A 288,358-nucleotide genomic window follows, 5' to 3' on the forward strand; every position below is an offset into this window, starting at 1 on the left:
GTACTCTTGGTTATATTCTTTTTTTCCTTTTAGCATTTTGAATATATTGTGTCACTCCCTTCTGGCCTGCAAAATTTCCGCTGAAAAACTACCTTATAGGCTTATGGGGTTTCCTTGTATGTAACTGTTTGCTTTTTTGTTGTTGTTTTGTGTGTGAACTTAATTGGGCCCATTTTGTTCAGCTCTCTGTGCTTTCTGTACCTGATGTCTGTTTCTTTTCCCAGAAAAGGGAATTTTCCAGCTATTACTTAAACAGGCTTTCTGTCCCTTTCTGTCTCTTTTCCTTCTGGGACTCCTATAACACAAATGTTTGTATGCTTGATGTTGTCACAGAGGTCCCTGATACTGTACTCATTTTGTTGTTGTTGTTGAGTTTGGGTGCTTTCTCCTCTCCCATCTTCCATATCATTGATCTGTTCTTTAATTTCTAATATGCTGTTTATTCCCTCTAGTGTATCTTTCATTTCATATCTTGTGTTTGTCAACTTGTTGTTTTTTTGTTTTCCATATTTTCTATCTCTGTGTTACAGTTCTCACTGAGTTCATCCACCCTGCCTGCCTTCATGATCAGTAAGCATCTTTAGGACTATTTTAAACTTTATCAAGTGGATTGCTAGTCTCCATTTCATTTAGGTCTTTTTCTGGGTTTTTGTTTGGTTCTTTTGTTTGGATTCTATTCCTTTCTCTCATTTGTTTGACCCTGTTTGTTACTATCTATTAGGTAGTTCAGCTAGGTCTCCTGGTCTTGAAAGTAGTAGTCTTATATAGAAGGCATCATGTAGGTTCCAAAAATGCAATCCCTCCTTGGTCACCATAACCAGGTGCTCCAGAGGTAGCCCCTGCATGGGCTGAATGTGCCTTCTTGTGGTGAGGCTTTGACTGCTATGGGTGCTCTAGTGGGAGGAGTTGGCCCTCAGTCTGGCTGTCTGCAATGATCAATCATGACTGCCATTGGTGCATTCCAGAGCAGGGCTTGCCTGGCAGCAGTGTGTGTGGGTGTGCTAGTTCATGGGGCTAGCTCCCCATTTCTCCTCCACCGGGCAGGAATAGCTGTTGGGGGATGGGGGATGAGTTCTGATCCTGGTGGCTGCTACTTGACAGTGTGGTGGTGCAGTAGTAGCTCTAAGGCATGCTGGCCTCAACTGAGGTTACCTGCTGGTTGTGGCAGAGTGGGAGCTGCTTTAGAGTGTCACTTTCTAGCACAGGAGTTGGGCAGAGTGGGTCCCCAGATGAATACCTGGGCTAGGTAAGTATTCTACCAACATAGATGGTGGTCAGAACTGGTTGCCATAAGTGTCAAGTTGCTAGGCTTAAAAAACAAAAAGGCAAGAAAAATAGTATGCGACAGCCTTTATATTCCCAGAGAAAGTTCCTGCAGATTTTTGATCCTCTGGTACACATCTTAAAATTATCCAAGAATCTTGATGGATACCTCAAGTGCTTTCCAAACTGTTGCTTCCATGCTGAGTCTCAGGCAAGCGATCTATCACTCTGTCCTCTAAAAAAGATATTTGGTTTCCTGCAGCCTTCTGGCTTTCCTAGAGCTAAGCGCCACTGTTTTTTCTTTTTTTTTTTTTTCCCAAAACCTTGGTTGAGTGTTTACCTTCCCAATGAAGATCCTTATAGCTCCTATTGCCTGATTTAGGGCTTGATGGCCTCAATTCTCAGGATGTCCCTCAATGCCTGTGATATCCTGGTGTAGCAGGGACCCACAAGTGGGAGAGGCCTAGTTCCCTATCATACCTCCTCCTTGATGTAGTTTTGTGGGTTTTTCTTGATGCCTATAGCTATTGAAAGCCTGCTCTGCCAATGTCAGATCATTTTTACAGTGATTTAGGTTATATGTAGTTGCTTCTTCAGTGTGTCCCTGAAGATGACCTCAGAATCCTCCTGTGCTACCATCTTCCCCTCTATTTGAACATCTTAATACTGCATTCTATATGCACTTGAAAGTTCCTAGTATAGTAGTCAAATGTTCTCACCACCTAAAATGATGGTAATCATGCAAAATGATGCAGGTGTCAACTAATCCTCCTATGGCAATTTCCCAATAAAGAAGTGTATCAAATCATCACATTTTATGCCTTAAACATATACAATGTTATGTCAGTTACATCGTGATAAACCTGGGGGACAAGAATCTTGATTTCCAATCATATCCAAAAATAGATTCTATGTGTTTAAGTCTTTGAATTATTTAGCAGGAAAGAACAGATAACTATTAGATAATTTTTCTATTCGTGTATAAACATTCAGAAAATTGGCAAAGTTAACCAGATTTTGGTTATGGTTCCTCCAATTTAGGGACTAAGCATTAAGGTATAGGAACATTATTAATCTGACTTCTTAATGTGAGGGACATTTGGATAGGCAGCCTTCTTATTTGAAGGCTGTATTAGTTCTGGCTCCTTAGAGAGGGTCTCAGCTTCCTTGTATTCCTCTGAGGGGCAAAATGGTCCTTTAGTCTCTCTGCACGTTGTCATATTATACAGTATTTTGTTGGAATTAACTTCAAATCCCTCCTTCAGTCATGGCTTCCTTTCTGCTAGAGTTTCCAGTGACATGCCAAGTTGACAGTATAACTAATTACACCTTTGCTGAAAGAAAAGCAGTAAGAACTCTTAACCTGGCTTTTCCACAAACTTACATGGTTGTTAACATTGTTCATCATTTCTGACCTGATACCAAACCCATGGTGTGTTCTACTGTGGATGGGGTGGGATGGTGACCGGGGGGTGGTGGTGGGGAGCTGGGAGTGGAATCAGTCAGTGTTGGGTGTGAGGGGGATGTAGTGGTGAAGAAAGGATCAGGACAGGATGCCAAAGTTGAACATCCTGCTTCTTCCTTTCTCTTCCCTTCATCTCTCCAGGGTCAAAGTTTCCTGTCTTAATGTATCTTGCAACATAGTCTCCATATTTCTCATGCTACAGCTTTTAGTGCAGCCCTACCACCCAAATCTACCTGAAAAGGATCATGATATGTACAGGAAAGTTAATAAAATTTAGAAAATACTCTGTCAACAAGGCCTGGCTTTTGTTTCTTCATGTGCTTGAAAAGGATAGTTTTTGAGCTCAAATGCAACCGTGACTTCTTTGGTCTAAGATTTTTTGTCCCTTTGGTGCTAGTAATTCTTGGTTATACTTCTCTGAAGAATAAAGAGGTAGACTAGACAAAGACTGATGGTCAGCAAAGCAAAATTTATTAAGCAAGAGTACAAAGCTCTGGGAGAAGGAGTAGGACCCAAATGGGTTGCCCTTCGAGTTTCTAAATTTAGGGATTTTTATGAGCTCTTTGGTGGAAATATCTTAAGCAACCAGGGTGTGCTGAGTAATGCCAATGAGGATATTAGTCACATATCTGTCTACTAATGAGGTCTGTGCTGGTGATCCTTTTTTCTGACATTGGGGGCTGAGATCTTACCTGCCCCTTTCCTGTGATGCTTTGTGATTAATTGTCCTATTTTAGGACATTTTGCAGAAGTCATTTCTGCAAAGGCTGCAAAACAGAATGTCAGTGTGGTCCTATCTGAGCTGCAGAACAGGATGTCAGTGCTGTTTTATTTTAGCTGCCCTGACTCCATTTTTTTTTTTTTTCTTGTTGGAGACCCCTGCTCTGACTACCTAACTGTACAACTAACTTCTAAGAACTGTACTAAATCTTAGGAGTAATGAATACTGTTGCTTCATTAGGTTTGGAGCTATAGAGAATCCCAATTCAAGGAAAATGAGGGAGTATTTTTTGATGGCTGAAGGTTTTTCCATTATGTTCCTAGTACATTGGTTCAACTAAAAGCTAGAGTTAATAGAAGAAAGAGGAAATGAAGACAAGGGAAATGTGAAGAGTAGATGAGAGCCGAGTGAAGAAAGAAAAGGTAGGGATTGGGGGAGGTGGGGATTCTGCTACCATCTCTTCCATTTCTTATACTGTCCTAACTCCACTGCAGGTAGGAAACAGGAGTGACTGTTACAGCAGGGAACACCCCTAATTTAAAACTGTAAGACTGCTTTTATAGATTCATTCAGAGTAGGGATTTGGTGGTGGTACTTGTCTCCTCATTTTGCAAGTAACTATAATCATTGCCACAGGCCAGAGAAGACTGAAAACCATACAATTTTCCCACACTGGATTTAATTTGCTAGTCGCACACTTTTGTGTGCTCGTGTGTGTGTGTGAAGATTCATGGGACATAGTTCCCTTTTTTTTTTTTTTTAAGATTTTATTTATTCATGAGAGACACAAAGCGAGATGCAGAGACCTAGGCAGAGGGAGAAGCAGACTGCGGCGCCCAATGCTGGACTCAATCCCAGAACCCTGGGATCACACTTTGAGCCAAAGGCAGACCCTCCACCGCTGAGCCACCCAGGTGTCCCCATAGTTCCTATTCAGAAACTATTTCTGAACTAGAAGAGTTTTGATGTGGTTTTGGAATGTTGGCAAGGTCCAGATCCCATGGCCAGGAAAGAATTCTTGAGGTGTCTTTTGTGGAAAGGTGATTGTATTAAAGGATGAGGACAAGACTCATTAGCAGAAAAAGCTGCTAACTGGGGTTGTGAGCAATGACTGATTGTATGCCTGGAAATAGGGGAAGGTAAGGAAAAAGGTAGGTGCCTGAAAGGACTTTCATATACTAAAGACGACCCTCAGGATATGGGAGGCTTGCTATTGTCAAGCTATTGTTTTTTTTTTCCCTCTAGCAAAGCATTAACTTTGAAGACATTTGGGAGTTTCCTGGAGGACTGTCACACATATCCCACCCAGTAGTGAATGGAGGGGAGGGAGGTTGTGGAGTGTCAGCCTGTGTTTTGTCCTCAACTGACCTTTGCTTCCTCATCAGTTTGACTGCCCTTAATTGATTGTTATATAACAGACTAAGTCTAATATCCAAATGTTTGCCTTTATAACGTGGCTGATAGAAAGTTGAGTTTAATTCGTGTCTAACATTGACAAAGTATCCCTGACTACACAGACTTTTATAATTTTCATTATCTATAAGCATTTGTCTTCATTATTTATAATACTAGTAATAAGAATATAAAACAGAATAGGCTGGATTATTTCAAAAGAAATGAGTGGTCACAAAATATCAGTGAATCACAATAGCAAATGTTTATTGCTTGATCACACTACAAGTTAATTACAGATGAGTTCTGACCTTGCCCTGCTGCTGTCACTGGGAGGTCCAGGCTGATAAAGCAGCTTCTCCCTGGAATACCACCAGAGGGAAATCAAAAATCATGACAAGGTACATCTTGGGTCTTAAAATGTTGATCTAGGAGTAAAACCTGTCCTTTCTGCTAATTTTTCATTGGCCAAAGCAAATCATAAGGCTGTCTGAATCAGTGAAACAGGGAAGTACATTGTTGCTACGGAGAAGCTCAGGAGATATTTGGGGATAACAAGATAGCCCATCAAAATAGATAGCATTTAATTAATTATTCTGAACTCCACTTATAAGACTGACACATTTAATACTCATCAGAGTTCTGTTGGGTATATATTAGGTTTTTCTTGTAGATAGGCAATAATGAGTTTGAAGAATTTTGTTCAGGTTTAAAAAGTGGTCTGGGTTGGGATTGGAACTGGATTTTTTTCTGATTCCAAATGTCCTCTCTGCTTAAGTTTTTTGTACAGTGTGTTTTCATAAGCTTTCTGGGATAGGGAGGGGGTTGAGTATTTAAACAGGCTGATGAAAAGCTGAATGATCCACATTACCAGTTAAGTGTTAGGAATATCCAATTTGATGGTAGTGAGTTTTCTCACTACTCTTGTGTAAGGAACCAATCGCCAATAGGCCAAAGTACCTGGAAATGACCCAGTGATTTTCTCTCCTTGGCAACTAATTAGCCTGTAGCCTGGGGACACTTGTGATAGGTGTTCCTAAAACCAATTAAAAGGGGGATCAACTAGGATAACTGAAAAAAGGCAAACCAGATTTGTGAAATATAAAAATTATGTACATAATAGATTACATATGACAACTAAGAGGTATTAAAGTTAAATCTATGAATTTCCTTCGTATTTTTTTAAGGTGCCATCATTTTATGTATGAAAATAGAACTTTAATAAGCTATGAACTTCATAGTCTAACCAATTACCACAGTCTTAAAACCATTTTGGGTTATTGTATAGGCAGCTTTCATTTTCTAGGTGTCATTTCCCTTCATGTACAAAATTACTCCTGCTTCCCATTATCACACTCCGGTTAATTTCTTAAGGCACCACTAAGTGTATATTAAGGCAACATATTGGAGAAATACTGAAACCCAATTATATACCCGTGCTTGTGGTGAATCTGGATGTGAAAGAAACTCTGCCTTCTTGGAGCTAAGAAGTCCACTGCAGTGACTTAATTTACAAAATTTGCAAAGATATTTATGTAATTAGTATCAAATCCTGGCAGCATTAAAGCATTTTGGCAACACTCTTCACCTGCTGTCCTGAGTCTGACAGAAAGTAACATGCAAATTCATTCACTTCAACTTCAGTATTAATTTGTGGACTGAATGGTTGTATTTCTCCTGATATTCATATGTTGAAATCCTATCCCCTGCCTTCATGTGATGGTATTGAGAGGTGGGCCTTGAGAAGGTAACTGATGTTACCTGATAACTGATGAGGGAGGAGCCCTCATGAATGGGACTGGTGTCTTAATAAGAGAGACCCAAGTTGTCTAGTTTTCTTTTCCCCATGTGAGAATACAAGAAGTTGCAACCTGGAAGAGGGCTCTCACCAAAACTTAACCATCCTGGAACTCTGATTTCAGCCTTCAAAACTGTGAGAAATAAATTTGCTTATAGAGTATTTCGTTACAGCTGCCCAAACTAAGATCTATGATTTAACCTACACTACATAGAAGGTAGATATTTGTTAGTCTTGATAATTGCTTATACCTAGATAATTCTATACCAGAGATTTAGAAATCTATCAGAATTGAAAACTTCTGTATTTAAGCTTATAATTTTTGAAGGCTTCAAATTTCCTCATGAAATTAAAATTACATTTAATAATGATTGAATGTTGCCATGAAATTTGAAATGTAGTTATAAGTAAACATAAATACTGGAAAGTATCTTTTGTTAATTAAAGCTTTGACTTGTCATGAGAACTGAAAATTATGTTACTAATAGACTTCTTTCAAAGTCTGTGAAAATGGTACTATCCAGTTAACCTTACTATAATAAAAAGATGTACATTCTCTGGTTTCCAGGATATATGACCATATATTCTCATGCTTGAATATCTTGAAGCACACTGTGAAGCTTAGCATAAAGTAACAGACCCTCAAACAGGTGGATAACATAATTTTCTTTTTCCTAATGTATAACAGAATCTAAATTGCATCTTGCCTTCATTTGAAACCCAACCATTTGGTTATGGTAAACTGCCTTGATGGGAAGTTTATCTTAAGACTTATGTAATCTTTGCCCCTTGTGTATCATGATATTTGGGGAATATATTTTCTGGGGATAACATATGGTGGAACAATCTTTCAGGTTACCTGTTGTGACCCTGAGTTTGCATTATGGGGGGAAATATGCTTCCAATTAACATTGTCCTGTGGGGATGCTATTCTTTATGAATTCAGGGTGAAGAATAGCTAAGGAGTCTGGTCTGTGTCTGACAGCTGGTGCAAAGCACCTTGAATCAATAAAACTCTTATTAATTCCATGCTAAGTACTTTCTATTGGTTCACATGGACATGATTCTACAAAAAACTGTAGATTTGAAAACCTCTAGTACAGGTTATCTTTCAGAACAATGCCAGTATTCCTGAAAAAAGGCCTAGATACTGACAAAAATGACATCAAGTAAATACCTCCACATCAGCAGTTTATAGTCAGTGTTTTAAGTGCTTTGAGGGTTACAAAGAAGTTTAAAGACCTAATTATTTCCTTAAATGATGTTCTAGGTCTTGTTTTCTAGAAATTTTAAGGCTATATAGACTAGGGCTTATCAAAATTCCTCTCAAAATACGAATTCAGTTTCTGTTGAAAATGATCCAACCATTTACAAATGATCTAGCTTGTGCCCAGTATAATGCTAAAACTATTAAACATCCCGTGGAGTCAAATAAAATTTAATTAGAGGAGGGTTTATTTTTCCTTACTATTCTCTAAGCTTTCAGATTGTTTCATATTCAGTTTTTTTATTCCAGGGCAAAACAGGACAACACATAAGTCATAACTATTTAGCCTTCATTATACATCTCTAGTTTGTTATTATGCCCTATTGGTTTTCTGGAACATATTCTATTTCATCCTCTAATTCAGATCTGAGAATCCAGATCCAAAGAAACAATTTGCTCTTGATATCATTACTACAGCCCCTCACCTTCAGTAGAATATCAACTTTATGGCCAATAATGGGGAAGGAATTGACCATCCATTCCTTTTTCCCCATTACAAGAATCTCAAGGTTATTTATTTATTTATTTATTTAAAATATCTTGTTCTCATTCCTAATATTCCCTAATAGCTAGTCAACAAGAAGAAAACTCTATAACTCTTTTTTTGTATTTCATTAGTCATTAAGGATCTGGGTGGTGTTTGGTAACAATTTATTGAAATGACATTATATGACACGATTCTTGTTTAGTAATTTAGTCATTTTAAAATTTCGGTCTTTTACTGAACAAATACATAGGTGCAGAGTGATTACTGTGTCTTAAGCACTGAGCACATGGTTGTAAAAGAGCTTTGAGGCTACAAATATAATTCCCAATTATCTGCCCAGCTGAAATCATTTTATATGATTTATAAGCACTCCATTAACCAACTTGTGTCCATACATTCATATTCCCCCATTTTCCCCTTTGCCGCCTTGAGCTTTCCACATGCCTCATGCCCCTTCCTTGCAAAGGATCTTTACACTTGCTGTTCCTTTCACATGAAATAGTCTTTTCTCTTTTATTTAGCACCATAATTTTTTTAGACTTCACCTCACAAATTATGTTTTATGGATGGACACATTGGGCAAGGTCATATCTTCTATACACAGCTAGAAAAAAGATGGGTTTCTTCTTTATAGCACTTATCACAAGTACAATTGTCGCTTTGATTTCCCCCTCTAGATAGTTCTATAAGGACCTATGGCTGATTTTACTCATAGTTACATCTCTAGCACATCATACAACCTGGCCCCTATTTGGCCTGGCTGACAGTTGCTTTCCCAGGATCCAGTCTCACTTCTGTACATAAAATTATGATTTTATTTAGGGTAACAATATGCTCAAGAGAAATGCTTGAATTCCCTGACTCTCTAACAACTAAGTATAGTGATGACACAATTCTGGCTAATGACTGGGAAGACTAGAATTTTCCTGATAAAGAGACAGATGTAGCAAGACTGCTGTTGCCCTCATTTCTGACCTTGAATGTGAATGTAAAGATTGGATCTATACAAGCTATTTTGAGACCAGAGGAAACCAGCAGAAAGATGAAAAAAACATACTTTCATCATGGTGAAGCAGAAATATTAGCATTACAGTGTTGTGGTCACTTACATAGACAGGACAGCCCTCCACCCAAAGTTGGTTCAAATATTGAGACTGAGGATGCTTCTATATAATACACCAAAATGTGAAGAGGTATATTTCTCACATTTTGAATCTTTTTGAGAAGACCAGAGAAGATATACAAGCAGATATAAAGATGGTTTGTGCAAAGAAGAAAGGGGATGATTGGCCCTGGATTTTATTCTGGCTAGGCGGTAGGGCCAAGGTGGAGGTTCTTACAGTTTGAACTTACTTGCTGGTGATTGCATGGTTTAAACTTCCTCACAAGCAACAATGGTAGGTGCACCCGGGCTTTCCTCTCAACTTGCCCATATGTGGTAGGGAAGGCTGGGGGAGATTTTAAAAGCTGTCAGTGGTTACATGCCAAAAGGGAGTCAGACATTTTATTACATAGAGCATAGATCAGTAACCGCATCCATGTACTCCTCCATGCTTGTCACGAGCAGGCAGTCAAAATCCTAAGCATACAATAGGTGCTGAAAAAATAAATGCTTTGTATTCATCTTTGAGGTATAATTGAACTATAATGTGTTCCAAGTATATAACTTAATGATTCAGTATTTTATATATTAAAATTATCACAATAAATCTAGTTAACATCTGTCACCATAATTATAAAAATTTTTCCTTGTGGCTTTTAAGATTATTAGCAACTTTCAAAGATAGAATACAGCATTAACTATAGTCACAAAGTTGTACTGCATCTCTCACTTTTTTTTTTTTTTAGATTTTATTTGAGAGACAGAATGAGTGAGCGCATAGGTGGGAGAAGGGGCAGAGGGAGAGGGACAAGCAGACTCGGGGTGAGGCAGGGAGCCCCATGCCAGGCACTATCCTACGACCCTGGGATCACAACCCAAGCCAAAAGCAGAAGCTTAACAGATTGATCCACCCAGGTACGCCTCTGTGATTTAAAACTAAAAATTTGTACCTGTTTTGCCTACCTATCTATCCCCTCCATCCTCACTTCTGGGAATCACCCATGTGTTAGCTGTATCTAAGAGCTAGTCTTTATTTTTTAATTCTTTCAAGATTCTACATATGAGGTCATGTGACATTTTTTCTTTATTTCATTTAGCATAATGCCCTCAAGGGCCATCCTTGTAACAAATAGCAAGATTTCATTCTGTTTTATGGCTAAATGATATTTCATCATATATACATATATAAATACACATATATACATACATACATATATGTTCAAGTATTTCTAAATCATATCCACATAAGCATATCATCTTTATCCATTCATGTGTCAATGGATACTTAGGTTGTTTCCCTTTCTTGGCTATTGTAAATAATGTTGCAATAAACATATTTCAAGTTAGTTTTAGTTTCCTTCAGATAAATACTCAGAAATAGAATTGTTTAACTATATGGTAGGTCTCTTTTTAGTTTGTGAGGAACCTCCATACTGTTTACCATAGTGGCTGTGCTAGCTTACATTCCCACTAATGATGCATAATGGTGGCCTTTTCTCTATATTTTCACCAAAGCTTGACTTTTTGATGATCAACATTTTAACATGTGGGAGGTGATACCTCCTTATGGTTTTGGTTCATATTTCCCTATGCTTAGTGATGTTGAGCATCTTTTCATGTACCTATTGACTATTTGTATGTCTTCCTTGGAAAAGTATCTATTCAGATCTTCCCCTCTTTTAAAACAGATTGTGTGGTTTCTTGCTATTGAGTTGTAGGAATTGATCTATTTTGGATTTTAACCTTTAACAGATACCTGATTTGGGAATATTTTCTAATCAAGTTCTTTCATTTTGTTGTTGATTTTCTTAGACTTGCAGAAACTTTCTAGTTTGATGTAGTCCCACCTGTTTTTTTAGTTGTCATTGTTGCCTTTGCTTTTGCAGTAAAATCTTAAAAAACAAACAAACAAAAACCTCACCAACACCAATGTCAAAGAATTTACTGCCTAGGGTTTTTTTCTGAGAATTTTATGGTTTCTGCTCTCATATTCGAGTTTTTAAGCCATTTTGACTTTATTTTTGTATATGGTATAAGGAAGTCGTCCAGTATCCTTCTTTTGCATGTAACTGTCCAGTATTCCCACCATCATTTATTGAACAGATTCTGATACTTCAAACTCTGTTCTTTCTTTTTTTAAAAGATGTATTTATTCATGAGATACACAGACTGAGAGAGGCAGAGACATAGGCAGAGGGAGAAGCAGGCTTCCCACAGGAAGCCTGATGCAGGCCTCGATCCCAGATCCCAGGATCATGACCTGAGCCAAAGGCAGGAGGCCAACTGCTGAGCCACCCACACATCCCCAAACTTTATTCTTTCAAGATTGCTGACTATTCAGGATCTTTTGTGGTTCTATACACATTTTATAATTTCTTTCTATGTTGCATTTCTTGAAAAATGCTATTAGAATTAATGGAGAGTCCACTGAATCTGCACATTACTTTGGGTATTATGGACATTTTAAGATTCTTTCAATCCATGGTCATAAATATCTTCCTACTTATTTGTGTCTTCAATTTCTCATCAATGTCTTAAAGTTACCATTGTAGAAGTCTTTCACCTTCTTGGTTAAATTTGTATCTGAGGTGTATTTTTTTAATTTAAATTTTAGTTAATAGTACAATGTTAGTTTCAGGTGTAGAATTTAGTGATTCGTCGTTTACACATAATACATAGTACTCATCACACCAAGTATTGTTTATGCAATTTTAAGTGGAATTCTCTCAATTTTTTCTCATACCTTGTTAGTGTAGAGAAATGTAAAAGATTTCTATATATTTATTTTTGTATACTGCAACTTTACTGAATTTATCAGTTCCAGTAGTTTTTATGGTGAGGCTTTAGAATTTTCTATATATCATGTCATATGCAAATAGTAATAGTCTTCTTTCTTTCCAATTTAGATACTTTTTCTTGCCTCATTGTTCTTGCTAGGACTTCTTATAGTATGTTGGATAAAAGGTCAGAGTGAGCATCCTTATATTGTTACCAATCTTAGAGGAAAGGCTTTTAGCCTTTTCACTGAATATGATGTTGTGAGCTTATAATATATGGCCATTAGTGAGTTGGAGTATGTTCCTTCCATGCCCACTTTGTTGAAAGGATTTTTTTATTATTTTATTGTAAATACATATGAAACTATGTCAAATGTTTTTTCCTGCGTATCTTGGGATGATCATGAGATTTTTAACCTTCATTTTGTTAATGTATCATGTTGATTGACTTGCAGATGAATCATCATTCCTGCATCCCCAAAATCCCACTTGATCATGTTATGATGCTTTTAATGTATTGTTAAACTTGGTTTGCCAATATTTGTTAAGGATATTTGTTTCTATGTTCATGAGGAATCTTGGCATGTAATTTTTTGTTGTCCTTGTCTGGTTTTGGTATCAGGGTAATGCCACCCTTGGAAAATGAATTTGAAAGTACTCCCTTCTCTCTCTCTCTCTTTCTTTCTCTCTCTTTTTCGGAAGAGTTTGAGAAGTATTAATATTCTTAATTCATCTTTGAATGTTTGGTAGAATCCACAAGTGAAGCTGTCTGGTCCTGGACTTTTGTTTGTTGGAAAGCTTTTAATTACTGCTCAATCTCCCTATCACTAATTAATCTATTCATATTTCCTATATACTCATGATATACTCTTATAAAATTGTATAGGGGGACACCTGGGTGGCTCAGTGGTTCAGTGTCTGCCTTCAGCTCAGGGCATGATCCCGGGATGGAGTCCCACATCAGGCTTCCTGCATGGACCCTGCTTCTCCCTCTGTTTATGTCTCTGCATCTCTCTCTGTCTCTCATGAATAAATAAAATATTTTTTTAAAAATGTCTAGGTCTTAACTATATCTTTATGTCATTTAATTTATTGGTATATATTTATCCATTGGTATATATTTATCTTATAATGCTTTGTATTGCTTTGGTATCAGTTGTAATATCTTTGTTACTGATTTTTATTTGAGCCTTCTTTTTTCAAGTATGTCTAGCTGAGGGTGTGTCAGTTTATCTTTTTAAAGAACCAGCTCTTGGTTTCATTTTTTTGTGTGTGTGTTTTTATTCTCCACTTCATTTATAAATACTTGTTAAAGGTCGGAAAAATCAATGAAAATTTATAAGGTATGCAAAGGCCTAGACTTTCAGAGTTGTAAATTTTATATTATTCTGTATATACTATGTCTTTTAACTTGGGCATTGTAACAAAGAACTAAAGACAGGTAATAAGTAAATTTACAAAATGGTACATGGTTGTCTACACATGCTAGAGTTTGAGGCCAGGTAGCGAGTCAAATCAAATGAAGTAATTTGGAGCCATTATGACAGAGACAGATAAAGGTTGGCACAGAAACAGGCAAGTATATAGGAGTATATAATGGATCTAAAATTAAGATGAAGTTTTCCTAGATTTTTTTTTCTCGTGTTTGATTTCTAATTTCAAAGTGTGTGATCAGAAAACATGCGTGGTATGACTTCACCTTTTTTGAATTTATGGAGTTTTGTTTTGTGACCTAATATGTGATCTGTTCTGGAGAATGTTCTCTGTGTACTTGAAAAGAATGTGGGGGGAAGGTAGGGCGAGCAGGGGCCTCCGCTCATCCGGTCCCACCAACTCACCTAGGTAACTTCCAAATCATCCTGAACACCTACAAATTCGACCTGAGATTTAAAGAGAAAACAGAAAGCTACGCAGAGAAGGGTTTGCACTTCTAACAAAGTAGGAAGGAGGGGGAAAAAAAATCAAGTGGGGGAGGGGCCCCGGGAGGAGCCAGCTAAGGCCTGCAGGGAAAGTCCCCAGGACAGGAGAGCCCAGCCCTGGGGAAGCAGGAACTTTCAAAATCCACACCGGATTCTTCCCGGAGGGAAAGGTGCTCAGCAGGGAACTCGGGCAGGACCACAGGAGGGGCGGTGGGGCCGTCAGGTGCCTGGGTCACTAACAGAGGAGGTACACCCGGAGAGAGTGCCCCACACTGCAGATGGAGCTCGGTAAAGGGCTGGAGCGCCCGGCGGCGGGGCCTCGGGGAGAAGCCGGGGGTCAGGCGGGGGCTCTGGGCAGAGGGGGCTGCTCCCTGCTGCCTTCTGGAGCCGCGGCCTCGGGAGCACGATTCCAGCAGCGCAGGCCCCAGATCCCAGAGCGCTGGGGGACACAGCCCAGGATCCTGCGCTCTCCCGGGACAGGCAGAGGCTGGGAGGACACAGGACCGTGAGGACACTCCTGCCGCTGGGCCCCCCAAACTGTGCAGGTCAGCGCCCCCTGCCGCTCCTGGAGCACCTAGGCCATTGCAGACTGGGAGACTGTGGTAGTTACTGCGGGAGCTGACTCCAGGGCTGGAGAGCTGGCTACCGCCAGTGGGATTGTCCCTCCTGGTGTCACTGTGCCTGGGAGAGGCAGGGCTGCCAGGGAACACGGGCCTCACGAGGTAACCAGCTCCCACTGACCCTGGCACCCGGCGTGGGGGGTTGGGGCAGCTCCCCCAGGTGCACACACCTGAGAGCACAGCAGCCCCTCCCCCAGAAGACCAGCTAGAAGGACAGGGGAAGAGCAGGTTCTGGACCCAGCAGCGCTGGAAAGCTCCAGGGGAAGTCGAGGGATTTACAGTATATAGAACCAGAGGATACCCCTTCATTTTCCCCTCTTTTTCCAGTACAACTCGTTTTTATCAGACTAAAATTTTCCATTTTTTTTCTTTTTCCACCTTAACTACAATATTTTACCACCTCTTCATTTTTAAGTCTCTTCCTTTTTGTCTTTTAGATTTCTACAATTACAGGTATTAGATATATTTTCCACTTTTAGGTTCCCTTCAACATACTCAATTTTGGAAGGTATACAAGATATGTTTTTTTATTTTGTGTTTGTTTTCTCTGCCTCATTTGTTTTACAATGGTGGAAGTTGATACCTTCTAAAACATGACCAGCATGCAACCAGAACCAAGTGGTATATCGTGCTGGTTCATTCTGTGAGATTATATTCTCTCTTCATTCCCATTCTGCCCCCTCTTCTATCGCATTTAGGTTTTGGTGGTCAATGGTGGGGCTTTCTACTCGTATTTCTGGTTTATATAAATTTGGGACTGAGCATCTTCTAACATACAGAACAATATACTCAGAACCAAGAGGATTACCCTCTAGGATCCTCAGGTAGACTACATTCTCCCTCCACTACAACTTGATTACCACCACCGTCTCCCTGTCACCCCTTCCTTGTTTTCTTTTTTTTTTTTTTTCTGATTTTTTTTCTCTTTCTCTCTCTCTTTTTTTTTTTTTTCTTCTTTGGGATTCTTGGGCTTTTATTTTTTACTACTTTGTTTTAAAATTTTTTTGCTTTAGTGGTACTTTTGTTTTATTTTGTTCTGGCTTTGTTTTCATTTTCTGGGCTCTGACCTCATCAGAATCATCTAGGGTGAAATTTACTTAGGTCATGGTTGATATTCTTGACTCAGCCCACTCCTACAGCCACTCTGCGCTGAGCAAAATGACTAGAAGGAAGAACTCCCCACAAAAGAATCAGAAACTGTACTCTCTGCCACAGAGTTACAGAATTTGAATTACAATTCGATGTCAGAAATCTGATTGAGAAGCACAATTATAAAGCTACTGGTGGCTCTGGAAAACAAAGGATTCAAGAGGCTTCATGACTTCAGAATTTAGATCTAATCAGGACAAAATTAAAAATCAGTTGAGATGCATTCCAAACTAGAGGTCTTAATGACAAGGGTTAATGAAGTAGAAGAGTGAGCAACATAGAAGAGAGGTTCACAGCAAGGAAGGGAATTGAGGAAAAAGAAAGACTATGAGGAAAGGGTAAGGAAAATGATAGCCTCAGAAGGAAGAATCTACATATAATTCAGGTGTCAGAGGGCACCGAGAGGGACAGAGGACCAGAAAGCATATTTGAACAAATCATAGCTTAGAACTTCCCTAATTTGGGGAGGGAGATAGAGAGATCCAGGAGATAGAGAGGTCCCTTCCCCCCCCCAAAATCAATAAAAACCATTCAACACCTTGACATTTAATAGTGAAACTTGAAAATTCCAAAGATAAAGATAAAATCCTTAAAGCAGCAAGAGACCAGAGATTCCTAACTTACATGGGGAGAAATATTAGATTAACAGCAGACCTCTCCACAGAGACACAGCAGGCCAGAAAGGGATGGCAGGATGTATTCAGGGTCCTAAACTAAATGAGAAGAATATGCAGCCAAGAATACTATATCCAGCAAGGCTCTCATTCAGAATAGAAGGAGAGATAAAGAGCTTCCAAGATAGGCAGAAACTGAAAGAATATGTGACCACAAAACCAGCTCTGCAATAAATATTAAGGGGGACCCTGTAAAAGAGAGAGGAAGCCCAAATAAATAATCCACAAAAACAGGGACTGAATAAGTATTGCAATGAGACTAAATTCATATCTTTCAATAATTACTCTGAATGTGAATGGCCTAAATGATCCCCCAAAAGATGCAGGGTTTTGGACTCAATAAAAAAGCAAGACCCATCTATTTGCTGTCTACAAGAGACTCATTTTAGACCTAAGGACACTTCTAGCCTGAAAATGAAGGGTTGGAGAACCATTTACCTTTCAAATGGTCCTCAAAAGAAAGCTGGGGTAGCAATCCTCATATCAGATAAATCAAAGTTTATCCCAAAGACTATAGTAAGGGATGAAGAGGGACACTATATCATACTTAAAGTCTTTCCAACAAGAAGATCTAACAATCATGAATATTTATGCCCCTAATGTGGTAGCTGCCAAGTAGATCAATCAATCAATAGCCAAAGTAAAGAGATACTTAGATAATAATACACTAATAGGAGACTTCAACATGACACTTTCTGCAAATGACAGATATTCTATGCACAACATCACCAGAGAAACAAGGGCTTTAAATGATAAACTGGGTCAGATGTATTTCACAGATATATACAGAACTTTGCATCTGAATGCAACTGAATACACATCCTTCTCAAGTGCACATGGAACTTTCTCCAGGATAGATCATATACTGGGTCACAAATAAGGTCTCAACCAATATCGAAAGATTGGGATTGTCCCCTGCATATTTTCAGACCATAATGCTTTGAAACTAGAACTCAATCACAAGAAGAAATTTGGAAGAAACTCAACACGTGGAGGTTAAAGAGCATCCTACTAAAAGATGAATGGGTCAGCGAGGAAATTTGGGAAGAAGTAAAAAGATTCATGGAAACTAATGAAATGATGATACAACCATTCAAAATTTTTGGGATACAGCAAAAGCAGTACTAGGAGGGAAATACATCACAATACAAGCATTCCTCAAAAAATTGGAAAAAACTCAAATATACAAGCTAACCTCACATCTTAAGGAACTGGAGAAAAAACGGGAAAGAAAAAAAAAAACTTACACCAAGGAGAAGAGTGATAATAAAGATTGAAGCAGAACTCAATGAAATAGAGACCAGAAGAACAGTAGAACAGATCAACAAAACCAGGAGTTGGCTCTTTGAAAGAGGTAATAAGATAGAGAAACCATTAGCCAGCCTTATTAAAAAGAAAAAAAGACTCAAATTAATAAAATCATGAATGAAAGAGGAGAGATCACCACCAATACCAAGGAAATACAAGCAATTTTTAAAACATTATGAGTAGGTATACGCCAATAAATTAGGCAATCTAGAAGAAATGGATGTGTTTCTGGAAACCCAAAAATTACCAAAACAGGAACAGGAAGAAATAGAAAACCTGAACAGGCCGATAACCAAGGAGGAAATTGAAGCAGTCATCAAAAAACCTCCCAAGACACAAGTCCAGGGCCAGATGGCTTCCCAGGGAAATTCTATCAAACGTTTAAAGAAGAAACAAAACCTATTCTACTAAAGCTGTTCCAAAGGATAGAAAGGGACAGAATACTTCCAAACTTGTTTTATGAGGCCAGCATCACCTTAATTCCAAAACCAGACAAAGACCCCACCGAAAAGGAGAATTATAGACCAATATCCCTGATGATCACAGATGCAAAAATTCTCAATGAGATACTAGCCAATAGGATCCAACAGTACATTAAGAAGTGAGATTTAAGGATCCCTGGGTGGCACAGCGGTTTAGCGCCTGCCTTTGGCCCAGGGCACAATCCTGGAGACCCAGGATCGAATCCCACGTCGGGCTCCCGGTGCATGGAGCCTGCTTCTCCCTCTGCCTGTGTCTCTGCCTCTCTCTCTCTCTCTCTCTCTCTCTCTCTCTCTGTGTGTGTGTGTGACTATCATAAATAAATTTAAAAAAAAAATTAAAAAAAAAGAAGTGAGATTTATCCACTTCTTATCTATCCACAGTGACCAAGTGGGATTTATCCCCAGGATGCAAGGTTGTTTCAACACTCATAAAACAATCAACGGGATAGATCACATCAACAAGAGAAAAAAGAAGAACTATGTGTTCCTCTCAATAGATTCAGAGAAAGCATTTGACAAAATACAGCATCCATTCCTGATCAAAAGTGTAGGGATAGAGGGAACATTCCTCAGCATATGAAAAGCCATCTACGAAAAGCCCACAGCAAATATCATTCTCAATGGGGAAACACTGTGAGCCTTTCCCCTAAGATCAGGAACACGATTGGGATGTCCACTCTCACCACTACTATTCAACATAGTACTAGAAGTCCTAGCCTCAGCAATCAAACAACAAAAAGAAATAAAAGGCATTCAAATTGGCAAAGAAGAAGTCAAACTCTCCATCTTCGCAGATGACATGAGCTATACAAAGAATACCCAAAAGACTAATATTCGACAAAAGCAAGAAAGACTCTCCACTGGAAAAAGGACAGTCTCTTCAATAAATGGTGCTGGGAAAATTGGACAGTCACATGCAGAAGAATGAAACTAGATCATTCTCTTACACCAGACAAAGATAAACTCAAAACTGGATGAAAGATCTCAACGTGAGACAAGAATCCATCAAAATCCTAGAGGAGAACACAGGCAACATGCTTTTTGAACTTGGCCACAGCAACTTCTTTCAAGATACATCTATGAAGGCAAGGGAAACAAAAGCAAAACTTAATTATTGGGACTTTCAAGATAAAAAGCTTCTGCACAGCAAAAGAAACAGTCAACAAAACTACAAGACAACCTATAGAATGGGAGAAGATATTTGCAAATGGCATATCAGATAAAGGGCTAGTATCCAAGATCTATAAAGAACTTATTAAACTCAACAGCAAAGAAACAAACAATCCAATCATGAAATGGGCAAAAGACACGAATAGAAATTTCTCCAAAGAAGACCTACACATGGCCAACAAGCACATGAGAAAATGCTCCGCATCACTGGCCATCAGGGAAATACAAATCAAAACTGCTATGAGATACCACCTCACACCAGTGAGAATGCGGAAAATTAACAAGACAGGAAACAGCAAATGTTGGAGAGGATGTGGAGAAAGGGGAACCCTCTTGCACTGTTGGCGGGAATATGAACTGGTACAACCAATCTGGAAAACTGTGTGGAGGTGCATCAAAGAGTTAAAAATAGAGCTACTCTACAACCCAGCAATTGTAGTGCTGGGGATTTACCCCAAAGATACAGATGCAGTGAAACACCGGAACACCTGCACCCCAATGTTTATAGCAGCAATGTCCATAACAGCCAACTGTGGAAGAGCCTCGATGTCCATTGAAAGATGAATGGATAAAGAAGATGTGGCCTATATATACAATGGAATATTACTCAGCCATTAGAAATGACAAATACCCACCATTTGCTTCTATGTGGATGGAACTGGAGGGTATTACACTGAGTGAAGTAAGCCAATCAGAGAAGGACAATCATCATATGGTTTCACTCATACAGAGAATATAAAAAATAGTGAAAAGGATTATAGGGAAAGGAGAGAAAATGAGGAAAAATCAGAAAGAGTGACACAGCATGAGAGACTCCTAACTCTGGGAAATGAAAAAAGGGTAGTGGAAGGGGAGGTCTGTGGGGGGTTTGGGTGACTGGGTGATGGACACTGAGGAGGGCACTTGATGGGATGAGCACTGGGTGTTATACTCTATTGGTAAATCAAACTCTGATTAAAAAAAAATACAAAAAAAAAAGAGAAAAGAATGTGTATTCTGCTCTAGGATGGAATGTTGTGAATATGTCAAATCCCTCAGGTCCAGTGTGTCATTCAAAGGCACTGCTTCCTTATTTTCTGTTGGGATGATCTGTCCATCAAAGTAAGTGGTGTGTTAAAATCCCCTACTATTATTGTATTGCTATCAACTCATTCCTTTATGTTTGTTATTAACCATTTTTCATATTTGGGTGCTCCCATGTGGGTGCATATAGATTTATAATGGTTATATCTTTTTGGATGTCCCCTTTATTATTATGTTGTATTCTTCTTTGTCTTTTGGTGTAGTCTTTGTTTTAAAGCCTATTTTGTCTGATGGAGTATTGCTACTCTAGGTTTCTTTTGACCTCCATTTCCGTGATAAATATCACTCCATCTTCTTACTTGCAATCTGCAGGTGTCCTGAGGTATGAAATGAGTCTCTTGTAGGCAGAAAATACACTTTTGTTTGTTTGTTTAAAATCTCCTGCCACCCGGTCTTTTGACTGGAGAATTTAGTCCATTTACATTCAAAGTAATTATTGATAGATACGTATTCGTTGACATTTTGTTACTTGTTTTGTGGTTGTTTTTGTCATTTTTCTCTGATCTATCTTCTCTTTCTCTCTTTCATGGTTCTTTGGTTTTCTTTAGTGACATATTTGGGTTCCTTATTCCTTATTTCTTTTGCATATCTACTACTGTTTTTTTGTTCACATTCAGTTTATGTACATCTTTTGCATATATCAGTTTAATTGAGCTTAAATTTAAACTCTTTATTTTCTCTTCATGTTTCAGATATTTGGTAACAATTTTTATATCCTTTTATTTTGTGCTTCCTATTTTTCTTGACTCATGTGATTTTTGTTTTCCATTCCTAGTCTCCCTTATCATTTTTTAAATAGCTGGTTTAGAGGTCATGATTTATTTTAACTTTTGTTTGGGGAAAATCTCTCTTTCTATTCTTTTTTTTTTCTCTTTTTTTCTCTTTCTATTCTGATGGATGGATAGCCTTGCTGTGCAAAGTGTTCTTGCCTACAGATTTTTCACTTTCACTACTTTGAATACATCATTCCACTCTTCTCTGAACTGCAAAGTTTCTGCTGAAAAATCACTTTATTATCTTATGGGGTTTCCTTCATATGTAGATGTCTTCTCACAACCTTTAAAATTCTTTAGTACTATTTTTTGCCATTTTACGTCTTGGTGTGGACCTCCTTGGGTTGAACTTGTTAGGGAATCTCTGTGCCTCCTGAATCTGGATCTCTGTTTCCCTCTTCAGATTAGGGAAGTTTTCAGCTCTTATTTCTTCAAATATATTTTCTGTGCCCCTTTCTCTGCTCCTTCTGGGATCCCTATAATATGAATGTTACTAAGCTTGATGTCTCTAAGTCTGTTCTCCATATGCAGTATTTGTTGGTCTATCCTCTGTTCAGCATGGTTGCTTTCCATTACTCTATCCTCCAGGTCACTAATGTATTCCTCTGTTTCTTTCTTTCTTCTTTTCTTTTCTTTTCTTTCTTTTCTTTTCTTTTCTTTTCTTTTCTTTTCTTTTCTTTCTGTTTTTGTTTGAGAGTTGAGTGAGTAGGGGAAGGAGCAGAGGGGGAGAGAGACAACCCAAGTAGGCTCCATGCTCAGCACAGAATCTGACATGGGCCCTGATCCCATGACCCTAAGATCCTGACCTCAGGCCAAAATCAAGAGTTGGCCACTTAACTGACCGAGCCACCAAATGCCCCTGTTTTTTTTTTTAACCCACAAGAGAACCTATACTTTTCATTAACACCATACTAACGTGTATGTGAGGCATTTCTAGGAAAAGTGTTCCAAACATTAAATATATCTTGGCTTCTGAGATTCTGCTGAGCTTCTCCATCTTCAGGGATTTTTAAATAGTAGGTGGAATAGAAAATGCCAAGAGGTGAGATAAGAGTAAGAGCTCTGCCAAATTAGGAAGATAAAGGCATAGTTTCCCAAAACAACACAGTCTTGGGATACTGAGGGCAGGGCTTATACTTTACCCTATATATCTTAATAGCAACTGAGACTGTTAACTAATGAACTAAAAGAAATAAATGAAGTTTATAATAAGGCCCCCATATTATTAAGGTAAAAGTATGTCAATTCATTTGTTCATGCAACATATACTCATGAGGTTCTATAATGTGTTAGATATCATGAGTCACAGGGGCTATAAAAGTATATATGATACAGACTTTGATTTCAGAAGTTCATAGTCCCCTCAGATGGGTACATAGCAAATAATTACACTGAAGAGTGATCAAGTATCAACAAGTTCCAGTGGGAATATGCTGGATGAAGAGCAGCTACCCAAGAGAGAAGATAGCAGAGGCCAAGGAGCATAAGGAAAGGCAGGACGTTGGGGGGTAGTTTGGTTTTGAGGGCATTTGAATGGAGACTGTGTAAAGTAGTAGAGGATAACAAAGGTAAACTTGAATAGTAGATGAAAATCCATTTTGAGAATGGTCGTGTTTGTTGTGAGGAGTTTTTAAAACTGGAGGAGAAATAAATACTGAGTGCTAATTATTTCCTACAGAAATTTGATTCTTTAGGTAGTTAGGATATAACATGGAAATTTTCACTCACCTGGGAAAGTCCTGTATCTTTAACAGCCTGTCCCTAATTCATCTAGGTAAATGATATTATATACAAGTTATGAGACATAAAAAATTACTTTTCTAAAACAAACAATGTAAAGATAGAAATAGATGATACCCCTTCAAAACTGCTGACTTGCAACTCTAGGCACCTATTCAAATATTCTGCCAATGATGCTAATGTGTTTATGGCTCACTGAAATGGTTTTAGAAAATTTTTTGCACTCTTGTGAATTAACTAGAAAATTGAAAATACCTCTTGTGTCAAGTTTTAGAAATAACTGAATATCTTTTGGATAGGCTTAGTGAATAATGTGGGTGGTTGGATTGGTATTATGTTAACTATTAGCAAAAGGTAAAATAATATGGTGAATATTATCTTAATATTAGCATAATAAAGAGACAATGTGACTACATCAGTGAAATTTTAGGGTTTTTTTTTTGTTTTGTTTTGTTTTTGTATGGAAAAGACACAATGCAATCTAATTCTAAAAGGTAGTATCATTGACATGAATGCATGGCTTCCCTAAATGCCAATTTGAAGGACAATCTTTCCTATACACACAAAATATTTAATGATGATGGTGTACTGTTAGAGTCCACTGGGTCCAGAGAATAGCTTCTACTCATCCAAGTGCTAAAATACCAGGAGGAGAAGCAGACTAGGAGTATAGCAATGTCTGTGTTGTCCACCATCCTTTACATGTATGTATAAACCCCTTAAAAAACACATCTACCCCCACACATGCTTCTAACATTTGTCATCACATAATTCTCCCTTCTTACTGCCTATAATTCTAACCTAAACTCCTCTGATCCTCAACATCTGTGAAGGCCTTTAGAGATGCCAAACCCAAGACATATTATTTTTTGTTTATTTTATTTTTTGTCTTTTGTTTAAAGACAGGTCTATAGATAGGCTTTTCTTTACACAAATGTGAAAGATACCTGAGTTTACAGACTTAGTAAAGAAAAAAGAAAAAAAAAAAAAAAGCCAGACAGTAGATCCTTGGAGCATGGTCATTTGATAACTAGAACTTTGTACTCTTTCACCAAAACTTGCCCATTTTCTTCAACCCTAGCCCCTGGTAAACACCATTCTAGTATGATGATTATGGTTAATAATACTGTATATTATATTTGACAGTTGCTAAGAGAATAACTTCTAAATAGTCTTATCACAGTGGAGTATTGGTAATTATGTGATGTGATTAATGTGTTAGCTAACTACTGTGCTAGTAATCATTGTGTAATATCTAAATTTACACAGTGTAAATCAATACATTGTATACCTTAAACTTATACAACGTTGTATGTCAATAATATGTCAATAAAGCTGTTGGAGAAGAAAGCTACCAAAGATAAATTAATCTAAATAGAAGTAAATTGGGGGCTATGATTACAAAACTATGACTTAAGTTTTAAATCCCATATAACAGTTCTGTAGAAAAGTTTTTTTGAAATTCAGTAAAATATTGCTGTTTTTCTAATGTCGTTATGCATACTTATAAGATTTTTATGTTTTTAACAAATGCATTCCAAAAAGAAAAGTTTTGAGATTGTTAGGTACACTAAAACAGTCATTTTGCAACGTTTTAAAATGAGAAGATAAGAAGTTTTTTCGGGGGCCTACATTGTTTTTTAGTAACAAAATCTAACAATCTAAATATTTTCAATTTACTACTCTCCAAAAAAAAAAAAGTTCTTGGTATTTCAATTTCAATTATTCCCTTCTTCTTTAGCATATACACACATTCAGAATGTTGATTTTTGTCAGCTGACTCCCAGATGATCCAGTTGCACTTAGATGAAGCTCCTAGGAAGAGTAAACAGTGTTTTCTAACAATGCTGCAGGCCTTGTAGAATGCTTCCTGATTGTCTGCCCAACAATCCAATACATTGGCATTCATATACAGATAGGCCACTGCAAAATCCTGATTGGGGAGCATCTTTTCAAGATTCAGATGCTTCAGGGTAATGGTCTGGCTAACCTGTGATGTATTGGTTAACTTTATCAATGACAGGGGCCTTAAAGACTTAGCTAGAGATAGTAATGTTCAGGTAAGACAGTTTTCAGAAGTTCTGAGATACTTCTTCTCGATTCCTAGGAAAGTATAAGCCCTTCCATATGCCACATAAGCTTGATGCAATGGCTCAACTAGGGCAGGCAGAAAATTCCTGCTGTTAGGTGATGCCTGCAGGGATACTGAACCTATTGTGATACTTTTCAAACAGATTTACTCATTAAATTAGTTTACACAGTAAACATCTCATGCTTAAGTTCTTATAGAAACTATAGTTATGGGAAATATAGAAGGTAATCAATTCAGAATGCATGGGTCGATGATGCAGCATAATACCTAAAGCATAAGACTGTCAATTAAGATTACACAGTTCTGAGGTTTGATGGTGAGCCATTTCTTCTGGGCTCATGGCAAGCTCTTCAAGACAATGCATGCTTTACATGGAATAGGATGAAGGGTGATCTTTTATAAGAGCCTTAGAGCTAAACAACTCATAATGGAGGAGGAGTTCTATTCCAGTGCAGTTCCATAGAAAGGGATAGTAAAACTGACAATAGTTAACATTTATTGACTATTAAGTGTCCAGCACTTTGCCAAACACTTGTAAGTATTTTATAAAATCCAAGAGATCTATAAACAAGGACTTCTATTGAAGTTTTACAGGTGAAGGAACTGAGGTTTCAAGTTTAAAGGTATTAGGTAAACTGACCAAGGTTGTATCACCATTGAGTAATAGACCAGATGGTGCCAGAAAAGACTCAAGACTGATGGATATGCAGTAAGTTCATTATACCTTCTCTCTCCTTGGGCAAGTAGTTTGGTGACACTGTCTTCTTCCCTCAATTGAGGCATTATTTCTAGTCTTCCTTTATAACTATCCCAAGTGCTCCCTAATACTCACTTTAATTTATTTTTATACTAATAAGCTTGAAGAATACCACATAGAGAAAACCGGTTTATCTCAGATCCAGGTCTCCTGGAGAAATTCTGATGACTCTATTCACATGGTGCTTGCATCTTATGGAGCTGGGATATAGTCAAGCAGAGGAATGTGACAGGCAATATTGACTTTTTTTTTTTTTTTTTTGCATATTTTGCTTATCCTTTATAAGACTTTTTTCACATTGGAAATGCGAAGTGGTAGGGCTGTTTAGATCATATGAGTGTTAGTTTGAAAGAATGTTTTGTTGTATGAATGTGGAACATGTAATAAACTGACTCGGGCCCATTTATCTCCCTTAATTACAAAGGTGGTAAATCACTGTTTTGGAAAGAAATTCACTCTAGAGCAATGTTCTCAAGTTTTAGTGTACCTGAGAATCCCATGGAGAGCCTGTAAAAACACAGATTGCTGGGCCTCAGGGCCTCAACCCAGAGCTTCTGATTCAGTAGATCTGGCTTTGGGCCCAAGAATTTGCATTTCTGTTAAATTCCAATCGCGTTCTAACAAATTGGTATTATATTGCTGTCCCTCATGTGATTATAAACACATTAATGATCCAGATTTTGTGAGCTGACTGCCAAATGACCCAGGTTTATCTGAATAAAGCTTCTAAGAAAAAAAGCAAGCTGTGTTGCTTGTCCTGGAACCATATTTTATTTTTAAGATTTTTTTTTTTTAAATTTAAGAGTGAGTGTCAGTTGGTGGAGGGGCAGGAAAGGGAGAGAAATCTTCAAGCAGATTCCCCAGTGAACATGGAGCCTAGCATAGGGCTTGATCTCACAATCCTGAGATCATGAACTGAGCCAAAGTCAAGAGTCGGACATTGAACCGACTGAGCCACCCAGGTGCCCCCTGAAACCACATTTTGAAAACCACAATATTAGAATAGAGATTTCAACTCTGGCTTCACATGAGACTGCTTTGTATACATTAAGAACAAAACAAACTCAATCAAACCTGGTACTTAATATTCTACTCTACCTCAAAAAAGTCAATCTTTGGAGGTGAAGTTCAGGCATCAGTATGATTATCCACACCCCACTCCCATCCTCCCTCCATTGATGGATCAAATGTGTAGCCTAAATGGAGGCCACAGAGAATAAGTTTATGTGTCAGCCATAGACAATTGAAGGTTATATCCATGCTGAGACTGGATTATGAAATACCTATAAATGGGAACTACTGAAGAAATACTGAGTTAATGAGTATGATATCAAATTATTATGAAACTTCTATGTCTCTTAATCACACAAATGACAGCTGGCATAACAGGCTTTCTCCTTGATGATGTATTACAGTGGTCTTGTAAATAGGCAGTGCTGTTATGATTCCTTGGATAGGAAAAGAAATAGGTTCTAGAAAGTTTAGATGATGAAACTGAGCTTACTGGCTCAAATGGAATGGTCTTATGTGCATGCAGGAGACTGTGTGAATGTGTACAATATGGGGGTACAGAGATGTAAAGAGGAATTATAAGCACTTCTTAAGGTAGCTAATGCCTTTCTTCCATGTCAGGAAGGTTTTTTTTAATATTATCACTTTTGTACTAATTTTGATGGTTTAATTACTGTTTAAAAAATATTTGTTTATCTGACAAACTAGTTACTCTAACATTTCTTAATCTTTTTGGTGTATATATGTATCCACTCTTGAGTTCAGTCATTCAACATAGATTTGAAGGATTTTCGATAAGCTTTGCTGTCAAACTACTTTAAAGATAAATCCTAAAGAATGAGGGCTAAGGATAAAATTAAGAAATATATTTAAAAGACAGAGTTCAAGTAGAATTATTTCCTTCCTTAAGTTCCCAAATGTCTGATTTAATTTCATTTCTATTTTTATTTTTCCTTCTCAGTAACATTTACTAGACAGCTATTATGCCAGAAGCTGAGCATTATGTTCTGAGCACTAAGGAAGTAAATTAAAATGTAGTAAAGCCATTGTTCTCATGGGGCATATATTTTGTGGGGGAAAGAAAGACAATAAACAACTAAATATACAAAGAGTTAAAAATTCTATAATAAGAATTAAACAAAATGAGAGAAAGTTACTGGGGCCTTTCTTTAGACTGGGGTGGCCACAAAGACTTACTAAGGAAGTGATATCTATGATGAACCTGAATGACAAGAAGGAGCCAGGCTAAGATCCAGGGAAAACATTACAGGCAGAGAAAATAATTAAGGTATGGGAGCTGAGGTGGGTCTGGATTGGGGTTGTTTGAAGAGCAAAGACATTGGGCTACAGCACAATGCATGAGGGGTAACTGGTACAGGTATTTTGAATGCACAAAGCTTCAGGTACCCATTAGACACCCAAGAAGAAGTATCAAATAGGCAAGTGCTTCTCGAACTTTAGCAAGCATATGAGTTCTTTGAGGATTTTGGCCTGGGATGGAGCCTGAGATACTGAATTTCTAAAAAGGTTCCAAGCAATGGTAATACTGCTGGCTGTGGTATACATTTTGACTGGTAGAGATATAGGCAAATTTGTATTTGTGAGTCTATAGTTAAACAAAAAGGAGAGAAAGAGGAGACTAAAAAATTAGAGATAGAACATGGGACCAGAGAGGTGGTGGGACATACATAGTGTGGTCCCTAGAAACCAAGAAGTGCTTTCAGTAGGTGGGAGGTCAAACAGAGTGGTAAAGATATATACACTTAATTTTAGCTCACAACAGTTCCTGGAAAAGTTGGCTGGAGTAAGATAAATTCTAATCAGCTCTAGGTGGGTTTCAAGCTATACCATTCTTCTCAAGCCTTCACTCCACCCTGAACTAATGACTGAAGACCTCACTTCCTATATTCCTGGAAAAAAGATGACCAGGATTATCTACTTTGCCCTTAAAACCCATACCTGTCAACTTCAAAACTTCTTCTGTTTCCATCCTTTGCTCCTGTCTCAGAGAAGCTAAATATGGTACTTCCTTAGGGTTAACTCCTCTGCCTCAGTTCCCCCACCATCTCACCATAAAATGTACTCCCATCAGGTTTTTTCTCCACTGTTACACTGATCTGTTGAAGGTCACCCATAACCTTAGTTGGTCTGTTCTACTGGTTTATTCCTCTCTTATGTTACCATTTAAGGAAGGAGCATATAACGATCTTCTCAATGAAACATGAGAAGTTTGGGATGGCGGTGGGAAAATATTCATTGATTTTTTTTTTTTTTAAGACACTTGGAATAAAAACCTCCACAGCTGCTGGGCACTGTGTGGAATGTGAGGCTGTGAGGTGCACTGACCCGTTTGTGATCCTGGGGAGTGGGAGCCTGCCAATGAGCTAATATTCAAAGACCTCCCCCCAAAAAAGGACAGTGGGAAGAATCTTGTCACTTGTAACATAATTGAGCAACTGAACTAAGTGACGATGGAAAAGCAGTATTTCTGAAATATTGAAGAGAAGTTTGTTGCTTAGGCCTATCAAGTTAAAGCTTTAAAAAAAAGATTTTATTTATTTATTCATTCATGAGAGACCAAAAAAGAGAGAGACAGAGGGAGAAGCAGGCAGGAGCCTGATGTGGGACTCGATCCCGAGACCCCAGGATCACGCCCTGAGTCAAAGGCAAATGCTCAACCACTGAGCCACTGAGGCATCCCGAGTTAAGGCTTTTTATGTGCAACTTATAGCAGCCCAGCTGATAGACTCCACAATAGCAGAATGTGCCTGCCTTTGGAGCTGCTCAAGGCAGGCGATAGCCTCTCACCCCTCTCTCTGCCCTTTTCTCCCACCTTTCTTTCTCCCCCACCATCCTCCATTCCTGAACCTCTTTTCCCTGCCTCCCTCCTTGTCCAGTCTCTTCCTCTCTTTTTTCTGTCTCCAAAACTGTTCTTTTAACTTCTGGTCTGCCCTACATGATACAAAACTTACATCTTCTAGCCCACAAGAGCAATTTGCAAATGGTTATTGGTATTCAGAGCAATTCTTCACATGTCTGTTATTTCAATTCAATTTCTGCCTAGTGCCCCGGCCTTCATTTTATTTCTTCTTGACAATTTTGATAGTGATGATATTTGCGGCCAACTTACTCAATGTTGTATAACCTGTCATTCTCATATCTGGAGTTGATCATTTTGGAGGCTTAGAATGCACATATATAGTAATGAATAGCTATATAAGTGCAGCTAAAAAGGAAGTAAATGTTATAGTAATCAGAATAACATAAAAGGGCATCCTGCATTTTCTCAGAAAGTCCTAGTTACCATTTATTGGCTTTGTGAATTTCATGGATCTGGAACTTAGAAAATCTGTAGTTTTCAGAGGACTCCAGCTTAGTTTTCATCTATAATAGGTCATCAGCATATACATGTGATAAAATGTCACATATTCCAGAACACAGTATATTTTCTTTAAGGGAAGATGCCATAGAAGATTGTTTAGATAAGTACTTCAGTAAAGGTCATAATTGCTTTGCCATCTTAAGCCTTTCCCCAAGGCTAACTCTAGTATGGGTTTATATGTGGGTTTGTTGGGTGGGTCAGTCCTATAGTGATTCCAAGGTTTCCTGGTTAGTTGAAATGTGGATTTTGGGGGGATTCTCTGCCTATGGATTTCAGGCTGTTTTATGTGCTTAAGTGATTTTTTTTTCCTGCAAAACCAGAAATAAAACTCCAATGTAGCAGAAAGATTTAGATGGTTTGGGTGGGGAAAGGATAACATATAACTAAAACATGAACTTTCTTGTGGTGAATGTGAATAGGAAACATTGAGGTATTCTCAAAAACGAATCTGTAGAGTAAGATGTGTGCTGCGTAAGTGTGTGCTAAGCTGCACCTAGAGTTTCTGATTACTTGCTCTGCCTTCTGAAGAGTCCATGGTTTATATTTCAAAACAGCAAATCCTGGCTGTTCCTATAAGCAGTTTGCACCAACAGATCCTTTTCCAGAAACTCAAACTAAGAACCCCACAGGTCCCTAAGAGAGGAAAACTTAGTCTCCTCTGAAGATGGGGAACATATCCTGCTGTGCACACTGGGGCAGGTGTCCCATTACTGCTACAGTGCACAGGGCTGTGTTCTTTTGAAGAAAGACCCACAAGAGAATATAACAGGTAGATCCATAACGAGCTGTGATTTTGTTTCCTCTCCGTATTATTCCCACCCCCCAACCAATACTAACCCAAATGCAAAGACTTAGTACTTAGGATAATAAGCTCCTGTTCTAACACCCATCACAACCTGATGAGTTAGCCTCTTTTGTGGGAATTTAGTGTGGTTTTGTCAATTACCAATATGCTTCCCTTGTGATTATTATGACTATCTTTAAAGTTAACTTAGTTGTAATCAATGCTTCTCATATTTTCTGGAATTTCTTATTTCAATAGTTGTGATGAATATTTAATACAAAGTCCACAATGCTCACTTTCATATTTCAAGTTATATTCAAATTTATTCAAAGATAAGATCAGCAAATATTACTGGAGAAGTCTACATAAATAATAGAACTGATGGTTCAGACCCACATTTAATAATTCTGTCCCCTTATGATTTGCATAGGTTACAGAAATGTTTTTTCTTAACAGTCTTCCAGCTCCTCTTCTCAACTTTGATATATTAATTTTTGTTATTTCTGGCAATGCTTTCTATTACAAGAGATAAAATTTCAGTCATTTCAACATTAAAAATAGCCATAAAGTCAACCAAAAAAATGATGTGATTTAATCAAAGGAAAATAGTTTTTTTTTTTTTTTTCATGAAATAAAAACTGCCTTAATATTCTTAGGATCATGGTGATCTTTCCTTCAGCAATTTGGATTTGATCTGAAAATTACCAAAGTGGATTATAATATATGTATCAATCTATTCTTATCATTACAACTGAGACATGAAATGAAAAACCTTATATTTTTTGATATTTGAATAATATCATCCTGGTTTTTACTAAAACTGATGAAAGAGAAAGTATGGTAAACTGGATGCATATAACAAACATGGGAGGTCGTAATGTTTCCAGGATATGGCAACTTGCCATTGACCACAGCCTCTTGGAACAAGATAAAGTCATTGAAATAGTTAACAGATGTTAGCCATACTAGAAATATAAAAGTTCTATTGCTAAAAATTATGTACGGTCAGATGGAGATTTGGCGCTTGGTCCATAATTTAACTGACTTGGCAAATGGAAAGTTGAGATCCAGAGGCATAATGCATAATATCAAGGCCACACACTTTGTGCACTATGCAGGAGCTCATAAACTACTGACAATATGTATACTGTGCTAAGCCAGCTTGATTAAGTATTAACACAGCATTTGATACTTAGGGAAATCTGAAGTCAATTTTCACATCTACTAAATTAAAAAGTTATTTCTATAAGAGCAAAAGAGTAGACTTTTCTCCAAGTTCAAAAGCATGTCTACAAATCATCTTATTTAGCTTCAGTTTGCAGTTTACCAATGATTGGTATTGCATTCCACTGATTTTGTAATCTATCTAGCAATACTCTTTAAAATATTTTTTCCCACGCTTGTCTATTACTTCACATTTCAGAAAAAGTTGACAGTAATGATTTTCAGATGAGTATCTGTAGCTGAAATGGGTCTTCTCAGCTTTAAGTCACAAGTTCATTCAAGTCGAGCATTGAAGGAGGCTTGTGCTACTTTAGAATTTGTGGTTTTATTCACAGCTTTGCAAATAAAGTCACCAGCTTCCATCACTTTGTAAAGATTCACACCCTAGTAAGGGAAAGAAGGGATACCAGGTAGATTAGGGAAAAAGAAGACAAAACAGATTTGTTTTCATGTTATTAGTAGTCAATTAATAATTTGAAATAAAAAATGTTGATTATTGTTGACATGAGGGTAACATTTGTCTCTTCATAAATCACATAAGAAGCATTTTAGAGTTTTATGTTTTATTAGAGCATATCTTGAATCTGATTCTTATATAAAAATCATAGGCTAGCCATACCTGAAAAAACTCAATGTAATTCATGGTGGTATCTACATTCTAGAAAGGGCAATGACAAAATTAGAAACAATCTACAAAATGCCAGTGGAGGGCAGTTACAATCAGAATGGTTTAGAGTTGTTCATAGATAAGGGCTTAAGAAGAAACACTTTTACTATATAAAGAAACAACTTGATAAAACTATGAGAAATACAGGAAAAGTAAATGTATAATTTTAACAGTATTCAGAAACACTATTGGTACGATATTGAAGGTAGTAGTTGTAGGTCAAATAAAATGAAGTAGTATTTAGTACACATCTGGAACTTGTTTGGTTGAGAAGTTGTACTGTCTGAAAGCATAAACAGGATCAAGAAAAGCTTAGGTAAATCCATGAATGACAGATAGGCGGTTGGGTTTGAGGGCCAAATTCGGGGCATGCTCCTCATCTCCTGGGCTTGGTGTAACAAAAGGTCCCCACCCAGCACCTCAGCTGTCAATATAGGGGAGGCAGAGCATTAGGTGGATTACCCAGAGATTTGCCCTCAGGTAGCATTTCATAAACTTCTATGTCTTCCCTTAACATGGACTAGAAACAATGTGGACTTAAAATTGAACAGACTCAGGTTTCCTTGCTATTAAGTAGTTCTTAGTATTTATGTAAGTCTGTCATTTTCTTAAAGACAAATGCAAACACAGGACCTTTTCATAACAATGACCATAAGGAGAGCATCATTTTAATACAGTCAACTCTATCTAGAAACTTTAAAGCAATGTTTCCATTGTAGTTCACTTCTCTCTTCTTGAGAATGGTCAAGAAAATAATTTTGTAAAGTGATACTTATAAATGATTCTCATTGTCTTTTTGCTATAAAGTTGTTCTTAAGGTACCAACATTTGCTTTCGTTCCAGATAACTTGTTTTGTCCTGTGCATGGGTTTAGGGTAGAATATGTTAGACACATTTTAGTTGACATCCTAAATGGAGTGCTATTTAAGTATTGTGAATAATTAGCTACATGTGTCTCTAATTTTTGAATTACACCCAGCAAAGGATTATAGAAAGATATTAGTCACCAGGGTTTTGTGCTTTCCAAGAATTCCATTGATAATAAGTATGCATTGGAATTTGCTGACACTTTCTCCAAAAATTTCATTTTGGCCTTTCTCTATCATTTTACCTAACAGATATCATCATAAAATAGCATTGCATTTATTACTGAATCAGTTATCGGGTGCTTAAATATGTCTCATGTACTGTGATATGCTCTGGGGTTTCAGGAACCCCATGTAGAATAAAGTTTCTGTTCTCAGGCTGTTTAGTGTCAAATAAGCAATATGGATGCCTGTTGATAGGGCGTCTTGTATTGTAATTAAAGTCACTGAAAGAGATATACCCAGGTGATTATGAGGGCACAGGATGAGACAATCAATCCACTGAGGAAAAGAAAGCAGAGAGGAGTGTGTCAGGAAGGGTAAATTCTGACCCGAGTCTTATATGGGCAGTATGAGTCATTGAGAAGGGGGACCGAGGGGGTTCGGTAGGCAGAAGAATGATACAAAACACCTGAAGAATGCCATGCTATATCTGTAGAATGACAGGCAGAGATACCCTGAAAAGGCATGAATAGGCCATATTAGATGACAGAACACAGCTTTGCTTTTCAGGAAATGAGAATCCAAGCAGAAACAAGGCATATTCATATTTGTATTTTTAGATGAAATCCTCTTGTGGTAGCATGGAAGACGAATTTAAAGGCAAGTCTGAAGTCTGCATACCAGTGTGGAAGATGAATACCTCAGAAGGAACTAAGGAATTGCGCTGACATAGCTACAACAAGGGTATTAAAGAACAAACAACCAAAATATAAGTCAAATGAGTGGCTCTTGGTAAGTGATACGGCACAGAAACCATAATAGCACTGGATTCTACAAAGAATCTTGGCTTGTTAGCCTGTGAAACTGGTTGAATTAGGCTCTTCTTTCTATTTAAATTTTGAATTCTTAGGAGTAAAGCCATGGCTTATTTGCATTTCAGCCCTCAAGTTCTAGAACATGACCCGATATATAATAGGCATCAAAGCATGGCTAGGTTCAATTCAGTCCTCTAAATCTCCAAGGAAAGATCTAATTTGTCTCAGTTTTTGTCGTAGCCATACATTTCTACCAGAAATGATTAAGCTACTTTGTAAATGAAATAATTAGTTATTCCTAACCAGGAAAGACAGGCAATAGCTTTTAATGTTTATCCCGAGTGATACCCATCCCCCGGTGAATGCCATTGAGCATCTCTATGTAATGGGCATAGCTGCCATAATTGTTCTTTAGCAGGGAAAGCTAGACATAGAAATAAGATCATAATAAAACCTCAGGGTAGGCTTAGAGGTAGAAGCACACACATTGGCATGGAAGTCTTAAGGTAAGGAACCCAAGGTATGAGCCTGGGGGTTTAGGTAGGGAGACACAAGAAGACTTTTTGGGATGGTGGCACCTCACTCCAGGTGAAATCGAGTATGGGGGAGTAAGGCCATCTGAGTGGTGGTGGAAGCAAGTGCCAGGAACAGAGGTGAGAAATAAAATGATGTGGAAATGGAGACTCCAGGCAAGTGGTACTGAAAGAACTTTAAGTGGAGAGAAAAAAAGATGTGAGAGAGAGAGGGAGAGGGAGAAAATTCCATTTTGTAATCCAGATGATGCTTTTACATCTCAGAAAACATTTTGAACTTCTAGTCATTTGTGAACCTTTTTCTTGCCTTCTATATCTGCCCTAAATTCTGTCTTAAAGACTAATAAGTAATTTTAACAAGCATGTGGCAAAACAAAGTGCTAATTTAATTTAGGTGGATGCTATAGAGTATGTGACTTTTCAGGTACTTTTTTTTTTTAGAGACCCTTCTTTTTCTCTAGTGTCTCACATGCCAAGTAGTATTAAGCTCTCCTCTTCCCTGACCATTCCAATCGTGCCCTGGGCTCTTTTCCAGAAGCTCTAGTTGTCACCGCAAGAAAATCAAGATCTCTGTTTCCTCCTAGGAAAACATCCATCCAAAACAAAACTGCAAAAACAACAATCCTAATGGCAAAGACACAAGCTGTAACTCACAGTGTGTGACATCAAATCAGATGATACATGAAAAAACACTTCAGAGGTCATGAAGCACTATAAAAATGTGAAATGGTAGCATTATTGGTGATGGAGCTACAGCAATAAGTTACTTTATAAAGCCCCCTGAAGAGTTTTTATTGTATTTTCCCACTGTGCATTTTAGCAAACAGCAAAAGTGTAGTAAAACTTTGACCTCAAAATTGCTTCCCAAATCTGAGACACATTCCCATTTGTATCTGCAAGGCATGCATGAATATTAAAATATGTTAAATGACTTACTGTGTTGAGCCCCAAGCCATTAAGCATATATATCAAATCCTCAGTGGCTACATTCCCAGAAGCACCTTTTGCATAAGGGCAGCCACCTAATCCGGATACTGCAGAGTCCACCACATTAATCCCCATCTGGAAAACAAACCAGAACACTCAGGGCTTGTCTATTTATGGCATGTAAATTGTTGAATTTCTACTTAACCTGTTCCAAAGAGCAAATGAGCAAAATCTAAACCTGTTATCCAAACATACTCACTTACTCACCTGCTGCTAGAACAGTCCCCCGGGTGCTGATTTCTTTTCTACCTAATTTTCCTCTTTTAGGCTAATAGAAACTCTAAGGATCTCAGGAAGTAAAATAATCTTAGATCAAAATTAAAACGGTGTTATTCAGTGATAACAGCACAACCAGCTTGAAGTAAGATGAATTCACTTCTAGGTTGGGTAGATTTTCCAACCAATTCCCTGGTTCTATCCTAATACTATTATATAAACACGAAATATTTCCAATACCCCAACACAAAGTCAAGGTGACTTAGAAGACTAGTGGTAATAGTAGGGTCACTATGTTTGGAAATAGGATTTTTGTGGGCTCATTTGACACTGAATTCACTCAATCTTTATTGAGTCGTTCTCTTACCCGATCCTGCTGCTTTGGGAGAAGTGAAGAGGTGATCGGGAGGCAAGACATCTACCATTAACAATAGCATCATCTCACGTTTACTGAGTCTTTATTAAGTGTTGGATATTATTCCTAACATCTTATGAGTATTTTTTTAACATCTTATGAGTATTAACTCACAATCTTCACCAGAAATCCATGAGGTAGATATTCTATTATCCCCAAATCACAAATGAAGAAACTCAAGCACATCAGGATCAAAAAAATTGCCCAAGGTCACATCTGTCTCCAGAGAATTCACACTGGGATTTATGGTTTCTGGAAGCATGCAAATTGGTATAGGCCATGTGTATGGGGATATCAGAGGGTAGAGGATATGTATGTGCTGGAGATGTCCTTGTAGACATTATCACAGTGGGGTCTGAAAGGGGCCCTGGAGATCAAAGGGTTAGAGAAGACTAGGGAAGAGAGGCAGGCATGTCATGCCTCTATAAAAGGTGACAATTGGATAATCAGAAGCTACCAAGAGGCCTAATCTGATTATTTAACTCCAGGGCATTGGAGAAAAAAGTAACATGGCCTCTGCTAAAATGGGAAGTACCTGAAAGCAAAAATCTTGGGTAGCCTGCTAGGTCAGCTGTTCATATTCACGGATCGGAACCATACACTGTGGCTACATCTCCAGAGTCAGCCTCAGGAGATCTGGGCTCAGACTTGAGAATCTGAGTCTTTCACAAGATCATGGATGCTGCTCTCACTGCTAATCGGGGGGGGGGGGGGGGGGGGGGGGTCACACTTCCTTTTGTTTTTCTTTTTTGATTAACTTTTTTAGAATAGTTTCAGATCATCAGAAAACTGGTAAAAAAAAAATACACACCAAGTTTCCTATACTGTTACATGATCTTGTGATTATGGTAAATCTGTCATGGCTGATGGACAAACATTGGTACATTATTATTAAAGTCTATACATGATTCAGATTTCCTTATTTTGAACTTAATGTTCTTGTCTGGCCTTTAGTCTGGGTTTGTCCAATGTTTTTCTTAATGGTTAGACTAGAATTCTAAAATATTTTGAGGAAGACCACAGAGGTGAAATGCCATTCTCAATACATTGTATCAAAGATAGATACTATCAACAGGATTTATGACTGGTAAGCACTTTGATCACCTGGCTGGGATAGTGTTTGTCAGGGGTCTGCAGAAAGGAAGTCCTCACTCCCCACTTTCCAGAGGAAAGTCACTATGTGCAAATCATGCTTAAGAGACAGAGAGTATCTATGGACATTATTTGGAATTCTCCCATTTGGGAGATTTGTATGTTCTCTTTGATTTATTCAAAGATTTTTTTTTTTTATCAGTAGGGACTCCAGGTATTTTTTTATATCCAATTTGTTTTAGAATCCAGTATTACTTTCTATATTTTGTGGATCAGGTTGTTTGAGATTTGTTTTTTGCAGCTCTTTTAGTTGGTCCCTGTGTCTCTTTCTCATACCAAAGGAACTGTGCTTTTTGAATCATTCTTCTAGATTTCCCCTTGAGACTTAAGAGGGATTCCTACAAGGTTAAAAAAAATTTTTTTTTTGGATGATAGACCAAACTGGTTAACAGCAGTGATTACCAGATGGTGTAAAAACAGATAATTCATTTCATTCTAATTATATATATAGTTTAAAAAGGGGGGGGGTGTAAACTTTTGCCTGTAGTAGAATAATAGTATGTAAACAAGAATGAACATAAATGAATCTAAGACTGATTTTCTTGATTAACATCATTATTTTGCAACGAAGTGCTCTTCCTAAGATGTGAGACTGTAGGGTCAATCTGCATACAAAATCTTTAAATACATACATGATCTGAATGAAAAGTTACTTGGAAAACGCACTTTCCCTTTTTCCTAGCATCAGAATAACTGTAGACCTGGGGATTTTCTATCAATAAGTTCTATTCCCAAATTAGTTGAATGAATTCTACCCACTGTGTGGCTTCAAAGCAATTTTTTTTTTCACAAATTTGAAGTTTATTAAAGTATATATTACCTGTGAAGGAGAACATTAAGATATTAGTGCCTTTTAAATTCTCTTTTTAAAAAATCATAGTACTACTTTAAAAGCACTTTTCATGTAGTTAAATCCTAAATTCTGACCTCTATTAAATGTATAATTCTATTCCCTAGAAATCTTAATGGATAATATTACCCATATACTAAGCTATGATCTTGTTTTACATAAGTGCTTTAGGGGTATCTGGGTGTCTCAGTCAGGCATCTGACTCTTCGTTTAGGCTCAGGTCATGATGTTGGTGTTGTGGGATTGAACCCGGAGTTGGGCTCATGCTTAGCAGGGAGTCTTCTTGAGATTCTCTCTCTCTTTCTATCCTCCCCCTACCCTCCCTCACATGAGCTTGCTAGTGTTCTCTCTCTCTCTCAAATACATCTTTAAAAAAAGAAATAAGCTGTTTTGAAATTCTGCAACTATAAAAATTTGGTTTTACCCTGTATATTTTCTGTATATCGCTATCCCTATTCTGTTAGAAATGATACATACTATGATGAAAACAAGTTCTTGACAGTAGGAAAACATTCTCTTCATTGATTTTTGATGGTAAACGGAGTGACATTTTTTTGTACTTACTGAAATGATATAGTAAACACAGTGACATTTAAAGATAATAGATGGGATCTTAGATGATTTTATCCTACAAGAGATTATCTTCATTAAAAGATTTTTTGTAGATACTCCCTTTCCCATATCTCTGAACAGAAACCACTACTTTCATGCTTTCACATTCCCAGGGGTGTGGGTATGTGTGTGTTCCCAGGGTGTGTGTGTGTGTGCATGTGTGCGTGTGTGTGCATTCACAAATGCAAGTATGAGTGAGTTTTTTGCACCACAGATTGCAGAACAAAGCATTTGTTTTTTGTTTTGAAGGAAAGTGCATCTTTAGATGAGAAACCACAAGGTGGCAATGTAGCTTCAAAATCCAAGTTAAAGTCAAGCGTTTACAACCCCACTGTGTTCCAACCCCCCAGAATAACAAACATGTAAATAAATCACTTTATATTATACAAATAAATATTTTCTTTGCAAATGAGGAAACTTTTACTAATGGTATATAATACAAACTGTTGCTCAGTATATTTTTTATTAGTCTTCCTTTGACTTAAATCTATTTATGAAGTGCATTCTATGTGCCAGGGACATGGGATATATACAGAATCCTGTAGCTAGTAATTCTCCCTAAACTAAAATCCAGAACTCAAAGGGTTGAGGTATTCTTGGCTCCCACCTTTCTCCAAGCTCATGATTAAAGCTATTTATCCAGTGACCAGGAAATGATAAACTTGTTGGGTTCAGTTACATGTGCTCTGTCTTGAGCTCTATACTTATGTGCTTGGACTTAGGGGCTGAGAAAAATGAATAAAATATTAGTAGCCTCTTTTTTCCTGGAAAATGGTAAATTGATTGTAGATATACAATGGGCACATCATTTTGTGCTACAGTCTTAGGTGAGCTCTGCAGAGTATTAATCTTGTGTAGTGCTTAGATGACCTGACCATGCTGATATGCTAATGAAAAATACATCTTGACTTTTTCTTGATGCTGTAAGAACTTATTTCCCAAAGAAAATGAGAAATCCTTAAGAGGAGTCAAATCATTTTGCAAAAGTTATAATGTCCTATATTTTCATGATTTCACAATATTTAATAAAATCTAACATTTTAGGTGTTGAGGATACTAAAATCTTAAGGAACTTAAACAATTTTAATATGTTAAGTTTTGAAATGACATCTTTCTTTCTATGATCAACTTTTTTTAAAAAAAGTCTATAATGTTAGATTTACCTAAAATATCTGATGGTTTAAGTTACTCATTTTTGGATTTAAGTTATGTGGGGAAAAGGCAAATGTTCATATGGGATAAACATTAAAAATGTACTAACTTTTCTAGTAGCTATCTCCTCAGCCATTCCTAAGTCAATATACCCTCCAACAGAGAACTATAATTAAGCATAAGGTGCTACTTGTCTTCCAGTGATCAGGCCAGATAGCATTAATGAAGCATAGCACTCTTTGTAATAAGCTCAGATCTTGCCTTGAGCTACTTCTCAACTCTAAATAGTTACTATATATTGATTTATACTACCTTAAAAATAACACTATTTGCATTCATGTGTACTAGGGATGTAACATATTATATAAATCACAGGTAATGTACTGTTAGCATACATGAATAAAGCCCAGTGTTTTAATTAAGGGAAGTATATGCCAAAATTGATATGTAAATGATGATAAGCATATATATTGCTGTTGAAGGATAATTCAGCTAACTTAATTGGTTACTAACTTTCATGTAATATCCCTCATATTTTTTTAAGATTTTATTTATTATTCAGAGACCGAGAGAGCCAGACAAGACACATAGGCAGAGGGAGAAGCAGGCTTCCTGCGGGGAGCCTGATATGGGGACTCAGTCCTAGGACTCTGGGATCGCAACCTGAGCCAAAGCAGATGCTCAGCCACCGAGCCAACCAGGTGCCCCAACATTCTTCATCTTTGAATAGGTTTTCCTACATGTTTCATTCTCCTTTGCCTTACTATACATAAGGAGATAGATTATATTCTTACCTTCACTGAGTATATTTCAAATGGAGATAGAAATGGGACTGTGTGTGTAGAAGGGTGGGTACAGAAATGGAAAACAGATAAGAAAATTCTCAATTTAAGTAAGAGAAAATAAATACTATTAGTGAACATTTATTGAATGCTTATTTTGTCACAGACACTGTGTCTTATGCCTTATATATGATAAAACCACACGATGTTAGTGTGAAATGGGTAGTAACCCATGCCCATTTTACTGATGAGGTGACTGAGGTTCTAGGAAGACAAACACTATTTCCTAATTCAAACAGTAGAAGACAGAGGAAGGATGCAGATAGCTGTGTGCAGTATACTGTCCAATGTCAATTGTTAACAATTAACACTCTATGCCAGGCACATGACTAAACATTTCCCATGCATTGTTCATTTAATCCATGTAATAACACCAGAAGGGGCAGTTGTGACTGAGAAAGAGAACACTAACATATCAAAAACCTTCCTTTTTTTAAGATCCTTTTTTCAACTTTCTGAAAAATCTACACAGCATAGTAATAAGAGAGTTGAGAAAGTAAATGATCATTGTCCCAGGGCTTTTTTTTTTTTTTTTCCTAGGAAGCTAGCCCAAGAAAATAGCCAGAAATGTTAATATAGATTCATGTTCAAGGATAAGGTATTCTTTGTACCATGATTTGTAACAGGAGAAAAAAGGCCATAAGTTAAATATCCAGTAATAAGGAAATAGTTAACAAATTACATAAGATGGGCTATTGGGAAACCATTAAATATTTTCAGTGAATATTTAATGGTATAGAAAAGTGATTATAAGAAACTGGAAGATAGGAGAGGATACCATCCATGCTTGGTATCATTCGTGTCGGTATCCAATGATACCGAGCATGATAGCATCCTTCTAATTAATATATACCACACATGTAATGTGTATTTGTTTCATTGTCATCCCCTTCTTCTGCTACAACAAAACCCCAAAACTATATTGGCTTCCTTCAGGTTCTATTTTTTCATTTATTGGTTTCAGTCCAAATTATAGAGATGATTGCTATAGGAATCCTCTACCATTGTCTGTTCTTTTTTTTTTTTTTTTTTTTTTTTTTTATGATAGTCACACAGAGAGAGAGAGAGGCAGAGACACAGGCAAAGGGAGAAGCAGGCTCCATGTACCGGGAGCCCGATGTGGGATTCGATCCCGGGTCTCCAGGATCGCGCCCTGGGCCAAAGGCAGGCGCCAAACCGCTGCGCCACCCAGGGATCCCCCATTGCCTGTTCTTGAGTGGATATTGCTTCTATACTGCACTTCAGTAACCACCTATTCCCTCCACCCTAGTGGCACAAAATAATTAAGCCAGTTCCCCTCAAACTTGAATGAGCATAAGATTTCACTTACAATGCCTGACTTAGAGGGTATTGTACTAAAGGAAATAAATGGGACAGAGAAAGGAAAAAAAAAACATATTATTTCACTTATATGTAAAATCTAAAAGAAACCCAAAACAAATGAACAAACATTTATGATGTCTGAGGTGAGACCTGAGCTTCTGAATTTCTAACAACTGCTGAATTATGCAGAAGCTGCTGCTCCTCAGAACATACTTGAGTGGAAAGAGACTCTGTTTCGTCTGGGAAAGAACTGGTTCTCATGTGTCAGTATATCCCGGTCCAGTCATCACAGTGGTTCCATCCTGCCTTGCACAGTGTTGCTCAGAATGGGACCACCTGAGTATCAGAATTACCTAAAGTCCTAGTTTAAAAGGCAGATTTCTATTGTCTATCTCCAGAAAACTGACTTTTTTGTTCTTGTAAAGTCCATTGTTTCATATTCTAAGATGACTTTAAAGCATAATAAAGTGTGAAAATAATTGTTTTCATTTACCTGTTCATCTGTGGCAGATAATGCCAACTCTTTACCAAAAATTTCTTTCCTCCTCTTCTGGGACTCTGCTAGGTGTCATAACCAAATGCCCTTTAAATTAAGTGTTGTTATGTGACTGTAGGTTAACAAATGATGTGCAAGCAAAGTGATGCAGGCGCCATTTCTAGGGATAAGTCTTTTTAGAAATTCTGTCAATAGTCAAATGCAGATTCTAGTAAGGCCTTAGGGAATGGTGAGACAAAAAAAAAAAAAAGACGGGTGGAGCCTGAGTCCATGAGTTACCACCTGGAGGAGAGATGGCCACTGACAAAAGCATGTTTGGTGAGGAACAAACATCCATGTGTTAGAGCCATTACCCATTTTGGGGTGTGCAGTTATATCAGCCAGTTAGAATTAATATACCAACTGATGGGATAGATTAAAATCTACCATTTTTCAACTATTTTCTATTCCATCTGTGTTGTTTTTCTTTTCTACCTTCTGTTATTTTTTATGATCCATTTTATCTCTTTTACTAATTTAATATTTCTACCTCTTCAAATTGTTGTAGTTACACTATGGTTTACAATATAAACTGTAAAAGTCTACTTTCAACTATCCACACCACATGTAGGGAAAGACTTTACAGCAGGATCTTCTCAATTCCATACAACCACCCTTTGTGCTGTAATTTCCTTACCTTTACTTTGATATTCCCATAATACATTTGCATACCCATAATATGGTGCTTCTCTATTTGCTTCAGGTAGTTTAGAGCAATTAAAGTTTAAAAAATTATTTTGATTTACTCCACTTTGAATTCTCTGAAGAAGCTCAACAGGAATCAGAATATTAGAGATTCACATCCTACTATTTAGTTAACACTCACCTTTTAGAGGTAGTATGCCTTTTAGAGGTAGAAGAAGGAAAATTATTTAGTGAAAGAGACAAGGAGTTCAGGAGGAGGTCCAATGTCACAAGCCAGAATAGGAAGTTTCTCTAAATACTTTTTTTTTCTTTTCTTGAGAAAGAAAGTAAGCAAACGGGGTTGGCGGGGGAGGGAGAGAGAGAATCTCAAGCAGGCTCCAAGCTCAGGGTGGAGTCTGACCTGGGGCTAGATCTCATGACCTTGAAATCATGATCCTAGCAAAGACCAAGAATCATACACTTCACTGACTGAGAAACCCAAGAATCTTAAAGTTTCTCTAAATACTTATACCACAGTGATGAATGCTTCACCTACTTAAGGAAAATAAGAACCAAGAAAAATCTACTGGATTTATGAAATTGACAGATTTAAAAAAAATTTTTGAATTTATTTATGATAGGCACACAGTGAGAGAGAGAGAGAGAGAGAGGCAGAGACACAGGCAGAGGGAGAAGCAGGCTCCATGCACCGGGAGCCCGATGTGGGATTCGATCCCGGGTCTCCAGGATCGCGCCCTGGGCCAAAGGCAGGTGCCAAACTGCTGTGCCACCCAGGGATCCCGAAATTGACAGATTTTTAAATGGTTTCATTAGAGACAGGACAGGGGAGAGCTGACAATTGAAAAACAAACAGAGGACATATAGTCTAGTACTTAAAAAAAATCAGTTTAGGGAGACTTGTACGTAAACCTGTTCTATACTTGTTAGCTGTGTGATGTTGATGTTACTTCTCTGATGCACCAACTGTAAGATGACTCTAATAGTACACAGTCATGGGCTTGTTGAGGACTCAGTGGGATCTTCCATGAAAAATGCTTATCTCATAGATTGGCACATAACACTCAGCAAATGTTGGCTTTAACAAGTATATGTCAAGGATATAGAGACAGAAGACATGTGATAATAAAGAAGAAAATCAGGGCATAATTGGGGGTATATGAATGGAGAGAGATGGAGAATATTGAGACCTGTAACCTGGAAGCCTTAAAAGACAGAGGTAAGTAAGTGGAAGTAAAGAATGATACCATACATAGAAGAGAAAATTCACAGAGATAAAAGCCTTAGAGGGTGTGGATAAGTTTGGGATTAGGGCAGAAACATGGTGTTGAGCTTAGAAATTAGTGGAAAAAACTGTCCTTTGAGACAGAGTGAGGGGGGAAGATGAACAGAGGTACAGAGATATGTCGAAGGAACACAGACCCCGAAGTTTTCAGGGAAATAAATGATCGATACTCTCAGAAACACAGTAATTGAGTTAATCTGCTGAGATATCAGAAACAAGTTATAGTATTTCTAGCTCCCTGATACTAGAGCTTCTCTTGGACTCTGCCCTACCCTGCTCTTACCACACATTTTGATGTGTACACAAAGAGGCGGGTGTATAATGAGGAGGAAGAAAGGGGGACAGTAAATAAATGACACCATGTAAATAATAAAAAAAGTACCTATACACATAGAAGTAAGTTTTTAATAAGCATCTAAAAATTCCAGATTTTTATAACTAATTTAGTCAGTTTTCCTTATGATTGATTGATTCAAAGGGAACTAAGCCCTAAAGTTCTTAGTCACAGAGGTCATTGTTCCAGAGATGGATCTAGAATTTAGGCCTTCATGTTTTTGGAATTTGGTAGGAGGTAAACAACTTCCAGTTCTAAATGAATGTTAGTGGGAGGCCTATGCAATAGTGTAAATGTGCAACTAAATATTAGGTAAAAAAAAAAAAAAAAAAAACCCAAAAACTATAGAATGAGAGCACAGTGATGCTGATATGAATTAGGTGTTACAGTGTTACCAATACTCATAAACCAGGGAGGGCTTGGGATGATGGGAGGACCAAGTTTTGGTAGGAGGAGGGAGCCAAAACAGCAGGTAATATATACAAACTATATAAGGGCAAGAACGTTCCTCTATCTCCATTATAGGCTCAGTAGGTAGCATAGCACTCAGAACATAATGAGTTATTACTCAAATATTTCTGAAAGAATTGAGCAAATAGTGTGCCTAAAATAACAATGCATGCAATATCAAGACCTGGGTGCAAGTATAACCATACATGGTAATAAATGAACTTGATACAATTCAATTGGAAACATAGAATTCCATAAGGAGGATTCTAAAGTAAATGAAACAGTTCAGTGGATCACTACCTACTTGCTCCCTAAATCTCCTTCTCTTCATTCTGCCTTCCCATAAAGATGGGTTCCTGGAACTTGTTTGTTCAGTGACTCCTTATAAATGCTTGGTACAGTTGATGGACCTCATTTGGGTCAATCAGTCTCCTCCCCAGGAATTTAGAACAGAAACAAATATATATTCTATGTTTCTAAAAAGTGAGATGTATAGCATATGAGGTATGGGCAAGCAACTTTTTACATGAGCAATGGGAAGTAAAGAAGTTCAGTCTGCAGTAAGAGGGAAAAGGAAGCATCGTTGAATTGGAAATGTCACCTGAATTCCAGATAGCCTCTCAGTCTTAGGTCCAGCTTCATTTCTGTCCTACCTTGGTTTTTGAAATAACATTTAATTAGAACTATTCCAAGTCCCTTAAAACACACAGTAATCCTAGGAAGTAGGTACTATTACCATCCTCATTTTATAAATGAGAAAACTGAGACACAGGACATTTAATATGATCATGCATGGTGTTACATATTTAGTAAGTGATGTAAGCTGAGATGCAGGATCAGGTGGAAAAGTCTCCAAATCTCTGCTCTCAACTTGTGTGTATACCTCTCTAAAAGGTTTCCATGAGACATTGCTGTATCCTCATAACAAAGTCTCCTTTTTGCTTAAAGTAGCAGGAGTTGGCTACTGTTACTTGGAAACAAAGAGTAATAACTAACACATCATTAAGTTAATGACCTGGCAGGGAAGATATTCATAAGTATAGAGAACGATAATACAAAGTAGAGTGTGGTAGCTATTATGAGAATTACAAACAGAGCTATTCAGAAACACCAGTGAGACGGTTTCTATATTTTGTAGGGGAGCATGGAAGGAGGGGCAGGGTGAAAAGGTTGATGAATAGTTTGGCTCTGCTTTGGGCCTTGAAGGATGTTGACAAGTGGGGGATGGTGAGGGAAAAGATGTTCTACAGAGAGGGAACAGCTGAGAAAATGCACCTATGATGTACAGGCCAAGGATGTACTGAGAATACTTTAATGAGATTTGTATTATAGGGGCTGTTGAGGTGTGGAAGGAGTACAGCTCCAGATCATGATAGGTCCTAAATGCCTTTCTCTGGGGGATGAGCTTTCTTCCCTAAGAAATAAAGAGCTACTTAAGGTTCATGAATAATCATGACATCATCAGCATTTGTTTTACTCAAATTTTGTTATCAGGGGAGCAATCATTGAGATGGATAGGAGGTTGAGAATATGTAAGTAGAAGTACTTGTTAGAAAATTAGTGCAATGGATGAAGTCACTGGTGATGAGTATTTAAAATGAAGCAGAAGGGGAAAAGGATTTGTGTTAAAGAACAAATTTGACATTTATGAGGTAAAATCATGTCTAAATGAATGTATAATACTGGAAGTAAGAGGTGTCATTGACAAAAGCAGTGATTTCTAGCTTAGTAACTAAGATGATCCATTAACTGGAATGGGATAGAGAATCAACTCTAATGAAAGGTAGAAGTTGCTTTCTTGGAAATCATTATAGATGTAAAAAACTGGATATTTAACATGTCATTCCTTAAAGCATCCCTGCTTGTTCAAAACTAGTTTTAATTCTTAATCTTTCAGGGCAGCCCTGGTGGCGCAGTGGTTTAGCGCTGCCTGCAGCCTAGGGTGTGATCCTGGAGATCCAGGATTGAATCCTGCATCGGGCTCCCTGCATGGAGCCTGCTTCTCCCTCTGCCTGTTTCTCTGCCTCTCTTTCTCTCATGAATAAATAAATAAAATCAAATAAAATATATATATATATATATATATATATATATATATATATTTCTTAATCTTTCATTGCATACCTATTTGCTTTTGCTCATTTATATCTGGGGTGATGTACAGCTTTGGTAATGTTCAAATTCATGGTTAAGCATTCTTGTAATCCAAAGAACTGGCTTCCATTGGGCAGTGAAATAATTTAAAAAGCTGTGACAACCTGCTTCCTGGGTCCCTAAGTTGAAGGCTCTTCCTCTCTGCTGAATACAAAGAGTATGGTTGGGGAAATCGGTGATAGAAATTCCAGATGGGTTTAGGGGAGCCCTACAATACAGGGGACTGGTACTGCTTCCAAAAGTGTATGCTAGAGGAAGTATAAGACCCAAAAGCTCCCCAACCAGCTGACTGAGATGCCAGGACAGCAAAACTGAAATGAGGAACCTGTCAAGTGGGACCCAAGGTAGTCTCACACTAGAATGGAGAGAGCACAGGTGGGCCTGAGATAACTAGAATCAAGACCAGGAAGGAGCAGCATATGGGCCAATATCCATTTGTCATGGTTAGGGTACTACCAGAAGGGTGAAGGCTGAACAGGCTGGAGAGAAGCATCAAGGAGAGAAGGGAGGACGAGGAATGCCATCACACAAGGTAACCCCTGGCCAGTGGTGGATGGATACTCAAACTCCCTTCAAACTTATCTCATAGGAACAAGAGTCAAAAAGCAGAAGAAAGGAGACATTGAGTTTTAAGAGGAAATGACTAAGCTGATTAACATATGTATTCAGCCATTTATTAGGAGGTAAACTGGCATTTAAACTGGAGTGTTCATTAAACTGAATACTGTCACTTACATAGAAAATTTAAAACATTTCATAATATTTAATCACTATATATTACCACTCTGTCCTTATTGTTCATTTCAAATAGTTCAAGTTCAATTTGATTTCCTTCCTTTGAGAGGCCAGGGAGAGGGATGTCCAGTACGGAGCCCAATACAGGACTTGATCTCACAGCCCTGAGATCATGACCTAAGCCAAAATCAAGAGTAGGATGCTCAACTGACTGAGCCACTCAGGTGCACACAATCTGGTTTATAAATGATTTACCAGAAATCTTGCTTATTCTAAAGACACAACTGATCAGAATATCCACAAGATATTTATGGTCATAATGGTGTTAATTTTTCTAAGCAGTGAATATAACTGAGAGAAAGCTGAGTATACATGAAATCAAAATAGATTTTCCTCCAGTTGAAACCAGTTAACTCAAAGAAGGTAGAAAAACAAAAATATAATTACGTTTCAATATATAGGAGGTAAAGCAGGTTTGGAGCAAACCACATCTAGAAACTATGATATAATCAAAGGTTGATGCAATTGTAGGTATTTATTTTGGGTAAGACTCAGTGGTAGATAATAGTTGCAGTTGCAAAGTTCAAGATCATTATGTGGTCAAGAATGTAGATAGGGAAGCCGGGGTGGCTCAGTGGTTTAGCGCTGCCTTCAGCCCAGGGCCTGATCCTGGAGGCCCAGGATCGAGTCCCACATCAGGCTCCCTGCATGGAGCCTGCTTCTCCCTCTGCCTGTGTCTCTGCCTCTCTCTCTCTCTCTCTCTCTCTCTCTCTCTGTATCTCTCATGAATAAGTAAATAAAATCTTTAAAAAAAAAAAGTAGAGTCTACAGAGGTAGATTTTGCTTGATTATGAGAGATAACTCTGTAGCCATTTAATGCTGCCTAAACTTAAGTGGTTAGCTCTCAAAATAATTCTCTCTGCCACTGAAACTATTAAAAGGCCATCTAAAGATCGTAGAAAGAATCCCTTCTATAGTAAGTGAAGTTATTGGCTCTGGCCTCTAGGAATTTTATCCAATCTTAAGTCTTTCTGCAAATGTACGTTTAGCTTAGCTTGCTCAATAACATCTAATTTTGTCATAAAGTTATATACATAGACAACATAAAAATATTAAGTGCTGCTGCTATTGTGATTTGAGGTAACATTTCTGTGGTAGGGCCATTTCTTGGCATCTGAACACAAGAGGCAAATTCTAAGCAAAGACACAGTGACTTCTTGGGAAGGCCACATGCAGTAATCTTCTAGATGGCATATAACTGTGGAGTCCACTGCCAATAGCCAAGAAAAAGACCTATAAAACATAGTTTAAGGAAAAAGTTTGTTGAAGACTCTCCTGAAGGGTGTCAAGCCCACACATATTTGGTATTTGCAGCAAGGCTGCCAAATACCACTAGAATTACAAAAGCTTCCATATGACTTACAACATATTTTAGGATTTGTTTTAACTTTAATACTTCCAAGCACTTAGAACTCAATGCCACCCTTAGTTGAAAGTGAAAATAGAGAAGCAGGTAGGAATTTTTAGATCTGAGTCCAAGTACTATTCCCTCACTTGGTTAGATAACATTCAGAGAAAAAGAAATCACCTATGAAATATATAGGAAAATACAATGTTAACCATGGAAAAAACAGATTGATAGGGCCAAATATCCTGTTTGGGCAAGAATAAAGTAAGACTCCTCAAGGTTCACAACAACAAGAAAGCTGCCACCTGCATCTGATTTCCAAAGTGCATGGCCCTGTGATGGTCAAATGCCTGCTTGCTCTGTGAGGTTTGGTCTGTTCCTTTTCTTTTCCTTAACACAGGGGACTGACTTGTGCAGTCTACATTCCCCCAACTCCTCTATGAACTAGATTCCAACTGGTTCAGCCAACAGAAAGCTCTGTTGGAGGGAGAATCCAGAATATCCCCCCCTCCCCTTTCTGTTTCAGGTGGTATTTCTAGCATAGCCTGTTTCTTCAGTGGCTCTAAATGTTGGCCATGGACAGTCCCACCTTCCTTTTGGTGACTCTGGATGGTGGGTTCCTGTAACAGTGTCTTCTTTCTTTGTCTAGCCAAGGGGCCTCATTGATGTTGATGTGGTGGTTTCCTTTTCCTGTTCCTACTAATCTCAGGAGTGCCTCCTTAAAAGTGAGAACACTGAGGGGCAAGCTATAAGGAGGCACTCGCTCTCAGGGTAGAGCAAGTACAATCAGCACCTGAGAATGAGTGCCCCCTAAATGGTGTGCCTTAGGCACCTGGTCACCTGCCTCAACCCAGGCCCTACTCATTGCTGGTTGCTTTGCTGCCTAATGTTCAGTTTTATGGTTCCCCTGTCACCTGTGCACAATTTCCTCGATTCACTTACATGGCTCCTGCTTTCTGGCTGGACCCTGAAAGATCCAAGTATTCCTTTTATGAAGTTCAGTCTGAATTTGCTTCTATCTAGCTCCTACCAAAGGCAAATTGAGAAAATATTTTTAAAAATATTTTAGAGTATACAGTCCCTCCTCTTCTAAGTATTTGAATTCTAGCCTTATATCAGTTTAGTTTATCAGAAAGACATATACCAGTATCTTATCAGCTCAGACACTTGCGGAAGTAGCTTCCCTGGATCCCATTTTAAGGTTATTTTCTTGTATTTATTGATAGTCATTGTAAAACACTAAGAAGTCAGTCATACTAGAGGATTTTTTTCCCCACATGTATCTTAAAAACTCCTGCTGGAGATAATTGTTCATTAATTTTACTATGCTGTATCCTGTATTAATCAGGATGATTAGGTTGAACTAGGGAAAAAACTAGAGGAAACCTATTGGTTCACTTAAGTGCATCGTAGAAAGAATTTGGAGCTAATCTTGGGAAAGACGGGAACCTTTCTGTTTCTCTCTGTCTCTTCCCTCTCTCCTTCCTTCTCTCTTCACCCTCCCATCTTCCCCCAACCACCCCCTCTGTCTTACCAACACCCACCCCCAATCATTTTGTTTTTTGTGTTGGCTTTATTTTTCCATGTCTATTATGCCAAAGGTCACAGGATTTTTATATAAGAAAAGTGAGTACTTTTTCATGAGCTCCAGCCAGGACAATACTGGGACAGGGGTCTTTATTGAGCCACCTTAGGTAAAGTGTCCATTTGTGGACTGGCTACAAAGCCAAGTGTATTAGAGCACAAAGATTTCTTGTACTAGGATCATGAGTCCACTGTAACATATACTTAGGAGGGGTGTTGGTATATGATATGTGTGTGTGTGTGTGTGTGTGTGTGTAAGGAAAGTGCTGCAATTTCTACACTCTCACAAGAAGTACATGGTTGAACTTATGGGGAACAGTTTCTTGGAGGAAGCTGTTACTTTCATACATCAAACAAGGATCCTTTGAAAGTTTCACCAAATTCCTTCGGTAGAAGCCACTTGGTATAGTCTATTTAAATTTCAGTATCCTAAAAAAATGAATGTTAGCACTCTTGTAACTCTTCATGTCTCTGTTTTTAGAAAAGTTAAAACATCATTTAATGCTCAGTAGTGACAACTATTCATCCCACCAGTGCACAGACATTTGAGGAGTTCCTATGCTGTTCAGGGCTCCAGGTATAGTCACAGAAAATAACATGTACAAAATTTGTGCCCTTACAGAGCCAACTCTCTGGTGGAGGAGAAAAACACTTGAGATGGATAAATGACAAAAATAATGTAGGAAACAAGTGACAAGGAGAAGATGCCAATTTACTCCATTCTTCCAAGGAAATTGCTTGACAAGTAGGAAAGTGAACTTAAGTACTTATGCGAAATAATTTAAGGCAAAATAAAGTTAGGACAAATGCCTTGAAAAGGGATGATGCTTGGTGTGTTGAGAGCAGTAAAAAGACCATGATGACTGCAGTGGCTGGAACCAGGGAGACAGTGTGAGACAGATGTGTTGCAGGGCCAGATCTTGTGGACAAGTGTATTTTGATAAGGTCAGTATCATTAGTGTAGCAGACTGGAGTCTCAATCAGATTATTTCAGTGGTAGCCATAGAATGGAAAAACTTCTGGGGGCATTGTACTTTTACCCATATCATGAAACATTTTGCTGTTTGATAGGCCACAGTGTTTTGGATTTGGAAACTACAGTAGACTAGGGAGGTGTCACAGGCCAAAGCTCATGAAGCTATTAACAAATTAACTGAAGTCATGTTTATGCTTTCCTGTCAAATAAAACATGTTTACTTGAACAAAGGTCTTTTGTAATTGAGCATAGGAGATTTGGTTTCTTACTAGACAATATAATACAAATTTTATAAATGTCTATTAATTCAACAAGTTCTGATTTCATAGGGAGACCTCATCAAAATTACTATGAAATGATAGCTCTTAGGAACATATTCAGCATTATGTAAGCTAAAGAATAAATCATTCAACCAATATTTACCAAGCATACACTTACAAAAGGCTTAGCATTCTAGTATATTTAAGACACAGTCCTTGATAGAAAAAACTTATAATCTAGTAGAAAAGCTATGATGTCTACGTGAAAACACAGAAAACTATGAGAAGCACTAATGCAGGTCAGTTAGGAAAATAGTTCAAGGAGGAAGGAAGTTATTTCAGGCCCAGGTAATTAGAGGAGGTTGCATGGGGGAAATGACATGAATCTGGCCTTGAAGAGTAGGATGATTTTACAGAGTATGGCACTTGGAAAGAGTCTTAAAAAGAACTAAAAACAACACCAATGACTGAACTTGTTAATGACAGTTTCCTGTTTATTGACATTTTACATTCACTCAATTCCTTCCACTATGTAGCAGAATTTTGTAGAAGTATCCAAAATACCATTCATTTACTATTTATTTAAACATATTAAGTGGTTTCCATGTACGTACAACTCACTATGGGGGCAAAGATAAAGGCTAGATGCAGTATTATAAACCTAGATGGTTAGTAGAATGGGTTTTTGAAGATCATGATATGTACGCACACAAATACTTTTTAACTTTCAGTCAAACGCTACATTATTGAATATTTTTAAGGTAGCTGTATATACATATAGATCTGCATGTCTATACGGAGCTATTGGTGGGAATGTGTGTACATATATTTCAGCCATATCACATAATTCATGTGTAATTTAGAACTCTCAGAATCTTCTTTACAGCTAATGTCCATAAGACATCTGTAAGTACTATTATATTTCTTAATAGAAATATGTGTGTTCTTGCTCAGTATTTCAGGCCAGTGCCTAGTCTTGTATCAATTACTCACATCATCTCACATGTCCAGAAGGAATTTATATCAAAAGTTTGTAAGCCATCTAACAAATGCATGCATGTTTCTCTAAAGCTGTATTTGAAATTTTACAGAGGTGGAATTCTTCCAATCATCATATCTCACTAAGTATAAGAGAAATCCAAAACTTTATACAAAATGAATTACAGCACTATATAGTTATCTATGCAAAATGTGCTAGTTGCTTATTGCAATATATGTAAAAACCAAAAATATGACTTTCAAGTTGATTTTAACTCAAAGGTGAATTATTTATGTACACAAAGAACTCATTTTCACTTTACCAGAGACAAATGACAATTGAAGTCAGAAAACACTCAAAATTAATTTTACCCAAGTTTTTGTTCCTTCTATCAACCACATATTTATAAACATTGTTTCACACCAGACAAGGTTTAGGGGAACATGATATACATGGCCTTTGGTTTTGCTTTTAGTTCTTCAGTAATTAGGTATTTGACTTTGGAAGTGTTACTTTACTTCTATGGGTCTCACTTGTCATATTTGAAAAGTGAATTGTTAAAATATTCCCCTTTGAAGTCTTACTTGGAGAGTAAAGAAAGATACTCTTTTTTAAAAAAGAGGAAGGATAGAGTACATGGTTACTCTCCTAACTATAAAGGAAATGAGAGATGCTTAAGAGCTTCCTATAAAGTTTCAATAAAATGTCATTCAGGGTGCTAATATTACACCTGCCAAATGTCATACATTTATAGCACAGGTTTGCACATGGTAGACAGGCAGTCTATAAGTGTTAGATGAATCAAAGAACATATTTTGTGCTTCTAATATATTCTTCCAGTGATAAAATACATAACAATTAAAAATACATTTTTAACATTAAGAGAACATGTTTATTATACTGTAAATCATGCTTCTCTCTCTCTCTCTCTCTCTCTCTCTCTATATATATATATATATATATATATATATATATATACACTCAACTCTTTTTTTAAGTCATAGTTCCAATTGTAAGCCATGGATTCTTCCAGGAACATTATGTCCTTTGGCTAGGAAAAAAGAAAAAAAACAAAAAAAGACACACATTCAAAAGTGAATATATATTGATCTGATCCATGGGCAGAACACTTTTCTAAAAGAAATGTATTGAATTCGCTTGTCACTTTTATCCAAGTGAGGAAAAATATTCTGTTGTTACTAGTAAGCTGTGTAGCCAACGTATCTGCACATTTTTCTGTCAGTCAGTATTTTGTAACCCAGGAACTTATGAAATTTAGTATGAAGATAAGTTTTAATGTCACCATTTCTTATTATTGAAACACTAGCAACATTTAAACACTTATCTGACCAAGTAACATTAAGTAGGAAATCTCTATGAGACATAAAATATAAGTTGTAATATCTCCTCATGAGAAACAATTTAATGTGTTTTATTAAGACTTTTGCCCTTAGGGTGCTGCTACAGGACTTGGAACCAAAATCCTTTAACTCTGTGACTCAAATATGGAAAAAAAGAAAAAAAAAAACCCAAATCTAATTTGTAAAATTATTCTGTGGTTCTTTGTTGGCAAGAGGTATAAACATCTTTAAGAATAATGACCCATTGTATTTTTTAGTCATCTAGACATTCTGTAAGGTAGTAAAGATTTTTTTTGAGAGTAAATTGTTTTTTGGCGAGTCAAAAAAAGAAACATGTGGAACACATTCCTTGGCTTTCCCAAATCTCCAACTGTGAGCGACACATGTACAATATTTTGAAAGTTTAGAAAAAAAGGCAAATCATATTCTCCAAATAATACTGTACCTTCCAAATAGTACTGCTTTGGAAAAGGTGTAGCTAGTGCGTCAATGCCTGGTAATCAATGATGGGGGAAGGGGGGAGGGAATCAAACAGGCAAAGATTTGCTACTTTTGAAATATATTGTTGAGTAGAATACTTGGCACATTGTAAGAACAAGAATATAATTTCTTCCTTCATGTAACTTTGACTAGTACATTCACTTAATGAAAACTTATTTTGGTACTTTATTTAAAATTAAAGCCACCTTTTCAATAAGAGATGGTAAACATCATTTGATCAGAACTTCAAAAAATACCGACCACAATAAAAGTAGACCAACATTCTACAAAATATTTTTTATTTTAAATGTACATGTACTTGATTGGACTCTGGGTTTAAATAAATTAAAGAAGTACTCAAGATAGCCAATAATGCCACTCAAGATGCTGCAAAATACATAGCCTTGCAAAACTACCCTAAAACACATTAGTAATGAAGTCATCCTACTTATAATTTAGAGGAATGTTAAATAGTAGCAAAGCTAATTAAGAATGTAAATGACTTTACTAATATGGCAGAAGGTTTGAGTGATTCATTGTGATCCATATGAATGACAAGCAAATCAAGACACTCATTAGCCTCATCACATATGCAATATATGCATGTGATTATGGGACCTTTGTGGTATAACTAATAGAAATCTCTGTTGAAATTAGAGTCAACAAATAAGACTGTATGAAAATACCTTAGAATTTTTTAAAAAGATGTAATAAGAATAACTGCTTTGGGATCCCTGGGTGGCGCAGCGGTTTGGCGCCTGCCTCTGGCCCGGGGCGCGATCCTGGAGACCCGGGATCGAATCCCACGTCGGGCTCCCTGCATGGAGCCTGCTTCTCCCTCTGCCTGTGTCTCTGCCTCTCTGTCTCTCTCTGTGTGACTATCATGAATAAATAAATAAAATCTTAAAAAAAAAATAACTGCTTTGCTTCTCTATGCTTACTGTTTTCTAAAACAGGAGTTACTTCTTTTTTCAAAAGAGGCCATCTGCTCTCTTGGGAGCTTGCCTTCCTCAAAACTTTCAGGTGAAAGTTTATCTGTTGGAATCACATCCAAAATTATTTCCGTTCTTCCCATGCTAACCACGTATGCTCACCTCTTAAATTTCTAGGTTTTGTTCTCCTCCTCAGTTATACTGCCTCCTAGCTTTCTTCTCCCTGCCCACCCTTGCTCACCTCCTGACTACAAGAGCTCTCCTCTTTGCCACACATAGCTGTCTTCAACTTCTGTATCTGGAATAACAACTATATGATCTTAATTTCATCTAGATATTTATTCACATTTCAAAATACAATCCATAATATTTTGCCAATAGAATCTTATAAATTCTTTAAATTGATCTAAAATAGAGAATGCAAATAGTTACTGAAAATGCCAGTCATCTTTAGCTCTGCTTGGATAAGCTCCTGTAAAATGGTCTAAGGATTATTTTGAATATCACCTAAGACTAAACTAATTATACAAATGTCCTTTGTTAAAGGCATGCCTCAAATGCTCAGATCTCATATTGCTGCTGTGTATTTTAGCCAATAGATTTCTCAGAAGTAGTTAAGTGCAAAATGTATATGCCTAACAATGACTCCATCACAATTAAAACATGGTTTAAGGAGGAAAATTGTGCATGGAAGGTATAAAGAATCTCTTCCCATGTGGAACAATATGTGTTGTCAATATTCACAAAGAAATGATGTTAGGGTTGGGATGTTGAGTCTATACAGCCTTTGCCTGAGAAGAGAGAGAGATGTGGAAAAAATGGCCTTTGTAATGTAAAAAAAAAAATTCTGTAACTATTTTAAAGCAAATGAAAAATCAAGTCCATAATTTAACTTGTGTCTACTGCTATGCCTTATTTTCCTTGCTTTAGGACTATTAAAGAGAAGGTTCCAGAAAAGTTATGCTAGAACATACAAGTTTTCAGTGCTCCTACAAGATAATAACATATATTCTGATTCAAGTATTTCTAAATATAACAATGGAAACATAAAAATTTTGGTTTGAAATTGTAGGTCAACTGCAGATTTTCTAGTATCTCAAACAAAGTATCTACTTTTGTTCCCTAAATGTTGTAACCCTTTGGCACCTCTCCAGATGGAATCATCACTGAAAGAAAGTGAGCTTTGTCTTTTGTTCTGTTTCTGAGTGGGCTGTTCATTTTTCTACTCCATATACTTTTGCTTTCCTGAGAGAACACACGGGGCATGCTTTTAGTATAAAATATTTCCAAACTTTTTTGATTGTCTTGAGTCTCACCTCCAGGGCCATACTCTGTACAGGATCATTTTTAAAAAATGAGAATACAAAACAGGTGGAAATCAGGAACCAAATAATACTTTTCAGACTAAAATGTCTTGATTATAATTTTATTCCTTTCTTATCTACTTTAAATATTATACTGGTAATGAGACTCTTGTATAATTATATAGGATTAAAACTTCTGTCAAGATACACATTTCTAGAAACAGTAACTGTGAATATTAATGTTCAATTCCAAGAGAAATTGTTAATTGCTAATGTGTGACAGGAATTGAAAAAGTTATATCTATGATATTAAATTTTGAGGCCGTAACACTGAAAATGTGACTTAGTGACTTAATTTTTTGTTTAAGAAAGCACTCTACTACCAGGCCTCTATATACCCACTTGGATACACATCTAAAGGACTTCTCAAGTAAATTTAACCTAAAACAAAGCTCTCCAAACACAAAAAATATGGCTAAAGCTAAGCTCAAATTTCAATTCTAATTGTGACTCAAATTCACACAGATTAACAAGTTAGTGAGGACTAATAGTAAAATAAAGTTTCCTCTGTGTGGATCTCCACAGGTAAAATCAACACCCTCTCCTACTTTCTAGCCTTTTAGGATTAGGTATTGAACATTTCCCCAGGTGTTGTAAATATGCCTAAGCTCTCATGAAATCAGTCCTGGAGGCTGCTTTGTCATAAGGAAATCTTTCCTGATTGGAACTTCATAAGGCAGGCTCTCTTATTTTAAAACTTTTTCTTATTTATTCTGCCTTATATTCTTCATTTGCTTTGCTTTTTCTTATGGGCTTTATTGAAAGATAATTGATATATAATATTATGTAAGTTTAAGGTATACAACATGTCAATTTCATACGTATTGCAAAATAATTACCACCACAGCATTAGCCAATACCTCTACCTGGTTATAAAGTTACCATTTCTTTTTCTGTGGTGAGAATATTTAAGATCTATTCAATTAGAAATGTTCAATTGTATAATATAGTATTATTAGCTATAGTCACCGTGCTGTGCATAAGATCTCCAGAACTTATTAATTTTATAACTGAAAGTTTCTAACATTTGACCAGTATCTCCCCATTTCCTCTACCTGCCAGTCCTTGGTAACTATCTGTTCTGTTTCTCTCAGAACAGCCTTATTAGGTTTCACATATAAGTGATATCACAGAGAATTTGTCTTTCTCTAAATTATCTCACTTTATATAATGCCCTCAAAGTGCATCTAAGTTGTCATAAGTGAGAAGATTTCCTTTCCCATGGCTGAGTGTGTGTGTGTGTGTGTGTGTGTGTGTGTGTTCATATCACATCTTTATCCATCAAAGGGCACTTAGGTTGTCTCTTTATCTTGACTCTTGTAAATAATGCTGGAATGAACGTCGGGTACAGATATGTCTTTTTTTTTAACTTTTTTTATTAGAAAAGAAAAAAAATACTGCATAGGTCTTAATACCTGGACATCAAGTATATTTACGAATAGAGAGCATCTTCATATAAGGGATTCTAAATGGAAGACCCAGATGGCACTCCTTGGTGGGGAGGAGTTCCAGCCCTCACCCCAATCAGACCCATCCCACTCACACCTCAACTTTTTGGATTGGGGACAGGCCAAAGGCAGCTCCCAGGTGTAATTTCAGATATCAAAGATCCTTAAGTGATCCCAACATCCACCCCTTTCTACTCTTACATTCATGCATCCCTAAGATAGCTGCCTAGGACAGGTCAGTAGTGAAGCTCTGATCAAAACAAAGCCAAACAAAGACAACAACGACAACAAAAATGCAAAAAAACAAAACAAAACAAAACAAACAAAAAACAAAAACAAAAAAAACCCTACAAAAACAGAAGAAACACATTGGTTCCCTTAAGACCATGAGATACACAAGCCACCTCTCTGTCTTCCCTATCTCTCCAGGGCCTCTGCCATTGAGCATACATCCTTGCATAGACCTATGCGGCCCAGCTGCTCACCTGGCTCTGTCACATTACTGTTGTCTTAATTGTCACTAACGAAAAAAAAAAAAATTAAGGCACATGCTACAGATACACCCAGCCAGAGGTCTGGTTGGCCCCTACGACTTTGTTTCATGCTATAGTACTGAGGAGCATGTGCCTCCAACTGGGAGCCACCTGTATACCCCAGTGAGCTTCCTAAGAAATACAATATTCCCTCCTACCTCAATCTTTCTTCCCTTAGGTGGCTGTTGTCCATTTCCTAACAATAGGCATAAGGCCCTCAGCTCCTACCTGCCAATGACCACCCCCAAAATTCAGTTGTCTCTGCCATAGCGGTAGAGTAGGTCCTCAGGCCAAAGCTCAACACTCCTCAGTGAATAGCTCTTGGGAGCTGTACAGATTTTTCTTGATGATTTGGAAGCCTGTGCTTAGGGGTCAGGGATTGGTTGAAGCCAGAGGTGAAAGGAATGATGGTAGAGCTGAGTAGACCTTGATCTTGGTCTACAGGCATAAATTTAGACACAGCATGAATGTCAGCTGGAAGTTCATCACCAGGCTGGGGTTGAAGGTCAGCTGGCCAGTGCAATGGCAGCTTTTGCCCTGCTGTACACAAATTATCCGGCAGTGCTCCTCAGAGACCACTGGGCTTGCTGTAAACCAGGTGCAGTAGTTTCTTGCCCACCTGGCTCACCAGCTGGCTGGGCATTGATGACAGCCATTCTAACTGGTATGAGGTAATATCTTGTGGTTTTGATTTGCATTTGCCTGAGGATAAATGATGTTGAGCACCTTTCTATGTATCTTTTGGCCATCTGTATGTCTTCTTTAGAAAAATATCTGTTCAGTTCTTTTGTCATTTTTAAAGATTTTATTTGAGATATAGTGAGAGAGAGAGCATGAGCTGGGGGCAGAGGGAAAGGGAGAAGCTGAGCAGGGAGCCTTCCATGGGGTTTGATCCCAGGACCCTGGATTCAAGACCTGAACTCAAGGCAGATGCTTAACTGACTGAGCCATTCAGATGCCCCTTTTGCCCATTTTTAATTAGGTTGTTTGCTATTGAGTTGTAGGAGTTCTTCATATATTTTAGATATCAATCCCTTATCAGATATGTGACTTGAGAATACTTTCTCCCATTCCACAGGTTCTTTTATTTTCCTGATTGTTTCTTTTGATGTGCAGAAGCCTTTTAGTTTGATGTAGTCCCACATAGCCTCTTTTAGTTTATTTTTCATTTTGTAGCTTGTTCTTTTGATGTCATATCCAGGAAACTGCTTCCAAGACCAATGTGAAAGAGTATTTTCCCTATGTTTTCCTCTAGAAGTTTTATGGTTTTAGGTCTTCTAAGAGTTTCATCCATTTCAAGTTAATTTTGGTGAGTGGTGTAAGATAGAAGTCCAATTTCATTCTTCTGCATGTGATTATCAGTTCCTGACACCATTTACTGAAGAGACTATCCTTTCCCCATTGAAAATTCTTGGCTCCCTTGCAAATATTAGTTGAACACATATGCAAGAATTTATTTCTGAGCTCTCAATTCTGTTCCATTGGTCTATGTGTCTATTTTTATGCCAGAAACATTCTGGTTAGCTTTGTAGTATAGCTGTATATTTGAGTTTGAAATAAGAAAAGCATGATGCCTCCAGCTTTGTTCTTGCTTCTCAAGACTGCTTTGGTTATTTGGGGCCTTTTTAGGATTTTTTTTTTATCTCTGTGAATAATAAACGCCACTGGAACTTTGATAGGGGTTGCATTGAATTTGTAGATGGGTTTGGGTAATATGGACGTTGTAACAATATTAATTCTTCCAATCCATTAACACAGGATATCTTTCCATTTGTGTTCAATTTCCTTCATCAAAATCTTAGCAATCTACTATCTCTTTGGTTAAAGTTATTCCAAGTATTTTATTGTCTTTGATGATACTATGAATGGGATTGTTTTCTTTATTTTTCAGATGTTTTGTTGTTAGTATATAGAAACCCAATTGTTATTTATTGATTTTTGTATATTCAACTTTACTAAATTCTTTGATTAATCCTAGCAGTGTTTTGGAAGAGTTTAGGATTTTTAGTTATATAAAATGGTATCATCTATTAACAAAGACAGGTTTGCTTCTTTCTTTGATGTCTTTTATTTGTCTGATTGCTCTGAGTAGGACTTCTATAATTATGTTGAATAGAAGTGGTAAGAGGGGGCACCCCTGTCGTGTTTCTGATCTTAGAGGAAAAGCTTTCAACTTTTCACCATTGAGCATGATGTTGTTTGGGTATATTCACACATGACATTTATAGATTTTGTTTATAAGTTTCATAAGCAGAGTTGTTAGGATCATTTCGAAGAATATAAACTCTATAAATCAATATTGGGCATTTGCCATCTTTAAGATATCTGTGAATGTCCTATATCTAGCTATTTATCCTGATTTCTTTGTATTTCTTGAATTTTCAGTATGTATAGTTTTTATGTTAAAGGTTTAGTATATATTTGGTTTTAACACATACTTGGTTTCTTCTTGTACTCTCTAGTTTCTCTGTTGCTAAGCTGAATTTTTTTTTTTTTTTAGTCTGTTATATATTGATTGGTAACTATTCTGTGTAGGGGCACTGTTACTTAGAATATTTTTCAGCCTGAAACTTTGCTGAATACTCTTATTACTATATTTATTTGTTCATGAGAGACACAGAGGCAGAGACATAGGCAGAGGAAGAAACAGGCTCCCCGCAGGGATCCCGAAACTCCAGGATCATAACCTGAGCCGAAGGCAGATGCTTAACCACTGAGCCACCCAGGTGTCCCTAGATACCTTGTTTTAGAAAAGACTCAATTAAAAAACCATTTAGTATAATATTCATTGTAAGGTTTTCATAGATAATATTCATGAGCTTCAGGAAGTTTCCCATATACTTTAAAGAGGTTTTATCAAGAACAGGTATTTATCAATTGTTTTCTGCATTCCTTAAGAAATGGTTTTCTCTTCTATTAATATTATGATTACATCAATTTCCTGATATTTAACTGATCTTTCATTCATTCCTGGTATGAATGTTAGTTTGGGCTATTAGAATACTATAAACAGTGTGACTTACAAAACAGCCATTTTTTTCTCATAATTCTGGAGGCTGGGAAATCAGCATCAACAGATCTGATGTCTAGTGAGGTCCCTTTTTCTGATTTGCAGATGGCTGTCTTCATGTTGTATTCTTTCATGATCAAGAGAGAAATCATTTCCTCTCATAAGAGCCTAGTCCTACTCATGAGGGTTCTATTTTATAAGCTAATTACCTCCCAAAAGTTCCTGTCTCCTAAAAATATAACATGGGCTTTAGGATTTCAACATATGACTTGGCTGGGGTGGGGGCACAAATATTCAGTTCATACCAATGGGTCATGTTGTATTCATTCTTACTAGATTAAATTTTTTAACAGCTTAAAATATGTGCAGTTAAAATACTTTTAAAGTTTTCTTTATATTTGTTTGTATGTCATGTAAATTTTAAGATTGGTCTGGCTCCCAAACTACTGCACTTAATCTACTGTGTACTGCCATTAGTAATGGAAGTTGTTAAATAACAAAAATTCAACAGAGTAAGCTTTAAAGATCCAACTGGCTTTACTAATTAATGAATGAAGCAGCAACCCATCTAGCAAGTAGAGGGGAACTCCAAAGGGCTACAGAAATGAAAAAGGTTTTAAAGGTAGAGAGGGAACAGAAAAAATGAAATTACTAGCAAAGAATCCATTGTTTTAAGCAAGGTCACCCTCCTAAGGAGAATACAAGGGGTCTATCAGTAAACTTCCTAGTGCTGACCAGGAAATTCCCATGTTGACGGTTAAAGGTTACATTCCTTAGGGGTTGAAACTGCAGTTAAGTTAGGTATTAAATCTTGATTTACTGACTTGAGGCCTTAACCTAAGTGATGCCATTTTGGGCCTAAGGTTTTCTTTTTTTAGTAAAGTGAATAATTTTCCCAAGATATATTAAGGTGAAAATAAAAGCTGGATGAAAGTTTGCCAGACCATATGATTTTTGAGTTTAGAATCTATTTGTAGACCTTCTGAGGCTTAGTATCAAGTCCCAGAACCCTACTCCATACACCTTTGTGGTTAATGGGGCAGAAATTTGAACAAAATTATGCCTGATGGACTAAATTATTTTGGTTAATCAAGAGGCAATATCACTAGCCAAACAGAGGGAAACAGTTTTGTAGGAAGCTTATGAGGGATGAACCTTGAAAATAGTGGTAGCTCAAGGAAATGAGGTGTGAAATCAAGAACAAGAACTTTGTCATTAAGTGTCATAAGAAATAAAAGAAGTTCTACTTCGTGAGTTAATCTGACAAACTGAAATGACTCTTGTGCTTTAACTCTTCTGTTTCCAGTGCCTCTCTCATAGTTCAGGCACAACCGTTCTCTGATCTGTAGAACAGCAATAGCAGGTTAAATGTATCTATAGGACAGTGCTTTGATCATTGACCATCCAGTCACTCCTGCAAAACCTATGGGAATCAGCTACATATCTCCCTCTCCCCTTTCTCTCTCTTTCTTGCCTTCCATATGCAGCCAATCATAAGGTCCTACTAATAGTAGCTCCTAAAAAAATTTCCAATAGCTTTCTTCTCCTACTCTGTATGGTATATGCTCTATACATAAAGTATTTAATATCTCTTGCTTGGTACACTGCAAGAGACTATAACCTGATCTGCCTTGTCCTATATTCCTTAAATCAATTCTCTACAGATCTACCAGAAAGATTTTTCTTTTTTTTTTTTCAGAAAGATTTTTCTAAAATACAAATATAAAGTTCTAATATCATTTCCCTGCTTAAAATCTTTTGTGGCTCTCTATCACCTACTGGATGAAATAGAAGATTCTTACCACTGTTAGTGAGACCCTTCATGTTTTGGCATCGGGATATGCTGTCAAGCCTTATCTTTCATCATTGTCTTACATTATATATACATGACTGTTTTCTTTGTTACTGTTATCTTGAAGTTCATATTCCAATGACATAAAACTTCTTGTAGATTTCCTCATACTGTTTGTAATTTCCATTTTCTCACCACAGTGTCCATTCTGCCTGAAAATTTGCCTATACATAAAGTAATTATTCCTCAACTGAAAGGTTGCTTCTTCTAAGAAATGATGTTTTTGTAATAAAGTTATGGCTTCAACTAATAAAGATCTCATTTTAAGAAGTTCCAACATACATGTAAAAAACATTATCTTATTGATTTCCATGCCTGTAGTTCAAATATATGCCTATATTATATCTATCTAATATATATGTATACATATATACAATACATATATATTATATACAGATATATAAATGTTTTCTCTTTGTGAACATTTTTTTTCATATATTTTTTCTGCAAATGTTTCAACCAAGAGTCATTTCAGATTTCTTCTGTATAGACATCTAGTATTAAGTTGCCATGCTACCTGAATGGATATTAATGAATTCCTGTTCCACCTTACATCTAACACCAACTAAAACTGAATTACATAATTCAACCAGAGCACACTTAAGGAAAATCAGCAGATCTACACAAACAAAAATCAACTTCTGAATTTTTAAACATTTTAATCATTTCAGAGACTCCCCATGTATTCCCCCATTAAGTGAAGGTGTTCTGTTCTTTTAGTATCCTTAGGTTCTGTGGTATCAAAGTAGTCCTACTTTTCCACAAAGATATCAAGTAAAAAAATTCCTTATCATCGACGTAAGAAATAGAGTATTCCTATTTAAACAGTATATTTTTAGCAATATTTAGTCACTTTGAAGATAGGTATTGAACATTAAGTATATACTAGGTGTAAGACACTGTGCTAGAACTTTGACTAACCATGACACACACACTCTTTTTCCTCACTAATAAGTGGAACACTGATGTGTAAATAAGCAGTGGATAGTGCTGAAATAAACATAGGGGTATAGATATGTCTTCAATACCCTATTTTCCTTTCCTTTAGATATATACCCAGAAGCAGGATTATTGGATCATATGCTAGTTCTACTTTCAATTTTTTGAGGTACCTTCATACTGTTTTCCACAGAAGCTAAACCAATTTGCATTCCCACCAACAGTACTAGAGTTTCCTTTGTTCCAAATCTTCACCCGCATTTATTACCTTTTGTCTTTTTTGTTGGTCCATTCTAACAGATGTGTGATTATACCTCATTGTCATTTTGATTTGCACTTTCCTGATGATTAAAGATATTGAACACCCATTATTCACAAAAGATATGGAAACAAACTAAATGTCCATGAATTGATTGATGAATAAAGAAAATGTGGCATATATATGCAATGAAATATTCTTCAGCCAGGAGAAAGAAGAAAATACTCTTATTCCCAACAATGTGGATGGACCTTCAGGTCATTATGCTAAGTGAAATAAATAAGATGGAGAAAGACAAATGTATAACTTACATGTAGAATCTTTAAAACAAAAACTGATAATGAGTAAAGTGCTGAATCCTTTCACAATGTATATATACATCAAAGCACCATTGTGTGTGTGTGTGTGTGTATCGATGTCATTTATACCTCAAGCTGAAATTAAAAAGAAATAAGCCTGTGGAAATATTGTGTAAACAGCAACAAAACTGGAGATATGCCATATGGCAGAGGAGCACAGTCCAGAAACATCTGTTAAGGAAGTCTTTGTAAAGTGTGACTTAAAAGACAAATGGAGATTGTACAGAGATAGAAAGGAGAAAAAGTGTACCATAAAGAACAGCCTGCCCATGTGAAGGCCTCCATTCCAGGGGATTTGAGTGAAGAGGAGTGTGGCAAACGATAGGGCTATAGTAATAGGCCTAGGGCAGCCCAACAAGGGGTTGGGGATGTATTTTGAAAACTTAAGGGTGCCATGGAGGCACTAAAAACTTTAAGAATGTGAGTTCTTATGTCTAACAATGTACTTTATAAGGTAACAATGGATTCAAGTTTAATGATTTTGAAATTATTGAAAAATGAATGATCTAATATCTCACAGATACATACACAATTTAGATAACCAATTTTACCACCTAGTAAAGTACAATATCATTTCTTAAAGTACAATTAACATATAATTTTTATATTAGTTTCAGGGGTATAACCTTATTGATTCAACAATTCTGTACATTACTCAGTACTCATCCAGTAGGTGTAGTCACCCTCTATCACTATTTAATATTATAACAACATTATTTTATTTTTTAATAATAAATTTATTTTTTTTGGTGTTCAATTTGCCAACATACAGAACAACACCTGGTGATCATCCCATCAAGTGCCCCCCTCAGTGCCCATCACCCATTCACCCCCAACCCCTGCCCACCTCCCTTTCCCACCCCTAGTTCGTTTCCCAGAGTTAGGAGTCTTTATGTTCTGTCTCCCTTTCTGATATTTCCCACACATTTCTTCTCCCTTCCCTTCTATTCCCTTTCACTATTATTTATATTCCCCAAATGAATAAGACCATAAAATGTTTGTCCTTCTCCGATTGACATACTTCACTCAGCATAATACCCTCCAGTTCCATCCATGCTGAAGCAAATGGTGGGTATTTGTAGATTCTAATGGCTGAGGAATGTTCCATTGTATACATAAACCACATCTTCTTTATCCATTCATCTTTCGATGGACACCAAGGCTCCTTCCACAGTTTGGCTATTGTGGCCATTGCTGCTATAAACATTGGGGTGCAGCTGTCCCGGGGTTTCATTGCATCTGTATCTTTGGGGTAAATCCCCAACAGTGCAATTGCTGGGTCGTAGGGCAGGTCTATTTTTAACTCTTGGAGGAACCTCCACACAGTTTTCCAGAGTGGCTGCACCAGTTCACATTCGCACCAACAGTGTAAGAGGGTTCCCTTTTCTCCGCATCCTCTCCAACATTTGTGGTTTCCTGCCTTGTTAATGTTCCCCATTCTCACTGGTGTGAGGTGGTATCTCATTGTGGTTTTGATTTGTATTTCCCTGATGGCAAGTGATGCAGAGCATTTTCTCATGTGCATGTTGGCCATGTCTATGTCCTCCTCTGTGAGATTTCTCTTCATGTCTTTTGCCCATTTCATGATTGGATTGTTTGTTTCTTTGGTGTTGAGTTTAATAAGTTCTTTATAGATCTTGGAAACTAGCCCTTTATCTGATACGTCATTTGCAAATATCTTCTCCCATTCTGTAGGTTGTCCTTTAGTTTTGTTGACTGTATCCTTTGCTGTGCAAAAGCTTCTTATCTTGATGAAGTCCCAATAGTTCATTTTTGCTTTTGTTTCTTTTGCCTTCGTGGATGTATCTTGCAAGAAGTTAATGTGGCTGAGTTTAAAAAGGGTGTTGCCTGTGTTCTCCTCTAGGATTTTGATGGAATCTTGTCTCACATTTAGAACTTTCATCCATTTTGAGTTTATTTATCTCTGTGTATGGTGAAAGAGAGTGGTCTAGTTTCATTCTTCTGCATGTGGATGTCCAATTTTCCCAGCACCATTTATTGAAGAGACTGTCTTTCTTCCAGTGGATAGTGTTTCCTCCTTTATCGAATATTAGTTGACCATAAAGTTGAGGGTCCACTTCTGGGTTCTCTATTCTGTTCCATTGATCTATGTGTCTGTTTTTGTGCCAGTACCACACTGTCTTGATGACCACAGCTTTGAAGTACAACCTGAAATCTGGCATTGTGATGCCCCCAGCTATGGTTTTCTTTTTTAAAATTCCCCTGGCTATTCGGGGTCTTTTCTGATTCCACATAAATCTTAAAATAATTTGTTCTAACTCTCTGAAGAAAGTCCATGGTATTTTGATAGGGATTGTATTAAATGTGTAAATTGCCCTGAGTAACATTGACATTTTCACAATATTATTTCTGCCAATCCATGAGCATGGATTATTTTTCCATCTCTTTGTGTCTTCCTCAGTTTCTTTCAGAAGTGTCCTGTAGTTTTTAGGGTATAGATCCTTTACCTCTTTGGTTAGGTTTATTCCTAGGTATCTTATGCTTTTGGGTGCAATTGTAAATGAGATTGACTCCTTAATTTTTCTTTCTTCAGTCTCATTTTTAGTGTATAAAAATGCCACTGATTTTTGGGCATTGATTTTGTATCCTGCCATGCTGCCAAATTGCTGTATGAGTTCTAGCAATCTTGGGGTGGAGTCTTTTGGGTTTTCTATGTAGAGTATCATGTCATCGGCGAAGAGGGAGAGTTTGACTTCTTCCTTGCCAATTTGAATGCCTTTAATGTCTTTTTGTTATCTGATTGCTGAGGCTAGGACTTCCAGTACTATGTTGAAGAGCAGTGGTGAGAGTGGACATCCCTGTCTTGTTCCTGATCTTAGGGGAAAGGCTCCCATTGCTTCCCCATTGAGAATGATATTTGCTGTGGGCGTTTCGTAGATGGCTTTTAAGATGTTGAGGAATGTTCCCTCTATCCCTGCACTCTGACGAGTTTTGATCAGGAATCGATGCTGTATTTTGTCAAATGCTTTCTCTGCATCTAATGAGAGGATCATATGGTTCTTGGTTTTTCTCTTGCTGATATGATGAATCACATTGATTATTTTACGAGTTTGAACCAGCCTTGTGTCCCGGGAATAAATCCTACTTGGTCATGGTGAATAATTTTCTTAATGTACTCTTGGATCCTATTGGCTAGTATCTTGTTGAGAATTTTTGCATCCATGTTCATTAGGGATATTGGTCTGTAATTCTCCTTTTTGGTGGGGTCTTTGTCTGGTTTTGGAATTAAGGTGAAACTGGTCTCATAGAACGAATTTGGAAGTATTCCATCTCTTTCTATCTTTCCAAAGAGCTTTAGTAGAATAGGTATGGTTTCTTCTTTAAACGTTTGATAGAATTCCCCTGGGAAGCCATCTGGCCCTGGACTTTTGTGTCTTGGGAGGTTTTTGATGACTGCTTCAATTTCCTGTTGGCCTGTTCAGGTTTTCTATTTCTTCCTGTTCCAGTTTTGGTAGTTTGTGGATTTCCAGAAATATGTCCATTTCTTCTAGATTTCCTAATTTATTGGCGTATAGCTGTTCAGAATATGTTTTGTAAAATTGTTTGTATTTCCTTGGTGTTGGTAGTGATCTCTCCTTTCTGATTCATGATTTTATTAATTTGAGTCTTCTCTCTCTTCTTTTTAATAAGGCTGGCTAATGGTTTATCTATCTTATTAATTCTTTCAAAGAACCAACTCCTGGTTTGTTGATCTGTTCCACAGTTCTGGTCTCGATTTTATTGAGTTCTGCTCGAATCTTTATTAACTCTCTTCTTCTGCTGCGTGTAGGATCTATTTGCTGTTTTTTCTCTAGCTCCTTTATGTGTAAGGTTAGCTTTTGTATTTGAGTTCTTTCCAGTTTTTGGATGGCTGCTTGTATTGCGATGTATTTCCCCCTCAGGACTGCTTTTGCTGCATCCCAAAGATTTTGAATGGTTGTATCTTCATCCTCATTAGTTTCCATGAATCTTTTTAATTCTGCCTTAATTTCCTGGTTGACCTTTTCATCTTTTAGCAGGATGGTCCTTAACCTCCACGTGTTTGAGGTCCTTCCAAACTTCTTGTTGTGATTTAGTTCTAATTTCAAGGCCTAATGGTCTGAGAATATGCAGGGGACGATCTCTATCTTTTGGTATCGGTTCAGACCCGATTTGTGACCCAGTATGTGGTCTATTCTGGAGAAGGTTCTATGTGCACTTGAGAAAAATGTGTATTCAGTTGAGTTTGGATGTAAAGTTCTGTAGATATCTGTGAAATCCATCTGGTCCAGCGTATCATTTAAAGCTCTCGTTTCTTTGGAGATGTTATGTTTAGAAGACCTATCGAGTGTAGAAAGCACTAGACTGAAGTCACCAAGTATAAGTGTATTATTATCTAAGTATGTCTTAACTTTGGTTATTAATTGATTGATATATTTGGCAGCTCCCACATTCGGGGCATATATATGGAGGATTTTTAAAGGATCTATCCAACAGAGGACTTAAGTATGATATAGTGTCCCTCTTCATCTCTCACTATAGTCTTCGGGGTAAATTTTAGTTTATCTGATATAAGGATGGCTACCCCTGCTTTCTTTTGAGGACCATTTGAATGGTAAATGGTTCTCCAACCTTTTATTTTCAGGCTGTAGGTGTCCTTCTGTCTAAAATGAGTCTCTTGTAGACAGCAAATAGATGGGTCCTGCTTTTTTATCCAGTCTGAAACCCTGCACCTTTTGATGGGGTCATTAAGCCCGTTCACGTTCAGAGTTACTATTGAAAGATACAAGTTTAGTGTCATCATGATATCTATTCAGTCCTTGTTTTTGTGGATTGTTCCACTGAACTTCTTCTTAAAGGGGAATTTTAAGAGTCCCCCTTAAAATTTCTTGCAGAGCTGGTTTGGAGGTCACATATTCTTTCAGTTCCTGCCTGTCTTGGAAGCTCTTTATCTCTCCTTCTATTCTGAATGAGAGCCTTGCTGGATAAAGTATTCTTGGTTGCATGTTCTTCTCATTTAGGACCCTGAATACATCCTGCCAGCCCTTTCTGGCCTGCCAGGTCTCTGTGGAGAGGTCTGCTGTTACCCTAATACTCCTCCCCATAAGAGTCAGGGATTTCTTGTCTCTTGCTGCTTTAAGGATCTTCTCTTTATCTTTGGAATTTGCAAGTTTCACTATTAAATGTCGAGGTGTTGAACGGTTTTTATGGATTTTAGGGGGGGATCTCTCTATTTCCTGGATCTGAATGCCTCTTTCCCTTCCCAGATTAGGAAAGTTTTCAGCTAGGATTTGTTCAAATACATATTCTGGCCCTCTGGCCCTTTTGGCGCCCTCGGGGACCCCAATTAAACGTAGGTTTTTCTTCCTCAGGCTGTCGTTTATTTCCATTAATCTGTCTTCATGGTCTTTTAATTGTTTGTCTCTTTTCCTCAGTTTCCCTCTTTGCCATCAACTTGTCTTCTATGTCACTCACTCGTTCTTCCACCTCATTAACCCTCGTCGTTAGGACTTCTAGTTTGGATTGCATCTCATTCAATTGATTTTTAATTTCTGCCTGATTAGCTCTAAATTCTGCAGTCATGAAGTCTCTTGAGTCCTTTATGCTTTTTTCTAGAGCCACAAGTAGCTGTATGATAGTGCTTCTGAATTGGCTTTCTGACATTGAATTGTAATCCAGATTTTGTAACTCTATGGAGAGAGGACTGTTTCTGATTCTTTCTTTTGAGATGAGGTTTTCCTTCTAGTCATTTTGCTCAGTGCAGAGTGGCCAAAAACAAGTTGTATTGGGAAAAGGAGAAGAGAGGAGAGAAAGAAGGAAAGAAAAGAGAAAAAGAAAAAAAAAAGGAAGAAAAAAAGGTAAAAAGAAGAAAAAGAGAAAGAAAAAGAAAGAAAGGGGGAAAAAGGGTGGGGTAAGCAAACAGAAATCAATAAGAAAAAAAAATACACGGAGTATCTTCTGATTCTGTATACTTTAACTCCCGTGACTTCCCCTGGAACTTGTCCGTCTAGCTGGTCTTCTAGGGGAGGGGCCTGTTGTGCTGATTTTCAGGTGTTAGCACTTGGGGGAGCTGCTCAGTCCCCTGCCTGGTGCAGGGCTCACTGGGGGTTGTTTACCCCGTGAGGCCCCAGGAGGAACAACCGCAGTGGCGGGGCCAGCTCTGGAGCCCCGGAGTCAGCTCCCGCAGTAGCTACAGAGCTCTCCGTCTGCAGGGCCTGGAGGCGCCGGGGCGGGGCCGCTGCTCTGCTCAGCTCGGGGCAGGAGCGTCCTTGCTGTCCTGGGCCCTCCTGTCCTCTGCCTGTCCCTGGGGGAGGCCGGATCCTGGGCTGTGTCCAACGCCGTGCTCCGGGGCCTGCGCTGTTGGATTCGCACTCCTGGCCTCACAGCCCCCCTCCGTGGAGCCACCCCCGAGCCCCCCGAGCTGCTCCCGCCCCGCAGCCCCCTCCGCGGGGCCCCCCCAGCCCCCCCCGAGCTGCTCCGGGTCCCGCCGTGCGCGCTGCAGCCCTTAGGGAGCTCGGCACACTCTCCCGGGGCGCAGGTGTCTGTTACTGTCCCGGGGAACCCGAGGGCACCCCCGCCCTCCTGGGTCCTGCTCCACCTCCCTGCGAGCCCCTTTCCGCCCGGGAAGGTCGGTGCAGCTCCTGCGTCTCCGGGACGGGGCTCTCCTGTCCTGGGGACACTCACCCGGCCTCAGCCCGGCTCCTCGCGGGCCCCTCCCCCTTGGAGGCCTTTTGTTTCTTTATTTCTTTTCCCCCGTCTTCCTACCTTGATAGAAGCGCGAACTCTTCTCACTGTAGCATTCCAGCTGGTCTCTCTTTAAATCTCAGGCCGCATTCATAGATTTTCAGGGTGATTTGAAGGTTATCTAGGTAATTTGGTGGGGACAGGTGGTTTGGGGACCCTACTCTTCCTCCATCTTGCCCCTCCTCCTTATAATAACATTATTGACTATATTCCTTATACTGTACTTTTCATTTCCATGACTTATTTATTTTATAACTGAAAGTATGTGACTCTTAATCTCCTTTATCTCTTTCATCCATCCCCTCACCTACCTTCTGGTAACCACCAGTCCTCTGTATTTAAGAGACTGTTTTTTGGGTTGTTTTTCAGTTGTGTATGTAAGTAAAATCATATGGTATTTGTCTCTGACTTATTTAAATTAGCATAATACCTTACAAATCCCATCCATGTTGTTGCAAATAGCAAGATCTCATTCTTTTTGGATGTCTGAGTAATATTCCATTCTGTATATATGCCACATCTTCTTTCCATTTGTCTATTGATAGATACTTGGGTTGCTTCCATATCTTGGCTATTTTAAATAATACTATGATAAACATGGAACTTCATATATCATTTCAAATTGGTGGTTTTTTCCCTTTAGGTAAATAACCAGTAGTGGAATTACTGGATAATTTGTTATTTCCATTTTTATTTTCTTTAAGAAATCCACATACTGTTTTCCACACTGGTTGCACCAATTTAAATTCCCACCAACAGTGTATGTGAAAGTTGTTTTTACTTTATAGACTCACCTACTCTTGTTTTTTTTTTTTTTTGTCTTTTTTATTTTAGTTATTCTGACAGGTATAAGGCGATGTGTTATTTTCACTTTGATATGCATTTGCCTGATGATTAGTCACATTGAGCATCTTTTCATGTGTCTATTTGCCAATGTATTCTTTGAAAAAGGTATATTCAGCTCCTTTGCCATTTTTTATTTGGATTATTCAGTGTTTGTTTTGGTGTTGAGTTGTATAAATTCCTAAATATTTTGGATACTAACTCCTTATCAGATATGTAATTTGTGAATATTCTCTCCCATTCAGTAGGTAGCCATATCATTTTTTGATGGTTTCTTTTACTGTGTGAAAGCTTTTCATTTTGGTGTAGTCCCACTAGTTTATCTTTTTTTGTTTCCCTTACCTGAGGAGACACATCTAGAAAAATGTTAAGGCTGATTTCAAAGAGATTACTATGGGTTTTTTTTTTGAGGATTTTTACGGTTTCATGTAGGATATTTAGGACTTGAGTCCATTTTGAGTTTATTTTTGTGTATGGTGTGAGAAAGTGGTCCAGTTTCATTCTTTTTCATGTAGGTCTCCAGTTTTCCCTATACTAGTCATTACAGAGACAGTCTTTTCCCCCATTGCATGTTCTTGCCTCCTTTATTGTAGATCAATTGACCATGTGAGTGTGCATTTATTTCTGGGCTATTTTGTCCCATTAATCTTTTTTTAAAAAGATTTTACTTATTTATGGGAGATACACACAGAGAGAAGCAGAACATGCAGCGAGAGGCAGGCTCCTCGTGGGAAGCCCAAACTGAAACTTGATCCCAGGACTCCGGATCATGCTCTGAGCCAAAGGCAGATGCTCAACCACTAAGCCAGCCAAGTATCTCATTGTCTCATTAATCTGTGCATCTGTTTTTGTGCCAGTACCATACTATTTTGCTTACTATAGTTTTGAGGTAAATCTTGGAATCTGACATTGTGATATCTCCAGCTTTGTTCTTATCAGATTATTTTGGTGATTTGGGGGTCTGCTGTGCTTCCATACAAATTTTAGTATTATTTGTTCCAGGTCCGTGAAAAATTCTGTTGGTATTTTGATGGGGATTGCATTAACCTGTAGACTGCTTTGGGTAGTAAGGACATTTTAATGATTTTAATTCTTCCAATCCATGAACACAGAATAGCTTTCCATTTGTGTCATCTTCAATTTCTTTCATCAATGTTTTATATTTTTCAAAATATAGATTTTTTCACCTCCAAGATTGTTTATTCTTAGGTGTTCTTTCTGGTGATGTTTTAATGGAATTTTCTTAATTTCTCTGACAGTATCTTATAGACGGTACTCAATAGATGTTTGATGAATTCCTGAGGAACACACAAAAATTCTTTTATGATACAATGTTGCCATACCCAGTTAGTTCCCTATCACAGAAAAAGATTTAGAGAAGATGTCAACTTCCCAGTGTAAATGTGGAATGATTGAATGATATTCCTGATTCTGGTACAAAGGCTAGACTGTCTGTTAGGTGAGAAATGAAGCAAATATGAAGAGTGAGAAAAGAGAACACTTCTAATGATCAATATGTACCCACATTTATTTAATCCTCACACCTGCTCATGAGTAGATACTATTAATATCCCAAATTTACAGGCAAAGAAACATGGGATATAGGGAAGTAAAGTAATGTTCCCTAAGCCAGAGCCAAAATTGGAGTCTAAACATTTATATTCTAGAAGCCCTGCTTGTAACTACTGTTATATAGTCCGCCATTTAGGAGCTAAGATGCTATAAATAAAATCAGGGAAAAAATGAGTTGGCTTACCAGAAGTAATGGCTGTTCCTTATCTTTAAATGATCTATTTTTTTGTGTATTGGCATATTTATTTTGATTAGGGACCATACACGATGTTTGAGGATAGAGAAAGCAAACCTTTTGAGTAGCATGTATTTATAGACCTATATTTAATTGTGCATATTTCCTTTATTCTCTAATTCATTTTATGAGTTTCAATCCAGGGCTTTTAGAATAGTATTTTGAAATTGGGACAAATCTCAACTCTGTGGTCAACTACTATTCAACAAAGCAGGAAAGAATATCCACTGGAAAAAGGACAGTCTCTTCCATAAATGGCACTGGGAAAATTGGGCAGCCACATACAGAAGAATGAAACTAGACCATTCTCTTACACCATGCACAAAGATAAATTCAAAATGGATGAAAGATCTAAATTGAGACAAGAATCCATCAAAATCCTAGAGGAGAACACAGGCAATACCCTTTTTGAACTTGGCCACAGCAACTTCTTGAAAGATACATCTATGAAGGCAAGGGAAACAAAAGCAAAACTTAACTATTGGGACTTAATCAAGATAAAAAGCTTCTGCACAGCAAAAGAAACAGTCAACAATACTAAAAGGCAACCTACAGAATGGGAGAAGATATTTGCAAATGACATATCAGATAAAGGGCTAGTATTCAAGATCTATAAAGAACTCATTAAACTCAGCAGCAAAGAAACAAAACAATCATAAAATGGGTAGAAGACATGAACAGAAATTTCACTAGAGAAGACCTACACATGGCCAACAAGCACGTGAGAAAATGCTCCACATGACTTGCAATCAGGAAAATACAAATCAAAACCACAATGAGGGGCAGCCTGGGTGGCTCAGCAGTTTAGCGCCACCTTTGGCCCAGCACATGATCCTGGAGACCCAGAATCAAGTCCGAAGTTGGGCTCTCTGCATGGAGCCTGCTTCTCCCTTTGCCTATGTCTCTACCTCTCTGTCTCTCTGTTTCTCATGAATAAATAAATAAAATCTTTAAACACACACACACACACAATGAGATACCACCTCACACTGGTAAGAATGGCGAAAATTAACAAGACAGAAAACAAATGTTGGAGAAGATGTGGAGAAAGGGGAACCCTCTTCTGTTGGTGGGAATGTGAACTGGTACAACCACTCTGGAAAAAAAATATGGAGGTTCCTCAAAAAGTTAAAAATAGAGCTACCCTATGACCCAGCAATTGCACTACTGAGAACTTACCCTAAAGATACAGATGTAGTGAAAGACAGAGACACCTGCACCCCAATGTTTATAGCAGCAATGTCCACAATGCCAAACTGTGGAAGGAGCCACAATGTCCTTTGACAGATGAATGGATAAAGATGTGGAATATTACTCAGCCATCAGAAAGGATGAATACCCACCATTTGCTTTGACATGGATGGAACTGGAGGGTATTATGCTGAGTGAAGTAAGTCAATTGGAGAAGGGCAATCATATGGTTTCATTCATATGGGGAATATAAATAGTGAAAGGGATTACAAGGAAAAGAAGGGGAACTGAGTGGGAAAAATTAGAGCTGGAGACAAACCATGAGAGACTCCTAACTCTGGGAAACAAAGGGTTTTGGAAGGTAAGGTGGAAGGGGATGGGGTGACTGGGTGACAGGCACTGAGGAAGGCACCTGATGGGATGAGCACTGGGTGTTATATGTTGGCAAATCGAAATTCAATAAAAACAAACATTTAAAAATAAGCATATATACATATATATATACACTGAAAAGAGGAACTTAGTGGAAGTTTAAAAAAAGAAAGACTGGAACAAAAGACAAATGACTTAAAATGACAAAAGCCAAAACTGTCAAACAGCATTTTGAAGCAAGTGAACAGCTACATGAAGTGGGGAGCAGTAGGCAGAAACCACGTGGAAGCTGAAGTGAGGAACAAGTCCTAATCCTGGCTATGTTTTACAACTGTTCTGTACACCTTGTAGACACTGAAAGATAGGCAGCTTCTACAATCTATTGATCTTGAAGACAGATGTTTATGCAGTGATCCTAAAGGTTAGCTATTGAAAACATGGAAATATATATACAAAAAAAATAGTTCTATTGTTTCATTCCTTTGATTTTTTTGAAATATTTGCTGCAAGAGCAGAAGTGCTAGAGAGAGGGAATGATAGAAAGGGAGGAAAAACCACTTGCTACTGTTTGCTATTTTCCTTGGCCAAATGGAACCAGAATAAAGGGGGACAAAATACTAAACCCAAGTGTAAACTAAGAATCCGGGGGCTTCTTCCATCCTGGGGTGATGCATGTGCATATTCATCTTTTGGCACATTTGGGAAATCAAAGTTCTATTCTTTACTCAAATGCCATTAAGTTATTTAGAGCTAGATCTAGAGGTTTCATATTTATTATCATGAAGTATAAAGCCAAATGTCCCTTTTTCAGGAGCACCATAGATTAACAGATTAGAATGTTTTCCACATGTCCATTTTTACTGTCAAGAGAATTTTAAAGAAGTTTTCCAGCTTCCGCAGCTGAACCAGATGTCAGTGGGTCCCACAGTGAAATGAAATTGGCAGAGTAGCCTTCTCATGACCCTGGGGTTGTTTTATCAGGGATCAGTTTAATGTCTAAGAGCCATTCCTTGCTGAAGACTGTAAAGTTTTTGGGTCCAGTCTGCCACAATTACAGAATCTGCTGACTTGTTCGAACCACTGAAACCAAGCAATATTTCTTATAACTTTTCTCACATGAATCTATAATTGTTGTTTGTGTTGGCACAAGAAAAGTAAAGGGTCTTATTTCCACTGTGCATTTCTGGTCTCTGGTTTCAGGAACATCAGTAGAGAATCATTTTACCAGCCACATTTTTTGTTGGGTAACTAAGTCCTGGTGATTTACCCTATAGATCCCTCTACTGTGTTCTCAAATGACCATGGGCAAAAAGATAGTGGATGGACACTTTGTAAAATAACTGTAGGAGTTAACACAATAATGTTTTTTTTTTTTTTTTCATTGCTAGCTTTGGTTCAAGATTTTATGGCCAAAAGTCCAAATGTGGTTATACTAACATATTTCATTCTTTCTTTAACTTTTAATTTGTCATTGTTAATGTAAAAAGCATATTTAAAGTAGACATACAGTTTAAAACAAAATAAAATGAACATGCTTCTTACTGCACAGTTTAAGAAATAGAGCATCACCAATAGTTTTGAATTCCCTTTGAGAATTATCTTTGATTACATGTCCCTCCTCCTACAGAAAATTCAGTTTTTATTAAATTTGCTACAAACTCTTTTGCCGTGTCTCCTGCTATATATGTGCAATATATTTCCTAAGTATATATCTCAGAATGAATTGCTGCATCATAGGGTATGTACATGCTCAAAAAAATTTGCAGAATTTTTATAGTGTTGCAATATACTATGATTGCTAATTTTGTCTATTTTTGAATTTCATATACCTGAAATATTACTTTAGATATTCAATAGTTTTTCTATACCCATTATTAGTTTTTTTGAGATGAATCCTGTGATTACACATAGCTCTAGATATTCCTTATCACAAAGTATTTCATTATGTGAATATGTCCTACTTTATTCAATTCATTTGAGATGTAAATTGGGGCAGATTTAGTTTTAATTACCAGCTTGCTACAAACTGTTTTTGCTGGGTCTCCTCCTATATATGTACAAGAGATTTCCTAAGTATATATCTTGGGAATGAACTGTATCACAGGGTATGTGCTCAAAATTACTATAAAGAGCCAATTTATTCAAAGGTAGTTGTATCACCACATATTTTGCTTAGCAGTATGAGACTTTCTGTAACCTGACACCATTACCAGCGCTGGATATTCTGTATATCCAACCCTGGAATATCTGACTTTGAGATATTTGGCAGCATAAAATGGAATTTATTTTCATTTGCTTTTTTCTAACTAAAAACATGGTTGAATACATATTTTATGTTTATGTGGCATTTGTATTCCTTTTTGTGTATAATGCCTAATGGAGTCCTTTGACCAGTTCCTTACTTGTTTCTTTCATTTTGCTTTTTTTTTTTTTTTTTTTTAAGGAAACTCTTCCTGTATAACATACATATAGAGAAGAGCACAAATCATAAGTGTACATATCAGTGAGTGTTCATAAGCTTACCCACATCAGAAAATAGAATATTACCAGTCCAAGATGCCCCTCTGAAACTCCCCCTCCCACATTATACTATTCCCATCTTAACATCCATCACTATGGATGAGTTTTGTATGTTTTGAATGTTATTAAATGTAATACAATATATACTTTATCATGTCTGTCTTCCCTTGCTCAACAAGTTTTCTTGAAATTCAAGTATGTTGCATGTAGTAGTGTTTTACTAATTCTCATTAATGATAAATGTAGATACCACCATTTTACATAAGTTCTCTTGCTGACGTACGTTTGAGTTACTTCCAATTTTGAGCTATTACAAAGAGTATTAGTGTGAAAATTCTTGAACATATTTTTTTGGTGAGTAAGTGTATACATTTCTGTTGGTATATATTTAGGAATGGAATTGCTGAGTTTTAAAGTATGCATATGTTAAAAAGTGATGGTATCAATTTAAACTCCCCCCAGCACTGTATAAAAGTGCCATCTGTTCAGAAGTCTTGCCAATACTTACCAGACTTTATAATTTTAGCAATTCTTGTGGCTACCCAGTGGTATCTCACTGTTGCTTTAATTTACATTTCTCTGATGATTAATGGAGTCGAACTCTTCATAGCTTAATGACCATTAGTATAAGCTCTGTTGTAAAAATGTTTCTTCAACTCATTTTTTCAGTATCTCTTGGGCTTTTAATCTTTATTTTTTTAATAGATTAGTAGGAGTTCTACATGTAGTCAGTATTACTATTCCTTCATCAAATATATGAACTGCAACTATGTTTCCCCACATCATGTTTTTTTTTTTAATTTTACTTTCATAATGCATCTCCTTCTGTTTTAATAATCTTAATATTTTGGAAGCTTTAGATTTTCTGAAAAAAATGTGAATACAGTACCAAGAATTACCATATTAACTGTACCAAATTACCATAACCAATTACTCCTATTACTAACATATTTTATTAGTATGCATCCTGTTTTTTGGGGTGGAATATCCTACAAATGTCCATTAGAATAAATTGGTTGATAGTGCTGTTCAGATCAACTCTATCCTTACTGATTTTCTACTTCCTTGAGCTATCAATTACTGAAAGAAGTATGTCAAAGCCTCCAAATATAAGAGGGAACTTATATATTTCTTGTTTCATTTCTGTCAGTCTTGCCTCAAGTTTTGATGCTGTCCTGTTAGATGCATATATATTTACAATTGTTATTTCTTCTTGGATAATTATCCTTTTGTCATTATTAATATGCTTATTTATTCCTCATAATTTTCCTCATTGTGATGTCTGCTTTGACTGAAATTAATATTGCTACCCTACTTCTCATTTGATTGGTATTATTATGGTATGTATATATGAGTCTTTATTTAAAAAGGATTTCTGGTAGACAACAAATAGTTTGGTTTAAGTTTTTATCCATTCTGACAATCTCTGTCTTCAAATTGGTGCATTTATACTATATGTATTAATGTATATAGTGTATATAAAATATATATATACAAATACATTTGAAATGATTAGAGATTATAGGTGGATTAATATCCATCATGTTTGTAAATGTGTTCTATTTGTTGCATTTTTAAAGAATTTTTCTCCATCTTTTTCAACCTTCTCTGGTTTTAACTGAGGATTTTCTATGACTATTGTATCTTAGTATATTGGTTATAATTCTTTTAAAAAGCTTTTAGTGATTTCCCTAGACTTTCCAATACACATTTTTAACTTTATTCACCTTCAAATAATTCGATAGCATTTCATGTATAGTGCTGGTACCTTATAAGAGAGTATCCCCAATTCCTCCCTCCCATCCCTTCTAACATTGCTGTCATTCATTTCATTTATCCTTAGGCTAAAATTACTGCATGTTTTGTGGCTATTATTACTTTGAACAAACAGTTTACTAGATGTACTAAGAGTATTTTGAATAAAAGATTGCATTTTACTTTCATTTATTACATCTCTGCTCTTTTTTAAAGAAGATTTTATTTATTCTATAGAGTCAGAGGGGGTGGGGTGGGGGGCAATGACATGGGCAGAGGGAGAGGGAGGCTCTCTGTGAGGAGCCTGATGTGGGACTTGATCCCAGGACCCTGGGATCACTATGAACCAAAGGCAGACACTCAACTACTGAGCCACCCAGGTGCCTCTCTGCTCTTCCTTTCTTATGCATCTGATTTTTCTGACATAGATAATTTTCCCTATCTATGAAGAATGTCTTTATCATTTCTAGTAAGGCAGTTTATTGATGATGAAATCCATTATTTTTTGTCTGAAAAAGCCATTGTTTCTCCAACACTTCTGAAGAGTAACTCTTTCAAATATAGAATGCTAGAATTATGGGTTTTTTCCTTAGATATTTTAAGTATTTCACCCTACTTTCCTGTTGCTGGCATGATTTCTAATGAAGAATCCAATGTAATTCTTATGTTTCCATACAACTAAGATGTTTATTTTCCTCTGGCTTCTTTTTTCTCTGTCTTTAGTTTTCTGCAATTTGAATATGATATGCCTAGGTGTAGTTACTTTTATATTTATCCTGCTTGTTGTCTCCAAGTTTCTTGGATCTGTGGTATGATGCCTGACATTAATTTTGAAATACCTTCAGATTGCTTCAGATATTTCTTCTACTCTGTTCTCTTCTTCTTCTCCTTCTGGTATTCCAATAACACATATGTTACACCTTTTAAAATCATCCCATAGTTGTTGTATAGTCTGTTTTTATTTTTTCCATTATTTTTCTCTTTGCATTTCAGTTTTATGAAGTTTCTTTTGACATTTTTAAGCTCACTGATTCTCTCCTTGGCTATGTGCAGTCTACTGATGAGTCCGTCAAAGGCAGTCTTCATTTCTGCTACTTCTTACTCCCCTAGAATTTCCTTTTAATTTCTTCTTAGATTTTCCATCTCTCTGCTATATTCACATCTCTTTTTTTGCATGTTTCTGCATTTGCCATTAAAGCTTTTAACATTGTACTTATAGTTACTTTAAATTCCTTGTCTGAAAATTCTAACATCTGTGTTATATCTGAATCTGATTCTGATATTTTGTCTCTTGAGGCTTTTGTTTCTTGTTTCCTTCTTGGCTTTTGGCTTATCTTGTGATTTTTAGTTGTTTATTGAAAGCCAGACATGTTGTATCTGATGGCAGAAGCTAAGGTAAATAGGCTGAACATGTGTGAGAATTAGTTAGTCTAACTAGGAGTTTGGCTGTTTTAATGCTTGTTGTAGCTGTAATAACCAGAGGCTTCAAATTTCTCCAGTTTCCTTGATTTTGCATTACCTCTTTATGTGGGATTCCCTAAATACTCCTCCTTAGAGTTTATATCTTGTAGCCCTTTCAACTTTAATTCAGTGTTATTATGCTGAGGACTTATTGGTGTTATAAGGTGTAGGGGAAGAGGAAGCATTTTATAATATTAAGATTCTCAGACTTTTGGGACACCTGGGTGTCTCAGTGGTTGAGCGTCTGCCTTCTGCTCAAGGCATGATCCTGGGGTTGTGGGATTGAGTCCCACATTGGGCTCCTGCAGGAAGCCTACTTCTCCCTCTGCCTGTGTCTCTACCTCTCTCTCTCTGTATCTCTCATAAATAATCTTTAAAAAAAATATTTTTAGACTTTTAGTGAGCCTGTGTCTTAGGAGGTGACCTTCACAGGTGTTTCTCCAATAGTATCACTTTTTTTTTTTTTTTTCTTTTTCTACCTCGTTAGTAAGACATGAAGTCTGGCAGGGACTGGAGGGGCATGGATATCCTTCCTCAGCTAGGATAAGGCTCTGGCAAAGTCTTTTTCCCTAGAGAACAGGCCTTTGAAAGGAGAATGCTCTGGTAATATTGCATAGTGAATATTCTTCCTCTCTTCTTGCCAAACCACAGGAAGAGCTTTCTCAGCTCCTATCAGAACTTGGTGGGGTTTCTTGAGGTAAAGCTCAAGAAACTGTGATGACTCCTTTGAGAATGGCTCTAGGAGTTTCTCCCCATTCTGCTTATCCATGCTTAGTCTCCAGCAGTTTGTCAAAAGTATCATTTAAGTGTTACTAACAGGTAAGGAGATCTCAGTTGTGCATCTGTGGATTTGGCTATCTCCATATTTCAGGATGGAAACTTGCCTGCAATCTCAGTTCCCTGATGGGTCCAAGAAAATTCATTTAATTTGTTAGATTTTTTTTCTCATTTTAAGGATGAGGGTGATGATTCCAATCTCCTTATGTGTGGAACTGATACTATGGTTGTATAATATCTTTTTATGGACAGAAAATTCTAATTTCAGTATAGTCGACTTATTGATCTTTTTCTATTTTGTTCACTCTTTATTTTCTCTTATATTATTTACTTCCACACTTAGATTTAGAAGCCTTCAGGACCTGGTTTTATGTATAGTAGGAGGAAAGGGTTAAGATTTTTTTCTATGTGGTTATCCAATTGAACAAGCACGATTTATTGAAAAGATCATGCTTTTCCCAATAAACTCTATTGATGCTTTTTACTACAAATCAAATAACTATGTATTTGAGTCTCTATTTCAGCTTTCTATTTTGTCTTTTTGTTTTTGGTTCATATGTCTATCCTTGCATTATTACTTTGCTATCTTCTTGATTTTTATCTTTATAATAATAGTAATCTGATATTACTCAGATTTGAAATTCTTTTAGATTACCTTGACTGTTTTAGATCTGCAGGCCAACATCAATTTTAGAAATATACTTGTAAATTTCCACAACCCCCCCCCCCCGCCCAATACAAAAAAATCCCTGCTGAAAATTGTATTGGGCTTGCATTGAATGTATAGATCAATTTGGTGAAAAACAGCATTTGTATAGTACTAAATATTTCATGCCAGAAATTTATCTCTCAATGTTTAAAAACTCTTTCCATAAAATATTATGTTCCCTTCTACAAAGCAATAGTACACATCTGTGGTTAGATTTATGCCTTATTTGATATTTTAATAATACTACAATGGGAAATTTCATTTTGTAATGAAGTATTAGTTATTGGTATATATAGGAATAACGTTGATTTTTGTATATTATGTTTGTGTTCTGTAGTCTTCCCAAATTTAATTACTGATTTTAATAACTTATCTAAAAATTCTTTTAAGATTTTGAATATGCAATGATAACATCTGAAATAATGAAGATTTTATGACCTCCTTTCCAAATAGATTAGTGGTTTTTTTATGTCAGTAGATTACATTCAAAGGATTTTATTTAGGATGTCATGAAATAGATTTGACTGTGATTTTTCTTTATTGTAATATTCTTGTAGGATTCACTGACAAGGTTATACTGGATTCATGAAATGATTTGGGAGGAGAATAGTGGAATTGCATATCTAATATTATACTGGGGCTTCAACAACCTTAGCTGCTCCCGTTGCAACTTAAGAATTTGCTCCCCTAGTGTTTAAGACTTGTTTTTAAGGGACACCTGGGTGGCTCAGCAGGTGAACTCTGCCTTTAGCACAGGATATGGTCCTGGAGTCCTGGGATTGAGTCCCACATTAGGCTCCACTCTAGGAGCCTGCTTCTCTCTTTGCCTATGTCTCTGTCTCTTTCATGAATAAATAAATAAAATCTTAAAAAAAAAAAAAAAAAGACTGGTTTTTAAATTTTAGGCAAGTGAAAAAAAATTGAATAGTGAGAAACACTGAGTACCAAATGTATGGTATAGACACATTATACACTGAGATAACAATGTATCTTTTCATTATTAAAGTTCGATTTGCCAACATATAGTATAATACCCAGTGCTCATCCCATCAAGTGCCCTCCTCAGTGCCTGTCACCCAGTTACCCCATCCTCCCAACCGCCTCCCCTTCCACCACCCCTTTGTTCATTTCCCAGAATTTGGAGTCTCTCATGTTTTCTTTTTAAAAAAACTTTTAAAATAGCGATTCCTAATATATAATATTGAACCTAATTTTAATTCTTGGAATAAAACAAGTCCTTAGTTAATGAGTTATCTTTTTATACATTACTGTATTTGGTTTACTAATTATTTAGGATATGGCATCAATATTCATGAGTGAGAGTGGCTATAGTTGTCCTTTTATATGCTGTCCTTGATTGATTTGGGAACCAGAAGTGTATTACATATGAAATGGGATAGGTTCTGTATTTCAGTTTGTCTGAAAATGTTTGTGTAATACAGAAACTACTTCCTTTATGTTCAATATAACTCACCTATAAAAGCAACTGGGTCTGATGTCTTCATTGTGGAAAAAACGTAAACTACTATTTCAGTGCAGATCTAGTTCTTTTCTCAATTTTTGATCATTTATAACATTCTACAAATTTTCTCTTCACCTAATTTTTCAAATATGTTGGCATAACCTTTTCTTATGTTTTGTTTACCATAACACTGTACATTCCTTCCATCTTTTCATCTCTCCTTATGACATCAAAGTGAAATAATCGAAGAAGTTCATAAAGCCATTCAAAGTTTCACAGAAAAGTAATAAACTGTTTATAGACCTTAGGAAGAAACATTGCAACACTTCCAGATGAATTTAACATAGGAGAGAAGTAAAAGAACAAATGAAAAAGGAATAGATATGAATGAACTTAGGGATTTATCTGTGAGACATGATAGAGTGAAGTCTTAAAAATTTACAGAGCAGTAACATCTTTGGGTTAATGGATTATAAAAAAACAAATATGTGTTTAAAAATGAGAGTTACTACCAAAATATTGCAGGTAACAAAAATAGTTCTTGAAGATACTATTTAGAGGAAATACAAAAACAGACATGAATCTAGGTTAGTAATCACACAGATGTTTAAACATTTTGCTTATTCAGATTTTAGTTATGTAGCAAAACTCTTAAATCATTAGTGAGGCACCACTGCAGGTCAGTCTCCTTGTCTTATGTGGAGTGAAAATTTGCATTTTAAATGGCACCTTAATTATCACTAAACTACTTTTCCCAGTTTTTTAAAGATATAATTAATATACATGACTGCATAAGTTTAAGGTGTACAGCATAATGGCTTGACTTACATATATTGGGAGTGATTAGCATCCATCATCTCATATAGATAAATTAGGAAAAGCAAAAAAAGAATAAAACCTTTCTTGTGATAAGAACCTTAAGGTTTTATTCTTAACTCTGCTGTATATTTATAAACGTTGTCAACTATAGGTCTCATGCTATACATCACCAGTATTTATCTTATAATTTGAAATTTACAAATTTTGAAGATATTTTCCCAATTTTTCTTCTCCTTTTCTTTCACTTCTGAAAAACACAAAACTGACCTTCTATTTATGAGCTTGATTTTATTTTCTCTGTAGGTTTGTTTTTAGATTCCACATATAAGTGAGGTTATACAGTATTCTCTTTCTCTGCCTTATTTCACTTAATATACTCAAGGTCCATCTATGTTGTCACATGGACAAACTTCTTTTTTATGGCTGGATAATATTCCACACTGTATGTTTCACAACTTTATCCACTCATCTGTTGATGAACACTTAAATTGTTTTCATATCATGACTATGGTGGATGCTATTGCTATGCACGTTGGGGGTGCAGATGAGAAGTTTATTCCAACATGCTTGAAAAGTTAGATGAAAGGAAAATTCATAGAATGATATAAATTATCAGAAATTGAAAGAAATAGAACTTCATTGAATGAGTAGTTTATATATTTCATATTACTATTTTCATTTCTTTGAATATATTCTCAGAAGTGGAAGTGCTAGATCACAAAGTAGTTCTATTTTTAACTTTTTGAGAATATCCAGTCTCTTTTCCATAGTGACTGTACCAATTTTTACAATCCCAGCAACAGGGTAAAAGGGTTTTCTTTTCTCCACATCCCAACGGCATTGGTTATCTCTCATCCTTTTGATGATGTTTATTCTAACAGGCATAAGGTAATATCACATTGTAGTTTACATTTGTATTTCCCTAATGATTAGTGATGTTGAGAATCTTCATGCGTCTGTTGGCATTTGCATATTGTCTTTGGAAAAATGTCTGTTCAGGTATACTGCCCATTTTTAAATTGGATTGTATTTTACTATTGAACTGCTATTTGCTATTGTGGGAGTTCTTTATGAACTCCTTATCAGATATGTTTTGCAATTTTTTCCCATTCAATAGGTTGTCTTTTTACTTTGTCAATAGTTTTTGTGCTGTGCACTTTTCAGTTTGATATAATCCTACTTGTTTATTTTTTATTTTGTTGCTTGTGCTTTAGGTATGCTATCCAAAATATCACTGCCAAGATCTGTATTAAGGAGCTTTCTTTCCTGTTTTCCCCCAGATATTTTATGGTTTCAGATCTTACATTTCAGTCCTTAATCCATTTTGAGTTCCTTCTTGTGAGTAGTGTTAAGGTAAGTGTTTAGTTTCATTCTTTTACATGTGAATATCCAGTTGTCCCAGTACCATTCATTTCAGAGGCTATCTTTTCACCATTGAATTTTCTTGGTGTCTGGTCAAATATTAGTAGAACATATTTCGTGGATTTATTTTGGGGCTCTCAATTATTTTTCATTGATCTATACATCTTTTTTCATGCTAGTACTTTTCCTTTTGCCTTTATTGTATTTATTTTTTTAATTGAAGTATGATTGACAATGCTACATTAGTTTCAGGTATACAACAGTGATCTGACAACTTTATACATTATGCTCACCACAACTGTAGCTACCATCAATCACAAGGCTATTGCAATATCATTGACTATATTCCCTATGTTGTGACTTTTATCCCCATCACTTACTCATTCCATGACTGTAAGCTTGTATCTCCCATTCCCCTTAACCTATTTTGTCCATTCCTCACCCCTGTCTCCTCTCAAAATCATCAGTTCTATTTAGGAGTCTGTTTCTGATTTTTGTTTTGTTTTTTAGATTCCATATATTAGTGAAATCAGATGGTATAGGTCTTTGTCTGACTTACTTCTCTTCATATAATGCCCTCCTAGGCCCATCCATGTTGTTGTAAATAGACTTCATTCTTTTTAATGGCTGAATAATATTCCACATTTTCTTTATTCATTCATCTATGGAAGAACACTTGGGTTGGTCCCATATGTTTGTTATTGTAAATAATGATGCTCAAACATAGGGTGCATGTATCTTCTAAAATTAGTATTCTCATTTTATTTAGGTAAATAGTGGAATTACTGGATGAAATGGCATTTCTACTTTATACTCTTTGAGCAACCTCCATAATTTTTTCCACCACAGTTGCACTAATTTTTATTCCCACCTACAGTGTACGAGAACTCTTTTGTCTCCACATTCTCACAACACTTATTTCTTTTTTTATTCTATACATTCTGACAGATCTAAGGTGATACCTCACCATGATTTTGACTTGCATTTCCCAGATGATTAGCCATGTTGAGATCTTTTCATGTGTCTGTTGACCATCTCTATGTCTTCTTTGAAAAAGGTCTATTCAGATCCTCTGCCCATTTTTTCAATTGGGTTATTATTACTTGGTTTTGACTTGTATAAGTTCTTTATTTTAGATGTTAGTCCTTTATCAAATATTTATGAATGACTTCTCCCATTCAATACATTGCCTTATCAATGTTTATGATTTCTTTCACTGTGCAAAGCTTTTCATGTTGGCATAGTCCTGATGATTTATTTTTGGTTTTATTTCCTTTGCCTTAGGAGACATACCTAGAAAAATGTTAATGCTGATGTCAAAGAGAAAACTGCCTTTGTTTTCTTCTAGGAGTTGTATGACTTCGGGTCTCAAATTTAGGTCTCAAATCCATTTTGAGTTAGTTTTTGTGTGCAGTGTGGGAAAATGATCCAGTTTCATTCTTTTTGTATGTACTCAGTTTTTCCAGCACCATTTATTACAGAGACTTTCCTTTCCCTATTTTATATTTTTGACATCTTTGTTGTAGATTAATAGATCATGAAAGTGTGAATTTATTTCTGGGCTATTTTGTCCCACTAATCTATGTGTCCACTTTTGTGCCACCAGCATACTTTTTTGATTACTACAGCTTTGTAGTTTATTTTCAAATCTGGCATTGTGATATCTTCAGCCTTGTTCTTCTTTCTGAAGTTTTCTTTGGCTATTTGGGACCTTTGTGGTTCCATATTAATTTTGCTATTATTCTAGTGCTACAAAAAGTACTATTGGAATTTGGAAAAGGATTGCACTGAACTTGTAGATTGTTTTGGGTAGTTTGGACATTTTTAATGATATCTTGACATTTGTCTGTTTTGTCTTCAATTTCTCTTATCAATGTTTGAGTTTTTAGAGTACAGATCTTTTACCTTCCTGGTTAAGATTTTTTCTAAATATTCAGTACCACACCATTTTGATTTCTACAGCTTTGTTGTATAGTTTGAAATCAGGAAGTATGATGTCTCCTGTTCTGGTTTTCTTTTTAGGATTGCTTTGGAAAAATTGAATTTTGTGGTTCAAAATTTTAGGATAGGTCTTTCTACTTTTGTAAAAGAAAAAAAAAAATACAATTAAGATCCTGATAGGCATTGCACTGAATCTATAGATGGCTTTTGGTAATATTGACATTTTAACAATTTTTTCTAGCCCATGAACATAGGATACATTTCCATTCATGTGTCATTGCTTTCATTCATCAATGTATTTTGGTTTTAAGAGTGGAGATCTTTTTACCTCCTTAACTTTATGCCCAAGTATTTATTCTTTCTGATGCCATTGTAAATGGAATCATATTCTCTATTTCTTTTTCAGATAATTTGTTATTAGTGTATACAAATGCTACTGATCTTTCTATGTTAATTTTTTGTGGAGTTTTGGGATTTTCAACATATGAAATCATGTCACGAATAGAAACAATTTCTTTTCTTTTCTACTTCTCATGAATTTTATGTATTTTTCTTGACTAATTGCTCTGGCAAGGACTTCCAATACTATGTTGAATAGGAGTGGTGAGTAGGAACCCTTGTTCTGTTCCTGTCTTAGAAGAAAAGTTTTTAACTCTTCTCTGTTGAGTATGTTATCTGGGGGCATGTCATATATGACCATTACTACATTGATATTTGTTCTTTATATCCTAATTCATTAAGTATTTTAATCATGAATGGATGTCTAATATTGTCAAATACTATTTTAATTTCTCTTGTAATTACCATACAATTCTAATTTTTATTTTTTAAAAGATTTTACTTAATCATTTGAGAGAGAGAGCAAGCAGAGGGAGAAGCAGACTCCCCATTGAGCAGGGAGCCTGATGTGGGGCTTGATCCCAAAACCTTAGGATCATGACCTGAGCTTAGATGCTTAACCAACTGAGCCACCCAGGCACCCCTAATTTTTTTTTATTTTATTAATGTATCCTGTTGATTAATTTGTGGTTGTTGAACCATCCTTGTATCCCAAAATTATACCCACTTGGTTATGGCAAGTGACCCTTTAATCCACTGATTTCAATGTATTAGTATTTTATATCCATATTTATCAGGAATATTGGTCTGCAGTTATCCAGTTTTCTAGTAGTATCCTTTGCTAGCTTTGAAATCAAGGAAACTCTGGCCTTATGAGATTAGAAACATTACCTGCTTATCAGTTAAAGTTTTGAGGACTGGTATAAATTCTTATATAGGTGTCTGATAAAATTCATCAATCAATGAAGCCCTCTGATCTTGGGCTTTCCCTCGTTGAGAGGTTTCTGATAATTGATTCAATCTCCTTACTAGCAACTCAGTTTCTTACTCAATTTTTAAATGTCTTTCCAATTCATTCTTGTAGGCTGTATATTTCTAAGAATTTTACATTTCTGCTAGGTTGTCCAGGTTTTTGGCATATGTTAATAATAGTAGCCTGTATATTTTTTGTTAGCTGTTGTAAGGTCTCCATTCTCATTTAAAATTTCGTTATGAGTTCTATTTTCTCCTTGGATAGTCTAGATAAAAGTTTGTCAAGTTTATATTTTCAAAGAACTGATTTTTGATTTGGTCAATATTTTCTATTGTTTTCCTGTTCTCTATTCATTTATATCTGCTTCAATCTTGATTTTTTTTTTCTTTCATTATGGAAACTTTGAGCTCAATTTGTTCTACTTTTTAAGGGATAGGATTAGGTTGTTTACTTGGGATCTTTCTTGCCACTTAATGAAGGTGTTTATTGCTGGGAACTTTCCTCTTGGAACTGCTTTGTTGTATCCTATAAATGCTGGTAGGTGGTGCTTCCATTTTTGTTTCAATATACTTCTTTATTTACTCTTTCATTTGCTCTATTATCCATTGGTTGTGTAGGAGAAAGTTATTTAATACACAAGCCATATTGAAATACCTAGTTTTGCTCTTTTTACTGATTTCCAGTTCTATACTGTGGTCAGAAAAGATGCTTGGTATGGTTTCTGTCTTCCTGAATTTGCTGAGACTTGTTTGGTGGCCTAACATATGGACACTCCTAGTAAATCTGTGATGTGAACTTAAGAAAAATGTATATAGGCATACCTTGTTTTATTGAGCTTTACTTTATTGTCTTTCACAGGTGTTTTTTTTTTTTTTTTTCTTTTTCAAATTAAAGGTTTGTGTTAACCCTGAGTCAAATAAGACTGCTGGCATCATTTTTTTTTTTCTTTCAAAAGCATTTGCTCATTTGGTATCTCTATGATATATTTTGGTAATTCTTTCAATATTTTAACTTTCTCATCAATACTTTGTTATGGTGACCTGTCATCAGTGATTATGACTCCATGAAAGCTCAGATGATGCTTAGTATTTTTTAGCAATAAAGTATTTTTAAATTAAGATGTATACATTTTTTAGACATGTCATTGAACATTTATTAGACTACACCATTGTGTAAGCATGACTTTCATATGCACTGGTAAATTAAAAAAAAGTCATTTGACTCATTTTTGCAATAATCACTTTATTGTGGTGATCTGGAACCAAACTTAAAATATCTCGGAGACATGTCTATAGTGTCTTGTAACCAGATATATGTTCTGTATATGTCTATTAGGTCCATTTGGTTTCTAGTGTTGTTCAAACTGCTGTTCCCTTATTGATTATCTTTCTGAATATAATATTCATTATTGAGAGTGGGTTATTAAAGTCTCCAACTATTATTATGCAATTTTTCCTTTAGCTCCCTTAGTTTATGTCTTATATATTTAAATGCTCTGATGTTGGAGACATAAATATTTAGTTGTTAAATCTTCTTAACCCCCTTTAGCATTATATAATGGCCTTTATTGTAACTTTTTACTATTTTTAAGGCATATTTTGTCGAATACAGCTATAGCTCCCTCTGCTTTTTGTGTGGTTACCACTGAAATGAGAGTTTCCATTATTTTTATCTCAGTCTATGTTTACTTTTAAGGCTAAAAGGAGTCTCTTGTAGGCAGTGTATTGTAGGATCTTGTTTTGTTTTCCATTTAGCCACTCTATACCTTTTGATTGAAAATTTTAATACATTTAGGTTTAAAGTAATTACTGAAAGTAAGGATTTATTATAACATTTACTGTTTTCTTTTGTGAATTCATTGTTCCTTTTTCTTATCCCACTTATCTTTTCTTGTGTTTTGATTTCTTGTGGTATCAGTATGCTTTGACTTCCTTATCATGTTCTTTTGTTTGATTACTACAGGTTTTTCTGGGTGGTTACAAAGAGGCTTACATAAAATATCTTAAAACTATAACCCTCAAAAAATGGTATTATTACACTTTTCACTTTTATTTCTCCTTTCCTCACATTTTTAGGTTAATGATATTAGAATTTACATATTTTATATTATCTAACTAATAATATATTATTGTAGTAAAAACAACCATAACTACATTTTTTAAACTTTATTTAAATAGTTGTAACTGAATTATATACCACCATTACCAGAGTACAGAATCCAACTTTGACTACATATTTCCATTACCACTAACTTTTATGTTGTCTTCTGTCTGTTTAGGACATAATTAGCTTCCTTTTTATTTCTGCTCAACTCTATAGCTTTTTTTGTAGGCAAGACTAGAAGTGATGAATTAACTCAACTTGTTTTGTTTTGTTGATAGAGCCATTTTTCCCTCCTTAATTCTGAAAGAAAGCTTTCTGATGTATAGAATTCTTGGTTGATTTTTTTCTTTGAATATTTTGAATATATCATTTCATTCTCCCCTGACTTGAAAATTTTCTGTTGAGAAATCTGTTGACAGTCTTATGAGGGTTCCCTCATAATGTACCTCTTTTCTTTGATCTCTTGCTATTTTAAAATTCTTTTTGACCCACCATTTGCTTCAACGTGGATGGAACTGGAGGGTATTATGCTGAGTGAAGTAAGCCAGTCGGAGAAGGACAAACATTATATGTTCTCATTCATTTGGGGAATATAAATAATAGTGAAAGGGAATATAAGGGAAGGGGGAAGAAATGTGTGGGAAATATCAGAAAGGGAGACAGAACGTAAAGACTGCTAACTCTGGGAAACGAACTAGGGGTGGTAGAAGGGGAGGAGGGCGGGGGGTGGGAATGAATGGGTGACGGGCACTGGGGGTTATTCTGTATGTTAGTAAATTGAACACCAATAAAAAATAAATTAAAAAAAATAAAATAAAATAAAATTCTTTTTGATATTTGACAAATTATGTCTTGATGTACCCCTATTCAGGCTACTCCTTTTGGAGTCCTTTGGGCTTCTGGAATCTGGATATCTATTTCCCTTCCCAGGTTTGAGAAGTTTTCAGTCAATATTGTTTTAAATACACTTTCTGTCTTTTGTCTTTCTCTTCACCTCCTGAAATTCCTATAATGCAAATATTGTTTCTTTTCATTGTGTTCATAAGCCTCTAGGCTTTCCTCACTTTTTTTTTTTTTCTTTTTATTCTCTGATGACTGGATAATTTCAAATGTCCTTTCAGGTCACCAATTCTTTCTTCTGCATGATCTCTAAGGAATAAATTAGTTCATTTATTGTATTTCTTAGCTCTAGGTTTTTGTGTACATGTATGGATAATTCCTTAAACTTCTCATTTTGTTTATCCATTGTTTTCCTAATAAAGTTTGTGTTCTTGTAGTTCACAAATGTTTAAGAGGATTATTCTAAATCGAGAATTCACAGATCTCCATTTCTTTAGGATCAGCTATTAGAGTTTTTTTAAATTTCCTCTATGTCATAGTTATCTCATTTTTCATGACCCTTGATTCCTTATGTTGTTTGAGCATCTAAGTGGTCTCCTCTTCCAGACTTGTCAGATTCTCTTTGTCAGAGACAGTTCTCTAACAGTTTGCTCAGTTTTGGTTCTGAATATGTCTGATTTTAATATCCATGGCCAGATGATACCTACTACTATTGTCTCTTTTGGGACAAGTCAAATGGTCATGCTTGAGGTTGGGGGTAAGTATGCCAAGACACGTGGATAGGACTGCTGGCTTGGTTCCATACCCAAATGAGTCTGTAGAATGGGTTCATCAGTTACCTTAATTCTTTGGTCAGATTTATTAGGTGGTCATGACTTGGTAATATAGTCAGTATTATGTGATGCTATGAATTAATTTCCCTGCATGGGGAGGGCAGCAAGAGAAGACTTAGAGCCTGTATGGGTTGGTGTTTGGGGGCTCTACTCAGGCAAAAGTGTACATTTAATTCCCCAGTTGAGTGAGGCCACCAGTTTTGCTCTGCAGGTAGGGAAGACCCCAAGCAGTGTTCTCTGGTTAAGTGCCCCTGTAAGCAGGGGTGTTGCATGGGCTCCACAGTTTTCTATGTGCTCTGGTATAGTTCCCTGTTTGGAAGGGCTGAAGGCTGTATTTAGTAATAAGTGGGGTAAAAGTTCACTTTTCAACCTGGGTACGGTAGAAAAAGTGGCTTCAAGGCCACTAATGCTTTTTGTTGAAATTTTCTATAAAAATATTTTTGAAAAGGATTAAAGTTACCATATTTTTATTATAAATGATTCTTTAAATTTAAAACACAAAACCAAAATAGTTCAGTAACTCCCCAATAACCACCAATATATTCTTTACCTAAGAGCTTTCCACATATAAGAGAGATCATACAGTATTTATCTCTACTGGACTTCCATCATCTGAAAGCCCTTGAAATCCACACATGCTGTAAATGGCACAGTTTCATTTTTATGGCTAAATAATATTTATTGTATATATAACATCATTATCAATTCATCAGTGGGCACTTAGGTTGTTTCCTTATATGGCTATTATAAATAATGATACAGTGAACATACATCATTTTTTCAAGTTAGTATTTTTATTTTCTTTGGACAGCTTCAACTTCAAAGTGGAATTGCTGGATTATATGGCAGTTCCGTTTTTCAGTTTGTTGAACTACCTCCATACCATTTCTATAATGGATGTACTGAAATTATTTTCCCACCAACAGTGAATGAGGATTCTCTTTTCTTCACACCCTCATCACTTCTTGTCCTTTTAATAATAGCCATGCTAATAGGTCTGAGTAGATATCCCATTCTGGTTTGATTAGCATTTCCCTCAGTGATGGTGAACATCTCTTCATTTACCTTGTAATCATCTATGTGTCTTCTATGGAAAAAATGTCTATTCAGATCTTTTGCCCATTGTTTAATCTGATTTTTTCTTGAGATATGTGTTACATATATTGTATATTAGCCCTTTGTCCAGTATGTGACTTGTAAATATTTTCTCTACTCAATAGGCTCTTTTTATTTGGTTGGCAAATTTCTTTGCTCTGTAGAAGCTTTTTAGTGTGATGCAGTCCCACTTATTTTTGCTTTGTTGTTTTCGTTTTGCTGTCAGATTCAAAAAATCATAGCCAAGACTCATATCAAGAAGATAATTGCCTAAATTTTCTTCATTGCCTAAGTCTTTAATATATTTTGAATTAATACTTGTGTTTGATAAAGATTCTAATTTCATTTCATTCTGTGGCATATAGCTATCTAATTTTCCCAACACCATTTATTGTAAAGACTGTCCTTTCCCTGTAGTATATGTTTGGCTCCTCTGTCATAAATTAATTGACCCTGTATTTGTGGGTTTATTTCTGGATGCTCTTCTGTTTCATTGATCTATGCATCTGTTTTTATGCATGTACCATTATTTTAATTACAGTAGGTTTATAATAGAGTTTGAAATAACAGAGTATTATGCCTCTGCCTTTGTTCTTCTTTCTCAATATTACTTGGTCTATTTGGGCCTTTTTTAACTGCATGTGTTACACTGGTTTCAGGTGTACAATATAGTGTTTCAACAGTTCCATATATCACTCAATGCAAGTGCACTCCTTAACCTATTTAACTCATTCCCCTATCCACTCCCCCTCTGGTAACCATCAGTTCTCTTTATTTTGAAAGTAATTATAATTAAAAGTCTATATTTTAGTTTCTCTCTTTCCCATTAGTTCATTTGTTTCTTAAATTCCACATATAAGTGAAATCATATGGTACTTTTCTTTCTCTGACTTATTTCACTTAGCATTATGATGCCATATATATATATATATATATATATATTCTCAATATATCGTCTGGCTCCATTCATGTCATTGAAAATAGTGGGATTCTATTCTTTATGGTTGAATAGTATTCCTGTGTGTCTATGTGTATAGACATATGTATATATCTCCTTTACCTATTCATCAATCAGTGGACATTGGGCTGCTTCCCTATCTTGGCTATTGTAAATAGTGCTGCTATAAACATAGGGATGCATGTATCCCTTTGAATTAGTGTTCTTGTATTCTTGGGGCAAATACACAGTAATGTGATTGCTGGATTATAGGGTAGTTCTCTTTTTAACTTTGAGGAACCTCCATATTGTTATCCACAGTGACTTCACTAGTTGTGGTTCTATACAAATTTTAAAACTCTTCTGTGTAAAATGCCATTGTCATTTTGATAGGGATTACAGTGAGTCTGAGGATGTGGGTAATATGGACATTTTAACAATATTAAGTTTTCCAATCCATGAATGTGGAGTATCTTTCCAATTATATGTATCTTCAATTTCTTTAATCAGTATCTTACAGATTTTAGTGTATAAGCCTTTAACTTCATTGGTTAAATTCATTCCTGCAACTTACTGAATTTGTTTATTATTCCTAACAGTTTTGTTGTTGTTGAGTCTTTAGGGTTTTCAATATGTGGTATGTCATCTACAAATAGTGACACTTTCTCTTCTTCCTTTCCACTTTGGATCCCTTTTATTTCTTTTTCTTGCCTTACTACACTGGCTAGGACATCCAGTACTATGCTAAATAAAAAAATGGAAAGAGTTATCTTTTTCTTGTTCCTGATCTTAGAGAAAAAGCTTTTAACTTTTCATGACTGAGTATAATGTGAGCTGCAGGCTTGCTATTTCTGGCCTTTGTTGCATGCTCTTTCCTCTATACATGCTTTGTTGAGAATTATTATTGTAAATAGATGTGAAGTTTTGTTAAATGCTTTTTCTGCATCTACTGAGATGATAGGGTTTTTATCATTCTTTTTGTTAACATGGTATATCACATGTTGATTGATTTATAAAGTTGAATCCTTGCATCCCTGGGATAAGTCCCACTTGAATAGGTATATGATTCTTTTTAAAAAAATATTTTATTTATTTATTCATGAGAGACACAAAGAGAGGCAGCAACATAGGCAGAGGGAGAAGCAGGTGGGACTCAATCCCAGGACTCTGGGATTACAAAGCAGATGCTCAACCACTGAGCCACCCAGGTGCCCTGGTATATGATCCTTTTAATATGCTGTTAAATGTGGCTTGGTAATACTTTGTTAAGGATTTTTGCATTTAAGTTTGTCGTGAATGTGGCCTATAATTTTCTTTTCTAGTGGCCTCCTAATCTGGCTTTTATATCAGAGTACTGCTAGCCTCATATAATGAATTTAGAAGCATTCTCTTTTTATAGTTTTGGGAAGAGTTTGAGAAGGGCTAGTATCAATTCTTATTTCAACATTTTGTAAAATTCGCCAGTAAAACAGTCTATTTCCAGACTTTTGTTTGTTGGGAGGTTTCTAATTGCTAGTTCAATCTACTTACTAGTAACCGGTCTGTTCAGATTTTCTAGTTCATTGCAATTAAGTCTTGGTAGGTTATATATCTTTAGGAATTTATTTCTTCCAAGTTGTCCAATTTTTTGGTATGTAATTGTTCATAGTAGTCTTTAATCCTTTGTGTTTTTGTGATATTGGTGGCTAACATCTCTTTCATTTTTGATTTTCAGTCCAGCTAAAAGTCTGCCAATTTATTAATCTTTTCAAAGAACCAGCTCTTAATAGAAAAGATCTATGGAATTGTCTCTTTATTCCCTATTTATTGGAATATTTACCATTATGAACTTCCCTGTTGGAATTGCCTTTGCTGTGACCCACAAATGTCTTGACACAAGCACATGTACCCGAGAAGAGAGACCCTGGTTTTGCTTGCAAGTAGCTCTGTCCACCTGCCTGCTTACAGTTTTCAGGAGTTCTCATTCTTCCTTTCAAATAGTACTTTGCTACTCTCCATAATAGGTGGTCTGTGATGGCCTACTTCAGATTCTCAAAATTTCCTGAATATGATTTCTGACCCCTCCCAAGTAGAGAGTAATCAGGAGCTGATGGAGTTATGACTCAGCTCTTCTGTGCAGGCATCGGTAGACTAGGCTCCAGGGCAAGAAAAATTCTTCATTTTGGAGCTCAAATTAGGCAGACTTCCAGCCCACTGTGGTCTCTGCTTAGAGTATACCACCAACCTGGATCTGCAGATGAACAAAATTGCTAGATGGGACTAGTATTTGGACTATGTGGATACTATGTGGATAGAAACTCATTCTACTAAGATTCAAGTACTGTTTGTTGGAAGCCCTTTCTTCTTTCTTGGATATAATTAGATTCCCAATGGTTGAGCCCTGCATCATCCCTGTGAGCTCTGTGAGGTGAAATCAGAGTAGATGCACCCACAGTGCTAGGAGAGAGGTGGTTGAATGTGACACCTGGGCACTTTCTTCCCACTGGAGGAGTGGGAGGCTAAGGGTAGACCTATTGCATGGTGCTGTATAGCGGAGGAAAAGGGAAATATGCTTATCATGTATCTGTTCATCTTACCCTTCTAACGTAATCTGTCTTGGTTTCTCAGGGGCAAGGTGATACTTCAGCCTTTTTCCTGTGTTCTACAATTCCCTCAGGAGTGTCTTGTCCATGAAGAGTAGTTATGTTATTCCTGATTTCACTTTTTCTCACAAGTAGAATTATGTTACCACCTCAGTGATGTTAACCCTGTAAACCAACTCTTTTTCAGGTTATTCTCACATAGAACTATACTGATAGAGATTTTCACTTCAGTTTCTTTTCATGATAAATATAATATTAATACACTGGGGGAGAAACCTTCTAGAAATGTATTCTTTACCAATTTTTCTTACCAAGTTTTTTTTTTTTTTTTAATTGGAAGACAATGAGTCTGAAATGTCTTCAGGTCTTAAGTGTCTTCGACCTTAAACTAGACTGAAAAGAATCTCAAAGTCATACAGTCCATTCTCCCATATTAAAGCTCACGACACTGAGTTTATGGATGCGGGGGTCATCCTCTGCAGACTTGGGCTTTATAAAGATCTTTACCAGCCTTTCTACATTCTCTGTGGGAGCCTCTACTGTCTGCTGAGAACAATTTGCCACCCCTGTTGTTCTATTACAAACTTGAAACAGCATACTTTTCCTTACATTACAGTTGGGTGCTGCATATGTGTTGAAATATGGAGCTTTATAAATTTCCTGAACCCGTTTTCAGTGAATATAAAATTACAAATCTCCTGCCTCTCTCATCCTAACCTTTTCATTTATGTAACCACAAGTGATCCTCATATAATCTTACACTTTATATACATGTTGGTCCCTCCCCCCCATTTTGTATTAGTAGAGGATGTCAGTATAATGTAGAAAACTCACTTGAAGATACTTAAGGATTTCTTTTTAATTGAAAAAAAATTACCATTTGTGTAAAAGCCTGAAGGTTATAACAATATACAGAGATAATTATAAAAGTACATGTGTAGATCTACTTTTATTCTTTAGCTGACCACAGTTCAACAGGGTTCATTTTAATCTCCAATTCCAATTAATCTGATTTAGGATTTCTGTACTTACTAAAAACCACTGATTCCATTTTAATCCTGGATTAGTAAGAGGTCCCAAAATGATATATAATTCTTACAGGGGTAAAAACAAGTAAGTGGGATACAAGATGCAAGCCAGATTTTAGGGCACTCCTTTTCAAGAGGTTACCTGTAACTTAGTTCCAGCCAATTAAAGTCACTTTGATAAACAAGTTAGCACTGCATTAAAATCTACAGCAAGATTTTCATGTGCCTTTTCAAAATTTAAGAAGGTAAGTAGTCAATATATTTATCTGTTCATCTAACTTTATGTGTATCACTGTTCCCTTCAATCTTGCACATTTACCATAGATATTTCCTTACAAATGTCTTTTCAGTTTACTTTTCAGCCCAAATGGCCAAGAGGGGCTACTTAGTCTTCATCTGCCTCTCCCCTAATGTTGCCTCCACTTTTTTTTTCTTTAAATTCTCCATAATTTAGTAACATCTTCCTACCCATACCACAAATGAACCCACTCACCTGGAATTTCAGATAGGAACTCACCATTTTTATCTTAACCCTGCAGTAAATACCATGATTTTTAATAAGCAAACAACATTATCACATTGGCAAACATATTAACATTTCTAAATCACAATTATTTTGAATTAACATAGTCTCACAAACTCTAGAGATTTTTAATTCTTGAAAAGTCTTGTGCCTTTATACTTAAGCAAGAGAGTCAAAAATAAACTAAGATAAAATTCAGAAAGCTATATATATATTTTTGGTAGACACACTATGGATAACTGTTGGCCTTCTTACAGCTGATCTGAATACTAAAACATTTCACTTAGAGGTCTGTTATCCATAAAGTCTTGTGTATTTTCAAGGGGAAGTGTTCCAAAATGTCTATGTAGGAAAATAAATAGGATTTTCTTTCCTTACAGAATAGAAACAGTATTCTTTTAATTTAGACCTTCATTGGAAACAGTGGGTTTTGGTTATTGAAGCAAATGTTTCCTTTAAGAATGTTTACTGAACTGAAAACATTTTACTAAGAAATATGAGCTTTATTTAGTTATCTAGAGTTATGAGATCAAAGTAAAAGGAATCTAATTCTCAAAGCATCCTTTTCAAACCTCAACTTTTTACCTCAGGAAATTAATGTTGTAAACATTTTCCATATCCTGTAAGGAAACTTTTTCCCCAAGAAATTAATGATGAAATGAGCTTTAGGGAAACTCAATTTCTGAATGAAGGGAAAAAAAGATTGATAAAATATAAGGAAGAAGCAATATAAAATCAGGAGGAAAAACAGAAGCATATATTAAAATCTCATCCAGAGTTAGAAATCTATATTTGTAAGCCATCTACAGATTAAAAACAAATTTCAGGGGCACCTCGGTGGCTCAGCAGTTAAACATCTGCCTTTGGCTCAGGGTGTGATCCTGGAGTCAAGGGATCAAGTCCCACATCAGGCTCCTTACATGGAGCCTGCTTCTCTCTGTCTCTCATGGATAAATAAATAAAATCTTAGAAAAAAATCATTAAGATTCCATTTAATGCAAAACTCTACAGCCATTAAAAAAAGAAATTTCATTTTTATATAAATAATATAAAATATACCAATTTATTGAATGGAGAGACAGGATTGATTTAAGAATACTAATGTATACATTTAATGGATATTTAGAGGGTCAGTTTAGTTAAAATTAAATGAGACAAGTATTTAAAAATAAGGGTTTGACAGACTAATACAGAGGTCATGCCCTATTAATTAAATCTCTAATACGAAGTAACATTAATTAAAAGTGGGATACTTGCGTGAAATAAATAGACCAATGTGACAGAAACAAGAAATTCTACTACCTTTCAAGTAGGTGGCTTTGGGCAACTGCCTCATGTGAGGAAAAAACCCAAAAAGGTATAAAATATAGCATGTGTCATAGCTTGGAGAAGAAAGAAGAAATTACATATAAAAATTATTATCTTGTACCATAAATAAAAATAAAGAACAGTTGGATTAAAGATTAGAATATAAGAAATGAAGCCAAAGACAAGACAGGTTAACAAGTTTTATAATTTAAAGGTTCTAAACACAGTTCCAAAGGCAGAAGCCATTGAGAAGAAAATGTTATAAATATGTGGTCATCTTACTTTATCTAGCATTTAACATAGTTGATTACTTCTTCCTCCTTGATATACTTCTTTCTTGAGAGTCTAGAATTCAAGACTGCTTTCATTTTCTCCTACCCTATGAGACTATTTCTTAGTTTATTCATTATTCCCTTTGATCTCCTACTGATGAAATACTTTGGTGTTCCTGTTTTTGTCTTCATTTCTTCACTACCTAATGCATCCCCTTGATTTAAATATTAACTATAGCTAATTACTTCCAAATTTACTTCTTACCCAAAACTAATTCTTACCCATAATTGCCTATAAGTAGGAGTAAGCATGGTATAGGTATCAGGAGGTACAAGTTTTTTAGCTTAATATACTATCAAAAACATTATGTGTGTGTGTGTATATATATATATATATATATACTGTATGATTGAGAATGACCTATTTTAATAATTAATGGTAATTTCCCCTACATGGTGAGACTGTAAGTGCAGAATTTTTTCTTTGTACTTAGCTATAGTTTCCAAATATTTAAAAATCAATTTTTTTAGGTGTTAAAACCCCATCTATAGGAGGAATGACATCATCCAGATGGCAATATCAGCTGTTCCTGACTTTGCTCTCCCTCACAAAAATAGCTATTCATGGACAAGACACCCCCTAATCCAATCCTAGAAGAGAGGAATGAGGCTGAAGCACCCTCATGCATCAAAGAGACCAAGCTTCATTAGAAAGGCAAAAAAAAGCAGCTTCCTGCTGACTGCATTGCCCCTCTCCTAGGTAGGGGCAGCACCACGCTGAGAGTTCTCCCCTGAGGAAGACGGTCCCTCCTGGGGTGGGGGTGGGGGGAAGCCTAGTGGTGATATCTGCCTGGGCGACATCCTCCTGGGGTCTTGTCCCTATATCGATTGAGGGGTTGCTGCCTATGATGGAGAAAGCGGTAGTAGCTTGTAATAGTCTATACTCCAATCTTGGCAGAGTAAGCTCATTTAGGCTGTATCCCAACTAGCTAACTGCAGAACCAAGTTAATGGTGCATTCTGACCAGGGAAATCAATGGACTCACGTCTGCCTGATTCTTTTTTTTTTTTTTATAAGATTTTATTTATTTATTTATTCATGAGAGACATAGGGAGAGAGGCAGAGATGCAGGCTCCATGCAGAGAGCTTGATGTAGGACTTGATCCCGGGACTCTGGGATCCTGCCCTGAGCAGAAGGCATACGATCAACCACTGAGCCACCCAGGCCAATTTGCTAAGTAATGGCCAAACCTGCTACAGCCCAACTGGGCCCCAACTGACCAGAAGGGAGGATAAGGGCACCTAGAAGCTGTACAAAGTAGTAATATTCTTGTCTTGTTGCCCCACCATGGCAGGGAAAAAAGTTGACTACGGTCAAATTACCGGATGGTTGTGACTGGATACTAGAGAACCCACCACACCAATCCATCCTTTAGACTCATTGGGGCAGGGAACCAAGCCAAATGTTCAATCCAACTTCATTTACCCAATGGTACAACTCCAACCACTGATTGCAAGCTTGAACAACTGACTTGCTAAAAATAAACACTAACAGGAGGCCCCCGTGGCCAAGGACATTACCAGCAGACACTTCAAGAACCCAGAGTAGGCTGGACTATTTATGACAAAGCAAACCTGCAAAGTTTGCATTTTAATAAGAAGCCTGCTTTTCCAAAGATACCAACATAAGGGATCAGGGACCACAAAAAAAAAATCAGGTAAAGATGACCATCAAAAGAAACTAATAAAGTATAATAACTAATGAAATTTATATCTATAAATTGTCAAATAATTCAGAATAATACTTTTAAGAAGTTTAGTGAACTATACAAACGTGTACAAATAATAAAAATTAGGAAAACGAGTAATAGAAATGATAAGGTCTCAGAACTAAGAATTCCATAACTCCTAATAGCTTCAAAAGCAGACTTGACCACATTTAAGATTTTATTTAACAGAGAGAATGAGGATAAACAGAGGGAGAGGAAGAAACAGGCTCCCTGCTGAGCAAAAAGCCCAATGCAGGACTTAATCCCAGGACCTTGGCAGGTCAAAGGCAGATACTTAATTGACAGCCACCTAGGCACCCCAGTAATTATTTTAAATAAAAATGGATGAAATCCTCCAAATGAAAGACATAAAATAGCTGAATGGATTAAAATAAAAATAAGATACATCATATGATACCTATATGAGACCTCCATTAGCCTTTTTTCTTTTTTTTTAAGATTTTATTTATTTATTCACCAGAGAGAGAGAGAGGCAGAGGGAGAATCAGGCTCCATACAGGGAGCCCGACGTGGGACTCGATCCTGGGTCTTCAGGATCAGGCCCTGGGCCGAAGGCAGGCGCTAAACCACTGAGCCACCCAGGGATCCCTCCATTAGCATTTAAAGACACATAAACTGAGAGTGAAGAGATGGAAAAAAATATTTCAAGCAAAGCAAATGGTAAGTAAAAAATTAAAAAAAAATCAGGTATTTAGACAAAGGTCATTATATAATGATAGAAATAATTCCCACAAGTAGATACATAAAGTAAAAACTGGGGTGCCTGGGTGTCTCAGTAGATTAAGTGTCCAACTCTTGGTTTTGGCTCAAGTCATGACCTCAAGGTTGTGAGATGGAGCCCTGTGTTGGGCTCCATGCTTAGTGGGGAGTCTGCTTGGGATTCTTTCCCTCTGTCCTTTCCCCCACTTATGCTTGCTCTCTAAAACAAATACATCTTTAAAGAAGCAAAAACTAATAGAAGGAGAAAAACAGCAATGAAATAATAGGGACTTTAATACCCCTGCTTCAACAATGGATAAATATTCCAGAGGAGAATCAAGAAAACCAAGGATCTGAGCAACACTATAGACTGTATGAACCTAAGAATATATAGAGAGCCTTTTATCCAACAACAACAGAGCACATATTCTTCTCAAGTGCATGTGGAACATTTTCTAGGGTAGAATTTCTCAGCAGGGATCCCTGGGTGGCGCAGCGGTTTGGCGCCTGCCTTTGGCCCAGGGCGCGATCCTGGAGACCCAGGATCGAATCCCACATCAGGCTCCCGGTGCATGGAGCCTGCTTCTCCCTCTGCCTGTGTCTCTGCCTCTCTCTCTCTCTCTCTCTCTCTGTGACTATCATAAATAAAAAAAAAAAAAAAAAAAAAGAATTTCTCAGCAAATTTAAGAAGACTGAAATCATACTATTTATCTTCTCTGACTACAACAGTATGAAATTAGAACTCAGTACAGGAGAATTCATAAGTGAATATAAGCTAACACATTCCCAAACAATCATTGGAACAAAATGTAAACAAAAATGGAAACACAACATACCAAAACTGTGGATGCAACAAAACCATTTCTAAGAAGCAAGTTCATAGCAATGGATGCTTATCTTAAAAAGAAAAAATTCAGGGAGCTTTATCTAGACTAAGGAGAAAAAAATGAAAAAGAAAACCTTACGACCTATATCAAAGAAACAGAATAAGAGGCTACTATGATCAACTATATGTTAACAAACTGGAAAAAGTAGAAGCAATGGAAGAATTTTTAGAAACCTATAACCTACCAAAGCTGAATTAACAAGAAATTTAAAAATCTCCCAACAGAAAAAAGCCCAGGAGATGTCTTCAATAGTGAAATTTACCAAATACTTTAAAATTTAATACTAGTCCTCAAACATCAGGGAACAGTCCCATTCATTTTACAAGGACAATATTACCCTGATACCAAAGCCAGAAAAAGACACCACTAGAAAACTACACACAAGTATTCTTGATGAATATAGATGAATATATAGAGAATATATTGTATTCTATATATAGAACATATATATAATACCAAAATTGAATTGAGCAGCCCATTAACAGGATCATTTGCCACAATCAAGTGTGTATTACCCCTGGGATGCAAAGATGGTTCAACATCTACATTAATTACATCACTTTAATGAAAGAATCTCATTATAATCTCAATTGATGCAGGAAAAGTGTCTGATGAGCATTCATTTATAATAATAAAATACATATAGAAGGAATGGGTCACCACACAAGAAAGTCCATGTGTGATAAGCCCCCAGTTAATATTGTACTCAGGGGAGAAAGGTTGAAAGCTTTTCCTTAAAATCAGGACTAAGGCAAGACTGCCCACTCTCCCCACTCCTATTTAATATAGTACTGGAAGTCCTTGCAAGAGCAATCAGGCAATAAAAAGGAATAAAGCAATTAGAATTAAAAAGGAAGAAGTAAAATGGTCTCTATTTACAGATGACATGGATTTCCATACTGAAAATCCTAAAGACTCAACCACAAAACTGTTAGATCTAATCGATGAATTATCTGAAAAATAAAGCAAGAAGATAAAAGATCTCTACCCTGAAGACATTGATGAAAGAAACTGGAAGAATATTGTTAAAATGTCAATAGTACTAAGAGCCATTTATAGAGCTGATACAATCTCTATTAAGATTCATAGGTAGAGAAAAAACAATCCTTAAATTTATATGGAACCACAAAAGATTCAGATTGCCAAAGCAATCCTGAGAAAGGAGAACAAAGTAGGAGGCATCAAACTTCTAATTTCAAACTATTTTACAAAGCTATGGTAACCAAACAGTATGGTACTAATATTTAAAGGATCAATGCAACAGAATCAAAAGCCCAGAAATAACCTCAAGCAATACATTTAAAATTTGGCAGGTTATTCAACAATACTTAATAGAGAGAAGATAGTCTTCAATAAATGATGGGGAGAAAACTGGATATTTACATGTAAAAGAATGTAAGTAGACTCTTATTTTATACTACTCACAAAAGTTGTGAAATGAGTTACTGTCCAACATGTAAGATCGTGAAACTTCCAGAAGGAAACAGTAAAAACTCCTTGACATAAGTCTGGTGATGATTATTTGGCTATGACACCAGAAGTATAAATAACAAGAAGTAAGTGGGACTATGTGAAACTAAAAACCTTCTGTGTAGCGAAAAGAAACCATCATTAACATGAAAAATCTACAGAATGAGAAAAAGTTTGCAAAACATGTGTGATAAGAGATCAATAACCAAAAAATAAAAATCCAATAAAAAAAATGGGCAACAGAGGGCACTGGGGTGGCTCAGTCAGTTAGGCTCCTGACTCTTGATCTCAGTTCAGGTCTTGATTTTGAGGTTGTGAGTTCAAGCCTTGTGTTAGGCTCCATGCTGGGCATGGAAAAATGTCTGAGTGGAAAATTTTCTAAAGACATGATGCAAATAGCCCAGAAGCACATGAAAATATTTTAACATCATTCATCAGTAGGGAAATTCAAATTAAAACCACAATGGTATATTACCTCATGCCTATTAGAATGGTTACCATTGAAAGGGCATGAAATTTAAAAATGCTGGTGAAAATGTGAAAAAAAAGGTGAGACCTTGTGTACTGTTGGTGGGATTACAAACTGGTGCAGCCACAAAGGATAACAGTATGGAGGCTCATAAAACAAACAAAAACTACGAATAGAACTGCCATATGATCCAACAATTCCACTTCTGGGAATATATCAAAAGGACATGGAAACATTAGCTCAAAAATGGATCTGTACCTCATGTTCAATGAAGCATTTATAATAGTCAAGACATGAAAACAACCTCAGTGCACATTCATGGATGAATGGATAGAGTTTTGGTATCTACACACAATGGAATACTACTCAGCAATAAAAAAAAAATCATGCCACTTGCAATAACATAGATGGACCTTGAAGAAATTATGCCAAGTGAATTAAGTTAGACAAAGGCAAATACTGAACTATATCATTTAAATCTAGAATCTAAATTTAAAGCACGCACATAAAAATACCCTAGAGAGATCAAATATTTGGTTACCAGATGTGGAAGGTGGACAGAAGGAACTGGAGCAAGGTGGGCAAAGACACCAACTGCCAGAAGATAAGTACTAGTGATATAATATATGACGTAGTAATTATAAGGCCACTGTTGTATATCATATATGAAAATTGTTAAGAGTAAATCCTTAGTTCTCCTTAAAAAGAAAAAAATTCCATTTCCATTTCTTATTGTGTATGAAATGTTAACTAAACTTATAGCTATTAACTGAACTTATATCACTTCACAAAATATGCAGCCAAACCTTTATGCTTTACATCTGAAGCTCATAGTGATGTATTTAAATCATATCTCAATAAAGCTAGAAAAAACTAATATGCCCCTTTAAAACTGCTTTAAACAGTAAGATAATAAATGTAGAATTTAGTTTTGACTGCACTGTTAAATTATTTGGCAGACAGGCCTTTCAGAAATCTATTTACCTTATGGATTGAGGCAGCCCAGAGGAATTATTTTGCTATGGTCATGTCGAACATAGATTCATGAAATGTGGATTGCTATCATTAACAGATTGCAGCATTTCTTCATATAAAGTTCACCATATCTTGAAAAGATAAAATATCCTAATCACCTGTTTTCTAAACCCACAGTCTTGGGAGTCATTAACTGATTCCCTAAACCACCCTCATCTATACATACTCAAATATAAATAAATAAATGAGCACTTTCTAGTCCCACGGAGTCTGCTTTGAAATAACATTTTTCATATGTGTCCTTCATTCTGTTTTCCCTCTAATCATTTATCACCAGAAAGGGACTATTGTAATAGGCTTTACTCTAGTGTCTGTGTCTCTGGTCTTTGTAATTTTGCCTTTTTTTTTTTTTTAAGATTTTATTTATTCATGAGAGACAGAGAGAGAGAGAGAGGCAGAGACACAAGCAGAGGGAGAAGCAGACACCCTGTAAGGAGCCCGATGTGGGACTCGATCCTGGGATCATGCCCTGAGCCAAAGGCAGATGCTCAACTGCTGAGCCACCCAGGTGTTCCTAATTTTGCCTTTTTATCTCTGCATCACCCAAAATCAAAACCACTCATCTTCCACATCAAATTTTGAGTGAACTTCCTGTAGCAAGGCATTAATCAATTTGTCCTGATTTGCAAACATCAAATAGTTGTCCATTGCCAGTAAAAGAATAACAAAATGAATAGCTTTTTCATGTTTGGTGCACACATTGTCACCCTTTGGTTCCTGTGACACTTACCTGAAATTCCCTCTGCTCATACAGGAAACTCTCCAAGGTCAAACAGTAACCAAACTTACTCTTGCATACATTCTTCTCACTACTTAGAGCACTTTGCTGTTCAAATTACATATCTCTATATATCTATAGATATATATGCTGCCAATCACTCTCAGAGCAAAACCGCTACCAAGCATGAAGGGTTGGTTCCCTTGTTCCATCCAGACAGGGAATTAATTCATAGCATTGCCCATTGCTGGGTGTAGCTCCTGACTTTGCCCTACCTGTTCTCTCCAGGCAGGAGAACTGTCATAGCCCTACCCACTATAGAGCATGGATCCTCACCCCATCTGAGCAGAAAGGCTGATAAGAATACTTGAATATTGTGTAACAGAACAATGCTTGAGTTGACAGCAGACAGAGCTCATCACCAACAATGTAAAGCCAGTGGCCCTACTGGGTCAGGGAACATGGAACATGGGTCCTCTAAGACCACAAAGAGCCCTGTCAGGGCAGAGAAGCTAATCCATATCCCCAGCTACTAATAAATATAGTAGTCAATCATAACTATTTAGTAAGCCTGAGAAGAGAATCCTGGCAACCATAGCTAGAGCCCATTCTACAAACTCATTTGTATGTGGAACCAAGCCAGAAGTAGTTTCCAGCTGTTCCCAAACTGTGGCATCCCCCCAGTCCTTACCTCAAATAGTTGCTTTTTTCAAAATAGATCCTAATGGTAGGTCCCACCTGCCCAAGGATATTACCAGTGGACATGTACAGAAACTCAAACTGAACTGACTGGTGAAGGACTATCTCCTACAAAGCAAATCTTCAAAGTTTGAAAGAGAAGACTGCTTACTCAAATGTGCAGATAATAACATACAGACTCAAGGATTAAGAAAAATCAAATAAATAGGAAACTGGAGAGGAAATTAATAAAGCTTCAATAACTGTAAAGAAAAGGAAATCTAAAAACCATCTGATAATTCAGAAGAGTCCTCCTGAAGGAGTTTAGTGAATTATAAGAACAGAAGACAACAAAACAAAATTAGGAAAATGATGCATGAACAAAATGAGAAGTTAAATGGAAACTATGAAACCAAACAAGCTAAAAAATAAGTGTGAATTCCAAAGAACATTACAAAATCAGACTCAACCATGCAGATGAAATAATCTACAACTTGTATGATAAGATGTTTGAAATTATCCAGAGAAACAAAATCAAAGTGTGAAAAAAGCCAAAAAAACTTATGAGATACAATGAAAAAAAAAAAAAAAAAAAGAACCATATTCCCATGGGAATTACAGAAGAAGATGAGAAAGACAAAAGGACAAAAATATCTTTAAAATAATATTGGTTGGGGATCCCTGGGTGGCGCAGCGGTTTGGCGCCTGCCTTTGGCCCAGGGCACGATCCTGGAGACCCGGGATCGAGTCCCAGGACGAGCTCCCGGTGCATGGAGCCTGCTTCTCCCTCTGCCTGTGTCTCTGCCTCTCTCTCTATCATAAATAAAAAAAAAAACTTTATAAAAAACATAATATTGGTTGAGGGGCACCTGGGTGGCTCTGCACTTTACACGTCTGCCTTCAGCCCAGGTCATGATCTCAGGGTCCTAGGGTAGAGCCTTGCATTAAGCTCCCTGCTCAGCAGGAAGTCTTCTCTTCCCTCTCCCTGCTGCTCTCCTGCTTGTGTACTCTCTGTGTCAAATAAATAAAATAAAAAACCAATATGGGTTGAAAACTTACCAAACATGGGAAGAAAAGTAGACATCCACATCAAAGAAGCTCATGAGGCCCAAATACTTTGAGTACAAATAATGTTACATGCAGATATATTATGAGTTACTAAAAGTCAAAAAGGAGGAGAGTGGAAGATGGCTGAAGAGTAGGGTCCCCAAACCACCTGTCCCCACCAAATTACCTAGATAACCTTCAAATCACCCTGAAAATCTACGAATTCGGCCTGAGATTTAAAGAGAGAACAGCTGGAATGCTACAGTGAGAAGAGTTCGTGCTTCTACCAAGGTAGGAAGACGGGGAGAAAGAAATAAACAAAAGGCCTCCAAGGGGGAGGGGCCCCGCGAGGAGCCGGGCTGAGGCCGGGGCGAGTGTCCCCAGGACAGGAGAGCCCCGTCCCGGAGGAGCAGGAGCTGCACTGACCTTCCCGGGCGGAAAGGGGCTCGCAGGGAGGTGGAGCAGGACCCAGGAGGGCGGGGATGCCCTCGGGCTCCCGGGGACACTAACAGGCACCTGCGCCCCGGGAGAGTGCGCCGAGCTCCCTAAGGGCTGCAGCGCGCACGGCGGGACCCGGAGCAGCTCGGGGGGGCTCGGGGGCGGCTCCGCGGAGGGGGCTGCGGGGCGGGAGCTCTTGGAGTGGCTCGGGGGCGGCTGCGGAGAGGGGGCTGCGGGGCGGGAGCAGCTCGGGGGGCTCGGGCAGAGGAGGGGGCTGTGCGGTTCCAGGAGCAGCTCGGGGGAGGCTCGGGGGCGGCTCCACGGAGGGGGCTGCGGGGCGGGAGCGCGAATCCAACAGCGCGGACCGGGAGCACAGGGCGCCGGGACACAGCCCAGGATGCGGCCTCCCCCTGGGACAGGCAGAGGCCGGGAGGGCCCAGGACCGAAGGACGCTCCTGCCCCAGCTGAGCAGATCAGCGGCCCCGCCCCGGAGCCTCCAGGCCCTGCAGACGGAGAGCTCTGGAGTTCCTGAGGGGGCTGACTCCGGGGCGCCAGAGCTGGCCCTGCCACTGTGGTTGTTCCTCCTGGCGCCTCACGGGGTAAACAACCCCCACTGAGCCCTGCACCAGGAGGGGGCTGAGCAGCTCCCCCAAGTGCTCACACCTGAAATTCACAACAGGCCCCTCCCCCAGAACAACTAGACGGACAAGTTCCGGGGAACTCAAGGGACTTAAAGTGTACAGAATCAGAAGATACTCCCCCGTATTTTTTTTTATTTTCTTTTTGATTCCTGTTTGCTTCCCCCACTCTTTTTTTCCTTTCTTTTTCTTTTTCTTCTCTCTCTTTTCTTTTTTTCTTCCTTTTCTCTTTTTCTCTTTTCTTTCCTTCTTTCTCTCCTCTCTTCTCCTTTTCCCAATACAACTTGTTTTTGGCCACTCTTCACTGAGCAAAATGAATAGAGGGAAAACCTCACCTCAAAAGAAAGAATCAGAAACAGTCCTCTCTCCCACAGAGTTACAAAATCTGGATTACAATTCAGTGTCAGAAAGCCAATTCAGAAGCACTATTACACAGCTACTGGTGGCTCGAGAAAAAAGCATAAAGGACTCAAGAGACTTCATGACTGCAGAATTTAGAGCTAACCAGGCAGAAATTAAAAATCAATTGAATGAGATGCAATCCAAACTAGAAGTCCTAACGACGAGGGTTAACGAAGTGGAAGAATGAGTGAGTGACATAGAAGACAAGTTGATGGCAAAGAGGGAAACTGAGGAAAAAAAAGACAAACAATTAAAAGACCATGAAGACAGATTAATGGAAATAAACGACAGCCTGAGGAAGAAAAACCTACGTTTAATTGGGGTTCCCAAGGTGCCAAAAGGGACAGAGGGCCAGAATATGTATTTGAACAAATCCTAGCTGAAAACTTTCCTAATCTGGGAAGGGAAAGAGGCATTCAGATCCAGGAAATAGAGAGATCCCCCCCTAAAATCAATAAAAACCGTTCAACACCTCGACATTTAATAGTGAAGCTTGCAAATTCCAAAGATAAAGAGAAGATCCTTAAAGCAGCAAGAGACAAGAAATCCCTGACTCTTATGGGGAGGAATATTAGGGTAACAGCAGACCTCTCCACAGAGACCTGGCAGGCCAGAAAGGGCTGGCAGGATGTATTCAGGGTCCTAAATGAGAAGAACATGCAGCCAAGAATACTTTATCCAGCAAGGCTCTCATTCAGAATAGAAGGAGAGATAAAGAGCTTCCAAGACAGGCAGGAACTGAAAGAATATGTGACCTCCAAACCAGCTCTGCAAGAAATTTTAAGGGGGACTCTTAAGATTCCCCTTTAAGAAGAAGTCCGGTGGAACAATCCACAAAAACAAGGACTGAATAGATATCATGATGACACTAAACTCATATCTGTCAATAGTAACTCTGAACGTGAACAGGCTTAATGACCCCATCAAAAGGTGCAGGGTTTCAGACTGGATAAAAAAACAGGACCCATCTATTTGCTGTCTACAAGAGACTCATTTTAGACAGAAGGACACCTACAGCCTGAAAATAAAAGGTTGGAGAACCATTTACCATTCAAATGGTCCTCAAAAGAAAGCAGGGGTAGCCATCCTTATATCAGATAAACTAAAATTTACCCCGAAGACTGTAGTGAGAGATGAAGAGGGACACTATATCATACTTAGGTCCTCTGTTGGATAGATCCTTTAACAATCCTCCATAGATATGCCCCGAATGTAGGAGCTCCCAAATATTTAAATCAATTAATAACCAAAATGAAGAAATACTTAGATAATAATACACTTATACTTGGTGACTTCAATGTAGCTCTTTCTATACTCGATAGGTCTTCTAAGCACAACATCTCCAAAGAAACGAGAGCTTTAAATGATACACTGGACCATATGGATTTCACAGATATCTACAGAACTTTACATCCAAATTCAACTGAATACACATTCTTCTCAAGTGCACATGGAACTTTCTCCAGAATAGACCACATACTGGGTCACAAATCGGGTCTGAACTGATACCAAAAAATTGAGATCGTCCCCTGCATATTCTCAGACCATTAGGCCTTGAAATTAGAACTAAATCACAACAAGAAGTTTGGAAAGACCTCAAATACATGGAGGTTAAGGACCATCCTGCTAAAAGATGAAAGGGTCAACCAGGAAATTAAGAAAGAATTAAAAAGATTCATGGAAACTAATGAGGATGAAGATACAACCATTCAAAATCTTTGGGATACAGAAAAAGCAGTCCTGAGGGGGAAATACATCGCAGTACAAGCAGCCATCCAAAAATTGGAAAGAACTCAAATACAAAAGCTAACCTTACACATAAAGGAGCTAGAGAAAAAACAGCAAATAGATCCTACACCCAGCAGAAGAAGAGAGTTAATAAAGATTTGAGCAGAACTCAACAAAATCGAGACCAGAAGAACTGTGGAACAGATCAACAGAACCAGGAGTTGGTTCTTTGAAAGAATTAATAAGATAGATAAACCATTAGCCGGCCTTATTAAAAAGAAGAGAGAGAAGACTCAAATTAATAAAATCATGAATGAGAAAGGAGAGATCACTACCAACACCAAGGAAATACAAACTATTTTACAAAACATATTCTGAACAGCTATACGCCAATAAATTAGGCAATCTAGAAGAAATGGACGCATTCCTGGAAAACCACAAACTACCAAAACTGGAACAGGAAGAAATAGAAAACCTGAATAGGCCAATAACCAGGGAGGAAATTGAAGCAGTCATCAAAAACCTCCCAAGACACAAAAGTCCAGGGCCAGATGGCTTCCCAGGGGAATTCTATCAAACGTTTAAAGAAGAAACCATACCTATTCTACTAAAGCTCTTTGGAAAGAAAGAAAGAGATGGAGTACTTCCAAACTCTTTCTATGAGGCCAGGATCACCTTAATTCCAAAACCTAACAAAGACCCCACCAAAAAAGAGAATTATAGACCAATATCTCTGATGAACATGGATGCAAAAATTCTCAACAAGATCCAACAGTACATTAAGAAAATTATTTATTCCCGGGACACAAGGCTGGTTCAACACTCATAAAACAATCAATGTAATTCATCATATCAGCAAGAGAAAAATCAAGAACCATATGATCCTCTCATTAGATGCAGAGAAAGCATTTGACAAAATACAGCATCCATTCCTGATCAAAACTCTTCAGAGTGTAGGGATAGAGGGAACATTCCTCGACATCTTAAAAGCCATCTACGAAAAGCCCACAGCAAATATCATTCTCAATGGGGAAGCACTGGGAGCCTCTCCCCTAAGATCAGGAACAAGACAGGGATGTCCACTCTCACCACTGCTCTTCAACATAGTACTGGAAGTCCTAGCCTCAGCAATCAGACAACAAAAAGACATTAAAGGCTTTCAAATTGGCAGAGAAGTCAAACTCTCCCTCTTCGCCGATGACATGATACTCTACATAGAAAACACAAAAGAAAAAAAAAAAACACAAAAGACTCCACCCCAAGATTGCTAGAACTCATACAGCAATTTGGCAGTGAGGCAGGATACAAAATCAATGTCCAGAAGTCAGTGGCATTTCTATACACTAACAATGAGACTGAAGAAAGAGAAATTAAGGAGTCAATCCCATTTACAATTGCACCCAAAAGCATAAGATACCTAGGAATAAACCTAACCAAAGAGGTAAAGGATCTATACCCTAAAAACTATAGAACACTTCTGAAAGAAATTGAGGAAGACACAAAGAGATGGAAAAATATTCCATGCTCATGGATTGGCAGAAATAATATTGTGAAAGTGTCAATGTTACCCAGGGCAATTTACACATTTAATACAATCCCTATCAAAATACCATGGACTTTTTTCAGAGAGTTAGAACAAATTATTTTAAGATTTGTGTGGAATCAGAAAAGACCCCGAATAGCCAGGGGAATTTTAAAAAAGAAAACCATAGCTGGGGGCATCACAATGCCAGATTTCATGTTGTACTACAAAGCTGTGGTCGTCAAGACAGTGTGGTACTGGCACAAAAACAGACACATAGATCAATGAAACAGAATAGAGAATCCAGAAGTGGACCCTCAACTTTATGGTCAACTAATATTCGATAAAGGAGGAAAGACTATCCACTGGAAGAAAGACAGTCTCTTCAATAAATGGTGCTGGGAAAATTGGACATCCACATGCAGAAGAATGAAACTAGACCACTCCCTTGCACTACACAAAGATAAACTCAAAATGGATGAGCGATCTAAATGTGAGACAAGATTCCATCAAAATCCTAGAGGATAACACAGGCAACACCCTTTTTGTACTCGACCACAGTAACTTCTTGCAAGATACATCCACGAAGGCAAAAGAAACAAAAGCAAAAATGAACTATTGGGACTTCATCAAGATAAGAAGCTTTTGCACAGCAAAGGATACAGTCAACAAAACTAAAGGACAACCTACAGAATGGGAGAAGATATTTGCAAATACGTCTCAGATAAAGGGCTAGTTTCCAAGATCTATAAAGAACTTATTAAACTCAACACCAAAGAAACAAACAATCCAATCACGAAATGGGCAAAAGACTTGAACAGAAATCTCACAGACAAAGACATAGACATGGCCAACACGCACATGAGAAAATGCTCTGAATCACTTGCCATCAGGGAAATACAAATCAAAACCACAATGAGATACCACCTCACACCAGTGAGAATGGGGAAAATTAACAAGGCAGGGAACCACAAATTTTGGAGAGGATGTGGAAAAAAGAGAACCCTCTTACATTGTAGGTGGGAATGTGAACTGGTGCAGCCACTCTGGAAAACTGTGTGGGTGTTCCTCAAAGACCTAAAAATAGACCTGCCCTACGACCCAGCAATTGCACTGTTGGGGATTTACCCCAAAGATACAGATGCAATGAAAGGCCGGGACACCTGCATCCCGATGTTTCTAGCAGCAATGTCCACAATAGCCAAACTGTGGAAGGAGCCTCGGTGTCCATCGAAAGATCAATGGATAAAGAAGATGTGGTTTATGTATACAATAGAATATTACTCAGCCATTAGAAACGACAAATACCCACCATTTACTTCAATGTGGATGGAACTGGAGGGTATTATGCTGAGTGAAATAAGTCAATCGGAGAAGGACAAACATATGTTCTCATTCATTTGCGGAATATAAATAATAGTGAAAGGGATTAGAAGGGAAGGGATAAGAAGTGGGTAGGAAATATCAGAAAGGGGGACAAAACATAAAGACTCCTAACTCTGGGAAACGAACTAGGTGTGTAGGAAGGGGAGGAGGGCGGGGGCGGTGGGGGTGAATGGATGCCGGGCACTGAGGGTGGCACTTGACGGGATGAGCACTGGGTGTTATTCTGTATGTTGGCAAATTGAACACCAATAAAAAATAAATTTATTATTAATGAAATAAAAGTCAAAGAGAGGGGATGCCTGGTTGGCTCAGTGGTTTAGCGCCTGCCTTTGGCTCAGGGTGAGATCCTGGAGTCGTGGGATTGAGTCCCGCTTCGGGCTCCCAGCATGGAGCCTGCTTCTCCCTCCTCTTGTGTCTCTGCCTCTATGTCTATCATGAATAAATAAATAAATAAATATTTTTTTTAAAAAAATCTCTTATAAAAGTCAAAGAGAAGGGAATCCCAGTCTAAGATGGTAAGATAAGACAATGAACTCACCTCCTCCATGGACACAGCAAATCTCAATGTATAATGTAATGCCTCCTGAAGAAGGTAGTGCTGACTGAATAACTTCTACACAGCAAAAGATAAAGACAACATAGAGCAAGAAAGATGGACGCATGCTAGTGAATGGAACGGTATTCTGCAACACTGCAAACTACGATGGGGAGGGATGGTTGAGAGAAATTGAGCAGATTTCTCTGCTCTAGGACACAGAAAAACAAATAAGTTGAAAAAAGCTACTATAATATAAAGGAATCAGCCAAGTAGAACCTACTGGCAGCCAGTAGAACCCTGCTAAATAGCAGAGGAACTACTAGACCTCTCTCTGGGTCTGATGGGTTGGTGAGATCCATGATTCAAGTTCCCTCCATAGCTTAATAGCACAGAAGGGAGCAAGGTTCCAGGTGCCATAGCTGACCAGTGACCTCAGTGAGTCCTGGGCCTCTAGCCCATACCAGGCCTAGACACACTGGGGCACAGGAAAAATAGACAGAAAAAACCATGGTTTAAAAGAGAAACTATAATATAATGGGACTAGCACTAGAATCCTTCCAAATAGCAAGGAGCTACTGAAACACTCTGAATTTAAGGGGCTAGTGAGCAACCATGGTTTAAGATCCCTCTCCACAATGACGTAGTAGATATGGACAGAGTCCTGGCACCCAAGCTAGCCTACTGCCTCAGTGACCCCTGAGCCCCTAGTCCACACCAGACCGAGTTGGCCCAAGCATGGCACATGATGTCTATAGCTCCATCTATAGATAGACTCACTATAGCTCCATCTATGCCACCAAGAAAATATTGGCATAAAGCACACTAGCAAACTCCAAGCCCATAGTACTTTGGCTCCAGATAGGTTGCTAAGGTACTTCTGGTGCACAGTGCTCCAAGACTTATAGGTTCATGTCTCCTCACACAACCAAGGTACCCTGAGAACCCTTAGCTTGTGCCCACCTTGTTTTTAGGCCCTCACTAGGTCATCCCTGTCTGAGAACTCTAGGACATTCCAGCTTGACCTACTTTAGCTTGAACAGTCCTGCCAAGATACACTTGCTGAAGAGAGCACACAGATACACCAGCTTACACCCACTTCAGCTTTAGCTACCCAACCAGAGTTCTATTTGCATAGAGAGTCTGGTGACTGCCCCACAAGCCATGCCCAATTCAGCTGTGATCATGTCACAATGGTAGCCCAAGCACAGAGTGCCTTGGAACTAGGTACAATTCTAGCCAGCCAGTGTCAACCAGACAAACTGTCTACACTGGGGATGACCATATATAAGTCCATTCCTTCAGGTTTTGGTTAAGTACCTGTTGTAATTCACAGAAACATAAGCAAAGCAGAAAAATATGCCCAGATGAAAGAACAGGACAAAACCTGAGAAAAAAAGAACTAAGTAAAATGGAGATAGGCAATATGTCTGATAAAGATTTTAAAATAATGAACATAAAGAGGCTCAGCAGAATGGAGAGGAAAGTGCTCACTGAGAACTTCAACAAAAAGAAAATACAGAATCAACATAAAATACAGAAAAGAACCACCTAAGAATTGAAAAACATATCATCAGATGAGTATATACAGGAGACAGATCAGTTGAGCTGGAAGATAATTTTAAAAAATGAGGACAGCTTAAGGGTTGATCTCTATCAATATCAATCACAGAAACATTATAGGAGTCTCAGAAGGAGATAAGAGGGAGAAAGGGGTAGAAAACTTATTTGAAAAAAATAGCTGAAAACTTCCCCACCCTGGGGAAGGAAATAGACAACCATGTTCAAGTAGTACAGAGAGTTCCAAACAAGATTAATCCAAGGAGGTCCATAGGACAACACATAATGATTAAAATGTCAAAGGTTAAAGACAAAGAATTTTAAAAGCAACAAAAGAGAAACAAAGTACAAAGGAAATTCCATAAGGTTATCAGCTGACTTCTTCTTTTTTTTTTTTTTTTTAAGATTTTATTTACTCATGAGAGGCAGAGATACAGGCAGAGGGAGAAGCAGGCTCCCTGCAAGGAGCCCAGTGTGGGACTTGGCATCCCTCAGCTGACTTTTCAATAGAAACTTTGCAGGCAAGAGAGAGTGGCATGATATATTCAAAGGGCTGAAAGGAGAAAAAACTACAACCAACAATATCTAACTGGCAAGGTTATCATTCAGAATTGAATGGAGATATAGTTCCCAGACAAACAAAAGTTAAAGGAATTTATCACTACTAAACCAGCCTTCCAGGAATGCTATTGGGACTTCTTTAACTGGAAAAGAAAATAACATAATTAGTAGAAAATTATGAAAAACAGATCTAAAATATGACAACATATACATAAAACATGGGCAGGTAGCAAAAAAAGTTCTTTTAGAATATGCTTGAAACTAAGTGACCATCAACAATATAAACTGCTATCAGTTGCTGTATACTTAGTATGCAATATATGAACCTCATGATAATCACAAACCTAAAACCTATAGTAGATACACAAAAAACAAGGAGAAAGCCAGGAATAACACTACAGAAAGTCATCAATAACAAGGAAGGAGGTCAAGAGTAGAATAGAAAAGAACTACAAAAACCACCAGAAAACAATTAACAAAATGGCAATAAGTACATACCATCAATAATTACTCTAAATGTAAATAGTGTAAGTGGTCCAATTAAAAGACAGGGTGGAAGGATGGATTTTTTAAAAAATAAGATCTATTTGCTTCCTACAAGAGAGTCACTTCAGACCTAAAGACACTAACAGACTGAAAGTCAAGGGATAAAAAAAGATATTCCATACAAATGGAAAGGGGGAAAACACCAACATAGCAATACTTCAAATGCACAAAACAGGCTTTAAAATAAAGACTGCAGTGAGAGACAGAAGGGATCAATCCAAAATGGTTACCACAATGTAAATATCTATGCACCCAACAACAGAGCACCTAAATACACAAAGCAAATATTAACAGACATAAGGGGAGAAGTTGATGATAATCCAATAATAGTAGGGGACTTTAACACCCTACTTATATCAATGGATAGATCATTCAGAAAAAAAAATCAATAAAGAAACAGTGTCTTTAAATGGCACATTAGCAGAGATGGACTTAACAGAAAAATAGAGAACGTTCCATACAAAAACAGCAGAATACACATTCTTTCAAATACACATGGAACATTCTCCAATTTAGATCACATGTTAAGCCATAGAACAAGTCTCACTAAGTTTAAGATTTAGATCATATGCATTATATGATCCACATGCATCATATGAACCACAATGGTATGAAACTAGAAATCTATCACAGGGGAAAAAAACTGGAAAAAACACTAACACATGGAAGCTAAACAACATGGTACTAAATATCCAATGAATAAATGAATAAATTAAGGAGAAAATGAAAAAAAAATACATGGAGACAAATGAAAAGACAGTGGTCCAAAATCTTTGGAATGCAGCAAAAGCAGTTTTAAGAAGGAGGTTTATAGCAATACAGGCCTACCTGAAGAAACAAGAAAAATTACAAATAAGCAATTTAAATTTATGACTAAAGGAATTAGAAAAACTAAAAAAAAGCCTAAGGTTAGTACAAGGAAGGAAATAATAGAGATCACAGAATAAACAAATGAAACAAAGACAAAAAAAAAAAAAAAACAACACAATAGAAAACATTGATAAAACCAAGAACTAGTTCTTTGAAAAAAGAAACAATACTGATAAATCTTTAGCCAGACCAATCAAGAAAAAAAGATAGAATCCAAATGAATAAAATCAGAAATAAAAAAGAAAAACTGAAACCACAGAAATACAGAGGATTATAAAACCATACTATTAAAAATCATATGTCAACACATTGGATAACCTAAGAGAAATGGATAGATTTTTAGAAACATGCAGTCTTCCAAAACTTAAGAAATAAAAATTCTGAACAGACCAGTTAGTACAACAAAACTGAATCAATAATCAAAAACCTCCAAACAAGCAAAGTCCAGAACCAGATAAATTCAAAGGTGAATTTTTATCAAACATTTAAAGGACAGTTAATACTTGTTCTCCTCCAATATTTCTAAAAAATAAAAGAGGAAGATATCTTCCAAATATATTCCGTAAAGCCATAATTACCCTGATACCAAAAACAGATGAAGACTACAAAATAGAAAACTACTGGCTAATATTCCTGATGAAAACAGATGCAAAATCCTCAACAAAATATTATTGAATCATACTCAACAATATGTTAAAAGTACTATTCACTACAGTCAAATGAAATTTATTCCAGGGATGCAAGGATGGTTCAATATTTGCAAATCAATCAAGGTGACAGATATTAACAAAAGGAAGAATATCAATGAAATGACCATCTCAATATATACAGAAAAAGCATTTGACAAAATTTAACATCAGGTCACGATATAACCTCTTCACAAATGGGGTTTAGAGGACACCTTAACATAATAAAGGCCATACATGAAAAAAACACAGCAAACATTATACTCAGTGGTTAAAAAATGAGAGCTTTTCTTCAAGATAAGTAACAAAACATGGATACCCACTCTCTACTTTTCTCAACATGGTCCTGGAAGTTCTAGACATAGCAATCAGACAAGGGAAAAAGGCATTCCAGTTGGCAAGTAAGTTCAACTGTTACTATTTGTTGATGACATGATACTATACATAGAAAATCCTAAATACTCCACCAAAAAAACTATAAGAATAAATGAATTCAGTAGTTGCATACAAACTAATATGCAAAGTTTTTCTTTTTCTATACACTAATAATGAAATAGTAGAAAGAGAAATTAAGAAGACAATTCTAATACAAACCACCAAAAAAAAATTAAAAAACTAGTAATAAACTTGACCAAGGAGGTAAAAGATCTATACTCTAAAAACTATAAAATTTTGATAAAAGAAATTAAAGATTGTACAAATGTGGAGATTTTCCATGTTCATGGATTAGAAGAATTAATATTGTTAAATGTCCACACTACCCAATGCAATTTACAGATTCAATGCAATCCTTATCAAAATACCAACAGCATTTTTCACAGAACTAGAGTAATACTAAAATTTGTATGGAACCACACAAAACCCCAAATATCCAAAACAAACTTGAGAAAGAACAAAAAAACTGGAGGCATCACGAACTCAGATTTCAAGATATACTACAAAGCTATAGAAATCAAAACAGTATGATACTGGCACAAAAATAGACCTACAGATCAGAGAAACTGAATAGAGAGCCTTGAAATAAAGTAACTCTTATATGATCAATTAATCTATAACAAAGGAGGCAAGAATGTACAATGGGAAAGGACAGTCTCCTCAATAAGTGGTCCTGAGAAAACTAGATATCCTCATGCAAAAAAAAAAAAAAAAAAAAAAAAAAAAACTGGACCACTTTCACATATCGTGCACAAAGATAAAATGGATTAAAGATCTCAATGTGAGACCTGTAAACATAAAAAAATCCTCAAGACAACATAGGGAGTAATTTCTCTGATACTGGGCTTGTCACATTTTTCTATATGTCTCAAGCAAAAGAAGCAAAAGACAATAAATTATTGGGACTAGACCAAATTGAAAAAGCTTTTGAACAGCAAAGGAAACCATCAACAAAACAATAAGGCAACCTAATGAATGGGAGAATATATTCACAAATGATATATCTGGTAAGGAGTTAATATCTAAAATAACATATAAAACTCAAAACCAATAATCCATTAAAAATGGACAAATAAGTTGGATAGAGATTTTTTTCCAAAGAAGACATAAACCTAGCCAGCAGTCACATGAAAGAAAAGATGCTCAATATTACTAATCATCAGGTAAGAACAAATCAAAATCACAATGAGCTATGACTTCACATTAGTCAGAATGGCTAGAATAAAAAAAGACAAAAAATAAGTGTTGGTGAGGATGTGAAGAGAAAGGAACACTTGTGAAATGTTGTTGAGGATGTAAACTGGTGCAACCACTGTGGAAAGCAGTATGGAGTTTCCTCAAAAAGACGAAAATAGAAATACTATATAATCCAGTAATTCCACTGGGTATTTACCAGCTATATATGCACTCTAATGATCACTGCATTTTTATCTATAACAGTAAGATATGGAAGCAAAGTGCCAATAGATGAAGAGATAAAAAAGGAAGTAATTATATACACAATGGAATATTATTCAGCCATAAAAATTGATAACATCTTGCCATTTGCAACAACATGGATGCCCCAGAGGGAATTACGTTAAATGTAATGTCAAAGAAGATCAAATACAATATTTCATTTATATGCAGAAAATTTTAAAAAGCTAACACAGAAACAGACTCAAAGAATAAGCTGATGGTTCCCAGAGGGGAGGGGAGTAGGAGGATGGGCAAAATTAGTGAATGGGAATGGGAGACAGAGTCACAGCAATGGAATGAATAAGTCACAGGGACAAAAGGTACAGCATAGGGAATATAGTCAATGGTGTTATAGTAGGATCTTATATCTAATGTAATATTTTGTGTCAACTATTTAAAAAAAAACAAGTCAGAGACAAAAAAGAGTATTAAAATTAGCAAGAAAAAAATAGAGAAGTCTATGCAGGGGAACACACATAAGACTTCTCAATAGAAGTGGATTTCTCAATAGAAATTTTCAGGCCAGAGAGAATGAAATAATATGCTCAAATACTTAAATTAAAAAATGCCAGGGTGCCTGGGTGGTGCAGTCATTTAAGCATCTCACTCTTGGTTTGGGCTCAGGTAGTGATTTCATGGTCATGAGTTTGAGCCCAATGTCAAGTTCTGTGCTCAGGATGGAGTCAGCTTTGTATTCTCTCTCCTTCTCCCTCTGCCTCTCCCACTTGTGTTCTCTCTCTCAAATATATATATATATATTTTTTAGAGGGGGCACCAGGGTGGCTCAGTGGTTGACCATCTTCCTTTAGCTCAGATTGTGATCCCAGGATTCTGAGATCCAGTCCCACAGTGGACTCCCTGCATGGAGCCTGCTTCTCCCTCTGCCTGTGTCTCTCATGAATAAATACAATGTTAAAAAAAAAAAAAGATAAAAGTGTCAGCCAATATTTCTAAACTAATCTATCCTAAAGAAATGAAGGAAGGATGACAATGAGTTATTACCTCACACTTGTACAATGACCATTATTAAAAGACAAGAGATAACAAATGCTGGCAAGATCAAGAAGGAATGGAAACCTTTTTTTTTCTTTTTTAAGATTTATTTATTTATTCATGAGAGAGGCAGAGAAAGGCAGAGGGAGAAGTAGGCTCCATTCAGGAAGCCAGATGTGGGACTTGATCCCGAGACTCCAGGATCACGCCCTAAGCCAAATGAAGACACTCAACCACTGAGCCACCCAAGCGTTCCAGAATGGAAACCTTTATGTACTGTTGGTGGGATTGTAAACAAGTACAGCTACTATGGAAAACAATATTATAATCCTCAAAAATATACTGTATTGCCCAGAAATTTCGCTCTTAGGAATATATCCAAAAGAAACCTACAACAATATCTTGAAAATTTATGTGCATCCCTTGTTCACTGTGGCTTATAATAGTCAAGACATGAAAACAATGTAAGTGTCCACTGACAGGTAAATGGAAGTAGTTGTGGTATTATATATCCAATACTCAGTCATAAAAAATGAGGAAATCCTGCCAGTTGTGCCAACATGGATGGACCTTGAGAGCACGATGTTAAATGAAATAAGTCAAAGACAAACACTGTATGATTTATATGTGGACTCTAAAGAACAAAACAAAACATCCCACCAAACTAAGAAAAAAAGATCCTATTTATTGTTACCAGAAGCCATAGTAGAGGGACGAGGAATTGGAATAAAGTGGTCAAAACGTACCAATGGTACCAATTTCCAGTTATAAGATAAACATTTGAAATGTACAACATGATGACTATAGTTGCCATTGCTGTATGATACATAGAAATGTTAGAGTAAATCCTGAATTCTTTTAACAAGGAAAAGTTTTATATCCTTACTTGCTTTTTCTTTTTATTGTATCTACATGAGATGATGGATGCTAACTAAGCCTATCATGGTAATAATTTCACAATAAATGTGTTATCATTATGCCGTAAACCTGAAACTCACAGTGATTTCAATTATATCTCAATAAAACCACAAAAGACAATTATTACAAAATATTTTACTTGATAAGTCTTTAGAAATGTACATCCATAACGATTTTTAGTTTTTATAATTGACACCGATTTTTAAAAATTTAAGTCCACAGAATTTAAATTTGTAACCTAGGTGAAAATAACATTACTTAAGCAATTTGACATGATTTTAATATTTTGAGAAATGAAAATATTAAGTAAAGTCATAGTATTTCATCTGTTTCTTTTTATCTATCATACCAAATAGCAGAGAAACTGTCCCATGGAAGGAAGACAAATTTTTGGTTAAAAGAGCATAAATAAATTATAATTCTTAATGGTCTCAATTGATAGGCATAATTTCTATTTTATGTTCTGCTCTCTATTAAAGAAATTTATAAAGGGGAAAAAGACTTTGTATATCTTCCAGTTTGGGATTCCACATTTGACATGCACTTTTTTTTTTTTTTAAGATTTTATTTATATACTATGAAAGACACAGAAGAGAGGCAGAGACATAGGCAGAGGGAAAAACAGACTCTCTGTGGTAAGCCTGATCAGGACTCAAACCCAGGACCCCAGGATCACAACCTGAGCCAAAGGCAGGAGCTCAACCACTGAGCTATCCAGGCATCCCTTGACATGCATTTATTAAGTTTCTCTTTCTCTACTAACTATTCTTGAATCTAACTTTTACGAAGAGTACTATAAGCAAGTTTGGTATGCAACAGTTAAGAAGTAGTTTTATAAAAATCAGCCAATGTGATCTAACAGCTACATTAGTAACATATATTATTACTACCACCTAGTTCAAGCCCAGAATTAGAAATATCTAAAAAAAAAAATATCTGGCAACATATCAGAAAATTGTTCAAATAATAAAGCTGAGGGATTTTTTACTTTGGCTATTAGGGTTATCAGTGGTTCCAATTTTCTGTGTGCTTGTTTTTGTTTTTAGTGCTAGGCATATAACCATCAACTGGTTACATTACAGTAAGCCAAAAAACTAGTCAAGAGAATAATACTTTGTATTAATACTAAACTGATCAATTTCAAACCAATATTCTAAAAGAAAATGAGTGTTCCCACATTGTATTGAATGGCAAGATTATTTGTGTATATAAAGTTTCCTGGTAAATATGAACTTCCAAGAGACAAAAAAAGTTTGAGGAAAAAAACTTGGAAAAAAATAGAAAATGAAAATCTGAATGTGTTTTTATACAAAGAGGGCAAAACAACAAGATTGCCAAATTAAAACCATATGTGTTGAGAGAGATGTGATGAGTTCTTGGTTGAAAACAAGATCTTGAACACAAGATTAAAACAATAAGATGAGACATTTACAGAATAAATAAGAGAGGTGCTTGAAAAGATAGTGAGTTTTGAAATTTCCATCTCTTATGCCAAGGGAAGAATCATATCATATCCTGGCCCAAACAGCCACCAATAATATAAAAGCCAAAGTTAAGTACTAAAGAGAAGAAAGACTTAAGTGGGGAGGAAATAATTGTATGAGTAAATGTTATCTTTTTCCTGAGGGTGATAACAACATGGATTCATTTTAAATTTAAAATGGTTAATTTTTAAATAACAGTAAAAAAAAAAAAATTACCAAGGTTAGTCTACCTTCCTGATTCAAAACTTGATTATATGCAAAGAAAATGATATAAGAGCTTCGGGCCAGGATTTCTGTCTTAGTTGGTACACTGAGAGGTAAAGACAAAGAAACATTGATTAATCTAATCTTTGGAATAATATGGTCATGCTAATAAAATTAAAATTTCTAAAAAGAGCAAAGAAGATACTTTGATTATATCTGTTATGAATTGATAAAAAAATGTCATGAAAGAGATATGAACATGTTCTTTGATTTATCTTCCAGGGTGATATCTTGCATATAAGGAAATGGGAATCTAGAAAAATATGAAAGGTTCTCATTATCATATTTTATAGATAATGGAAAACTCAGGGTCTTAGCATAATGTTCCTTGCAAATCTTAAAAAAAAAAAAAAAAAAAAAAAAACAAAAAGTACCCACTGGGAGAATACTAGGTAATTTCAAGAAAATGAAGCAAACAGCACAACATTCAGGCTCACAGGAAGTGAAGAGACATCAAGCAGGTCCACTCTCCACTCTGAGCTACATGGTTCTTGATTCTATTTTTCTGTTCACATTTGATCTCCAGGACTGCATCTCCAACCTACTCCAAAAAAGATGGTTTGTTTAATATGTATTAGGGATTTTCCTGGATCCTGAAAGCTCTGACTGGTGGGAATAGAGATCACAAGGTGTAAATAGTCTTCCCCATATATATATCCCTTTATCCCAGAGGGTCAATCAACTATAAAATAAAGGTTCTGATTATAGTTGGGAAAACAAGGTTTTGTTTTGTTTTTCTTTTTTTTTTTGCATAATTAAACCACAATTAAAGAGAAAACAAAATATTCTGATGAATTCAGCATTCAGGTTCTCATAGAACCTTCTCTATGTTGGAAAAAAAAAAAAAAAACCTTATAATTTTTATAACATTTTCCTATTTAATCAGTATGGATGCATTGCTATGGGAGAGGCATAGCATTTTTGGACATGCTCTCCTTTTGAGTAAGCTTCAACCTTATGATCTAAGCATAATCCATTGTATAAAGATTAAAAACTTTAATTTTTAGCATATGACAATAGAATTTCATGTATTTTTATATGCTAATTAATTGAATGCCAGTTTAAAATGCCACCTAACTAAGAAGCTTTTCTACCTCTTTTAAAAACCTGTGCATTTGTTGAAATCAGTAAAAACTATTATCTCTGAAAACAAAAAACTGATCACTTATTGCTAAAATCAGAGAGAAGTTTATTTAATAAAAGGATATTGGAGATAAATCAAAGAAAGCAACGTTATTCAAATATTCGATTGTTTTTCATCACTGATATAAGCAAGTAATCCAAACACTTGATAAAAAACAGAAAGGTACTTTTCATTTTTTTCACAAAGACTTTTATGGCTCAGGAGCCCCAGTAGTACACACCTGAAATCTGGACAATACTAAATTTCTGCTGAACTTCTTGTCCTCTTTTCTCTCTCACTTTTTTTTTTGTTTTTTTTTTTTTTATAATTTACACATTATCCCACTTTACAGTAAGAGGATTTTCCAACATAATACCATGCTGGAGAAAGTTAATTGCGTAGAAAAAAATTACAGTCATAAAGTTTTGAAAATACAAAGTTAGACTAAAACAATCTTCTTTACAGCAGTACTGCTCAGACTTTAACATCTGAATCTAACATCTACAAGTGTCTGATAAATATTGATTATATTGATATGTTTGGTAAAACTTCTCTAAGGGCATCCAATTTTCACCTTTTTGTTTTCTTTCATGCTCATTGATTTCTATTTAGATCTTTATTGATGTTAAAAATAATGAACAACATCTAATGCATGTAAACTCTTTATATCTCCTGGGTCTACTCACAAATAAATGGAGTAATAAGTTATTATTACTGTCATTAGTAGTTTTAATTGTAATGACTGTAATAATAGTACTAAATGCAGTGTTACCAAGTCAATCATTCTAGGAACTCTATATCTCATTTCAATTTTGCATAATTTAAGGAGGGAGACATCATTGTATGCATTCTACAGATGCAGAACTGAGAATGGAGACAACTCTGACTAGTGAACGGAATTTTGAAAAATCCTCCTTGTGAACCTCAAAAATAAATTACATAAAAACATTTGCTGTTTGGTAGCATTTAAGTATGGTTTAGTAAGAGGCAATATAAAAATGAATGCTTTGATATAAAACATTAGGAAAATAATTTGGCTTTTCTAACAGAGAATACTAAACATATGGAAAACGTTATTAAGAAAGGCACAAAAACTAAGTCTGTTAAACTTAAGAAAGAAAAAAAGTCACAAAGTAGCTTTCTTGAGGAGAAAGCTAAATATTGCCTATTTTGTTTTGTCCCCATCCTATCAATCAACATGTACTGTGATTTGTGGTACTGGATATTTGTTTTACTCCATTTTTACCTGGTTATGAAGACAAATCATTTGAGTAAAAAAATAAGTTATGCAATTGTCTGGTATTAAACAGATGAAATGATTTGTTCACTAGTGTTTTACTCAGGTAACTTGGGAACATGAGAAGGGTGAAACTCAATTTCTTACATAAAAAATTAAGTAAGTATATTGCTTCATGTACATTTCTTCCATTACTAAGATGTATGTTTTGTCACCTCCTTTTCTTGCTCTTTCAGTTTTGAGTGGTTATAAATATCCTACACTTAAAGCTATAGTCTCAAAATTATTTCTCTACATTAAATATCTGATAATTAGGAATTCTTGACTTCCATACAATTACGTACAGTTGAATAAGCCATATAATAAAAACATACAAAACCTGGGAGCCCAAGAAAGATCTCTACTACACGATTAGTATGTGCTTTCCAGACTGAGGGGGGATGTTCCATTTATAACTCTCATTTGTTTCCTACCATTGTGGCCAAGTTTCCACTTATTATATGTCTCCTTGACTTAATATTAACTTCCAGTTTAGAGCGCTGTAAACTGTTTCTCAAGCCCTAAATTAAAGCAAATGATATCCACACCACATCCACCACCAATTTTACTAGAAGCCACTTCAAAGATTCCATTTTAAAAAATGAAGTATGGCCACTGCTTCCCAAAGCCAAGGTTAGCTCTGTCCATGACGAAGCGGAACTTTCTCTGATTTCCCCTCTATTTAAACACCAGCCATTTTTTCCAAGACATTTCTTTTTTCCTCCACTAAAGGTAAAACTGGTTATTTTGTTGTTGTGGCCGTTGTTATTGGGGAGGGGATGGGAGACTAGAAAAGGAGAAGGACCCTGGAGAATTCAGTCTATTCAGTGTTGCTGGGGATTAGTACATGTGCATTTGCAGGGACAATCCAGTGCCATATCCAGCTAGGTTTATGAACATACAAGTTTCAAAACATTAAAGATTGTCCCAGCTACACTCAGTTTCAGAGAAAGCAGCAGTATTTCTTTCTGATGTTGTCACTGACTTTCAAAACTATACAAAAGGGGGTGACAAAAAAGACCAAAGAACTTAGGAACAACTTTTAGCTTCCTCAGCAGGCCTCTGCTTTTTGGTCACTTCTTCACTTGTTCACTTAAACTAGCCTTCCTGCTTTACATCATGTAAAGCCACTGTTACCTCTTTTCTACCTATTTATATGGTGACTACAAATTACGCTCTGGGGCAATGTAAAGACGAGCTGGAAGTACACTACTAAGTACACTACTGCTTTCCCGGGCCCCCTGCCTCCATTCTGCTGTCCCACCTCCCATTATACCTGATGCCAGTGCACACAGTACAAGAACAGAAAACACAGTTATAGGCAACTGTAGATACATTTTCTACTAACTGCCACATGAATTGACAAGAATACCCACCCCTTTGTCCCTTCCCTTCTCTAACACACAACGCATACATACATACCCCAAATAGCTCATCTTATGTTAAAGGTGTGTTCTTTCAAAAAATAGTTATATGATTCCTGGCATCTGAAGATGCCACTACTCCACAACCACTCAAAAATAATTTATCTCCCTGAGTCTTTCATTCTGCAGGTGATATGAATTTGAACCCTGCATCTACATGAGGGGCTGACAAAAGGTTGTTATGAAGTATAAAGAGAGACTAGGTGTTTTACCTCTATACATAGCCAAAGCCATAATGAATACTCTTGCTTTCTCCCCTTGTGAGGTGAATTTTTGCTGGTTTTCCCTTTGAGGGCCTGGAATTTTTGGAGGGGTCTCCACCTCATACAGGTTCTCATCCATGTTCCCCATCTTGTTTGGGCCTGGGTTTTTTTCCTGACCATTTATATGGCTGTTGCAGGATGAGAAAATGCCCCCAAATCTTGGTCCTCATCTCTTTCCAATTCAGCTAATTCACCATATGTCAAAAAGCTTAGCTTCTTTTCTGAATATATTTGACTTCTTTTAGTTCCTAGGACATAATTCTCCTCTCTCACAATGCCTTTTGCCCAAGTGGTGTTTCATCTGCTTGAACTTCTCTTTTCACACACTGGCATGTGCATGTGCATGCACACACATTTATGGGTTAGTTGTCATGCTTTATATCTAATTTTAAACGTCATTTCCTCAAATAAGCATTGTTAACCATTAAAATTATAATAGGGTATCAGAAGGATTTTGAATTTTGGCATTTTCAAGAGGAAGTTTCCAGAAGCAGAAGTTTGGGTGCACATATTTTGCATTATGCCTCCGAATCACAAATAACTAAATTGTCATTCATTATATAGTAAATATGCTATGCAAATTAAATACTACTCAAAGTGTTACCATATAGAAGATACACCCATATAAAGGAATGACAAAAAGAAGGGGAAGGGAAGGAGAGAAGTGAGAGGAGGAGGAGAGAAGAGAGAAAGAAATAAATTGAAAAAAGGAATATTCATATGTATAAATGAGGGGTGGGCAGTGGGAGACAGAGGTCTTCAGGAACCTGCTGGTCAGGAACACTTAATAAGTTACAGTTGTACCTAAACACGGAATCCTGAAGTGATACCTAGTTCTCTATTGTTTTAGGAACCAGAATACCTAGGAAGGGAAAATTGTAAAAATTCCCATGCCCAAAAATCCATGGGATATCATTTTCTGTTCTCATTCATATCCTATTCCAGAGGATAACTAAAGATTTGTGCACATATGCTACAAAGTCAAAATAAGCCCTTTGTAGGGCTTGATCTTCACATTGTTTTTTAACTTCTGCCAAACAACTGTACTCTTGAAGTCTATGACATAAAGCTTTACATATTGATTTTCAGCCTCACAAGAAAGTTTTGAGTCAGTCTTATCTTTAGTTGTCAAAATCTTGGGTTCTAAAAAAATCACACAAACCTATTTTTAGCTGAGTTTAACAAAATAACACTAATTTTAAGACATATCCTTAAAATACTTTTTGTATGTATTGTGTTAACAATTCCAAATAATAAAGTTATTAGAATTAGAATTTAATATGTAATTTTCAATCATCTAACTTTCCAGATGTCTTCTAAAAGAATATACTTGATAAAAACCAGGGGTTCTTCCAAAAGGATGCCTGTAACATCAGAAAAACATGCTAAACAAAATGTAGAATATTTTAACACTATATCCTCTAATAGAGCACCAAATTATCAACAAAAGCATTAGTTACATGATCATAATAGAATACTCTATATTTTTTACTCCTCAAAATGCTATTATACTTTAGTCTACTAAATTTTATGGCTGAGAGCATGTAAGGGTTAGTAAAAGCAGACATAGCCCTAAGAGGACTAATACTTTAAAATGAATAAATGAAAGACTGAGGGACTCAAGATGGTGGTTTAAGATGACTCTGGGCTTGCCTCCTCCCACAGAAACATGGAATCTACACTTATATATGGAGCAATTCCTCCTGTAGAGGAACTGTGGACAAAATGAACTGCTTTTGCACACCAAAGGATGAAGAAACCATATGAAGAAAGGCAGGGGAGATGCAGACAGGGTAGCAATGGAATTCTCACCCCAATCCTATGAACTGCAGAAGGAAGGATAGGGCTGGGGCTGTGCAGAGATTTGTTTGACCTGCAGTGTGGCAAAAAAGCAGTAGTTTGAAGGGCCCTTAGACTTTAAGTTAGGGAAGCCTACTTACTAATTCTAGAGTATCGATCAAATGGGAGAACTGCTGCCCTGCTCTCTCTCTGGGATTGGGGGTGTTGGGGAGCACCACTGTTTCCATTCCCTCTCCAGAATGATAGCTCAGATGAGAGCAGGACCCAGGCACTCTAGTCAATTTGCTTCCTCAGTGAGCCCTGATCCCACACCAACTCTAGTAGTCCCCATAATATAGCTCCTCCAGCAAAGCCCCCCAACTAATGCTACCCCAGCTATAGCTGTCCCACCAAGGATGCTCCCATATAGCATACAATATGACACCCCCAGCATATACCCACTGCAGCCCCAGTCATTTTGCCAAGGCATCCTGGTCACAAAACAACTCAAAATATCTCTTGCCTGTACCCATGCTGCCAATGATCCTCCTGTGTAAGGCACCCTACCCAATTCTACCCTGACTCCAGCCAGATAGCCAAAGCTTCCAGACACATGCAGTCTACAAAGAGGATGTTCCTATATAAGGCCACCCCTTCAAGACTGGGACAGATAGCTGTTTCACCTAACTCATAGTAACAAACCAGAAAGTCAAACAAAATTAGAAGGTAATGAATATGCTTCAAGCAAAAGAATAAGATAAAGCTTCCAAAAAAAACCAAAAAAACAAAATAAAAATAAAAATAAAAACAACAACAACAACAAAAAAAAACCACAACTAAATGAAATAGAGTTAAGTAATCTACCTGACAAAGAGTTCAAAATGATTATTATAAAGATGCTCACTGGACTTGAAAGAAGAGTAGATGAAGTCAGTGAGAACTTCAACAATAACAACAACAACAAAAGAATTTTAAAAAAAGAACCAGTTAAAGCTGAACAATAAAATAACTGAAATGAAAAATGCACTATCAACAGTAGATTAGGAGATGCAAAAGAATGGATCAGGCATCTGGAAGAAAGGGCAATGGAAAGTACCCAAGACAACAAAAATGGTATTTTGTTTAAAAAACAAAAAAACAAGTTTAGGTTAGGGAAACTCTGAGACAACATCAAATGTACTAGTATTCACATTATAGGAATCCCAGAATAAGAAGTAACAGATAAAGGCACAGAAAAATTACCTGAAGAAATAATTGAAAATTTCCCTAAGCTGGGGAATGAAAATGACAGCCAGGTCCAGGAAGCACAAAGAGCCAGTAACAGGATGAATTCAAATAGGTCCACACCAAGACACAGAATAAGTAAATATAATGAGAAAAATCTTAAAAGCACCAAGAGAAATGCAACTAATTACATGCAAGGGAAACTCCATAAGGCTGTCAGGCAATTGATTTTTCAGCAAAAACTTTGCAAGCCAGAAGAGAGTGGCGTGATATACTCAGTGCTAAAAGGAAAAAAAATGTACAACTAAGAATGCTCTATATGGCAAGGTTATTCAAATTGAAGGAGAGATAAAGAGTTTCCCCTATGAACAAAAGTTAAAGAAGTTCATCACCACTAAACCAGCTTTATGAAAAGTGATAAATGGAAAAGACAATAACTAGAAGAAAATTATTAATGGAAAAACATTCACTAGTAAAAGCAAGTATACAAACATCCAATGGTAGTAAATTGATCAATCAAGAGATTCACAAAACAACAGAGAAAATAGACATTTTCTATCTCATATACATAAAACATGGAGAAGAGGAATAAAAATGTAGTTCTTTTACATGTGTTCTAACTCAAGCCACCATCAGCTTAGTATTAATTGTTATACACTTAGGATGTTACATATGAACCTCATGGTAAACACAGTCCAAAGACTGATAATACCTACACAAAAATTAAAGACAAAGGTATTCAAGCAGTACTAAAGAAAGTCACTAATCAAAAGGGAAGAGAGCAAGAGAAGAAACAAAGAACTACAAAAACAACCAAAGAACACTTAACAAAATGGCAATAGATATAAACCTATCAATAATTAAATGTTAATACCCTAAATGCTCCCATTCAAAAGATATAGGGTGACTGAATGAATTAAAAAAAAGCAAGACCATCTATATAGCTGCCTATAAGAGACTACCTTCAGACCTAAAGATATATATAGATGAAAAGTGAAGGGATGGAAAAGATGTACCATGAAAAATGGAAATAAAAAAGTTAGGACAGCAATATTACATAACACAAAATAGACTTTAGAACAAATATTGTAACAGGAGACAAAATGGACATTACATAATGAAAGAAGGATCAAGCCAACAATAGGATATAACAATTATAAATAACTATGCACCCAAATACAGAAGCAGCTAAATATATAAAGCAAATTATTAACAGACATAAAGGGAGGAATTGACAGTAATTAAATGATAGTAGGGAAATTGAACACCCCATTTACATCAATGGGTAGATCATCCAGAAGAAAATCAATAAAGAAATGCTTGTTTTAAACATACATTAGACCAGATGGACTTAATAGATATATACAAAAATTCCATCCCAAAACAGTAGAATACACATTCCTTCAAGTGTAGATGGAAAATTCTTCAGAAGAGATCCCATGTTAGGACACAAAACATGTCTCAGTAAATTTAAGACGACTTACATCATATCAAGGATCTTTCCCAAACATGACAGAAAGAAGCTAGAAATTACAAGAAAAAAAAAAAAAACAGACAAGTGGAGACTAAACAACATGTTTGTAAACAGTGAGTGTGTCTCCAAAGAAATTAAATAGCAAATCAAACAGTATATGGAGACAAATGAAAACAGAAACACATTACTTCAAAATCTTTGGGGCATAGCAAAAGCAGTTCTAGGAGGAAATTTTATAGAGAAAAAGGCCTATCTCAAGAAACAGGAAAAAATCTCAACAATCTAACATTATGCCTAAAGAACCCAGAAAAAGAACAAACAAACCCCAAAGTTAGTAGAAGAAAGTAATAAAGATCAGAATGAAATAAATGACATAAATTCTAAAAATACAGTAGAAAAGATCAGTGAAATTAAGATCAGGGTCTTTGAAAAGGTAAACAAAATTGAAAGCCAGATTCATTACAAAAAAAAAAGAGAGAGAGAGGGGACATAAATGAAATCAAAAACAAATGAAGAGAAATAACAACCAACACCACAGGAGTACAAAGAATTATAAGAGACTACTATGATAAATTATACATCTCAATTTGGACACCCCAAAAGAAATGGATTAATTCCTAGAAATATATACTCTTCCAAGACTGACACAGGAAAATGGAAAATCTGAAAAGACTGATCCATGAAATTGAATCAAAAATCAAAAAATTCCCAACAAACAGAAGTCCAGAACCTGATGGCTTCACAGGTTATTTCTACCAAATATTTTAAGAAGAGTTGATATCGATCTTTCTCAAACTATCCCAAAAAAATTAAAGAGGAAGGAAAGCTTCCTAATTCATTCTACAAAACCATCATTACCATGATACAAAAAACAGACAAAGACACTCTTTAAAAAGGAAATTACATGCTAATGTCTCTGATGAACATAGATGCAAAATCATCAACAAAATATTATCAAACAAAATGAATAATACATTAAGGATAATTAACCAAAATCAAGGGGGATTTGTTACAGGGATGCAAGGATGATTCAATATTCACAAATCAATATACATGATATACTACGTTAATAAAATGAAGAATAAAAATCTTATCTCAATAGATGCAGATAAAACACTTGACAAAATTCAACATCACTTAATAAAAACTCTTTAAAAAAAGTGGGTTTAAATGGAACATATTAAAGGCCACGTATGACAAACGCAGTTATAATATTTGATGGTAAAAAGCAGAAAGCTTTTCCTCTCAGATCAGGAATGAGACAAGGATATCCAATCTTGCCAGTTAGCTTCAGCAATCAGACAAAAAAAAATTCAAATTTTTATAGAAGAAGTATAACTCTCACTATTTGCAAATGACATGATACTATATATAAGACTCTAAAGAGTACACCAAAAATGCTGTTAGAACCACAAAATGAATTAAGCAATGTTGCAGGATACAAAATTAATAAAGAAAAATCTGTTGCATTTCTAGACAGTAATAACAAAGTGAAAGAAAGAAAAATGAAAAAGGCCAATCTTCATTTACAACTGCATCAATAAGAATAAAATACCTAGGAATAAATTTAACCAAGCAGGAAAGACTTGTGGTTTGAAATCCATAGGACATTGATGAAAGAAATTGAAGACGACAAAAAGAAATGGAAAGCTACATCATGCTCATGGATTGGAAGAATTAACATCATTAAAATGCTCATACAAACCATAATAATCTACAGATTCAATGCAATCCTTTCAAACTACCAACAGCATTTTTTTTCACATAACTAGAACAAACAATTGTAAAATTGGTAGGGAAGTACAAAATACCTTTATTGGCCAAAACAATCTTGAGAAAGAAGAACAAAGCTAGAGGTCTCACAATCCCAGATTCCAAAATATACTACAAAGCTAAACTAATCAAAATAGAATGGTTCTGGCACAGAAACAAACAAATAGTTCAAAAGAACAGGACAGAGAGCCAAAAATAAACCCAGAGATGGTTAGTTCATCTGTGACAAAGGACATCAGAATATTCAAAAGAAGAAGTCAAGAATATACAATGGGAAAAGACTATCTATTTAATAAATGGTGCTAGGAAAACTGGACAGCTACATGCAGAAGAATGGAACTGGACCACTTTCTTACACCATGCACAAAAATAAATTTGAATGGATTAAAAACAGAAATATGAAGCCAGGAACCATGAAACTCTTAATATGAAACACAGGCAGTAATCTCTTAGACACTGGGCTTAGCAATATTTTTCTATACTCATCTTCTCAGGGACAGGGAACAAAAGCAAAATTAAACTTTAGGATTACACCACCATAAAAAGCTTTTGCGCAGTGAAGGAAACCAACAAAACAAAAAGGCATCCTACCAAATGGGAGAAGGTATCTGCAAATGATGTTTCCAATAAGGGGATAACGTCCAAAATATATTAAGAACTTACACAATTTAACACCAAGAAAAGTCCAATTAAAAATAGGAAGGGGACCTGAATAGACATGCATTTTTATGTTGTTATTTTTAATTTTATTTATTTATTCATGATGGAGAGAGAGAGAGAGAAAGAGAGAGAGAGAGAGAGAGAGAGAGAGAGAGGCAGAGACATAGGCAGAGGGAGAAGCAAGCAGGGAGCCCAATGCGAGGCTCGATCCTGGAACTCCAGGATCACACCCTGAGCCAAAGGCAGACACTCAACTGCTGAGCCACCCAGGTGTCCCTAGACACATATTTTTAAAGGAGACATACAGATGGTCAACAGACATATGAAAAGATACTCAGTATGACTCATCATCAGGGAAATACAAATCAAAACCACAATGAAATATTGGCTCACACCTGTCAGAATGGCTAGTATCAAAAAGACAAGAAATAATAAGTGCTAGTGAGGATGTGGAAAAATAGTAACTCTAGTGCACTGTTGGTTAAAATGTAAATTGGGGCAGCCACAGTGGAAAAAGTTATATACTTTCCTCAGAAAATTAAAAATAGAAATACCATACAACCCAGTATTTCAACTTCTGGGCATTTATTGGAAGAAAACAAAACCACTAATTTAAAAAGATATAGGCACCTATCCATTCCGTGGCAGCATTATTTACAATAACCAAGATATGAAATCAACTTTTTTTTTTTTTAATTCATGAGAGACACAAGGGAGGGAGAGAGAGAGAGGCAGAGACACAGGCAGAGGGAGAAGCAGGCTCCATGCAAGGAGCCCGACGTGGGACTCGATCCTGAGTCTCCAGGATCACACCCCCTGGCTGAAGGCGGCGCTAAACCGCTGAGCCACCTGGGCTGCCCTGAAATCAACTTATATGTCCATCAATAGATGAAAGGATAAAGAAGATGTGGTACATATATACACAAGGCAGTATTATTCAGCCATATAAAGAAATGAAATCTTGCCACTTACAACAACATAGATGTTGCAAATAAGCCAGATAAAAAAGACAAATTCTGTGTGTATAATAATACATTTCTGTAAACAAGCGAGACAGGAAAAGACATATACTATATGATTTCTCTTATAAGCAGAATTTAAAAACCAAAACAAACAAGCAAAGAAAAAACACAAATAGACTCATAAATACTGGTTGCCAGAAGGAAGGGGGATAGAGGAAATGGATAAAATAGATGAATGGTATTAAGAAGTACAAACTTCCAGTTACAAAACAAAGTCATAATCATGAAAAGCATGTGGAACATAGTCCATATTGCTGTAAGTTTATATGGTGACCAAGAAGAACTACACTTACTGTGGTGATCTTTTCTTAATGTACATAATTATTGAATTACTATGTTGCACCTAAAACTAGTATAATATTGTATGTCAACTACCCTTCAGTAAAAAAGAACAAATTTTATCAAATCAAATTAATAGTAACAGGAGACATAATTGCCCTAAAAAGAAGTGTGTAATTTACAGAAATTTCCTGAATGCTTGTCATGTGGTAGACACTGTTAAACATTATATTCATAGCAATTTATAAATATTATCCCACTAAAGCTCTTAACATTTATAAGTAAGGATATCCATTTTATACACATACACAAATAACACAAAATACCTGAAGGGCCGTAAGGATATTTGCTAAGGCTTGTCCATATGTGTCATGGCAATGAACAGCAAGAGCACTAGATGGGATTTCCTTCATGACACTCTCCAACATTCTCTTCATGCTTCCTGGAGTTCCCACTCCAGTGGTGTCTCCGAGAGAAATCTCATAACAGCCCATGCCATACAGTTTCTTAGATACCTGTCAGGAAAAGTTGGGAGTTAGTAAAAACAATGGAAATGAACAGATTCAAACCCTGTTATTTCTTAGCAATAACCTAGAAGTAAAAGTCACAACTAAGATTAGTTTTGTATTCATGGAAAACCTTATATTTTAGTTTTCTGGTCTTTTTTCCTTGTTTATTAAATCCTAAGTATTATATAAAAGTTACAAAGATATGACTATATTTTTTCTAAAGTTTGCCTTAGAGTCATAACTATCTACACTGTTCAGTTATGAAATTATAAGCTACAATTTCAATTATGAGAGGCTTCCTTTCTCAACCCTTTAATCAAACAGAAGCATTACAAATTTACTTTGGAAGTAGTATTTCTCAAGGTGCTCTTAGAGTTCAAGAGATATCAATACTAATTCCAGCTCTGTAAATAAGTATTTCTGTGATTGGTAGTTACTATATATTTCTAACTTATTTTTTCTGGCTCATAAATGGATGTACTTGTGCAAAGTAAACTGTAAGTTCCCTTTAAGCTAGGTTACTAATGTCCCTTTGAAAGAGCAATAGGACTTTGCAAGGAGGAAGCATGGTATGTTAACAAAGACATGAGTTCTGGAATCAGACAAGCCTGGATTTAAATCTCAGCTGCCACTCATGCTAGTAATGTGATACTGGGTAGAATTACCCTTTAAAGCTCTGGTCTCTCTTCTGTAAAATATAGGCAACAAACACTCTTACTTAGCATATTTTCTTTCTAAGCATTATTAATGTTTTTAGAATTACACTAATGATGATGCTAGTAAGGACATGTTGGAAGTGTTAAGAAAAGTATATGCAATTATGAATGTAAATTATTAACAAAGTCTTAGAAGGGTCCCATGCAGGTGAAGGACTACAACATTGAAGCTTCTTTATTTTATACTATAGACCTCTGTGTGCAAAGGTCTCTCTTACAAAATAGACTATGGGATAGCAGTCATTTGAAAAAAAAATCTACAGTAAATTTCAAAAGTTCAAATGAAAGTACAAAAGAGGAATGGCTTTAGCCAAACTGAAAGTTTATCCTTCCTAAATTCTGATATTTCTAACAATGCAATCTTCACTACTTCAGTACCACATTACAAAATATATGAAAAGAACAACAGATGCAAATTAATATTTCATATACAAATGAGTTCTGCAGAGCCTATTATAGTCTCAAAGACTGAGTATCTTGTATTCATTGGTATCAATTAATAAGTAGGAGAAGGAAATAGAAAGTGAATGTCAATAAGCAGGTCTTTAGTGACTATAATCAATTTCCCGCACAACTGCTAATAAAAACAACTTGAATCTCAGCAGTAAGAGCTATAGGATCTCAAGGTCACAGAAACAGTGTCCAGCAAAAGTGGTGTATACTCTGACACAAGTGCCAAAGTGTGCAGGACGAAAACAAGGGGACCTTAGCTGGGCAACCAAAGTGAAGTTTAAGTGTGTGTGCAGCAAGTGCCCTCACATTCTGATGGACCGTGGAAAGGTCGCTCCCTGAGTTCTACCCAGGAAAAAATGAAACAGGTGTTTTTATTCTTTTACCTTGAGCACCCAAATGATAAGACTCAAATGTTACTTAACTTTTTCAAGAGCTATAAACAGTTAATTAGTTAATAACTTGATCAAACTTGTCTTCCATTTCATGGTTCTTCTTGAATTTTGCTGTGCAGATGCAATAACAGTAAGGAAAATAGTCCCCTTTTAAAAATAATATACATCATTTTACTAAGAACTAGGAAACCAGGGGTATCTTACTTCTGTCACTTTTTGTGGTGTGATGTTTCCTTCATATGGACAGCCCAGGGCACAAGACACATACCTAAGTTTAAAACACAGAGTCATATAAATATATAGATGATGGATAAATCATTTCTGTTTTCATTTTATAAAAATAAAGAAATTGATAAAAAGTCATCAAAATGTATTTTACACTAATCCATTATTCTCAGAACTAATAAAAGCCATTTTGGAATATTTTCAATTTAACTCACATTTTTATCTAGTAATTACAATTTGATGTATGTTATTTGATGGCTGAAGAGAATAATATAACAGATGTTTATCTTGTGGAGTTTTTTATACTATAGTAACACATGAACATTCAAAGCAAAAAATACCACCAAACTACATAGTTTTATTTAAATAAGTACATACATCCAACTGTCAAATATCCAGGTCTCTGGAATCAGAGAGATAACATGTAGATGACTAACTGAATTTCTCTTCACTCCCATCTGGATCTTTTGGCCTCATTTAGATACAGTCATTAATCACCCCCAAACTCCTAAACCTGGCCACAGCCTCAAAGTTCATCTTGTTTATCTCTCATGGGTATACCTAAATCATCCCAAACAGAAGAGTTTTAGTCTATGTTTAAAAGACTCCAAATAAAGATATTCCATAAGCTTCTTCGACAATTTAATAAAAAAGTCAAGCCTTTCCTGAAATAATGCTACTTTTCCATCTTAAAGTATTAAGCTTTAGAAAAAGCCTGTTTTAGCTATTTTCAGTTCAACACCAATCTCATTTTATTAAACTTTCCTCGGAGATTTTACAACACTTGTATTAAAATAATGCATCATGTGGTTGATTGTCAGGGATGAAGCAATTCACATGAGAGAGGGGTGGTAGGAAATGAGGCTGGAGATCCAATTCTCTGAGCCAGAATATCACAGGCTTTAGATAATAAGGCCCTTGAATGCCACGCCAAGGAGTCTGAACTTTGAGATCACTCAAAATTATTAGGTAATGTACTGACAAGATCAGAGTAGTTTTCCAGAAATGTTAACTCTTAGAGAACTCTGGAAGTGGTTGTCAGAGGAAAAGTGGAGACAAAACAAGACAGACCATAAGACTGTATTTCCATTATTCTAAGATGCTGTCCATTATAAGATACGCTATGAATTTCATAAAAGATTTTGGAGTAAAAAAATAAACTATATATTCAATGATTCAACCCATACCTATTGATTCCAACATGTAATCTAATTTCAAAAGTATCAAAATGTGAATAAAAGTTTTATTTTGAAATTAAAATAATCAATTTAATAAATTAGGAGGTAGCGTAATGAGGACAGAGGAGTAAAGAGGCTAATTCAATTAAAATTTAGAAGTTATGCTGGAGAGGAAATCTATTTCTCTGCTCTAATAGTTACTATAATTTTGTTTGACTAATCTATATAAATTTAATCAACACAAGTGGAAAGGAAATGTTACGTATATCTAACACTTGGAAAAGATGGCTGAGGTTGGTAGAACACATATTTTCAATTTGGATACAATGATCATAGATAAATTGTGTGTGTGTGTGTGTGTGTCTGTGTGTACACGTCTGTATAATCACCTTTTTTCTAAACCCAAAATATCTAGATGTGATTAAATAGAAAATTAAAGCCATGTATTTACATGTTATTTCCCTAAAAATGAAAAAAAAAATCCTAAAAAAACAAGTGCAAAACAATAAAAGCAAACAAACTTCTCATTCCCAACTTATCTGGGAATGATATCACTTTGTGCTGTGACTTTAACTTTGTCCACATGCATTTTCATTCACTCAAGTTTTCCCTGTAATCCCTTGGGTAACTAGGGATAATAAATAGATTTGAGAGTATCTAGTCTAAAGAATCTCCTCACTACTATGCCATAGCCCCTTTTATCTATTTTTGATTGGCTGGTGGTTAAATTTCTCACAGACATATCTGAAATTATTTCATACTCTGCTGAAACCCCATACTATAACCTCTCCATTTCTTTTTTCTTTTCTTTTTTTTATCCAGTTTCTTACTTTTGGCTTAACATATTTTTTTATAGAACTACATCCTTCGATATTTCTTTCAGTAATGGCTGAGTCTTGCAGACCATTTTGTCAGCAAATGATTTTATCTCACCCTCACTACTGTATAGTAGTTTGGCTAGGTATAAAATTCTAGGTTAACAGTCATTCTGCCATTTTAAACATATTTTACCATCTCTGGTCTCAGTTTTGCTGATGAGAATTTTGCTATCTAATGGTAATGCCTTATACCAATTTTATAGTAATTTGTTCTCTATTACCCTTAGGAGTCTCTGTTTATATCTAATATTCTACATTTTACCATGAGAATGTCAGGACTTGTTATACTTCTTTAATATTTACATTGATGTTTTTCTTCAAATCTAGAAAATCCTCAAGGTAGTGGTTAATCAAGCCTCTCATATCTAATTTCCCTTTTTTCTCTTTCTGAAAATTTTCTTAGGCATTTGCTCTTAACCTCACTTTTAAAAGTTCTATTAAAATTTTCTGTTTTATTATTGCAATTTCCTTAAATCCTACTTCCAGTCACTGATACCCATTTCAACTTTTTGTGATCTGCTGCTCAATGCAATCGTCATTTTTATTTAATAAATGTATTTTTCATTTCAAGAAAAGTTTCTTTATGCAAAAGCTTCATTATTTTTTGTAAAGATTTGTTCTTCTATGTTCTTCCTTTGCCTCTATATTTTGAAGGGTTATTTTATCATCTTCTATTCAGATTCTTCTATTTCCTTCTTTTCTGTTAAAGTTTTCCTGCTTTTTCTTTTTGCTTTTTTCTTAGGGTACTTTGTATCATCATGTGGTATATAATTTTTACTGTGACTTTTTATAGTTATTTTAGTTTCTGTAGGTGTTCCATGAGAGTCTTGAGTTATTCAAATGTTTCTGTAAACAAGATCTGACTTCTTTTTACCCTTTCCCTGTGGACTTTACCAGTTCTTGGACAAATTTCTATTTGAATTACTTAATTTGGTTTTTCAGAATACTCCACAAGTTCTACTGACTTTGCATTTGCAAGGAGGTGATTCCTAGCTCCAAGAATAATCACTTTCAAATCTATACTTTAGTAGAGTATCTATCTTTTCCTCTTATAGACATTAAAATTTCATTTTCAAGACACTAGGAGTTACATCTGAAATAGATACCCCATATGCTAGTGGCATCAACCTGCATGCTTACCACACTTTCTTTGATGAAATCTGAGGACTTTCTTTTCTGAGTTTGGCTATATGTTTTAAAAGTGGTTATATTTATGTGTTAGTAATGGGAACAAAAGGGAGCCTCTGCATCAACTCAGTCCCCCATAGTCTCTGGCTTTCATCATCACATAGATAGATAATTCCAGGAATAACTCCAAATCTCACGAACATTACAAACTGATTTCCTGACACATTCACATGCCATATTAAGTTTACTCTGTCCAAAATGGTGCTCATTCCTGTTTCCCCTGCATTTGCCATTAAAAAAAAATAATAGCAATTTTCAGAATCTGTTCTGCCAAATCACTTAAAGCTGATATTTGAGAACATATTCAGTAACTGGGTTGGTTGGTTCTTCGGCTCCAGCTAGCATGTGACCGCTTGTAGTGCCACCCCCCCCACCCAAAGAGTACAGAATGGTCCCTGAGTATTTTCTTCAGGACAGCTGCATACATCTCCTAAGGGATTTCCTTGCCTCTGGTGTCACTCCACTCATTTGTACACTAGTAACTACTGACAAAATAATATGACTACAGCATAGATCTAATTACATAGGTTTATACTCTGAAAATCTTTAGTTGCCTTTCATTGTCTACCAAATAAGTTTGGTATTCAAGTTTAGCAATTTGTGAAACTTCAGCATAACTTACTACCTCTTTCCCATTACACAGCTTCAAAAACTCCCATTCCAATGAAAGTAAACCTTTTCCTGTTACTTAAACATTTCTTGAGATTTCTCTTCACTATGCCTTTGTTCTTTGTAGATTTCCTGCCCCACCTGAAAAGGCCATTATTTCTGATTATGCTTCCATATATTTACCTATCTTTAATGACTTCATTTTATTGACACCTTCTGCATTACGTTTCTCCAACGTAATTAACAACCAGAGAAATTTAGTACAGTATTACTTTAAACCTGAATAAGATATTTTTCTTAATGTATTTGGTTTTTTGACAATATAATAATATTTATATATAATATTATTCTTCAGTCTGCTGGAAACTCTTCAAAGTTTGGCCACTTTTTCATTTTCATATTCCACACAGTATCATTAGACAGTACATTACATAAAACAGTCAATATTTCTTGAATGAACTAATGCACATATGTATTAAGGTCCCATTTTCATCATCTGAATAATTTTCTACAAAATTCCTAATCTTTACTCTAAATGGATAGCCTCATTCAGACCATTAATGTTCTAAATCCTGTAGCCAGAGAGGATAGCATATGAGTTCAGACTTAGAATAATATTTTAAACATTATATAGGATGACAAAATAATAAAGGATTCACTAACTATATTGAAGCGCATCATGATAAAATTCAAAGCATGGGTTACAATAAACTCTGCAGATAGAAATGTGAATTGTTTTATTTTTATTTGTGCTTGTTAAGGCCATTTATCGGTATTGTGCAAAATCATGATAAAAGAGAAACAGGCATTCAAGTCTTTAACAACTTTACCTGGTGAAACTGAGTCAAAAAAGTACCTACAGTGAAGCCTTACCCAACGCTACCTTTCCACAATTATCCTACATACTTTAATCATTTTGCCAAAAAACCCCAAAAGGATGAGGAAAAGCCTGGAATAAATGTTGCAAACACTTTAAATGGAAACAATCAACCACTGCTATCCTCAGAAGAGAAATGCAATGCCAAGAGCAAGGAGATGACATGTGATGTCAATTAAACATAATTAAGATATTTAAATGTAGGAGCTGTTTTGATGCAGTCATGCAGAGTACATCCACTTATAAACAATACAAAATAACATTCCATTATTAATAAGTCAACCAAAAGTTGATTGTTGAGAGCCTGTTGAACACTTAATGCTTCAGATGATATAAGAAATAAAGACTGTTCCTTAGTCTCAAGGAACAATTCTGCTAAGATGCTCTTTTTTGCTTTACAATGCTAATTTCATGAGAAATGAAAAAACACATTCTTTACTCAAAGGCTCTGTATGAAAGCTGTTGAGATATGATTGTACCAATACAGCTTACACATATTAACTATTGCTGGGTATGTGTTATTCTGATACACAGCAGTGCCAGAATAATATGTAAGGCTAAAAAAAAAGTATAAACCCTCAAACCATATGTATGACAGAAAATAGCTTTAACAGATGTCTCATTTTTAGAGTTTTATGTACCGTGTTTGGTAAATGATGCTTTGAATTGCTCTTCTAATTTTTCTTCCAGGCCAACACAAAGGCCTCAGTTTAACAGAGGCTGGAAAGGAACTTGACCAATAAACTGTCCACTTAGAAGATGATGCTATACATGCAACTGAATTCCATTGGGGTAGATCATCCAATGGAAGTTATTTGCTACATTAGTTATGAGAAACACTAACTGCTGGTCACTGTGTATTTAAAAAATTGAAACTTGGGAAGCTCACTATCACACTCAATAATATTGCTACTACCTTCAGGATCAGGATCAGAATCTGTAACAACATGTATTTTGACAAAGAAAGAATGAGAAATACAACATGGGCAAAATGGTTTGGCTAACAAATAAGCAGGATGCAAGTTCTTGAATAAATGGGTTTGTGTTAAAATTCTCTCTCAAAGGGAAAACCAGTGAAAAATGACGACTTTGAGGAGAAAGAAGTGCCCTTACTTCACAGCAGTTAGAAAGATTGCCATTTTAGAGCCTAGAAATTATACAGAGCTAGCAGCTAGTCAAAAAATCATTAAGCACAATAATTTCCTAACATCAAGAGGGTTTCATCAAAGAAGTTGGTCAGTGATACACTTATATAATCTTATTCAGAAGTCCTCCAGCCAAGACAGCCCCAGTGGCATAGCGGTTTAGTGCCGCCTACAGCCTGGGGTGTGATCCTGGAGACCTGGGATTGAGTCCCACATCGGGCTTCCTGCATGGAGCCTGCTTCTCCCTCTGTCTCTCTCTCTGAATAAATAAATAAATAATCTTTTTTAAAAAAAGTCTTGAAGCCAGATTGGATTTTTATTGGTCTTGGATAAGAAAGTAGGCACTAAGAACAAGAGATGCAAAAAAATATGCACTGTAAAAAAAAAAAAAGTAAAAATGAACTATTGAGATTCTACCGACACAAAAAGCTTTTGCACACTGAAGGAAGCCATCAACAAAATAAAAAGGCAACCTATAAAATGGGGGGAAATTTTTGCAAATGATATAATGGATAAGGAGCTAATATCCAAAATATATAAAGAACTTACACAACTCAATGTAAAAAAAATAATAATAATCCAATTAAAAAATGGGGAAAGGACTTGAATACACCTTTCCAAAAAAGATATATGACCAAGAGACAATGAAAAGATGTTCAACGTCATGAATCATATTGGAAATGTAAATCAAACCACAAGGACTTATCTATCATCTCATACCTTTCGGAATAACTAATATCAAAAAGATTTAAGAAATAGCAAGTGTTAGCACTGATGTAGAAAAAAAAAGTACCCTTGTGCATTGGTGGGAATGTAAATTGGCAGGCACTGTGGAAAACAAAGTGGAGGTTCCTCAAAAATTAAATAGTAATTTTATACCATCCAGTGATTCCACTACTATTTACCCAAAGAAAACAGAACCATTAACTTGAAAAGTAAAACATTATCACTTCCTAAAATTGCTTTTGTTTTTCTCTCCAAAATAAACATATAGATAATATACAATTATCTATATTCATTTAACTACTAATTTGTCCTTTACTCTTTGTTCTCATTATTTTGCACCTTTTTCTTTTCTGGAATTTAAAAAATTCAGCACAGTTCACAGTTAAATAATTTTGAATTGTGTAATTTTTTTTAACAATGGATGGATAATTTTGTTTGACTTCTAGGAAAAAAATGTTACAAATACAATTCTATCAACTTTCAGTAGGCTCAGACTTTCAGAATAATCATGGATCAACTCATTTTAAGCGATTTTATAGGAGAGGCCTAAGATGTAATTACGTAAAAAAGTTTTGCTTTGATACACACAACTGCTGACTTTGTGAATTTGTAATATATGTATAAGCATTTTAATAGTAAAATTAATAATAGCTCCTTAGTGATAATTTCCTTTTTTAAAACTAATATTATCACAGAGAAAGTGAGTATGTGATTCTTGTGACTTCATTCAAGGTAAGTTGATACTTAGACAAGAAGGAATAAAACTAAATGACTTACATATTAGGGTACTACGTCATATCTTGAGGCATTTCAATTTTGAAAGGATCTTGACAAACCAAGAGATAATTATTTCAACAAATGCATTGATAAAAATAGAGAAAACAATTACCTTTATCACGGACATTTTTCTTTGCCTTTTTAACTTTTTAAAAATTTAGATAATAGAAAAATAACCTACACATTTTGAACATATATCATATGAATTACACATTTAAAAGCTGAAGTCTAAAATGTAGACATTTCATTGCTCATTCATATATAATGTATATTCAGCAGTAGTTAGCTGACTTTGCATTTTATGTCAATGATTTAGCATGGTATGTTTTCCCAATGTGTCCCAGATGTTATGTAAAGTCCTGAGCACATGTAAAAAATGTGTACACACGCATGTGTATATGTGTGTTTCAGGGAGGGGGGAATTCAACAATAGCCTTTATAACTTTAGCAAAAGCTGCTATTTAGACCCTATGAAAGTTACCTATTTTTATAAAAATTTAAACTGTTTTAGTGAGCATTTATAAAATGTGTATTGCCTTATGGCCTTTAAATCTGACAGCTGATGACATAAATTTTCTGGATGGTGATCAAGTACATGTTGATGCAGCTGTTGCCATGTTGCCATAGTAAGACATGCTGAAGCATCTACTTTGGTTTCCACTAGTTGAGCATGACTCTTAAATGATTACTAATGACCTATGACTTTTAATAATGAGCATATAAAATCTTGACTGTTAGTAAAAATTAATTTAAACTCTATAAAAGTTTGGGGGAGGAGAAAGATAATTCTCAACTGCACAAATAACGAACTCACATCCAGAAAGGTATATTTCTAAAAATGAACAGTGTTGAAGAAAATCTGAGTTGTGCTCCAAAGGAGCAAAATCTGCAGTGGAAAACATAAATTTGTGTATTGTTGAGCTCTATAGCAAGTTTCCAATATACTCTGCTGATTGCATTAGACTGTGGGTCACTTCTCATCCAACTTGCACTCTGTGACCTCCCTACCAAGGCCTGGCAAATTTTTTAAGTTTGTAGCATGGCTAGAAGTTTTTTTGCTGATGGGACAATGTTAATTGTTCAACAATCATATTCAAGAAGATTTAGGGTTTCTATTAGCTTTAACACATTACCTGTCCTACTTTATAAGAGAAAAACTAAGATAAATATATTATACAACTTATGTTGACATCCATCTTTTAACACTAAAAAACCCTTCCCATCTGAAAAACAAAACCTTCCTATTTGAAGTGTGAGTTGCACACTTTAAAATTTTTCTTGTATGTGCTTTCCATGATATGTGTATATTTCAATTACAAAAACAATTTTGTATCTTTAAACACTCATTCTGGAAACTCTTACTATGGAAAGAGGAAAAAGAAGGTACAAAAGTAAGCCAACCAAGGAGATAGCTACCTGTGGTGTGGTCTAACTCCATTTGCTCTCCAAATGACCTTGAGTAGATTCTAACCCTATTCACATACTGTCACTGAAAATTGGGTGTTGCCTTTTCATTAACCACTGAACTTTCCCTTACCACTATGAATTTTGCTCACCTCAATCAAAGAAGCACAACCTGTACCTAAATCCAATTACAGCTCTCAGGCTTCTCTTAGGAGAAGCATTTTAATTTGTTAAGATGGTAAGATTATCATATCTCTATAGTTATAAAAAGCAACAGACAATTAGCTAATATCTTAGAAACAAATTGTTTCTTAAGTAAACATTTATTACACATTTTACAGAGCATAGGCCTGGGAGTAGAGCCTATTTGCAGTGCATGCTGCAACTGCTGGTTCTGGAAATAGGCAAGAATCAAAACAAGTCTCTCTCTTTTCCTCCCTCATTTACCTTTGCTTTAGGGTCATAAAGGGAAAACAAGGAAGCTGGCTGTTGAAGGGGAGGTTGAATGGGTGAAATGATGAGCCAAATTTCCCAGGGCAGCTCAAAGGCTCAATTTTATGTTTTAGGTATGCTATTGAGGTTCGACATAATGTAGTATTTGAAGAAAAAGTCATGGTTCTTTTAAAAAAAAAGTTAAAGCTGTGGAAACCACATTAGAGGATTCCTTCCCAAACACTACTATGAGTTAATATAAATTTATCAACCCACAGTAGGCTGAGATCAATAGATGGCTGCATTTGAGTAAGTATTAATAACATGAGTAACATGTTATCAATGTCAGGTTTGCAATGTCATGTTTGCCCCTGACCTTAGCTGAATTATACACTTCAAAGCTAGATAAACTAATAATTATTAAGTGAGATACACAAGATGTATTACCCTACAGTGGTGGCCCTGATCATACAAGGTACAAAAGATACCCTACATATATAATGAGTGGTAAAATAATGTCTACATGGTTCATAAATGAGCTTACACAATAGATATTAACTAAAGAGCATTTATGGGATTTCATAAGTACCCTCGTGCTGGAATATTCATGTGCCTTGCAGACTTAACGACCTCCTCAAATTTCTCCATACTTTCTTCAATAGAACAGTTAATATTCCTCTTGCTGAAGGATTCAGATGCAGCACCAAAAACTGATATCTCAGTAGCTCCAGCAGCAACCTGAAAAAGAGAATATAAAGGCAAAACCTAGTAATTTCAAAAATTTAAATGATAGCAATAGAAGAAATATTAACCACCGGATAGAAGCATCCTTGTGTTAATATTTGCCTTAGAATTTAAAATTAGAGTCTGCTCATCCTGCCACATCTGCTCTTTTCAAATTTAAAAATATTTGGTGATAAGAAAGTAATTCTCCAAATGCAACACCCATAAATCTGAGGCACAGAAAACACAGTGATGGCATTCCAATTTAATTTTACGTTTCCTAAATTATGTGTAAGCTCCAGAAATATTTTAACTGTAATTATGGAAAATACTAGCATCCCAATAAAAATTTTTAATATCTAAGTGAACCATTATTTTTAGACCAATTATTATTAAAATAGAGGCTAGTAAATGCTTTCTGTTCTTCTCCTCTTCCTATAACCTCACAGAAAAATGTTTTTCCGATTCATCCTTTAGACTTTGCCCGAAATTTTCTTCCTGTCTCTTAACCTAGCTCCCATTGTTTCATACCTGGACTGCTATAACCATCCCCTTGCTAGTCTTTAAATCCAAAATATTAACCTAATCATTTTTCCCTTTTGCCATTTTTTGTCCTTGCTCCAGGCTTCTCTAGTGACTTATTTTCAAATACCAAGTTTTCTCATTTTCCAGCTGGATTTTTAAAGACTTTCTATTAATGTATCTCTGGCACTGTGAAAGATTCTCCTCTCTTTCTGATACTCTCTTAATATATTAAGAAGAAATAATCTGTCATTTTTTTCTCTCCAACATTTAAAAAAAAATATATCTGCCTCTAGTCTTGTAAGTGAATTTTTAGCTTCTAAAATTAAAATTCTACTTATTTGAACACTTATTATGTGTTAGTCCTGTTGGTAGTACTTTGTGTGCTCTATTTCTAACCCACAATCTTATAAGCCAAGTTCCACTTTTCCCATTTTATAGATGAGAAAACTGTGGCTCAAAGTGGCTAAATCGTAAGCACAAGGTCCCAAAGCTACTAAAAGTTCTGAAGTCATGCTTTGAGCACAGGTGTGCCTGACTCCCAAGGCACTTCTTGCACTCCATTATCTGCACTTCCAAGCTAGCAGGAGAGTGGGCTCTCAGTTTTGATGTCTTTTTCAAGGTGGAGACATTCCTTACTCTCTTAAGACCAACGATAGCAATATTTATAATTTTTAAATGCCTCTTACTTTCTTTACAATGGGATAAAAAATATCAAAATAAACAAATGAATAATGGTTTTAACAAGATACACAATGGGTGATATATCAACTAGTACCCACAACTTTTACTTTATGTAGCACAGTCCCAATGACAAAAGTGAAAAATATTCATGAACACCAGAAATAGCTGCTGCAAAACTTTTACAGTAAAGCCATGAAAGCATAATACTTCAAACCTTTACTTAAAATTGCCCTGATTCTTCTTGTATGTGTCATTATTAAAACTTTTTGCATATAAATTCTTAAGTCACATAGGACTGGAAGAAACCAACCAGGAGAGGAACAGGGAAGTTGTGATAGGCAGCTGCAAATGACAGTAATTAGTTTCACCTAGAGGGAAGGAACAGAATCAGAAAGCTGATCCAAAAAAGTTGACAGAAATGATCCACTCTATTAATAATTATACTGAGAAATATTTAAGTTAAATTCTATATTCCTTACTAAAGAGGGAAGCAAAAAATTATGCTTTCAAAAGAATTTCATCAAAATGGATAACTGTATTTTTGTGTTTTGATTCCCGAATCATTAAACTGGAAAGGCCATTTATGTGGAACACTTCATTCCCTAATAAGATCCTGAGGTTATCGATCGCCATGTATTCATGTGTGTATATGAGAATAGCATTTAATACAGAGTAACAAAGGAGGTACATCCAATACTGTTTTAACTTTGTAAAGATCCTTAAAACAATAAGAAGCAGACTGATTTAAAAATAATTAGTAGCACGCTTACAGCACGGTGAAAACCCTGAAGATTAGGAGTAAGGACAGGATATCGAACTCCTGGGTATTGATGAATGCCTTTCATCACTTCAGTGTGATCAGCCATCTGAAATACATAATATTTATTTAACCTTAAATACTTATTGAGCATGTGTTTAGCTTTTAGGAAGGTTATAATTACACACACAATTATATTTTATAAATTAATGTCAGAAAAACAAGCTATGCCAACATAGCTAAAGATAAGTAGTTCTTAAAGTCACAAATACATTAAAAACTAGATCTGAGTTTAATTTATTCACATAACAGGATCTGGTTAAATGACTGATTACAAATAGTCAGCAATTCTTTACTATTTTCACTTCACTGATCTTTAGTCTCTTCATTTCACAGCCCAAGCTTCAAATAAAATATCCTTATGACTAGGGAAAAAGGTTTTTTTTTGTTTTTAAGATTTTATTGATTTATTTATTTGTTTATTTGAAAGAGGGACAGAGAGAACACAAGCAGGGTGAGGGACAGAGAGAGAGGGAGGGAGGGAGAGAGAGTCTAGGAAAGACTTTCGGCTGAGCATGGAGCCCGATGCATGGCTCAATCTCAGGACCCTGAAATCATGACCTGAGCAGAAACCAAGAGCCCAATGTTTAACTGTCTGAGCCACCCTGGCACCCTTAGGTGGGGGAGAATTTTAAAGACAGTATGCTATGCATTTTCCTTCCGTATGAAAATTTTATGTTCAGATAATTTTCAATGTATGAAATTTTACATTGTTTAGTAAAAAAAAATCATGCATCTGTTTGAATAATTTAACAAGACTGGGATCCTACTATATTGTTTGGTTAGCATAAATGTTTTAGTAATAGTCATAGTGTCCTATACATTACTATCATTAGATTACTATTTGTTCTCATAATGTAAATAAATGCATACAACAGAGTACATAGTAAGAAAATTTAACCCATCCTTCCAAGCCTTTATTTTTCTGTATTTTCTATGAATCTTTAAAAATTGAATTTAAATTAAAATATCAAATCTGTTTGCCACAAAGTCTTTAATTTAGCCTCCTAGACCAAAAAACTGATGATCAAATCTCATAATCATCACATAAATTATCATTGACATAACCATGAGCTTTATATATTTAAGAATAATGAATTATGGCAGGAAAAACAAGTAAAAGGAATAATATATAAACAATGAAAAGTCTACAAAATGATCATGGAGAAAGCTATAAAAACATGCACCAAACTAAAGTCTGTATCTTCAATATGGGAATGGATGAGGAAAGATGTTTTTTTCTCTATACATTGTGGTTTGTTACAATAAATATTATTTTTAATTTTAAAATGAAATAAAAATGAGTTGAAGTACAAATGCTTTTCTTAATATACACTTTTTTAAAATGTGAAATATTATAATATTTACTGTTATTAGTCTATTGGTATTATTTTCAGTGAAATGCCAGTCAAATTTAATACTTTCAATGAAGATGGATTAAATGAGTTTTTAGTACATTTTAAATTTAAAATTATATATTTAAGATGCAAAAAAAGTTGACTGCCATCATAACTTATTGACATTTAAGCCTCCAGATTTCAGTCAATCCAAACACATTTATTTCTAAAATATGATTTTTGCTTATTTCTTCAGGATCACATTTACTATCTGCTACTTGATATATGCATTTTGTACAAAGACTAATCACTGTGTTCATCTATAATGCATAGAAGCCAAGTCTCTAATTTTAAGTCTATTTGATTTGAAGCCAGATGTTTAGTAAGCACCTTTTGTGTCCAAAACCCTATGCTTGACCTTGTGACAAACATAAATATAGGAAACTAAAGTCCTTGCACTAAATAATTTGCAATATGGTTGGGGAGATGCACATGGAAACTTAACAATTCAAAGGAATATACTGGTTATAAATGTGAGCACAGGTTAAAAGAATTCAGAATAAGGAAAAGTTGGTAGGGCCTATAACAGTCTAGGAAAATTTAAGTATGGGATACAAAGAACATGACTACAGCATATAAAAATTTAAAAAGACAGGGGCACCTGGGTGACTCAGTCATTAAGTAGCCAGCTCTTGATTTAAACTGAGGGCATAATCTCAGGGTTTTGAGATTAAACCCTGGGTTGGGCTCTACACTCAGTGAGGAGTCTGCTTGAGATTCTCTCCCTTTGCCCCTCCCCTCAACTCACTCTCTAACAAATAAATATATCTTTAAAATAAATAAAATAAAATAAAATTTTAAAAGTGGCCATACCAGTATTTCTAATCCCAAATGCTCTTCTAGAAGCTCAACAGTCCCTATCAAGAGGTGAACTGTGTTTACTTCCCACTTAAACCTAGGCCGACTTGTGATTGCTCTAAGCAATAGAGTATAGCAAAAATAACAACATGTGACCTGAGAGCCCAGGATATGGAAAAGGATACAGCTCTCGTATGGTTTTTTTCTTTGGATGAAACCACTGCAAGGAAATCAGCTAACATTCGGTGAGAAAAATTAGCTTCTGCAGAGAGGCCATGTGCAGCAGTCCATGTGCAAAGAAACTAAGGCCACCAGACAACAGCCAGCATATTTACCTGAATTCTATTATTTCATTATACATGTAAATAAACAAAAATCTGAATGAATGAAATAACAATTTAATAGATGTTTCAATCAGTAAAACGAAAAAAATGAATAGAAATGATAGTAATCAAATTTCCAAGTATGAAAGCTGAACTTTGATAATCATTAAAGACACCTTAGTAAAATTATGATAAATACATGAATTTGAATCCAACAAATCAGTGCTTTTTTGTTTTTTAAAATAGTCACAGTGGGGCAGCCTGGGTGGCTCAGCGGTTTAAGTGCCCAGGGAGTGAGCCTGGAGTCCCAGGATGAAGTCCCACTTCGGGCTCCCTGCATGGAGCCTGCTTCTCCCTCTGCCTGTGCCTCTGCCTCCCTCCCTCTCTCTGTGTCTATCATGAATAAATAAATAAAATCTTTAAAAAATAGTCATTGTAATGAGGCCATTTAAAAAGTAGCATTCTGTCTAAATTTGGTCAATAAAGACAGTTATGTAAAGAGGTTTAGAAGATCATGATAGGATATAATTTTATTACAATGAATAAAATAGAACAGATTTAAATTAAAGGTATAAAATTCTTGCTTTTTTCTTTTTCTCTTAGGAAGCTTATGCTATACTTCAATCTTTTTTTTTTTTAATTTTTATTTATTTATGATAGTTACACAGAGAGAGAGAGGGAGGCAGAGACACAGGCAGAGGGAGAAGCAGGCTCCATGCACCAGGAGCCCGATGTGGGATTCGATCCCGGGTCTCCGGGATCACGCCCTGGGCCAAAGGCAGGCGCCAAACCGCTGCGCCACCCAGGGATTCCCGCTATACTTCAATCTTGATGTTATTTTAAATGTCTGAAGTTTAAGCTATTATTCAAATAATGGAAATATTCCTTTATAGCACCATTTTCTCATTTTAATGAAACCTTTCTACATCTGGTTTGATTTAACGTACTTTAAAGATTTTGCTTTGACTTTTCATTTAAGATCATAAAAATCTCCATAATTTGGTTGATAATATACTTTGGTATTATCTGGCCACAGTCTGGAAATGGCAATACCTATGTCTATCTGGTCAACATAACCAGCTGTATGATGGCTAATCAATCTTAGGAATCCACATTTATATATGGATTCAAGTAATAATATTTGTGTAACAATTTACAAGGGTATTAAGGATATGCAAAAGGTCATAAAATTTAGAGTGTAACAATCATATAGTTTAGAGATTTTATTTGCTATTGTCATGGAGTAATTAGACTTAGATACTCCACATTATATATTTAGACATTTTACTAATATTTTGCCATTATCTGAATACTATAATCTCTTCTAACTACATAATATCCTCATACAAATTTCCTGAGTTTATTCGGATTTCAAGATAATGCACAAATCATAAACAATGATAAAGGGTTTCTCATAAATTTAATGAGAGAAAAAACAAGTTTCAATTATATTTTGTACACAAATTATTAATTTACATCGATAGGATACCAGGATACCAAAGTTAATTTTAAAGTGTCCTAAGACCTTAAGAAAATCATTTTAAAATTTGACTTCGGTGTTTGAATACTGATTCAATATTTTATACACTTACTACATATTTAACATGCATAGAAAAATGAAGCAGACACAGTTCATACATATATAATACACAGAACAGTGGGAAAAGATATGTGTGTACATATATATATAACAGACCACAAAATACAAATGTCATGTGATCTGCAGATTTATGGAGCAAGAGAAAAAAACATTTTTCTTGGTAAACTAGAATAATGACAAATATTTAAACTAAATCTTGTCTAGGCTAAATGTAAATAACTCAGGGGCCAGTTTTTTAACAGAGCAAATTATTCATAAAAGTTTACTGAAGCAAAACTATTCATAGAGCCTGAAACTATTTAAAAATATTCATAGAACAAGATTATTCACATATATGTCCATATATTTTCTATGATCAATTGAACTTTTATGTACTGAGAAGGAAGGGTTTGATAAGCCTAAACTTAAAACATACTTTTTTATTAAAATTCTTCAGACAATTATTGGAGAAATATTTTATAGAATCTTTTTTTAAAATCACACAATTCTTTCATTCTTAAGTCTAACGAAAGTAAAAATATCTATTACTATTTATCTCTCTCCCAAATAACTGCTGTCAGAGAAAACAGAATATTCACTAAGTAGACTTTGTTCAGTTCCAACTGAATATATGTTGTCTGAGATGTTCAATAAAGTGAAATACATATTTATAGTTAACTATTGATAGAAGTGCAGAAAAAACTGAGAGGTTCTATTTTTTGTAGACAAACTGATTCCTATTCGCTTAAGACTGATTTTTTTTTCCTTTTTCCAGAAAAAATGCAATTACAAAGATCATACATGGTAAATGCCATTAAGTTCCAGAGTTGCATTATAAAATTTTACATGGAAATCTCACACACATTGATGACATATAAAAGCTACATTTATTATTTTAACTCAATAGGAGTTTAGTCACTAACAAGACTGCAAAATAGATAGGAGGATTTGAATTGTTTTGCATCACCATGGAAAATTATTCAATGCATCTCTGTGGCTCTGTTTAAGGTAAGGAGATTGTACTGTTTTTATGGATGGAAATATTAAGAATTCAAGCTAGCACTGTGTTGTTAAATGGCAAAGGTGTTTAGAGTAGAATCTAAAATTAAAATGAGGGGAAAAGTATTAAGAGATTCCATCTTCATGGTGATATCTGTAAGTGGTATCTGCCAAATTATATTACTTGACCACCTCTTACAACTGGATCTTACAACCTAAATATGGAACTCTACTTTTACTCCTTTTCTCTCTGCCCTGTTATAACTAGTATGACCAAGTCAAGCATCATCAATGGGTGAGCATTACCTATTGCCCCTTCCTTCACTCCAACCACTGACTAAAGAACTCAAATTTTTCCTCCGTTTCACTCTAACAAGACTGTTGCACATGATTTCTCCTTATAGAATATTATGAGGAAAACTGGGAAGTGCTAGGAACAAGAGGACAAGATTGATAGAAAATCTAAATAATCAAATTAGCAATAAAGTTGGAGGAAAACAGGCTGAGTGTGAGAAATATGTTTTGGTGGCAAGATGTTTTACTGCTCTTGAGCAGTGAAGAAGTATGAGAAAACAAAAAGACAATTACACAAAATGTTGCTTTAATCTATACAGTGGGTCTCCTATAATGACTTCAAGTAATGTATATAAAGATTGGAACAGCATTTGATTCCTTTAAGTTCTTACATTATAGTTCTTTATGTATGAATTCAGGCACAAATTTTCCCACTAGAGACAGCTCATGACTGTTCTGCTCCTCAAGAATATTGTTCTTATATATTTAAAATACTTAAAATACATTGTATAACATATAGTACTCAATTACACCTCCTAATGAAATTGTTACCCTAGAGTTGAGCAGACTCCATATTCACCATGTTCTGCAATATCTGGCACCAAAAATATGTAATTATTTGAGAAGAAACAAGTTTCAAAATGTATACTGCCAGAAGCTAGCCTATAGAAAATTCTGTTAAACATTATATGTGTAAAATTGTAAGTGAATGATTCAGTTTTCATCAGTGTCAAATTAAGTGGAAGTCCTTTCTTATCAGAAATATACTCAATATACAGTATATAAAATTATAATACATAATTCATATTTTAGTTTTTATCTTTTACAAAAATGACAGAATCAAAATTCTTCACTGTGAAGAGCACAAAACTATAGTAACTCTTCTGAACTATATGCGTATAAGGCTACACATCACAAAGTGTTAGATACAATGTAACAAGACATTACCAAAAATGGATTATTATACTGAAATACACTTTACTAACCTGTCAAAAAATATATTTAAAAAAACAAAATCAGGACCTTAACACCACAAAAGACTGAATCATCTTTCTAGCTTCTCACAGAAAATATTATAAGGTGTTATTATATGAAAGAGGCTAATTAAGAACTAGAAAATGTAGAAAAAAGAAAGAAATGGAAAATCAAAACAGGACTACAACTAGCAATGAGACTGAATCAGTAATTTAAAACTGAACAAAGAAAAGTCTAGGACTAGATGAGTTCAACCAAACATTTAAGAAGTCTTAATGTCAATCCTTCTTCCAATTCTTCCAAAACATGAAAGAGGAGGGAATACTTCCAAATTCATTTTTTAAGACGATGCATTAGGAGCTGTTCTATAAGACCCTGATACCAAAACTAACAGGACACTACAAGAAAATCACACGCCAATATTCCTAATGAATACAGAGGAAAAAATCCTCCACAAAATACTAGCAAACCAACCAGAATATATAAAGAATCATACACCATGACCGAATGGTATTTATCCCTAGGATACAAGAAAGACTCAACAGGCACAAAGAAATTAGTGGGATACACTACAGTGACAGAACCAAGGATAAAAGCCACATGATCATCTAAATATATGTCAAAAATTGACCAAAAAAAGCTTCATCAAAAAGCATTTGACAAAATTAAACACTGTTTCATGATAAAAATACTCAAACAAATAAGACTTCAGGAATAGAGTAAAATTACCCTGACATAATGAGGACCATACATAAAGCCCACAGCTATCATTGTACTCAATAGTGAAAAACTTTTCCTCTAATATCAGGAATAAACAGGATGCCCACTCTTTCTATTTCTATTTGCCAAAAATTAGAAGTCCTAACCAAAGCAATTAGGCAAGAAAAAGAATTAAAGGCATGCAAAGGAAAGAAAGAAGTATAATTATCTCTATTCACAGATGGCATGATCTTTTAAATATTTATATATTTATTTATTTGAGAGACAGACAGACAGAAGGATGAGGGGCAGAAAGAGAGGGAGAGGGAGAATTTTAAGTAGATTCTGTGCTGAGCGTGGAGCCCAAAACAGGGCTCAATTTTGTGACCCTAAGATTATGACCTGAGCCAAAATCAAGTAAGATGCTTAACTGACTAAGACACCCATGGGTCTACAGATGATATGATCTTAAATGTAGAGAATTCTAAGGCACCATGTAAACAAAAATAAAAAAAAAAAACCTCTTAGAACTAAAAAAAAAAAAAGTAAACTTGCAGGATACAAAAATCAGTTGCACAAAAACAGACACATAGATCAATGAAACAAATGGAGAACTCAGAAATAGACCCTCAACTCCATGGTCAACTAATCTGTGACAAAGCAGGAAAGAATACCCCATAGGAAAAAAAAAAAAAGACAGTATCTTCAACAAATGGAGTTGGGAAAATTAGACAGACACATGTAGGAGAATGAAACTGGACCACTTTCTTCCAACATATACAAAAATAGACTCAAAATGAATGAAAGACCTAATTGTGTGGCAGGAATCCATTAAAATCCTAGAGAAGAACAAGGCAGCAACATCTTTGACCTCTGCTACAGCAACTTCTTCCTAGACACATCTCCAAAATCAAGAGAAACAAAAGCAGAGACTGCTGGGACTTCATCAAGATAAAAAGCTTTTTCACAGCAAAGGAAACAGTCAACAAAACTAAAAGACCACCTACATAATGGGAGAAGATATTTAGAAGTGACTTACCAGATAAAGGTCTAGTATCCAAAATCTATAAAACAACTTATCAAATTCAATGCCCAAAGAACAAATAATTCAATCAAGGAATGGACAGGAGACATGAACAGATATTTCTCCAAAGAAGACACTCAAATGGCCAACAGACACAGGAAAAAATTCTCCACATCACTCAGCATCAGGGAAATACAGATCACAACCACAATGAGATACAACCTTACACCAGTCAAAATGGCTAAAATTAACTCAGAAAACAGCAGATGTTGGCAAGGATGTGGAGAAAGGGGAACTTTATTACCTTGTTGGTGGAAATGCTAACTGGTACAGCCACTGTGGAAAACAATATGGAAGTTCTTCAAAAAAGTTAAAAATAGAACTACCCTACAACCCAGCAATTGTACTAGTAAGTATTTCTTCAAAGGTTACAAATACAGTGATTCAAAGGGTCACATGCACCCCAATGTTTATATCAGCAATGTCTGCAATAGGCCAAATATGGAAAGAGTCCATGGACAGATGAATAGGTAAAGAATATATGATATATACATAGAGTGAAATATTACTTAGCCGTCAAAACAATGAAATCTTGCCATTCGCAACAACATCGATGGAACTAGAGGGTATTAGGCTAAGTGAAATAAGTCGGTCAGAAAAAGACAAATACCATATGATCTCAGCCATATGTGGAAATTAAGAAACAAAACAGATGAACACAGAGGAAGAGAAGGAAAAATAAAATAAGATAAAAACAGAGATGGAGGCAAATACTAAGATACTCTTAACATTAGGAAACAAACTGAGGGTTGCTGGAGGGGAGATGGGTGGGGGATGGGGTAATGGGTCATGGGTATTAATAAGGGCACTTGATGTAATGAGCACTGAGTGTTATATGCAACTAATGAATCACTAAATCCTACCCCTGAAGCCAGTAATAAATTACATGTAACTAAATAGAATTTAAATAAAAAAGTTTTAAAAATCAGTTAAATTTCTATACATTAACAACAAATCATCTGAAGAGGAAATTAAGACAATCTCATTTCCAATAATATCAAAAATAATAATATACTTAGGAACTAAGTTAACCGAGGAGGTGGAAGAACTGTACATGAAAACAATAAAACATTGATGAAGGAAATTAAAGAAGCTAGAAACAAGCAGAAAGACATCCCATGTTCATGGATTCCAAAATTTTGTACTGTGTAAATGTCCACACTATGCAGAGTGATCTCTAAATGAAACATGCAATCCCTATCAAAATCTCAATGGCATTTTTAACCAAAATAGGAAAATAATCCTAACATTCATATGAAATCACAAGGAAGCCCAAATAGCCAAATTAATCTTGAGAAAGAATAAAGATGGATACACTTCCTAATTTCAAAATATATTTCAAAGCTACAGTAATTAAAACAATATGAAGACAGACATATACACCAATGGGACAGAATAGAAAGCTCAGAAATAAACTGATACATATATGTTCAATTGATCTTTGACATGGGTACCAAAAATACACAATGGAGAAAAAGCATTCTCTTCAACAAATGGTGCTAGAAAAACTAGATACCAACATATAAAAGAATGAAATTGGATCCTGATCCTAGAGCGTACAGAAAAATGAACCCAAAATGGATTAAATTTAAGACCTGGAACTGTAAAACCCCTGGTGGGAGACAAGTAAAAAGCTTCATAGCACTGATTTTGGCAATGACTTATTGTATATGACACCAAAAATCCAAAAAAAAGTAAAAGTAGACAAGTGAGACTACACCAAAGTAAAAAAGCTTCTGCACAGCAAACAGAGTGAAAAAGGCAACTTACAAATTGGAAGAAAATATTTAGAAACCATACATCAGATAAGAGGTTAATACTCAATATATATAAAGAATACTGACAACCATATAGCAAAAATAACTACCTAATTAAAAATGGGCAAAGAATAGACATATCTCCAAAGAAGACATACAAATGGCCAAAAGACGTGAAAAAATGCTCAGCATCACTAATTATCAGGAAACACAAATCAAAACCACAATAAGATATTACCTTATACCTGTTAGGATGGCTAGTATAAAAAATATAGGAAATAGCAAGGATGTGGAGAAAATGGAACTCTTATTTATTGTTGGTGGAAATGCAAAATGGCACAGCCATATGGAAAACAGTGTGGAAGTTCTTCAAAAGATTAAAAATATAAATATCATATGTTCTAGCTATCCTACCTCTAGGTATTTATACATAAGAATTAAAATCAGAATCTCAAACAGATATCCGCATTGCCAAGTCAGAGCAGCATTAGTCACAATATTCAAAATGTGGAAATAATCTAAATCTCCATTGTTGAACAAATGGATAAGAAAATGTGGCATCAGCCTAGGACAAAACATCATCAGCCTTAAAGAAAATTCTGCCAAATGCAACAACACAGATGAACCTTGAGTACGTTATGCTAAATGAAGCCAAATGTAGAATGATAAATACTGAATAATTCCATGTATATGAGGTATCTATAATATAGTCAAACTCATAGAAGCAGAGAGTACAATGGTGATTGTGAGAGGCTGAGGGGAAGAGAGAAATGGGGAGTCATTATTCAATGGGTACAGTTTCAGTTATGCAAGATGGCTAAGTTCTCAATGTGTTGTACAACATTCTACCTATATTTAGTGATACTGTATGGTGCCCAGAAAAAATTTGTTATGAAGGTAGATCTCATGTTAAGTTTCCTTCCCATAAAAAAGAGTATTATGATGGAACCTCAGACCCTTAATATTTAAAATACTTTTCCTTAATTTCAAGGTATCTTTGATACTTGAAACTTTTTTTAAATTTTTATTTATTTATGATAGTCACACACACAGAGAGAGAGAGAGAGAGAGAGAGAGGCAGAGACATAGGCAGAGGGAGAAGCAGGCTCCATGCACTGGGAGCCCGACGTGGGATTCGATCTCGGGTCTCCAGGATCACGTCCTGGGCCAAAGGCAGGCGCTAAACCGCTGCGCCACCCAGGGATCCCAATACTTGAAACTTTTAAAATTTCATGAGGTTTTTTGCTCATTCAAAATCAATAGTAAATAAATTTTACTACCTAATTTTATACTTAACATTATACACTCTCTCTTCTTAATGAGGATCCTCCTCCAGCTGATAGCTTCAAAATTGGAAGTTCCCTAGACATGGTTAGCTTCTGTCCCCTAGTGATTTCCAAATCTCAGCAACAGAAAGATAACACTGAACTGTCCAAATATTATCAGCAACAGTACAACTATTACTTCATTTGGAGTTATGAGACCTAAGGGCTGGCCAACTACCCTCAAAACTGAATCACCTCAGGGATCAAACCATACATGGCACCTTACCAAAAACACAATCCTTGAAGAGGAAGGCAACCGAGCCATACATGCCTAATGTTAGCTCATTGGATAACTGCATATTCTTATTCAAAAGTTTGTGATGAGGGACCTTGACAGAGGCAACAAAGTTAAACTTGACAGCTCTTCACAAGCATCAGTAGGAAGTTAAATTAACAAGAGAAGAAGAGACTATAACAGTATGGGTTCTTTGGGTAGCACGATTAACATTGACAACTTCCACGGAAGTAAATAAAAAAAAGATCCTAAACAGAGTAAAAGTTGAGTTAGAGCATTTTCCATGACCCGTCATCATTGAAAGAAAGCTCTGTCATTGTCACATGGATTCTTCCCTTACCCTGACCCATATATTTGATCTTTGGTGGTGCAAGCCAGGTACCCACTGTGATATGGAATCAGGGGACTGATTCCATATCTGAATATAGATATTCAGAACCTAAGAAGCATAAAGAAAGAATCATTTAGAGAACAAGATACTCTAAAACACATGTAGGGTATAAGACACTTGGAGAGGTAAGGAAAGTGATTTTTCAAACTCCTATAGTAGGATACAAATTAGGTCCCTTTTAGTCTTTTATAGGATACACAAATGAAGACTGGAAGGACTTAATCATTTTGACATTCTAATGTATATATGCATGGTCTAGAAGAGTCTGAAACTCCATCCTGGAGTGAAGAATAAAAGTTTTAGATTAAGTTTCTCCTTCAACTCATATAGACCCAATGGAATAAGATTTTTCTATTGCTCTGCATGAGCATCACCATTGTCCAGAGTGCTGTGGTTAGATCACACCACCCTAACTTATTAGACTCCAGCAAACTGGTATCATCTTATATCAGACACCCATAAACACAATATACCTAGGAGGACAGCATTATATCAATTACTCATTCCTTGGATGGACCCCTATTCTCCTCCCTCCACTGTTGAGATTCCAGACTAGTTTGTAGCTAAGCCCTTGGATGTTTTGAGAACTCCAGAGTCCTATTTTTCCTTAATAGCCCATCTAGTTATTGTTGAAGTGTTCCCAAATTTCCTCTAGCCATAGCAAAATGTTTGCAATACTACGTCAAGCTGCTTTGCATCTCTGATCCTTTGCATGTACCATTCCATCTGCCTGAAAATTATTTCTTCATTTTTCATCTAAGTTCATTTAATTCATCCTATATTCAGCTCAAAAACTCCTAAGACATTCTCAAACACCAGTTTGATTCACATGTCTCTATTATCTCCATAGTTATGTATGTGCCTAACATTGCTCTCATCATATTTTGTATACTGTCTTGTGTCTCTCTCTCCCCAAAGTATTAGCTCCTTGAAGAATTTGAATAAAAGAGGCATTTAATAAATGGTTGTTGAAGTTAACTGAAATTTCTCATCCTTGCCCTTTATTCTGTTTTAATTCAACCCATCTGGGACCATGATTTTTTTTTCTCTACTAATTCTTCTAAGATTTTACTGTTAGTGATGGTGATAATGATAAAAACAAACATTTGCTCTATGCCAGTCTATATGTTAGGTCTGTATGTGTTGAATTCCTTACATACATTACCTCTTTAAACATTTTTAACAACCCCAATGAGAGGGATAATTTCTGTAGAAGATGACTGGAGGTATCAAAGATGAGGAAGATCACCCAGCTAGTGACAGAGAGAGAGTCTGGATGGGACTATCTGACTATAAAGCACATTCTCTAAAACTCTGATAAACATACTCCCTATATCTTCTATTGTCTGTATCTTTATGTTAGTCCTGCTGAAGATTTCATGTGTCATGTCAAGGGAGAAGCTCCTAGAAAGATCCCATCTTCAAGCTAAATAATTTGGGTAGTGACACATGGTTTAATTTTCTAAACCAGTGTCTCCTCAACTTGATTCATCATCAGAGCTATTTGAGGTATCATAAAAAAATACAGATTACTTACACCCATCTGTACAGATTCTGGTTCTGCTCTCCTGTAGCACCTAGCAATCTGTAGTCTCAAAACTTCTCAGGAGATGCTAGACATCAACAATATTGAAACACAGCTGACTCAGTTACAAAGGCTTTTGCTGGCTTCCATTAAAGGGAAGAGAAATCAGTGTATTTGAGACTCTCACCCCTGCTTTAATAAAGAAGATTCATTTTATTTTTATTCAGAGGTAAATGCAGGTTATGTGGATCTAAAACAACTGCAATATGAGAGGAAGGTTCTTTAAGAACAATGCAAACATATCTAACTTTTGTAAATTTCACTGAAATATATGACGAGGTAAGGACATTGTTAGAGCACCTCCCAGGATCTTGGAGGGATCTATACAAATATTTTTAAGGTAGTTTTTCTATCTGTAGCACATACTGAAGTTCCAAATAATGTCTTATCTAGGGTGAAAAAAATTCCATGGATTAAAAACAACAGAAGTTTGGAAATTTAGAATCTTGGTGAATTTTCTTATTATGCTCTTAACAATATCAAGACAGTTAAGGATCTTCCTGAAATACACATTCATGGCATCTATAGTATTCCTTTTCCTTACCACTCCAGAAAAAAAAATCTATCAAGAAAGTAGTTTGGAATGTCTTATTCTTGATACATCCATATTTCTGAGTCTATCTATGTTTATAAATTCTCTGCTTAATAAACCATTGTAAAATTCTGCCAGGAAATGCACTTAAATTCATGGACTTATACCCTCATTTTTTCCCCGCTTGATAATATAGTCTGCTGAATCACTTAAAAAAATATATTTTTGAAGTACTTTTTGGTTTTTGTTTGCCCCACCACCACCATGCATCACCTAAGACAACATTTACATAAGTTCAAAATAAGCAGGAAATGTCAGAAGGCATTTCCCTGCCATTTCCACTAGCCAGATGAGACATAACCAATGGTATTACTTTCTACATGCAGGAGTATAGCAGAAAAGTATTCAATACAGAATGTACAATTTCTTCAACACATGCCATCGATTACTATAAAAATGTAAGTAATGTGGTTTTAGACACTGTAACTCAAAACTCAATTTGAGCAGTAACTCCTCTTAAATGTAATAATACTTTCATAATTTCAGTAATAAGAAAAAATGAGAGACTAGAGCTCTTCTTGACAATTCTGGGTGAAAATGCTCTACCCAACTATGAATAGCATTGTAGCCTGGGTACTATAACCCTGTCTCATTCACAGACTCTTTGCACAAACCCCATATATCTTAGCCTCAGTAGCACACAGGAAATCTTGGTCTGCTTGAAGAATTAAGACAGTTTTAATAAATCACAGTCTTATAATAATAAACACAGGAAATCTCTGGAAAATTGAACATCTACTTTTTTTTTTCTTCCCCCTACTCAATACCTTGCTTTGGCTACACTACTAAAATGGTCTGACACCACACTTAAAAAACTTCTTAAGTCCAAAAGCCTTAAAACTAATTTGGTATGGTGTATAATTTCCTGTACTTCCTTATTCAACATTACCTTTGTATTCTAAGGACTTTTGTACTGCCCTGTATTGTATGGAACACACATGCTTCTCAAGAGTGACCAAAACAAGTAACATCTGACTCCTATGCTTATGCAAATCCAGGAAGGACATTTTAATCATAATTCATTAATGTCTACAAATATTCATTTTTAAGTTATAAAATTAACCGTATCTGCCCAATGGATTTGTATATTTTAGACTGGAAGACCTGTGTTTCAGATAGAAAGACCAGCTATTATATTCAATAATGTTTCCCTGTGTCTTAAGGTAAACATAACAAATACAGGGATCCCTGGGTGGCACAGCGGTTTAGCGCCTGTCTTTGGCCCAGGGCGCGATCCTGGAGACCCGGGATCGAATCCCACATCGGGCTCCCGGTGCATGGAGCCTGCTTCTCCCTCTGCCTGTGTCTCTGCCTCTCTCTCTCTCACTGTGTGCTTATCATAAATAAATAAAATAAAAATTAAAAAAAAAAAAAAAAAAACATAACAAATACATATCAGTTATTCTTTGTTCAGATCAATGCCTTTGTGACCACCCTCCTGGTCTTCCTGTGTCAAAACAATCATGGTCCCTACATCACTCTGAAGTAGGAGCAAAATGTCTCAAAGCTCCCAGTATATAATTTTCTTTCCATTCAACTGTATTGTCTCTCATATATCATGCCTTGTGTTTGACAATAACAATGTCAACATTGCTATTTTCCATGCATGGAAGAAGTCATTTTTAAAATGCTGTATCTAATTTTACTTATTCTATACTAACTAAATGGAGTTTCCTTCTCTACCTTCACTTCTTTCTATAAGCCATCTCCATGCACAGTGGATAGTCACACTGATAAGAGGGTAAGCCTAGATTGATAAGCCATATTTCACTGGCAATATGGGTTGTAGCAAAAACAGTCTCATTACTGTGACAAGCACTGCCATCACTGTGAAAGTTGTATGATGTTGATACAATGATTTGGCCATTAGGTGGATCTGGAGATTTCTTTCTTGTGAACAATACAGAATGCAGAATTTTAAAACATTGGACAGAGTGACCAATGGCAAACTGCTTAACGTGTTCTGGTTACCAGGTTTTGTATTATTATAAATAATTTACAGATAGTCACTTGATTTTAAAGCCTCTAAGTTTTGTTTTTAGTGATTTCATTCCCACTAACCATTTTCATTTTACAATTGCCTCATTATGTCAATATCATGGTTATTGTAAGCAAATACCCATTATTCAATGGTGTTTGAATGCACTGAGCTTTGAGCTCAATGAAGATCTCACTGCAGTTTTTAATAGATACAATAAAAGCAATGAATGGCTGAATGAATAAACGGAAAGGATCCAAGCCATAGAGGGATAAAAACATACTTTGCCAATCATATCATAAATGAGTAAAAGTCAGGTCTCAGATTTTCTATCATTCCATCAGAAAATGTGTATGTTATATCTAAACAGTAGATGTAATAATGTCATAAAAAGCTAAGAGCTTGGAGAAAACTAAAACTATTTGGGGGTTACTAAGAAATGCATTTCTTACTACATATTATAAGCTGAATTCAATACAAAATTCATCAATCTTAACTAAGAGTAGTGTTATAATTTATTAATGTGTCTCACATCACAGAAGTACATGAAAGCTAGGAGTAAGTTGTATTAGTGTTCTAAAGTTACTGGCATGAACCAGCTTTGACATGTTGGTATTTCAAAAAGTACTTAAATATGCAGTTTAAAAGGCAAACATGAATGTGAATACCTAGAACAATGAAAACTATAACCTTTGCAGTCACCAACCAGAAGTTGTCCAAAACCTTTATAAAATGAACATCATTCTTCCAATAGTGTTCTATATGTGTAACAATGAATAAATATCCAAAATTCATAGATGGCATAAAACATTCTTTTCTAAAGTGTAATTATGATCAGACTTAATTTTATAAATGGACTATTCAAGGTAAGTGAATTTGGGTAAAAATGTTTAAAGCATAATAAAATCAATAATTTATAAAATATGCTTTTGATTGACAGGTATACTATATGAAAATACAACTTTATAGTCCTCTAATTTTATCAGATGTGGAAGAAGTGAAACACTAGCATACATATCTCAGTGTGTACATTTTCAAATATAAAATTTATCTATTGTTTAATGTGATTTTTGGGATATAATGTTAACTTTACTATTCATACTTATCTACTTCTCTGTTACTGCCTATTACTCCTAAAAAGCTTTCCAAAAATTTAACCAGGCATTTTAGATCAGAGCATGTGTATATGTGTGTGTGTGTATGTTCACACATGTACACCTAAAAATTAGACAAAAAGAAACTTCACTTTTTAAAAATTAACTAGAAATCATAATTCTTTATAAACATGTTAACAAAATAAGTCTTTTCAATCATTCTATTTAAAAATGATTGGTATAATATTTTCATTTTCCATGCTCAGTGTACAGGGATCATCAATTTTTGAAAAAAATTTAGTTCCTTGGCATACTCTGCTTCTCTTATAGCAGATGGCATTTAAGTGGTTTAGTCAGAAGACATACCAATGGAATGAGTTTACACTAAAACAAAACTGACATGTTGATCAACAAACTAATCAGAGTAATGCAAAAAAAGAGCATTAAAAAGTCAGACTCAAGTCTTTCCTCTGCTAAAATGTACCTCTATTCAGCTTTTATACAATTATATTATATCCAGACCTTTCAACGATCAATGCATATAGATCTTCCACAAGACCAGATTTTAAGATTGGTTTAATCAGATACAAAAATTGGCTTTGAACAACTGTTTCTTTCATGGGAAAACTTAGAGAAAATATGATAAATACAATAAATTTAGTATAAGTGAATAAAGGTGAGATAAAGTATTTAAACATTTGGTTATGATTGCTTTTATAAACATAAGAACAAAAAAAAAACCAATTTGTTAGTCAAAATGCAGTTGATCAAATTAAGTAATCATAAAATCAGTACATGCTGAGCTTAATAAATCTTTGAGTATAGTAACAGTTTTTGGCCTCATGAGGAAAAAAAGTCCAAAAACATTGAATTATACCTTCAGCATGAAAAAATAAGGAAATCTAAGCAGTAGAATTGCTGACATTATTGCTCTTAACTATAAGGTTTGCTTTTGCTTTGGATACAGTAGTGAAACTACATCTTAGCTACAGAATAAGTTGGTGTTGAACGCTGAGTAATATGTACAATGTTAGCAACTCATATTTTTTCCAATTTTATTGCAAAGTATAACCTTAAGCCAGTTCAACAAGAAAAAAAAAAAAAACAGCAGTGTCCCTATTATAACTGAAACACCCATTTTTATATTTCCATGTTCTTTTCTGAGACAAGTGTTTTAAAAATTTGCTTTATGCTTTGAAAATTTTGACTGTGCTTTACACAATTTGCTTGCCTCATGTAAGAACAGTATTGATGATCTAACTGTACAATATTTTAAAAACTACTTCAAAATATTTTAGTTCAGGTTAATCACTGCTTAAAAACATAGAGATTGATTAAGCAAAGCTCTCCCCCTTGATCAGAAAAATGTAAAAAATTTACATCATCACTATTGGTAAAGCTATAGTAAGTAATATCCACTATTTTAGAAGCAAAGCTTGTATAGTATATAAATCAAACTCACCACCATATTGCAGAGAGAGCCTACGGTATAGTATTATGAATACATGTGATTACTCTTATTTAAAAGGAGAAAAGTTTTGATGCAAATCTAGAGAAATATTTTAATACAGTAACTTAAAATGATGCAGGATGTTTCCTGCTCACAAAGAGCAACAAAAATCTAATTGCTACTTTCCATTTCTAGAATACATTATTTGCTACATTTTTTTAAAAGGACTTTCCACTCTTTACTCTCTCAAAAGGAAGCAGACATTACCTAAATAACACATTGAACTGAACCATGTATACATATTGGACAGGCCAGATAGGTTAAAAGAGACTATCTGAAAACATGTCAATCCAGAAGTTCAATTCTACTGAGCGGGTCTAAACATGGAAGGCACAGCTTCTGGTTATATAGAAATAATATATTCTACAGTGAAGGTGTGTGTGCTCCTGCAGCTGTGTGTGCTCACCATCTTCAGATGGATTGCAGGGATTTGGGGATATGGAGACCAATTACAAGTCTCTAACTTTTACCTCTTGCTTTCTGGCTTTTTCTTGTATTTTTCTGTCCCCATCTTCCAGCAGGACATGATTCTCTTCTCCCAAGGCCTCCTCTTTTACTTGGGTTCATGTTTAGAAAATGAGACATGGGGAAAAGCTGGCTTCACTCCAGAGTAGCAGTGGTTATGAAGACAAAGGCCTAAGACTCTGTTTCAACAGCTTCTACAACATTTCTGCCTTAACCAGAGGTGAGGAGGAAAAAGATGTCGAGAGGGCTGTGAAGGCAGCTTTCTCCCCTTCATCTCTTATTTGTCTAGGCAACAATCCTCTCCCACTCAAATACCAATCTGAAACCCATTTGAAGTGCAACAATTTTATAAAGGGAGTAGGTAGGAGTGAGGTAAATGTTAGCAGTCCTAACAGTGCTAAAATATTTACTTTTTTGGAATTTAGGAATTCTAGAATGCAGAATCTGCTTTTCTATGACCTATATTTCTTCTTTAATTATTAGTAAGAAATAACAAGAAACTAAATTATTGTATCATTTTTAAAAATACAAGAGTCACAGATTATAAAAACAGCTCCAATGTTAGTTACCCTCTCATATACTCCTCTAGAAGACCACTCCTCAATCAAGAGGGGACATCTATCTCTTCCCTTTGAAACTGGATGGCTTTGTAGTTACCTCAGCTAATATATTATGGAAAAATAATACCATAAAATTTATAAGACTTGGTTATAAAAGGCACACCATTTTTGCCTGCCTCTTGGAGCACTCACCTTTGCAACTCTAAGCCACCATTTTAAATGTCTTAAGGTGCCATGCTATAAAGAAATCCAAAATAGCTTATACAGAGACAACGCATAGGGAAGTTCTAAGAACACATGGAAAAAGAGGTATCCAACCAGTCCTCACCTGCCCCAGCCTCACAGTGGCTGCTATTCCAGCTCTGACCACCGTTTCTGGAAAACCTCTAGCCACCTCTAGCCAGAAGTGCCCCACTGAGCCATGTCAAAAATCTTGATAGAAACCATAAGCAAAAGCAATGGTTATTACTGTTTCAGGAGACTGAATTTGGGGATTATTTGTTATGCAGATAATCAAAAGAACCATTCATTTTACTAGCTTTCAGGGGCATATGGCAACTGCCGGTTCACATATGTGAATACACATATGCACATACATATAGAATATTTGCCACATGTTACACAATCAATGGAAAAACACTGGACATACTGAAACAATCTGAAGAGGCTGTGGCTTATTTCATTATATGATGAGGAAAAAATGAGGTAGAAAATATTATATGCTTGCTTTTTATTCTCATGAAGAGGTAACATATTTTATCTATGTTGATATGGCTTTCATAATTTTATCCCCATTTACTTTGAATAATTATCAGGGCTCATATACTAAAGAACTTTGTGTCTATCTCTTTTCTGAGGTCATATATTGAACAAATATTGAGCAATTATTATTTGACATGTAAGAAATTCAATATGCTCAAATAAGTTGGAAAAAAAAACGGTCTAGTAGAGTTAGAAACTATTACTTTTTTTAAAAAAAATGGAACTTTCAACTTCTCTGGGGACATCTGAATGGCCCAGTAGGTTAGATGTGGGAACTCCTGATTTCAGCTGGGGTTGGGGGTTTCAGAGTTGTGGGATGGAGCTCTGTGGGGAGCTTTGGGCTGAGGGAGGAGCCTGCTTAGGAGTCTATCCCTCTGCCCTCCCCCCATGTGTGTGTACACTATCTTTCTCTCTCAAAAACAAAAACTTTGATAGAATCCTTTTTATAAGGAAGCAGCACTAGTGTGTACAACTGGACTACCAATTCAGGAGATATGAAAAGGAAATGGAGGCATCACCAGTGACTAGTCTATTGATCCCAATTGTCTGGTACCTAGTGCTGACTATGATAATTAACACAGACACATCTCTGCTTTAGAAATGGTATATGGAAGGCCTAAAGGTATGGAGTAGGAGAGCAATTAATTGAAAGTCAACCTTAGTGTGTAGCAGAAAAGAGTGTCCTAAACAGAGAATTGAGCATTGAGCACACTAAGGCAAACTCCATTGTAGAGAGGGTTAAATTCTGATCCTCATTCAGCTGTTCCTCCCCAACTAGCCAGGGGTAAAAGGACTCCTGTTGTCATGAAACAGGAACTGTGGTCTTGGTAAATTTCTCCTGCATCCTTTTTGGGGAGATGGGAGGAGCCAATTCATCTGGGAAATAATGAATGAGACTTTCACGGGATCACTTCCCAGATAATGAAATTACTGTCAGTTATCTTGCCTCATAAACAAAATAATTTGGGTGTTCTCTGTGTGAGGGCATATGCTCTCTCAACCTCTTTCTCTCCCTCTCTCTCTGTCACATGAACACACGGGCATGTGCACATATGCGTGTGTGTGCACGCACACACACACTCTCACTTACATACTGGACATCTCTGCTAACTTACACTCTTCCTTGCTTCTTCTCCACACACACTCATCCTTTTAACAAGAACAGAGCCAGAAAGAGAAGCAGGAGGACACTCAGAAGCTACAGCCTCCTGCATCTCATCAATGTAAATTTGAATTTGGAACTTCAATCCAATAACTGTTTTCATTACTAAAAAAGGCCTCTATTACACACTAAAAGGAGGGCAGGGGAAAGTTTATACATTCCTTACTGCTCACATTGCACTTCGGCAATATTTTTAATTGTTCAACTGATTTGTGAGTGTTATAGTCTTTTCTGTATACTTCTTTCTACTATTACATAGAAAATCTATTTCTGTGTCATGACTTGGTACCCACTGGTTTCAACAGTTAAAAGTTAACTTAAAAGGAAGCATTTGCTGAGACTTTGCATATGACCTATATAGACATACAGTGCTGTGTATAGGTTAATGTAGTCTTATTTTTCAGTAAATGATTGATGTTCACTTTAATCACTCATGTGAATGAAAATGTTTAAAACCAAATCGGTAAATACGATGAATGTAAAATGCTACTTCACTTTTGGAAATTATTGTATTTATAATGATTTAAATAGCTTAGTACTAGGAGCTCCTGGGAGGTTCAGCTGTTGAGCATCTGCCTTTGGCTCAGGGCATAATCCCGGGTCCAGGGATCAAGTCCCACATCGGGCTCCCTATAAGGAGCCTGCTTCTCCCTCTGCCTAAGTCTCTGCCCCTCATGAAAAAATAAACAAAATTTTAAAAATTTCTTTAAAAAAATAAATAGCTTAGTACTAAGAGCCGCATTCCAAAATTGCAGTAGGTCTATCTATCTCTATAAACATGTTTTCTTTCTGCTGTTATTGTTCATTCCATAGAAAGTGAGGGGCTATCTGGATTCATTTCAAATGTTCGTATATTATATGTCACTCTTAGGAAATCTTTTTTCCAGATAAGTTGTAAAGAACATGTTTTTATTAATGGCAGGTATTTTATCATCTCTGGCCATTTAGATTATAGGAGTGGGATCCTGTTTTATATGGCACCCTGCTACTGTGGAACTTTTCTTCTAGCTGCTTTAGAAAGCTGCTGCCAAACAAAACAGTGGGAGGCAACTGTAAAAACGCTTTAAAATGCTAAAAAAAGAATAAGTGAACAAGCAGCAATCTAAACATAAACTAGAAGACTATTCCCATGACCTATGTTTAAGGGAAAGAAATGGAAGAAAACGCAAAGAATTAATAGAAGACTGATTTAGAGCCAAACTCACAGTCTTTAAAACAAGTAGAAATTACTTCAATCACATGTAAGCTGTTGCACTAAACTTGTTCTGTCACATTTCAGACATTAGAGTAGTCTGATGTCATGACATTTTATTCAAAAATGAGTTATTATGATGTAAAATTTCAAAAGAAAAATTAACATTATGAATTAGTTCTGCTGATGTGACATTTTATGAGCATAAAAAAAATGAAAGCAGAATTACATGATGAGATAATCTCTAACCACAACAATAAAAACTGCTCTGCTCAGGCAAGCTCAGTGAAATCTACAACACAAACACAACTATGGAAATTCAAATTGCAAAAATGGGATATTCTCAATATTGTCCTTTGAAAAATCCCTTGATATGTTATGTAGTAAGTGACTGGTACAACTTTGGAAGAATCAATCTGATACTATCTTTGATTCAGGCACACCGCCTTTTTTTTTTTTTTTTATAGATTTGTGATTTATTTAAAACACTTTTTTGTTTGTTTGTTTGTTTGGAATGCATATAACCACATGAAAAGTAAAAGTATGTAACATATTCTTCAGTATTTGAAGGATAAGTATCTTCAATTATTCAGATTGGGCCTACCTGATCCAATATTTAAACACATTTTAAGAAAAAGCCTTTAAGAAAAAGGCTTTCCATGATAAAGAAGGAAGTTACTTGTATGGAGTCCAGGGTCAGTCAGTCAGCCTATCTGCTGGTTAAGCATTCACTCAAATAACACTATGGGGTGCTAGTCAGGGGTCAGGTGCTCTGTACTCTGGGCATTCACATGCAGGGATCTGTTCATGGGCCTTATTGCCCTAAACATCCTCATGCTATAGGCAGCACTGCTGGGACTTCCAAGGTTCAAGGTGGTTAAATCACTTACTCAAGTTCAGGGCAGAATGTAGACAGAAACATAGTACCAAAGGTATTTCCACCTCACCACAGCTGTCCTCAGGAGCTACGTGGGGAATTCCATCATTTATTCAATAATACTTTGAGTCTAGGAAGTGTTCATTAAATCTCAATAGGTTAAGTCCTGAATTCACCTCCATACCAGGCCCAGAATAAATCATCTTACTTTATTGTCTCATTACATATCTACTTAACGTGAGACCAGAAAGCATTTTCCTATTATTGCATACAGAGGGACTGCCTTCCCTTTTGCTTTAACCATCTCTTCTCTTAACTAGAAACAGGAAGTATGGCCCTCCAGGGAGGGTTCCAGCCTCATCCTTCTAAATGTCATTGAATATGTCCTAGATTAGTTTCAAGAATAATCTATCAAATAATTTCCAGTGTTGTATAATAGAATGTGACAAGGGGCATCATTTTAGCAAAGAAGAATATTTTGTAGGAAGCTTTACAAAAACATTGGAAAATAAAAATATCTTAAAGAGGATCTAGTAAAATATAATATCTGAAATACAACTTTGATTAATCATCAATTAAAATGACCAAGACCTCTCCTTTTTCCTGCCGTTACCCTCAAGTTATACCTACCTTTCCAGTTTCTCTCCAACAGTAATCAAATTTTTGAAATGAGCACTAAATAAATCAAATAGAAGCAATTTCATGAAGACTTAAATATGATAAAAAGGGTCTCACATTCCCTTAAAATTAATGATGGCTAATAAAATAACAATGGGTAGCCATTTTATAAAATGGTAATATCAAGGAAATATGTCCGGTCTCATAAGGCTATCTGTGCCTTCCTAAGGAAAATATTTGTGGCCTTCATTACATAGGACCAAATATATGAACAAAAGAGTCAGTTGTCCATCCCCCAAAACTGAAGGTATGCATTATTATTGTTTCAGGCTGATTGGTTCATTATTCATTTCACAATAACTTATTAAGCACCTACTTACTAGACACTAAGTGAGGGGCACAGTGATGAACAAGACAGACACGGATGCTACCTCCATCATTCTTATAGTCAAGGAAGCAGGTAATTTAAGAAATGTTTACCAAAACATATATGATTATAAACAGTGACAACTGAGATGAAGAAAAGTTACATTTTTGTTTTTGAAAAAAATAAAAGTAACGTTGATATTTGAAAACTGCCTCTGTGAAAAGTGATGTATTACTATTAATTCTATTGTGGCTTCTGGTGCTTCTAATGTCTTGCAATTGAAAAGGCTTTATTATTTTAAGCCTTTTTGCATCATCTTATTTTGACAGAGCAGTGTAGCAATTGAGATATACATAAGTAAGTTTAGATAAGGTACTATTTAGATACAGAGGTAGGACTTATAATTAGGGAAGAAGCAATTTGGTTTGGCAGACCATTTAGCAAAATGAAGTAGAGAAATAGAGTTAAGGCAGGAAAGGAAAAGGGCTAAGGTATAGAGGACCTGAAATACCAGACTAGTTTCCAGACTTTTTTTTTTAATGGGGAGAAAGGAATCTCTAAAGAACTTAGAGGGGTGTCTGGGTGGCTCAGTCAGTTAAGCACCTGCCTTTGGCTCAGGTTGTGATTTCAAGGTCCTGGGATCAAAACTGGCATTGGGCACTGTGCTCAGCAGGAAATCGTACTTCTCCCCCTCTACCTCTGCCCCTCCTTCCACTTGGGCTGGCTCTTTCTCTTTCTCTCTCTTAAATAAATAAATGAATGAATGAATGAATGAATGAATAAATAAATAAATAAAATCTTTTTAAAAATAATAAAAATAAAGAACTTAGAAGATTTTAGAATATAAGGAAAGGAGAAATAATGCTTACAAATATCACTTAAGTGACTACCACAATAATTGGTTAATAAGAGCGTGGATTACTAATGTTACCAAGAGAGAAATATAGGCTATGCTAAGGAAAAATAATTTTTATGTAACTGACTAGATATGAAAGAGAGACCTTTGAGTACTGAGGTCCAGGACTCCATAGAGAACTGACGAGCTATTTACATAAAGCAGGATGGTCAGAAAGAAGTTTGATTTTGACTCAACTGAGTTTGAGGTACTGGTGGCACATCTAGCCGAAGCTTATCAGAAAAAGCAGGACCAGAAATATAGAGTTTTCATCCTTTTAAAGTGACTAGTGCTGGTGGAAAGACACACAAAGAAGAGAGCACAGTCAGAGAAAATTACTGAGGGCAGAATCTTACGGGAACCCTAAATTTGTAGGGAAATGATAGAGAAAAAGCAATTGGGAAAGTAAATGAAGGAGGATTTTAGAGAATAATAGAACCAAGGGAATGAGATGAGAAAGTAATCAGTGAAGCATCTGACTCTTGGTTTTAGATCACAGGGTCATGAGATCAAGCACTGTGTCAGGCCCCATGCTGAGTGTAAAGCCTGCTTAAGATTGTCTCTCTTTGGGACTCCTGGGTGGCTCAGCAGTTGGGTGCCTATCTTTGGCCTAGGGCATGATCCCGGAGTCTCAGGATTGAGTCCCACATTGAGCTCCCTGCATGGAGCCTGCTTCTCTCTCTGCCTCTCTCTCTCTCTCTCTCTCTCTCTCTCTGTGTCTCTCATGAATAAATAAATAAAACCTTTAAGAAAAAAAAAGAAAGCTCTCTTTTAGCTCCTCCTGGCTCACCCCCCCAAAATGGCAAAGAGTACATATCTACATTTCTTTTTTTTTTTTTTCATATCTACATTTCTGATTAATATGAGATTACATGGGGAAGGAATCATCAGGCCACTTATCAATACTTCATTCTAAGACAAAAAAAGCTAAAGCACCTGAAGATATTCAGATTATTCATCAAGTCAGTAAAATAATAAATGGATGGGAGGCTCCTAAGTTGCTATTTAAGTGACTTATTGACTCAATATATCGAATCATATACTCAGGCTTAGGACAGAGTTCCAAAAAACTTTTTAAAACTTAATAGATAGAAGATATTTCATGATAGGGATTTTTCTTTAATCATGTCTCAATGCATGGGCTAATGTTTTGTAAAAAGATAGTAAACTAGTAATTATATCAGGTTAATATCACAATTTATATCAGAGCATTCGCTAAACCTTGGAAAAGTTGAATTAAATATTCAGTTAGGGAATTATGGATTTACATACCTGTGGTACCCATTTGGAGGACACAAAGCTGGTCACTTCTATTACAGACAAGCCAGTTTGGGAAAGTTGATTGATAAATTCAATTTTTATATCTGTAGGAACTATAACCTATGAAAGCATTAAACATTATTTTATAAGTAATTTATATAGAGTCCATTGAACATAAGTAGAAAATTACTTCTCAACAAAAGCAAATCGTATTTAAGATGCGTGAATTTAATACCAATTGAGAACAATCATGTAAACCATGAAACCCATATAAGTCTTTAGGATATTAATAAATATTTTGATTTACCATTCAAAATAAACTATATAAAACTAATATCAAACTACCTTTTCATTCTGTAATCCATCCCTAGGTCCAACTTCTACTATTTTAACATACTCAGGGAGTCCAGATAACTGAGATGTTTCCTGAAATGGAAAATACAAGGCAAGAAAAACAGGTTAGCTATTAGAACATCAAACTTGATTATTTAAAAAGTCAAACATTTACACTTTGTTAAGTAAATTTCTCACCCCAGAAAGCTAAAATGGTAAGAAATCAATACAATGCTATAATTCAAATACTAAGTTTATATTACTGGCAACATGATGCCATTTTTTCTTCTAGTTTAATGATATTTAATCTAATTATGATTAAAATTGAAAAGATTAATTTTAAAACCATAACTATGGGAAAGGTACCATGTATGACCTAAAGTGCAAACTTGTTGAGTAACTACATGTGATGGCAAATTTGCTATTGTTAGAATTCATTTAAAAATTATATCTTTTGGGGCACTTGGGTGGCTCAGTCAGTTAGTGTCCTACTCTTGATTTTGGCTCAGGTCATGATCTCAGGTCTTGAGATCAAGCCCTGCATTTGGCTCCATGCTCACCACAGAGTCTGCTTGGCAATCTCTCTCCCTCTGCCTCTCTTGCTTATGCTCACTTGCTCTCTTTCTTGCTTTCACTCTCTCACTCTAACTAAATAAATCTTAAAAAATAAAAATAAAATTACATGTTTGTATTAACAGACTTCTACAGAGCAGAGTCATGATAAAGATGCCACACTCTATACCCTGAACTTGAGTAATGTTACTTTGGTTTTCTGGCCTGTGTCCAAACAGCTGAGACCGGAGAAAAAGATATACTATTTATTTTGTGTCACACAGCACAACCAGCACCTAGACACAGCTTACTGAAGGACACAGCCCCTCCATTGGGACTGAAACCCTCAATATTCCACTGGGAACAACTAGCTGTCAGCCCAGTGTTAATACTCTATCTTTTGCTAAAATCTGGAAGAGCAGAAGGTTTGGACTCTGGAACCTCTGGCTCTAAACCAAGAACTATGGACACGTCATATTTAGAAAGACATTAGTTTAAAACAGGAAAAATAAGAACAGCCTTTCTAAACATTGTATTGCAGTTAAAATTAGAATAATCTCAATCAAAATCAGCAGGACCTGTACTTCAGAGCTGTTCTCATCTTGCCTTTCTACGGGGATGATGAATGTGGGCTAACCAATGTGTATTGTCTCACTCTCTCCTTGTAGCAAACATCAACAAATACTGGGGAGTGGCTGGTTTGGATGCAGGACACAGTCTGTTTCTATGACACAGAAAAAATGCTCCCTGGCCCTTTTAGGGTCTATAGGCAATATGAGGTTTTATTGGCATTCAGTGCTAACTCAAGAAAAGAACCAGGATGATCCCTGCTACAATGTTTACACACCAACCTCAGCACTACCATGAAATTGGGCAACAAGCAAAAATTAACCAAAAAGGAAAATATTTCTCATCTCTACATCTTCTGAGTAGGTTGTAATCCCTGCAGCTGGAAGGGTGCAGGATTAAGAAGCAGCCTGGGGTTCCTTGGCTTTAAACTCAGTTTGGGATGGCAATCAAGAAACCATCTCATCTACAGAAGCCATGGTTTCAACCAGGCACTAAATGATAGAGATGGCATGGGAAGGTAGAGTAAATGAAAGTTCACTGTTCTTTCCTATTAACTCTAGTCCTGGGACTGCAGAAACAAAGACACAACTGGCCAATCTTAAACCATGTTTTTTCATTATCGCTGATTGCTTCTTGAAACTACACTTGCAACAGCAATTGGCTTGGAGCATTCATGGAGGAAGAGCACTTCTTTATTCAACAGCAGTGTTTTAAGTACACAAAGAACACAGTGTTTTTTTAAGGTATAACAATATGCTGAATTCAATTCAAGAATTTAAAACCCTCCTCTGCAACATTGTTGTAGAAATAAACTAGAAAAACTAAAGTGTGAACTGCAACCAAATTCAGCCGTCTCAAAGTGTTAGGCAGAAGCTAGATATGAGTGCTGGAGAGAACATCTGGAGGCAGAGTCCCAACCATTGAAGGGGAATGAGAGAGACATGAACTAGAGGCAGGGAGAGTGACAATGAAGCTGCACAATAAATGCCTGGAAGCACAACATCCTGACTTTGTGGCTTCTCAGACCGTAAGGCTGACAGACCAAAGAGCCACAGGTGTGGAACATGCCCTCTCCTCTTCCACCCCTGCCCCAGGGTATCCTCTATACTCATTAAAATGTATTTGCATTGTGGGTAGAGCCCTGCAGGATGGAAAAATCTGGCAGGATGGTTCCTAGTACAAACCTCCAAGGATTAAAAATCCCCCCTCCCAACCTGTGGGAGGAGTTCCCCATTTGATTGGAAGCAGCCCCCATTAGAGACCACCCCACAGCACTTCACAGTCCCTCTCAGACCAGAGAGACCCAATAATATCCAATCCAAGAACAACCTGGGGGCGCTTCCAAGTCCGGGAACCTGCCCACTCTCCTACCTTGGGAGTGTAACTGTGCTTTAATCAACTGCTTTGTGCTTACTACTTTCCTTCTGATGGTCTATCCAGCACAGATCCCCTAGCAAATCTTCTCATGGGGAACCCAAGGACTGAGACCTCCATTCACACAATGCAGACTTTCTTATTGTAACAAAAGCAATATATGTGCTCACATGATATTATTTTAGATTTCTTCTTGAATATAATACTATTCTTTTGTCTTTCTAGGTTTGTATCTCTATTCCCTCTGCCATGCATCTGAGAAATAAGAAAGTTAAAGTGAAAAAAAAAAAAAAAAGAAAGTTAAAGTGTGTTCAGTAAGCTCAAAGAGTTAACAAGTTACCCTTGTTAACAGCAAACCAAATCAATCAACACATACATGAATATATATGATGTGAGAGCCCTCTCTTGGTGATTTCCAGTCTTTTTCTAGGGATTACTATCTCTATTGATTTCTCTAAGGAGCTGCAGCAATACATCAACAATGCCTTCAAAGAAATTTCACCTAAATGCTATTCAAGTACATAGAAGTCAGTGATTCAAAACCTATCTCATAACTTTCCCCACCGCATGCCTTTCCGCAGGTATTTCTCCAGAACATGCTATTCTTTACCTTCTCTCTTACCATTTGTATCTACGTGGTCCATTTATTACTGGTTTGACTTTGGCATACACCCACCACCAAGCACAATGCGTAATACTTAGACTGTGCTCAATAATTACCTGTTGATTATATTAGTGAAACTCTTCTCTCACTGGCTTCATTAAAATTGTCATTTTTTTCTCAGCCTTTCTGTTGCTATAACTTCCCTAAAAAGTCTTGCTAATCTTGATTTTCCAGGATTAAAATCTTTCAGCATCCAACAGACCTTCAGAGAGATCTATCAGCTTAAAGTGAAATGATTCATGACAAGCCTCTCATCTTCTACCACACTCTCCTTTCATGCATTCTCTGAATTTAGCCATGATAAAATCATGTCTTCTACACCTTCATGTCTGTACACATGAAGTTTCTGTTGGTTTGGAAATTCCTTCTGTCCTTAGGAAAGACTTTCCACCAAACCCATTTCTCTTCTTCATGGGCGTAGGCCTGGACTGCATTTCTCCCCTACATAAGAATTATTTCTGAACAAATTCCAACCAAGGGAATATAAAGATGAATGATATGTACTACTTTTAGGGTTGGTCCATGGAAATATTCCATGCATATCCCTCCATGCTCCTTCCCCTTTGGCCAGCTTAATGCAGAGGAATATGGCAAACTTGAAAGCTGACAAAGACAAAAAAAAAAAAAAAAAAAATTGAAAGAGCCTCCATCTCTGAATCACTGCTTAAATAAGAATCCCAAGCCAGTAAGAAGCAGTTAATTTATGCTTTATATAGACAAAATAAGTGTCAACTCTCCTACACCATTTACATTAGAAGTATATCCTTATAGTTACCAATTATGAAGAATGGGGCAGTTGTAAGCTAACTAGCAAGGCCTGCCAAAGATGCTGGTGGAAAGCACAAGATTTCTGGGTGAGAGAAAAAAGGCTTGTAACACCAATAGCAGTAGCTAGAGGATCAGGATTTGTGCTAGCTCCCTAATCCCTAACACCCACAGGCAGAGCACACAAACATATGTCTTTGATTTGTCAATCTGTAGATGTTCAAATGGCAGACAAGTAAGCTAGGGCACTGACCATAACCCCAAAGTCAGAAAAAAAAAATTAATAGTCTTTAGTGCTCCTGAGTGGGTAAAGTGACCACACCCATTTTTAGTTCTGTACAGCTCCTACAGAGACTTTACAACTGCAGCAGCCCTGTGGACATCATCAGGTTTTGGCCTAGCCAAAACATCAGCCAGCCAGGCCAAGGCATCAGGAAAAGCACTGTGAACAGGAGGGCACCATTGAATTAGTAACTCTGCTTCAGGCAGTGGGGTGGGCAGCAGAGGGCAGCTGCTACCTTTTTTGTGCAAAGCTGAGACTGCACTGGGGACAGGCTGACTGCTTTCTTGAATATGTCATTTTGATTTGATTAGTGAGGCCTGTTGAGATTGTACTACCTTGTTAGTCAGGGTCCAAGCTGAACTCCCAAAATGGAAACAGGCCAGAGAAGCCTGTTTCTCAAGGCCTCCACTGCTCAGGTGTCCAGTTTCAACTAAAATTCAACAGCAAGAGAATACCTGATTTTCAAAAGATAACTGGTAGCTATGCCAGGGCAGGGAGAGGTCCAAAATCCTAACCAGCACCTCCAGGTGGAGGCTGCCTGACTGTGTTAAAAGTTCCAATTTGTAAAATCACCATCATAGGGACATGCAGTTCTTCCTATTTGAGATGATCTCCTCTGGCACTTACAGGACCAACAATTATAGTCATATCACTCATCAATTATTGCTATATGTTCAGATGTGTAATCGACAACAGTACACTGAATTGACCCAAAAGGTTACTTGGGTTCTCTTTTCCCACTGTGAACACTGCCCAAACCCCATCAGTTGAAACAAGACTCCCCACTGTCATGGTACTGAATAGGATGATGACTTTGATGCCTTTATATGATAGCCATAAACATTTGAGTATTCCCTCTCCCCAAAGTTTCTCAGTATGTATGGGAAACTATGCACTAAAAACCATCTTTTTTCTTAAAGCAGATGGAAGAAGAAGGTTGGGAATGATCCGGGGGCACAGAGGGAGAGATCAGTTCTATATCAATAAGGCACATTTCCTCCCAATTTGGGGTAGCTTAGTAGCTCCTTACCAGCTCAATCAGATGAACTTGCGATATCTGGAAAACACACAAGCCCTACATTACACATAAAAATCATTATTACTATCACTGCTGATTTTAACCTAGGGAACCCCTGAACCCAGCATCAGGGAAACCAATGCAAATATAATTGCATTGGTTTCCAGCAGGATAATGGGATTTGTTCCCTTTGGCTGACATGGGCTGGACTTGCACATGATCCATCATCAAGATAACATCTCTAAGTCCTCATCCAGTCACAAGATATTGGCTAAGGGAGTTTTACAAAGTGGCAAGGCTGTCTATAAAATTCATTTAGAATTCTTTGGCTCCCTTCTCATTCTCCTCTATGTTGCCTTTCGGCACTATAAACACAACCTGGGGCAGTTTGATCCTCCATACTAGTCAATGACTGACTCATCTATGGCTCCTCACAGGAGTTTGTCTATCCCAGCCAAATCTCCCCAAGAGGGCCAAAGTTTCTGTATAGCAGCCAGGATTCACAGACTTAGAGACCTTTTGCTGTCATCTCCAATTATATCTAACTTTGGCAGACAGACAGCAGGACAGGCTAAGCTGTAAGAAGGTCCGGTTACTGCTATTCCTCTATCACAAGCATTACTTACCCCACCCCCTCAACTCCCAACTGAACTAAAGTTTTTTATGATTTACCTGGGTTCTTTCTGTAACATTGGCCAAATTTATTCCTTCTATACTCCTACTAACTGTTGACAGAAAGAGGGAAGAAAACCTTCAGCCCACATAGTGTTGATCTTAGTGCTAGTTGTTACAATAGGTGGACCTGAGACTGACTGCCAGATGGCCAAGGAGGCTCCCCTGTCCCTAGGAAAGTTAGCATAACCAAGACACTACTCAGCCCTTGAATCTGCTTCCTTTATACCAGACAGCCACCATCTTCCCAATTTCTTATCATTAACATACAATAAAACAGACCATATTTTGCTCAATTGACTATAAAATCTGGTCAATATATCTGTTAACAATTTCCACTGACTTCCTTCAAATACCTTTAATCCATCAGAAAAGTTCTCATTCTTCCTCTTTCAGGAAGTCGTGCCTTCCTCTCTATACCATTCTTATTAACAATCTGTCACAACCTGTGAAGGACTAAGATTTTACCCTACATTCTAGCTCATAAGCAACCCTGCCACAGATTATGGGTGCTGGCAGAAGATATGCAGCTCTTGAATCAGAGACAAAGGCTTTATTGTTCACATTAATAGCAGTAGTCAGAGCAACAACATTTCTTCACACTGGTTCTCTGAGTATGACAGGAGCTGTGCTTGGGGAACCTGAGTATTTCATAATGGGCAGTTAGCATGCCTGCCCTTTGCTCTATTTCCCAAGTTGCTTACTAGACAAACACCTTGAAAAGATATTTCCAAAGAAAATTAATCAATGCCTTGCTAATAAGTCATACAGAAATGCAAGAGATCCATAAAGAATTGCTGCTCAACATCTTTATTACCTCAATTAATACTCAGCAACAAACTCTTATTATCTAAGATTCAATTAGTCATCTACTCAAGACTCTTATGACCTCCCCAAATAGAATTCATGAATTTCATTTCTATGATCCCAGAGAGACTTATCTTAAAATAGGCCTTTAAATTACCACTTTGCCTATTTTGCATTTTTTATTATAAACCTTCAAAGTCATCAGGGGCACCTGGGTGGCTCCATCAGTTAAGCATCCAACTCTTGATCTCAGTACAGGTCTTGATCTCAAAGTTGTGAGTTCAAGGCCCATGTTGGGCTCCACGCTGGGTGTGGAGCCTACTTAAAACAAAAACAAAACCAAAGATCCCTTCAGAGTCATCAGAATGGACACATACTAAACACTTGAATATTGTCCGTTAAATGGATTAATAAGCTTACATCTAAAATTTAGAAAAGGTGGGCCCTCCATTTATTCAATATATATCAGCAATATTATTATAGTTATTGGATATATAGAAATGAATCAATAAAACAAACAAACCCCTGCCCATAACAAGCTTATACTTTAGTGGCATAGGGCTCTTCATGCTACCTTCGGTGGGGGGGATGGAGGGGAGGCAGTGTAGCCATGGCAATTTTTTCTTTACAGTGAATTTATGAGAGTTGATAAATGACTTATAGACTTATAGTTCTAAGGAATTGAGGGTTTTTTTTTTTTAAGTGTGTAGAAGTTAGCTACATAGTCTTTGAACAGGTCTAAAGTCTGAATTTATTTTTATAGCATTAAAAGCTCTATGTTACTGAGCTCAGTGTATCCTGTTGAATGTGGAGTAGTGGAGGATACTAGTGAAAAACAAAAGCTGTATTATCCAGAACAAGGCTTTCAAAAAGCCATGTTATATGGCTGAATGTATGCCCACATTTGGTATCAGATTTCTAATGGTTCACTTTCATAGAACAACAAAAGCAATACTATCTTGCATTTACACGTTGCTGTATTATTCCAAAGCACTTTTCTATCTACATTTCATCTGTGAAGCTACCCTTTGAGGTAGGCAGAACTGAAAGAGAGATTAAGTGACTTTCTAAGGTTACCCAACTAAGTTCTCTGGCTCCTTTTCTAGTTTTCTTTAGGATGAGATTAAATATACCACAAACTATTGAGCTTAAGGTTGAGAAATAATGAACCATTCTTTTATGCAGAACATAAATGGGCTGCTTTACTCACATTTTCAATCTTACATAAAATTAAATGGAAGGCATATTTTGATGGGAGTTTCTCTGAAATCTTAATGAGGTGTGTGCATGTATTTATTTTTTATATTTATACATAAAATATATCTGGGTGGCTTCTGTATATACAATCAACCCCCCTGATGGTGATAGATGATTCCTTACTATTCACTCTACAAATACTGCTTTTTTCTCCCCTCTAAGAAAACACCGTAGAAATTTCCTGACAGATTTTTATATGTTCCACTCACTTCATTTCCTGAGGAGTAATTTTATGTGTAAATAAAGTCTTTATAATATTGACATATCCTGTTTCATAGCCAGTATTCTTCCCACGGAGAACTGCTATGCCAGCCAAATCAAATGCTCCCACTACACAGATGAGAAGTCTGAATCAAGAAATTGTAGGATTTTCTTCTGAAACTAAACTGAACTTTTTAAGGGAGCATTAATTGTCCACTTTTCCAAAAGAATCTAGTTTTTTCATCTCATTTTAAATATGCACAAAGTCCATTTTGTAGTAACATTAAAACCTCCACATTCTCATATTTGTTCTTAGATATTTCCCTTTTAACCTAACATAGTCAGAAACACATAAAGCATTATCACTGATTAAATAGATATGTACGGAAACCTTGGCCCTCTGGAGCTATCTAAAGACATTTTCTCTCCAGTGCCTTTCTAGGATGAAGGGATGAATCAACAAAGCTGATATTTGAAACCCTTCTCTCAGAATATCCATGTCCCAAAGTTGACTCAAAAGCAATCTCTGGCAGTTTAAGAATTTACTTGTAATGAGGTAAAAATAAGTTTGTAATGTACTATTAAGTCACTTCAAATTTTATGAACAATATATCTTAATTTACAAAATCAAAAGGTAAAGAAGGTATCCACTTACCTTTTAATAATTTTTGACAGCCAAAAGGAAAAGGGGAATGTGTGCAGGACTTTGTTCCCAATTGCATTGGGTCAATGTTTAACAGAGATTAAAAACAAGCTCTAAAAATGTGAACACTCTTCTCTATGTATGCATACTAATATTTGTTCTAGGTACTAAATGGAAAACTAATGCTGGGTGTCACTGTAGATATAAAGCATAATTAAATATGAATTCCTTCTGGGAATATGTAAATTTTATGAGCACTTAAATAAGAGCAGTTACAAAAAAGCAGAATATTATGCAAGACTATCTGCCAATACAGCAGATTGAAATATAGAATGATGGACAGCATAAGATCTAAATTTATTAAAAATTTTAAAATGAGGGGGGGTGCCTGGGTGGCTTAGTTAAGTGCCTGCCTTTGGCTTAGGTCATGATCCCCAGAAGGTAGAGCCCTGCACTGGACTCCCTGCTCAGTGGGGAGCCTGCTTTCCTCTCTCCCCTCGACCTTTGCTCATGCTCTCTCTCTCAACAAAATCTTAAAAAAAATTTTTTTTGAATGAGGCTCCTAACACTTGCATCACTAAAGTTCATTTCCCTGTTAAATAAATTCCATTTTTAAAAGTGTCTTGACCCTACCACCCAGTGATTACACTACTGGTTATTTACCCAAAGGATAAAAACAGTGATCTGAAGGGGCACCCACACCCCACTGTTTATAGCAGCAATGTCCATAATAGCCAAATTATGGAAAGGACCCAGATGTCCATCAACAAAGGAATGGATAAAGATGGTATGTGTGTGTGTGATGGAATATTACTCAGCCATCAAAAAGATGAAATCTTTCCATTTGCAATGATGTGGATGGAACTAGAGGATACTATGCCAAGCAAAATACGTCAGTCAGAGACAATTATCATGACTTCATTCATGTGTGGAATTTAAGAAACAAAATAAGCACAGGGGAGGGACAGAAAAATAAGATGAAATCAGAGAGACAAGCCATAAGAGACTCCTAACTATGGGAAACAAACAGAGTTGCTGGAAGGGAGGCAGGTGGGGGGATGGCTTAATTAGGTAATGGGCATTAAGGAGGTCACATAATGTAATGAGCACTGGGTGTGATACATAACTGATGAGTCACTAAGCTCTATCTTTGAAACAAATTATATACTATATGTTAATTAATTGAATTTAAATAAAATTAAATTTAAAAATAAAGTGTCTTGAGTAGAGCACCTGGGTGACTCAGTCAGTTAAGTGGCTGACTCTTGGTTTTGGCTCAGGTCATGATCTCAGGGTCCTGGGATGGAGCCCTGAATCAGGCTCTGTACTCAGTAGGGAGTCTGCTTGTAGGTTCTCTTTCTCTTCCTCTGCCCCTTCCCCTGCTTTCACTCTCTCTCTCTCAAATAAATCTTTAAAAATAAATAAATAAAAGTGTCTGGAGCAATAAATATATACACACATATTTAATAGGTATTCATTATAATGCCTTAATAAAATCATAACTATTATAAATTAATATAAAATCATAACTATTATAAATTAGTGTATGATTGAAAATACAGAATATTAACATAATTAAGTTCATGAAACATGAATGGAAATCAATAGAAATAAAAGTGAGATGAAACATAAGGAGAAACAAATTGAAGAAATCAAGAATAGTCCTTTTTAATGCGAGAATTCTATAATCTGTCCAGTGAATATATTAAGATGATTTTAAAAGAATTAAAAAAGAAAAACTTCAATGTATGGATACATTGCATGAGATCTTGCATACACAGTTATGCTTCTTTAAGTGGTGGCTATTATTTACATTATTTAGCTTAAGAAATGATTTATTCTTGGGATGCCTGGGTGGCTCATCGGTTGAGCGTCTGCCTTTGTTTGGCTCAGGATGTGATCCCGGAGTCCTGGGATCAAGTCTCACATTGGGCTCCCTGCATGGGGCCTGCTTCTCCCTCTGCCTGTGTCTCTGCCTCTCTCTCTCTCTGTGTCTCTCATGAATAAATAAATAAAATCTTTTTTAAAAAATCATGGCTTTAAAAAATGATTTATTCTTGCACTTATGGCAATTTAATAAAATAAACTTTATGAAAAATTAGCCAACATCATCTATAGCTTTTTCATTACTATTATCATTATCACAGTATTAAAGTTTAAAACAGTAATAAAAGTGTTCATTAGAAAGCCAAGAGAAAACGTTGGACTTGCAATATTTTAAGTATGGAAAGTTAGCTTTTCCTTAATGTCTTTGCTAATATATAAAAATATATTTTACATATATATTATTATTACATATATATATTACATATATATATATTATTTAACCACTAAGATTGTTTTTAGCTCCTACAAATCCAAAAAGCAGCCATATTGATTGAAAATGTATACACACACACACACATACACACTTAGAAAAACTCCAACTCCCAGGAAAAAAATGTGATATGTCATCTAATACACCAAGTTTCATCATGGAAATATTTTTTTAGGAAGACAAATTTCTTTTTTTTTTCTGTGTTTTTAAAATTTTTTATCTAATCTTGTACATGTAATGATACTTTATTGCAGTTTTAATTTATATTCCCAATGACCAATTAATTGAGCATTTTTTTCATATTGGCCATTTGGATATTCTCTTCCATGGCATGCATGTCCAAGCTTTTGCCCACTGAGGAAGAAGTGTATCTGTCTCTTCTTTCTTCTTTCCTTCTTTTCTTTCTTCCCTTCCTTCCCTCCCCTTCCCTCAAAGTTATGCTGGCTTCATAAAATGAATTGAGAGGTGTCTCTTTTGGGATCCCTGGGTGGCACAGCAGTTTGGTGCCTGCCTTTGGCCCAGGGTGCGATCCTGGAGACCCGGGATCGAATCCCACGTCGGGCTCCCGGTGCATGGAGCCTGCTTCTCCCTCTGCCTCTCTCTCTCTCTCTCTGTGTGACTATCATAAATAAATTTTTAAAAAATTAAAAAAAAAAAAGAGAAGTGTCTCTTTCCTATTTTCTGAAAGAGCTTGTTTAAAATTGGCAGATTTTTCTAAAATTTTTTTAATAATAAATTTATTTTTTATTGGTGTTCAATTTGCCAACAAACAGAATAACACCCAGTGCTCATCCCATCAAGTGGCCCCCTCAGTGCCCGTCATCCATTCACCCCCACCCCCCGCCCTCCTCCCCTTCCACCACCCCTAGTTCGCTTCCCAGAGTTAGGAGAAGAAATGTGTGGGAAATATCAGAAAGGGAGACAGAACATAAAGGAAGACAAATTTCTGAAAACAGTAGCTTATAATAGAATACACAACTATCTATGTTAAACTAGCTATACAAGCAGCATGACCTTATAGCCACAAAGTTTAGGAAAACTATTGGAATACATAATTTTGTCAAAGTTTTAAAGTTCATACACCCAAGCTGGTATAGCAGTGTTTTTGCTGCAGAAACTTGCCTTATTACTAAGGCAAGTTGTGGCTAAGAAGCCACAACTCATTGTTCTAAATAGTTATTTAATTTTGGGTTTCCATTATCATTCGCAAAAAGCAATTAATTACATTGCTTTACATTACTTTTTGTTTTGCCATGTTGGTTGGATAACAATGGCAAACTATGAAATCACATCAGAGAGGTCCTATGAGTTCTCAGCTTTATGATACTCTTTATTAAGCACAAGAAGACTAGAGAATCCATTCAAACTTTAAATAAAATTTTTCAGATCTTAACGAAGCCCCTTTATCAAAATATTCTACTAGGTAATATGTATTTTCTTTTTAAAAGATTATTTATTTATTTATTAGATACACACAGAGAGAGAGAGAGAAAGGCAAAGACACAGGCAGAGGGAGAAGCAAGCTCCATGCAGGGAGCCTGATGTGGGACTCCAGGACCCAAGGATCACACCCTGGGCCGAAGGCAGGCACTAAACTGCTGAGCCACCCAGGGATCCCCAGTATGTATTTTCTGATTGGCAAAAACCAAAATCCCTGAGAATACACCAAAAATTCTTTGAAAATAAAACACTAATGACTTATGGTGTCTCTTATCTCATGACATGTTAACAGTTTTTTGGTATCTGTGAGTGATGAATTGTTGAGTGTTATATGTGGCAGAACAAGAGACAGAGATAATGAAATTAGGTAGAATCTAGGTCTTTGGAAATTTTGCTATTATTAATGCATGTTTTGGTGTGCTCATAAGCTATCCCTTTCAGGACCAAGACAATCCTAGAAGCTGCAGTTCTGGCACCTGACGACATTTCATTTAGCCTTTTTTCAGGGACTGCCTCAACTAAAGAAAGCCACCTTACCCATAGTTAGATCTCTGATCATCCAATGAGTGGTTAATACAGGAACTGCCCACTCCCTCTGATGTAAGGCAGTGAATGGAACTCCAAAGGACCTTACCAGCCCCAGAGACCTGGGTGGGATGGAGACCTTTGGTGTCACACTGCAGTTACACCTCTCCTCTGCCTACTCCTACTTGTTCCACTTCTCACAGGTACTAAGTCAAAAGTACCAAATTTCTGCAAACAAGTCTTCCTCCAAGAACCTGTTTACCCTTTTCCTCTATGGCCATTTTCCAGTCTCTGAATATATAAATTGAAATAGACATATTTGGGAGTTTTAATAGCTTCCACACTTTTGTCATTTGACCTGTAATATAAATACTACTAGAGCAGGGAAAGGCAAGTGGAAGCTTCGGAGATTCTGAAACTGTCCACTCTTCTCATTTCCTGTTCAGCTGAAATAACAAAATAGTAAAAGAAAAGAAAAGAAAAGGAAAAGGAAAAGGAAAGAAAAGAGAAAAGAAAGAAAGAAAAGAAAAGAAAAGAAAAGAAAAGAAAAGAAAAGAAAAGAAAAAAGAAAAGAAAAGAAAAGAAAAAAAGAAAAGAAGGGAAAATAAAAGAAGTACACTGGGTGAACTGAGAGAAATGGCAGAGATTATTGCCAATACATATTTAAAGAATATAGGAAGAATACAGTGGTGATAGCCTCATCATAACCCACTTTAATCCCCAGTACCACCTCTACTAAAACCAGAAGGATAATAAGATTTTGAAGGATGACAATGGACTTCTACAAACTCAACCCCAAATGTAACTTCTGTATCTGTTGTAATATATTTGCAAAAATAAATGAACATTGCCTCAGGTACATGTAGGTAGCCATTGATTGGACAGATGTGCTCTTTTGTATACCTGATAGAAGAGCATAAACAACTCCCACTTGTTTGGGATAAATAAGAGTAAACATTTGTAGAATTCTCTCAGGACTATACTAATTCTCCTACCATGTATCCTAATGTATTTAAAGGGACCTGAACTATCTGGACATTCTGCAGAACATCACATTGATCCACTATAGCAATGAGTGAAGTTCTCACAGTATGAAAGGATACTCCAAATATATTAAAAAATTATAGAAGTAATTCATGGAACTTTGATTTTTTTTTAACTCAGACCTCTCAACAAAACAAAACAAAAGTGCTTAACATTCAGTATAGAATTAAAAGTGCCAAGAAGTCTGATCAATACAATAGCAACCCTGTCTCTATAGGGTATATACTGACCCAAAATGCCAAGCATACTACCACTCCTCTAATTCAGACAGAGGGCAGGAAACAGTAATAAAACATGGCAGTCTTTCACACTGAGTCCAGGTATGGGCTCCTAGGCCTTCTCAATGTAGCTATCTACTTTAGTATCTGCTATCTATGTAGATACCAGTTCCAGTTATCTATTGCTAATGATTGTACCTAACAGACAAGGCCAAAATCTATTTGTGATGTTCAGTATGGTGTTAGTGTTCTTACTACTGTTAACCTTAAATAAAATAAAACTGCCAGTTATTTTACCAGAAAAAAAAAAGTGTTTATTCAGAAATAGCAGAGAAAAGCAATTTGGGACAAGCAGGCTAAGAACAAAACATTGGCAAGTCAGGAGAACAAAGGTGAGGAATATTCTTTTATAAAGGAACATTTGGGGAGGCTGTTATAAACAAAAACTCCACTGGTGTAAAGTAGGAGTTCAAAGTACAGTGGCTTTTCACTGGCTGATCTGTGATAGCCTCTCATTGGCCAGGCTGTTTCAGGAGAGGGAGAGAAGAGAAAAACCTTGCTTTCTTCTGCTGGCCTAGTAAACTAGTATCAATCTACAAAGATAAATCTCGTCTTGTTGGGTTTGCAATTGACAAGGAGTGATAGAACATGAGTGCCACCCCTTCTGGCCTCCCAGCTCCGTAATAGTAGTTTCTTTTCATTAATTTTCATATTATTATGTATCTTAATATTTAGAGATAAGAGGTTAATATCCAAAATAAATATAGAACTTATAAACCTCAACACCAAAAGTAGTAATAATCCAATTAAAAATGGGCAGAGGACCTGAATAGACATTTTTCCAAAGAAAACAGACAATGGCCAACAGATACATGAAATGATGCTTAGTATTACTATCATCAGGGAAACACAAATGAAACCACAATGAGGTATGCCCTTATACCTGTTAGAAGCACTATAATGAAAAAGTCAAGATAACATGTGATGGCAAGGATGTAGGGAGAAAAGGAACCCCCATGCACTGTTGGTGGGAATGTAAACTGGCACAGCCACTGTGAAGAACAGTATAAAGGTTCCTCAAAAAGTCAGAAATACCACATGGGCCAGTAATACTGCAGGATATTTACCCAAAGAAAATGAAAATATTAACTCAAAGAGATATAAGCATCTTTCTGTTTACTGCAACATTTACAGTGGCCAAGATATGGAAGCAACATAAGTGTCGCTCAGTGGACAAATGGATAAAGATGTGGTATACACATACACAAACAGAAATATAACTCTGCCATAGAAAGGAGAAGATCTTACCATTTGCAACAACAAGGATAGACCTAGAGGATATTATGCTAAGTGAAATAAGTCAGAGAAAGGCAAATATTATGCAATTTCACCCATATGCAGAATCTAAATAACAGACAAAAAGCAGAAACAGACTCCTAAATACAGAGAACAAACTGATGGTTGCCAGAGGGGAAGGAGGTGTGAGGATGGGCAAAATGGGTGAAGGCAAGTGGGATGTTACAGGCGTCCAGTTATGGAACAAATAGGTGAAAGGGAAAAGTACAGCAAAGGGAATATAGTCAATGGTATCGTTAATAGTGTTGTATGGTGACAGATGGGAGCTACACTTATGGTGAGCACAGCATAATGTATATAGATTTGTTGAATCACTAGGTTGTACACCTGATACTAACATAATGTGTGTCAACAATAGTTTGATTAAAAAATAATAAAACAAAGCATTGGCAAAGCATTGAGAAAACACGTGAAATAAAACAAAGATCATAACAGCTATGAAGATTTGTGGGAAAGCCGTGCTCCATACTGTACACATAATGGCCATTAGACAAATAAAAGGCACACGCAGTCATGTTTTGTTCATTCACTTAATTCTAACTGGGTAGCTAATGCTAGAAATTGGTCAAAGAAAGCCATTTGGATATAGAAATCAATTCTCGTGGTTTTACCCTAGTTAAAACTTTCCTAAAATAAATCATTATTCTAGTACCTTTGTTTCTAATACTACTACTAAAGCAAATCCTAGGAGGCTTTTAAAAAGCACAGTGCAAGGGCCATCTTATGTGGTAGTGAAACTCTGGAGACAAAAAACCTGGCTCTACCAGGTACTTGATGCACAAACCTAGCTCTACTACATATTTGGATGCACAAACTTGAGGAAATAATTTGATTACTATTCCTCGTTACCCTCTTTTTAAAGTGGGAATGTGACTCTCCTCTGAGCCAAGCAGTCCTTGGCTTATAAGTATATTGTGAAGATTGAATATGAATATAAAGCATTTAACTTAGTGAAGAGTTAATACTTGATCAATGTTTATCATGTGCCTTTAAGACTAACACAAAGACTTGAATATTTTAAAAGAATAGCTTAAAATTATTCCACTATCACTTTAAAATATACCAATTTGTTTAAAATTTACAATGAAAGGAATCATTGTAAATAGCAGAGCTACTGTAATTCTAGCCACAATCAAAATAATACATGGAAATTATTCAAGGTCTTTCAACAAGGAGCTCAGAACACTTTGGAGACATTATCCTATTCTGGAGCCTGCCAACAATTTTATCCACCTCCAGTGCTGACACCATCGACTCCACCCATCCTGTTCCACTTGGCAATGTCAACCTCAGTTTGAACCTTTGAGAGGCAACAGAAGGGCACTCAATTAAGAGGGTAAATAAGAGCTCATATTCAAAATCTGGCTGAAGAATGCCATAAATGAACATAGGAGTCACAGTTACTTACTTGTTGGAAATGTCCTCCTGGAAAAAAATATGAATTTAAAAAGCAAATTAAATAATTAATAATTCTGATTGGCATCATATGCTCAAGGCAAGAGTAACAAAAAAAGGCCCATAATCCTCTCTACAAGCTAGATTTTAATTTTTTTCTTCCTTTCAACATCAAAGGAAGGTACGGAGGATCTAAATTTTTTTTAAAAAAGAAGAATGACAACAACAAGAAGAACAATGTAGATCTTTTTGTGTAATGCAGCGTCAGATGCATTGAGTCATTGGGTCAGAATGAAGCTGACCCATACTCTTGAGCATAGGCTCATAATGCTTTCAAGCAACCCAGTTACTCATTTTGTCATCACTCTCAGAGTACACTAATTATTATAACTGCCACTATAGGAAATGGAATACAAAAGCTTCCTGAGTGCAAAATTTATCAGAATTTTCAGAAATCTCATCATTTGCGATATTCAAAATATATAGAGAATAAAATATACTGAAACATTCAAAACAGTGGAAGGAGGCTTAGATAATTTCGAAAAAGTTAAACCAATGCACGTGACCCTTTGAGGCATGGAGTCCAGAGCAGGACCCTAAGGGTGGTTATGTCTAAAACTGAGACTTCTTTGTTCCTCTACAATCTGTCCTCCTAAAAGCTTCCACATCTCAGTAAATGACATATTTTTCTTTTTAAACTGCTTCTGTAAGACTGAACATGTGTGCCCTCACAAATTCTCAATGTGACTGTTGAAACCCAATCCTCAATGTGATAATAGTTGGAGGCAGGGCTTCTGGGAGATGATTATGTCATAACAGTGGACACCTCATGAATGAGATTAGTGCCCTTATAAAAGAGACCCTGAAGAGCTCTCACTATACTTCCACCATGTGAGGACACAAGAAGGAAGTAAATTCTCGCCAGACACTGAATCAGCCATCCCCCTGATATTGGGAACTCCCATTATCAAGAACTGAGAAATAAATTAGTTGTGTATAAGCCCCCCAATTTATAGTATTCTATTATAGTGACCCCAATAGATTAAGGTAACAGCTAAAGCCTACACGTGGACTCATCCTTGATTCCTCTCTTCTTCATGTGCCCTCTATCAGGTCAGTCAGCAAACCATATTCTATCTTTGAAATAATCATCTCTCACCTGGATTACTGGAAGAGCACTGTAGGCTGCCTCTTCACATCTACTCTTGCCACCCCCTCTGGAAGACAGCAACCGTACTAACTCGTTTAAAACATAAAACCAATCACATAATTCCTCTGGTTCAATAACCTCCATGATTTCCCATTTCCCTTAGAGAAAAATTCAAAGTTTTTACCATGGCTTTTGAGGCCTCCAAGATGTTGTACCTTATTACTTTCCTGAGCTCCTCTACCATTCCTCCTTCACTCCTGCTCCAACCACAATGAATTCCTTGCAATCTCTTGAACACTTCCCCTGCTGGACTGCTCTTCCCCCCATGTAGCTCTGTGACTCACTTCCTCTTTTTTTCATGTCTCTATTCTTTATAAAGCCAATGTGGGAAAAAACAACAACAACAACTAAAGTCTTCTTCACCATCTTATTGCCCTTAATCTTTATTATTCTTCTAGGATTCATCACCACCTAGCATATTGTGTGTATATCTATTTAATTATCTATTGTCTGTCTCTTCCCATTAGACTAAGAGTCCCTTGAGCGTATGGACTCATTTAAGTTCACTGCTGTATCCCAGCTCTCTGAATTGAGTCTGGCACATGGAACATGCTCAGTAAACACTTATGGAATAAATAAATGTATAGGATTTATTAAATCAGAGTTTATACAAGTTAGTCACATAATAAAGGGTGTTCACACTCATTATGACTTAGAAAACCAACAAAAATTCACTGTATGTAGTGCTTTCTTCTAGTCTTTGGATGACAACTGGAATCATTATTTGCACATGAACTGTCTAAGGAAAGCTTTCAAAAACACAGAAGTTGCATGTGGTAAAGAAGCTTCAACTAAACGAAGTTAGGTCACACATCTGGACCACTGCTATTCTTAGAATGTCCTGTGGTCTAAAGGAATATAGATGTTTCTGTTGTACAGATTCTCCTGAGCAGGGTGGGATAGAGTTGAAATTTTCTACTGGTATTAGTGGCTATGATAGAGACCAAGATATATCCGGTCTTGACCCTGAGGGTCTAAACACCTACCAGTATGCAGGTATGCAGAATCTTTGGGGGGAGGGGCCCCTATATTAAAGTAGAAGAATTGTGATCATTGCTATCAGCATCAATTACCAAGGGCTCTGTAGGATTCTGTGACTAGTAAGCTGGACTTTCTTTTATCCATTCATCGGATAAAGCATGGCATACATACTGCAGTGAACACAAGAGGCAAAAGACTCCTTCATGGAGTTTGCAGACAACAGCAAAAAATAAAATAAAATAAAATAAATATGAGTGTTACAAAGAAATCAATGAGGGAAATGGAAGAGGAATTTGGAGGACAGGAGACATGTTGCAAGTTTACCTAAGAAGGTGTACTTTGAGAAAAGAATAGAAGGAGGTGATGGGACTGAAAGCCAAGTTATACAGAGGTCTTGTGAAAGGACCTTCTAACAGCTTGTGCCACATTCTCTGAGTTGACTGGGGGGAAATGTATCCGGTGTGTTAACTGTTATAGGAAGAGCTAGAAGGCCTGTGTTAAGTGGAGAAGAATGAGCAAAAAGTAAAAACAAGTAATAAAGGAAAATAAAGGGTTTGACAGTATAGAGGGCGCCTAGGTAAAGACTTATTCCCAGTCTTTCAAAATCTGCTTCCTCATTTAACTCCTTCCCACCTTCACTGTGAACTCCAGTGCTGCCCTGTCTGGAGCTTCAAACCTCAAGCCAGGCTGGAGCAGAACTCCATTAGGTTACCTGGCTGTACCTCCTGCTTCCTGAGGACACTTGTCCACAGCAACCCCAGCCCTGCATTCAGTAATTTCTAGACTGCTTCTCTCTCTGACTTCTCATCTGTCTCTGCTTTCTAACATACTGACTTTTCCTGGCCCTAATTCTAATTAAAACTTATGTTTTGTTTCCTTGGGGCTCTGAATGCAACTGATGAGGTTTGCTACCGGCTTTATTACACTTTCCTTTCCAGGTGGCCAATTTCATTTTAGAGACACTCTATCTTAAACCCCAGAGGTGTCTCTAATGTTGGAAATGTGAGCCGGCTAGTGAGGGGTGGTCTGTGGCGGCTGAATTTCTGATCCTTCTTAAATCACATCATGTGTGTATTTGTTCATTCCATGTACGCCGAAATCTAGCCCTGCTTAAATGTTCTCCATATATTGGGAAGTAGGGGGAATACTCAATAAATTATGTTGCCTAAATAGAGTACAGCTGGTAAACACACAGTACTTAAATGTGCTCCATGTACTTAAGACTACGCCTAATTCATTCCACAGAGTCTTACTCTCAAGCTGAACAAGTGAGCAACAGGATACTTAGACAAAAGTTTAACCTGCTGGGGTCAATCTAAAACACCCTGCCTTTCCAGAATTCAGGTAGAACCTACCCAGAAAACTCAGTTCTGTTTCAGACTTCATTTAAACAGACAAAAAAAAAAAAAAAAGTAAAAAGGGTCAATTTTATAATGTAATATAGGTAGAGGATGACCTTACAAAGAACAGGGTTTCTGTAATTTTTATTTAACACAAGAATTAACAGAAATAGGTGGAATATGAGGATGAAATTTCTTAAAGTCAGGACTGTTAAAAAGCTTGAAGGGTTATTCATGGATGACTACAATAAGACACTCTGAAATATAAGGTAGCCATTACATTCCTTTTTGTTTGAAGTGGTCCTGGTTTATACCTGTTGTCCTAGGGTAATTAAAATTACTCCCTTTTACCCTCATTGTACTCAACTATGGATCATAAGTTACTTGACCATCTCACTTAAATTTCCTACATTAATTTACTTTGAAGGAATACAGACTTAATTTCACTATATATCCCTTCTACCCCTATCATAATAAAGTTTTCATAGTGACAGGTAAGATCCCTGTCTCTGCCCCTATCACTTTCACTCTATGTTACTATGATAACCAAGAATAATCACAAATAAGCAAAGCCATTCCATCAAGAATGCTTTAATCCCAATACCTGGATTGTCCTAGAAAGTGAGCCTTTTCCAGTGCCTATATTTCTATAAACAGAACTGGCAATGAAAAAAAGACTTGTCCTCAACACTACTTCCTCCAAACCTGCTTCTTGATTTTTTAAAAAATTTTCTATCTTGCAATGGATCCACCATCCTAGAACTATCCCAACATTCGAAATCTCACTAAAAGTGAGATTCCTGACCATGGAATCTGTCAGGACTATGATCTTGGTTATCAATGTTCCATCTTTACCCTGAGATAACCCAGAATAAATTTTGGGTAGGCAAATACTCCCAGACCTTTCACCTAGTAATGGAACCAACCCTATTCAGAAATGAACTCGATTTTTGTTTTTAATGATAAATATGAGCCTTTTGTGGAAAAATAAACCATCTCCTACCATTAGAAGGGGTTCAGAACAAGCTTCCCCAAAATGCAGAATACAGATTATTTTGAGCTGAAGACAATCAAGGCCCTTAAAGACAGAGCTTTTAACCTCCCTGTTAACTGCTTCTAAGAATTCACATAGAGGTCCTGGGTCTAGAAGGAAGCTATTATCAGAGATTAACTATGAAGAATATAAGCTAGGAATGGTAAACTGAAGAGAGCTTGGCAGGACCTGTTCATTCAAATATCTATATCCTACTATCTCTGCATGTCATGACAAACATTTGTTTACCAACCTTTTGTTACTCCCAGCTTCCTGTGAATTATCTTTCTTCCCTTTAAAACTTCAGACCCCTACCCTCTTCTGTTGGTCTCAGGATGACATATAAACCTAATTGCCTGTCTCTGAGCCTCTTGTGTCTTTGAAATGAAATTACATTTTTCTCCTATTAATCTGTCTCTGGTGAGTTTAATTAATACACCAGTCCTATCCTTCCTAAATCCACCCCCCCTAAAAAAATACCTAGAAAGAGAATGAAAATTTTTCTGTGCCTACAAGTGACCTTCAGCAGGCTAGACACTGTTCACTCCGGGACTTTTGTAGCTGAGAGATCCTAGGACTTTTGACAAACACCAGCAGAGGTAAGAATTCTTCCCATGTCAGTCTCCCCAGTCTCTACCTGCAGGATCTAATGGGAACAAGAGTAGTGAGAGTCCTTTTTCCTTTTTTAAATTTGGATTACCAGGAAAAAATACTGTTTAAACTAGTTTCTTAGGTATAACTCTGCCAAAATTTGGTATGAGTATTCTTATTTTCTATTGATTCCTTTCTCCCAGAGATAGTCATTTTGTTTTATGTCCTGAGAGCTTGGCTTTAAAACCAGAGAATATTCTTGCTAGTCTCCACCAACCAAAAGATATACGTATCAGTGTGAAACCAGAAGAGCCAAATAGGATGTGGATCTGATAAGAAAAACAAGACTTAGTCCAACTTGAGCTGGACTGGGTCCAGGGTGAGGTGGCATTCCCTTTGTCCAATTGTGCCAGCTCTCAGGGGGAGTTTGTCATAAAAGGTCTCAGTCCATAAAGGATCTTGGTCATCTCAATCTTCAGTGTGTTGTTAGTGCTGGCAAAGTCCTATTCCAGAAGCACCTGGCCAGGGTCGCAGATTAGCAGGACTATGACTGGAGGCAACTCATATTCTTATGAGACACTATAGACCACTTGCACTATACCTTTCTAACCAGTGTGACAAGAAAGGTTTTTTGCTTTCTTAGACTAACCCTGGAAGTGAACTTTCTGGACTTTTGTGAGGGCTACATCTTTTGTACTCTCATTTGGGATGGCTTTTGCAGAAACGCTTATTGGTTTGAGTCACTATTAAGACTATAAGATCCTACTCCTCAATGGCTAAATGATAGATCCTTTGAATTTGCTATATTTGAAAGAAAAACATTTTAAGAGTACTCATCCTAAGTAATTGTCTTATTGATACCTATGGAAAGGTATGGAAAGACCAAATTAAAAAGAGGACACAGAGGATTATAATGGCTAATCTTAGGGATGCTCTTAAGAACAGAAATTAGACTTATAATAAAAATGAGGGTCCACATTAACCCGATGTTAATTTCCCTTCTTTAAAAACTACCCCATTTGTCTCCTCAGCAAATTCCCAGACCCTCCTGCAAATAATAAGGAAATGTATCAGCTAGAAGTGAATGTACAGAGGTTAATAGAAGCAGTACTGGAAGTTTTCACCCTACAGTGAATGGGTCTAAGGCTGAACTGTGAATTCAGAAAGGAGAGTTGTTGAATGTTTTATACAGACTTTCCTAACCTCCTGGGGTTGACGAGACTCTGAGGAATTTTCTGGTAAATTGCTAACTTAAATAGCTAAGGGAAATTAAAATTAATGAAAAATCTTGCCAAATTCTGGCAGATATTGGAATCTGCTGAGGGGACCTTAGGAAAACTGGCAGAAGCCAGCTACAAGCAAAGATTCTTGCCAGATTCAGCTCTTTTGCATCTCTGTCTATGCGGCCCAGAGTCTAGAGAGGAAAATAAAATAGGACATCTCTTCCTTTCCAAATCCAGACCTATTGGTTATTGATCCTTTCTGTCTCAGAGGTAGGTATTGCCTTCTTGTTTGTCCTATTTTGTGCCCTGAGAATCTGGGTTGGCTTTCCATCTGGCTGGACTATGCAGGTTGTCAGTTCTTTCTTTTGGTTATCCTTATGAATGATTCCAGATCTTGTGACGATATCTTCTGCACCTTCCTTAAGGACACCTCTTGGGTCCACAGAGTTGTTTAGTACTACCAGAAATATTTACCATTTGTCCCAGCTGAAATATGACAAGATATTTGAAAGGACTTAATAACTCTGATTAGAAATCTTGGCCACATTGGAAGCTGATATTCATAGCCTAGTATTCTTTTTAGACCTTCTGCTCTAAGCTTAATGTGTCCAGAGGAAAAGGAAAACATTCCAATGTAGGTGGATGGATAGGTCAAATCTTTATTATCCAGAATATTCCCCAGTTCTTTGAGGAATTAAAAGCAACTGTCCTTATCTAAAAAATCTTTGAAAAACCAGAAATGCAGCTCCAGGCACAACACACAGGCCACTAATCCTTTTTTCACTAATCCCAAAACCTCCCCTATATATCTCAAAAGACTTCTAAGTACTGTAAAAATTCTGGCCTTAGGGGAGGAAGAGTCCTTCTAAGAGGAACTTGCATTCTTTCACTGTGCCTTTGAAATGTAAATGTTTTACCTCACCTTCCCTGGGAATTCTTAATTAGGTCATTACTTTAAAATGCCAACTTCAGAAAGGTATGTTTCAAAAGAAAGAGAAAAGTTTATTTGAACCTTAGGGGGAAAAAAAAAAAGTCGCCTTATGTGCCTTCTGCACAAATATCTATTCCATGGTTAAAATTTTAGAATGGAAACTATGAGGTCTGTGCTTGTCTTTATGATCATGACTGTCTATATATGTGTATTGTTGATGTGTGGTATCTTCTAACTCTGGATGGTACTGCCAAAATTAATTTTAAAAAGGACTTAAATTTTACCTATGTAATCAAGCCGCTAAAATTGAATTGTTACTATAAGTACTTTTAAAATAAGCTTTATTATCAACAGTATACTTATGTAAAACTGGAATTTAATTTTCTTTCATCTACTAAGAAGACAGTTTTCTTGAACTACTGGACTGACCTTGAGAAGACAGTGTAAAAGGATCTTCTTTACCTTTAATATACCTAGAAAACAAAAATTTTGACAATTTGTCTTATAAAAATAGCTTTCTGTTATCAAGTCTTTGATTACTCAAGAAAACTGAGTTTTCTCTATTAAAAAAGCAAAGTTTTATGGATTTTGTTTTAGGGTTTTTTTTTTAAACTATTTTATGTATTTGCCTTTGAAGTCTTTGTCACTATGGCTAAATAGATAACTAAGTATGGTTTCACAGTGACCTCTGTATGATCCCCTTTGACTGTTTTAAAATCTTTTGAAATTTTTGACAAATTTCCCCAAAATCAAGTTCTAAACGATATCTTTGACCTTGAACCAACTTTGAGATTTTTCAGAGGGTCCCTGGAATGTCTCGAAAGAGTTGTTCCTGCCCCTTAAAGAAAAAAAAAAAAAAAAAAGATGTTAAACTAATTAAGCTTCATATATTAAATTACATGGGAACCATTGTCAAAAGAATAGTAACAGTAAGCTGCCTTTTTTATGTTGTCTTTGTAGGTATTTATAAGTATTCCAGAAATTATAAAACATTCCTAGAAATTTGGTGTATCCTCATTACAATGTTATCATTTGTAATTCTGATTATCTTAAAATATTGTGTGTGTCACAGAAATAACCAAATTCCTTGTCAACTGCATTATAATGAACTCTCATCTGACCTTTAGCCATTGACATTTTTAAGCCTTTGTCACTTAAGGTTATTGTTTTTATGTTGTTGCAGAAGTATTTCTCCAAAAGTGTTTCAGCTTCAAAGAAATTTATGAAAGGATTCTGATAAGCACTCTAAAATACAGTTTTGTTAAATTTCAAATCATACCACTGAAGTAAGCAATTACAGAACTCCATGGGGGGAAAACTGATGGCTTCATAACACTGCTAACAAAAGATCAAAATCAACACAAATTGGTTACATGGGCTTGAGGAACTGATGAGGAAGATTTTAATTTTTATGACTTTTTGTTTAAAATATTACCAGTTCTTTAATCACATGTTTTCCAAACATAAGAAAATCTGTTCTCTTAAGCTGTGACTTAGAACAATTTAGCAGAATATATCTTAATAAGCAAAGACAAAACATCTTTTTCTCCTTGCCTGATCCCTCCAGAATTTGAAAACCCTCTGGGAGTATTCTTATTTTCATGGCAATATAGTTATTTGCCTAAGTTCAGTAAGAATCTCTTCATCTTGTAACAGGACACAATCTGAAACGTAGGCTATGTCACCAAAGCTTTGATTGGAATATCATATTTGGAGAATGATGTGCACAAACTCAGATATGACCAGATAGCTTTAAGGAACTAAGATTGACTCTATGAAGCTAATAAAAACCCCTTGGAAAAATCAGCCTGGCACCTTGCTCATAGGGTTCCCATCAGCTTTGCCAGGTGAATGAGGTTACTTTCTGGCAAGTATAGAAACCTCAGTATATTTGGTAGACCTTAAGAAGAGAAAAATTAACCTGAAACTATAGGTATTGCTGGTGACGTCTAATGGCAAGTCATTGGCTTGACATCCTCACATCAAGAGGCTTTTAGAGTTCAATATGAGATTGTTTTATTGGGAGGTGCCTAGGCAGCCCAGTCAGTTGAGTAACCAACTCTTGATTTGGGCTCAGGCCATGATCTCAGGGTCATGAGACTGTGCCCCACCTTGGGCTCTGCCCTGAGTGTGTATCCTGCTTAAGATTCTCTCTCCTTATTCCACTCCCAGTATGCATGTGCTCTCTCTCAAAGAAAAAAATTCCAGAAAAGCAGATTTAAAAGAGCCTATATGATCAATCACTACTTTTGCTATAATTATGTAAATAATTAGGTTAAATTTATTGATATTAGATTTTATGAACAGATTAGTCTGTTTACCTTATTACTTTGATTAAAATAGGGATTATAGAGAAAATTATGTTTTAATAATATAAATCTTTGTGAATATCAAATTCTAGTGCGTTAATTGTCCAAGGTTTTGTTTTCTATCTATAAATTGGACAAGAATCCTAAATTCTTCCAGTCTTTTTTTCAGTATGCGGCTAAAATTCTCCAAACTTAAAATTGTCCTATCTGACTTGGAATCATTAACAACTAAAATTGTCCTTTTCCCTAAGCCATACAAGCTAGAGTTGGACAATTTGCTATGAACTTCAGAGAAAACACAACAGTTTACGTATAGACAATAATCATACCAGTTGCTGGGTGACCACCTAGAAAGATCACCAAGACATTCAAACTACAAACCAGGAATGTCTATCAGAGAGCCTCTCCCTGCCCTCACTCCATCTGAGGATGCTTCAAGCCAGACATCTAGAAATTTTCTTGACTAGCTGCCTTCAGAGCTCAGAAACTGGGATTACAGTCTAATCATTAACCATTTTTTTCTTTTGTTTCCATAGGAATGTCTCTTATTAAAAATCTAACAGGGGCACCTGAGTAGCTCAGTAGTTGAATGTCTGCCTTTAGCTCAGGTTGTGATCCCAGGGTCCTGGATCAAGTCCAGCATCAGGGATGCAGGGAGCCTGCTTCTCCCTCTGCCTTTGTCTCTGCCTCTCTGTGTCTCTCATGAATAAATAAAATCTTTAAAATGAATGAATGAATGAATGAATGAATGAATAAAACCTGATTGCACCATAAACTTAGCTTTGGGAGTCCATCTGCATCACCACCTCCTGAAATGAGACACAATTATCTAACTGAACACATCTATTCTCAGGAGTAAGAGACTAGTTTAGGGAAATGGAATAATCTACCAACTCAAATTCTGGACTGTCAAACTTCTTAGCAAAATTTTATAGGTGAGACTGAAGGGGGTTCAGAATGAGTCTCCCCAGAATTTGTCACTTTGGCATATAGATTATTTTGAGCTGAAGACAATCAAGACCCAAAAGACTCAAAGAGCTTTTTTACTTCCCCATTAACTGCCTTTAAGAATTTAGATTCAGACCTGGTCCAGGAAGAGAGCTATCACCAGAGATAACTGTAAGAATTATAGGCTAGGTGTGGTAAGCTAGGGGGAGCTCTGCAGAGCCTGTTTGTCCAAATTCCTGTGTCCCACTTTTTCTGTGTAGCATGACATTTACCAAACTTTTGCTCTTCCCATCTTCCTAATAATTGTCTTTCCCTTCTTTGAAGCTCCAGATCCCTATTCCCTTTCTCCTTGGTTTGGGATGTTGTATAAGCCTCGACTGCTGGACTATCCTTGAGCTACTTATGTTTTTGTGGGACTCCTTTAATGAAATTATTTTCTTTCATTTAACTAATAGACCAGCCCAAAGAACCGGGGGGGGGGGGGGGGGGGGCTGGATTTTTCCTATCCCTATACATCTAAACATAGAGATTTTATATTTCTTCCTTCCTTTATTCAACAATTCATTCATTCATTCATTCATTCATTCATTCACAGTTTAGAGTGGAAAATAGCCACTAAGAGAAAAGGAATGGAAGATCTGATCATTTACGAAAAGAGTAAAAAATTTCTGTAGAAAGCAATTTAAAGCAACACTGTCATTATGTATTATGAACAAGGTGGTATCAAACTGCTAAAGCACAACCACTTACTTGATCAAAGCCTTGGATTTTTATTTACAAAACCCAGAGCTCTCTTAGGACTTTAAAGTAGGGCCAATGTAATCAGAGTAAGACTCTAAAGGTATAATGCAGGATGTCTTTCCAACTCTAAGAAATGATTTCCAGTGGCTCTGAATAACTAGACATCATCACTGTCCTTTACTATTTCAAAAAAATATGTTCGAGTATGTTCTGTATTATGTGAATCTCACGTTCTGTTTCATGTGATACCTATAAGCTAGTCTGTTCAAATTCCAATTCCAGCTTTTTATAAGTTCAGCTGTGATCTATGGTTCATTCTGTTAAGTCTTCTCCATAATCCCTCCGTTCCATATTATATATACACCTTCAGTGCTTCCTTCCCTCCCTCACATCCTAACACCTTCATTTAATCACTTCTTAATCATTTGCCTGAAAAGTAAACCCTGCAGTCACTTATTGTTTCCTTCCAGATGCTGCTGTGGAATGACTCCCCATGGGCTTCACCTAACATTCCATCCATGTTCATCTGGCTGTGCAGACTGTGATTCCAGCACTCTAAAGCTTTTAAGCTCTTTCTTTCCAAGAAAACTCATAGCTAACACCATTATTTCCTCACAAAAACAGCTAACATCTGCAGACTAAAACATCAAAACAAAGAAAAAACTTTGTGCACAGCTCTACTAAAGTTGGATGCAAACTTTATCAGCCATTTTAGGCAGTAAATCAATGTTCTTTTTTTCAATTTCCATTAAAAAAATAAACCATAAAGGCTGATTTTCAATTTCCCCTCAGAGGAACAGTTAACAAACAGGTTACATGCAATGACTAATTAGTCTTTATTCCTTCCAGCTAAGCAAACTAAGCTTCTATTTGGAAACTCAATCTCTAACAAAATTTATCAGGTTGCTCAATAAAGTTTAATTTTATTCTACACATAACTAGTTTATTTCAGCAGCATTATTTATTCAATTTATTCAGGGAACAAGTATGCCAACAAACCACTTATTCTAAACTAAAAGTATTCAGTGTTTATTAAAATTATTGTTAGGACTCTCATATTAATAACTTTGAATATAATTAAACTGTATTCTTATAAAATCATTTTAAAAACTTTGATCATATTTGTTTTACAACCTCAGTTAATGGAGATTCTTTTTGGAAGTAAGGTCTTTATAATACAAGACTAAGACAAAGCTCAAGCCTCATCATTCCAGCTGTTTCCTGTATAGATCATAATGGCCTTTAGTCATGGGCAATTCCTTTAGATCAGTATTTCTCAAATTTTAATGTGCATGCGAATCCCCTGTAGAGCTTATTAAAACACAGTTTCTTGGGCCCATCTCCAGAGATCATTATTCATTAGGTCAAGCTGGGTCCATGAATTTGCATTTCTAACCAGCTCACAGATAATGGTGATACTATTTATTGATCCAAGAACCACAATTTGAGAACCAGGAGTCTTGTTTAAGCCAACTTAAAAGAAAAGCTATACGATTACATTTAAGAGCCCATCACTATCAACTACAAATTCAATAAAATCCCTCTGCCAATATAATGTAAAAATAAAAATTAAAATCACAATCTTTATATTGATCTCCATTCTAATTTCATAGCATGAATAGCACTTCCTAACTTCCTCTTTTCAAATACCATTATTTCATGTCTAAATGAAAATGATTTATCTTTCCTCATCGGGACCATTTCAAACTAGTCTTCCAGCATATGCTAGAGTAATTAACAGATGAAATTTTAAACCATAAAAGCAGAATCTCAAACAATTCCACAAACTCTCTTTATAAAGTTTTCAAGTCATTTGAACATTTTTCTACCTCCCATTAAATTTTTGGTGGTATTTAGAAATACCAATATTTGTAACATCTATGTATATTACAGCACACGAGAAGAAACATATATGTAGTCATTATGTTAATGTTGAACAGCTTGAGAGAATGGGAGATGGTTGCTCAGGAAAGGCCTCAGGATCTGCTGCCCCCACCACCAGGCCATCGGGCTTCTAGGGCCTCTTTAGAGTCCTTGAGGAAGGAAAAAGTTGGAACATCAATGGTTGACTTACACAGGTTTGGTGTGGCAAGAATAGATCCTACTGTCCAAAGTGACGTAATACCAGATGTAATAACTCATAGTGGTTCAAGTTTGAAATAATATAGTGAAATCTCAAGGACACTAGAAGATGTCAGTAGAATAACTCAATCAATCAACTATAAGGCAGGGGGGATAAATGAGAGGCACTGTGGAAGATTCTATATAAATCGATTTCTTGGGGATCCCTGGGTGACTCAGCGGTTTAGTGCCCGGGGCATGATCCTGGAGTCCCAGGATCGAGTCCCACGTCAGGCTCCCTGCATGGAGCCTGCTTCTCCCTCTGCCTGTGTCTCTGCCTCTCTCTCTCTCTCTCTCTCTCTCTCTCTCTCATGAATACATAAATAAAATCTTTAAAAAAATAAAAAATAAAAAAATAAATCGATTTCTTCTTTTAAATGCCCACTTTTCAGTAGTCTCTCCCAGTTTTTCTTCTATCAGTCTCAGACACATCTCAATTGCTCCAGCTCCTAATTTCTCTTTGCCCAGCTCATCATTTCCCCTGAGTGTTCTGACTCCAAAAAAAACCATGCTTTGATATACTATCATTTACCCAACAGTGATAAATATGAACTTACATATATTCATAGACCTAAACCTACATACATGAAGATGGACATTCATACTCATAAACACATTTGGACATGGATGGGGTGACTTTCAGTGAGTAGGTATATATGCCTGCACATGATGATAAACATAATCACGGGAACAAGATTATGAGCTATAAATGTTTGTCCAGATGAAAATTAGAGCAACTAAAATGTGTCAGCACTTGGAAAGTATCCAATGTTTAATTATAAAGTATCAACTAGGGTTGATAAAGTGTTAATATGTGCTTATAGGGATGTTAAGGCCAAAATGTGAAAAATAAAACACATACCCTACAATCCAAATATAATTATACTCTGCCACAATAGTAATACAAAAATAACAAAAGTATGTAAGAATATGCTTTGTTTTTCTGGTTTTCAACTCCTGTGGTCTTTATCATCTATGAGAATTGTATATGTTACTAATGATTAGGCACAAATTTAATTTTTCACACACAGGATTTCTTCCTAGAAATTAATGAGGTATCTATTTTCTAGCATGTCTCGGCCCATTTTTATTATTCCCTGGCATTTACTTCCTCCTATTCCTATTAGTTAATGGATAAGTTCTCCAACTACATTAGGAATACGAAAACAGAAGAAAGTTAGTACATGGAATTTGAGTAATTAATTAATCTGATACCAAGTTTTGCCTGTGGTTTCATCAAAACTAGTTATCAGGAGTTCATACAAAATTCATAACAATAATCATTTTTATTTCCCTTTACCAACAGTTTAAAAAGAAGCTGCTACTCCTCTCTTGCTTTTGCTTTCATTAGTAAAAGAAAAGTCGTGTCAAAAGTCATGAGGCTTGGGGCACCTGGGTGGCTCTGTGGTTGAGCATCTGCCTTTGGCTCAGGTTGTGATCCCAGACTCTGGGATCAAGTCCTGTATCAGGCCCTGCAAGGAGCCTGCTTCTTCCTCTGTGTATAGCTCCGCCTCCCTCTGTGTCTCTCTCATGAATAAATAAACAAAATCTTTTAAAAAAAGAAAAGTCAAGAGGCTTGAGGCTTCCTCTGGGGTGGATCGGGCAGCCATACAGCTTGATCCTCCCAAAGAACAAAGTCAGCCCCAGTGGCAAGAAAAAAGGAGGAACTACAGCAAGAGGCCACCTCAACTTTCCCTACTTCAGCATTGTTTCTTAGAACTGCTAAGCAGAAATGGGAAAACAGCAAAGCAACATGAAAGTGCATCTGTGATGGTGTAAATTCAACTCAAATGTTGTCATAATGTGACTGTTTTCTCATTTATTTCTCAAATGGAAACATCTTGAAGATTTTCTCTTAGGGATACCTTGTAGGGCTAGAACAACTGCCTTGTGGTTATGTGATTATTTTTTCTTTCTCACCCATTACCTTTTTTTTTTTTTTTTTTTTTAAGATTTGTATTTGTTTATTCATGAGGGACACAGAGAGAGAGAGGCAGAGACACAGGCAGAGGGAGAAGCAGGCTCTATGCAGAGAGCCCAATGCGGGACCCAATCCCAGGACTCCAGGACCACGCTCTAGGCCAAAGGCAGGCACCAAACCACTGAGCCACCCAGGGATCCCCACCCATTACCTTTTTTTATTCAATGATTAATTATATACAATTTGTTTCATTATCTTTACTTTTTGACCTTCTGTATCAAACAGAAAATTCTTGCTTTCTATGCTTCAAACAGCTCAGGTCTTACTAATAAGGAGTTTTTATTATCCTCACAATAGAACATCAGCACATTTTATGTGACCAAGTTTTTTTGTTGTTGTTGTTCCATTTATTTTATTATAGTGTGGTTTTCCTCTACACACTACAGTTTTGGATGACCACTTAGAAAAAAGAATAAAGATGCAGTAGTTGAAAGAAATAGATTTTTCCAACAAAACTTAGCCAGGAACTTTCAGGTGTGTGAAGTCTACATACATAATATTTGGTATGGATATGATGCATTTTATATAAATCAGACCTTTTTGGTATGACTTTAAGTCAACTGTACTTGCCCTAAGTTTTTTTTTAATACTTTTAAATTCATTTATTCATGAGAGACACAGAAAGACAGGGAGCGACATAGGCTGAGGAAGAAGTAGACTCCGTGAAGGGAGCCTGATGCGGGACTCAATCCCAAGACTCTGGGATCACAACCTGAGCCAAAGGCAGGTGCTCAACCACTAAGCCACCCAACCACTAAGCCGCCCAGGTGCCCCGTACTTGCCCCAAGTTTAATCTAGCTACTGAAAAACTAAGAAGGGATAGATTTCTCAGAAATATCCTATAAAACCAGCAGTAAATGAAGGGCTGCTGTTAGTTAGGTACAGAGCAAAAGGGGAAGGCTGTGAAAGATTTATGAAGAACAATGGCATCATTTTAAAGAATCTGAATAACTTCTCTCTGAAATAAGAATGATTCATTCAGCTTCATCCACCTCGGTTTTTAAATACTGGATCTCAAAATGAACTAATGAGGGAAGATGAGCTATAATCATCCCAAGTCATTTGTAACCAACTGCAGTTTCCTTCCTTAAAGTGATAGATTAATCTAGAACCTTACTGATTATGTTAAATGAAAAGAAATTATAGTAAATGAGTACAAACAATTTTCTTATAATTGAAGTTTGTACTGGTCAATAGACTGACAGGATATAGCATGAGAAATATTGGCTTTGGGACCTATATGGATTCAAGTCCATTGTCTCTCCTAGTTATGTGGCCTGCAGAGATTTTTATTAACTCTGAGCCTCCCTCAACTCCTATTAAAAGTGAACATAATGGGATCTTTTTCACACAAATCTAAGAGTTCAGAAGTTAAATAATGCCCTTAGCAAAGTCACTGGAATAAGTTGGCCATCTGGCAAAGAGTGGCTGCTGATACTGATGCTGTGTGAGGGGTACTTGGGTGGCTCAGTTGGTTAAGCATCTGCCTTCAGCTCAGGTCATGATCCAGGGGTCCTGGGATGGAGCCCCATGTCAGGCTCCCTGCTGAGCCTGCTCCCTCTTCCGCTCCCATTGCTTGTGCTCTTTCTCTGTGTCAAATAAATATTAAAAAAAAAAATCAGTGCTTTGTTAATTCTCAAGTTCTTGTTAATAATACTCTATTAACAGTTGATGTAGCATTTTGTATCTCTTCTATTCTCTCATTTGTCCTATTTGGTAAATCAGTTGCAAATTGAGAGCAGGAAGGCTAAAATAATACTATTGCCCCTAAATAATAATTTTTGATTAAGACAAATTATATACATTCTATTTAACAAGTTATCACTATTCCTTTCTCATCAAAAGGTCAGTATCTGTGTACATTCTTTAAAGGCAAATAGATATTTAAGAGATCTACCTCTCTAGAGATGAGTATTTACAGAGGCTTATGCTCCATCTCCCTTAGCTCGTTCTTTCTTTCAATATTTTCTAGAGCATACATTTAGCAGAATTATATTAAATATTAAAATCATGTCATAAGGGAATGGGGACTAAGTGATAGCAGACATTCATGAGTCAAACTCTGAATAACTACATCTGTTACTCCACAGGTCTTTTAAACACAGCCCTAAAACCTAGGAAAACAGAACTCCAAATTGCCCTCAACTTTTATATTTGACCAGGTCCACAGATTTCTATAAAATGCAAGATTTGAATGGTGCCACAGCATTTTTAAAAATCTGAGAATTCTCAGTCCTTAAATCAAAATTCTCAGAAAGTAGAAATTGTGCCTAAGTAAAATAAGATTCATATTTTGACTTCAACATCAACCTATGTGATCAGCTTCTATTTCACAGTGAAATAAATACAGATTGAGGAAAGAATTTAAAAAGTGAATGCCAGACTCTGTACACTCAGTGGGTTACAGATGTATGAGAGTGGTGGCAGAGAGCCACTCCACTTCCTTCAAGATCCAAAAACATTTGGAAGCAAGCCCCAGAAGGAAAGACGTCTGACAGACATGTTCTCTTTGGGGTTTCCTGCCTCCTTGTTTGCCAAGCTTCCTAGATCCCATTGCTTGTTAATAAAGTTCACCAAAAAGACTTTATGAAATGCTGATTTCATAGAGTGAAACTTATATTGAAGGCGTTTTTATGTAGTCGAAGTTTCCTGACATCTGCATTTCCCTACTTCACAAATCCAAGGAAGCGTGACTTGGAAAGTTAACGAGCATAAGGTGACATTTGATGCGCTTACTATCAGTGGGATATTCAGCCCAAACACTGAATCCAAAACCAGAGACCATGGCTTAGACACTGCAATAGAGAAGCTGCTTCACCCTGAGGGTATTATTATTATACCCGTCAATGTTTCTACTACTTCTTCCATAAAACAGAGTCCTGAGAAGATGCATATTGTACACCGTGTGAATTAACTCAGTAAAAACAGAGATATGGGAAGTGACTGAAAAGCTAGATTCTACCTTCATAGCCAGGAAAGAAAAAAAAAATTAGCACCTGGATTTAAAAATTGACATTAGAGTCCAATATGAAAAATAATACAGTACAGCTAAAACTAACTCTAGTTTACAAAAATAATATTTTTGATACTGCTTTTGCCAATCATAAAGTCCGTTAATTTGGCTGAAAGTACCTGAAGTTTGTACTGTGGCTGCTTGCTGTATTTAACACATAGAAACAATTTAGCTCTATAAATATTTTTAAAAGACCTGAGTATGTAGGTCTCCTGGATAACAGAAAGGTAATAAAATATAGTTTCGTCTCCTGAGAAGATCTCAATCTAGCACTAAAAATATCATGTATTAAATATAGAGATACTTCAATCTTTTCAAACATATTTGGTAGGAAACTACTTCAATGCGGAAGATGGAACTTCCAAGCACTATACAGGGAATGGGGCTGGCAGTGGGGGTGGGTGGGAGGGGTAGATAAGCAAAATACTCATGAGATTCACCACTTGCAAAACATAAGCATCCATCTTCAAATCAAACATAAAACTAAAAAGGCAATTTTTAAGATTAGGGCCTTTAAATTCTTTTTCCATGTAAGAGACAAGAGACCAAATAGAGGATACAGATGTAGGTTGACATGTATATACTCAGACACAGAAATATTCACAACTAAATGAATAACTCTCCATGATTTTATTAATTCTGCCCATAAATCTTCAATCATCTTATTCTGACCAGAAATCTATCCAAATCCCATTTGACCTCAAATCTACGTCCAACACAAAGACTATTATCATCCTCACAGACTCCCCCAGCACTGCATTAAAATGTATTTACAGGTTTATGTTTTTAACCAAGTCACAAAGAAGGAATGCAGTAAAAAGCAGGATTCAAATAAAAAGCAGGATAAAGAAATGAGCTTTCAGGAGACAACAATGAAAAATGAAAATATGGCTGAATAGTGCCATTGGGACAGAAGCTCTAGCGGTTCTATCTCCCCTTCTTGCCCACCATGCTCCTTAGCACCTTGCCAGCACCAGAGAGCCAGAGCACAGCCCTTCCTCTCTCTAAACCAAGGAAGGAAATATCATTTCCTCTTATCAAAATCCTGCTGGGAACAACTCTGGTCCCTTCATCACTATGTAGAAATAGCAGTTTTTGTTTACATTTTGTATTTTTCAGAGAGCCTTCCCACTACTTGGCCTTCCTTTACATTATTGCTAGGCCTTCATATAAAGAAGAAAATCTAAAAATATAAACATCTATAAACTTGAATAATGTTCTCAATTATCTTCACATAAAAGTCTTTATATAAAGTCTGATTTTAGAATGAATGTTTCAGGAGCAAGATCTGCTAACCAAAATTATTTTCTGAAGAACAGAACATAAAATTTGGCCCCAAATTGGTCAGATGTAGAAGAAATGAAACAACACCTGAGTGTTCATTTAGGAATGAATTCTGATCTCTCAGAAAAGGAAGATCATCCAAAGGGGAAGATGGCAAACTTCTGGTAATTTAAACATAACTCCTGCCTGCTGAGTATTATGAATAGGGTATACATTGTTGAAAATATGCCAATGTTGAAAAATGTCCTTGGTTTCTTTAAAGCATCCCCACATAATTGTCCATCAAGAGTAACAAAAATCAAATATCCACTGGCACAGGAGGATAATCTGGATGCCAGAGGCAGCTAAGTATACAATAAAAGAGTCCAAGTCCTGCATTTCTATGTACTTATCTTTTAAGTATAGTCTTGACCAAAGAAAATATTTCCAGAGGTTAAATTCTGTTCACCTGTGTAACAGGCGATTTGCATCTCCCACTTAAACCAACAAGAGAGACCAGCAGGAGAACCCTGGGATTCTATATGTTGCTTTTATTATTAGGCCTTCAAGCAGACTGGACAATCACTTTCAAATCAGAATTTCTGTTAATAACAATATTCCCCAAATATATGATTCTGCTTTCTCTCTCTTACTATGATCTGTTCCATGACAGTGACCCATAAAGTCATGGTTCTGTCTAACCCCTTAGTTGATGAGGAAAAATAAAAAACAAAAATAAAAGTTAAACTTGGAAAGGGATAGGCAAGGAGAGAAGAAAGGGTCAGGGAAAGTTACAGCACAGAGTGAATAAGCATAAAGAAGGCCAAAAGACTTGGAGGAGCTCACAGCTAATGAAAAAAACAAGAACACAGAGTGGGGGAGGGAAGGATGTGAAAGCCAGCTGGAATAAGAGAAAGCAAGAAATACAGGAGCCAACAGAAATCCAAGGACAGAAAGTATTGGAGATTGAAGGGAACAGGAAATTTATTGGAAACCAAGTTGTTTTTCCTTTTGTATCCAATGCAATTCTATTCCAGGCAGAACTCTAGTCTCAACCTCAAAGAGGACAGAAGGGAAGTTGAAACTCATAGGAGTCTTTCCTGGACAGCAGCCAGGAGCTCTGGAAAGATAGACTAGAGAAAACATGATATGACAGCAGACCCTCTGAAAGCAGATACAGGATAGAGGGGTGGCAGTCTCAGCACTGGATTTTCAAAAACAAAGCAAAAAAAAAAAAAATGTAAAAAAAGTGATAGTTTTGCTCCATCTCAGAGCTACTGAATCAGAATTTCTGGTACATTTAATAAACACCTCAAATGATTCTTATCACCAGAAAAGTTGAAGAAACACTGATATATTAGTAAAAATTGGGGGCTCTGAAACTAGAAGCTGCCTGAATTTATTTCTGAGCTCTGCTATTCATTATCTGTGGAACATGAACAAATTATTTTACCTTTCTGCATCCCCATTATTCAGTTTATAAACTGGGTTGTTGGGAGGATTAAATGAGTTACTATACATAAAACAGTTAGGCAGTGTCTAGTACATATTGAACTCTCCACAGTGATAGCTACCGAACCATAAAAGTACTCTGAATAGAGAACTCATACAAAATAATGTATCTTAATTGGTTTAAAAAATAGGAAAAAAGTTATAAAAAGTCTGCATCTTAGATGCAGTATGCATAGGATGAAGTACATGGGAGCGTTCTTCCAAATGGTACAGAGACCAAGCCACAACCATCAGGGTTTCTGCTCTTGGTCTCTGCATTCACATTTCTGGCATTTCTCTTTGGAAATCAACATGTGAACAACCTTGACAAAAAGCTTTCTCTTTTTTTTCTTTTTTCAAAAGCACATAGAAGTCAATTCAAATTAAAGGAGACTCCAAGATATGGAGTCTACATGCTCGAGAGAGAAGGATGCTTTGAAATGCAGTAAATCTAAGACTTAGCTGATACAGAGATACCCAAAGAGAACCACATCCATCACAAGACTGTTGAGGATCAAACACTAGGTAACCCACCTTACTTCACAATCCTGTTTTCTTTAGTCATTTCCCTATATATTATTTCCAACAACCATCTATTTCCTCTATAGAACCTCATGTAGTTCTCTGCCTTTCTAGTTATATAAAGATTCAAGTTCTTTATTTTTCCATTTGGAAACTCAACCTGTAGTCACAAGCTCCATGACATTCACAACCCTTTTCCTGAACATTCCCATCATCTTCTGGCCTTAAATCAAGCCTTGATCACCCTTATGGAAAGCACTGACTGGTAACTCTCTCATGTAGAGGTTGCTCAGTTTTCTATAACCTTGCTTAATGACCAGAAGTACAGATGGCATCTGCAGTTTCTATTACTTCCTGAAAACTGTCACTCTTTATTTGTACAATAATTCTTGCTCCTCTGAGATCCATGTGATTTGGCCATACAGTCCTTTAGCCCTTTCTGAGGACTTATATCCCTTATACATCAAAGCCATTAGAACTTAGTTTGCCATTGTTTTCTTAACCCGAAATTTTGATATTACTCTGCAGTGTACTTAATGTCATGGTGAACCTTCTATCCAATAATCAACTTCCACTGAAATTTACTGAATCTTACTTTAGCTGAGCCATTAATTCACATGGTTATACAAAGGGCTTATTATTGCTTGTGACTGCTCACTGTTTAAGATTCTGACCACAGGGATCCCTGGGTGGCGCAGCGGTTTGGCGCCTGCCTTTGGCCCAGGGCGCGATCCTGGAGACCCAGGATCGAATCCCACGTCGGGCTCCCGGTGCATGGAGCCTGCTTCTCCCTCTGCCTATGTCTCTGCCTCTCTCTCTCTCTCTCTCTGTGACTATCATAAATAATAAATTAAAAAAAAAAAAAAAAAAAAAAAAAAAAAAAAAAAAAAAGATTCTGACCACAAATATTTTCAACTTTCTAACTTTGTTGTGCCCATGACTATAATCTCTGGCTTCATCAGTACTACAAGTCTCTGGAATTCTACTTCCACCTACCTGTCAGATATTTTTTGTTAACAAAGAGAGTCTTGAGAGTGGCAATATACCTAGTAATATGTGGAGGACCCATGGTGTAATAATAATGAAACAGACTTTCTTCAAGATGAATGAGTTCACTCTGTGAAATACATGGTTTGTTCCAAACAAGCATATCAATTTAAATATAAAAAAATACCAAGAAGTACAAATAACCTCAAAAATAAGTATAAAATGGTGAGGCTATTAGATATGGCAGAAAATAAACATATCAATAGTTATACATAATCACATATAATCAAAGGTAAATCCACCTAATTAAGGATAGACACAATCATATAAACATATTAGCTTTTTAGAGACACAATTTAAAATAAAATGACAGAAAAATGGATGTGAACTGTCTTAAAGCACTTATTTTTTTAAAAAAGACAAATAATATGAGCTAAATGTTCAAATTAAGAAAATTAAAATGTAAATTCAGAAAACAGGGAGATACAATTTTTTTTTTCAAAAAATAGAAATCAGTTGCTAGTATGTCATACAAATGCACAAAGATACAAACATACACATATAGGCAAGAGGATCAAGAAACCTACAAAATCCTTTTCAAATAAACTGATAAAATATGTAGACTTCTATAAAGGCTTACAAATCAACAAAAAAAAGAAAGAATGAACCAGTAATGAAATAAGGCAATGTAAAATATTAAAAAGAAAAAGTTAATGACAATAACAAAATTTGTTCACCAACTTCATGTCCGAAAAAAAAAAAAAAACAGATCTGAGATAAACTTCTATCAATAAAGACCAATTATGAAGGGACTATGCATTTAATCATTGCTTCATTCAACAAATTTTACTGAACTATGTCACACGGAAGGAGTAGTTATACTGCCTCTCTAAAGCCAGATTTTGAAATTGAACATAATTTTTCTTATTTTTAAAATATTTTTTTCTCTTTCATAATTTTTATTTATAGTGAAAACCATTGGGATAGTCTGTTTTTCCATGAAGTATCACTTTCTCATGAAGCAGCCAATCTTTTAATTCTGTATTTGAGCTTTAAATTATTACTCCATGCAAACTTTCCATTATAAGATAAATAAGTTCTAAAAATCTAATGTATAGCAAAGTGATGAATACTATATTATATACTTGAAATTTGCTATAAATGTAGATCATAGATATTCTCACCACACACAAAAAAATCATAATTCTGTGATGTGATTCAAGTGTTAGCTAAAGCTAACACGGTATTCACTGTGCAATAATTAAGTGTATCAAATCTGTATACCATAAAATTATACATTATATGTTAATTATATCTTGTAAAGCTGGGAAAATAAATAGTTCCTCTAAACAGTTTGCATATTATCTAGAATGTAACTGTCTCAAAATGTTTGTAATATGCTAAATTAATATTTTAACTAGTTTGTTCAGTGAATTTCTGTGAACAACCAGAAAATCTGGACAAAACATTAATGAAAACTTTTGTTTGACAGCCTTAGAGAGTGGCCAAGGTAGTGAGTACTTAAGTGGCCAATATGCCATGCATAAGAAAAGCAAAATGGTAAGACCCACCCTGCCATGACTTCTTAAAACATCTGCCAATTCTACATCAACAGTTGAGAAGATCATCAGAGCTTCTAGAATTCTTAGGGGCTGTGGAGAAAATACTTTGATTTTTAGGCCCACCTAGGAGGAAACACTCTGGTAAATACCCTAGGCTTTTTAGTTAGAACCCCTGAATAGTGACAAAATAGAAGTAAGGATGAAGAAAAAAGACAAATCCTTACAAATAAAGTAGACCCTGACTCAAATCAGCTAAATATCTGATTGGCTTAAGGTAAGATATGCTTATACTTGCTAAAAGCTAAAGATAACCCTTTCTGCATTTCATACCTGTTAGAATGTTTACTTTCAAAAATCTAAGAAGTGTTAAAAAGGATGGTGTGGGGGGTGGATAACACACCTGTACTATTGGTGGGAATGTAAATTGGTGCAGCCCCTTGGAACAGTATGAAGGGTCCTCTAAAAATTAAAAATAGATCCAGCAATTCTACCTCTAAGTATCCAAAGGAAAGGGAATCACTATATTGAAAAGGTACCTGCAGCTCCATGTTCACTGCAGCATCATTTACAATAGCCAACTTAAGTGTCCATCAATAGATGAATAATAAGATGTAGTATATATACACAGGCTTATTTTTCAGCCATAAAAAAAAAAAATCCTGCAACTTGTGACAAGATGTATAGATATTGAGGGCATTATCCTAAGTGAAATAAGCCAGGCAGAGAAAGACAAATACAGTAAAGTATCATTTATACATGGGATAAAAAAAACTACTCATAGATACAGAGAACAGATTGTTGCCAGAAGTAGGCAGAGGGGCAAACAAGGGGAAATGAGTAAATAGGGGGGAAAAGAATCCTTTATGGAGAAGGCTATTTTGAGGACTTTCAAATTATGTCTATAGTTTTCATTTCAGGTGTTGAACAGACATTCAAAAATCAATAAGCATTCCAAGACAAAAAATATATAAATCAGACCAACTAGAGATACAAACATTGGAGTTATCAGACATGGAACTTAAAATAATTCTAATATTCAAGAATTCATGACAAGATGAAAAATCATGGCAAAGAACAAAAAAATGGCTTTAAAAATTACATAGAAATGCATTAACTCACTTCCGGAGGAGCAAGACGGCGGAAGAGTAGGGTCTCCAAATCACCTGTCTCCACCAAACTACCTAGAAAACCTTCAAATTATCCTGAAAATCTATGAATTCGGCCTGAGATTTAAAGAGAGACCAGCTGGAATGCAACAGTGAGAAGAGTTCGCGCTTCTATCAAGGTAGGAAGACGGGGAAAAAGAAGTAAAGAAACAAAGGCCTCCAAGGGGGAGGGGCCCCGCGAGGAGCCGGGCTGAGGCCGGGGCGAGTGTCCCCAGGACAGGAGAGCCCCGTCCCGGAGGAGCAGGAGCTGCACCGACCTTCCCGGGGGAAAGGGGCTCGCAGGGAGTTGGAGAAGGACCCAGGAGGGAGGGGATGCCCTCGGGCTCCCGGGGACAGTAACAGACACCTGCGCCCGGGAGAGTGCGCCGAGCTCCCTAAGGGCTGCAGCGCGCACGGCGGGACCCGGAGCAGCTCGGGGGGCTCGGGCGGCGGCTTCGCGGAGGGGGCTGCGTGGAGGGGGCTGCGCGGCCCCGGGAGCAGCTGGGCCGGGCTCGGGCAGAGGAAGAGGCTCCGTGCAGAGGGGCCTGCGCGGTTCCAGGAGCAGCTCGGAGGGGCTCGGGCGGCGGCTCCGCGGAGGGGGTTGCGCGGCCTGGGAGCGCGAATCCAACAGCGCAGGCTCCGGAGCACAGGGCGCCGGGACACAGCCCAGGATCCGGCCTCCCCCGGGACAGGCAGAGGCCGGGAGTGCCCAGGACAGCAAGGACGCTCCTGCCCCAGCTGAGCAGATCAGCGGCCCCGCCCCGGAGCCTCCAGGCCCTGCAGACGGAGTTCCTGCCGGAGCTGAATCCAGGTTTCCAGAGCTGCCCCGCCACTGGGGCTGTTCCTCCTGCGGCCTCACGGGGCAAACAACCCCCACTGAGCCCTGCACCAGGCAGGGGCACAGCAGCTCCCCCAACTGCTAACACCTGAAAATCAGCACAACAGGCCCCTCCCCCAGAACACCAGCTAGACGGACAACTTCCAGGAGAAGCCAAGGGACTTAACACAGAATCAGAAGATACTCCCCGGTGGTTCTTTTTGTTGTTGTTGTTGTTGTTGTTGTTTTGTTTTTTGTTTTGTTTTGTTTTGTTTTGCTTTTTGATTTGTTTCCTCCCCCACCCCCCCTTTTTTTTCTCCTTTCTTTTTCTTTCTCTTTTTCTTCTTTTTTTTTCTTTCGTTTTTTTTTTTCTCTTCCCTTTTTTTTCTCTTTCTCTTTTCTTTCCTTCTTTCTCTCCTCTCTTTTTCTCTTTTTCCCAATACAACTTGCTTTTGGCCACTCTGCACTGAGCAAAATGACTAGAAGGAAAACCTCACCTCAAAAGAAAGAATCCGAAACAGTCCTCTCTCCCACAGAGTTACAAAATCTGGATTACAATTCAATGTCAGAAAGCCAATTCAGAAGCACTATTATACAGCTACTGGTGGCTCTAGAAAAAAGTATAAAGGACTCAAGAGACTTCATGACTGCAGAATTTAGAGCTAATCAGGCAGAAATTAAAAATCAATTGAATGAGATGCAATCCAAACTAGAAGTCCTAACGACGAGGGTTAACGAGGTGGAAGAACGAGTGAGTGACATAGAAGACAAGTTGATAGCAAAGAGGGAAACTGAGGAAAAAAGAGACAAACAATTAAAAGACCATGAAGATAGATTAAGGGAAATAAACGACAGCCTGAGGAAGAAAAACCTACGTTTAATTGGGGTTCCCGAGGGCGCCGAAAGGGCCAGAGGGCCAGAATATGTATTTGAACAAATTCTAGCTGAAAACTTTCCTAATCTGGGAAGGGAAACAGGCATTCAGATCCAGGAAATAGAGAGATCCCCCCCTAAAATCAATAAAAACCGTTCAACACCTCGACATTTAATTGTGAAGCTTGCAAATTCCAAAGATAAGGAGAAGATCCTTAAAGCAGCAAGAGACAAGAAATCCCTGACTTTTATGGGGAGGAGTATTAGGGTAACAGCAGACCTCTCCACAGAGACCTGGCAGGCCAGAAAGGGCTGGCAGGATATATTCAGGGTCCTAAATGAGAAGAACATGCAACCAAGAATACTTTATCCAGCAAGGCTCTCATTCAAAATGGAAGGAGAGATAAAGAGCTTCCAAGACAGGCAGCAACTAAAAGAATATGTGACCTCCAAACCAGCTCTGCAAGAAATTTTAAGGGGGACTCTTAAAATTCCCCTTTAAGAAGAAGTTCAGTGGAACAGTCCACAAAAACAAAGACTGAATAGATATCATGATGACACTAAACTCATATCTCTCAATAGTAACTCTGAATGTGAACGGGCTTAATGACCCCATCAAAAGGCGCAGGGTTTCAGACTGGATAAAAAAGCAGGACCCATCTATTTGCTGTCTACAAGAGACTCATTTTAGACAGAAGGACACCTACAGCCTGAAAATAAAAGGTTGGAGAACCATTTACCATTCGAATGGTCCTCAAAAGAAAGCAGGGGTAGCCATCCTTATATCAGATAAACTAAAATTTACCCCAAAGACTGTAGTGAGAGATGAAGAGGGACACCATATCATACTTAAAGGATCTATTCAACAAGAGGACTTAACAATCCTCAATATATATGCTCCGAATGTGGGAGCTGCCAAATATATAAATCAATTATTAACCAAAGTGAAGAAATACTTAGATAATAATACACTTATACTTGGTGACTTCAATCTAGCTCTTTCTATACTCGATAGGTCTTCTAAGCACAACATCTCCAAAGAAACGAGAGCTTTAAATGATACACTGGACCAGATGGATTTCACAGATATCTACAGAACTTTACATCCAAACTCAACTGAATACACATTCTTCTCAAGCGCACATGGAACTTTCTCCAGAATAGACCACATATTGGGACACAAATCGGGTCTGAATCGATACCAAAAGATTGGGATTGTCCCCTGCATATTCTCGGACCATAATGCCTTGAAATTAGAACTAAATCACAACAAGAAGTTTGGAAGGACCTCAAACACGTGGAGGTTAAGGACCATCCTGCTAAAAGATAAAAGGGTCAACCAGGAAATTAAGGAAGAATTAAAAAGATTCATGGAAACTAATGAGAATGAAGATACAACCATTCAAAATCTTTGGGATGCAGCAAAAGCAGTCCTAAGGGGAAAATACATCGCAATACAAGCATCCATTCAAAAACTGGAAAGAACTCAAATACAAAAGCTAACCTTACACATAAAGGAGCTAGAGAAAAAACAGCAAATAGATCCTACACCCAAGAGAAGAAGGGAGTTAATAAAGATTCGAGCAGAACTCAACGAAATCGAGACCAGAAGAACTGTGGAACAGATCAACAGAACCAGGAGTTGGTTCTTTGAAAGAATTAATAAGATAGATAAACCATTAGCCAGCCTTATTAAAAAGAAGAGAGAGAAGACTCAAATTAATAAAATCATGAATGAGAAAGGAGAGATCACTACCAACACCAAGGAAATACAAACGATTTTAAAAACATATTATGAACAGCTATACGCCAATAAATTAGGCAATCTAGAAGAAATGGACGCATTCCTGGAAAGCCACAAACTACCAAAACTGGAACAGGAAGAAATAGAAAACCTGAACAGGCCAATAACCAGGGAGGAAATTGAAGCAGTCATCAAAAACCTCCCAAGACACAAGAGTCCAGGGCCAGATGGCTTCCCAGGGGAATTTTATCAAACGTTTAAAGAAGAAATCATACCTATTCTCCTAAAGCTGTTTGGAAAGATAGAAAGAGATGGAGTACTTCCAAATTCGTTCTATGAAGCCAGCATCACCTTAATTCCAAAGCCAGACAAAGACCCCACCAAAAAGGAGAATTACAGACCAATATCCCTGATGAACACGGATGCAAAAATTCTCAACAAGATACTGGCCAATAGGATCCAACAGTACATTAAGAAAATTATTCACCATGACCAAGTAGGATTTATCCCTGGGACACAAGGCTGGTTCAACACCCGTAAAACAATCAATCTGATTCATCATATCAGCAAGAGAAAAACCAAGAACCATATGATCCTCTCATTGGATGCAGAGAAAGCATTTGACAAAATACAGCATCCATTCCTGATCAAAACTCTTCAGAGTGTAGGGATAGAGGGAACATTCCTCGACATCTTAAAAGCCATCTATGAAAAGCCCACAGCAAATATCATTCTCAATGGGGAAGCACTAGGAGCCTTTCCCCTAAGATCAGGAACAAGACAGGGATGTCCACTCTCACCACTGCTGTTCAACATAGTACTAGAAGTCCTAGCCTCAGCAATCAGACAACAAAAAGACATTAAAGGCATTCAAATTGGCAAAGAAGAAGTCAAACTCTCCCTCTTCGCCGATGACATGATACTCTACATAGAAAACCCAAAAGTCTCCACCCCAAGATTGCTAGAACTCATACAGCAATTCGGTAGTGTGGCAGGATACAAAATCAATGCCCAGAAGTCAGTGGCATTTCTATACACTAACAATGAGACTGAAGAAAGAGAAATTAAGGAGTCAATCCCATTTACAATTGCACCCAAAAGCATAAGATACCTAGGAATAAACCTAACCAAAGATGTAAAGGATCTATACCCTCAAAACTATAGAACACTTCTGAAAGAAATTGAGGAAGACACAAAGAGATGGAAAAATATTCCATGCTCATGGATTGGCAGAATTAATATTGTGAAAATGTCAATGTTACCCAGGGCAATATACACGTTTAATGCAATCCCTATCAAAATACCATGGACTTTCTTCAGAGAGTTAGAACAAATTATTTTAAGATTTGTGTGGAATCAGAAAAGACCCCGAATAGCCGGGGGAATTTTAAAAAAGAAAACCATATCTGGGGGCATCACAATGCCAGATTTCAGGTTGTACTACAAAGCTGTGGTCATCAAGACAGTGTGGTACTGGCACAAAAACAGACACATAGATCAGTGGAACAGAATAGAGAATCCAGAAGTGGACCCTGAACTTTATGGGCAACTAATATTCGATAAAGGAGGAAAGACTATCCATTGGAAGAAAGACAGTCTCTTCAATAAATGGTGCTGGGAAAATTGGACATCCACATGCAGAAGAATGAAACTAGATCACTCTCTTTCACCATACACCAAGATAAACTCAAAATGGATGAAAGATCTAAATGTGAGACAAGATTCCATCAAAATCCTAGAGAAGAACACAGGCAACACCCTTTTTGAACTCGGCCATAGTAACTTCTTGCAAGATACATCCACAAAGGCAAAAGAAACAAAAGCAAAAATGAACTATTGGGACTTCATCAAGATAAGAAGCTTTTGCACAGCAAAGGATACAGTCAACAAAACTCAAAGACAACCTACAGAATGGGAGAAGATATTTGCAAATGACGTATCAGATAAAGGGCTAGTTTCCAAGATCTATAAAGAACTTATTAAACTCAACACCAAAGAAACAAACAATCCAATCATGAAATGGGCAAAAGACATGAACAGAAATCTCACAGAGGAAGACATAGACATGGCCAACATGCATATGAGAAAATGTTCTGCATCACTTGCCATCAGGGAAATACAAATCAAAACTACAGTGAGATACCACCTCACACCAGTGAGAATGGGGAAAATTAAGAAGGCAGGAAACAACAAATGTTGGAGAGGATGCGGAGAAAAGGGAACCCTCTTACACTGTTGGTGGGAATGTGAACTGGTGCAGCCACTCTGGAAAACTGTGTGGAGGTTCCTCAAAGACTTAAAAATAGACCTGCCCTACGACCCAGCAATTGCACTGTTGGGGATTTACCCCAAAGATACAAATGCAGTAAAACGCCGGGACACCTGCACCCCGATGTTTATAGCAGCAATGGCCACGATAGCCAAACTGTGGAAGGAGCCTCGGTGTCCAACGAAAGATGAATGGATAAAGAAGATGTGGTTTATGTATACAATGGAATATTACTCAGCTATTAGAAATGACAAATACCCACCTTTGCTTCAACGTGGATGGAACTGGAGGGTATTATGCTGAGTGAAGTAAGTCAGTCGGAGAAGGACAAACATTATATGTTCTCATTCATTTGGGGAATATAAATAATAATGAAAGGGAATATAAGGGAAGGGAGAAGAAATGTGTGGGAAATATCAGAAAGGGAGACAGAACGTAAAGACTGCTAACTCTGGGAAACGAACTAGGGGTGGTAGAAGGGGAGGAGGGCGGGGGGTGGGAGTGAATGGGTGACGGGCACTGGGTGTTATTCTGTATGTTAGTAAATTGAACACCAATAAAAAATAAATTAAAAAAAAAAAAAAAGAAATGCATTAACTCAAAAATATAAAATGAAACACAATAAATTAGATTAACAGCAAATTACAACTGAAGAGAGAATTAGTGAAATGGAATACAAGTGAGAAGAAAATATTCAGACTGATGGAGAAAAAATATGAAAAACACAAAAATGAGTGTAAGAAATAGATGGAGCATAGGAAAAGTTCTAAGATTTTTCAAATTATAAATTCAAATGGAGAGATTAAGAGAGAAAGAAGCAATACTTATGGAGAAATGGTTGAAATTTTTCCAAAACCTATGAAAACCAATAAAGCATCAAGCCATAGATCCGAAAAATGCTACAAACTATTGGCAAATGCAAAGATAGTTAAATCTAGATACATCATAGTCATACTCCTGGAAACCAAAGACAAAGAGAAGACTCATTACCATTAAAGAGGCAAAAATAAGACCAATGCTTCATTGTCTCTTGCTTCCATTGTATCTATTGAGAAATCTATATTTTGTGCTGTTGTCATGCATTTTAATTCCTTATATGGAATGTATATCTATGGTCAATATTAACTTATATTTATGCTTATTATATGTATATATGTATCAAAATCAATGTAATTTCAAACAAAACTGAAAAATCATCAGATTTTCCCTAAAGAATATAGTAAAAGAACTACTAGCTGAAGGACAAGAATTTCAGATGGAAAAATGGAGATAAAGGAATGAAGAGCAAAGAAATATATTCTAAACATAAAAAGTATATTAACTGTATACATACATATTACAAATATAACAAAATTAACATATACAATATAAAAAGTAGAAGTCAGTAATGAGGCTTAAATACTATATTTGTATGTTTAATAAGTTGCAAAAGTACCAATTTACATATTTTAATAAGTCCAGGTCATATGTTGACATCTTAGAGATAACAACCAAGAGTGCAGTAAAAATGGTATATAATTAACAAGCTATGGCAGGGGAGAAGTGAATAATAAAAATATGCCATAAAAGGAGTAAAAGTGGAGGAGAATAATAGAGAAAAAAGTACACTTGAGACAAATTAAAAAAAAAAAAAAAAGTGAGATGGTACCTTGGTTCTTTTCTAAAAATTCCTCCCCAGTCATCCTATTTAGTAAATGTACTAACAACTGCATAACTGTAAACTAAAAAGTATATAGTCACATTATCCTCTTATTAAATTTATGCAGAAATATATTTAGGTTAGATTCCTGAGAACTTTTAACATCAATACTTTTTTTGAATCGTATTTTTTCTGAGGGCAAATATAACTTAAAGGACAGGATATAGTGTACTATAATTTTAATGTCCATTTATAATTTTGCTTTTATACATCACTGCATTTAAAATATTATTTGATTTAGAATTTAGACCCTGGAGAATTTTATTGTCACAACAGGGTATTAATATATGAAAAAAAAAATTAGCTATTGCCTAAACAGCACTTGGAAATCAAAAAGAGATTGCTTAAAAAAAAAAAAAAAAAAGAGATTGCTTTACTAGTTACCTTACATTTAATCAAAATCTTAAACATACCAATTAAACCAGCTTCTTCATATGCATTAGAAGAGACAAATGGAAAATACAATAGGCTTAAAAGATAGCTTGAACTATAGGATGATCATCAATTTTAACCTCCTGCAAAAAAAAAAAAAAATGAAATCTTCTGCAAAATCAGTGTTATTAGCAAAAAATTAGAGACTTAAAGAATTTAATCAGTGGAGCTGTAGTACTGTACACCTTGTATTCACACTGATCCATTGTGTATTGGATAATAAATTGTTAAACTTCAAATACATGAATATTTACATATACACATGCCCATATTTATTTTTCAACCTAATCATTTATCAGGGATACATTATTACCTCACCTGTAGACTAAAATTTTAAGATATAGCCAGGATATTGCCTACACAAACTCACACAATGAAGTGGTAGCAGAAAAAGATCTAAGTTTCCAATCTTCCATTATCTCGCACAGGATTCTTTCAAAATGTAATATTGTATCTTCCCCAATGGTTACCAAATTGTTTCAAATCCCAGGGGTCCTTCTCATGATTCTTTCTGCCAGATTTTACAGTAATTGGTTAAGCACCATGCTATCTCATCACCCCCCCCCCAAAAAAAACTATTTTTAGCTCTTCTTCCCATCAAAGCCTGACTAGCTCCTGTGAGATGAAAAGGTAAGAGAGTTGACAATATCCATCTTCTATCACTAAGACCAAACTGTATTGATCTCAAGTATTCATTCTCATCACATTAGGATTCATTTAACTACTATTTATTATTGTACCACAATGTACCAATCACTAATTTGGCAAATGCTTCAAAGAATTTCATGGTCCCATAAACAGCAGATAAACAGTAGTTAATTCGTTCATTCAGAAAGTATTTACTGGCCATGAAAAACTAACCAGACATTCTGTTAGTTGCTAAGAATGGTAGATCTCTCCCTTACTTTTATGATGCTTAGATTCTGGTAGAGAACTACACAACAGATAATCACAAATATAAATATATAATTCATATTATATATAATGAATTGTTCATTGAGCCGTTTAGGAAACAGGAGTTGCTTGCCTTAAGAGTCTAGGAAAGATTTTTATGAGAAAGTAACATTTGTGTTGAGATCCACAGGGTGAACAGAAGTTAATTCGTTAAAAAATAATCTTCCCAGCAGAGGGGAAAACAAAGAGAAAGAAGAAACATTACAAAGAATTCAAAGAGGGCCACTGTGGCAAGCAAGAATAAGAAAATATCTTAAGTTGATGTTGCAGAGAAATGCAGTAAATACACCCTTTGAAGCTTCAGAGACACATTGAAACCTTTGGTATTCATTCCTGAAAGTAATGGAAATGAGTACAAAGCTGTAAAGTGAGGGGGAGAGGGGGAACACGGCAGGGATCCATTCAAAATACAGACTATCTCCCAACTAATTATATAACCCTGGGTTGAAGGACTCCAATTGTTTAGTAGTCCACAAGAGACAGTACCATTTTAAAATTGGCAGTAGCAATAAAGTTGGAGAAATTGATGGATTTGAGAGAAATTCAAGAGGTAAAATTGCAGAACTTAGTGACACTTTGGATGAAATTAAATGAAAATAGGAAATGAAGAGCTGCTGCCTCCTGAGGAGCTCCTGCCTTGTGGCATATAGAACTGGACAGATTGTGATGGTATTCCTCTGACAAGAAATACTGGAGAAGGTGTGGAGTTGAAGGAAGGAGAAAGCGAATCCAATTTTGAAAATGTTGAGTTTGAATTGCTTTTGAAATATCCAAAGTGATAATGTCCAGTGAGCAGCTGAATGATAAAACTGGAGCCTAAGAGGGAGATAGGAATATAAACCCAGAGAACGCATATATATAAATAGCAACTGAAACCCTGAGTGTGGATAGGAAGTCACAAGGAACCTGGTCATTAACCAGACAGGGATAGGCCACTGAGTCAGTCTGGTTCCAGACCAAGGAGCCAGAGAGGTACGGCTTAAAGCAGTTACAGGTGTTGTTTAATGGAAGCCAAGGAAGACCAATTTCAATGAGTCAATGTCAGAAGTCAATGATACAGAGTTCAAATAAGACAAGATATAAAAAATTACCATTCAACAAGATTGGGACTGAGACAGAATTATGCATAAAATGCCATGGAAGCACAGAAATGTGGGCATTAACTCTGGGTAGGGCAGAGTTGGTAAAAAGAAGTGACATTTAAGCCGTGTTTGAAAAATGAGTAAGAGTTTCCCAGGCAAAGAAGTCAGGGGATAAAATGGCAATATTTAGTGAAGGAATAGCTATTTCTCACACTCCTAGTCATTTTTTATTACTTTGCTTCCACATCTTAACAGGGCAGACATCCTCACATAGCAGCCTAGCTTCCATCAATGCCCTCACAGTCCAAAAATCAGAATATGAGAGAGAGAAAAACAATGTTAATACAGCAACATCATGGAGTCTCAGAGTTAGGGAATAAAAAGAGGATTCCTGATTCTATAACAAACTATGAAAAAAAAAAAGTTGTAAGAGCAAAAAGTCAAATTAGAATGTAGAAAAATTAAATAGACATGTGAACATATGAGAACTTTCCCTCTCATGCGTTCTCAGCAACAGGCTTTGAGCCAGATGACCATGGCTATCTTTTAAGTAATGAGAAACAATGTATTTTTAAGATTTTATTTATTTACTCATGAGAGCCATAGAGATAAAGAGGCAGAGACACAGGCACAGGGAGAAGCAGGCTCCCTGTGGGGAGCCCCATGAGGAACTCCATCCCAGGACCCAGGATCACGCCCTGAGCCAAAAGGAGAGGCTCAAACCACTGAGCCACCCACGCGTCCTGCAGTGTATCTTCTGACTGGTTTTGAAAGAATCCACAAATGCTGAATTCTGATTTGCAGAACAAAGATCACAATTTCACACGTTCATAAACTGAGAATACACTAAATGTAAAACTACAGGAAAAAGGATACCTAGTATTAAAATAGTTGACTTAAAGCCACGTAGTCAAATTATGTTCACCCACTGAAATAGTAAAACTAACACAAGTCATTATTCTGCTCACGAGATGAATCACGGATAAACATTTTGCATCCAGCAAAAATAAAAAGAGTCCAACCCCTAGACTGCCCCTTCCTTTTTCCATGCTTTAATGTTCACATAACAATAACCACTGTTCCTATTTGGCGAAATTTTTAATTCTGAGCTCTTTTAAAGGAAAAGCAAATTTCTTTTTTCATTTACCTGCCATTGGTTTGAGATGCATTAAGCTGCAAACACGTAGACAATTAAGTTGCCTATTGTCTTAAAATGGGATTTCAGGAATCACACGGGAATAAATTTTGGTTCGAAATTGCTGTTCCTTACAATCTTTCCCCCCAAGCTTGTTCAAGTGCGTCGAAGCATAAATGCATTAGGAATAATTAAGGATATGCTAGATAATTTCACCCTACGATGTCTTCCTAGCCTTATACATTGGCGTCACGCCTTTTCCTGCCACCCATTGTCCTCTTTGTCACACGGTACAGGGAGGATAAAATAAAGATAATAAAGGCACTATCCCTGGAGGAATGGCTACAGTTAGGCATGGAGTATAATGCAGCCCCTCCAAGAGAAAAGCAGAAGAACCCGTTTCCTCTAGGCGTCCTGCAAAAGGCTGTCACAGGTAGAGATTCTGCTGGGTCTGAGCTATGGAGGCGGGTCTACGTGTTCACGGCACAGAGATGATGGGGAACCTTTTACCAGGTGAGGCCTAGCCAGACAGAAGTGCTGCAGGGAGGGCCCTGGGGTGCGGTGGATGACATAACCGGGAGAGAGCAGCCGGCTGTGCGCAAAAGGATGGGGACGCCCTGGGCCGCGAGGTGGTACCTGCGCAGTGTCGAGCGCCCCAGCCACTGAATCCCCGATCCAGAGATGCTCCCGGAGAAGCTGCTGGTAGCTGAGGCAGTGCTTCACCGCAGATGGCACATTCCCCATGGCGCGGCCCGCGACCGCAGGCGGGAGCCGGGAGGAGAGGGACGCGGAGCGAGCTGCGCCGGCCCGGAGCGCGCCCCTCCGGGCGCAGGCGGCGAGCACCAGCCCCGCTCCGCGCACTGCGTCGGCGCCGACAGGGTGGGGAGCGGGCGGCGGCGGCGGCGGCGGCGGCTGCGGCGGCGGCGGCCGCGCCCGGGCAGGGAGCGCGGGGAGCACCTGCGGCGCCCGGAACGCGGAGAAGCGGAACGGAGCCCACGGACGCCCAGGTGTGGCGCCTCTCCCTCGCTGCGCCGGGCGTGCGGGGCGATCCGCACACGCCCCACTGACCGGCTTCTCACCTGGTTCAGAGCCTAAGCGAGAAAGAGGGTGCAAATAAAAGGAAGGGCGCATGCGTTTCTGTGCCGGTGAGTCTGCTCCTTTCCAGCTGCAGGATTTCGTGCTTAGTGTAGGGTTTGTCCAGCGTTGGACTCACTCGCGTAGGTGATTGATGACGATCAGCTCGATTTTAAACCGTCTTGAGCCCGTCTGCAAGGGTAAAATACAGCTCTAACAAAGAGGAAAATAAATATAGAGAGTGCTGCAATGGCAGAGATGTCACAGATAACTTGGTGTCAGTAAGTCGGTACTACAGGTTAAGCACTGAACTGGAATTGAGTTGCTTAAGAGATGCCCGACTCAAAATTGTTGAAGCCCTAAAAAAAGGCTAAATTCATTGGAACTAAAAGTGCTACATAAATCCTTAGGGTATTAGAAGAGGAGTGATCTTTGGTGTGGAGGGGATTGGGAAGATGGCCCTGGAACAGACCTTTTCCCTACCTCCTCTCCTTCACAGGCATATTTACATCACCTGGACCCACTCTAAAACTTCTCAGAGTGGGTGCAGCAGCTTGCAACTGAAAAGATATTCATCAAGAAGAGTCTTGAGCAGCCAAGCATGCATGGCCAGGCATACCAGTCAGCTCTACTGGTCCCTGCAGCAAATAGAAATCAGAAGCTGGCTGATGTTGCACAACCAGATGAAAGGATCCAAAGATTATCTTGTAAAACATAGTACAAACATACTTAGAAGTAATTTAACACTCAGATTAAGGAAGCAATCATTACTACTTGGGAGACTGGTGAGACTTCCATTTGCCATAGAAACAAAGCAGTTAAGGACAGAAAAAGGCAAAGAAGGGGGGAGATATCATATAGATCCTTAGTGGAACAGCACTGGAAAGGACAAAGAGGATAAGGGGATCATAGATCTCACAGCTTTGACCAAGGAGCGTTAACTTGGAAAACGTGTCCTGAGCCCTACCAAAGTGAAGTCATGCAATTATTGGATGTCTTTAAAACTCCTAAAGCACACACACAAAATCCCAATTATGATTTACCTGAAAGTGACTATTTTATAGGTGTGTATTCCTAGGGTTAAATCCACTCTGTTTTGTTTTTAGCAGAGCTCGACTGTTAATTATTTTTCCTCCACAACTGTAATGCATTCAGGTGGCACCAATGCCTATTACTTTTTTTTTCCCCTCCCTGCTGTAATACTCTAACAGAGAACAGAGTTTTTGAAAGAATTTAAAAGGACCGATTGGAACGACAGTAAACAAGGTAATCTTCAGAATGGAGTCAGTCCTTCAAAACTTGAAATAGTTTTGACAATTCATAGTGAAGCCTAAACTTTTGAAGAATATGACTTCTAAGCCAGATACTGTATGTTCCTTTGCTATGAAAAACACCTAGAAGTGAACTTTACTGCTTAATAGTTTGCTAAATAGGAAAGTTCTTCAGAAAATGTCATTTCCCAATTAGTTCACCATAGTAATATAGTGTTTTGTTTTTTCAGAAAAGCCTTATAAAAAGGAAAATATTTGTTGACACAGGCTTACTTAATGCCTTTCATATGGAAAAAGCTGTATCAAAAATTTAAACTATAATTCCTGTAACTACCAAAGTCATTAGCACTAATAAGGACTAAATATCTTAAGAATGTTTAATCTATCAAATGAAAGGGAGGGAAAATAGATGGGCTTTTGCTAGAAGGTAAGGTTTGATGTTAAAGTTAATTATAAATGCTGAAAATTTAATGTTGAGTTAGCGTGCATTTTTCTTTTCATGATCAGAATGAAATTTCAATATGTATTCCTGTTAATGCAAATTAAGAAAGCTCTAAATGAAATGAGAATAGATACAACACATCCCTGTGGTGGCAATGTAGCTCTTTCTACCCCTGTATGCAAGCTAAGAAACTTGGCTTCATCAGAGCAGCATAGGAAATACTTGTTAAAAATCACCGTGTGTGTGGCATATTATGATCTGCACTCTGTTCTATCATTATGCATCAGGACTGAGCTATTTCTCTTTCATTGTATTTCAATCATTCAAATATAAGAAGATACAAAAAATCATTGTAAATTAAAAGGAATTAAATTTCCTGTTGTCTTCAGTGAATATAAGTAACTTTTCATTCAAAACCTTCACATGGTCTTAAAAAAAAAAAAAAAGAAAGAAAGAAAAGAAAAGAAAGGACACCTGGGTGGCTCAGCGGTTGAGGGTCTGCATTTGGCTCAGGGCATGATCCCTGTCCTGGGATAGAGTCCCTCATCAGGCTCCCTGCCTGAGCCTGCTTCTCCCTCTGCCTAAGTCTCTGCATCTCTCTCTGTGAATCTCATGAATAAATAAATAAAATCTTAAAAAAAAAAAAAAAGAAAGAATAGAAAACCTTCACATGGAACGCCTGGGTGGCTCAACTGTTGAGTATCTGCCTTCAGCTCAGGGTGTGATCCCGGGGTTCAGGATCGAGTCCCACATCAGGCTCCATGCAGGTCCCTGCTTCTCCCTCTGCCTATGTCTCTGCCTCTCTCTCTGTATCTCTCATGAATAAATAAATAAAATCTTAAAAAAAAAAAAAAAAAAAAACCTTCACGTGTACCTGTCTTTCCTGAATTGTTCTTGACTCCCTTCCCTCCTTAAGCTCCTACCAAAATTCCAGTCTCCCAAAAAGAGAAGTTAACTGCCATCTTGGACCTATTGTCTCTCTCTGCTCTCCTATTGACTTCTCTCTGCCACATTTCTCTTTGAAAGGCACCACCGTAGCACAGTGAGGGAGACCCCAAGAGCTGGTTTTAGAATACCTGAGATGGTAGCCTGGTTCCACCAGTTGCAAACTGAATGGTCTTCAGCAAGCTCTTTAGCCTCTGTTTCTTTATGTGTAGGGGGATTATGATAAAGTTTCCTACCTGACAGAGCCATTGTAAAGATTAAATGAGCTAGAATATAAAAAGTGATCAACACTTGGTCTCTGGCACATAGTAGGCACCCAATAAAATTTAGCTATTACTACCACAGTGCTCTTGTTTTGTTTTATTTTGTATTCAAAGATCACACTGTACAGCCTGAGCAATTTTTTAAAATATGTACCTGATCAATATTTCTAAGCTTAAAATTCTTAGAGATTTCTTATAACCTTTGCAGAGAAGTTTATTAAAATGAGACACTCAGTTTTTCTTGAAGATAGTTATTCCAATCTCATCTCCTACTGGTTTTCCAAACTTCTTCTTAACTCCACAGGTATCAAAGTATTTGCAGTTCTTAAAATTTCAGGGCTCTCCCATGCTGTACTATCATTTGCATCTTGTTCCATAATACACACACTTCGGGAAATACAAAAGATACTTGAAGATATCAATGAAATCAGCCATCAGTCTAATGCAAGAAATATTTTAACATTTTCTCTCAAAGAGAAAATAAATTTTTCCTACCTTGGCTTCTTATTCTGCCCTTTTCATACAACATTGAATTAAATTCTTTCAAACTATGATGCTAATGGCTATGTGATATCTATATATACATATATATGATCAAAATAATAATCTTCTACAGTAAAGTCTTATATTTATTTTTGAAAGGGAAATAGCTAGAATATGATAGAATGTGTAAATAATTGTCTAATTAATCTTCCAAAAACAGTGCAGCAATAGAAATCTAGGATGCTGTATTTCTGTCAATTTCTTTTTTTAATATTTTATTTATTTATTCATGAGAGACACGCAGAGAGAGAGAGAGAAAGAGAGAGAGGCAGAGACACAGGCAGAGGGAGAAGCAGGCTCCATGCAGGGAACCCCTTGTGGGACTCAATCTCAGGGCTCCAGGATCGTGCCCTGGATTGAAGGCACAAGCTCAACCACTGAACCTCCCAGGCATCCCTAATTTCTATTTATGTTTTTAAACAAAATTGGTTTCATGTATACAGTGTTTACTCATATGGTTAGTAATTTACTATTATAAGTTTATCCTTGGTGAAGGCTTTTTTTTTTTTTTTTTAAGATTTCATTTATTTAGGAGAGAGAGCACAAGCAGGGGGAGTGGCAGAAAGAGAGGGGGTGGGGAAGCAGGCTCTCTGCTGAGCTGGGAGCCCAATGTGGGGCTCATGGGACTTGATACCAAGACCCTGGGATTATGATCTAACCTACGGCAGATACTTAACCAACTGAGCCACCCAGGCATCCCAAGCCTTTTTTTCGCTCCCTATGGGAATCCTGTATAGGCTATTAGTACATCCCAAAAGGATGGCTACACTTTGGCTTGGTTGGGGTTTCCAATAAGTTTGGTGTACAGCTCTAGGATTTATTTTTTGTTTTTGTTAGTATCTTAGCTTAATATCCACAAGGATATTATGAACCTGGAACTTAAAAGCACGCACAATGGAATTTGGCTTCAGTTTTCGTGCAGGGATTTCATTTCCCACTCACATAGTCAGGTGAGCCTTTTCCATCTTGTATACATGGAACTGCCTTTGGAGACCAAATGACTCATGACCTTGGTTCCATTAGCTCCTTTTCTCAGATGGTCACTGGATATCCCATTCCCATGTGATAAGAGCCCCAGCCTCTGGCTATAAAGACCTGTACACTCTTGTGGGCTTCTTGGCAATATTTAGACCCTGGGTACATCCTTGATATCAGTGTCTGAGGGTAGGGACAGTCATCTCTCACATCAGCTTTGTCCTCCATATTAAATAGAATTCTAATTTGAAACCTTTTTAATGATTACTGTGTTTGTAGATACTTTTCAGTTCCCAAAGTTCCTATCACCTCTTGGAAAGTAAAATTAGAATCTGGGAGATGGCGAACTGAACTGAACACTAAGTTTTACTTGGAGAAACTGAGAAACTTACTGTACAGTTCTGATATTTTGACTAATCTACAAGAAAGAAAGCTAGGCTTAAGTCATATGTTATCTATACCCACTCCCATCCTGCTCCCTATATCTTCTCCATATAAAATGACAATAATAAATTCCATAGTTGTGCATTGTCTGTCTCTTAAACAAAGCCTCTCAAAAACAGAATGGGAATGGGTTTGTGTTTCAGAGACCAGTCAACCCAAAACTAAGTAGACTGACCATTATCAATCCTCTCAAGTGGTAAGTTCTTGGGGAAGAAAAGTCCAGTTAAAACAGGTTATTTTGGGAGTTCCTTTTGCCCCAAAGATGGCTATTTAAGGGTTTGTATGATGACAGCATGGATAAAATCAGAAGCACGTAAAAAAATCAAAATAGTAATAGTAATAAGTGCCAAACTGGCATGTAGCCAAGGTACCTACTGGGCAGGGATCAAAGACACATATGGTGAGTCTCAAACAATGATGCTGTAGAACTTTGGCAAGTATCACAAGACTAATGTGCTCCAGCCTTAAACAATAAAAAAGAAAGAATGAAAACAACTTGGTTACCAATACTGGATGATACCTAAGGGGAAGCAAAGCTTTCATCATCTCGGTTTTATTGCTGAAAAATTTAGATAACTTCTCACATATGTTTTGTCTGGCTGATCTAAATTGATGGGAAGGATAACAGTGTGTTTAAAAACATTCTTGGCATTTGGTCCCTAAAATCAAAGTTCCATTAACAATAGCATTGTTCTGAAATAGAGCATTTTTTTGAGAGTAAGTAATGAGATCTATTTTACCAAAATAATACCCCACCCAGGTGATGGATACCTGGCACTAGATACAAAAATCAGAACAAAGCTGCAAACTACATTTCTCCAGATGTAGGAGTCTACTTCTTCTTTCACTAATTCAGAAGAATCCAAAAGCATTAGCATTGCAAGCTATATTGTAAAATAAAAGGTACAGACATTGACTGTTCATTATTATCAGTTCATTAGATGGCTGCAGTGCACATAATTTTTGTCAATAGATATAAAAGTATTTTTCCATTCCATTAACTACAAACTCAGACTCTATTTGGAAAACGTTTTTATCAATCAGTTGATATATTTTGATGGTTTATAGTAAATGTGACCTTAATAGGTGAACTATATTAACTCTTACCCATGAACACTTATCATCCTTTGAATCTATATCAATCACTATTGAATGAGAAAGCAAATTGATATCAAATACAAGTACAAAGGACTTGGTATTTTGCTTTACACATAGTAGGTGTTCAATAATCTTTAGTTTCTACCTTTTCTCCTCTTTTAAAATCAAATCAAATTCAGTTAAGAATGTATATATGTTATATTGCTCCAGTTGGAGGGAATCTATAAATCTAAATTTAATGACTTCTATAGAACATTAGTTTAATTCACTAAAAATATTTTTTTTTGATGCCCAGTAAATGGGAAAATAAATATGAACAAACATGTAAGACATACCATTATGACTTTAAGGGTCTCCCATTCTAGTGGTGACATTCAAAGAAAAAAAATAAAATTATACATATATAATATCTAAGATATTGGTAACAGATGCATTTTAACTACATGAATGTAAGACACTAAATGCCACAGTTATAGACTCTAGATTAAAAAACATTATAGCATAATTTCCATGTTCATTAAATGTGCATTGAGTATTTAATGTATAATAAGTATAGGGCACTATACTACTGTGTGGGGGAGTAATGATCAACAGTCTTTAAAACAAAGAGACTTCAGGATGCCTGGGTGGCTCAGCACTTGAGCATCTGCCTTTGGCTCAGGGTGTGATACCAGGATCCGGGATCGAGTTCCACATCAGGCTCCTTGTATGGAGCCTGTTTCTCCCTCTGCCTCTCTCTCTCTCTCTCTCTGTCTCATGAATAAATAAAATCTTCTTTTAAAAAAAAGTTAGAGGGCAGCCCTGGTGGTGCAGCGGTTTAGCGCCGCCTGCAGCCCGGGGTGTGATCCTGGAGACCCAGGATTGAGTCCCATGTCAGGCTCCCTGCACGGAGCCTATTTCTCCCTCTGCCTGTGTCTCTGCCCCTCTCTCTCTGAATAAATAAATTAAAAAAAAATAAATAAAAATAAAAAAGTTAGTATCTATTTTTTTAAAAAATAAAAAATAAAATAAAAATAAAACAAAGAGACTTCTAATTTTCTAGTGAAATATGTCACTAAATATCTATAATAAGTGCCAAGTGATAATATAAGTGGAGAACCATAGGAGCAGAGCACACTCCATTTTCAGTTAGGAACATAAGAAAAGGCACCAGGAAGGAGGGCACATTTGAGAGGATTAGACAGACCAAGCCCACCATGATGAAGAGAAGCAGCAGGATGGGAAGAGAAAGATCAACTGATAATGGACTACATTACTACCAAGAACTATCAAGACATGGAAATAACCTTAAATTAAAAAGTTAATAAAAACACCTGATCTAATGATATTTTTATGTTCGTGATTATTTCACTGTGGAAATTACAAATATAATGATCCTTTTCAGTTTTGACAGAGATGAACATAAACACATAAATCCACTGGAGGTGCTAAAGAGACTAACTTTAAAGTATTTATTTTGCAAATCAGACTTTTATATATAACTTTAGATTTTGTAAGTATGTCATACATGTTCTTGTGAGCAGGGGGGAGGAAAGGTTGTATTTATTAAGTGACAAGACCTATTAAGCACTCCACTGGTTATTTTAACTATGTGTATGAATTCTCATCTCCATTTAACAGCTGCAGTAACTGAGGCTCAGAGATCTTGAGCAACTATAGCAAATTCAAAAGGAAATGTGAGAGATTCAAAATTGTGTCTCTTAAACCCTTTGTGTTAGCATTTTCATGTCATGGTTTTCAAGAATAAATGATGGACAGACATTATTCATACACACAGCCATTTGTTCCTCATAACACTTTGTAGGAAAGGAAAGCTTTGCTCAGAGAGGTTATAATGTTTGCTTTAGAGCTCAGTCTTCTGATTCTGCATTCTATGAGATTTCCACAATACATGGAGAATACATGGAACATTGTATTGTTCCAAATACAATCCAATTTTGTCTTAAGTAGGAAATTTGAGGACCTTTCAGGCTTAATGACATTAAAAGTACTTTCCGTAAGGTTAACATAAGATTAAAGAACTCTCTTCATAACTCCAGCATCTATATATTCTCTGTCTTATTTGAGGATTTAAGACAAAGCTCTAAGTACTCAAGAAAATTTGTAGATGGATACTTCATCTTGATGATCCCATGTGGTGGTGGTGATATTTCTCTTTTTAGAAGTTATTTAAGCCATAAACTTATGTCTATGCTATGTTTATCACAATATCTATATAATAAGAATTATAATTTTTAAATTCTTGATGATTTTTTACTTTTCATTTTTTCTTTCTCTGTCACCTGGAATACTCATTCGTCTATTTCTCCAAATATCATATGGTATTTTTTTTTCCTGAACTAATGAAGTTCTACTCTACCACTTAAGGAAGTTTTTTCCATCATGGAAAAGTAGTTGTCATGCCAACAGTTTCCCAGTGTTCTCCTGGAAGTATAATTCTCTAAAGAGTTCATCACTAATTGGATAATGGAATCCTTTTCTAACTAGAATGCCATCACTCCAAGAACATTTTAGTTAAAAATTATAAGGGTAAAAAATCATAACAGTATAAAATAATAAGTGGCATTATTCAATGCTTTGTATTTTTCCAGCCTCAAATCTCCACTAAACTCACAAATGGAAATGCTTCAATATGGAATATTATATGAATTTTGAAGGCAATAATCTATGGCTATCCTATAATGCAATATTATTTTTTGCAACTTTCAAAAACTGATTCATAATGTTTGGATAACTTTTCATTAACTCTTTTAAAGTTTGAAATTAACTAAAAAAGTTATAGACCCATGAGAGCCCCAGATGGGAGTGAGAAAGAGAACAGGATCCCTAAAATCAAGTTCTTGAGATTCCCTTCGTCCTGCTCAGTCCCTGCTCCCATTAGTTTTCTTCCAGCATCTTCTGTTTCACCTTCTTACTCTATGTTGTAGGAACACACTTGTCACCTTATATATTTTATTTCCTCAGAAACTTTTGCCACTCCATAGAGATTTCTGATTCTTGATAACTCACAGTTTGCTTAACAGAAACTTAGAAAATACAGAGTTAATGTTAGGATTAATCAGCATTATTTGCAACATTTTAAAAATGTTTGCCTTTAAACTTCGTTTCCAGCAACAGAATAGCTTAAATTGGTGTTTCTCAACCTCAGCACTATTGATATTTTGGGCCTGCTAATTCTTTGTGTGGGGGCTGTCCTGTGCATTGTAGGAATTTTAGCAGAATCCTGTGCTCTAACCCAAAAGATGTCAGTAGCCTCCCCTAAGTCATGACAACCAAAATTATCTCCAGGTACCACTGAAGTCCCTTGGGAGGCAAAACCCACCAGTGGTTGAGAATCACTGGTATAAATGATGATGATGGCAGTGAGTTAATCACGTGACAAGAACTATCCTAAGTACTTTAAGTACACATTATGTAGTTAATGAGAAAGGTTCTGTAATTCTTACTTGACAGATAAGCCAATGTGAACACAGAGAAATTAACTAAGTCACATGATATCACATGGCTAGTCAGTAAGACAGCTGGAATTCAAACCCAAGCAGTCTGATTTCAAAGCACACATTTTTTATCATCAGGCTAGAGCTGCATTGCTGAAATCACACTAAGCAAGAATGGAATCTGTCAAAATCATGGATCATTTCTGGTTTACATTTTTTTCCCATGATTTCAAACTTTTAACCCATGGAAAATAGACTTCCTACGAATGTAAAACCTCTCCCAATAAGTAGGTTCCCTCATCCCCTTAGTCCTGTTCACTGAGTTGTTGAAATTCCATCAAAGACCAGATTTCCCAGGCAGGGATTTAAAGCTCAGTCCAAGGAATTAGATTCCTGGGATCATATCCTGACAGAACCATTATTAGGAGTATGAGACCCATAAATATCCTAAAGCTGTCTACATGTTTTCTTACTTTATAATGATTCAAATATTAAGAGGATCTATATATTTGTATTATCATTAGTTCAAAACAAAATCATTAAAATTAGTTTAGAAATCCTATATCTCTTAGCATTCAAATATTATCTTCTTACAAATAAGAGCCTGAAAAACTTAGATTTCTTTTGCCACTTCTCTATCTTAACATGTGTGGCAGAACTGATATTTTCACACAAAATAAAAACTATCATACAGCATACTTTTTAAAGATTTTTGCCTTTGTAAGTATGGCCTTCAAAAAGTAGGATTTCTTTCTTGATCTAAGACCTTATTTTGTTTCATGCTGACTATAAAATGTTATAAGGAATATAGTTTAATAATCAGTTTTATATCTAATAAAGCATGGTTAATATATATAATATTAAATACATGATATGTATTATCTCCTTCCAAGATTCTAGGAAAGTTGTTTGCAATAATAACAACCTATACTTGCATTTACTAATTGATCTCTATGTGCCACACACTATATTAACAGTTCTTCATATATTAACTCATTCAATCCTCATAACAACCCCTTTAAGTAAGTATCTTTAATATCCCCATGTGGAAGCAAAGAATTAGAACCATAGAGAACTTGACCAAGTTAAAGAACTTGACCAAAGTTCACATAGATAAGAAATGACTTAGTTGTTTTATAAACCCTAACAGTTTGGCACCAAAGCTTTAGTGGAATCACATATGTATACTGCCCTCCTAAACTGGGGGAATTATCACTACATATTGTATTAATCATCATTTTAGTAGATAAAGTAATTAAATTAGGATATCTATCTCACACACGGTAGGAAAAATGTACTTGGTCTCTTAAAAATTATACCATCTATACAAAATTTCTTGGCAGCAGAGGGTAAGAATTTTATTTTATGAAGAAATGAATTAATAATTATAAAAATAGTTTTGAATTAAATAATTCTAAATTATTACTTAGTTAATTTTTTTCTTTATTCCCATCTCATTAGCTCAAATATCTGGGACCTGTCAGAGTCATGTGACAGGTCAAACAACCAGTAAAATAAACAGTGAGACAGGTTTTCCAGTTTGCTAGGGTCAGTCCCAGATTATACTAGTCTTGGTATCCTTGCTATTTAGGATTTCCTGAATTTCTCATTTTTAATTAAGAGGTTTTTTTTTTTTAAGATTTTATTTATTTATCCATGAGAGAGAGAGAGAGAGAGAGAGAGAGAGAAAGAGGCAGAGACACAAGCAGAGGGAGAAGCAGGCTCCATGCAGGGAGCCTGATGTGGGACTTGATCCTGGGACTGCAGGATCACGTTCTGGGCGGAAGGCAGGTGCTAAACCAATGAGCCACCCAGGGAATCCCTTAATTAAGAGTTTTATTTAATAATTGCATTAGAATAAGCCAAGATGAGTTATGTAGTCCTTAAACTTCTGCCACAATCTCATCTTGCAGAGTGTGAGAGACATTTGTTCTGAGAATGGAGTTCTCACTTTAACACGTGGTTAAATCTCTAAGAGGACCAGCAACAAGACTGTTCCTTTATTTGATCTTTTCCAGATGCAACATATAACTACTATCTCCTTTTCAAGGGCAATATGCAGGGTGCCAGCTGATCAAATAAAATGTGCTTTGTGAGAAGCAGCTAGGGACAGCTCATTCCATGTGATCTTGGGTGATGATAGTCAGAAAAGAAATCTACCCCTCAGCCCCTCTTGTCCATTGGTCTTACCAGCTGGTTAGGTGTTCCGTGCCCCCTTCCTAGTCCTGTGAGATATCTGAGGCTGACATAATACTGATCCTCTGGGCCAGAGGGAAATATTGGGAATCATAAGCTAAATATACATGAATAGAAACTGAGCAGTCCTGCCACAGAGTACAGAGTGTAGCGAATGCTCTGGATATTGTGGAGTTTTTAAAGATTTTACTATACAAAATAAATCCACAATGGTTTGTTGGATTTTTACTTAGACTAGTACTTTTTATTTTGTAATAAAATCTTTTGATAGCAATCTCATGAGAAAACAGAAATGTGCATTTAGAGTAATAAGTTCCGAACTTCCATTTCTCAAGAAAGTTGATGATGCGCTTGTAATTTAAACAAAATGTGTTTCAGTATTTACCATCTACCCTGGGAATTGTACTGATCACATTAAAATCAAAAGACAAATCTACAACAGAAGCATCAGCATTTTAAGAAGACTATACCCAAAGACAATCTTGAACCACATGTACAGGCAGAGGTGGGATATATATTTATAAAGCATGACTTTTCATTTGGTTAGGTAACTATTCTAACTTAATCTTCCTATTTACTTTCTAAGATTTTGGTGTTTTTGTTTTTGTGTATTTGTGTGTGTGCACATGCATGTGCACATGTGAATTCTAAAGATAGGGCTGCTAATATATTTTATAAGAAAGAAAACTTCTAAGTAATACTTGCTTATTACATTGTGTTCAGAGATTTCAGTAGACAAGCACCTTAGCTAATTACCAGAAAGGTTTTGTTTGGGGAATCAAAGTAAAGCTGTTGAATTGTATTCCGCCAAGATAAAAGATTGGACTTGACTGTGAATACTACTGTAAGTTCAAAGCTCAAAACTGAAGGTAATTTTTTGTCGTTATTGTTATAATACAAATGCAAACTTTGGTGTAACATGCCAACATAATAAGAGCAATGCTCCTACTAAAAAAAACTATAAAGAAAAAAATGTACTTGGGATTGGCTGTGATGCAAAAATAATTCATGAATGTAACCAACTGGGGAAATATTCTGCTGATTTAATCAAAATAGAAGATCTGGATGCCAAAATTTACACATATCAGGGAATAATATTTCATTGAACTACAATCTTTTGTGATGAACTGATGTTGAAAAAAATACTATAGCTTAATGGTATAATATTCCTTCTTCACCGATTATGCTTGATCCTATTTAAGAATATTAGGGCCATTGTGAACAACTTTGTAAATGAATCTGAGTTTCTAATATGTACTAAACGTTTTTTTGTATAAGATTCCTCTAAATTGTGATGGCATTTTGTTCAAAAAGAGTTAGAAATCTTTAATATATATGTTCAATTAATAGAATGCCCAAGACTTCAATTTTTGAAAATTTTAGCAAATTGTAATTATAGAAAACAAGGTTTTCAAAGAGAAGTCTTTAATATTTATCTTTACTACTTCAAACTAAATGGCGAAATTAAATGATACATAAGATTTAAGTCTGAATTATATAATCGAGTTTTGTGATATCTTGAATTTGGGGAAGAATCTTTTAATAAAAATCTTATGTGTTCTTGGATAAATTCATATTCTGTATGGGAATGAAATTAAATAAGAAGGTTTATACTTTCACAATATCTTATTTGAAAAATATTCAACAAAATAGGTATTAAATAGGATACTGATATTTATATTGAAATAAATATTGAATTTGAATAGAAGAGCAAATATTCATAGAGACCATTTGCTTGATGAATTTTATCTTGCAAATGTTTTTGTCAAAGCAGAAATTTCTAAATGCAATTTAAAAGACAGTGTAGCTACTTGGGTTAAAATATTGAATGAAATATAGGAATTGAGGGGCATCTGGGTGGCTCAGCCGGTTAAGCATCTGACTCTTGATTTTGGCTCATTTGGTGATCTCAGCACATGAGATCAAGCTCTGCATTGGGCTCTACTGGGATGGGAGCATGGAGCCTATGTAAGATTCTCTCTCTCTCTCTCTCTCTCTACCCCCCTACTCCTACTTGTATGAATGCTCTCTCTCAAAAAAAAAAAAAAAAGAAAGAAAGAAAGAAAAAAAGAAAAGAAAAAGAAATACACATGCACACACACATATATGAGTAGAGGTATCTTCTATTTAGAAATTTTTTTTCTCAGCTTACCAGGAAACTCAGCAATTATATAAAAATATTTTCTCAATTAAAAACACCCATAGGAAAGAGTCCAATACAGCTATAAAATTTCAGTTTTATTAAATAAAGTATATAACTTCAGGAGAGAAAATAGAAATATTATGGAAAATTTTTATGTTAAGTCTATGTTGAAAAAGCATATTCCCACACAAATTTTAGAATATATCAGTGACCTGCTATTAGAGAAAGATATGACTAAAATGGATTAAGTTCATGAATAAATGTAATGCTTTTTTTAATGTTCAGATAATTACTGCAACAAGTCTATTATTATATAGCTATATATTTTTATTTTTTAAAGAAAGAAAACTAAAAATACTGTTTAAGAGAGCTATTTTATAGGTACACCAATATATTGTCAATAAATAAATATTTCAGAATTTGCATAATTTCAATTACTTTAGTGCACTTTTCAAATTCAAAAGAGTCTCAGTTTGGACAATAAAATCATGTGGTCACTCTATATGATTAAAACACAGCATATGTGGGAACCTACAATAAGATTGTATTGGTGTTTTGTCACTGTGTAACAAATTCCCACAAACTAAGCAGCTTAAAGCAACACACATTTATTATCTCATAGCTCCATGTGAAAAAAAGCTGGGCATAACTTAACAGAGTCCTCTCTCCTCAGGGCTTCACAAGGCTATAATCAAAAGAAATGGGCAATATTCTCAACAAAAGGCTCAGCGGGGGAAGAATTCACTCCCAAGTTCACCTGAGTTGTTGGTGGAATCCATCTCTCTGTGGCCATATGATTGTAAATCCTGAGTTTTTGCTGGCTACAAGCTGGAGTCTACTTTCAGGTCCTAGAGACCACCCATAGCTCTTTGCCATGTGGGTACTTCTCTAGCATAGCTACATTCTTCGTTGAACCCACAGGAGAATCTCTAGCTCCAGTAGGCTAAGATAGCACCTCATGTGATATAATTGCAAGAATGACATTCCGTCACCTTATTTTATCAGTTAAAAGCAAGTTCACAATCTGTCCACACTCACAAAAAAGAATATTACTCAGAGATGTAAACCCCAGGAGGTGGGAATAATTGGATGTCAATGATTAGAATCTGTTTGTGACAAAGATAATATTAGATATTTCAAAATTAAAAAAAAATGAACATGTTGCTGTAGCATCCCGTATTACTCAAACTGTACAGTGGTTTTAAGATCCACTGTCCATGAGTTCTTTAATAACCCAACCTTGAGAGATAGTGTCTATGTCATCTCACCTTGACTGAGAGCCAGTATTACTTAACTATTTTTTAACCAGAAAACCCGATAGAAGTGAAATGTTGTGACTTCTGAGACTAGGTCAGAAAAGGCCACGCAGTTTTCATTCTTTCAGTCATTTGTTTCTATCACTCAGTCTTTGGAGGCCTCTCTTGGGACACATCCTTTCAGAACCCAGCCACCATGCTCCAAGGAATCCGTATCACAAGGAGAGGTCATGTGTAGGTGATCCAGTCAACAGATCCAGTGCAGATGCACTGCAGCTCCAGTTATTTAAGGCCACAGACATTGCTGAGTCTTCCCAGCTAAGGCTGCAGACATGGTAGAGCAAGGAATATTTGTCCTCTGTGCCATTGTGACATTTCCTAATTCCTGACCCATAGAATCAGTGACTAATAGTTGTTGCTCATAACTCTAAGTTCAAGGTGATTTGTTACACATCAATAGCTAGTAGAATACATAGTGAGAACTTTTTTTATTGAGAACTTATGTGAAATTTTGATTTAAAACCACGATTAAAGAAACCTCAGATATAACTCAAAGTCTCTAATAAAAGTACAAATAAAAAACTAAGTTTACGAATTTCATAGGTTTGCATTGTAAAATCTCAAATACTTTCACTATATATTTAAATTACATACATACTTAATTTTTTTCTTTCAAATATGTTATTAGCAATTAGATCATGAAGTTTATATCACCAGATGCTGAATTTTAAATTACTGTCTGCCAAGTTAAGCATTTAACACAGCTATGACAATTCTATTTACTATGTAGATATTGAAAATCAATGACAAATACTAAAATACACTTAGCTTGTAACTAAAGCCAGTTGTTGGCTTATCAACATGGAAAAAATATTTTAATTATATACTATCAGCTAAATGAAAAATAACATATCATATGTAAAAAAGTAAAATGTTATGTGTGAAATGCAATGATTCTTGATCAGCAGCAAAATGTGGGTATCATTTGCTTTTCCACATTTCATTTGAATTTTATCTCAAGATCAAGGTGCAGCACTTAGATGTTATGAATAAAGTAAGATCTTCTTTGGACCCTAACATGAACGTTGTGACTTTTGGCTTTCATTACAAACATCATGTCAATAAAGTTAATAATACTTTAATAAAGAAATTCTTTTAAAAAACTTGTAATTATACATACTTTTACAAACTTCAAAATATAATGCCTCTATAAGACTTTCCCTTTCATCACAGAGTACTAATGGCATAGTAAAATAAATGTTTAAATATGATTTACAGCCTCCTTCTATCTATGAAGACTTAGTTTCTTCCATAACAAAACAGTACTTATGTAAGAATTAATCCCAGATTTTCAAAACTGCCATTGAAAAGGATACAGAAGTTGTTAAGAGGGAACTGAAATATAAGATATATTAAGAAATTCTAAAAGGAAGAAGTTGTAAGAGCTCAGGGCTCATGGCCCAGATAATTATATGTCAGGAGTCTATGGACTTTAAAAATAATAATAATAAATAATAATAAAAACTCTCTGCATTTATTCCTTTATCTTTGAGAAATGGAATAAAGGAACTACCAATGACAATGGTGAAATGAAGTAATTATTTTCAAAATAAAGAGCTTAAAACATTCTGGGTGAGATCCTAGCTGAAATTATAAATAGGACAATTTGTAAGTAAAGAAAATAGAAATGTTAATTGTTATGGCCAGCACAACTTCATAAAAATCACTTTTAAACTTTTTTTTTTTTTGAGACTTAGCTTTGGAAGACAAAGAAATGGAGCTTAGTATCTGAGTATTTTACCTTAATAAGACTAAACTCAGAAAGGGGCATGATGACTAAAAGAAAATGTTTGAGGAAATCCATTGTGGAAGAAGGATTAGACTGGTTCTGCATGATTACAAAGATTAGGATTTGGATCAGTGGGTGAAAACAAAGGTTCAGTGTACTGAAGGGTAGGTTTCCCACAAAAAAGAGCATGGTCAGCCAATCTGCACATATTCAGCACATGTAAGGTCCTCATCACTGGATGTGTTCAAATTAAGGCCTAAAGACAAATAAATAAACACTATCCCAAAACAAAAACAAAACCCCACTTTTGCAGTAGAAGAGTCTCTTATCTACTGTCATTATGGTTGCCAAGTGTCCTATATACATCGAACATGTCCTGTGTTTAATGATTTTGCTCCGTGTCCTGCATAACTTTGATAGGATACTTTATTTTTCTTTAAAGATTTTATTTATTCATGAGAGACACACAGAAAGAGACAGAGACATAGGTAGAGGGAGAAGCAGGCTCCCTACCAGAGATCCCGATGAGGGAACTGATCCCAGGACCCCGGGATCATGGCCTGAGCCAAAGGCAGATGCTCAACCACTAAGCCACCCAGGCGTCCTGATAGGATACTTTAAATGTCCTTTAGCCTGAGTGAAATAAGTCAATTGGAGAAGGACAAACATTATATGTTCTCATTCATTTGGGGAATATAAATAATAGTGAAAGGGAATAGAAGGGAAGGGAGAAGAAATGGGTAGGAAATATCAGAAAGGGAGACAGAACATAAAGACTCCTAACTCTGGAAAATGAACTAGGGGCAGTGGAAGGGGAGGAGGGCGGGGAGTGGGGGTGAATGGGTGACGGGCACTGAGGGGGGCACTTGACGGGATGAGCACTGGGTGTTATTCTGTATGTTGGCAAATTGAACACCAATAAAAACTAAATTTATTATTAAAAAATAAAAAAAATGTCCTTTAGCTTTCATCAAAAAAACGACAAAAATATGTCAGACCTATTTTTCTGCTACAGTAACTGGTGCTTAAATAAATTAATCCCAACATTAGCTGAAGCCATACCTTCCCTAATAAGCCATACCTTCCCTCATGGTTTTTGTTTCAGTTTTGACTAAGGGAAATTGAACAGGAAGGGCTGAGAATTAAAAGTACTTATTTTTTTATTTCATAGAAGAGACAGAAAAAGACTGTTTTGGCCAGAGTTCTAAATTGTGATAAGTAACCACCATTATTAAGTGAAAATAATTTCAAATCCATACACATGCTCTGAAATCAGCTCATCAACAACAGTCTCACTTTGGAAAATTAGCAAATGAATGATGACCTTACACCTTTGAAAGTCAGCAGCTTCATCAGTGACCAGTCTAGACAGCAGTCAATCAGCCAGTGCCTCATTGTGGTGAATTTGGAAGTCAGCCAGTCAACAGCAGCCTTACTTCTAAGACCCACACTAACATACCTGAAAGTCTGTTGGAAAACAGATCTGCTTCTGGAAGTTCATTAGTTCTTGAACTCCAGGCTTTCCTAAACCTCATGGAAGGTTAACTCTAGTGTTGTATTCATATCTTAAAATATAGCTCTCTTTTGCAGGCAAATGGGAAGTTAACCATTTTTTCACCAGATATCAAAGTCACTTATTGCTAGTTTGCAACTCTTCCAATGATTCAAACTCTGATTATTTAGTTATGAGTTTGTACTTGTGAAATAACAGACCCACTGGTGTGCTTGTGAGATTATCAAATGGAATCTTTTAGATTCTTGCAGTGGTTTCTAATATCTATCTTGTTTTCTTCAGCTAAGATAGCAGAAGAGAAGATGTATGATACATCTGTTACAGTCAGCCACAAATGAAAACAGAATTAATCCCAAAAGACACAGGTCCAGGGCAAAGGACCAAAAGGGACTATTTTGGTATGAGCAAAGTATATCTCAAAGGTGGTCCTTGCAATCCATTGACACAAGGTCTAGAAAGTAGGCATGTTCTGGAGAGTCATCCTTGGCCTCCAGGTTTCCATAGTGCTGCTTTGCTTCTATGGCTTCCCTGGGTACACAAGTTAGCAGTTTACTTGGACCTCAGCCTCATTCATTTTTTGCTTCAGCCTACACATCCACTTCTTCCTCCACTTGGCTTTCCTGGTGCCAAGGTTTCTAGCAAGATGGCACTAAGGCCAAGACCTCAGTTATTTATTTTTTATTTGTATATATTTGTACCCCAAAATAAAAGAGTAAATTTTGTGATACATCTTCTGAATAGTGGACACTTTTTTTTTTTTTTTTTAATGATAGTCACACACACACACACACACACAGAGAGAGAGAGAGAGAGAGAGAAAGAGAGGCAGAGGGAGAAGCAGGCTCCATGCATCAGGAGCCCGATGTGGGATTCGATCCCAGGTCTCCAGGATCGCGCCCTGGGCCAAAGGCAGGCGCCAAACCGCTGTGCCACCCAGGGATCCCTGGACACTTATTAAACAAAGAAAAAGAACTCTTGAAGCTCTTTGAGCAATATTAATTTGTTAATTCAATATTGACAATGATGGAAAATCAGATACAAAACAAAATTTTCCAGCTAAAATCTTTAACTAGGACCAAAAGGAGAGACAAATAACAAATATCATATGAAGAGAAATTTAGATAAAGAAAACACACTGAATACTTTCATTAGTCTTTTTCAGCTCAAAGGACTGAACATACTCTCCTATCGGAAGTATTTTCTGATTCCAAAATTGCAGGCCAATTTTCAAGTGCCAGAACAAAATCTACTGCAGTAATTTTTAAAAGTACTAACTCCATTTACTACTACAGAGATTATAAAAATATAAATGTCTCACTTTTTAGACCATAACTTGCATAAACCACAGATAAGCAATCACAATGCTGACAAAAATTTCCCCTTTTCCCATTCAATATTATTTTGGTAAAAATGTCTTGCTTATAAAATGGAACTTGAGAAATAATAGAAAATTTTGCAAATCCTCTTATTTAGTAGTTAATGGAGAAAAAAGTACTCTTCTAATGGAGGCCATACAAATATAAATTTGGTAAATGTTTGCATAAAGGTGAAGACAGTGATTACTTGAAGTTGAAACAAAGCATGAATGGTGTTATGGAATATTGGCTGTCTTGCCCATATTCTGATAATGCTCCTCAAGCATCATTGGATGTCCATTCTATTGGAGTAAATGTTATAAAATTATTCTTTTATTTCATTTGTCCTATTCAGACTGAAAGATTAAAGAATTTTTGTGATTATTTTGACATTCAGTATTAATTTCCTTCACATTCAAAACCCAAGTGGATGGGCAGCCTCAGTGTCTCAGCAGTTTAGCGCTGCCTTCAGCCCAGGGTGTGATCCTGGAGAACTGGGATTGAATCTCACATCGGGCTCCATGCATGGAGCCTGCTTCTCCCTCTGCCTGTGTCTGTGCCTCTCTCTCTGTGTTTCTCATGAATAAATACATAAAATCTTTAAAACAAAACAAAACAAAACAAAAACCAAGTGGCTCTCTTTAACAAATACAGTTGAGAGAATCCTCAATTTAGTTGAAGCTCTGAAATCTGTTTTAATTCTAAAGAAAAAGACCCCCCCCAATTCTTGTTGACATTAAATGAAGCCTATACTTTCTCTTTAACTGTAGGAGTATGCAAATTGAAAGAGTTAACAGTGTTTTTGAAATACTCCCTCCCTTCAAGGAACTTTTCAAATGCATTAAAGAAAGAATCAGTGAAAAATGTATCCTGTTGAGATCAAGGCTCTTCTTAAAAGAGACATCACTTATAAATCGGAAAATAAATTCTGATTTGAAGTGTATAATGGCTAAGGTACTTGTGACTATTTTTAAAAATAGACTTCACCCCTTAAAGAATTTGATTCTTCTATATGGATGTTAGTAAATGTTTTTCCAGGATGAGAATAGGAAATCATGTGTAGTGTTGAAGAAGAATGGAATAAAAGTTGATAACAATGTTCTCTTTTTTTGTTAATAGACAACATTTAAAAAAGTTACTGATCAAGAGATGCAACACAATCCTGAAAAAGGCAAAAGCAAGTTATGCTATTAAAATAGTACTGGGTGTCATAAAGTATCTACAATTGTGGTGAGCATTGCATAATGTATAAACTGGTTGAATCCTTATGTATACTTGAAGCTAATGTAACATTGTGTGTCAACTGTATTTCACTAAAAAAATAGTATGTGCTTCAACAAATCAAATTGAAAATCAATTCTGAGTTAACTTTATGCTAGCAAGTGTTCCGTATACCAGTATATAATGCTAATGCTCAGTGTATTTTCCTGTTAATGAGCGTTCAATGGACCAAAGAACAAAGAAGTGGGCTACAATGATTGCAGAAGCTGGGTTTCAATGGAATCTGATAAGCAAATTATGCAAAACAAGAAACTGTTAAATAAAGCCAACTCATTAGGGAAACATAGTTGAAGAAAGTAGTGTGTAATTCAAATACTTAAAATTTATTACAGATAAATAAATAATTTTAGTATAGATATGCCTCATACAAATTTTCTTTTATCTCAATGCAATATACAAAGCTAATTAGAAAAAATTCAATATTTAAGTGAGCATCTTGTATTTTTATTAGCTAAATCTGGCAACACAAATGGCCACAAATAACAAAACCTCAGTGCCATGTGTTTCTGAGTGTGAATTGTGTTGTGATGTGAGTTTGTAGGTCAGTTGGATGGTGCTATTGATCTTGGCCAGATTTGGCTAATCTAAGGTGGGCTTTCTCCAGTATCTATATGCAGTTCATGGGAAGGCTAAGGCCTGGCTGTTAGAGGATGGCCTCACTCATTTGTCTAGTTAGTGGTTTACTAACTGTTGACTGAAGCTATTGGGGTGGCTGGGACACATGACTCTCCTCATTCTGTAGCACAGCCTTGACTTGTACTCAGTAGCTGCAAAGGTTTCAAAGAGAAACAGTGGAAACTCAAGGTCTCTTAACTGACACATTATGAATTTTACTGCATTGTATTGGCCAAACTAAGTCCTAAGTTTGATACAAGCTCAAAGAGTAAGGATATAGACTTTACTCCTTGAACATACTGAATTACATTGTAAAACAGGATAAATATGTGAATAAATGGAGATTCATGGCCATTTTTGCAATAAATCTACCACACAGGAATTCAAGCAATGCAGCTCTAAAATTTTTTCTTTTCTTAGCAAGTCAGCACATTTGTTCATTGTAAGATGTCCTTGATTAAAAGATGAATTGGATATAAATTAATGTTTTTTTTCTAAGATTTTACTTATTGATTCATGAGAGACACAGAGAGGCAGGCAGAGGGAGAAGCAAGCTCCATGCAGGGAGCCCGATGCAGAACTTGATCCCAGGACCCTGGAATCATGCCCTTAGTCAAAGGCAAATGTTTAACCATTGAACCACCCAGGTACCCTACATTAACGTTTAATCAAGTTGGCTATAAATCACTGATTTTGACCAAATTTCTTAATTAATTTTTATTATTAATTTCTTGTGTTAAATAAGGACTAAATAATGTAGATATTTAAATCATAAGTAGTATGGGGCACCTGGGTAGCTCAAGCAGTAAGTGTCTGACTCTTGATTTCAGCTCAAGTCATGATCTCAGGGTCCTGGGATTGAGTCCCTTGTTGGTTCCGTGTCCATGCTCTCCACTCAGCAGGAACCTGTTTGTCTCCCTCTCCCTCTGCCCCTCCCCCAGCTCACATATGCACTCGCATGTGTTCTCTAAAATAAATAAATAATTCTTAAACCATAAGTAATATGATTTAAGCTTATTATATTTGTCATTCATTTAGTAATTATTTTCCCACATATATTGTTCAAACTAGATTAATCCAATTCTAATCTTTTCCCTTTATAGATGTTTCCTTATACCTTCCATGAAAGGTTCTCCATTTTAAAGGACTAGTTGGGTGGCTCAGTGGTTGAGCATCTGCTTTTGGCTCAGGGCATGATCATGGTGGGGAATGGAATCCCGCATCTAGCTCCCTGCGAAGAGCCTGCTCCTCCCACTGTCTATGTTTCTGCCTCTCTCTGTGTCTCTCATGAATAAACAAAATCTATTTTTTTAAAAGAAAGGTTCTCCATTTTAAGATAGGATAAATATAAATAGTATTTTATTAATAAAATATCTACATCATCTCTGGAGAAACATTTCATTTGTCTCTAGATATGTTGGCTTGCTAAATAAAATACACAAAAATTACCTGGAAAGGGTGTCCTTTATTAAATAATGAAATCAGCAAAAAGTAAGTCTGCAGAGCATGGAATAGTATAGAATGGCCTTTTGTATTTGACTCTCTGATACCAAAAGAAGTTTCATAGATCTTAGTTTGAGATCATGTATTACATTTGTTCACATGCATATGAAAAGAATCAGTAACTAAAATTTTAAGGAAAATAAGATTTTTCTACATATGTTGTGAGTATTTCCATTCCCAAAAAGCCAAAATAATTTTACACAACCTGAAATTATATTTCTTTTAAATCATAATCTTTGATGATACATTTCTGGCATTTTGTGCATTGTCTTAACTTGTTTGTATTTTCTTCCATGATTAAATGCAAAATCAATAAGATTAAGCCCCATCAGAATCCAAGAGAGACTAAAAATCTGTCATTTCTGGTGCACTTAATCTCAGTTTTATTTCACTTACATAAAATTATGAGAATTCTGTTTCAATAAGTAGTATCAGTACTTTGGTGTTTACATTTTGCACTCTTTCTATATAAAAGCAAGTTAAAAAAAATTCAACAATTGACCAAACAAGCAAATACTTATATTTGGTTTAGGAAATGATCCTGAAGAATTGAACTATTGGCATTACCACATGATGAAATCAGTTGGGAAGGAGTCAGCTAATACCTAAAATACATTTGATCTGAAATACAAACATGAAAAATTAAGCCATGCAAATAATTTAGTAGAATGACATTCTTTAAAAAGGTATTTAATTTCCTCTAAAACAATGGTTCCCAATCTTTAGCCTGAATCAGAAGCACATGGAGGACCTGCTAAAGCACAGATTGATGGGTCCCATCCCAAGTTTTTAAGTCTGGGGTGCACTTGAGAATTTGCATTTTTAACAAACTTTCAAGTAATGGTGATACTGCTGGTCTAAAAACCAAACTGAAAATTACTGACTTCAGAGGAACTGAAGAAATAGTATAAGAATTAATGACTCTCCACTCTAATACTTCTTTGGATAACTGTTTTCTTTCTAGGCACCTGGATAAAACTGGTTCTCAACCCATGCTAATCTTAAGACGAATCCTAAAAATAAAAACAAAAAACAAAACAACAAACAAACAAACAAAAAACAAATCCTGAAGACAAGGATTATATATAACTAAGAAAAGTTTTATACTTTCCCTATATAGAGTGTTGAAAAATCATGTCCCTAACTCATTCCTAGTTGCCAGTTTCACTGTCCTTTGAACTGCTTTACTTAAAGTTTATTTAAGTTATAATTTATTTTAGGTTTATTTCTAGTTAATAAACTCTATTTTTATATATAGTATAAAGAGGGACTCCTGGGTGGCTCAGTCAGTCGAGTGGCCAACTCTGGATTTTGGCTCAGGTCATGATCTCAGGGTCCTGGGGTGGAGCCTAGAGTCAGGCGCCGTGCTAAGCGGGGAGTCTGCTTCTCCCTCTCCCTCTGCCCTTCCTCTTTTTTCTCTCTCTCTCTCCCAATAAATAAGTAAATCTTAAATCAATCAATCAATCAGCCCAGTATAAAGAGATAATTGTGAGTGCTCATGCTACCCATGCATATCTGTTCATATCAGGGATTCTCATTGCTCAATTTGGGAGAAGTATGATAGTTGGATATTTTAGCTGATATAATATCTCAGGTTTACTCAACACAGCAATGCACAGTTTCTGAATTATAGACTCTTCTCAGTCGCTCAGTATTTTCTTTATTCACTTCATGATTTAGGGGGCAGAAAATGCCCATGCCACTAAGTTTATTCAAATTTGTGTCACCACAAAAGATCTTTTTGCAGAAAAACTGGTAGTATCCTTCCTATGGCCCATTATTAACTTTAGTCTTTTGTTACATCTCACTAGTCTGAAAGTTATTAGGACATGAGCTTGCTTAACTTCAAAAAATCAAAAGTTAAATAGCATGTTTATGTGTCTCTGAAATTTATTTTTAAAAATCAGTAATTGCTTTTGTAATTTATGATTCCTCCAAAAAGAATGTCCTACTTTTCCCTGATGGGGTAAACTAAAGAGCTGAAGCATAAGAAGCCTCCTGCTCCTATCACATATCAGGGTCAGATTGTTTTCTCAGTGAAAACATTCAATAAAAAAGAGTAAGTCGATTTTGTTCCATAAGTGCATACAAAAGTTATATTGATTTGATATCTATTCCCACAGAGAAGTAGTTTGTTGAGTGTCTAGAGAATTTGGTGAGGAGAAAGGTCATTCATAAAATTGTCTCATCCAACATTTTCCTTCCTCCCATTTTTTTTTTTTTTTTTAAAGGAGAAGAAAAGTTGAGTGTAGCAGAGAGTTGGCCCAGTTGCTGCAGGCTCCTCCACCCTCGAATGTTTGATCTGCAGGGCTCTTTGCCAAGTTTTCTACTGACAGAGAAGCCCTGAAATAGGAACCTTTAAGTCAATTCATCAGAAAACAAATATTACATATAAATTAGTTGGAGGAAAAGAATATCATACACATTCTTTAACTTCTTTAGTTATTTTGAAACAAAACAAACCCCTCCTACCTCTGCCAAAGGATGTGGCATACACATGTAACTAGCTACATTTTAAGCCTTAAGATGGAGTTTATATTTCTAGATTAGTTTCAATTAACTTCTGTGTTGCTCAGGTTTTCTAGGTTTATATTTTATAATTTTAAAATTCCATTTTCAAAGATCGTGCAATTAGTTTCCTATAGCTTTTGATTAAGACAAAGGAACTTTAAAAATATTAGTGGAGAAATAGTGATACTTATACCAGAGGGACATATTGAAAACATGATGAAAAACCAATGAAGCTTCCAAGGGCTACTGGCATCTAAAGCTTGCAGTTTTAAGGGTTTTTCTTTTTTCAGTTTTTGAATTAATGATAAATGAAATATTTTCCTTGAAAACATTCCAATCGGCAGAAAACCTAAATGTACAGAACAATTATTAGGAAGCTATGAAGATTTTATCCTCTCCAAATGCAGGGGTTTATATTACTGTTTTATGATCATGAATATTCATGCAGTGGGCACTACAGTAACACTGAATATTCTCAGCCTTTTACACGTATTAGTTTTCAACAATCCTAGTTTAGACATGACCATTTTAAAAAATGAAGAAACTAAAGGTCATGGAGATCAATAGGCCAAAGATCATGTACTGTGGCTTATATTATTTAGTGTGTTGACATTTAAACTCATAAAATGCTATGTTATGAGGTAGACAAGGAGATCTGCCATCCAAAGTCTCCCAATGAAGAGTTTATAGCTTCTGCTGCCAGAAATGCTGTTGGCAAAAAGCCTTCAGCTGGCAGTGCTTGCAAAGACTGCCTTAGCTGCAGAGAGCTGACCCCCACCTTCCCTGGGCAGCTTACATGGAGTGGCCAATGGGGATGGAGTTAAAAGATTTGGCCATCTCATCCAAGATGGGTCATATCTAGCTGGCCATATTAGCTCCAGAAGCTATCGTCAGGCTTATATTGCACCTTGACCACCCCCTCTACCCAATCTTGCTTCTTTTCCTTTCCTTCCACAGATATTGGTCACAAGGGCACTTACTAATAGACGTTGTATGTACCAAACTTAATCTCAGGATCCACTTCTCAGAGAACCTAACAGGGAACACTGTATCTGCATAATTATAAAATATATTTGTGTCTATGCTATATGTGTCTAATTATTCAATATAATAGTTCAGTAAACATCCTTGTACATTTTTTATTGGTATTGGCAAAAATTCATATTGAAATGGATAGGATTATTTTTATTTGATCATTAATTTTGCTTCAGTTTCATATTCTATCCTATCTTGATTTAGAAAAGTCACAATCACTCTTTAATTGTAAATCTTCCCATCAACTGTAACAGTAAATCTTTTAAGATAAATGATCTCCTTATCAATTCTCTACAGTGCCAGTTTCTACAGCAATAAGTGATCCAGGTTACCACTGAAGTAATCCTCTGAATCACTTCCCCAAGCCCCTGACTTAAAAAATCCATTCCAAATGTTGTACTATTGTTTTTTTTTTCATAAATCATTCCTATTATATAAACCTTAGGATTATGTTTTCATCAATATCATATGTACTTTGCAATTTTCCTCTAGCAAAATAACAAGGCAGCTCCACTTTTACTGTTTACTTTTTTGAAATAGATGAAATGATATCAAGTCTTCATTTTATAATTTTCTTGTTAGGGAGATTGAAAAGGTACAGGTTATTGAAGGACTAGTCATCTAGGACAAAAATCATCTTTCCATGTACTTCTATTGCTGCTTTTTTTGAATATTTCACTGCTCTGTAAAGCCCAGGTTTAATGGTAAGCTAAGAGAGGAGTAGGGGAAATAAGAAACTAGAATTCAAGCTACTGAATGAAGTTTATCTCTCCAATTAAAGCTTTGTTTGGAGGATTGTTTTTCAAAGATTTTACTCATTTGTTCATTAGAGACACACAGAGAAAGGCAGAGACATAAGCAGAGGGAGAAGCAGGCTCCCTACCGGGAGCCTGATGCAGGACTCAATCCCAGGACCTGGGATCAAGACCTGAGCCAAAGGCAGATGCTAAACCAGTGAGCTGCCCAGGTGTGTCATGGCTGAAAGATATTACAAATAGAACAAAATAGAGATATCTAAGTGTTTTTTTTTTCATACATATAACGCATCTCCATTATTGGAACAAATAATCCATTAAAATTATGTAGAAAAATTATTTTTATATTTTATGTCTCTAATGGAACACCTCACATTTAGAAAAAGAAACTTAACACAAAAAAAAAAAAAAAAAAAAAAAAAAGAAACTTAACACAAATTTTTCTAACTTTTTAACCAGTGTCCTAAAAAAGGATGATCTATTTTTCTATGTCAAATAACTGAATATAAAGGCCTAGCATCTCAGCCCATTTGGGGACAGTGTCAAAGGTCATTCTAGCATCAGAACTCCCTGTGCGGTCAGCTGTGACTGTCACTACATCTGACTTTTTCCTCCACTTCTGTTTGCTTTCTTTCCCTTTCTTAGGTGTCGATCCCAAGGACATTTCTCAACAAATATCCTGCATGCCAAACTCTACCTCAAAAATCTGCTTTTTTTCAGTACCTAACCTGCAGAGATAAGATTCTTTGAAATCTATTTCTACTTCTGCCATTAAATATTTGGGAGATGAAGAGAAAGTAAACCTTCCTGCTCCTCTAATTCAGACTTCTACTCTCCTATGAAATATGACATTTAGAAAGTACTTGCTTTTTAAAATCCAGCTAATACTAGTCCCTCTTCCTGCTAGACCAAGACCATTTTCTATCTTCACAGTACACATTAATTTACTTTATTTTAGTAAACATATGAGGATATGAGTCTTGGCATTCTCCCCAGTTTTCTCAATTACTACACTGAATTTGTCCCACTCTACACCATTTCCTGGGTCAACTAGAATCTACTGCTACTACTTAACTTCTGATCTTCCTTCAAAAGACTTATATAGCATATCTTATAATATTTCCTTCACGGGATCCCATTACATGTACAGTTACATATATCATCTTTAAAAAAAGTCAACACCCTACACTTGTCTCTCTGTCAGAGATAAATTCTAAGTCTACTGATGAATAAGTCAGGGGCTCCAGAGAAGCTTGTGAATATTTAGTTTCTCCCTTGTCCCATTCCAGACTGACAGGAAACCCTAATGACACTTAGGCATTTCTACTACAGAGTCAAACATTCTTTAGATAAAGGCACTAAAAATGAAAAAGCATTTAAAAGAGGACAGCAAGCTATCTCAGACTGAAGAAAGCTTATTTTAGGACACTGAGGAAGACCAGTCAAAGTAATAGCACTGAAATAAAGAAAAAAAAATTCATCATGGTAAGATAAATCCTCTTTAACTATTTTTAAAAAATTCAATGCCTGTGTATAAACTAAAGAAAAATAACTGTCTCCTTTACAGTCTCACCTAAAATCATTCTAAAACTCATATTCTGGGAAACCCCAGAGTATTATATATAAATCTGCTTCTTAAAGTTGTATTTAAGCATGGCAAAAAGTACTAAGGTTTCTATTTTAGTGAACAGAAAGATATTATATTCTGACAAATAGCAAGTATTGATAAATATTGACTTTAGCAAGTCAGAGTTTTTCAAATATCCACAATCCTCTATGCTATTTTTTAAAATTATATATGTGATGCAATTAGTGCCCTTATAAGAAGAGACAAGATATTTTCTCCCCTCTATCTCTTTCTCTCTCCCTCTTTCTGAGATATACTTAGTATCTGTCAAGAAGGCAGCTGTCAGCAAACCAGAAAAATGGCCTTCACCAGACAGCAAAATTGCTGGCACTTTGATCTTGGATGTACCAGCTTTAAGAACTATGAAAAATAAGTGTCTGGTTTTTTTTTAAGATTTTATTTATTTATTCATTAGAGACACAGAGAGAGAGAGAGAGAGAGAGAGAGAGAGAGAGGTAGAGACACAGGCAGAGGGAGAAGCAGGCTCCATGTAGGGAGCCCAATGTGGGACTTGATCCCAGGTCTCCCAGGATCACACCCTGGGCTGAAGGTGGCACTAAACCACTGAGCCACCCAGACAGCCCTAAATGTCTGTTCTTAAGCCACCCCATCTATGTTATTTTGTTATAGCAGCCCAAGTTGGCTAAGACACCATGATTTTTAAAAAAGATTTTATTTATTTATTCATGAGAGACACAGAGAGAGAGGGAGGTAGGGAGAGAGAGACAGAGTGAGGAAGAGAGAGACACACACAGACAAAGGGAGAAGCAGGCTTCCTGCAAGGAGCCCAATGTGGGACTTATCTTGGAACTCCAGGATCATGCCCTCAGCCAAAGACAGATGCTCAATCACTGAGTCACACAGGCATCCCTAAGACACCATAATTTAAAAATACTTTATAAATAAACTAACTCTAATCACGTGCAATCTAATAATATTTCTAGTTTGTTAAAGTTCTTTCTTCTGATTGATTTGAGATTTGGAGATATCTATGGATTTTATATTTTTGTTGTTGTTGTTAAACCATCTTGGTCTAAAGAAAGTTTGGATTTTTACTATTTTCCAATTCTATAGATTACTAAGAATATAACTTTCTAACACTTAATCTTAAAATTATAACTATAAATCTTAAAGAATATGTATAATTAGAAAAACAATATCCTTCAATCTAAGCAACAGCAACAAATATCCCCACACATCTATGCCACATTCTAATGAATAAACTTACTAATATAAACAATAATTGTGAATGATATTTCCTTGCTATTTACCAAGACCACATTTCATATTGGATTGGCTTTTGGAGTAAACAGATGGTGGTTTTCTAACAGCAGGTTTTATGTAAATGTTTGGTTATTGCATAATTGTAAAAGAAAAAAAAAACATGTCTATCTCCTCCACTCCCTCCTAAAAAACTACAAAATAGTTAAACCCACAAAAACAAGAAAGAAGATGATAACAACAAAGTTTTGAAATCTGTAAAGCATACAGATGAAAAGTAAAGCATACCAGTGAAAAGTAAATCCAAAGCCAACATTTGGAGCAGAACTGCAAAACTAATAAAGCATCTGGTACCTCTGGAAACTTTGCATACAAGTAGAGAGGGAACATTTGGAAGAAATCTTAAAAAGATTTTAGGGGCTCCTGGGTGGCTCAAATGGTTAAGCAGTCCGACTCTTGATTTCAGCTCAGGTCATGCTCTCAGGGTTGGGAGAGTGAGCACCATGTCAGGCTCCATAATGGGTGTGAGGCCTGCTTAAGATGCTCTCCCTCTTCCTCTGTACCTCCCCACCTAAAAAGAAGAAGAAGTAGAAGAAGAAGAACAAGAACAAGAAGAACAAGAACAAGAAGAAGAAGAAGAAGAAGAAAGAAAAGAAAAAAGATTTCCCAACTCAATTACCCAATCTACTGTACTAATGATGGCAAGACTTGTGGATTTTTTTCTCCAGTTAAGTATCTGTCTATCGACTATACCATCAGACAACTCCTTAACCACCACACTGACAAAAGAGTGAAAGCTTACTCTCTGAGAAGGCTAAACCAGAAAATTTCTTGATTCAGTATCAGTAGGCAAAAATGAGTGACAGGTATCAAAATGACAGGAAATTTAAGAAAAAACTAGCATAGTAACTGCTAAGAACCTTTCAGCCGATCCTACTACTTGAAACAACAGCAGTTAGACTTATATTCCCTTGAAAATGTATTTCTAGGTAAAATTTTAAAAGAAAAGATTTATAGAATTTGAGATTTGAAAATACCCAACAAAACAGCTGAGAACCATTCTGTTATAGACTATAAAAGTAGCCACTTATTCTTTTTATTTTTACATAGATCATGCTCTCTTGGTATACTAAGAATCCTGAGACCTCCTGTGAACCAGTTCATTCTAGTCTGCTAGAAGATGAGAGGAAGAGAACAGACATAACCCAGCCAACAGCCTACCAACCACCCCAAATGAGATCCTAGGTCATTCAGGAGCCAGTCAACATAGAATTTAGTCAAAAAAGCATGAGCTTGGGGACCCGAGTGGCTCAGTGGTTGAGCATCTGCCTTTGGCTCAGGTCATGATCCCAAGGTCCTGGGATCAAGTCCTACATCAGGCTACCTGTAGAGAGCCTGTTTCTCTCTCTGCCTATGTCTCTGCCGGTCTCTCTGTGTCTCTCAAAAATAAATAAATAAAATCTTTTTTTTTTTTAAAAAAGCATGTGCTTGCCCAGAGAGATCAGCTGGGCCAGTTTAGACTCCACCTAAACCACAGACTCATGAGTTAAATAAATGCTTATTAGTTTAATTTAAGTTACACATTTTGAAGTTGATTAGTTTCACAGCAAAACTAACTGGTACACTAGCTGACCAAGCTATTATAACACCTACTACGGAATAAGACCCACTTTTGAACCTGAAACTTCCTACCAGCTTTAAGATAAATTCTTAACTAGTAAAAGGAAAGTCAAGTACAGTCCTAACCCACACATGAAGAAAACACTTGATTAGAATACTGAGACCAAAACAGATACTTTTTTTTTTTCAAAAATAAAAAGAAAACAAAACCAGTGAAGATAAAAGAATAAAGCATCATGAAAGCTTATTTAATGTCTTTGGAGAGATGGAAGATGGTATCTCACTGTACAACAAGAAGGTAAGTTTATAAAAACAGAATCTTTAAGAACAAAATGGTGCTATTGGAAATCTAAAATATGAGAGCAAAAACAGAGAACTGAGTAGAAACACTGGATGAAAAATTGAGAAAATCTGCCAGAATAAAAAATAATGAGGCAAATAAAGAAAATAGGAGGAAAAGGATAACAAAATATGAATCAGTTTAGGAATTTGAATATGAGTAATACACATTTAAGTAAAGGAAACAAAGAATAAATTATAAAAGAAATGATTTAAGTTTTGTTTTTATAAATTAAGCACATTAATATTCCAGATTACTGTACAATAATTTTGAAAAGACAGACATAGGGCATATAATTTGAAATCTTACAATTCTAGAAATAAAGACTGTGTAGAAATACAGAAAAGAAAGGAGAAAAATCATATGCAAAGTATCTGGAGTAAGAATGTAATAGAACGGCTAAATCAGTAATTTTTTAGCTATCTTTTTTGTAATTTTAGAAAAGTAGTTTTTCTAATTTACTGGAGATTAAAAAGCTAAAGATCATTGAAAATTAAAAAGCACCAAAGGCTAAACCCCTTTAAAATGCTAAAGGTACATAATTCTAAACTAGAATGATACACCCAGTGAATTTATGTCAAGTGTGAGAAGCTAATGACATCAGGCATGCAAACTTTTAAAGTTTTTACTGCCCATGCAACCTTTCTCAGGAAATTATGAGATGAGGTGTTTCCTCCAAAGAGAAGATAAAGCAAAAAAAGGGGAAAATACTGATTCTAGGAAGTGGTGGAAAACAGTGGGTTCCAGGATGAGGGAGACCATCAGCAGGCTCCAGAGCAAGCTGACAAAAGTGTGATAGGAGGATGGAGAATGTGAAGAGGAATCTGGCAAGAAGATGAAATTGGCAGAATATTGGGTGCATTTAGAACATGTAGAGTGGCATAATAACTTTCATGCTCGCTTCTGTATTCATGTAATATGAGGTTGAATACACATAGCTTTCATAATGAAAAATATTTTAGTATAAAAGGATTGTGCTCAAATGCATTAAAATGCACACTTCCTATAAAATGGTATCTCCAAAAAAATGATTTTATATCAGACACAAAATGTCAATTCTACCTCTGAGGAGCTAATAAGGCTACTGATTCTAATATCTTTGCACATATTTCAAATTCAAAACAAAATTGAAAGAGTGGGAGTTTCTGTAAGCTATCTGTGTTTAAATTGGCCAATTACATGCATTTGATTCCTCCTCAAATCCTAGAGTTAATAGATACTTTATAATGAATTATTCATACCATTTTAACCATGAGCATTTTTCCCAGGAAAAATAATAATACTATAAGGACACAAAGATCATGGTTGTCTGACAAAAGCCAAGATATTGGGGGATGCTTGGGTGGCTCAGTTGAGAGCCTGACTCTTGGTTTTGCTGGGGTCATGATCTCAGGGTCATAAAATGCAGCCCCACCTTAGGCTCTGTGCTGGGCGTAGAGTCAGCTTGGGATTCTTTCCCTCTTCCCTACCCCCCACTTGTGTGTGCTTGATCTCTCTCTCTTTCAAATAAATAAATAAATAAATAAATAAATAAATAAATAAATTTTAAAAATCTTAAAAAAAAAAAAAGCCAAAAAGGCTTTTGGGACAGCCTTTCAGAAGCGATGCTGTTGCAGGGACCCTGGAACCTGCTTGTTGCCCACTCCTCCTCAACTACTCATCACCATGCACTACCTATTAAATCCCCAATAACAGAACAGTTATTTTAGGTGTGCCTGCAAGGCTCAGTCAGTTCAGTGTCCAACTCTTGATTTGGGCTGAAGTCATGATCTCAGGGTTGTGGGATTGAGCCTGGCACCCAGTTTCATGCTGATTGGAGAGGAGAGTCTGCTTGAGATTCTCTCTCCCCTCTTCCTTTGTCCCTCTCCCTGCACAGGTGAGTACTCTCTCAAATAAAAAACTAAATTCAATCAATCTTAAAAAGATTCTCTCTCTGCCCCTTCTCATTCATGAATGTTCTCTCTCTCCTTCAAAAAAAAATGTTTTATTTATTTAAAAATGTACCAATTTATTGATCTCTTCTGTACCATTACTGGGCACCACCTCACAATTCACTTTGGGATTGATTCATGTGCTCTAAATATAGCATGACAAATAAATGAACACATTTTAAAATATATATAAATTAAATTTGGTATAATGATGTTTACAGACCACACCCTTCTATGTCAGGTCTGATGCTGACTGTGTAATTTGGAAGCTCTGAAGAGCATAAAGGAAAAAAGCAGAACACTTTAAGGAAAGGTATTCTATTAGCCTTACCTATTTTAACATACTCCTGGCAGGTGCACTGAGATTAGCCTCTATGAACTCTTGTGTTTCCAAAGCATTGAGGTTTTATTTGTTTTTAAAATTTTTAACTGAAGCCACAAGTAAAACAAATCAATACCTTGCAGAGGCCCCCAGATAAAACAAAACAAAACAATGAAAGCCTAACAACCTTTGAGCCAAGATGAAGATTAAAAGATGTACTTAAAATAAAATATTTTTTAAAAAGCCTAGAGGACCATTTCTACTTAGTTCACATATCACATTAGTAGAAGCATACAATTGCAATTCCAAATGAACTAAAGTTTTAGTCAGTTATTTTTAAGAATTCTGATGAGAGAAAATGGAGAATGATATAACTAATCAAAATAAGCTAAAATAATCTATGCATGATATGGCATTTTTATTAACTGAATGAACACATTTTAATATGTTTTTGTTATAGTTGATTGTTAATGAATGATAATTATATTTACATTTCATATAAAGTTATGTGTCATATAATTTATTTATAGTTCAAAATTTGTTATTCTTGTATATAAAAATATCAAAACTGAGCATGCCTAGCATTTTGATTTGACCTACTGAATTTCTTGGTTTTTAGACTTTTATAATCAAATTCATATTGTTCAACTTTTTTGGAAGTACTCATCTTCTTAAGGAACTTATCCTCACATCATTTGAGAGACAATGACTTTTATACACATTTATATTATAGCACATTTCATATTCTAATGGAGAGTGAGCTCCTGAGAGGTAGTAAAAATTCACGGTAACAGGATGCTTGATAGACCATCATATACCTTGATTGAGTAAAGGCATAAACATACTCTTCTTTGGGCTCTGCTAGAAAATTTTTAGAATAGAGAATCTCATAGTTCTGTGAATTTTACTGACTAGCTGGGAAGACCACATAGCAATACATGAAGCAATGAGGAAACCACATAGGCTCTTGACATCTCTGAGAGTCATCTAGCATCCTGTTTGGCTTGCCATAATGGCAAGGATGTGTATTTGTGGTAGATGTTATTTTTCACATGCAAATAAATTGTAGAACTTTACAAAAGACTGCAAATGTGAATGCAAAGCAGGGGAGTACAGTGCTGGCTAATTTGCTCACTAGCAAGTGACTCATTAGCCTAAACTAGCCTCAAGGCATGTGTGATTCAAATTTATGCCTCACCAAATTACATAGAGAAATTACATGGATTTTTGTGATCTTGCAAAGGTCAAAACCACAAATATAAACTTGAAAATGCCTATGGTCTAATGTATGGTCAATTGTGTCCTTGAGTTATAGGAATCAAAAAAAAAAAAAACAAAAAAAAAAACGAGTAAGCCAATATTTATTGGTCTAGTCATTAATAGCTAATGGAAGAGCTATTATATATGTTCAGTAGCCTCAAAAGGAGGGTGTGCTTGAATAGGCAAAGAGAGTATTTCAAGTAAATAAAGTACCATAATTCAGGAATAAAGATTGAAATGAGAATGCTGTATTCATGGAACAATGGAGAAACCAAATTAATGCCAGTAGAAAGTAGATGTATGAAAAAATAGAAAATAAGGTCAGAAAACCTTAGTTCCTCAGATATAGGGGAATTATAGCATGCAAAACCAAAACCAAACAAAACAAAACCCCAAAACATACAAGCAAACACATTAAAGTTAATGTGAGAAATTCAACCTTGATACAGTAGGCATCAGGGAACAATGGTTGGTTTTCCAGCAAGATAAAGTGAATTAAGCAAATAATGTTCTAGAAAGTCAATGTTGGTGAGCAGAAGAGACTAAAAAGATTAAAAATGTATGCCAACAAAAATCTTCAGAAAGCTCAAAAATGAATAAACAGTGGACAGTAAGAAGTGAAGAAGACTGTACAAATCTAAAAGACATTGAAGTTATATTCGTGCCAAAACTTGGTGATGATATTGAGGAGAGGTAAAAATGCCAAGAAAAAAAAAAGTTTTCTGTTAGAGCTAATTTCCTCAGGTGATGGCAATAGTTTCTGAATAAATTTGTTCTTATCAATACGTCTCATTTTAAGAACTGCTTCAGCCTTTTAGCAAATATTCCACTCAAATCAATTATATATTCTCATATCTTATTATCGTCAATGCTTTCACACTTTTTAAACAATTATATTTGAACATATCGGATCATACTTTTACCCTCTTTATTAGCTGAAATGTGAAATTGTAAAAATAACACCAAAGCGCCATCTCAAGGATAGAAAGCAAAGTAAATGTGTCAAGAATAGAAGTGATTCCAAATGGTGCCCTTGATTCAAAGTGTCATCTAGCAGTTGAGAGTAGGAAGACAGATATTAACAAAATTGATAGATTTAGACCTTTGCTGAAAATGTGCTTGTGTGTATGCATATACATGTGTGTATAATATTTGCTTGTAAAACATCTGCTTAGCTACCTCTAACAAGGGTGGCAGAAATAATGAAAAGGAAGGAGACACAAAAGAGAAACTTTGTGTCTGAAACCTCAGAATGTTTGAGTAAGCTTTTGCTACTTGACTTTAGCACTCTGCCTTTAAGATTACTACTCTGAACCCAGCAGGAATTGAAGACAAAGAGGAATTGGAGAAATGATTTGGAACATCTTAATCCATAGAGCCAGAAGTAATAAATGACATTTCTAAAATGACCAAAATGCTTCTTCCCAACATTCCTGCAGTTGAATGCCCCTGATGATGGATGTAAACATGTCACATATCTTTTCCAAGTAGATCAATCTGTTGATACCATTCCCAAATTCTAAAACCTTATTTGGTTGAAATAATGAAAAGCCTCATTGCACACTGAATAAATTACTCATCCATATGTGGTACATTATTCATATCCTGGAAAGGGAAGAGTCCTTAGAGGAGAATTTTAGTCCCTGGAATATGTTTTACTTCTCTTGCTCACCACCTAATTGGGTCTTTTGTGAATAAAATCAAATACTACTTAATGTGAAGGTGGAAAGATTCATTCTACATAGGCAAATTGAAGATGAGGATTTCTAAATATTCTAAAAATAACTGAGACAGTTTATTATCGTTTAAGGCATATACATTCTGAGTCTCCAAGCTAATCCACCTCTGAATATAAAAACTCAAAACTTCCCTGAGAGAGAGTTGGATGTACCTACAAACTGGAAATAAAGTAACCTTGACAAAACACTTAAAACTATATTGTCTGGATAGACAATATTAATCCTATTCTAATAGATGTGTTTCCATGTCATTCTCAAAACCTATGAGTGATTTACAGAAAAAAATTATATGCCCATGACAACAAAAATAGAAAAATGGAAATATACACAGAACTTTTTTCTAGTAAAGTTTATCTCTCTGTCCATGTCTAATAGTAAAGTAAACAGACAACTGAGACCCAGCTTTGAATCATACATAATTATATAACTAAGGGAAATGTTGACGAGGTAGAGCCAACCAATTAGTCTGAAACATCACAGAACAAGAGACTGTCAAGTTAGAGATGCAGACCTGAGGCCCAGCCAAGAGTCCTGGGTGAGAAAAAGATCTCTTCATTTTAGTGGAATATACAGCTGAAAACAAAGAACTAAATTTCATATATTGTATTATATTCAATTCTCTGTGGCTGAATTGATTACTGTATCAAGTTACTAAGACTATATACTTCTTTCCCAAAATGCATGCTGGTTGTCACTTAGATGTCATCCCTACAGAGAGTCAGTTTTCACTTTTGCTTAAGTTTATGGAGAAGGCACATCATGTTGATTTTTTTTTCTAGGCATCTACAGCAGGATTTCTTCTTTACTATATCACTAGAGGACGGGGGCAGGGGAAGAGTAAAGAGAGTTCAAGAGCTAGGACAGAAACCGATAAAAACCCAACTCTTTGTCCTAGCTTTATTGATCTTGGCCATTGCTGAACACAAGGAATGGTGATATTTAATTAAAACTAACAAAATCAGAGAAGTAGAGTTCTGGAGAATTGCTGGCAGTCAAGAGAACTGATTACAGAAGCTACAGTGGGAACCCAGCTTGTTTGCTACCGTTGCCTACAACTGATCAAACAAGGGTCTATAAGAGGTGATCCAATGTCCTTTAACAGTGTATTGCACCCCTGGATAGAACAATGACTCCGCTCTGAAGCACTGAGAATGCAGATCTCATGGTCAAGTACAGCACTGGCCTTTAGGATACTTATTTCATTTTCACCACACATCAGTAATGTGATTCAGGACATCACACAGAACCCACTCACACTCTGGTAAGACCTAGGACACCTCAAGGGGACTATAAGTGGACAGTGATCAAAAAGATATTAAATTAAAAAATAAACATGTTTAAGCATTTTTAAAAGTTGATATGTCAAAAAATTATGTAAATCTTATGCACTGGATTTACATAAACATCCAGATAGAAATCGTGAACTTAGAACTTTGTGGAATTTTAAAGGATAATAAAAATAATGAGAAAAATGTACAGTAACATGTTCTCACTAAGAACAAAGGGTCTCAGTTTCCTGGCTGTGCCAGTAGTAGCTCATTCATATTTCCATATGTCCCTATTACTATAAATGCTTTGTTTCCAGTGTTACAGCTGTACTCACAACCTAAATCTTTTAAATTCAATTGCTGGTAACCTAAATAGCTTATGGCTTCGTGTAAGGATTCATATTTCTTAACTTTAAGCAATGAGTTGTTGCCTGTAGGGATGTGTTAAACTAACATATGAGTAATATGTGTCTAGAGAGTTCAAACAAAGGAGGTGCCTTGCATTCACACCAGGTCCCCCATGTATTTTTCTCATTATGATTACAGACAGAATAGTGTCATTTTTAAAATCTGGACAATAATAAGGAAAAAAGTTTAAAGACCAAAGTAATGAGAATTTAACAAATGTAATAAAAGGAAACCAGCTTTGTAAAAGAAGTGGCCTAAAAAGTGTCCCCCATAACATTATTTACTTTTGACAGACCCATGTTGGGTGAAGGATGATATACAGAGTTTCCTGCAGTGATACAAACTTTAAAACCCTGATTCAATTGTTCCTTGAAAGTTGAAGTGTGACAATAAAGTTATTTCTGAAAATTGGCCTTTAAAAGTCAATTAGAAAATAAAACTAGATAATTATCTTTTCAAATATATTATATGTCTTTGACTTTGTTTCATTTCTTCTATTTTGTTAGTATTAATTTAGATGTTTCAACCAAAGAACTAGTGTACAACCCCTGAAGAGAGACCACATCTGGTCATATAGCCTCCCATATTCATATTAGAATAATGAATTCTCAGAAAGAATATCAAAAAGATACGTATGTCCCTTTGTCTTTCTCCTGTGATTTGATGTATGTGTATGATGTGCACACACACACAAACATATCTATATGGCATAATTGACATAAACGCCTAGTAGAGAATTGGGACTAAATCATTTGTCATGACAGTGACTATGAATGCAAGAAAAAGGACAGTGAAAAGGCATATAGGGAAGAGTGTACAGTGGTTTAAGTCTGCAAAGCATAATTTGTTTTATCCATACTACTGCCAAATGCTAAGACTATAAAGCTTACTTTAAACACCCTCTATATAACTTTGACCCTAGAACTCAATGCTTAAAACTGATAGAATTAGGTCACTACTGCATTCTTGGTAATTTACCACATTTTTGCTAGAACTACAGACAAAAACATCAGAGTAGGGCAAAGTGATATTAGAAATTAGAAACAAAAAGTAATTTAGAGGGACTCCTGCATGGCTCAGTGGTTGAACATCTGCCTTTGGCTCTGGTTGTGATCACAGGGTCCTGGGATCGAGTCCTGAATCGGGCTACCTGTAGGATTTTTCATTTCCATTTCGTTTTTCATTTTCACTCTTTATTATCTTGTGAAAGTCACACTAACTTCTTGAAAACTCAATTTCTTCATTTGTAAAATGTAGATGATAAGCCTGCCTAACCTGCTGGAATCTTGTGCAAATAACAGGAAACAGAACAAGAGAAAAATTTATTTTGATATGTCTTTGACTTTGTTTCATTTTAGGTAGCTTGGTAGCTTTCAAAAATATATATAATGAAAGAGATAAGTTAAATAGCTGAGGAAATTAGGATAAATGGAAAGTAGGAACAGGGGAACAAAGCCAGGAGCATAATCAACATTAAATTTATACCATATGGTCCTAAATATTGTTAAGGTAAACTATGATGTTAAATCTGTTTTCTAGCAATCCAATGAAAGGCCGGAGAATGACAATATATACACCTGAAAGACCAGTTTTGTTTTTTGTTTTTTAAGATTTTATTTATTTATTTGAATGAGAGAGAGAGAAAATGCAAGTGGACACAGAGGGAGACAGAAAGAATCTGAAGCAGACTCCATACTGAGCATGGAGCCTAATGCTGGGCTTGATCTCATGACTCTGAGACCATGACCTGAGCTGAAATCAAGAGTCAGACAGTGAGCCAACCACACCACCAATGTGCTGGATAGATCAGTTTTTTCAGTTAATATGTAATCCCTCTATAAATTCTAATTAATAGTACTTACTTAACCTTTCTTTGCTTCAATTTTCTTATTCCTGAAAAGAAAATTATACTTAGTGCAAAAATTGTTCAGCGATCAAATTAAATAATTCATGTGTGTGAATATAGCACAATTTCAGTAACTGTTAGCTACTATTATTATTAATAGCAACATCGCTTTCATTAACATCAGCACTACCACCAGCACTACTTTTACTGATGATATTTTTACTACTACCACTATTACTGCTACCACTAGCAGGACGATGACTTACCAGCAAACATTTAATATGCATTTACTCTGTGCCAGGCACCTTGTTTAGATCTTTCCAGTTGCTCTATCGTTTAATTATTTAATTCATTCTGTAAATATTTTTTGAATATCTACAACATGAAAACACTATTCTAGACACCAAAGATATAGTGGTGAACCAATACTCATATTTCTGGTTTATTTCTTTGTTGTTTTGTGGAGCTAAAGTTCTACTGGCACAATTATATTTTCCTAATTTACTGATAGGCTAATGGAGATCAATAACCCCTTGCAAGAACACACAGCAAAGACTGGCAGAGCAGGAGTCAAACTCAGCTCTACTGCTTTCCACACATAAGCCCATAGAATTCAAACTCGTTTTTGTTGTTGTTGTTGTTGTTTTATTCAGACTCATTTTTAAGAATGGTTTAAATGTTTTAATATTAAGACATCAAAGGAATTGTGAAGGGACAAATTCAGAGCAGCTGAAGATTATCATGATATCTTTCCTGCTCTCTGTTTTCTTCTAGTATTCCTTCACCAGGTGTCTAAGCCAGGTTAAAGGGAAACAATGACAAGTCATGATGGAGAAAGAAGAAGAGAAATCACACAGTGTCTCACAAAGCTGAAGATGCTCACATCATATAGTCAGGCAACTTCACTGTTTGGTACATATAAATGGTAAAGAATATAAATTTGCATCAACAGGAGAGTGAGTCGACTTATCATACATTATTACTCAATGAAACACTATGCCCCATACCAAAAACTAATAAACTGCAGATTTGACTATCAACAGAATTGTGTAAATGTAATGTGTAACAAAAAAGCAAGGCATGGAAGAGTACATAGAGCATGATTCTTGTATATGAAACTATGAATCTTGTTCTATTTAAAGATATATAAATTAATAAAAATGAAAAACTTTGCAGTCAAGATTATATCTATCACTGGCACTATAAGGAGGTGGAAGAAAGAAAGGCATAAACTGCAATTGGGACTGAAAAGAATTTTCCAATGCTTTGGTGATTTGTATCACCAGGGTAGGCACATGCTACTCTTCAAGCCTTTATCACATCATATGTGTAAATTATGTATGCATTATGCATTATCTATTTCACAATGTTATATTTCATGTCACATAATTTACATTTTCTATTGCATGCATTATTGAATGAAATACTTTAAAAATTTACTTCCATGAAATGAACTTTGTTTACCTTTTGGTTGTATAATGGGAATTATAATGCAAAGTTATGATTACATGAACAAGATTTTTTTTAAAAAGCACAGTTAAGTAATGTTAAAGAAGGCCATTATATCATTGTTTATAAAGCAAGACTTTTTTAAAAAAAAATTTAATTTATTTATTCATGAGAGACACACAGAGATAGAGGCAGAACATAAGCAGAGGGAGAAGCAGGCTCCATGCAGGAAGCCTGATGTGGTACTTGGTCCTGGGACTCTGGAATCATACCCTGAGCCAAAGGCAGATGCTCAACTGCTGAGCCACCCATGTGTCTCTAAAGCAAGATTTAAGAATAAATGAATTCTTATTAGTGGAGGAATGGTTGAAAGAATTAAAGAATATCTACATCATGAAATATCACAAAGCCATTAAAAATAAATTAGAGGGCACCTGGGTGTCTCAGTCGGCTAAGCATTTGCCTTTGATCAGGTCATGATCCGTGGGTCCTAGGAATGAGTCTCACGTTGGGCTCCCTGCTCAGTTAGGAGTCTGCTTCTCCCTCTGCCCTTGCCTGCTGCTGCTGCTGCTATCTCTCTCTCACTCTTTCTCTTTCTCTCAAATAAATAAATAAAATCTTTAAAAACAATAAAAATAAGGGACACCTGGGTGGCTCAGTGGTTGAGCGTCTGCCTTTGACTCAGAACGTGATCCTGGTCCATGGATCAAATTCCATATTGGGCTCCCTGCATGGAGCCTGCTTTTCCCTCTCTTTGTCTCTGCTTCTCTCTGTGTCTCTCAGCAATAAATAAATAAAATCTTTTAAAAATTAAAAAAAAATAAAATAAATAAACTAGAGCTATACCAATTTATTTAGAGATTCATATTCATAAGATATAATTGAGTAGAAAAAAGAAGAGAAAGAAAAAGAAAACATGAGAAGTTTTGGGTTAACAAACAGCAAAAAATCTATAAATTCATAGTGGTATACATTTTAAGTTATTGAGAAAAATAGGAAGGAAAGGGGAAGCAAAGAATAAAGAGAAAGACTAAATATGTTTTTAAAGCAGGCACATGTGGTATAAACCCTTATGTATAATTACTTTTGTATGCCTATATGCATTAATAAATTAGAATACCAAAACAATAAAGTTAGATCTATTGATATACAGGAAGGATCAATATATTGAGTGAAAAGCAAGTGGCAGAGTAATATATATGCTAAAGGTAATACCTATAAATAATAATAAATGATGAAATGTTTCATATACCTGTGTATAATATATACTATTTGCACACTCATAAAGCATATGATTTTCTGATCAAGGAGAATGAAATAATAGATATAACCTCTGTGGTTAATATTGGTTACTTAAGAAAAATAGAACTGGGGTAGAGATTAGAGAGGAAGGGGAGAGATGGCTAAATGTATGTTTGTACAACTTTGCATAACTTAACCTATTATAATAAATATGGACAATTCTATAACTTAAAAACTATCAAATGGTAAATATGATTTTTTCTAAAAAGAAAAAAAGATTTTGTTTTGCTTGCAATTACATTTCTATCATGATGACTAAAGTAATCCTTTGTAATTTACAAAAAATTAAATTGCTTTCACATTCCACTATCATTTTCTTAAGAAAAAAAAACTATCAGAACAAGGAAAATATATAGCTTTCTTAATTAATTGGTTAATGATAGGTTATATAAAACTATGGGTCAATCTGCATAAATTTTTGATCAGTCAGGTTTCTGGTGCTTCTAACAGAACATTCACTATGTGTGACTTTCTTCTTTTTCTTATGAAATCTCTTTTAGAGAAGAAGCCTTCCATGTTGTCATAACAATATTAGGACATCATTGTCAAAATTCAGGGGACACCATGTGCTTGCTATGGTAGCACATATACTAAAACTCAGTGGAGACCTGGTAGGAATTTGAAGGTAAATAAATAAATAAATAAATAAATAAATAAATAAATAACTGACTTTGAATCTATAATGACTTGACATTGAATATGAGTGAAAAGCAAGTGTTACAAAATTACAGAAAATTTAGACATTGCAGTCCATTACACAGAAAAAAAATCAAGAAAAGGTAATTTAAGTGAATAAGCTGTTTTAAGAATAAAAAAATGATGTTCTTCACCAAATAGAAAACAGGTATTAAGTGTTTGTGTGAGGGATTCTTGAATGTGGTTCAGCAGGTGTGTCTGCAATTAGGTTTGTCAAAGACAACCATGGTCTGCAGTTTGTCATTGCTTCTGTCTTAACAGAACTCAAACTCACAAGATAATCATTAGGAGAGTCTCATGGCCTTTAGAAATCATATTCAAATCAGTCATTTCTGGAAACTCTGCTTATTTGGGGAAGCAGAAAATATCTTGTCTTTCTTTCTAAATATTCTATAACTATCCTGAAAGCAAGGAAATAGCCCCATGAGCACATGGTTATGGGGACAAAAATTAAAAATAGATCTTGGATTGTAACATTCCAGGACAGATTTTACACATATATTCTTAAGTAGCTTCTTCCATTTATTTGCATGGAGATTTATTATTTTTGTTTATCTAATAAAACAACTAGCACATTCCTTTTTTTTTTTTTTTTTGCTTACTTTAAGTAACTGGCATTTTTCTGAAATCTCATTTTTTCGACAAGTCTCTTGTAAAGGAAAATTCATAATTCTAGGGGAAAGAATGACATCCATATCCAACTTGATTTTTGAAGTTCATTCTATACCATCACTTTCCCATCCCTGTGTGAAAGAAAGAAAGAAAGAAAGAAAGAAAGAAAGAAAGAAAGAAAGAAAGAAAAGAAAAGAAAAGAAAAGAAAGAAAAGAAAAGAAAAGAAGAGAGAGAGAAAAGGAAGAGAGAAAGGAAGGGAGAGAGAAAAAGGAAAAGAGAAAGGAAGGGAGGGGAGGAGAGGGGAAGGGAAAGGAAGGGATGGGAAGAAATTATATCTAGTGTTGTTCTATCACCACTAGGTAATTTCAATGTCAATGAAGATGATACGCCCAACAGCAGAGCTTCCTAGTTCTCTGACTTTCACATTGCCAGAATCTTGACCATAGCCAGGACAGCTCCATCTCTGAAATATTACATTTAAACACATAATTTGAACATCACAACTTCCCATCCTCTGGCTTGCTCATATAATTTTGTTTTAAAATTCTTTATGATGTCAAATATTTTAATATATCAAATTTCTTCCTGTCTGTCAACTCAGCTCAGGATTCACTTCCTACAATATCAACTTCAGACTCTATGGTTAATTACAGCAACTCTTCTTGTCCTCATAAATCAGGCATTTTATGACCTCGCAATTTGTCCAATATACAAATCCCATGGTTCTTTTTTGCACCTGCACACAACCGCTGAGCAGTTTTTAGATAAATTTTCAAAACCACATAGATTAAGTGTATTATAAATTTAAGTTCTCCAGCCTAAATTGAGTTATCAATTGTGCTAAATGATATTTCTATATTTCTCTAATCTATCTTTTCAATTCTTATGACATATTTTCAACATATGATACTTTTATCAATGTACTTTTACTTTCCATGTATTTCATTATGTTATTATACTTTTCTCCTACTTATCAGAAAAAAATTAATTTACTAATCAGAGGTTGAAACAATTTGCCCACAAAACCTGTACATTTATTTTAATGAGTATGCATTTCTTCACCTTATTCCAGTTATGATTAGAGAAAATTTCTCATTCTAAGCTAAATCCCTTCACCCATGTTTTTTCTCCTTTACAGTCTATTTCTACTAGCTTCTTCCCACCAACATTAACATAAACTGCAGTATTTTTACACCAACATAGATAAATGATCCCTATGTTGATAGACTGATAATTTCTTCCCTAGACCTCAAGTTTCCTTACAAGTATCACTCTAGTTTCCTTATAAGTATCACTCTAACATATTGAAAGAAATATATCATGATGCTTTTTCCACTCACCTCAATTTCTTCTTCAATTCACTGAAATCTGCTACTTGAAGAATTACTAATACTTATCCACAATATGCTCTTAACAAAGTTATCAACAACCTATTTTGCTACATTATTGAATTGCTCTTCATTGTTATTTTAGGTGACCTCTCAACTACATTTGAAATTTTAACAGTTTCCTCTTTTCAGAACAATCTGTTCCTATAATATCAACCTCTCCTGGTTTAACTCCTGTTACCCTCTTTAAAATTTGCTGTGACTTAGTTCAGTTCTAGACATCATTTCTTCTTAATCTTCTTAATCTGATATACAGTCTTGATTTCAATTCCTATTCACATACTTATAAATCCCAAGTAAGTGAATATCCACATGCAGAAGAATGAAATTGGATCCTTATCTCACATCATTTACAAAAACTAATTCAAAATGGATTAAAGACTTAAATATAGGACCTGAAACTATAAAATCACTACAGGAAAATATAGGGGGAAAGTTCCTTGACTTTTCTCTGAGCAATGATTTTTTGGAAATGACCCATAAAGCACAGACAACAAAAAGAAAAATAGACAAGTGGAATTGCACCAACTAAAACTGCTGCACAGCAAAGGAAACAATTAACAGAGTTAAGAGACAACCCAGAGAATGGGAGAAAATATTTGCAAATCATGTATCTGACAAGAGGTTAATTTCCAAAATATACAAAGAAGTTAAATAGCTCAATAGTAATAAAAGAACCTGACTTAAAAATGGGCAAAGGACGGGATCCCTGGGTGGCGCAGCGGTTTAGCGCCTGCCTTTGGCCCAGGGCGCCATCCTGGAGACCCGAAATGGAATCCCACGTCGGGCTCCCGGTGCATGGAGCCTGCTTCTCCCTCTGCCTATGTCTCTGCCTCCCTCTCTCTCTCTCTCTGTGTGTGACTATCATAAGTAAATAAAAAAAAATTTTTTTTAAAATGGGCAAAGGACTTGAATAGACATTTCTCAAACAAACGAGACACACAGAAGGCCAACAGGTATACGATAAGTTATACAGTGTCACTAATGATCAGAGAAATGCAAATCAAACCACAATGAGACAATACCTCACATCTGTTGGAATGACTATTACTCAAAAGAAAAATGATAAGCATTGATGAGGATGTGGTAAAAAGGGAAACCACTGTACACTGCTGGTGGAATTATAAATTGGTACAGCCATTATGGAGAAAAGTATATATTTGTATTAAAAAATTAAAAGTTGAACTACCATATGATTCAGCAATCTCACTTATGGGTGTACACACAAAAGAAATGAAATCAGAATTTTGAAGAGATATTTGCATTCCCATATTCATTGCAGAATTATTCACGATAACCCAGCTATAGAATATGAATATATGCAATGGAACAAGAGAAGTTAATGGGAGCTTGATATTTAGTGATGCCAGGAGAAATGAAGAGAAGTGGACAAATGCAAAGGATATTTGGAAGAAATCATCAATCACACATGGGTGTATATAGGTTGTGTGAGAGAGAGACAGACCAGAGTTTTATTCTATATTTCTGGCTTATTTAATTGAGTGGATAGGGATGTCATTCCTTGAGAGAGAAGATATGGGATAAAAAGGCAAGGAAGCACAAATGATTATTTGTTAAATGAATAATATAATAAAATTATATGACATAGCCCCTAACTTAAACAGTTTATCACTTCATTGGATATTGCTTCAACTGTAGCCTCTATGACTCTCAGGATTGTAAAAGAAAATTTATTTCCTCTCTTTCTCTCCTTCCATTCCTTCCTTTCCCTTCTCTCTCTTTACCCATTTCTCTCCTTTCCTTCCCCTTTCCTCCCATCCTTTCTCTTCCCTTCACCCCACCTTCACCCCTGCTGCATGCATCTTCCTTCTTCTTCTCCCTCCCTCCACCCCATGGCAATCTACTCTACAGAGATAGAATCAGGAACATATGTCTTAGATGTCAAAATGAATGCTGAAGAAAATAGCATAATTGCTTAATTGGTAGTTGTCTAGTAATTGAAGAGGGAAGGAAATGCAATTAGAAATAGGTGATTTTTCCAGACCTTTTAAATATCTATCATATTCTTCCTTTTTCTGTTCAAGAGGTGTACATGAAGTATAATTTTTCATTGACTAGTTTACTTGCATATTTAAATTCTTCACATTTTCTGAGATGTTAATTTCCTTGTATAACAGTGAATTATCTTGAAATTCCACAGACATATTTTTTTCTTCGTTTAATGATAGATTGTTCCTTCTTCAATATAGCTGGGAAGTAAATTACCCTACAGTATTCTCTAAACATAAAGTTACCAAAGCATTTCTGCCTAGATGTGGCAGTTTATATGTAACTACAAGATCAAATAGTCACTAATCTCCTTTACATTTTAGAAATATCACTCTCTGATGACATGCCAGAGGGCTGCAGAATTAGTAATTCCTTTAATTCACTACTTTCATAGGGTATTGTAGTGCCCAATGGCACAGAGGGGCAATTTTACTTCAAATATAAATGTACCCATTAGTATTTTCATACAGGATAGATCCTCCCCCAGTTTAGAAAGGTGTCAACTAAAAAATTACTTCCTGAATTGAATTGTCTCATTAATGCACCTGACATTTCTGTATGACTAACAAATATTTAATAAGTAACAAGTATTTAGTAAGTAGTTATGTAAGTCTTACATAGTTAACAAGCCATTCAGGACTGCACAGTTTCAGAAAGTCAGGGACAAAGCTGACTCTATTTAATGTACTCTCCTTTAGCTTTTTATTTTTCCTATAGTTTAATGTGCTGTCAGTCGCCTTCCTTCCTCCTCCCTCTCTACTGAACATTTAAATATTTGTAATGGTTGTATTTCTTAAAATTACACACAAACTATAGCACCTGCATGAAGTCTTTCCTAAGGCTTTACACAATGATATTACCGAAGGAAAGCAAGCAATCCTTACTCATTGGAATATCCCTTTTGCAGATACTTAATAAATGTTAACTGATCTAAGAACAGCTTATAAACACTAACTGATCTAAGCACAGCTTAATTTCCATTAACCAATTTTTGATGACTGATCTATTTCCCTCAATATCTATATGCCCATAAAATGTAAAAACGGATGACCAACCTGGGTAAAAATTTTGAACATATATAATAGACAAAATGTTAATTTCCTTATCTGTGAAATCACAAAGAAAAAGATCAGTGATCCAATAAAGCAAAATAGGTAAACAGAATGTATACACAGTTCATAGGAAAGGACATACAGATCGCTTTTAAATATCCTTTAAGTGAGGTTGATTATCGCTCCTAAGTAACATCAGACCTAAGAAATATCAAGTCCAGAATGAGCTATTTATTTGTTAGACTATGAGATTAACAAAGATAATAAAAGTTTGAAAACCATGTTAATAAAATTGTGGGGAAGTAAACATTGTCTTAAATTGTTCTGGGATTGTAAATTGAAACAAAGTTAAAGAAAACTGGACAATATCTAAATTAAAAATTCCAAAAAGGGGGATCCCTGGGTGGCGCAGCGGTTTGGCGCCTGCCTTTGGCCCAGGGTGAGATTCTGGAGACCCCGGATCGAGTCCCACATCAGGCTCCCTGGTGCATGGAGCCTGCTTCTCCCTCTACCTGTGCCTCTGCCTCTCTCTCTCTCTCTCTCTCTGTGACTATCATAAATAAATAAAAATTAAAAAAAATAAAAATTCCAAAAGGAATATTTGTTAAAGCACTTCCATTAAAAGTTATCCTATAGGTATATATATATATATATATATATATATATATACACACACACACACACACACACACACATATATATATACACACATACACATATATGTTTGTTTTAGCATGTTTGTGATGGCAAAATACTATAAATCAAATGTTTATCAATTGAGAATTGATGGATAATTATAGCTATGGCTTATAGCCATTAAAACAACAAGGTACCTAATAACTTGATTCAAAAACATGTCAGTAAGTTAAAAAGCACCATGTATAATAGTTACGTGGATGGCTACTACATATTTTTTAAAGATGTTTAATCCTACCTACTTGTATAGGTGTTGACTGTCTCTAGGTAGATACATGAAACAGTAACAGCAGTTACCTCTGTGAAAGGAGACAGTAGAATGGGGAGCATGAATGAGAGAGAAAGTTATTTTTCAAATATACACAGGGATAAATAAGTTATCTAATTACATATAATTATGTATATACATATTAGTGAATATAATGATTAAAATTATGTCTATAAAGTAAAGTATTCTCTTTTCAAACAACCAACTTAAGTATTTTGGTACATTACCATGTAAGAAATAACCTTAAAACTTAGGACCTTAAAGCAATAACCATTTATTTAATAATTTCTGTGGGTCAGGAATCTAGACAAGGTTTACCTAAGTACCTCTGGATCAAGGCTTTTTATGATTTGTGTTCAAACTGTAACCAGCCTGAAGTCATCCCACAACCTCTTTAGGGTGAAAGGATCCCCAAGCTCCCTCACATGATTTTTGGCAGCTCTCAGTCCTTTGCTATATTGGCCTCTCCACACACACAGGCAACTCCTCACTGAGTAGGTGATCAGAGGTAGGGCAAGAGTGAGAGAGAGATAGAGGGAGTGAGGAAGGGAAGGAGAGAGAGCAAGAGAGATAGCAAAAACAAAAACAAAACAAAAACAGAAACCATGGTCTTTTTATTTTATTTTTTAAAGATTTTATTTATTTATTCATGAGAGACACAGAGAGAAAGAGAGAGGCAGAGACACAAGCAGAGGGAGAAGCAGGCTCCATGCGGGGAGCCCGACGTGGGACTCGATCCCAGGTCTCCAGGATCACACTCTGGGATGAAGGTGGCGCTAAGCCACTTTAGCTGAGCCTGCTGAGCCTGCTGAGCCACCCGGGCTGCCCAGCATGATCTTTTTAAATGATAAACTAGGAAGTGATATCTATCACTTCTACCATATACAATTCTCTAGAAGTGAGTTAATAGGTTCAGATCATATTCAAGGGGCCAGGGGCAGGGTGTATACGAGTGTGAATACAAAGAAATGGGAATTATCAGGAGCCTCGTAGAAGCTA

General features: G+C 36.2%; 1 protein-coding gene across 9 annotated transcripts; it reads right to left on the minus strand.

Moving 5' to 3' along the window:
- Nucleotides 1-31,512: 31,512 nt before the first annotated feature.
- Nucleotides 31,513-236,720, minus strand: HMGCLL1 (3-hydroxymethyl-3-methylglutaryl-CoA lyase like 1). 9 transcript variants are annotated; one of them, XM_025419078.3, is made up of 9 exons: nucleotides 236,496-236,715; nucleotides 182,374-182,454; nucleotides 182,041-182,148; nucleotides 155,209-155,304; nucleotides 153,099-153,247; nucleotides 143,275-143,338; nucleotides 141,327-141,515; nucleotides 36,420-36,545; nucleotides 31,513-32,824 (listed from the first exon to the last, which is right to left on the minus strand). In XM_025419078.3, exons 1-9 carry the CDS (start codon nucleotides 236,601-236,603, stop codon nucleotides 32,714-32,716), a joined length of 1,032 nt encoding a protein of 343 aa, XP_025274863.1. In that variant the 5' UTR covers nucleotides 236,604-236,715; the 3' UTR covers nucleotides 31,513-32,713. The 9 variants fall into 9 exon arrangements, with proteins under 9 accessions (XP_025274863.1, XP_025274869.1, XP_025274868.1 ...); XM_025419084.3 differs by lacking the exon at nucleotides 236,496-236,715 and adding an exon at nucleotides 207,201-207,221; XM_025419083.3 differs by lacking the exon at nucleotides 236,496-236,715 and adding an exon at nucleotides 191,180-191,253.
- Between the last annotated feature and the right edge of the window lie 51,638 nt (nucleotides 236,721-288,358).

This window comes from Canis lupus, chromosome 12, assembly GCF_003254725.2.
Source record: "Canis lupus dingo isolate Sandy chromosome 12, ASM325472v2, whole genome shotgun sequence".
In the NCBI taxonomy this organism is placed as follows: domain Eukaryota; kingdom Metazoa; phylum Chordata; class Mammalia; order Carnivora; family Canidae; genus Canis; species Canis lupus.

Coding starts and splice junctions, on each gene's coding strand:
- HMGCLL1 (XM_025419078.3), bottom strand. CDS start 236,603: ATGGGGAATGTGCCATCTGCGGTGAAGCACTGCCTCAGCTACCAGCAG. Junction 155,305..182,040: donor CCTCCAAATGGGTACCACAG/GTATGTAAATCC, acceptor TATGTATTTCAG/ATGGCTGATCACACTGAAGT. Junction 141,516..143,274: donor CACCACAAAAAGTGACAGAA/GTAAGATACCCC, acceptor TTTTCCTGACAG/GTATCTAAGAAACTGTATGG.